Consider the following 278698-nt stretch of genomic DNA (forward strand, 5'->3'; position numbering starts at 1 on the left):
CCTAGAGCGGATCCCAGGGGTCACTTCAAACAGTAGAGAAACAGGTTTTCGTCGTGGACCGAAGACTCGTCCTCTACGCTCGCTGTGGGCAGGGAACCTGTCTGCTAATTCTGTTTTACTGTACTCTCCCAAGTGCTCAGTACAGTGGTCGGCACATAGCGAGCACTCAGTAAATACCTTCAATCGATACATAAATGTCTGTCTCCCCTTCTATTCATTCATTCAATAGTATTTATTGAGCGCTTACTATGTGCAGCGCACTGTACTAAGCGCTTGGAATGTACAACTGGGCGACAGATAGAGACGATCCCCGCCCATTGACGGGCTCACAGTCTAATCAAGGGGATGTACCCCTCATTACATCACCTTCTAGACTGTAAGCTCGTAGTGGGCAGGGAATGCGTCTCCCAACTCTGTTGTACTGCACTTTCCCAAGCGCTGAGTACAGCGCTCTGCCCACCGTAAGTGCTCAACAAATATCACTGATGGATTTATTCAAGTCGGCCTCCCCCTCTAGACTGTCAGCTGGTTACAGGCAGGGAACTCGCCTGCTCATTCTGTTGTAATAATAATAATAGTGTTGGTATTTGTTAAGCGCTTCCTATGTGCCGAGCACTGTTCTAAGCGCTGGGGTAGCCACAGGGGCATCAGGACGTCCCACGTGGGGCTCACGGTCTTCATCCCCGTTTTACAGATGAGGTCACTGAGGCCCAGAGAAGTGAAGTGACTTGCCCACAGTCACCCAGCTGACAAGTGGCAGAGCCGGGATTCGAACTCATGACCTCTGACTCCAAAGCCCGCGCTCTTTCCACTGAGCCCCGCTGCTTCTCTCCCCAGCCCTTAGTACAGCGTTCGGCACATAGCAGACGCTCAGTAAATACCACTGACTTGACAGAGGGATGGACCAAAGCACGGGCCCAGACACCCAAACACCCAAACTCACATATACACGCTCCAACTATGAATTGGAACGTCTAATGGCAGGGATCGATTCTCTTTAATCCCATTAGGTGGAGCTGTCAGATAACGGTCAATAAATCGAAGAAAGACACCAGAGTGGATCTCCCCGGCGAATATTCACGTCCGAGCCTCCCCCATCTTCTCCGATTATTGTCAACAGTTGTCTTCTACTTCAGAAAAGTCCCCCCGAGAACAAAATCTTCTTCCTGTCCAATTACGTCTGTGGTGTCTGCACATAATCGGATTTCCCCGATCTCACTTGAAAAGTGAAACTGAGCCGCCCGCAAAGACGTCTCGAAGAGGCAGGATGCTTAAATAAAAGAGCAAACGCGTAGAGACGCGTAAGACGGTCAGCAGTGGCATCAGAGGGTCGGGCCGACAGTCAAATGAGCCCAGGGCAGGCACCAAGGGTCAGGATGTTGGGGTCACGGTTAAGGGGAGGGACAGAGGGAGAGAAAACCTCCGCATCTACTATTCACTCATTCATCCGGTTGTATTTATTGAGCGCTCACTGCGTGCCGAGCACCGTATTTAGTGCCTGGGAGACTACGATGTAACAATAAACAGATGCATTTCCTGCCCACGATGAGCTTCCAGTCTCGAGCCTGGTCTAATCCACAGTCTAATGATAACTGTGGTGTTTGTTAAGCGCTTCCCGTGTGCCAGAGAAGTGAAGTGACTAGCCCAAGGTCACCCAGTAGAAGGAGCCGAGACGAGAGCCCAGGTCCTTCTGACTCTCAGGCCCGGGCTCTAGCCCCTAGGCCACGCTGATTCTCAGTCCTGGCTACACCGTGACAAGCAGCAATGTCCTTGATTGAGTTGTCAGGCTCGTTGTGGTTTTTTTTCCTTTGGTTTTGTTTTGCTCTACGGCATCCGTTAAGCACTGACTATGCGTCAAACCCTGTTCTAAGCACCGGGCTAGATCCGAGTTGAATTTGGTCGGGCACAGTCCCCATCTTGCACTGGGCTCACGGGCTAAGTAGGAGGGAGAACGGGCATTCCCATTTTCCAGTTGAGGAAACTGAGGCACAGGGCAGTTAAGCGGCTCGCCCAAGGTCACACGGCAAGCATTTGGGAGAGCCGGAATTAGAACCCAGGTCCTTCCGACTCCCAAGCCCTTGCTCTCTCCCCCGGGCCACGCTACGTGCCTCGTTCGCCTCACCCGGTGCCGTTTTCCCTTCTGCTTCCTCTCACTTGAAGCCTGTACTCCAAAAAAGCGCTCGTCCTTCTTCGGTCCCCCTGCACTGCACCACGCCGGCCTGCCCGTCTTAGCCACCGCTCGCTTTTCAGCCGAGGCGCCGTGTCATCTGAGCCTCCGTTTCACTGCGTCCTTAAAACGTTTCCTCTCTCCTGGTTTGCCGTTGCCCGGCTGTTCGAAAGCCCCGATGTCATCTGTTCTCCTCCAGTATCGCAGCTGGCAAAGCCTCGGGGAAGGGAACCTACCTTCGGTGCTAGTAACCGACTTTCAAATAATCATCCTGGCATTTCTTAAGCGCTTCCTCTGTGCCGGGCACCGTTCTGAGGGCTGGGGTGAATCGGATTGGGCGCGGTCCCAAGGGGCTCACAGACTCAATCCCCGTTTTACAGATGAGGTCACCGGGGCCCACAGAAGTGAAGTGACTTGCCCAAGGTCACACAGCAGGCAAGCGGCGGAGCCGGGACGAGAACCCAGGTCCTTCTGACTGGCAGGCCACGCTGCTTCCTAATGGCAGGGGCAAGAGATTGCCGTTTTGGTATCCAAGCAGCAAGGGGTTCAGTTTCGCTTCTTAGGACCCACGTAAAAGAGGATTTTTTCCAGGTAGAGAGGAGAATAACTCCTGAATGACAACTTGGGAGAAAGAGAGATAAATTACCAACCGCTTCCTGTGCCTCCCTTATTATTTTAGTGAATGAACTCCACCGGGCTGGCTGTTCTAATCTGCTAGGAGATGTGAGCCCCGGCGATGTGAGAAATATGATGTAATGATAATCACAATAATGGTATTCGTTAAGCACTTACTTGTTCTAAGCGCTTGTGATGTGTCGTGACACGATGCCTATGTAGACCTTAAATCTTCGAATCTTCCAACGGGGACTACGGTAAGGTAGGCAACTCGAATCAACACATACATGGATTGGGTCCAACCGGATTAGCTTGTATCTACCCCAGCGCTTAGGACGGGGCCTGGCACGTAGCAGGTGCTCAAAATATACCGTCAAAATATGACGTCAGGACGGAAACCGAGCGAGGAGCAGCGTGGACCAGTGGGCAGAGAATGTGCCTGTTATTCTGTTCCATTGTCTTTTCCCAAGCGCTTAAGTAGAGTGCTCAGCGCACAGTAAGCGCTCAATAAATCGTTGATTGATTGACAGAACACGGGCCCGGGAGTCCGAAGGGCCTGGGTTCTAATCCCAGGTCTGCCACTCGTCCCCCGGGCAAGTCGCTTCACTCCTCTGGGCCTCAGTTACCTCACCTGTAAACGTGGGAATTGAGCCTGCGAGCCCCGTGGGGGACAGGGCCTTTGTCCAACCTGATTATCTTGTATCTACCCCAGCGCTTAGAACAGTCCTTGACAGGTAGCAGGCGCTTAACAAACACCATGAAAAAGTCACTCCAATGACTCTCGGCAAGTCACCGACGGAATATCACGGCTTCATTTCTCTGGGCCTCCGATCCCTCGTCTGTAAAATGGGGATTAAGACTGTGACCGTCGTGGGGGACGAGGGACTGTGTCCGACCTGATTATCTTGCATCTACCGCAGCGCTTAGTACCGGGCCTGGCACAGAGTAAGCGCTTAACAAATACTGGTTAAAGAAAAATGTTTGGCCTTTCTGGGCTGAAACTAACTCAGGATTAGAACAGCCTCAGGGTCCCGGTGGCCAACCTGCCCACCTGAGAACATTTTTCTTTTAAATCTTTCAGGCATCAATCATATCTATTGAACGCTTACCGTGCGCAGAGTCCTCTCCGGCTCGGCCCGCCTGTCTGCTGGGTGACCTTGGGCAAGTCCCTTCACTTCTCTGGGCCTCGGGTACCTCATCTGTAAAATGGGGATAAGAACGTGAGCCCCCGTGTGGGACAGGGACTGTGTCCAACCTGATTAACCTGCGTCGACCCCAGAGTTTAGAACAGCGCTTGGCACACAGTCCGCGCTTAACGAGTACCATAATTACTACTACTAGCGCTCGGGAGGGTACAGTAAGGTAGACGTGGCCCCAGGGAGTCGGAGAAGGACCAAGACAGGCCGTTGCAAAGCCAACGAGCCCTAGACAGACATTTAGAGGCCGGTTTCGGCAGGGAACACCCACCTGATGGTTACTGAGACGCTGAGCTGAAAGTTCGGCGGAAACAAAAATGACTCCATTTCTGGTCCTGACAGTCAGGAGCGAAGATGGGTTGGAGACGCGATCGGTTGGGCTTCTAAAGCATTTAATCTGTTGAGGTGTGGAATTCGTGTCAGCAATGGTCTAATAACTTTCTCTCCTCCATTCAGGATGACAGGAAGCCTCTGAAATCATAACCAGAATTTAATTATCAGCTGACTTGTGGGTGATTCTGCCTCTGGCCGTCTCTAGGAGAAGAAGCAGAGCGGGGGCAGTGGTTAGAGCATGGGCCCGGGAGCCAGAAGGTCACGGGTCCTAATCCCGGCTCTGCCACCCGGCTGCTGCGTGACCTTGGGCAAGTCACGTCGCTTCTCTGGGCCTCAGTTCCCTCATCTGGTCAAATGGGGATTAAGACCACGAGCCCTGTGTGGGACAGGGACGGCGTCCAACCCGTTCAACTTGTCTCTGCCCCAGTGCTCAGTGCCTGGCCCAAAGTAAGTGTTTAGCAAATACCGTAAAAATAAAAAAAAGGAGGGTGCGAGAGAGGGTCGGAAAGAACCGATTCGGGAGCTTTCCGAATCTAATCGGAAGCTTCGAGTCCTCATCCCCATTAGAAAAGATCCGGGAAGGGCGAACGAGGGAGTCTGGATGGGATGGCATGAGCCCGAGCCTGGGAGTCCTGGGTTCTAATCCCAACTGCGCCACGTGTCTGCTGCGTGACCTTGGGTAGGTAAGTCATTTCACATCCTCCGTGCTCTCGTCTGGAAAACGGGGATTAAGACTGTGAGCCCCATGCGGGACAGGGACTGTCCCCGACCCGATTTTTTTGTATCCATCCCAGTTTAGAACAGTGCCAGGTCCATAGTAACGGCTTAAAAAATACCACAATTACTATTACTATCATTATTATTTTAACAGTGACCTTGCCTCCTCGACTTGAGGTTTCCCGGGAATAGTCTTCTCACGATCTGGGGCTTTCCGAATGCGCGCCTCGTAGCCCTACCGCACGTCTCCAGGCCATTCTGCAATCTCATCTCTTCCAGGAGGTCTTCCCTGATTAATTTCTAACCCGGCTACTCTTAACAAATACCATTCAGACCAATGACGGGTGAGAGAGAGCTGCGTCTTCCGGCGGTCGACCTCGTCCCTTCCCTTCGGCCCTGCGGCCGGGCATTTCTCTCCGGGTCCCGCCGAGGGTGGGGTCGGGGTGTCACCCCGGGGTGAGAGGCCGACGGCGCCAACGATGTCCAGGTCCCTGGTGGAGCCCGAGCCGTGAGGATGGAGCCTGTGGGGAGGAGGGGAGGGTCTAGGCGTGGCCCTGAGTTAGCGTCCTCCTCCTCCACCCTGATAAACAGCGGGTCTTAGCGGAAAGAGCCCGGGCCTGGGAGTCGGAGGTCGTGGGTTCTAATCCCGGCTCCGCCACTGGTCAGCTGGGTGATTCTGGGCGAGTCACTTAATAGTAATGCTGGTATTCGTTAAGCGCTTACTATGTGCAGAGCACCGTTCTAAGCGCTGGGGGAGGTACAGGGGGATCAGGTCGTCCCACGTGAGGCTCACAGTTAATCCCCATTTTCCAGCTGCGGGAACCGAGGCACAGGGAAGTGAAGTGACTCGCCCAGAGTCACACAGGTGCCACACATTCGAACCCATGAACTCTGACTCCCAAGCCTGGGCTTTTCCCACGGAGCCACGCGGCTTCTCTGGGGCCTCAGTGACCTCATCTGTAAAATGGGGATGAAGACTGTGAGCCCCACGCGGGCCAACCTGATGACCTTGTATCTACCCCAGCCCTTGGAGTATCTAGTAAGAAGCCCTTTACAAATACCGTCATCATCCTTCTCCTCTTCCTCCTCATCCTCCTGCTGCTCTTCTTTCTCCCCCTGCTTTCCCTCCGCCGGCCCCACAAGTCCGGAAGCCCCGGGTCCCACCCCGCCTGAACCGGGGGCGCCCCCCACCCCACCCCCGTGCCTCGGTTTCCCCCTCCCCGCCCGGCCCGTTCCTCCTCCCCCAGGGAGCACTCCGGCCCAGGGGGACGGCAGGAAAGGCTGACACGCAGAGCCGGAGGAGCGCTGAGAGACACGGAGAGGGATGCGGCGTCGCCTGCCCGCAGCCTCAACCCCCCTGCCTGGCACCGCTGGAGCACGCCTGCATGCATGCACCCGGGCATGCACGCACCCACCCGGGCATGCAGGCACTCACCCGGGCATGCAGGCACACAGGCATGCACGCACACACACGCGTGTCCCGGCCACTCTGGTGCCTCGGTCCAAGTTTGGCGGGACTTGGGAGTGGGAGGACCTGGGTTCCAATCCCGGCTCCGCTCCCCGCCTGGCACGTCGTGAGCGCCATCCGTGGGGTGAGTCCGAGGCTCCCCCTGGCCCTGCCTCCCTCCTCCTCCCCCTCCTCCCCGGTCCCTCCCCCCTCCCGCCCCCCTCGCACAGACACCCACAGACACACACACACACACACACACACGAGCGGAGACGGCGCCAGGACCAGCCGGGCCCGGCGGGGACGGCTCCGCTCGCCCTCCCGGCCCCCGGGCTCGCCCCCCGCATCTCGGACGGCGCCGGGACCGGCCGGGCCCGGGAGCCCCGTTAGCCCGGGGGCTCCCCGGGGGGGGGGGGCGGGGGAGGGGCCGGAGAGGGGGCCATGCAGTCCCTGATCTCTCCGGTGACCAAGGCCATCCTGGTGGCCCTCTTCATCTTCGCCATCCTGCTCATCCTCTACGTGATCCTCTGGTACATCTGCCGGGACGTCGACTGCGACCACGGCATCTGAAGACCCCCCCCCCCGTCCTTCCCACCGGCCGGCAGAGACCATGAGGGAGCCGGAGACCTCGGGGGAGGCCGCCGGAGACCGCCGGGGGCGGGGAGACGCGGGGAGACCCGGAGACGGGGGAGGGAGGGGAGAGACGGGGAGAGGCGGAGAGAGACAGTGAGAGACGGGGAGAGACGGTGGGAGACGGGGAGAGAGAGGGAGAGACAGAGACGGTGAAAGGCGGGGGGAGACAGAGACGGTGAAAGACAGGGAGAGACAGAAAGAGACAGTAGAAGACAGGGAGAGACAGTGGGAGACGGGGAGAGACAGTGGGAGACAGGGAGAGACAGAGACAGTGAAAGACAGGAACGCTGGAAGACAGGGAGAGACGGTGAAAGACAGGGAGAGGCAGAAAGAGACAAGAGACGACAGAAAGAGCCAGGGAGAGGCAGAAAGAGGCAGTAGAAGACAGAAAGAGCCAGGGAGAGGCAGAAAGAGACAGTGGAAGACAGAAAGAGACAGAAAAAGACAGTGGAAGGCAGGAGACAGGGAGAGACAGTGAAAGGCAGGGAGAGATAGAAAGAGACAGGGAGAGGCAGAGACAGCGGAAGACAAGGGGAGACAGAAAGAGACACCGGGAGACGGGAAGAGACAGAAAGAGACAGTGAAAGAAAGGGAGAGACAGTGAGAGACACTGGAAGACGGGGAGAGACAGGAGAAGACAGAAAGAGACAGGGAGAGGCAGAAAGAGACAGTAGAAGAAAGAGACAGGGAGAGGCAGAGACAGTGGAAGACAGGGGGAGACAGAAAGAGACAGGGAGAGACTAAAGAGCGAGTGAAAGACAGGAGACCGGGGGTGGGGGGGAGGGGACAGAAGGAGACAGGGAGAGACACAAGTTGACAGGGAGAGACTGGAGACGGAAAGAGACAGTGAAAGATCATCAGAGACAGAAGAAGATGGTGAGAGACAAACGGTGAAAGGCAGAGACAGGCATGAGAGACAGAGAGTCTGTGAGACACACCTAGATGAGCTACAAACCGAGAGACAGTCTCACAGAGAGCCAGCCGGCGGGCCCAGAGACAGTGAGAGACATAGCAATAAGGTTGGGGGTGGGGAGGGGGCGGATTACAGGGTCCGCTCAGCGCCCACCCGCCCACCCTTCGTCCTGTCCCCGGCCTGGCAAGGCCCGTTGGCGGCCCCAGCGCCCGGCCTCGACCTTCAGCCTTGGAGTGACCCAGGTGAGTGGCCTCTAACTGCCGAGCAGATGGGAGATTGGGGAGGGGGGGTGCAGAGGGAAAGGGGGGAGACACGACGGGGGCTCCCCAGGAGGCTAAACAAGCTGCCCCCCAGGCCGGCCCCGTCGAGGGCGGGGATGGAGGCCGCCTCCAACCGGGGTCAGGGGACCAGAGAGCCGGCTGGGCGGTGGGGACCCCCCTCCCAACCCCTATTCCCCAGAATAGATATGCTTGAAGCAAACCGAAGTGTGCGCAGGGAAGGCGTCTCTTATATTGTTCCACTGTCCCCTCCCAAGCGCTTAATACAGGGCCCCGCACACAGTAAGCACTCGGTAAAACGACTCTGTTGAACTGAGGGCAGGGAAAGCGTCTCTTATATTGGTCCGTCGTCCCCTCCCAAGCGCTCGGTAGAGTGCCCTGCACGGAGTAAGCGCTCAATAAATACGACTATATTGAACTGTGGGCAGGGAAGGCATCCTTTATATTGTTCCATCGTCCTCTCCCAAGCGTTTAATACAGTTCTGTGCACACGGTAAGTGCTCAATAAATACCACTGAATGAACAGAGAATGAGAGGCTCGCCAGGTCAACCCACGCTGGCGAGCAAGAGGAGGCTGCACTGTGCTCTGCCCATAGCAAGCGCTCGATAAATATCCATGATTGATTGATTAAACAGACCCACAAAGGCACTCTCTAGACTGTCAGCTTGTCCTCTAGCCCGTCGGCTTGTTGTCAGCAGGGAACGTGTCTACCAACTCGGTTGGATCGTCCTTTCCCGAGCGCTTAGCGCAGTGCTTTGCACACTTGGTCGGGAGAGGGAGTCCGAGGAGGGGACAGACACAGGGAGGGACAGGTAGCAAGATGTCCTCCCGCCCAAACCTTGCTGGCGCTGTGGCAGAGCAGAATCCAGCGGGGTCAATTTTCCCCTGTGATCCTTCCTTAGAAACAGATCTTTAAATGATTTATTAATAGTGATGGTGTTGGTTAAGCGGTTACTATGTGTCAGGCACTGTTCTGAGCGCCGGGGTACATGCAAGCTCATCAGGTTGCACCCCGTCCCAGTCCCACATGAGGCTCACAGTCTTAATCCCCATTTTACCGACGAGGGAACTGAGGCGAGGGGAAATGGAGTGGCTTGGCCGAGGTCACAGAGCGGCCGAGTGGACCGCTCCCAGGCCGGGGCTCCATCCGCTAGGCCATGCCGCTCATTCACCGATATGGATGTGCGTCTCCCCGTCTAGACCGTCAACTCGCTATGGACAGAGAACTCGGTTCTATTATACTCTCCAGAGTGCTCAGTACGGTGCTCTGCGCTCAGTAGGCATTCGTTCAACACCGCTGACTGACCGAAAGAGGCAAGCGTTTGATCTGGTGAGCAGATATTAATAATAATGAGTGTGGTAATTGTTAAGTGCCTACTGTGTGCCAGGCACTGTAGTGAGCGCTAGGGTGGATACGGGGCAAATCGGGTCAGACACAGTCCCTGTCCCACGTGGGGCTCAGTGTTTCGATCCCCATTTTACAGATGAGGGAACTGAGGCCCGGAGAAGTGAAGCGACTTGCCCGAGATCTCCCCTTCTCCCTTCGCCGCCCCAGACGGGCCTCGGACAAAAGCCCGACTAAAGGCGAAGAGTCGTCTGAGGGAACAAGATCCTTTCGAAAATCAGCAAAGACGGAGATTTACTCCGTCGAGGGCGTTTACGAAGTGCTCACTACGGGCTGGGCACCGTAGTGAGCGCTCGGGAGACTACTTGTCAGCTGTGTGACTGTGGGCAAGTCACTTAACTTCTCTGTGCCTCAGTTCCCTCCTCTGTAAAATGGGGATTAAAAAACTGTGAGCCCCACGTGGGACAACCTGATCACCCTGTATCTCCCCCAGCGCTTAGAACAGTGCTCTGCACATAGTAAGCGCTTTATAGATACCAACATTATGATTACGATACAATGGAATTAGCAGACACATTCCCCGTCCATAACGAGCTCACCGCCTAGGGATGTTAAGTGACTAATTTCTCGGTCCTCGGCTAAAAATATTAAAAAAAAAAAGGCATCCCAGAATTCAGGCGCAGAGCGTGTTGCGCTCCCCCAAGCGCTCAGTTCAGTGGTCTGAGACCAGTAAGCATTCAGTAAATACCGCCGATTGATTGACTACATAACTATAAATTATACAGTACAAACGATTTACTTATATTAACGTCTGTCTCCCCGTCCGGATCGGAAGCTCGTTGCGGGCAGGGAAAGTGTCCACCGAATCTGTCGGATGGGACTCTCCCGAGCGTTCAGTGCAGTGGTCTGCGCACGGTAAGCACTCGATAACTACGATTGATTACTTTGTGCCGGGCACTGTGCTAAACGCCGGGGTGGATAGAAGGTAATCGGGTTGGACACCGTCCCGTTTCGACCCCATTTTACAGACCGGAACCGAGGCCCAGAGGTGTGAAGCCCAAGGTCACGCAGCAGACGCGTGGCGGAGCCGGGATTCGAACCCAGGTCCTCCCGGCTCCCGGGTTCTAGCCACCAGGCCACGCTGCTTCGCCCGGATTCATTCCTAGAAGGTCGTTGGAATTCCACGCCAGTGCAACCGTGGGTTGTGTTCCGGCTTAAGACGCATCCTGGTCTCCGGGGGATCGGTAGCTGGAGGTTATTAGAGACCAGGCTGTCTGCAAAGGACATCAGTGTTGACTTGCCTTCAAATGAGCAGTGCAGTTGTTTATGCAACACGGGTACAGGGTAACATCTGATCTTAAAACAGCTCATTATAACCGAAAGGTCACAGCCATGGTTAGGGCAAAATTCTGAGGAACCACGGGGCTCTCGGGTCTCGTTTTCGGGTGCAGTTAGCGCAGACGTAGCAATACGAGAGCCTCTCGCCAAAACCGTCAAGCCGCTCGGAGGTTATTCCCCCAAGAGGAGTCTTAGGGCCCCACCTTTACATTTCCACTGCATGCCAAATCTCATGATTCTTACTTCCGAAAAACAGCAGCCTATTTTACCGAGTTCAAACGGGGGAAAGGAAGCGTGAAGGCAACGAGACGGTCCGCTATTCGGACGAAAACATTTGAATAAAAATCGATATTTCGGCCAGTCTCCGTAGCGCTAGATAGAAAGGGGGAAGGTAGATTTAACATCCGACGCTTCAGTCGCAAACAACTGCACGACAGATCTGTCGGTCTTATTCCCCTGTCATCCGATATTAACCATTCTTCTTCATTATTTTTTTTCTGGGCTTGTTCTAATCTGTAGAAGTCAGTTTTATTTCCCAGAATAAAGTTTCTAAGTGGCTCACAAAAATCTCTTAGAGAACACATCTTCCGATGACAGTTTTCTTTCCAACCGGGCAACACTGGACTATATAAAAGTCTAGGAAAAGTCCAGTCCAGCTAGGAAAAAAAAATACAGCTTCTTATTGACGTCCTGCATTTTAAAATATTGGTTTGTTATGGTATTTGTTATGCGCTTACTATGTGCCAGGCACTGTACTAAGCGCTGGGGTAGATACAAGAGAGTCAGGTTGGACACGGTCCATGTCCATACATGGGGCTCCCGGCCTTAACCCCCATTTTACAGACGAGGTAATTGAGGCCCGGAGAAGTTGAGGTGGCCTGTCCAAGTTCACACGGCAGACGCGTGGCGGAGCTGGGATTCCAGGTCCTCTGTTTCCCAAGCCCGGGATCTGCCCATTAGGCCACTCTGCTTCTCTGGTTCCTCGACAAGTCATTAGCTTCGATTTTTGTCTGTGTTGCACTCAACTGTGGCGGTAGCCAAATGAGCTGTTTTGATGATTTCACTGAGTGACAGCTCTTAAAGTAATTATAACTTCTGCCCATTCAGGCCAACCCAAAACCTGCATAAGTCTTAATGGTTAGGAATTCAAATTTGCAATCACGTATGTGATTCACAGCTAATCATTTCCCTCCCTTCCATACATTAGTCCACAGTCGGATCGAGGGTGATTATGCTTCTGTAGTTTGCAAAGTTCCCTCCTTTCCCTCCTCATTCTTAATTTTAAAAAGAGTAACAACTTCGAATGTGTTGGAATCAGTGGGAAGGATCGTGGCCTACCTACCTACCGCTAAGCCTCTTTCTCCTCCCTTTCCTGCTTGAGGTGCAGCGTGGCCTCGTGGCAGGGGCACAGACCTGGGAGTCAGAGGACCCGGGTTCTAATCTCATCTCCGCCACTTGCCTGCTGTGTGACCTGGGGCAAGTCACTTCACCTCTCTGTGCCTCGTTTCCCTCATCTGCAAAGTGGGGATTCGATAACCGTTCTTCCTCCTCCTCAGGGTGTTGCCGCTCACGTGAGACGGGGATTACGTCTGCGTTGTGCTTAGCACTTAGTACATGCTTACCCAATACCACAATTATTATCATTCCTTATCCCGTCCTCTTCCTTCTCATCTTTCTCTTGCCCCTCCTCTTCCTGCTGTCTCTTTCTCCTCCTCCTTTCCTTCCTTCCTTCTCCCACTACACATGCAATGCACATTTCAACTTGACTGCACTGCAGGTGTCTCGCTGTGGAATTTGAGAATGTTGAAAGACAACTTAGTGTGGAGGATTATGAGCTGTTCTCTCTCTCTCTTTCTCTCTATCTCACACACGCTCGCACCCACAAACACGTACACTCTGTTCTCCCCAAAACTAGGGCTCCGACCTTGAACATCTGTCCTTGGAAAACCTGAATTTGGTAGGCAGTTATGCAAAGGTAAAAGACAGACCAGTGCTGGTAAAAGAATTGCAAACAAAAATCTCTTCGGCATATAAGATGGAGGAAATGGGTTTGTCAAGAAAGATGGAGATGGCCGATTTTTTTTTAATGACATCTGTTAAACCCTTACTCTCTATCAAGCGCTTAACGGTGCCAAAGCACAATGCAGACGTAATCCCCGTCTCACGTGAGCTTCAACAGCCTGAGGAGGAGGAAGGACGGTTATCGAATCCCCACTTTGCAGATGAGGGAAACGAGGCACAGAGAGGTGAAGTGACTTGCCCCAGGTCACACAGCAGGCAAGTGGCGGAGTTGAGATTGGAACCCGGGTCCTCTGAATCCCAGTTCTGTGCCCTTTCCACGAGGCCATGCTGCTTCTCAAGCGGGAAGCATTAGGACGGTGCTCAAGTGCTTAGTACAGTGCTTTGCGCACAGTAAGTGCTCAATAAATACGACTGAATGATATACGATTGAAGGAATACTAAGCACTGCTCTAAGGGCTGGGATAGATACAAATCGATGGGGTCGGACACAGACTCTGTCCCACGTGGGGCTCACGGTCTAAGCAGGAGGGAGAACGGGTATTGAGTCCTTATATTACAGTTGAGGAAACTGGGGGAGGAGAGAAGTTAAGTGACTTGCCCAAGGTCACACAGCAGGCAAGTGGCAGAGCTGGGATTGAATCCAGGCCCTCTGACTCTCAGGCCCGGGCTCTTTCCACTTGGCTATGCTCCTTTGGAACGTAAATGTTATTTCTTCAAGAGAATAAGTACTACAGTGGAGATATACTGAGTTTGGAGTGTGTATTTTGGGGCAGTGGGTGAGACACGACTACCGAGAGGGAAACCACAATAAGTTTGATAACATTCAGAAGGCAGGAGAGTTCAGAGAATACTGTAAACTCCTTGAGAGCTGGCGATCCTCTTCATTCACACATTCATTCATTCAATCGTACTTATTGAGCGCTTACTGTGTGCGCAGCCCTGTACCAAGCGCTTGGGAGAGGACGGTATAATAAAAAAACAGGCAATCTCCCTGCCCACAGCGAGCTTACGGTCTGGAGGGGGGATAGACGTGCCTAGAAATGAAGAAATGACAGATATGGACATAAGTGCCGTGGGGCTGGGACGGGGGAATGAGTGAATGGAGCGAGTCAGGACGACGCAGAAGGGAGTGGGAGAAGAGAAAAGAGGGGCTTAGTCAGGGAAGGCTTCTTGGAGGAGATGGGCCTTCAGTAAGGCTCTGAAGCAGGGGAGAGTCATTGTCTGTTGGATGTGAGGAGGGAGGTGGTTCTGAGCCAGAGGCGGGATGTCTCTCAACTTTCTATCAACCCTGTTATATTGAATTCTCCCTGACGTTTACTGCAGAGCTCTGCATACGGTAAGCGCTTAGTAAATGCTACTGATTGATTAACAACACATTCTGCCCTAAAAGCAGCAGAGCAACTTCCGTACCTCACGAGTAGTCACGCCTCTAAGAAGGTCAGGGTTTCCATGTATTAATTTGGATAGATTTGTCCTAACGGATTTTCAAGGTGAATACAACAGGGAGAACACATGTGGATATGGACAATGTATCGGCTTTCAGTCCCTATTTTTACCTGACGGTAAACGTCCCTCGCTTTCTTCACGTGGCCTAGTGGATGGAGCCCGGGCGTGGGATTCAGAAGGAACTAATCCCGGCTCCACCACCTGCCTGCTGGGTGACCTTGAGCAAGTCACTTCTCTTCTCTGTACCTCAGTTCCCTCCTCTGTAAAATGGGGATTAGGACTGGGAACCCCTCATGGGACAGGGACTGTGTCCGACCTGATTAGCTTGTAGCTACCCCAGAGCTGAGGACAATGCCTGGCTCATGGTAAGCGCTTTACAAATACCATTTTAAAAAAATGTTGAAAAGCAGGGTGGCCTAGTGGAAAGCACGCGGGCCTGGGAGTCAGAGAACCATTGGTTCTACTCCTAACTCTGCCACTTGTCTGCTGTGTGAACTTGGGTAAGTCGCTTCACTTCTCTTTGCCTCTGTCTTCGCAACTGTAAAATGGGGATTCAGTGCCTGTTCTCCCTCCTATTTAGACTGTGAGCCCCATGGGGGACGGGGACTGTGCCTGACCCGATTAACTTGCATCTGCTCCAGTACGTGGAACAGCGCTTGACACATTATTAGCTTTGAATAAATACCACTAAAAATGTTCTGAATATTCAATAATACCCTATAAATCATCAAGTCTTGTGTCTGCTCTTCAATATGTCTCTTGAAATATAGGCATTTACACCTATATACAGATGTAAATGATTTTCAAGAGGGATACTGAAGAGCAGAAAAAATATGATAGTATATATGTATATATAAGCATAGATATATATACACGTATACACATACACACAAAAATATATAGATACATACACAGATAGTCCCAGAAATCTTATGAAATGAACATTTGATGGGGCTCTATCAAATAACTGCAGTTACCATACACGGTAATTACGTACGTTCTTCAGGGAAAATGCAAAGATGCAGTGTCTGTTTATTGTTCTGATGTACTCCCCCAAGTGCTGTGTGCTCTGCACACAGCAAGCACTCAATAAATATGACTGAATGTATGAAGGAATTGGAGGAAATAATCAATCAATGGTATTTATTGAGCACTTACCCTATACTAAGCACTTGGGAGAGTACAATACAGCAGCCTTAGCCGACAAGTTCTCTGCCCATAACGAGTTTATGGTCTAGAGGGGGAGACCGACATTAACATTAATGCCACAATGGATTAATTGCCTCCTAAAGATCCTGCATATTAGTTCAGAACCGTGCTTGGGAGATACACAGCTATAGCCAGGATTAAATGCTAGAATTGACAATGACTTTTCTAATGACTTGTTTTTATTCTCCATAGTGATACCTATCTAAGCAAGCCTAATGGAGATTACAATGAAATGGGGGCGTTGAAGAACGGGACATTAAATTTAGACAACCTGAGAGCACAAAAACACAGTGACTAGACTTCAGCGGGAGAGAAGGAAGAGAAGCAAACGGATTGGTTTCAGAGGGCAGGACAGGCCATATTTCAAATAATAAAATATTCATAATCACTGTGGTATTTGTTAAGCGCTTACCATGTACCAGGTACTGTACTACGCACTGGGGTGTATGCAAGGTAATTGGGTTAGAATAAAATTCATTCTTTCATTTAATAGTATTTATTGAGCACTTACTATGTGCAGAGCACTGTACTAAGCGCTTGGAATGTACAAATCGGTAACAGATAGAGACAGTCCCTGCCCTTTGACGGGCTTACGGTCTAATCGGGGGAGACGGACGGACAAGAACAATAGCGATAAAGAGAATCGAGGGGATGAACATCTCATTAAAACAATAGCAAATAAATACAATCAAGGGGATGTACATCTCATTAACAAAATAAAAAGGGTAATGAAAATATATACAGTTGAGCGGACGAGTACAGTGCTGAGGGGAGGGGAAGGGAGAGGGGGAGGAGCAGAGGGAAAGAGGGGAAAAGAGGGCTTAGCTGAGGGGAGGTAAATGGGGGAGTAAAGGGGGAGTAAAATGATGTGATGAAACGGTGTAGGGGTGATGGATGACAAAATCTCTTTTCAGAAATTAAAATAAGAATAAACAAAGTCACGTGACTTCTGCAAGGCAGTCTTTTTTTTTTTAATGGTATTTGTTACGTGCTTACTATGTGCCAGATACTGTCCTAGGAACTGGGGTAGGTACAAAGTAATCAGGTTGGACATGTGGGGCTCAGAGTCTTAATCCTCATTTTATAGATGAGGTAGGTAAGTGAGGCACAGAGAAGTGAAAAGGCTTGCCCAAGGTCACACAGTGAAAAGACTTGCCCAAGGTCACAAAGTTGAGCCGGCATTTGAACCCAGGTCCTTTTGACTCCTAGGCCTGGGCTCTATCCGTTAGACCACGCTGCTTCTCTGGAGCAATCAATGAACTAAAACAGTCCTCAGGCTAAAGTCTTTGATATCAAAGAGATATCGACCAAAACCATAATCAATCGATCAATCAGTCAATGGTTTTTACTGAGCTCTTACTTGGCACAGAGCATGGTACTAAGAGCTCGGGAGAGTACAGTATAACAGACACGTTCCCTGCCCACAGTGAGCTGACAGAATGTAAAGAAAAAAAAATCTGAAATTTTAACATCCACATAATGTGGACAAAGTCTAGCGTTTCCATTTTGATTCCAAAGAACTGCATTGAGGAAACCAGCATTCTTTGGAGGAAAAAATGTTTTGAAAGGGTCAGTGTGTTCTGGAGAGTTTAGGTTTTCTCCCCAGTTGGGTGTTGGATGAAAAGAAATGGGCCTGTTTTTTCTAGGATGCTGCAGGTAAAACATTCGGGAGGAGCTTCCTGGCTCTCACATACACGTAACAACTTGACTATGGAAGGAGATCTTAACTCTTCAATTTCCTGGAATACAACTTTGTTGGATCCCATTTATAGATCTCCCTACTATACTGACATCATCTGAATGTAAATATATTTATTAAGCAGATTCGGTTCGGTCTATCAGTAATCAAGTTTGGAGTCACGCAAGGAGCTGCGATAAAGCAGAGGTCTAGAAGTTTTAAGTCGGCCTCATTTTCTCCGGTTATATTCTTTCGATCAATCCAGCAAGCAATCAGTGGTATTTATTGAGCGCTTACTGTGCGCATACAAAGTGCTTGGGAGAGGACAATATAACAGAGTGAGTAGACACAGTCCCTGCCCACGACGAGCTTAGGGTCTAGAGGATTCTATTGTCACTCTTGTAAACCCGATTACGTTGAGAAGCAGCGTGGCTCAGTGGAAAGAGCACGGGCTTTGGAGTCAGGGCTCATGAGTTCGAATCCCAGCTCTGCCACTTGTCGGCTGTGTGACTGTGGGCAAGTCACTTAACTTCTCCGTGCCTCAGTTCCCTCATCTGTAAAATGGGGATTAAGACTGTGAGCCCCACGTGGGACAACCTGATTCCCCTATGTCTACCCCAGCGCTTAGAACAGTGCTCGGCACATAGTAAGCGCTTAACAAATACCAACATTATTACGTTGTATCTACCCCAGAGACCACAGCAGTGCTTAGCACATAGTAAGTGCTTAACAAATACCAAAATTATCATGACTGTAGCTTTAGAACGTAATAATGTTCCCCCTACTTAGACTGCGAGCCCCATGTGGGACCTGATTGCGACGCGAACCACAGTGGCTGGCACAGAGTAAGCGTTTAACGAGTAGTATTATTATTATAGTTTATCTGCCTGCTTAGTCGAGGGAATTGAAACGTTTAGGTGGTGCTAAAATCCCAAAGTGGCAGTTGGAGAGAGTATAATCCGGGGAGAGGAGAAATTGTTCAGGAAAGGGCGCTTGGAGGAGTTGTGATTTCAGATGGGCTTTGAAGATGTTTCTAGTCTTTTGTTCGTATTAAGCATTTACGGTCTGTGATGGTTTTTCCCCATCCTCATTTAACAAAATTGGAGCATCTAATTCCTTTGTGTCCTGACAGAAAAAATGTCCTTCTTGTAATGAGGGAACTAGAGGAAATTCTACCTTAGGTCAAAGTACAATTTCTATCACAGTGCTAAAGGAAGGCATTTTTTTCCTCTATCACACACAGATAGTGAATTCCGACATTTGGAAGCAAACATTTTCAGTCTTTTGATTCCTGAAAAGCCTTGGTGGAAAAATACACTGTTTCACACAGATGTTCGCTGATAAGGGTGTCGCCTCCAGGCACAAATCATTTTAAATACCAATACTATTTTTCTCGCGTATATATGTTGTTTGATCTTGAGAGGCTTGTGTTGGTTTTGCTCTTTAGATGTTCTGAAGGATGTAGATAGCCCGGTCTTCCGACGGGGAAGGTGAAGAAATTCAGGGAGAAGGTGGTTGGCCAAGAGGCCCAGAATATGAGAGTCTCAACTGAACTGGGATTTATAATTCCTGATTCACAACGATGTGATGACCTTGGGGTTAACATCGATTTTACCCACAGTACACTTCAGATGTTATAATGATGACATCCCAAAGGTGCCGTGGATTATAAATCCCCCAACGGGACCATAAGCTCCTAAAGGGCAGGGATTGTGTCAGCCAACTGTACTGAATTGTAATAATAATAATAATGTTGGTATTTGTTAAGCGCTTACTAGGTGCAGAGCACTGTTCTAAGCGCTGGGGGAGATACAGGGTCATCAGGTGATCCTACGTGAGGCTCACAGTTAATCCCCATTTTACAGATGAGGTAACTGAGGCACGGAGAAGTTAAGTGACTCGCCCAAAGTCACACAGCTGACCAGTGGCAGAGCTGGGAGTCGAACCCATGACCTCTGACTCCGAAGCCCAGGCTCTTTCCACTGAGCCACGCTGCTTCCATAAGTGTGGTATTTATAAAGCGCTTACTCTGTGCCGGGCACTATACTAAACACTGGGAGGGGTGCCAGCAAATCGGGTTGGACACAGTCCCTGGCCCACATGGCACTCCCATCCTTCATCCCCATTTTACAGATGAGGTAACTGAGGCCCAGAGAAGGGAGGCGAATCGCCCGAGGTCACCCAGCAGACAAGTGGTGGCCCCGGGCTTAGAACCCAGGTCCTCCCGGCTCCCAGGCCCGGGCTCTAGCCACTAGGTAACACTGCTTCCAACTGATTGCTTAGTTGACTTGATAGAACTGAAACAGGAAACCACTACAACAACTTATGATCCCAGCATCATTCAGAGGGCTAAAGAACGGACAGAGGAAGAAATCAAGCGGTATTGCCAACGGAAATAAAAAGGAGAGGCTGACATTGATATAGCCTGAACAAATGAGGATGAAATTGGCTCCAATGAAGGTCTTAAATGAATCAGGGTAGGAGAAGGTTGAATAGATTATTGAAATAAAGTGCACAGTTTACGGAGGGTGAAAGGTACTTTTCGGTATTTGAATAGTTCAGTGTGAAGCCAAAAGGGGCAGTTAGGAAGCTAGTAATAATAATAATAACAGTAATAATTGTGATATTTGGTAAGTGCTTACTGTGGGCCTGGCAGTGTACTCAGCGCTGGGCCATCTGTTCGCTGTCCAGTGGCGGAGATTATTTATAGTGTTCTTCATTGTATTTTTGCAGCTGTGCAGTCCTGAGGAATGGAAATGAGCATTTAACTCCTCAGAAGCCTCTCCCCGCTCTCCAACCCCTACATTTTGTCCATCACCTCTACACTGACGGCTCGTTGTGGGCAGGGAACGTGTTTACCGACTCTGCTGTGTCGTACTCTCCCAAGCGCTTAGTACAGTGTTCTGAACGCGGTAAGCGCTCAGTAAATACCACTGATTAATGAACTCAGTGACAGTCCCCCTCTCGACTGTCAGTTGGTTGTGGGCAGGGAACAAATCTACCAACTCGGTTGTACGGTGCTCTTTGTGGGCAGGGAATGTTCTATCCACTCTGTTATATTCTTATATTGCCCTCTCCCAGGTGCTTAGTATAGTGTTCTGCACACGTAGCAAGCGCTCAATAGATACCACTGAACGATCTATTGCTTAGTACAGTGCTCAGATTAAATGCTCAATAAATACCATCAATCAACTGATATCGCGGTGCAAAATTTTGCCCAAAATGATGACCAGCGGACAGTTTTGTTTCCATTTCATTAACAATCATTTTTTTAAACGGTCTCTGTTAAGCGCTTACTATGTACCACTCAATATACTAAGGGTTGGGGGAGATACAAGATAATCAGGTTGGACGCAGTCCCTGTTCCACACGGGGCTCCCAGGGTTAATCCCCATTTTACAGGTGGGGGAACTGAGGCCCAGAGAAGTGAAGTGGCTGGCCCAAGGTCACACAGCAGACAAGCGGCGGAGCTGGGATCAGAACCCAGGTCCTTCTGATTCCCAGGCCCGTGTTCTAGCCGCTAGACCGGGCTGCTTCTCTTTCCGACTACTGGGGCGATCTGGACTGGTTTCTCCTATCTCTCCTCCTCCTCCTCGTACTCATCCTCATCCTCCTTAGGAATGCAATATGGTCTAATGGAAAGAGCACAGGCCCGGGAGTCAGGAGATCTTGGTTCTAATCCCAGCTCTGCCACTTGCCTGCTGGATGACCTTGAGCCAGTCACTTAACTTCTCTGTGCCTGAGCTTCCTTAGCTGTAAAATGGGGACGAACTGCCACTTCTCCCTCCCGCTTGGGCCGTGAGCCCCGTGTCAGGCGGGGACTGCGTCCGACACGATTATGGCTCCATCACATTCAATCGACTCTATTTATTGAGCGTTCACTGTACCGAGCGCTTGGAAGAGTACAATATAACAGGCACACTCCTCGCTCACAATGAGCCTACGGTCTAGAGGGAGAGACGGACATTAATAGAAATATATAAATTACAGATATGTACCTGAGCGTTGGGGGGCTGGGAGGGGGATGAATAAAGGGGGCGAGTCAGAGCGTGGCAGAAGAGCGTGGAAGAAAAGGAAAAGAGCCTTAGTCAGGGAAGGCCTCTTGGAGGAGAGGCCTTCAATAAGGTTTTGAAGGTGAGGAGAGAAATCGGCTGGCGGATATGAAGAGGGAGGGCGTTCCGGGCCAGAGGCGGGACGTGGCGAGAGGTGGGCGGCTAGATAGAGGATTATCTAGATTCTCTGTCCATTCTCTTCTATTCACCTGAGCACTTAGTGCAGGGGTTGATTCATAGTAGATGCTTAACCAGCACCACAGTTATTGTCATCATCATCATCGTTAAAATGGTATAGTACGCATCCTACTGTGTCATAGGCACAGGGCTGAGCAATGGGAGTTTGGAGTAGGACATCTTCAGAATCAGTTTTTCTTCTAAGCTCAATGGTAGACCCATTCAGTTTTCCAAAAATTCGTTTTTTCACGCTGCTGTGGAAATCTTACCCATAAGGGGACCTAGACAAATGATTTTAAATAATGTCCTTACAAGGAAGCTTTTAGTGGCACTCAATCAATCAAATGTATTTATTGCGCACTTACTGTGTGCAGAGCACTGAAGTAAGAGCCTCAGAAGGAACCACGTTCTCTGCTCACAATGATCTTACAGTGGTTAGAGGGGGAGACGGACATTACTGTAAATAAATAAATTAGGGATATGGACATAAGTGCTGTGGGGCTGAAAGAGAAGTGAATAAAGGGTGGAAATCTAAGTGCAAGGGTGATGAAGAGGCAAAAGGGTTCACTGTGGGCAGCGAACGTGCCTATTTATTATTGTATTGTACTCTCCCAGTGCTTAGTACAGTGCTCTGCACACAGTAAGCACTTGATAAATACAAATGAATGAATGAATCATCCTTTCCTTCTGATTTTGCTTTACTCCCCTTAGTTTTCATTGATTTCTTCCAGCTCCCCTGATTTCTTTTCCTTTGTTTCTTTCTCTCCTTCCATTTAGATCACGAGGATGGACTGACAGCTCCGGAGAGCGAAGCCCTCGATTCCTCTGCCCAACAGAGATGGCAGAGAGAGCCACCGCGGAATCTCTCCACCCAACACTCTCATACGGAGGAACCGCTTCTCGGAGGGGGCGAACAGGCCGGCTCCCTCTCTTTACCCTTCCCCTGGAGACGTCTGACAGGAGGGTCACTGAGACGATCATTTTGGAGCGGGAGGGTCGTGTAGGATGGGCTGAATGAATAAGGAATGGATCGAGATCACCCCGCGTCTCTTCGCCATCCCTCGAAGCAATCCCGTCAAGATCAAAGAACTCGCGAACACCGCCCCCGCTCCCATCTTCTGGGGGAGCCGCTGTGGAAACAAATCCCCGGTTCTGCCATATCTGCTGAACCCCTGAGCCATCCCAGATCCCCCAACACACTTCCTCCTTGGCTGGAGCCATGTCCGCATCGACCATCTCCTTGCTGGTGCATTGTACAAAGGCTGGGCCGCTGTTCAAATACCTCCACTGCAGGCGGTCGGATGGCCTTACTTTAAGATTCCCGAATCCTCCGGGATGGGGAGCGTCAAACTCCAACAGGATTAAGGTAAGTGAAGTGTATGTGATGTCGGCCATGTCCCTTGACTTGGAAGTGCTATTTTCTCAGAGACTTTTGTCTTTTTTCTCAGGGGCGATTTTCTCAACCACTGCACTTAGATTTGCTCCCTTTGGTCACCTCTCCCTCAGCCCCCCAGCACTTACGTTTATTTTTACAAATGTCTATCTCCCCCTCTGGACTGTAAGCTCGTTGTGGGCACGGAACATGCCTACCGACTCTGTTCTGTTGGCCTCTCCCAAGCGCTCAGTTCAGTGCCCTGCATAGTAAGTGCTCAATAAATACCATCGACAGGGGGATTTTTAAACCAAGCGGGAAGTGCCATGTAGGTGAGAACCATCTGGGACAAAGAGCGCATGAGGGAAGAAATGGTCATTTTTTGCAATCCCTTTGCCAACAGTTGAGAAGCAGCGTGGCCTAGTGGAAAGAGCCTGGGAGTCAGAAGGACCTGGGTTCTCATCCCAGCTCCGCCACTTGCCGGCTGTGTGAACTTAGGCAAGTCATTTCGCTTCCTTCCGCCTCAGCTCCCTCACCTGCAAAACGGGGATTAAGACCGTGAGCCTCATGTGGGACACGGACTGTGTCCGACCTGCTTAACCTGTATCTTCCCCAGCGCTTCCTACAGCGCCTGACACATAGAAAGTGTTTAACAAATACCGTTAAAAAAAAAAAAGAAAAAAGTCAAACAAAAAAACCCAATTTCTAACAGAGTAAGGAAAGTACAGAACAGTTAAAAAAAAAATCTTCCTCACACTCCTAGCTTGAAAGATAAAAGGTGTAAGGCATTTTTAATGCTTAAAATAAAAAAAGCAGTCTCGCCCCATGATGTGGTCAGCCAGGAAGGAATTGGATGTTTTCCAAGCTTGGCTTTCATGCTGAGGTGGAAATAGAGGGACGATGAGAATCATCAAGAGATCTTAGCTCCTTGTGGGCAGGGAACATGTCTACCAACTCTGTTGTATTGCACTCCCCCAAACGCTTAGTACAGTGATCTGCGCAGGGTAATCGCTCGATACCGTCAAATGATTGACCAACGTCTGTCTCACCCTCTAGACCGTAAGCTCACTGTGGGCCAGAATGTGTCTCCCAACTCTGTTGTATTGTGCTGTCCCAAGTGCTTAGTACACAACTCTGCACACAGTAAATGCTCAATAAATACCACTGATTGATTAACTGACTGCATCCCCTGGGTCAATCAATCAGTAGTATTTAACGAGCACTTGCAGTGTTCAGGAGCACTGCAGTAAGCACTAAGGAGAGTACAACAGAGCGGGTGGCAATGTGGCCTAGTGGAAAGAGCCCAGGCCTGCGAGTAAGAGGACCTGGGGGGTCTAATCCAGGTTCCATCACTTGCCAGCTGTGTGACCTTGGGCAGAGCACTTAAGTTCTCTGTGCCTCCATTTCTTCAACAGTGAAAATGGGGATCCAGTAGCTGTTCTCCCTCCTACTTAGACCGTGAGCCCCATGTGGAACAGGGACTGTGTCCGACCTAATCCACTTGTTTCGACCCCAGCCCTGACGCATAGTAAGTGCGTAAGAAACATCATTAAAAAAACCAAAAACCAAGAGATAGGCACAATCCCTGCTGAAAAACAAAAGGGATTTGAAAGGCTCCGGGCAAGTCGTAAGAGTTCCCCACGACGTCCATGAATATTGCGGGATCGATTTTACAAACGTTGACAGTAATTCTGCCTTGCAGGGTTAGACGAGGCACCTCGGTGTCTTCTTGTCATATCCGACTCTGCCTCTCCGCATGAAAACAGCCAATAAAGGTGAGGCTGAGGCATTACAGCTTTGCAAGAAAATCACATTTTTTTGTTGTTATTTTTCAAATGGTATTTGTTAAGCGCTTACTGTGTGCCAGGCACCGTTCTAAACACTGGGGTAGATACAAGCTAATCAGGTTGGACACGGTCCCTGTCCCACAAGGGGTTCACAGTCTTCATTCCCATTTTCCAGATGAGGCAACTGCGGCACGGAGAAGTGAAGGTCATCCAGCGGACAAGTGGGGGAGCCGGGATTAGAACCCAGGTCCCTCTGACTTCCAGGCTGGGCTCTACCCACTGGCCACGCTGCTTCTACGGAGTTTTGGAACTCCATGGCATTAGAGTGCGACTTTTTGTCTCATCCGAGGTACGGAAAACCTCAGCCCACGAAGCCACACGCGGCCACATTAGCATTCAGGGAGAGCAGCTAGAGAAATCCTTCGGCCGCAAACCTCTGTAGGAACCGAGGGTGGATGTGGGAACGGGATGGAGATGTTTTAACGTCTGCCGGTTGAGCAGGCTGCTCTCTGTGACCATCGTAACCTGTAGGTGGGTGTGTCTCTTTGGATATGTGTGGTGTTTCTAAAGCACTTACTCTGTGCCGGGCACTGTACCAAGTACTGGGGTAGAGACAAGCTCATCAGCTTGGACCCACCCCCTGTCCCACACGGTGTTCACGGTCTCAATCTTAAGGTAGTGTGAAGAGACCCCTAAGAGAGAGTAGTCCGGTTAATACCCCTGGACTGTAGAGGAGAAAAGAACCATCTCTAACTTCTTTCTATAATTTGAGCGGCACAGACGTGGGAGATGCTGAGAAGCAAAATGGCAGCCACTGCCTGCTCATCCCTCAACAGATCCTCAATATTCCCAACCAGCCTGGCTCCCTTCTGGTGCTATGCTGCGGGGGGAATATAAATTTGAACATAAAATGCACAGAGGCCAGAAAAAGTTGGCTGTCAGAAAAAAAAAAAAAAAAAAAAAAAAGGTATTCTCTAACCTTGATACCGCCGAAGGAGAGACTAGAATTTTTATCCGAATCAACGAGAAGTATTTCATTTTTAGCCTCTGCTTTTGTTTTTTTATCCCTGGATACAGCTCCAAACTGTAAGCTCATTGTGGGCGGGTAATATGTCTACCGACTCTGTTAGATTGTATTCTCCCCAGTGCTTAGTGCGGGGTTCTTTGCACACGGTAAGTGCTCGATAACTAGGATGGGTGCTGATGAAATTTTCCCCCTTTTATCCCAGAAAAAAAAAGATAGGTTAAGAAATTATGTCTCACACAGGACTTATTCCTCAACTCCCTATTTAGATGATGAGTTTCCATGAACCTACCACTCTGATTGAAAATTTCAGCTAACTGTAGTCCTTCTTAAGATAACCACCATTTCACCATTCATTATATGGAAAAGAACAATAAGATAAATTAGCTAAATTTCTCTTGGCAATTTATAGCTCCTTATTAATGTTCCCTCTTACTAAAGTGGAATAATTTGAGTCCTCTACTTTGACTGCTGGCAGCGAATGAATTTTCTAAGTACCTCAATACTTTTTGCCGCAGAAGTCCTTAAAAAGAGAGAAAATGCCAATATCCTGAAATCCATCAACAGAGACTGTAAACTCACTGTGGACAGGGAAGGTGCCTCCCAACTCTGTTATACGGCTCTTTCCTAAGTGCTTCATCCAGTGCTCTGCACGCAGTAGGTGCTCAATAAATACAATTGATTGATTTCCTGTTAGCCACTCAACCCATGATCTGTTTGGATTCACTAAAACCTGTGTCTCCAACTCTTTGGAAATTCATTTTCGGCAACATCGAAAAGGAGAGAGTGACTCTCGGACAACAAACAATTGCAAACCTGTAAAAGGAGATGAGGAAATTATTGGAGAAGCAGTGTGGCCTAGTGGAAAGAGCCCAGGCCTGGGAGTCAGAGGACCCGGGTTCTGATCCCGGGTCTTCCACTTACCTGCTGTGTGACCTTGGGCCAGTCACTTTACTTCTCTGGGCCTCAGTACCCTCATTTGCAAAATGGGGATTCAACACCTGTACTCCCTCCTACTTAGAATGTGAGCCCCAGGTGGGACCTGTTATCTTGTACCCAGTGCTTAGTACAGTGTCTGGCACCTAGTACGTGCTTAACAAATATCACTATTATTACCATGATCCTTTGCAAAGTCAGGTGCTTAATATGGTGATCTATGCATCCTTGTCAGACCAGTTTGATTTAACATCTTAATTAATGATCCGGAAAATGGAAAACGAGCATGGCATTTAACTTAAGACAGGAGAGATTTAGTGAAGAGAATAAATTATATGTAAGGAAACAGTTTAATGGGTAGCTAGGGGACAGCAACAAAGGGAAGTCCAAAACTCTCTAATAATAATAATAATAATGATAATAATGATGATGGTATTTGTTAAGTGCTTACCATGTTTTAAGCACTGGGGTAGATACAAGCAAATCAAGTCCCTGTCCCATGTGGGGCTCACAGTCTCAATCCCCATTTTTCAGATGAGGGAACGGAGGCCCAGAGAAGTCAAGTGATTTGCCCAAGGTCACAGAGCAGACGAGGAGCAGAGCCGGGATTAGGACCCATGACCTTCTGACTCCCCGGCCCCGGCTCTAGCCATTAGGCCACGCTGCTTCTCTCTGCAGTCACTCGCCAGAGGGCAAGACGGGGGACTTGATTCCAGATGTAACCTTGCTGTCTCCCCCCTCACCCCCCAAAACCCTGCAGGCTAAAACCAACCTCCAGCAGTCCCTTCCACCAGACGAATCTCGTTTTCCCTCTGGTGGATTCACGCGCCTAGTCTACCGCCCTCTAATTTTTAATTGTGTTGTAGTTTCCTCCTAAACAAAGGTTTTCGATGCAGCTAATAAAAAAAAAATCTTTCTCCGGCTATTCAAGGATGAATAATGCTCTCGAGTTCCCACTAATTTCAAACCACAGGGGGCTTTTTAAAAAGATTGTTTTGTTTTGCTTTGTGTTTTTTAAACAGAAGGTGGAACGCCAACCGGGGAAACAATTTTTTGACTGTCAAAACATTCATTTCGCTCCGTTCCTGGCAACGGAGAAGCAGCACGGCCTAGTGGATAGAGCATGGGCCTCGGAGTCAGAAGGACCTGAGTTCACTTCTCTGTGCCCCGTGTGGGACAAGGACTCTGTTCAACCTGAGAAGCAGCGTGGCTCAGTGGCAAGAGCCCGGGCTTGGGAGTCAGAGGTCATGGGTTCAAATCCCTGCTCTGCCACTTGTCAGCTGTGTGACTGTGGACAAGTCACTTCATTTCTCTGTGCCTCAGTGACCTCATCTGTAAAATGGGGATTAAGACTGTGAGCCTCACGTGGGACAACCTGATTACCCTGTCTCCACCCCAGGGCGTAGAACAGGGCTCTGCACATAGTAAGCGCTTAACAAATACCAACATTATTGTATCTACCCCAGTGCTTGGTACCTTGCCTGACACACAGTAAGCAGTTAACAAATACCAGTAAAAAAAAAAAAACCCAACATATTTTATCCTCATTGCATAGATGAGGAAAGTGAGGCAGAGAGATGTGATTTCATCGAGATCACCCAGCAGGCAGATGGCAGAGCAGGATTAGAACACAGGTCCTCCGGCACCCAGGTCTTTGCTTTTTCCACAGATTGACTGGGTAGTAGATTGATTTGGGGGAGTTGTTCTTTTTTGTCTTGGATCGTATGGAATCTCGGGGTTATCCAGAGCAGGTTTGAAGGCAACATTTACATAAAATATAAACACAAGCACTATGACATTTTCCGGTTCTGCTCAGTCACTGGGGGTAAGTATACAGACCACGAAAGACTCTGGGAAAATTCAAATAGGGAGAAGGAAAGAAAATATTAAAGATCCTCCAGTATTTACTGAATATTTGGGGTCGACTTTTGGAGAGCTTGGCTGGCTGACGATCCAGATGTTATTTACACAGATCGTCTACCATTTTAAGAATTCTCCTTACTCCGTCGGACCCCTGATGAATGCTCCTCGGGGTTTACTTTCGGGTAGAAATAAGGATATTAATGTTGACTCATTTGATAGCTGGCTACGCTTTAATTCCACCGGTGACAACTAAACGCTTTGTCTCAACACATCTCCAGAATGGCATTCGCTCGGATGAACTCGTTAAGCCACGGAGACTGACGGTCGCTCCGTAAAAATCTGACAAAGTTATCCGATTTTAGAGTGATTCCATTACTACCTGCATTTCATTTCCAATCAAAATGAGGTCCGATGGACGTTTGGTCAGGAAAGGCAAACACGAAGAGGAAAAAGCTCACCTTGCTAATTAAAACCAAATTAAATTGCCTCTCTCATCCCTTCCCCTGGTTGATTAAGGCGAATAGCATTCACCCTGCTCAGAGACCAAGAAATGGTTTCACGTGAGCACCAGCTCAGGCCTGAGATGGCTGAGTGAAGCTGTGGAGCATCTAAGTTCTTAAAATCAGAACAGTTAGGGATATGATTTCCCTTCAACCTCGCAGGAGAGAAAAAGTGCTGAAACCAAGTTCTGCTACTAATGATAGCAATAATCATAATAATAACATTAAGGATAACAATACTGATAAGGAGAAGGATTATTTTTATCTTTATTACCAGGACTTGGTATCAGTACTCTTTCTAATAATAATAATGATAATTATGGTATTTGTTAAGTGCTGAGCACTTGCCAGGCACTGTTCTAAGAACCGAGGTAGTTACAGGATGATGGGGTTGGACACGGTCCCTGACACACATGGGACACACGGTCTTCATCCTCACTTTACACATGAGGGCAGTGAGGCCCAGAGAAGCAAAGCGACTTGCCCACCTTCACAGAGCAGACAAGTGGCGCAGCCAGGATTAGAACCCAGGACGTCTGACTCCCAGGCCCGGGCTCTTTCCACGAGGCCACGCTTCTTCTCATTCGCTGGTGGAAAGCGAATGCCGCTTCGAATGTAATGCTTTGCCCCTTATATACCATACGCTCCTTGCGGGCAGGCAATAATCCTAGTTAATATTAGCGGTGGTGGTTAAACTCTTACTATGTGCCAAGCACTGTGCTAGGCGCTAGGCTAGATATACTACTATCAGAACAGACATAATCCCTGTCCCTCATGAGTAGCACAGTTTAAGTGGGAAGGAGACCAGTCATTTAATCGCCATTCTACAGGGAAACAGAGCAGTCGGGTGATTTGCCCAACATCGCACCGCAAGCAAGTGGCAGAGGTGAGATTAGAACCCAGCTCCTCTGACTCCCAGGACCGTGCTCTTTCCACTGGGCCACGCTGCTTCTCCCATGTCTTGGGCTTCCACTGTGATTTCCCAAGCGTTTAGTACAGTGCACTGCACCCAGTGGGAGTTCAATAGATACCATCACAACTACTGCTGGTCCCAACGCCAGGGCACTTCCAAAGGAGGGAAAGAGTGAACACGGGGAGAGAAAGGTAAGAGGAGGTCATTTACTCCAGAAGGACCTAGTCTCCAGCCACATAACTGTGAGAAAATGATTTTTCCAACCTTTTTACCTCAGGTTTCTAAAACCGCATAACCGGATGTCGACGTGTTCTCCCAGGGCCAGTTTGATATGCGGGACAGTCTGTGGGCCTGTTTGCTAAGGGAAATGAAAGAATGCCTTGTTTTATTTTTTTACATTCTTCATTCTTCAAAGAACTGGCAAGTGGGAAAGGGAGAACAAATCCAAATGGCAAAGATGGGGCCAGAACAACTCTCCAGATTTAAATTTTCCTACCCTTCTGTGCACACTTCCCGTTTTCCAGACTGCACCTGCTCTCCATCTTGGTTGGGTGGTTTGAGAAGGTCAGTCGATAAACGGAGAACCGGCAGTACTTACTGAGCCTTCGCTGGGGGCAGATCGATCAATCGATTAAAGGTGTTTATTGGGTGCTTACTGTATGCAGAGCACTGTACTAAGCGCTTGGGAGAGTCCAATACGACAGAGTCGGTTAGACACGTTCCCTGCCACAAGGAACGGGGAGGCAGACATTAATAGAAATAATTTAGAGATATGTACTGACGTGGCGTGGGGCTGAGGGTGGGGCGAATTCCAAATGCCCAAAAGGCACAGATCCAAGTAGAGCCCGGCCCTGGGAGTCAGAAGGTCACGGGTTCTAATCCCGGCTCCGCCACTTGTCTGCTGTGTGTGACCTCCATTTATTGCCACTGTTCTCGTCTGCCCGTCTCCCCCGATCAGACTGTAAACCCGTCAAAGGGCAGGGACTGTCTCTATCTGTTGCCGACTTGTTCATTCCAAGCGCTTAGTACAGTGCTCTGCACATAGTAAGCGCTCAATGAATACTATTGGATGAATGAATGAACCTCGGACAAGTCACTTCACTTCTCCGGACCTCAGTTTACCTCATCTCATCTGACCCCTGTGAGCCCCACGTGGGACAGGGAGTGGGTCCCACCCAATTTTCCTGTATCCACCCCAGTGCTTAGTACGGTGCCTGGCACAGAGTAAGCACTTAAATTCCACAATTATTATTATTATTTATAGGCGCCGCAGAAAGGGAGAGGGAGCCGGGGAGAAGAGAGTTTGATCGGGGAAGGCCTCTTGGAGGAGATGAGAGGCTTTGAAGATGGAGAGAGAAGTGGTCTGGCACATATGGAGGGGGAAGGAGCTCTAGGCTAGACCGCTGTACTGAAGAATTGGAGATCTTGGGGGTCTTTAAGTAGTGACTCTGAGGCTGGGACAGACAGCTTAACTAAGTGATTGATCGATTCTCTGTGCCTCGCTGACTTCATCTGTAAAATGGGGATTAAGGCCGTGAGCCCCTCGAGGGACAGGGACTGTGTCCAGTCTCACTGTCTGTCTCTACCCCAGTGCTTAGTACAGTGCCTGGCACATAGTAAGCGCTTAACAAATACCACTGGAAAAAAAGGCCACCAAATGATCAATCAGTGGTACTTACTGAGCGCTTACAATGTTCAGAGCGGTGCTTGGCACATAGTGAGAGCTTAACAAATACCACGATCACCGAACACTGAGCATTTAGAAGAGGACTATAGTGAGACAAATCCCTTGCCCTCTAGGTTACAACGGAACAGGACACTGCTTTCTGATCTCCTACATGTTTTCCCAACAGTTTCTGTGTTGCGCTTGACTTTTTCCTAAAGGTCATCTTTCGTAGGAGGATGTTCGTTGCCGCTTCTGGGTGCCTCCCCAGAGACAGAAGAACAGCAAACACGTTCCGAGCGTCTCAGTCCAATTCCTAAAACCGTTTAAATAACAATCGAGATCTAATACCGTTTGTGGACAGAGAACATGCCCCCCCCCCCGCCCCGCCCCGCACTTATAGACAGACCCGTAATTTATTTTTACATCTATCTCCCCCTCTAGATTGTAAGTTCCTTTTGGGCAGGGAACGTTTCTACCAACTTTGGTGTATTGTGCTTTACCAAGGGCTTAGTACAGTGCTCTGCCCATAGTCTTGGCTAACGCCGTCGAGTCGTCCCTGACCCGTAGCGACTACCTGGACACGTTCATTCAATAGTATTTATTGAGCGCTTACTATGTGCAGAGCACTGTACTAAGCGCTCGGAATGAACAAGTCGGCAACAGACAGAGACGGTCCCTGCCGTTTGACGGGCTCACGGTCTAATCGGGGGAGACGGACGGACGAGAACGACGGCGATAAACAGAGTCGAGGGGAAGAACCTCTCGTAAAAACGATGGCGACTAAATAGAATCGAGGCGATGTACATTTCATTAACAAAATAAATAGGGTGATGAAAATATAGACAGTTGAGCGGACGAGTAAAGTGCTGAGGGGATGGGAAGGGAGAGGGGGAGGAGCAGAGGGAGATGGGGGGAAAAGAGGGTTAAGCTGCGGAGAGGTGAAGGGGGGGCGGTAAAGGGAGTAGAGAGAGAAGGGGAGCTCAGTCTGGGAAGGCCTCTCAGAGGAGGTGAGTTTTAATTTAATTTCTGACCCCTAACGACTCCTGGTTGGACACATCTCTCCCAGAACGCCCCATCTCCATCTACGATCGTTCCGGTAGCGTATCCATAGAGTTTTCTTGGCAAAAGTATGCAAGCGGTTGCCCAGGGCCTCCTTCCACGCAGTAAACCTGAGCCTCCGCCCTCGGTTCTCTACCTTGGCACCCCCGCCCAGCAAGGGTGAATTGTGACTTGTAACAGATGGCCTTCCGCTAGCTGGCCACTGCCCGAGCTGAGAACGGACTGGGCATGCCTCGGCTCGACTCTCCCTCCCGTAGCCAAGACTGGTAGAGGACTGGAAACTCTCCAGATGCCATCCTGAGAGGGTCTGCACGTAGTAAGCGCTCAACCAATAGCATCGATCGATTCTGGTCCTTCTTGGGTGTTTGGGTCGGCCAGGGGTTGCGGGATCGACGACCCCAGCATCTCTGAATCGGAGGGGGTGGGGGGGGCCGGTGCCCTTGCCCAGAGAGGTGGGATTCCCCCAGAAGACCCCCCATCCGACATGAGGCCTGTTCACCATCTTCGGTCTTCATGCCACCTTTCCCTCCACCAAAATAATAATAATAATGTTGGTATTTGTTAAGCGCTTACTATGTGCAGAGCACTGTTCTAAGCGCTGGGGTAAACACAGGGGAATCAGGTAGTCCCACGTGGGGCTCACAGTCTTAATCCCCATTTTACAGATGAGGGAACTGAGGCACAGAGAAGTTAAGTGACTTGCCCACAGTCACACAGCTGACAAGTGGCAGAGCTGGGATTTGAACTCATGAGCCCTGACTCCAAAGCCCATGCTCTTTCCACTACGCCACACTGCTTCTCTAAGAGAAGCGTAGACTGAATTTGACCCGTTTCTAGCTCCTGGTCGGAAACGGAGCCCCTGGTTAATCCGTGACCAGTCCCTGACTACATCGATCAGTGGTATTTATTGAGCGTTTCCTTCGTGCAGGGCACTGGGGAGAGTACAAGGCAACAAGAGTTGGCACATGCCTCGTCCAACGTTTTATGCCGCAGATATTTTCCAGGGTGATAATAATAATGGTATCTGTTAAGCACTTACTACGTGTCAAGCACTGTACCATGCGCTGGGGTAGATACAAGATCATCAGGATGGACACATCAGCCACTTGTCTGCTCTGTGGCCTTGGGCACTTCTCTGTGCCTCAGTTATCTCATCGGAAAAATGGGAAGTAAGACTGGGCGCCGTATGTGGGACAGAGACACTGTCCAGCCTGATCTGCTTGTATCCACCCCAGTGCTTAGTACAGTGCCTGGCACACTGTAAATGTTTAACAAATACCATTATTATTCATTCATTCAATAGTATTTATTGAGCGCTTACTATGTGCAGAGCACTGTACTATGCGCTTGGAATGTACAAATCGGCAACAGATAGAGACATGCCCCATCGAAAGCTTTATGCCACAGGTATTTTGCAGGGTTACTGGCCTCCATCTCCGGAAGCAAAAGATGGGTGAATCGCTGATATTCATTGGGTGCTTTCGGTGTGCAGAGCGCTATTCTAAGCACTTGGGGAAGTACAATCCAATGGAGTCGCTAGACACAATCCCTGCCCATAAGGAGTCCACAGTCTATAGGATCTTTAAAGATCTTAAATGTTCTCAGTGGAAAAATTTTCCTTCTTCGCAGATCATCAGCGATTGCGTTTCCTGAGCGCTTACTATGTGCAGAGCACCGTACTACGTACTTGGGAGAGTACAGTACAGCAGGAGTTGGCAGACACACTTCCCGCCATGACGAGCTTCAGATGACAGTATGTTTCTATTTTTTTTCAAAGGTATTTCCGAAGCACTCACCATGTGCCAGGTACTGCTCTAAGCGCTAGGGTAGACACAGGCTAATGAGGTTGGACGCAGTCCACGTCCCCCATGGGGCTCCCAGTCCTCATTTCGCTTCATTCCTTTTCTCTCTCTGGCCTTCTCCGGTTAGACTTCTTTCTGGAAAAAGTGATTTTCCCAACTCGCTCCCCTTTTCTGTTTCCAAGGAAACTAGTTTCCATTCCAAATCTATTCCAAGCAGGTTTTTCTCCACATCCTGACCTGACCGGTCACCCAGGAAATTCAGAAAATAAACCCAATCCTTTACGTCCGATGAATCGTGTCTCTCCCCTCTTGGTGTTCCTACCGTCCGATGTTTTCTTTTAGGTGGGGAGTATGTCTTGGCACACGGTATTCATTCAGGCCATAGACATTTAGCTCTTTCAATCACTGGAATCTTAAAGCGTCTTCCATCCTCATTCAGGATCTTAATGAAATGGTACTTATTGAGTGCTTACTGTGTGCACAGCACTGTACTAAGCGCTCGGGAGAGTACAGTATGGCAATAATAATAGGAGTGATTATTATTATGGTATTGGTTAAGCACTTACTTTGGGCCCGGCACTGTTCTACACACTGGGGTAGATACAAGCTAATCAGTTTGGACACAGTCCGGGTCCCCCATGGGGCTCACTGTCTTAATCCCCATTTTACTGATGTGGTAACTGAGGTCCAGAGAAGTTAAATTCATTCATTCATTCACTAGTATTTATTGAGCGCTTACTTTGTGCAGAGCACCGTACTAAGCGCTTGGAATGGACAAATGGGTAACAGATACAGTCCCTGCCCTTTGACGGGCTTGCCCAAGTTCTCACAGCAGACGACTGGCAGAGCCAGACCCAGGCCTTTCCGATTATTTTGTTAATGAAATGTACATCGCCTTGATTCTATTTAGTCGCCACTGTTTTTACGAGATGTTCTTCCCCTCGACTCTATTTACTGCCATCGTTCTCGCCTGTCCGTCTCCCCCGATCAGAACGTACGCCCGTCAAACGGCAGGGACCGTCTCTATCTGTTGCCGACTTGTTCATTCCAAGCGCTTGGTACAGTGCTCTGCACATAGTAAGCGCTCAATAAATACTATTGAATGAATGAATGACTCCCACGCTCACGCTCTATCCACTAGGCCACACTGCTTCTCTAGTCAACCCAAGTTGCTCTTGTACCCTTTAAATTCAGTCTGTTCTCTGATAAGACCAAGGATGCATTCTAGAAGAATCCATCTCCAAGAAAAACCCTGTATTGGAGCGACGGCATAAGCATGCACATAACCGTTCCTCTGATATTACATCACAACTGGAAGGAGACGTGCTGTCACCCTAATGATAATGTCCCCTAATTGATAATAATTGTGGCACTTGTTAAGTGCCTACTAAGCGACAAGCCCTGTACTAAGTGCTGGGGAGGATATCCATCTGAGGTTGATCGACAAGCCCCATCCCGCATCTGAAGGGAGGGGGTGAAAACACATGCACACAAACTGACCGTACTCAGACTTCCATATCCAATCACCGCTATTTATTGAGCACTCAGAGCGTGCACAGCAGTGTACAGAATGAACCGCTCTGGGCACAGACGCCGTTTGGGTCCCAGGGCGTCCTGAGACACGGCAGTACGGTTCGTTCCGAGATGGAGGGGGAGCCGCGACGTTCCACCTTCCTTCCCTCCGCCCTCAGGGCTCCCAAGGGGAAGAGGAAGGGGCGAGAGCTTGGAAGAGGATTTGACATTCTGGTTTTGAACCCAAAGAGTACGGTCAGCCTATAATGTTCGCTCCAGTCAGTGACAGGGGCGAGCAGAAGGAAGTGAAGACGACAGAAGCGGCCGACGTTGGTTGGGGGGGTGAATGGCTTTAGAAACCTATCTGCCAGACCAACTGGGTTAGTGAGTCGCAGAAGAGCCACACACGGGTGTCAAAATTCTAAATTCTAGGTTTTCAGCATCACTTTTGCAAATCGTTTGCCACTCTGGGAAAAGATTGGCTGAAACCAATAGCTAGTATGAGATCTGGGGGATTCGATAACTGTCCGCTGTTCACGTATCTTTTGCCCATATTAGCATGTCTAATTGCAGCATGGTGGATTGGAAGTGGACTATAAAACTAGACTGTTGGCTGTAAGCTTGTTGTTGGCAGGGACTGTGTCTACCAACTCTTTATTTATGCATTCACTCGACCCTATTCGTTGAACACTTATCGTGCGCAGAGCACTCTACTAAGCACTCGGGAGAGTACAGTGTAGCAATGATAATAATAATAATGAGTAATTATTATTATGGTATTTGTTAAGCACTTACTTTGGGAAGCAGCGTGGCTCAGTGGAAAGAGCCTGGGCTTCGGAGTCAGAGGTCCGACTCCCGGCTCTGCCACTTGTCAGCTGTGTGACTGTGGGCGAGTCACTTCACTTCTCTGTGCCTCAGTTCCCTCATCTGTAAAACGGGGATGAAGACTGTGAGCCTCACTTGGGCCAACCTGATTCCCCTGTATCTCCCCCAGTGCTTAGAACAGTGCTCTGCACATAGTAAGCGCTTAACAAACGCCATCATTATTACAACATAACAATAAACAGAAACCTTCCCTGCCCACAACGAGCTTACGGTCTAGAGAGCTCACTTAGCCAAAACAGACTCTAGAACTCTGTTATACAGTACTCTCCCAAATGCTTAGTGCAGTGCTCTGCACACAGTAAGGGTTCAATAAATGACTGATTGATTGATCAGGGATGCTTAGTGCAGTGCTCTGCACACAGTAAGGGTTCAATAAATGATTGATTGATATGTAGGCCTCCAATACCCGCTGCGTTCTACGCTACGCATCTAGAGAAGGCAAAGCTTTTATCAACAAACATACCCCTCAATATTCTTTCGCCCGCTAACTATGACCTGGGATATAGGAAGCAGCGTGTCCCCGTGGAGAGAGCACGGGCTTGGGAGTCACGGCGGTTGGGTTCGAATCCCCTATCTGCCACTTGCCAGCTGGGTGACCCTGGGCAAATCACTTCTCTGTGCCTCCATTTCCTTAGCTATAAAATGAGGATTCAATCCCTGTTTCCCCCCCCCCCCTACTCAGAATGTGAGCTCTGCACAGAGTAAGTGCTCAATAAATATGACTGCTTGGTCGCCTCTTTGAAGGGAGAGGGTTTTTATCTCCAAGGAGGCAGAGGCATAGTGGATAGAACCTGGGAGTCAGAAGGTCATGGGTTCCCATCCCGGTTCCACCACCGTGGGCAAGTCACTTCACTTCTCTGGGCCTCAGTTCCCACATCTGTAAAATGGGGACTGAGACTGTGAGCCCCACGTGGGACAGGGACTGCGTCCGACCCGATTTGCTTGTATCCGCCCCAGCGCTCAGTACGGTGCCTGGCACGTAGTGGAAGCACGACGGATACCACAGTTACTACGATTAACCCCAGCCGCTCCGAACCAAGCCATTCTCCGGGAGGAAGCTAGGCGTTTAGGAAAGTGCTCTTTACCTCTTTCAGGCCATGAGGACCCCTCCAAGACCAGCAGCTGCAGCTCTGACCTCTCGCCTCTCCAGCCCAATATTTCTCTGTCGGCGGCTGCCCTGTCACTGACCCGGATTTCGGAAGGCGTCTCCCAGCCGCCCCACGGGCCTCCGCCCCGACCGACCGCCGGCGGCAGAATCGTCTTCCTCCGACAGCGTTCTCCTCGCCACGTCGAGCCCCAGCTCTGAAGCCAACGGTGACTCCCGTCCGTCGCCCCCTCGAAACAATTCCCACCCGGCCGTCGTGAGCCCCTTAACCCTACGATTCCCCCCGTCCCTACCGGCCTCCGCCTCCTGCTCCCTTAGCTCTTCTCTAGCCAAAGACCGCCCCGTTCGAATCGCCAGAGCCTTAACCCCGGCACATTCTGTTTCTCCGTCCTCCTCTTCCCCGACGGGCCATCCCCTTCCCTCCTGTGGAACGCTCGCTCCTCCCCTAAAGCCGCCACGGTCTTCCCAGTGGTCCTTCGGCATTCCCGTCTCGACGCGCCCCCATCGACCCACTTGGGGATGCTTCGGTCCTTCGTTTCCGTGTACGCTGTACCCGATTACGTCCCGGGCACACGGTCGATGTACTTTGCTGTCCTGTGTGTTTGTGTGTGCGTGTGTACGTGTGCGTGTGTGTGTATACGGGCTTGTCCTGTCTCGCCTCGTCGACTGTAAGCTCCTCGAGCCGAGGGGCTGCGTCTTCTCTCCTCCGTGACTCCTCGTGGCGCCTTGCAGGCGGAGAAGCTCCTAACGGCCGGTCGGCCGGCCGGAGAGAGAGCCTCCCGAGCCCGACGTACAAAAGGAGCCGAGCGTCCCAAGAGAAAACAAGACTTCCTAAAGGGTACCTCATCCCGAAAGAGTAACGGCGGAATGGGCGGAATCTAACTCATCGCCTTCCCAGCCAGGGGCTGACGGAGCCGTCCTGGCTAAGTGGCGGGAGGTAGGAGAGATGAGGGCACCGCGGCATTGTATATGCAACACCATTTTATAAAAATTATTTGCATCTGGGATGCAAAAATCATTTGAGGAGGAGTGGGGCCTAGTGGCTACAGCCCAGGCCTGGGAGTCAGAAGGATCTGGGTTCCAATACCAGCTCCGCCGCTTGTCTGCTGGGTGACCTCAGGAGAGTCACTGCACTGCTCTGCGCCTGAGTTACCTCAGCTGTGACATGGGGATTAAGACTGGGAGCCCCATGTGGGGCAGGGAATGTGTTCAACCTGTCTTGTATTCCCCCCTGGCGCTCAGAACAGTGCCCAGCGCATAGTAAGCACTTAAAAAGATACCATAAAAAAATAAAATAAATGAACTCCTGCCCAAAGCTCACTGGGCTAGGGTGGTGGCCCAGTCAGCTACACGATTTTAGGACAACTCTGAAATTGGATCAGACGATAAACTCCGTCCTGTGAGCCAGGAATATCTCAAGAAAGATCCGCTGAGGCCCTGGCTGTAGGCTTTTGCTTTGATTTCTGTCAGAACTCTGAGTGCCTAGATCATGGCCCCCAGGAGGGAAAATTCCCTCAGGAAGTTGGACCGGGAAACTGCTTCATTTTTCTTTTACTGCTACTTGCTAAGCGCTTCCTATATGCCAAGCACTGTACTCAGCACTGGGGTAGATGCGAGATGATCGGGGCCGACACAGTCTCTGCCCCACCTGGGGCTCACGATCTAAGTAGGAGTGAGGACGATTTAATCCCCACTTTGCAGATGAGGGAACTGAGGCCCAGAGAGTTGAGGTGACTTGCCGAAGGTCACACAGCAGCCGAGCGGCAGAGCCGGGATTAGAACCCAGGACCCCTGGACTTCTGACTCCTGGGCCCTCGCTCTTTCCACTGGGCCACGCTGCTTCTCATCAGGGAGGTTGCAGAATTGCTCTAGCTGGAGACCCTTAAGGAGTTTTCCAGAGATCTTTAGAGACCAGAGAAATCGTGTCCAGATGGTTTAGCCAATAATCCTGTTAATGCTAATAATGATAACAATAATAATGTGCCAAGCACTGTGCTGTGTACTAGGCTAGAAACAAGATAATCAAGATTAAACCCTGTCCCTCAGCCTAAGCAGGAGGGAGGACAGGAATTTCATCCCCATTTTATCGACGAGAAAACCGAGGCCCAGAAAAGCAGAGTGATTTGCCCAAGGCCGCCCGGGAGGTAGGTGGTGGAGCTGGGATCGGCATCTGACTGCCCAGACCCAAGCCCTTTCCACTAGGCCTCACTGCCTCTCCTCCCACGCACTTAGTACAACGTTCTGCACACAGTAAGCGCTCAGTAAATACGATCGAATGAATCCCTCCATGAATCAGACGATCGGGTGAGATTCCCCTCCAGCTCTGGGATTCTCGACAACAAAAAATGCATTTCAACGATCCCCCCGCCTCGTGAGAGAGGCTTACTTACCCCGTGGCTTATGGGAGAGAGACCGGCCCACGGACAGCGAAATGGTCGGCAGAAACGACGGAACCTTGAAACGACAAAACCTTAGCAGAACCCAGAGGTTCTCACTCTCTCTTGGTTCGAAGGGATCGAAGTTCTATCGCTTGCATAAAATTCCCGATCAACTCGGCTGCCTCTATCTGCCCGGCACCTTCAGGAGTCGCTCACTCCCCTAATGAGCTGTTTTCCATTTCAGTTAATCACTGAACACTTTTATCGAGTGCTTACTGTGTGCGGACCACTGTACTAAGCGCTTGGGAGAGGACGATAGAACCATAGAACAGACATGTTCCCTGCCCACAATGAGCTTACAGTCTGGGGGGTTGGAGGGAGACAGACATCGACAGAAAGAAATTATGGATGGGGACATAATTGCGGTGGGGTTGGGGAGGGTGAAGAGAGGGAGCGAATTAGGGTGACAGAGAAGGGAGTGGGAGATGAGGGCCTAATCAGGGAAGGCTTCTTGGAGGAGACGTGGCTTTAATAAGGCTTTGGAGGGGAAGAAAGTCATGTCCAGGGTGGCCTCTCTCCCCCCGCAGCCCCGGTTTTCTCTACAGCCAACTCTCTGTTCTTCAGCTTGCGTATGGTAAGGATGGGTAGTAGAAACTTCCACTATTTCACCCCTCCCGCTCTGGGCTCGCGGAACTAAGATCTCATCCCTTGGATCACCCTCCCTCGGCCCCACCACACATGTCTAAATCTATCATTTATTTCCATTAATGTCGGTCTCCCCGCTAGACCGTAAACTCCCTGTGGACCAGATCCGCTGTATTGTCCTTTCCTAATCGCTTAGTACAGTGCTCTGCACACAGGAAAGGTTCAGTGAATACGGTTGATTGATTCGATCGGACGATTCTCCCAGCCACTGTGAGGAGAGTTTCTCCTCTGTTGAATTCTTCCCCGGTGCTTAGTATGCTCGCGTGGAATTCAGTAAATACTACCGACTGGCTCTGCACACAGTAAGTGCTCAATAAACGCTATTAATTAATTTACCCCTGAGCTTAGTACAGTGCTTGGCACACAGTGAGCACTTAGCAAACTTAGTACTGTACCATTAGCACTTAGTACTAGTACTATTTACGAATGAAGAAGTTTTTCATCGTAATAAACTTAATATATAATATGTAATATAAGTTTATGATGATGAAAAGCTTCTTCATTCGTAAATTGCTCATTTATATTGACGTCTGCCTCCCCGTCATAATAAATGTAAATTTATTATGGGCAGGGAAAGTTTCCTCTTACTCTGTGGTATTATACTCTCCCAAGCGCTTAGTACAGTGCCCTACAAGCAGTAGGTGCTCAATAAATACCAGTGATGGACTGTTTCAGTGGCGATGAATATGTCCAGTGCTTTCTTGGAGAAAATCAGATGAAAACATCATTAGCTTCCAGCAGGGATTGGATCAACTCATGATCTAGAGGACCAGAGAGTTTTAGAGGGAAAATTAGGGATTTTTAGAGAGGAGAAGCTAACGGAATAAAACTGGACCAACCCTAATCATGAAGACGGAGATGCAGGAGGGGAGTCGCTTAACATTCCGGTGTCACTGTGTAGGAAATGGAATTCAAAACCGAACGGGCCATTTTTTCTTTTAATGGTCTTTGTGAAGCGCTTACTAAGTGCCAGACGCCGTATTAAGCGCAGGAAATGGAATTCAAAACCGAATGGGCCATTTTTTTTTTAATGGTCTTTGTGAAGCGCTTACTAAGTGCCAGACACCGTATTAAGCGCTGGGGTAGACACAACCTAAACAGGTTGGACACAGTCGATGTCCCACGTGAGGCTCACAATCTTAATCTCCACTTTACAGTTGAGGGGACTGAGGCCCAGGGAAGTTCGGTGACATTGGTTTGATCCAATCAATCAATCGATGGTATCTACTGAGCACTTACCTCCCTGTACTAAGCGCCTGGGAGAACACCATGCAAGAGAGTTGGTAGACACGATCCCTGCCCACTAGGAGTTCACAGTCTAGAGGATTCCATCAGGGAATTGTCGACCACTTCATGTCTCTATGTCCACAGCAGTCCCTGTGGCTTGTGTCTGTTGGTGACAGTGATGATGTCGCGATAACGCACGGGTCTGCGTTCTCATCCTGGCTTTGCTGTGTGTTGTGTGACCTTGGGTAAGTCACTTGTCTGGGCCTCGGTTCCCTGTCTGTAAAATGCAGAATAAGATCCTGATTCCCATGTGGGACATGGACTGTGTCCAACCTGATTAGCTTGTATCTATCCCAGCACTTAGTACAGTGCCTGGCACAGAATAGGCACTTAAGAAATATCACAAAAAAAGAGCGAGCCCTCCCTGCCTTTATTTCTGCCTCTCTTAACCTCCACAACTTCCAAGAACCAAGGTAGCTTCACAGATACAGCTGAAATCTGTTTTCAGTTTCTGAGATTTCGTATTTCTAGACTGTAAGTTCGTCCCTAGACCGTAAGCTCCTCTCGGGCAGGGAAAGTGTCCACCAGCTCTGTTCTACAGTACTCTCCCAAGTGCTTAGTGTAGTGCTCTACATCCGGTAAGCGCTCAATAAATACCTTTGATTGATTGATTGATAGGTTCTTCACCCAGAGTAAACCCATCAGTTCAAGTCCCCGGTTTCCGCCCACCCCTTCACTGCTGTATCAAGCGTTTCCGAGAACTTTCTCACCAAACAGCATTAACTTTTAAGAGCTCTCTAACGAATGTGTCACTTGTGAAGTCAGACCCTTGATCCCTGGCCGCAAAACAAGGAAAACCCGAATGACAGAAAGGGGGTTTACCATAAAAATCACACGAAAAGTGAAGAGAAATGTGGGGGACTTGGAAGACCTCAAGATAATTGGTTCTTTAATTTCAGTTTGGGGTGAGAATTCTATTTTCTTCCATTTTACTACGGGGCTCATGCTTCTTGTCCTTTCGCGTCCTAAGTTGTACGTCTATACATTAAGCGACGATCGTGTCTGTTAAGCATTTATTATGTGCCAAGCACTGTGCTTAGCGTTAGGGTAGATAGGAGATGGACCATAAGCTCGGTGCGGGCGAGGAACGTGTCTACCAACTCTGTCGGACCGTACTCTCCCGAGTGCTTTGTACAGTGCCTTGCCCACAGTAAGTGCTCAATAACTTTCATGAATTGATAATTAGATCAAGAGGATCCCGGGGCTCACAGTCTCAGAGGCAATTTTAGCCCCAGGTTACAGAAGAGCGCTTAATATAGTGCTTTGCACACCGTAGGCGCTCAATAAATACGATCGAACGAATGAATGAGAACCGAGAGGTCCAGAAAAGTTAAGTGATCTGCCCAGACGGCAGGTAAGAGGCAGGGCAAGAACCCCAGGGCGCTGGGGGGTGAGTTTTCCGAAAGCAGGGAAGCATAGATTGCTTTCGGCAAAGATGCAGTAAAAGACAGAATATCAACCTTGAGCGTGTTTCGGTTAAAGACCTAGAATTGAAAGCCGAACCTTCACGGTTTTGGGCCGGCTACTTTACGGACGCGCAAACCTGGGGAGGAATTCAAGTGAACAGTCAGACTTGCAAACTGGCTACTAGAGTGACGGACAGGATTAAAACGTTTGGGGAAGGAGGCAAAGAACACACTAAATATAATCCCTGCATCACTGCTGAGCAAATCTTTTACAACTTGATGTTTCCACAGGCGATTTGCCTCTTGAAATTCCTGGCTGCCTCCTTGTCGCCTGATATCAGGCCGGTTTCCCTGCCCATTCGGCCGGACCCCGAGCCTGATCGACCTCGGACCGTTCCCCGTCCTCTTCTGAAAGGAGAGCAGAGGGCAGAAGAAATGTCCTGAGGGAAGTTTTTAAAAGGAAGAGCCTCAACGGGCGGTAGAAATCAAAACTCCCCTCTTGGAGGTAGCTAGTTCCATGGGCTTAGTACACCGCTCTGCACCCGGTGAGCGATCAGATACCATCGATGGATTAGCAGAAATGAGGGGAAGTTTTTGCCGCTAAAAAAAACAAACAGAACTATGGGGAAATGTGCTTACTAGATAAAGTTGATCTTTGATACCAATTCTGCTGTGATAATTCATGAGTGAGGCACGAGACTTTCAGCATAAAAAATAAATCAGCCCAGATTTCTAAATGTGCGGTGTTTCTTGTGAAAGATCCTCCCTTCATTTGAAAGCTACGTGGCCAGGGGACGTGTCTCCCGACTCTGTGGTGATGTACCCTCCCGAGCGCTTAGTACGGTGCTCTGCACAAAGTTAGCGCTCAATGAGTATGACTTGAAGGGCACGAAGGTTCAGGTACAGTTGGGCTTATCCTTCTGGGACGTCAGGTGCTTACTATGTGTCAAGCACTGTCCCGAGCGCGGGGGTAGATACAAGACCGTCAGGTTGGACACAGTTCCAGTAGGGCAGAGGTGGTGGTTGGCTCGTGTTGACGTCTTGATTCCAAACCAACCCATGGAAATGAACTTTCACCCATTTCAAAAGTTGGGAGGCCCACGTTCAGAAGCAGAGAAGCAATCAATCAATGGGATTTACTGAGCGCTCACTATGGGCAGGGCACTGTACTAAGCGCTTGGGAGAGTACAGTCCAACGGAATTGGCAGACACGTTCTCTGCCCACAACGAGCTGACAGTCTAGAAGCAGTGCGATAATATCTTGGCTTTGCCTTCTTTCTTTCTCTTCATGGCACTTAAAGAGCTGGTTGGCAGCTAATGTTCTTCAGCTTTTTATTTTATTATTAAAATGAGAATTTCCTCCCTTCTCCAGAAGCTGCGGTGCTCTTCTACAACCCCACAAATCGAAATGAGAAATGTATTCCTGTTTGCTCAATGGTCCTCTGTCTTTAGATTACCTCTGGGGAGCAGAGGAAGAGAAAAATGTAAATATCTGAAGCGTTCGTAAAGAAATGTGTAAGATCCTAGGGAAAACAAAAGCACTAGATGTAGCACTTTTGTGGGAAGAGTCTAGAATGAAGAGGGATTTCACTCATTCTATAGTAAACTCTTGACACATTTATAACAAAGTACTTTGTATGTTTACATAGTCTTTAAAAACCTGTCTTTGTCGTACACCTGAAAATATTGTATTTTTCCATTCCTGCTGGATTTTTTTTTTTGCAAAAGGATATTTTAATAAAATTACATTTCTAAACATGAAGTGTTTATGGTTCTTTTCTTAAATCTAGGCCTCCTTTTGTCATGGAAAATAGGTCAGGCTGACCTTTCAGGGAGGGCAGCTTGGAAAGAAGAATTCAACTAGGGGTGGGTGGGGGAGAAATGAGGGGAGAAATCGTGGTGGACACGGGATCCCCGGAGTCTAAAAATAGAGAGGAGGGGAAAGATGGGGGACCAGCAGAAGAGTTTGGAAAACTCGGCAGAAGATCAGTCAAAGGCAAAAATCTTCAACTTCTAGCCTTAACCTTCCTCCCAACTTAATAACGATGGCATCTGTGAAGCGGCTCACTGTGTGTTAAGCACTGTTCTAAGGGCTGGGATGGGACAGGGACTGCGTTCAACCTGATTTGCTTGTATCCACCCCTGGGCTTAGTACAGTTTCTGGAACATAATAAACACTTAAACACCACGATTATTATTATTATAAACACTAATCAGGTTGGACACAGTCACTGTCCTACATGGGGCTCAAAGTCTTGAACCCCATTTGACAGATGAGGTAACTGAGGCCCAAGATCATACACTACTCTCCCACACACAGTGCTCTGCATACACTGTCCATTGATTTAAGTGGCGGAGTCAGGATTAGAACCCAGGTCTCCTGACTCCCAGGCTGTTTCACGAAGCCACACTGCTTCTATTTGAAGATCTCATGACTCCAGGCAGAGTGGGAAGCGTTCCCATTAAATTCTAGACTGATTGCATGAGTTGAAGGAGAGTAAATGAATCGGCCAAAAGCACTGGCAGGCGTTTAGGTGACCCCCAAATACCTAAATCTTTCCACCATAACCAACAATTTTAAGACTGTACCTTCATTTTTCAGAAACCCAATCTGTCAAAAACAAAATCCCATTATGCCTGAACGATTGGTGAGTCTTCAGCTCACCTAACACCTGCTCGTTAATCTACACCAAGTAGCGGAGTCAACCACTGGGGCCTCTAATAGGTTGAACCTACAAATGGAAATTCTCATTCTTGTCTCATTCCTGCACGGGCGGGCATTCCAACGAAGGCATTCGGCCCTGAATAACTGTCCTTTTTTTTTTTTTTGATGAAATCTAAGCATCAGAGAAAAAAAAAATCAGTGGTATTTATTGAGCGCCTGATACGTGCAGAGCCCCTGTATTAAGAGCTCGGGAGAGTCCAGCGCAAAGGGGCCGGTAGATCCAATCAGTACCCTTAGGGAGCTTACAATGGAGAATCCATCCTCCCAATTTTTTATTCTAAATTCCTTGAGGGCAGGGTTTGTGCCTAACCACTCTACTGAATGATGAGGCGGGGTCTAATAGAAAGAGCACAGGCCTGGGATTCAGAGGACCCGGGTTCTAATCCTGGCTCTGCCACTTACTTGCTGTGTGACCTACGACAAGTCGCTTAACTCCTCTCCACCCTAGTTCCCTCATCCGCAAAATGGGAATTCAATCCCTCTTTTCTTCCTTCTAAGACTGTGAGCCCCAAGTGGGACCTGAGGATCTTGTATCTACCCCAGGGCTTAGTACGGCGCTGAATAGGAAACACAATTATTACTACTACTACTAATGATGATAACTTAAATCGCGGCATTGGTTAAGTGCGACAGTGCTCCGCCCAGACTAAGAGGTCAATACATGCTATGGATTGATTCTGGTCAAGTCATGTGAGATACAAGTCGATCGGAGACGGTGGCAATAACAGTCGAGTAAAATGTTGAGTGATGTTAGTATAACGTGCTTGCACTATGCTGGTGTTTCGGAGCCAGAGTGAATGTCATCTTTTCTCAAGCTATGTTTTATGAGCTCTTATGCCCCAAGCGCTTTGCACATAGTAAGCGCTCAATACGATTAATAATAATAATGAGCTCAGTAGGTCTCTCTCATGCTCCCAACATTATCTTGCATTCTTTTGCATCATCAGAGACAACACTTAAAAAAGGCAGCTGAAATCACACTGTTCTCCACCCTACTGAGACCGTGAGCCCCAGTGATCTCCTATCCCAGCGCTTAGTACAGAGCTTGGCACATAGTATGCTCTTATTATCATAATAGTTATTTCTCTCTCATAGGGTTACTACAGTGCTCTGCCCCAAGCGCTCAATAAATAGTGTTGACTGAGGTCATGTGATGTAAGATACAAGTCAACCACAGATCGTGGCCATATCACTCTTCAGTAAATTGTCTGTTGATATTAGTCGGTCGGTCACTCGGTATTTATGGAGCGTTTGCTATGTGCAGAGCACTGTCCCGAGCGCTCGGAAGAGTACAGTACCCACAATACACAAGTAGAAAGAGCTTGCATTATGCTGGTGCGTGGGAGTCAAAGTGATAAAAATCGACGCCGTCTATTCTCCAGCCATGTTTTATGAGCTCAGTATACCTCTCTGACTCTCCCGGCACCGTCTCGAATGCTGTCACGACATCAAAGACACACTTAAGAAGAAAGGCAGTTGAAGTCATACTGTTCGCCCTCCTCCTTGGACGGTGAGCCCCAGGTGGAAACGGATTTTCTTCTCTATCTACCTTAGTGCTCATACTGAGCGCCTAACAAAAACCACACATATGATGACGATGATATAGCTGGGGTGGGTGAGCAGAAATTACGGAGGCCCAGGACAAGTGGGGCCCCGGGACCTCTCAATGGGATAGGCTCGTGACTTCTATGAAACTCTTCGAGGGTAGGATCAACCAGGATTTTTATTTCCTACGGACGGTGTCGGAAGAAAGTCAAAAAGAGCCGCCCAGTGTGGGCGAGAAGCGATGTGACACTGTTCTGGAGAGGCAGTGTGGCCTAGTAGAAAGAGCGCAAGCCTGGGCGTCAGAGGGCCCGGCTTCTAATCCCGGCTCTGCCACTTGCTTGCTGGGTGGACTTGGACGAGTCGATTAACTTCCTCTCTCTGTGCCTCAGTTTCCTCGACTATAAAATGGGGATTAAATCCTCCCCCTTCCATGTGAGCCTCACGTGGGGCAGGGACGGCATCCCACCTGTTAAATTTGAAGCTGCCCCAGCACTTGACAGATGGCGAGTGCTTAAAGACCGTAATAAAGTCAAATCCAGAAGTGGAGGAGGAGTTACCGTACATTATCGTACATTATTCAACTCTTTATCGGGTTGAAACGTTTACCCTCTTCACACCACTGGTAGCGGCGTGGCCTGGTGGAGAGTTTAATAGTAATGATTCTTGTGGTATCTGTTAGGCCCTTATTAGGCTCCAGGAACTGTACTGAGCGCCAGGGTGGATAAAAGGTAATCAGGTGGTGATCTGCCAAGAGAATCACCCTTCAAGCCTCACTGGGGGTGACCTATGAGCAAATGGGGAATTTTCCATTTTAATTTCCCTCTGGGCAAGCCATACACCCGAGGAAGGAAAGATGGCTGGCCGCTGTGGCTTAATTTCCTCTTTCCGGATTCACCCTAGGACTTAGTTTGGTGAGTCTGGTCTCTCTAAGTTTGGTACCTCTTTTCCCACTCGAGTAGAGTAATAGTAATCTGACGGATTCCTGGCAATAATCTAACTGTAATCTAGAGAAGCACCCTGGTCTAGAGGAAAGAGCACAGGCCTGGGAGTTAGGAGGACCTGGGTTCTAAATCTGGCTCTGCCACTCGTCTGCCGTGTGACTTGGGGCAACTCACTTGGCTTCTCCGGGCCTCCGTTAGCTCGTCTGTAAAAGGGGGATGAAGACTCTGAACCCCATGGCCGATCATCCAGACTGATGATCCCGTGTCTACCCCAGGACTTAGTACAGGGCCTGGCACATGGTAAGCGCTTAAGAAACTCCATAAGGGGGAAAAAAAGAAAAAGAAAAACCTCCAAGACCAATAAGGTCCCAGCTTACTGTGGGGTCGGAAGCGCAGAAATGCAGGGGCCAATCAAGAACAACAGGGCAGCTCCCAAGGGTGTCGGGTGTCAAAGGATGAATGGTATTTATCGAGTGCTTACTGTGAGCACAGCACTTACCGACATCTCCCTAAGGACGGCCGACACTCTTCCTGGCGTGGCCTAGTGTTGAAATCACGGGCCTGGGAGTCAGAAGGTCCTGGGTTCAGATCCTGGCTCTGCCACTTTTCTACTGGGCGATCTTGAGCAAGTCACTTCACTTCTCTGAGCCTCAGTGACCACATCTGTAAAATGGAGATTCAGAGGGTGAGCCCCAAGGGGGTCAGGGACCGTGTCCAACCCGATTAGGTTGTCTCTCCCCCAGTGCTCAGGACAGCGTCTGGGACATAGTAAGGGCTAAACAAAGACCATTTAAAAAAAAAATCCCTAGACGGTCAAGAAGAGAGAGGATCTTTTAGCCCATTTCAACTGGGGGTGTTTTCTACAGGTCCCATGGAGGGGATCGGGTGGGGGGAGTAGCATAAATGAGGAATCCCTTTGTGAGACAAACAGCGTCGGAAGCAGCCTGACCCGGTGGCAAGAGCACAGGCCCGGGAGTCAAAGGACTTGGGTTCTAATCCCCGTTCTGCCGTGTGACCTGGGGCAAGTCACCTCGCTTCTCTGTCTCTGTGCCCTCATCGACAAAATGGGGATTCAGTAGCTGTTCTCCCACTACTTAAACTGCGAACCCCACGTGGCTCCTGCTGATCTTGCGTCTACCCCCGTGCTCGGTACAGTACTTATCAGACACCACACTTTTATCATCGCCACTAAGTTGCTTCCTTCCCAATACCGAAGAAAATTCACCCCAGAATCAACTACGCCCCCAAATAGACACTGTGCAAAGATGCTGCACCCATTCCCTGATCTCTCTGGAGTTACTGAACACCAGAAAGGTCAGCGGAGGCTCCTTCTCCGATTTTAACGGGGACTCGGACCCCTCGAACGTATACTTTGGCCTTGACTTTCGGAGAAATTTGCCGGTCGTCTCAGATCGCCCCTTCTCTTCCGTCGCGTTCATCCACGACGACATAATCCGCAGCCTTCTGGACGGCTCGGTCGGTTAAGGCCGGGGTCCCGTCTGGTGGTACTAATTCATCAGTCGTGACAGGGCTTGGCTTATGGAGAGAGGCAGAGGCTGACAAGTCACAAGACCTTGTCACAAGACTCTGTCACAAGACCTAGAGCCGGAGGAACTCACTCTGCTTAGCAAGTGCGTGCGTGATGTGATTTTATTCACGGGCTATGCGAATGGAATTAAGACCAAAGGAAGGGGATTAGTCTCCGGAGGAGCAGCCAGACCTAGAGGAAAGAGCCCGGGCCTGCGAGTCAGAGGATCTGGGTTCTAATCCCGGCTCGGCCACGCGTCCGCTGTGTCGCCCAGGGGGAGCCGTTTAACTTCTCTCCGCCTCAGTTACCTCGTCTGTAAAACGGGGACTAAGACCCTGAGCCCCGCCGACTGTAGTGCTACCACTTTTATCTACCCTAGCGCTTCGCGTTATGCTGGGCACAGAGTAAGTGCTTAACAGGTACAGATTCCACTGGGATTCTTGTTGCCGGGGGGGCGGAGGTAGGGTATCTGGGGGGTCTCGGTACAGGCCGCGCATCTCGGGGGAGAGAATGTCACGTGGACATGACCTCGCCCGTCGCTGGGCTGGCTGTGGGTGGCTCGCTCCCCCTGGGTTTGGGCCTGCGGTACTCGGCGGGGTCTCGAGATCGCAAGGCCCAAGAGAGTCGCTCATAAGATCGCGGGATTGGAACTCGCCTGCCGACTCGGCTGTACCGGGCAGCCAGTCGGCGCTCAATAAATGCCGAGGGGATGGACCGTCGACCTCCGGTCGGAAGGACAGGCGTCCCGATCCCGGGCCCGCCTCTTGCGTGCCATGTGGGCCTTGGGCGAGTCGTTTCCCATCTCGGGGCCGTCGAGCGGGGATGAGGACCGTCAGCCGCTTGTGGGACCCGGGCGGCGTCCGAACCCCTTAGCTCCCAGCCCTTAGGACGGTGCTTGCCACATAGTAAAGCGCTTAACAGAGACCATCATCCTCATCACGATTATTAGTGATTATTCTATTATTATTACCGTTCCGTTTCATTCTCTCCGAGCTGGCTGGCTGAGGCGGGGGGGCGAGGGTGGGGGAGTGAGGGGAGGTGATGAGGACAGGGATGGGGGGTAAGGACGGGGTGGGGGCGAGAAAAGGGGATGTGGGGGGTGAGAAGCTGCATGGCTCAGTGGAAAGAGCCCAGGCTCGGGAGTCGGAGGTCATGGGTTCGAATCCTGGCGCCGCCCCTTGTCAGCTGTGTGACTGTGACGCAGTCACTTCACTTCTCTGGGCTTCAGTTCCCTCATCTGTCAAATGGGGGTGAAGACTGTGAGCCCCACGTGGGACCACCTGATGACCCTCTATCTCCCCTAGCGCTTAGAACAGTGCTCTGCACAGAGTAAGCGCATAACAAATACCAACATTATTATCAATCCCCACTCTGCCATTAGTCAGCTGCGTGACTTCGGCCGAGTCACTTCACCTCTCTGGGCCTCCGTTCCCTCACCCGTCAAACGGGGTTGAAGACTTGGGGGGCCCCACGTGGGACAACCTGAATAACCTTCTATCTCCCCCAGCGCTTAGAACGGTGCTCTGCACATAGTAAGCGCTTAACCAATACCAATATTATTATTATTCTTCTCTTCTCTGGGCCTCCGTTCCCTCACCTGTCAAACGGGGGTGAAGACTTGGGGGGCCCCGGGACCACCTGATGACCGCCTCTCCCCCAGGGCTTGGAACGGTGCTCTGCACATAGTAAGCGCTTAACCAATACCAATATTATTATTATTATTGTTCACTTCTGTGGGCCTCGGTTCCCTCACCTGTCAAACGGGGGTGAAGACTTGGGGGGCCCCACGTGGGACCACCTGATGACCCTGCCTCTCCCCCAGCGCTTGGAACGGTGCTCTGCACATAGTCAGCGCCTAACCAATGCCAACATTATTATTATTATTCACTTCTCTGGGCCTCACTTCCCTCACCTGTCAAACGGGGGTGAAGAGTGGGGGCCCCACGTGGGACCACCTGATGACCCCGGATCTCCCCCAGCGTTTGGAACAGTGCTCTGCACAGAGTGAGCGCTTAACCCATGCCACCGTCATGAGCATAATTATTCGGGGTGAGGGAAGAGGGGGGTGAAGAGGAGGGTTGTTGGGGGGGGGGGGTGTGTGTGTGCGAGGGGCAGGCGGGGCCTGCGGGGGGTTGGGCGGAGCCGGGGCGGAGCCGGGGTGCGGGGTCCCTCCCCTGTCGGTGTCGGCGGGCTGGGGAGGAGAAGGCCCCGTGTGTGTGTGTGTGTGTGTGTGTGTGTGAGTGTGTGAGTGTCTGTGCCCGGGGGAGGGGGGTGCGGGCGATGCCGCCATTGTGCTGGGTGTCGGCGGCCCTGCGGGTCTACCGGGTGGGCGCCTTCGTGCTGCTGGCGCAGCTGTGCCGCCTCCCCCGCCGCCTCCGCCTCCGCGTCCCGCTGCCAGGTCAGTGCCGCCCCCCTTCCCTACCCTGGGCACCTCGTGTCCTCCCTTCCCTCCCCGGGAAGGAGGCCCCACCGCGCGCCTGCGCCCGCCCCAGCCCGCACACACACACACACACACACGCACACGCAGACACAGACACAGACACAGGCCGAGGCCCGGAGGCGGACTTCCTCCCGAGCCGGCCCGGGCCCGGAGGAAGTGGGGGCTCGGCCCCTTCCCCCGCCCTCCTTCCCCTGGCCTTCCTCTTCTCACCACACCCCCGAACCCTCTGCTCCTCCCCCCCGCCGCCTCCCCCTCCTTCTGTCTCCCTCCCCCCCCCCCATCGCCCCTCTCCCCCGACTTCTCTCCCCCATGTCCCTTCTCCCCCATCTTCCATCTCCCCCGACTTCTCTCCCCCATGTCCCTTCTCCCCCTACTTCTCTCCCCCATGTCCCTTCTCCCCCATCTCCCTTCTTCCCCGGCTTCTCTCCCCCATCTCCCTTCTCCCCCGACTTCTCTCCCCCATGTCCCTTCTCCCCCTACTTCTCTCCCCCATGTCCCTTCTCCCCCATCTTCCATCTCCCCGACTTCTCTCCCCCATGTCCCTTCTCCCCCATCTCCCTTCTTCCCCGGCTTCTCTCCCCCATCTCCCTTCTCCCCCGACTTCTCTCCCCCATCTCCCTTCTCCCCCGACTTCTCTCCCCCATCGCTCTTCTCCCCCATCTTCCATCTCCCTTCTCCCCCATTTCCCTTCTCGCCCCACCTCTCTCTCCCCCATCACACTTCTCCCCCATCTTCCATCTCTCTTCTCCCCCCTTTCCCTTCTCACCCAACTTCTCTCCCCCATCACTCTTCTCCCCCATCTACCATCTCCCCCGACTTCTCTCCCCCGACTTCTCTCCCCCATCATGCTTCTCCCCCATCTCCCATCTCCCCCCAATTCCCTTCTCCCCCATTCCCCTTCTCACCCGACTTCTCTCCCCATCTCCCATCTCCCCCCAATTCCTTTCTCCCCCGACTTCTCTCCCCCATCATTCTTCTCCCCCATCTTCCCTATCTCCCTTCTCCCCCATCTCCCTCTTTCCCCACCTCCACTTCTCTCTCTATCCCCCCCATCTTCTCTTCCTCTCCTCCCCCACCTCTACCCCCCGATGTTCTCCCATCCCTCAACGCTCTCTCTCCTCTCCTCCTCACCCACCCCTTCCCCCTCCTTTACCCCTACCCGCTCTTGTCATATCGTACTCTCCCAAGCTCTTGTACTCTCCCAGTCGCTCAGTACACCGTACACAACAAGCGCTCAGTAAACACAAGTGATTCATCTTCACCCCCCTCCACTCGCCTTCCTTACCCCCGCATCCCCCAGCAGCGAGGGAGGTGGGCTGCGATCATATCTGAATAACCTGGGGGCTGGAAGGATGCGGTGGTGGTGTCTAGCGTAAGGCGCTTGGGCATCGGCCTGGGGTCACGAGGGGCCCCCGGCTTGTCCGGGATCGGGTCCGGGTGGGCCGCGGAGCCCACCGAGGCACGGATCCCCCAGCTCCAGGCACTGGGCCGCGGCGCCGTCATGGTTCCCCACCGCTTGCCTCCCGTTTCCTTTCATTTTCCCGGCCCCGGTTCGGCCAAGCCCTCACGGCGTCTTTGAGGGGGAAGGTTAAAAGGGAATTTCGGATGGTCGGATCGATAGAGGAGCCTTGGCTTCCAGATGCCGGGCCAGGCGCTTTTCCGGCGTGGGTTTTTCCCGACAGGGTGAAGTCGGCCCTCGTGGTGCCAGTAGGTCAGTGGGGCACGCTTCTGGGTCTCGAACTCCTTAGAAGTCAGGTGAGAAGCAGAAAGGCCCGAATGCTTTAAGGAATTAAAAATCCACCCGTAATCCACAGAACGAGGGAAATTGGGAAAAGGGCGCTTGTTAGATCTGTAAGACGCGCAGGTTTGTTTTTGAGCTTTTTCTAACGTCATTAAGAATCGGTTCAGATTAGGTAGCCGGGCCACGATTCCTTTACGCTTCGCCGTAGTGACTCAAGTTATCGGAAAAGCCGTTTGAAGACCCTCAAACTCGTCCTCTATTTCGAATGGCCCCCTTGCCAAAGGGAAGGCGGGGGAGGATGTTCACTTTGGAAGAAGAAGAAATTAGAACTGCCGATTTTGGACACGAGAGATGGCATTTTCGGTTTTCCTCCCTAGTCAAGTGGCCCAGGTTGCAAGAGGAAAGGTTCAGGCAGTGGAATGCGATGGGAAAATCCAGCAGTCGACGTTCGTTCAGTTGCATTTCGGGGGGCGCTTACTGTGTGCAGAGCACTGTGCTGAGCGCTTGGTAAGAACATTTCGGCAACAAATAGAGACAATCCCTACCCCCGACAACGGGCTCACAGTCTACAAGGGGGGATGTTAACGTTCAGAGAAGGTCGCCTTCAACATTTTTGACAAGTTGCGTTCTCTAAGGTCTGCCTTTCAGACTCTACGTTCCTTATTATTAGTAGAGCCTTATCCTGTCCTCTCCCTATTTCACAAGCGGGTGTTCTTTGGTCAGTGATTAATATGGAGCACTCCTGTTAATTTAGAATTTAGCCTGGCTTTTCAGAGGTGATGTCTTCTCCGCTCTCTATCTCTCTCACGGTGAACTACTGATCTTCAGCTTGGCCGTGGATTCCCCCTGACTTCAGATGGGGCAGATTTCATCAGGGTGTAGAGCCGAGAGGTCAGCAAATCGAAAAGTCAACTGTGGCCCGTGATCCACAGGTAACCGAGGTTTGGCTGCACTGTGCTAAGCACTGGGGTAGATTCAAGCTGATCGGGTGGGACACGGTCCGTGGCCCACCTCGGGTTCACCGTCTCCAGTCCCGTTTTTCAAGTGAGGGAACGGAGGTCCAGTCAAGTGACGGGGCCGAGGTCACACGGCGGAAGAGTGGCGGAGCCGGGATCAGAACCCAGGTCCTTCTGACTCCCCGGCCCGTGCTCTAGCCACTCGGCCACGCTGCTTCGGAACGGGAAGAGCAGCGGACCGTTTCTCTTTTTTGAATTTAACCTCTTCTGCCCAAATAAGCGGCTCGGTGCTTCCGAGAGATGACAGGGTATCCCATTAGGCAAGAAACGTTACCGCGTATTGTTTTTAATGCTAATGGTGGGAAAACGCGTATAATTGCTGATCAGTAAAAGTTAGTAGATAGGGTAAATCGAGAATTACCGGGCGCATCGCCCCGGGTGTTTCGTTTCCTCACTTAAAAATGCAGGCGTATTCAAACATTTTCGGGTAAGATGTGACCTGGCCTCCTCATCAGGTTTTCAAAACAAGAAATCTAATCGGTGCAGTTAGAAAGGATGAGCTAAAGCTAATTATGACACCGGGAACTCCAAAGTGGAGCCTGGAAGACAGCACATCGGGGTTCGGCTTTTTGGCAGTCGGCCGCTCTCTGACGCTCATAAGAGTTTCACGGAGAGGGAATATCTCGCATCCCACGAGAAACTATCAGGAGTGGAGAACGCTGCCAAGAAAAGCGGGTCTCGGGCCGCATTCGATCTTGTACCCAGTACACCCTTTATTTTTTCTCATCGGCCCTGATGAGGTTACGTTTTGGGTTTTGGCCCAAAGGGCCAGCTGATCTTCCCCTCCCCGTGAAGCTGCGTACGGAGAAGCGACCTGTAAATTCAAAGACCCGGCCCGTTTTGGTGGTTTTGCATAGGAACCCGACTTGGAAAAATGCACGGGTTCCTATTGAGAAATGGAAAATCGGAATCTGAAAAACGCAAATTGAATGGTCTCTTCTTTGCCCTCCGCCAATTCTGTCCTCTTAAATAGGGGGAATTGGAACGGGGCCTCGGGTTTCGTGTGGGTCCGCGTCGCTTGGAAAACCCCTCAATTTTGTCATGTGAGAGGTACGACGATTCTCTCTCTGGTCTTTGGCAAGTAGTAGCGGTCGTCATTGACAGATGACACGTTGGCCTGAGTAAAATACTCCGGTATTCTTTAGGAAGAAAGGAGGTGCGAATTAGGATGAATCGGTCGAATCGGTGGTATTTTTTGAGTGCTTACTGGGTGCCAGAGCGTTGGACTCAGCGCTTGGGATAGCACACTCTAACAGAGCTGGTAGCACTTGCACAGAGTACCTCGCAACAAAATGACAGCACAGTTCTTCCACGTGCGGCCTAGATGCGTACGTGTGCACGTTCGCGGATGTAACGGGTTCGACCCACGCATCCGTCATCGCACCCGCGGGGCAAGGACGAAGATTGGGGGGTTGGCGGAGGGGAGGGGGGCGTGAGGTTGTCTTCCCAGGGGTCTCTGCCGTGGAATCAAGACTCGTGCTCTGAGCTCTAGTCGTCGTGAAGCGAGGAGTTTAACTGAACTCATGCCCTTGTTTGCCTCTCCCGTTAAATATCAACTATTGCGGAAAATAGCAGTAAAGGTCTCTGACTCGAAGGGTACCAAAGGAGCCGCTGAAAAATCGTTTATTCCTTCCCTTCCAGGGATTGGATCTTTGCAGTGGTTCGTCTCTAGACTCTAAGCTCGTCGTGGCCAGGGAACGTGTCTGTTGATTGCTGGACCGTACTCTCCCGAGGGCCTAGTACAGTGCTCTGCACGCAGTAAGCGCTCGGTAAATAAGACTGAATAAGTGGTTTCATGCCAAGGACCGGAGTTGGGGAAATTTTACGTTTATACCAGAAACCAGCAGGCCCAGTCAACGGCCGTTTGGGACGGAGGGAATTCCCCTCAGCGTCCCGGGACCCGGTGAATTCCCGAGAGAATACCGGTGTCGATGGAAACGGAGGTCCCGGAATAATAACTGTGGGATTCGGGAAGTGCTTATTACGCGTCAGGCACCGTTCTAAGTATTCCAGGTGTTCCAAGATCATTGGGTCCACGTGGGGCCCACAGTCTAAGTCGGAGGGAGAGCGGGTATTGAATTCCCATTGTACGGAATTGTACGGTCGAGGAAACGGAGGCACGGAGGAGTGAAGTGACTCGCCCAGGTTCACGCAGCAGAGCTGGAATTAGAACCCAGGCCCGGGCTCTTCCCCCTAGGCCACGCTGCTTCTCAAGCAAAGCGAATGAGTAAGAATACTTGCAAGTCACTCGCCGGGCTGTATCAACCCAACTCGCAAAGCCCCACAAATGTTGTAGCATTGGGTCGTGCGGTCGTTATTTCCCCGGGTAGATGTTTGCAGTGGCCAAATCCCATCATTATTAAACCAACCGAGCTGAAAAAGCATCGCGTTATGCACCGGAAGAGATACTTTCAGATTTTTTCGAGGTCGCTCCTTATTCCCTTCCGAAACGTAATCATCAGATCAGGGTTGCTCCTCAGAAAACCACCTCAAGTGTCATTGAAAACCAGCGGCTCGAAGCATCTTTCGCACCCACAACGTAAATATCACAAACTTGACTCAGCCGGCCGTAGAAAGGCATCTGAGGACAGGAGGCCTGCAACATTTAGGCGTTCCGCCGGAGTACAAATAACAGGGAACAGAGTTGCGGACTCTAGTTACGCTCGACTCCGAAAATAAACCTAACCTCACGTGATCGGTTGTTTTTTTTTTGTTTTGTTTGTTTGTTTGTTTGGGGTTTTTTAATCGTGACAGTTTTGTCCTATGCTCTTTGCAGAATTCCCAAGCTAGGGTTGCCTCCGTTCAGTATCGCCAAATTAATTTGAAAAATTTTTTCTGCTCTCGGAAAAGACGGGGGCTTAAATGAACCCCCGACAACAGGCAGAAAAGGAAATCAAACCTACCTCGTCTCGCACTACAGACGGATAGGCTCCGCACTCCTCTTTTTGCAGAATGAGGTCGGCCGAGAGGTCAGAGTTTTGTCTTCTTGAAAAGACCTCGGTTTCGAGAAAACGCCTAGCTCACGTAGGCCCGTGCCAAGCTTCGGGAAGAATCGGAGTCTGGGAAAGGAAATGGGAAAAGAAAGGCCAAGTCAGCCCTACCCACCGTGAATGCATGTGCCTGCATGCGTGTGTTTGGGCTCTGAAAAGCAGATTTTAAAAGAAATCATCCCGATAATTATTTAACGCGTAAAGCTCCGCTCTCCGGTGCAAACGCTTCGTAGTACTGTAAACATCTGAAATGAGAAACTAAATGGAACGAACACTAATTAGAATGTGCCGACCTTCTATGCTTTATTACACATTTCTCCTTGCCGGGTTCTTGTGGGAATGAAAAGAAATCTACTCCCTGCCACCCCCACCCCCGGCCTGTAGCGCGTAATTCTCACTTGGTGAGAGAGCAAAAGTTGGGTAACTCTTCTTTCCTGACTTGAGGAGTAACAGTGATAGTAATCGTGGAATTCATTGGGCACCTACTCTGTCCCATGGCCCGCAGTCGAGATTGCGTGGAGACTGGCTACGGTCCCAGTCCCACGTGAGCCTCAGACGTCTAAGTAGGAGGGAGAACCGGTATCGAATTCCCGTTTCACGGACGGATGAGACAACTGAGGGCCGGAGAAGCGGCGCGCCCAGCCGGGGTCACCCGGCCGGCGTCCGGCAGAGCCGGGATCGGAACCCGGGTCCCCCGACCCTCAGCTGGATGCTCTTTTGACTTGGGGCAAGTCACTTCACTTCTCAGTGCCTCAGCTCCCTCATCTGTAAAATGGGCATAAGAGCGTGAGCCCCGTGTGGGACGCGGACCGCGTCCGACCCGATTCACCTGTTTCCACCCCGGGGCTTAGAACGGTGCCCGGCACAGAGTGAGCGCTGAACCAGGACCGGGATCGTCGTTCTTCCTCTTATTTTCCCGCTAATAATAATAATAATAATAATGTTGGTATTTGTTAAGCGCTTACTCTGTGCCGAGCACTGTTCTAAGCACTGGGGTAGACCCAGGGGAATCAGGTTGTCCCACGTGGGGCTCACAGCCTTCATCCCCATTTTACAGACGAGGTCACTGAGGCACCGAGAAGTTGAGTGACTTGCCCAAAGTCACACAGCTGACAAGGGGGTCCAGGCGGGATTTGAACCCATGACCCGCGACTCCAAAGCCCGTGCTCTTTCCACTGAGCCACGCTGCTTCTCTAGACGGTGCCGCTTCTCCCACCCGAGTCTCCTCCCCCTCTCCGCAAGCGTTTTCCAGTCGGGGGGGGGGGTGTGTTTATCGTCCAGGCCGGGGAAAGCACCCAGTTGTTAGTGATGGCCGCGGTACCCGTTAAGCGCTTACCCTGCGCCGAGCCCCGTCGGAAGCGCTGGGGAAGGTACGGGCGGATCGAGTTGGACACAGCCCCCCGACCCCCCCCCCCCCAGCCCCCCGCGGGGCTCGCGGCCTTAAGGCCCGCTTTGCCGCTGAGGGACCGGAGGCCCGGAGAAGCCAAGTCACCGGCCCGGGGGTCACCCCGGCAGACAAGGCGGAGGAGAACCCGGGTCCTCCCGCCCCCCGGCCCCGGGCTCTAAGCCACCGAGCCACGCCGTAAGCGGAGCCCGCTCACCACCCTGTGCCTTCTCATCGTATGTTTATCTTCCCGCCTCTAGCAGGTCCCCGTTAATGAGCGAAGGATCGCGAATCGGGCCGGCGGCGCTGGCGGCGGCGCGGCGATGGAGAATAAAAGCCTAGAGAGCTCCCCGTCCGACCTGAAGCTGGTGGCGCACCCGCGGGCGAAGAGCAAGGTGTGGAAGTACTTCGGGTTCGACACCAACGCGGAAGGATGCATCCTGCAGTGGAAGAAGATCTACTGCCGGATCTGCATGGCCCAGATCGCCTACTCGGGCAACACGTCCAACCTCTCCTACCACCTGGAGAAGAACCACCCGGATGAGTTCTGCGAGTTCGTCAAGAGCAACACGGAGCAGATGCGGGAGGCCTTCGCCACGGCCTTCTCCAAGCTGAAGCCCGAGGCGGGCCAGCCGGGGGGCCCGGACCCGCTGGCGGCCAAGCCGGGCCCCGGCTACGAGAACAAGAAGCACCAGGAGCTGACGGCGGCCGTGGCGGGCCTGATCTGCGAGGGCATGTACCCGGCCTCCATCGTGGACGAGCCCACCTTCAAGGCGCTGCTGAAGGCGGCGGACCCCCGCTACGAGCTGCCCGGCCGCAAGTACTTCTGCACCAAGGCCATCCCGGAGAGGTACGGCGCGCTCCGCGAGGCGGTGCTCAAGGAGCTGGCCGACGTGCCCTGGTGCGGCATCACCACGGACGCCTGGCGGAGCGAGAACCAGAACCGGGCCTACGTGACCCTGGCCGTCCACTTCCTCCAGGGCGGGCCCTCGGGCGGGCTGGGGCTGGCCTCGCGCTGCCTGAAGACCTTCGAGGTGCCCGAGGAGAACACGGCGGAGACCATCACCCGCGTCCTCTACGAGGCCTTCGTCGAGTGGGGGGTCCACGGCAAGGTGTTCGGGGCCACCACGGACCACGGCAAGGACGTGGCCAAGGCCTGCTCGCTGCTGGACGTCCCCGTCCAGCTGCCGTGCCTGGGCCGGACGTTCAACGCCGGCATCCAGCAGGCCTTCCGCCTGCCCAAGCTGGGCGGGCTCCTGACCCGCTGCCGGCGGCTGGTGGAGTACTTCCAGCAGTCGGCCGTGGCCACGTACGTGCTGGGCGAGAAGCAGAAGCGGCAGGGCGGCCCGCACTGCATGCTGGTCAGCGACCGGGTGGCCTGGTGGGGGAGCACGCTGGCCATGCTCCAGCGGCTCAGGGAGCAGCAGTTCGTCATCGCCGCCGTCCTCGTGGAGGACAGCAACAGCCACCACCTGATGCTGGAGGCCAGCGAGTGGGCCACCATCGAGGGGCTGGCCGAGCTCCTGCACCCCTTCAAGCAGGTGGCCGACATGATGGCCGCCTGCCGCTTCCCCACCATCAGCATGGTCAAGCCCCTGCTGCACATGCTCCTCAACACCACCCTCGGCGTCAAGGAGAACGACCCCAAGGAGATCAGCATGGCCAAGGAGGTCATCGCCAAGGAGCTGGCCGCCACCTACCAGGACGCCCCCGAGATCGACATGTTCCTCAACGTGGCCACCTTCCTGGACCCCCGCTACAAGAAGCTCCCCTTCCTGTCGGCCTTCGAGCGGCAGCAGGTGGAGAACCGCGTGGTGGAGGAGGCCAAGGGCCTCCTGGACCGCGTCCGGGACCCCGCCTTCGGGCCCGAGGACAAGCCCTTCCCGCCGCCGTCGGAGGAGCCGCCGGCCAAGAGGGTCCCCGTCTCGGCCACCCCGCCCCCGACCAGCGCCATCAACGACATGCTGGCGGAGATCTTCTGCCAGGCCGGGGGCGCCGAGGACCAGGAGGAGTGGCACGCCCAGGTCGTCGAGGAGCTGAGCAACTTCAAGTCCCAGAAGGTCCTGGGCCTGAGCGAAGACCCCCTCAAGTGGTGGTCGGACCGCCTGGCCCTCTTCCCCGTCCTGCCCAAGGTCCTGCAGAAGTACTGGTGCGTCCCGGCCACCCGGGTCTTCCCCGAGCGCCTCTTCGGCTCCTCGGCCAACGTGGTCAGCGCCAAGAGGAACCGCCTGGCCCCGGCCCACGTGGACGAGCAGGTCTTCCTCTACGAGAACACGCGCAGCGCCGCCGAGGCCGAGCCCGAGGACGAGGACGAGGGGGAGTGGGGCCTGGAGCAGGACCAGATCTACACGCTCGGGGATCCGGTCGGCGGGACCGGGGGCTTCTTTAACATCAGGGACGGCGGGTTCATCTGACCCCGCCCCGGCGGGCGGGGAGGGGACGGGGCCCGGCTCCGGGGCCGCCGGAGGGAGAGGAGAGATCCTGCGGGGCCGCGCCGAGGAGGGCGGGGGCGGACGGAGGCGACCCCGGCCGGTCGTCTTCTCCGAACCGCGAGGGGGGACGGCCGCCGGCCGGAAGCGGAGAAGCGGGCCGCTTCGCGGGGGGGAGACCGCAGCGGGCGCGGAGGAGCGTTTTCTTCACGTCTGGACTCGCCTCGCTCCCCTTCACACGTAAAAAGCGCCCGCTTCCGGGTCCCCACTTGAGTATTTTACACGCTGAACCACCCAACCAAAGCAGAACTGGGGTGTGTGCTCCGTTTTAAAACATTTACACTCCCCTTCGGAGCAGTTTTTTGGCCTTTCTGTTTTAAACTCAGTTTTCTGTTTGAAACTGGGATGGCGCGGGAAGAGCAGAGAGCGGAAACAGTCCTCCCTTTGGCAGAGGGGAATAAAAGTCTCTGCTTCGGGCTGCTTCTTCAGGTGTAATATTTGTCTTTTTCCTATGTAAGTATATAAAGAGGTTTACTTTTTAATTTAAGCGGGCACTCTGGCCGGGATACTCAGAACCTTTCGGTCGGAATAGCCTGTAAAGGAGGCCGGGTGAAAGTTTAGGGTCACGGGCCGAATACGAGGTAGAAGCACTTGGAACGGACGGAACGAAACACGAGGTGTTCGGCCCCGGGCGCCCTCCGGGAGCCCTTTTCTCTCTCCCCTGCTCAAGAGTCCAGTCTGCGGAGGTGTCTGGTATCCACCGTTCGCGAGCGTATTTCCGAATCAGGTACACACGGGCTGCGGGGGGCCAACGACCGAGGCTTTCACGTTGGCTCAAGTCCCAGTGATTTTCCTTCGGCCGGAATGATCCCCCTCGTCTCTTCCGAGCTATCGTCCTCTGAGAAACCGGTCCGCGGCCCGCCCGCCTTCCCCCTCGTTCCGCTAAAGTAGCCGGATCCCCGGGGGGCCTCTGGGGATTGTGATGGAGGGAGAAGATGAACTCTTTTCTCTGCCTTGTGGTTCCCCACCCCGCTGTCCGTTTAGAAAATCGAAAAGAGCCTTGAGGAGTCGACTCTTTGCGACCGTTTGGATTGACGTTTATCGTTCGGCCCAGCGCAGAATTCCAGCTCGCTATTTGATCGCGGGGATTCTGGCCGTCATTCCGGGGGTCTGGGAAATGAATGCCTTTCCTTTGTCGAGATTCACCCTGGTAACTTCTTCCAGTGACGTGTTCAGCAGCTCGGGTCGGGGTGGGTGAACTCTCGTACCACCTGTCGTCCATCTGAAAAACGAGGGATGAGGCCACACTCCTTCCCGGGGTGGAGAGAGGAACGGGACGGGGGAGGTGTCGATCGTAGGACAGAGATCCACGGAAGCGACTGGGATTCTCCCGGGCCTTTCAGAGGCCGGGATTTGGGCCGACGTCAACAGAGAGGCTTAACCTACCCCACCGGGGTATGCAGAGTTAGTTTCCGACCTTCACTTGCTCCCGTACTCTGAGATACTTCTTGGGTTTTCGGGGGGAAGGGGCGGGCCAGTCTAGGAGGTGCCTTAAATTGCCTCTTTCACTGTCCCAAGCCTGAAAACCGGGTCAAGTGCAACTGTAATTTGCGCTCCGTTGTGTTAACCGGGAGCGGTGCTGTGTGCTGTTCTCTGTTCCTCAAGACCTAAGAATTTTCGCAATTCTCCATGAGACTGTAAAGCGTTCTGATGTTCCACAGCTCAGTGTCTTTATTTTATTTTTTTCAAAGCCATTTTTGTCCGTCCGTTACTTTTTTTCTTATTTAATTGTTTTAAGCTTTGACTGTTGTTAAATAAACCAGAGAAATAAATTAGCTACCTATTTATTTGTCAGATACGTGTCGCTATTGGGAATGTTTTTTTTTCTTCCACTTCTCCATCGGTGACGGATTAAAACGAGAGGAAAAACGAAACTTTTTTTTGCACTAGGAATAACAATCTGATGACTCTGGGCCATTTGACATCTAGACACGCACACTATGTTTTGGGATGGGCACATTTCTAGAGGAATAAGACAGGCCATCGGTTGGACACTTTCAAAGTTCAAATATCGCTCTTAACTCTGCCCCTCTGTGAAGACAGAATCAGGGTGGAACGGTAGATTTCAGGACTTTCACGGGATTAGTTGTCTACCTTTACGGATTCTCCATCTCCCTCGCACTTGAATCTGTATCCTGTATTCTCCCCCACACTCAGCTCCGCAGCACGTCCATAGCTGTGGTTTTTTGAGAAGCCATGGGGCCTAGTGGAAAGAGCCCGGGCCTGGGAGTCAGAGGACCCGGGTTCGAATCCCTATCTCGCCACTTGTCTGCGTGTATGGCTGGGCAAGTCCCTTCTCTTCTCTGCTTCAATTCCCTCCTCTGCAACATTGGGATTCAATGCCTGTTCTCCCTCCTACTTTTAAACTGTGAACCCCATGTTGGGTCTGCTGATCTTGGGTCTACCCCAGCGCGTAGTACGGTCCTTGACGCAAAATAAGTGCTTAACAAATATCGCAGTTGCTAATGGTCATCTCCCCCTCTAAACTGTGGGCAGAGGACATATTTACCCACTCTGTTATATTGTAGTCTCTCAAGTGCTCGGTACAGTGCTCTGAACCTAGTAAGCGCTCAATAAATACGATTGAATGAATGAATGAACCTGTGTGCAGTAAGTACTTCGTAAACCACTACTGGTTGATTCTGATTGTAGAATAATTACTCGAAGGGAATGGGGAGGACCACTTCTTTCAACTGAAGGCAAGAGACCAGTTCATGTCCCATTTTACTTCGTCGGACAGTAGTGACGGACAAAATGACCCCTTTCTTTTGGGCTAATCGGATGGCGTTTTTTTTCACCTGGGGAGAAAACCTCAACCGAGAATAAATCCTAGTCCAAATTCAAAGCCAAGCTAAGGTATAGTTTTTAACAGATCACCGGTTCTCCTTTCCCTCCCAATTGTCCGATTTTTTAAATGTGGAAAACCCTTTTTCTTTGAACGATTCATATTTACCTAGCATTTCATCAACAATCAGTGGCATTTATTGAGCGCTTATTATGTGCAGAGTATCGAGAAGTAGTGTGGCCTAGTGGAGTAAAAAGTACCTGGAGTCAGAAGGACCTGGGTTCTAATCCACGCATCTGCTGAGTGTCCACGGGCAAGTCACTTCACTTCTCCGGGCGTCAATTCCCTCACCTGAAAGAATGGAGATTAAGATTGTGAGCCCTATGTGGGACAAGATCTGTGTCCAACCCCATTATCCTGTCTCTATTCCAGCGCTTAGAACAGTGTCTGACACATAGTATGCGCTTAACCAATACCACTGACCTGTACTAGGGAAGCAGCAGGGCTCAGTGGAAAGAGGTCATTGGTTCGACTCCCAGATCTGCCACTTGTCAGCTGTGTGACTGTGAGCAAGTCACTTAACTTCTCTGGGCCTCAGTCACCTAATCTGTAAAATGGGGATTAACTGTGAACCTCACGTGGGACAACCTGATGACCCTGTATCTACCCCAGCGCTTAGAACAGTGCTGTGCACGTAGTAAGCGCTTAACAAATACCAACATTATTATTATTATTACTAGGCGCTTGGGAGAGTACAATACAACAGAATTAGCAGACGTGTTCCCTGTCCATAATGAGCTCACAGTCTAGAGGTTTCTTCTAGAAATTTTAAGGGTCAGTACATTTCAGGATACTTTTTTTTCACCAAGATTCATTCAGTAGTATTTACTGAGCACGTACTATGTGCAGAACACTGTACTAAGCGCTTGGATTGTACAAATGGGCAACAGATAGAGACAGTCCCTGCCCTTAGACGGGCTTACGGTCTAATCGGGGGAGACAGAAGGACAAGAACAATGGCAATAAATAGAGTCAAGGGGAAGAACATCTCATTAAAACAATGGTCAGTTAACCTGACTGCTTATGTTTCAAAATCCGTGTCGGAAGGATATCCTCCCCGACAACGGGTCCCCTGAACTTAATCTTCAAATATGAGCGATCCTGTTTTCCTGGAAATCTGAGCCAGTGGACAGTGCTGAAGCTCTGGTGGGAAACTGGGGACCCCAGGCTCAAAGTTGACCCTATCCAGAGGGGCGGGTATCCCCTTTCCCTTCCCCACGCCCCACCCCACAAGCTCTTCAAGGGAGTATCTTAACAGGGTATGGTGAGGAACCGTAGCAGAAAATCATTATAGGCAGGGAGCGTGTCTGTTAATTCTGCTGTACTGTACTCTCCCAAGCGCTTAGTACAGTGCTCTGCCTGTAGCAAGCGCTCAAATACCATCGAGTGATTGAGTGATAGAGGAAAGGTCTTGAGGAATCAGCATCGATGTGCCCAGGGCAACTGGCCATTCATCTGTAGTTAATCAGTATGGGAGTCAAGGTCATGGGTTTGAATCCCAATTCGGCCCCTTGTGTGCTGTGGGGTCTTGGGCAAGTCACTTGACTTCTCTGGGCCTGTTACCTCAACTGTAAAACAGGGATTGAGACTGTGAGCCCCACGTGGGACGGGGACTATGTCCAACCTGATTGGCTTGTACCCACCCCAGCGTCCCGTACAGTGCCTGGGACATAGTGAGCGCTTAACAAATGTCATAATTATTATTATTGAGCGCCTTCTGTCTGCCCAGCACTGTACTGAGCATTTAGAAGAGTAGAGTAGCCACAGTAGACATAATCCCTGACCTCAAGGAACTTACCATCTAGCATGGTCACCTGTTTTCAGAATTTTTTTCTTTAACATGCTTCCCCTGTCTCAGGTGTGCCCATCTAGTTAGAAAGGTTTTCTTGGAACTAAAAAAAAAAAGTTAAATGATCACTTAATTAGACAGGGGCATATCAGTCTGGGAGAAGCAGGAGGTCCAAGAGATTGGGTATGGAAGAAGTTTAGACCACACAGGTGTTGTGAAATGCTGGTGGGGTGGGGATGGGGTTGACACTTTTCCCATTTATTATGCATTGTGATTAATAAAATAGATCTGCAGTTGTTTTTTTACACGGGCTTTTTATCCCGTCAGGTGAATCGAGAGGAGAGAGTAAGAACGGCAATTTGTTTGTGGCTCAGAACTGCAGTTTTCATCAACCAGTGCCCTTTAAGAAAGGCTAAAGTATTTAAGATTAGCTCTCCAGTTGATAAATCGCTGCAAGTGGTAAAAATCGAGGAGCTTCTCGGTTTCTGCTTTTTGGTGTTTATAGATTTGAAGCTGCGGATTGACCTGTCAGAGGGATTTGTCAGAGGAACCTTTGAAGGCCTAGGAGGCTATTTATCAGTAGTTAGCCAAATGCTTTCTGCTTTAAGCTTTGTTTTTCCTTCAGAAAAAGTGCCTCTTATTGCAGAGTGCTTTAAATAGCATTTTCTTTCTTTCATTTAACTTTATTTACTGAGCGCTTACCTTGTGCAGAGCACTGTACTGAGTGCTTGGGAGAGTACAATGGAACAATAAACAGACACGTTCCATGCCCCCAACAAACTCCCATCTGAAAATACACTTTGAGTAATTTGTTTGGAAAGAAAAAGCCTTCCCTTCGTTTACAGTGCTTCCGTCTGAATTATTTTGCCAGTGATTCTCAACCTTGATGTCCTAATCCTTTTTTAAAAAAATAGCTTTTAAGTGCTTACTGTGTGCCAGGGACAGTCCTAAGCATTGAGGGGGATCCAAGCTCATCAGGTTGGACACAATCCCTGTCCCACCTGGGGCTCACAGTCTTGATCCCCATTTTCCAGATGAGGGAACTGAGGCACAGCGAAGCAAAATGACCTGGCCTAAGGTCACACAGCAGCTAAGCGGCGGAACCGGGATTAAACCCAGGTCCTTGGGACTCCCAAGCCCGTGCTCTCTCCAGTAGACCACGCCGTTTGCGTAAATTTGTTTTATCACTTCTCAGTACGGGTTGAGCAACTGCATTTCAAAATCAGAGAGTTAAGAAGCTGAGGCTAAACTCCATTTTTGCAGGTAAAGCATAGAGGAGATAAGTCATAGGCTGAATTTACATTTTAAGGCTGTTGCAATATGCTGTGTCCCTAATCTTAAATGCCGGGGGACTGCCTGAGTGAAAGTACTCTACTCTGATTCCTTTTAGATAAAGTTTTTAAGACAGCAATCAGCTTCTCTCCCCTCCTCCCGTCTCTGGATCGGGTGAGGTGGGTCAAAGACCACGAGAGGCAGCGTGGCGGCGTGGATAGGGCATGGGCCTGGGAGTCAGAAGGTCATGGGTTCTGATCCGGCTCCACCACTTGCCTGCTGGGTGACCTTGGGCAAATCACTTCACTTCTCCGGGCCTCAGTTCCCTCATCTGGAAAACGGGGATTGAGGCTGTGAGCCCCATGCTCACTGGCAAGAGGTCGGGCTTGTGAGTCAGAGGTCATGGGTTTGAATTCCGGCTCTGCCACTTGTCAGCTGTGTGACTGTGGGCAAGTCACTTCACTTCTCTGTGCCTCAGTTACCTCATCAGTAAAATGGGGATTGACGCTGTGAGCCTCACGTGGGACATCCTGATTACCCTGTATCTCCCCCAGTGCTTAGAACAGTGCTCTGCACATAGTAAGCACTTCACAAATACCAACATGATGACAGGGACTGTGTCCAGCCTGATTTGCTTGTATCCACCTCAGCGCTTAGTACAGTGCCTGACACAGAGTAAATGCTTCATAAATCCACAATTATTATTATTAAAGGCAGGAAAACTATCAGACCTCGCAGATTGTAATGTACATTTTTTTCCTTGAGATTCACTTTAAAGCAAAAAAAACTTCATCTGCCCTTCTGCACAGAAAAGTAAGTGATGTCCCAATTCCTAGGATCGGTAGTATTTATTGAGTGCTTATGGTGCTTTAGGATGTACTGTGTGCTTGGCGGAGTACAGTGGAGTTGGTAGACTTTATCACGGGTCTCAAGGAGTTTACGGTAGAGCGGGATTTTTTCCAATCAGAAATTGTCAAAGGGCTTTAGCCAGCATGTCAAATTGTTATAGTGTACTCTACCAAGCGCTCATAACAGTGCGCTGCACACAGAAAGTGCTCAGTAAATACAAATGGCTGAGTGACCTCGTTTCTGCTCAAAAACTCCCCGAACAGTCCTTTAGAATCAATCAGCAGTACTGACTGGGGGCTTACTGTGTGCAGAGCACTGTACTAACATAAGTTTTCAGGAAACTGTTACTCTTATTTGGCCCTTGGACTCTCTTTTTTAATATTTGTTAAGCACTTACTCTGTGCCAGGGACTCTACTCAGCGCTGGGGTAGATTCATTCATTCAATAGTATTTATTGAGCGCTCACTATGTGTAGATCGAAGCTAATCAGGTTGGACACAGTCCCTGTCCCACGTGGAGCTCACAGTCTTAATCCCCATTTCCCAGATGAGGTTACTGAGGCACAGAGAAGTGAAGTGACTTGCCCAGAGTCACAGAGCAGATAAATGGCAGAGTCAGAATTAGAACCCAGGTCCTTCTGACTCAGAGGCCTGGGCTCTTCCCAGTAGGCTGTGCTCCTTCCCCTTTTCAAATTCCTTTTCCCTTCTTTGATCCCTTTTGGAAAGTATCAGTGAGTTTAGTGACTACGCAGAAACTATGATGGTGTTTCATATTCCTCTGACGGACTCATAAATTAGATAATTGCTCTCCCCCGGCCCCAAAACCTTATCCAAGGCCCATCTCCTTCAAGAGGCCTCCCGACTAAGCCCTCCTCTCCCCTTCTCCCACTCCCTTCTGCGTCACCCCGACTTGCTCCCTTCATTCATTCTCCCTCCCGTCCCCACAGCACATATATATATATATATATCTGTCATTCATTTAGTTATGTTTATTAATATCTCTCTCCCCCTCTAGACTGTGAGCTCACTGTGGGCAGGGAATATGTCTGTTTTTGGATTGTCCTCTCCCAAGCGCTTAATTTAGTGCTCTGCACAAAATGAATGCCCAATAAATATGATTGAGTGAATGAATCATAAAAACTTGGCTACTTTTTTATGGCTCCTTGTGATTCTTTACCTCCTGAGGGAGCAGAGCCATGAAAGACAAGGACAAGCAAAACAGGGCACTGAGCCATCCAAACTTAGGACCTTATCAGTGTAGGTTGTGCAAGGGCTCAGATAATATCTCAAACCTCTGTGGGTGTATTTACAAGTGACCTCCCTGAGCAGGAGAGCCAAGGAATATCAGAGCTTCTGGTAAATTATTGTGGTATTTAATAATAATTGTGGTATTTGTCTCCTGTGTGACCTGGAGAAGGTCACTTCACTTCTCTGGACCTCAGTTCCCTCATCTGGAAAATGGGCATTAAGACTGGGAGCCCCATAGGGGACAGGGATTAGTTTGTAATAATAATAATTGTGGTATTTGCTAAGGGCTTACTCTGTGCCAGGCATTGTACTAAGCGCTAGGGTGGACGCAAGCAAATCGGGTTGGACACAGTCCCCGTCCCACCTGGGGTTCACAGTCTTAATCTGAGAAGCAGCGTAGCGCAGTGGAAAGAGCACGGGCTTTGGAGTCAGAGGTTAAGGGTTCGAATCCCTGCTCTGCCACTTGTCAGCTGTGTGACTGTGGGCAAGTCACTTCACTTCTCTGTGCCTTAGTTCCCTCATCTGTAAAATGGGATTAAGACTGTGAGCCCCACGTGGGACAACCTGATTCCCCTGTGTCTACCCCAGTGCTTAGAACAGTGCTCTGCACCTAGTAAGCGCTTAACAAATACCAACATTATTATTACTATTATTAATCCCCATTTTTCAGATGAGGGAACTGAAACCCAGAGAAGTGAAGTGACTTCTCCAAGGCCATTCATTCATTCATTCAACAGTATTTATTGAGTGCTTACTATGTGCAGAGCACTGTATTTAGCACTTGGAAGGTCACAGAGCAGACAAGTGGCAGAGCCAGGATTAGAACCCAGTTCCTCTGACTTCCAGGCCGGGGCTCTTAGCCTAGTGTGTAGTATAGGTGCTTAACAAATAGCATAAAAAACACCAATAATAAGAAGAGTAGTGGTATTTGTTGAGCACTTACTATGTGCCAGGCATCGTACTAAACACTGGGGTGGTTACAAGAAAATGGGATTGGACACAGTCCCCGTCCCACGTGGGGCTCACAGCTTCAGTCCCCATTTTGCGGACGTGGTAACTGAGGCCCAGAGAAGTGAAATGACCTGCCTGAGGTCCCACGACAGACAAGTGGCAGAGCTGGGTCTGGGCTCTTTTCACTGCGCCATGCTGCTTCTCCCCAAAAAGCCAACTCCTCTCTCTAGTCTCCGCTCACATGGAAACTCATCTCTCCAGATGTGCAGAACCCCACTATTGGAGGGGTGTTAAGAGAGGGTGAACGTTATCTGGGCTGCTCCCAGCCCCTGGTGGATCCATCTCTGCCCCCATCTTGTCCTCCGTCCGTGTACATCGCAAGGGAACCCCGCAGAATGAAATCAGGAAAGTCAAAATGCAGGAAACAGCGTGGCCTAGTTGAAAAAGCACAAGCCCAGGAGCCAGTGGACCTGGAGTCTCATCCTGACTCCCCCAATTGCCAGCAGTGTGACCTTGGACCAGTCAGTTAAACTTCTCTGGGCCTCAGTTACCTCATCTGTGAAATGGGGATTGCATTCTCCTTCCAACTCAAACTGTGAGCCCCATGCGGGACAGACACTGTGTCCAATCTAATTTACTTGTACCTACCCCAGTGCTTAGAACAGTGTGTGACACATAGTAGGCACATAACCGATTCCCTATTTTAAAAAAAAAATGATCTTGGACCCGAAATTTCTGGTGCACGAGAATGTCTTTGTAGTACTTTCACTTCCATGGGTATCAGGATTCAATTCAGTGTGTTATGGCACTTTCCCTCAAATTCAGTGTTTTAAAACCTTTTCTCTATTTCCCATCTCACTATAAAAACAGGGAGCAGGTGGTGCACTTTATTTAATGATATTTCTGGCTTCTGCCACCGGAAATAAATCTGAACAGATGAGAGGGCCTCGGGAAACCCCTTCTGTCAGACAGTCGGGGGTTGAGAGGACTGGAAAGAAAATAAGGATTTGGACGATATTTCTCCTAGTACAGAACTGGCGTGGGTTAGGACGAAGCAGAAAAGTCGATCGGTCAATAGATGGTATCTATTGAGTGCTTACTCTCTGCAGAGCACTGTTCTAAGCACTTGGGAGAGTCCAATGAAACAGAGTTGGTAGACACGTTTCTTGCTTACAAAGAAGCTGACGGTCTAGAAGGGATTGGTAATGGAGTCTTAGTCAAGGACAGTGAGTATAAGGGAAAGGGACAGTATTTATTGAGCTCTTACTGTGTGCTGAGCACTGTACTGAGCTGTTGGGAGGGGACAACAGAACAATAAACAGACACATTCCCTGACCGCTTCCCTTCTCACTCATCCTCATTCTTGCGTCCCAGGCCGGAGGGAGATTTTCAGCCCGACAAATGCTAGAGAGGTGAGAGAGCAGCTTCCCCAAATTAGTCAGGGGCAGCCTGGCCTTATTGGAAAGACCCCAGGCCTTGAAGTCAGAGGATCTGACTTCTAATCCCAGCTCCTCCACTCGTCTGCTGGGTGACCCTGGGCAAGTCATTTCCCTTCTCTGGGCCTCGATTTCCTCATCTGGAAAATGGGGATTAAGACTGTGTGCCCCATGTGGGACGGGGACTGTGTCCAACCCAATTTCCTTGTATCCACCCCAGGGCTTAGTACACTGTCAGGCACATAATAAGAGCTTAAAAAAATCATCATTATTATTATTATAATAAAATGGGGATTCAGTACGTGTTCTCCTTCCTACTTAGAGTGTGAGCCCCATTTGGGAACTGACGATCTTATATCTACCCCAGTTTTCAGTACAGTGCCTAGCACATATTAAGCACTAACCTTGTCTGCTCAATCAACTTCTCTGGGCCTCAGTTCCTTCACCTGTAAAATGGGAATTAAGACTGTGAGTCCCCTGTGGGACAGGGACTGCATCCAATGCAATTATCTCATTTCTACCCTAGCGCTTAGAACGGTGCCTGGCACGTAGTAAGCGCTTAACAAATACCATAATTATTCTTATTACTATTGCCATTATTAACAGGTACCACAAATATCATTATCGTTAACCAATCAAGAGAAAGCTTGACATGCTAAAAGTGTGCTTGTGATATCATTAATTTTAGAAGAGTTGTAAAAGTAATTGATAGCTTCGCCACTGATGAATAATATATTCTCGTTCAACTCACTGCAGTAAAAGCCTGAAAGAAACTGGTCTCGTTGCCTATGTTCTGGTAGTAAAACATGTCGTGAGGTGCTCAAGTTAATGTTTACAAAAGATTTGCAGTGTTAATTACTGCAAGGTATTTTGCTTATTAATTCCACAAATAACTTGTGTTACCTTCTGCATCTAGAATTGCATTTGTAATTGCTCTCCTAACCTCTTATTTACATTTATTATTAAGTATACTTGATGATGTTGTTGGAATCAGATGATAATGACCAAATGAGTCAGCGAAACTGTTTTGACTCTAGGCTGTTTTCCTGACAGAGTTTCTCTCATTTTCAAGAGATTTAGAGTCCCCACTGCTCAGAGGAGACAGAGAAGTTGAAAATTGAATCCTTAGGTCAGAATTCATGTGCACTTAAGTATACTTTAACTTTCCCTTTCACAAGGAAAGTACTCTCCTTGAGAAGTAGCATGGCCTAATGAAAAGAGCACGAGCCGGGGAGTCGGAGGACCTGGGTTCTCATCCCGGCGCTGCCGGTTGTCCGCGGTGTGACCTTGGGCAAGTCACTTCACTTCTCGGATCTCGGTTCCCTCATATGGAAAAATGGGGAATGAGACTGTGAGCCCCATGTGGGACAGGGACTGTGTCCAACATGATTTGCTAATATCCACCCCGGCGCTAAGTACAGTGCCTGATACGAAATAAGTGCTTAAAAATTACCGCAGCATAAGAAAAAGCCAACAGCCTTAAATGAATGCCTAGTGGCACTGATAGTCTCAGATTATTTAAAAAAAAAAACCTATTAATGCCCCCGTCAAAAAGGTCCAAGTGAAATAAGGACAAGAAATAGGTCACGTTGAGAAAGATTGGATCGGAATCTCATAATCAACCTCTGTTCTCTTCAACACCATACCTTTGCCCCTAAAGACCCAAAGAAACGCATTTGAAGGGCCAAAAAAGAAAACCTAATACTAATATTAAGGTGCAGATCTCTAAACCTGCTTTTCAACTGTAAAACCAGAATAGATTTAACATCTTCTCGGGAGAAAAATCAAACTCGAACCTTACCGAAGCCCTTTGGCTTCACTCTGTTGGAACTTCTAAGGCCCAAGCATCCACTTGAAAGAGAAAATAATATTTTCATTTTATAAAGTATAGAATGACCTCATTTTACTCCTCCCACCCACTCCCTCCTTCATAAGCAGATACCTTCTCCGTGTCAAAACATTTTCACACCATCGAGGCACTTGGAATTCTTACTCCTCTATGACCCCCGCAGGATTTAGGTTCAGATTTTTATCTTCTTTTACTTCCTCCTACCTATAATGTGTTCTAGTTCCCGTCTTCCCCATTAGATTACAGATTCTTTAAGGACAGGTGTCATGGCAACTAATTCTTCTGTACCCTTCTAAGTGCTTAGTCCAGGGCTCTGCACACAGTAAGCGCTCAGTCGATACGATTGAATGAATGAATGAAGAAACAATACATGCGGAAGGTGGGGACGGCTCCAATTCCGGGCTGAGGAAATGGTGGTGGTGGAGGCATATCTAAGGATCACGGAAATGCCAGGCAGCTAGCTTTCCCGTGCTCCGCTCTACATATACATGCCATGTGTGGTGACCCCTGAAAGATCCAGCAGATGGGATTAAAACTCGGGTTGAGCGCTTACGGTGTGCAGAGCACTGTACTAAGCGCTTGGGAAAGAACAGTACAACAATAAACAGTGACATTCCCTGCCCACGACAAACTTACAGTCTAGAGCAGGGGAGACAGCAATCCCTGTTCGCCCTCCTTCTGTTCTCTAGAGATTTCTGGATTGGTCTGTGGTCAAAATGCACAGTTGCCATAATAGGATTATGACATCAGGCCCCTTCCATTTCAGGTAAAACCAGTTAACGCATTTCCAAGCACACCGGCTTCTTCCGTAGGGCGTTTTCACTACCCGTTTCAGCCAATTGCCGGGGCATTTCTTCCTCGATGCGTTCGCCATTATCCGAAGAATAAATTCTAGGAATATGGATTTGGCCAAAGTACATTTCCGAAGCCGGTATTTTCGGTTGAAGTACTCACTCTCGAATTGTAAAAGTAATTGGTAGGTGCTTCCTACGTGCCAGGCACTGTACTAAGCGCTGGAGTGGATACGATCGGGTTGGACACGGTCCCTGTCCCACATGGGGCTCACGGGCGCTTAATCCGTATTTTACAGATGAGGGAACCGAGGCCCAGAAAAGTTACCCAAGGTCACGCAGCAGCCAGTTGGCGGAGGCGGGATTAGAACCCAGGTCCTTCTGACTCCCAGCCCCGGGCTCTATCCGCTAGGCCACGCTGCTTCTCGGTCGCGAGGGAAAACCTTCGAAGCTTTGATTTTCCATCCGAGATCAGCCTTGACTCGGATGAAATTAGTAAACACCAAATGAGAAGCAAAGGAGTGTCAAATGTGCAGATGAATAGATTATAAATAAACTCCTTGAGAAGTGAGACTACTTTAATGGAATTTCCCCAAGTACTTAGTGTGCCGCACAGAGTACCTCAGTCGGTGATCAATGCCACTGATCGACCGATTAGATCCGTAGCCGTAGACCTCAGAAACCAGACCACGGTAAGCATTCGATAAATACGACTGAATGAATCATCGATGAATGAATAAGATAATAATAATATTGGTATTTGTTAAGCGCTTACTATGTGCCGAGCACCGTTCTAAGCGCTGGGATAAATACAAGGCAATCAGGTTGTCCCACGTAGGGCTCACAGAGTTCATCCCCATTTTACAGATGAGGGAACTGAGGCACAGAGGAGTGAAGTGACTTGCCCAAGGCCACACAGCTGACAAGTGGTAGAGCTGGGATTCGAACCCATGACCTCTGACTCTCAAGCCCGTGCCCTTTCCACTGAGCCACGCCGCTGCAATGTCCTACTAAGACTACTATGTCACATCCGACAGACGATCCGTCTTCCCACCTTCAAAGCCTTATTGAAGGCCCACCTCCTCCAAGAAGCCTTCCCTGACTGTTCCCTCCTCTCCTCTTCTCCCCCTCTAGACCGTAAGTTCCTTGTGGGCAGAGAACGTATCCCCCAACTCCGTCATTTGGTACTCTTCCAAGTACCTAGTGGAGTGCTTTGCACATAGTAAGCGATCGGTAAATATAATTGATTTGGCTGGGACAGGGACTGTGTCTGACCAGATTCATTCATTCATTCATTCAATAGTATTTATTGAGCGCTTACTATGTGCAGAGCACTGTACTAAGCACTTAGAATGTACAAATCGGTAACAGAGACAGTCCCCGCCCTTCGACGGGCTTACAGTCTAATCGATTATCTTGTATCTATCCCAGCGCTTGGTAAATAGTAAGCACTTAATCAGTGGGTGTTTACTGAGCACCTATTGTGGGTATTCATTCATTCAATCGTATTTGTTGAGCGCTTATTGTGTGTAGAGCACTGTACTAAACGCTTGGCAAAGTCCAATACAACATTAAACAGTGACAGTCCACTGTACTAAGCTCTTGGGAGAGTCCAATACAGCAGAGTTGGTAGACACGTTCGCTGCCCACAGGGAGCTTACAAATACCATAATTACGATAACATCCATTTAAACAGTAATCTAATTTTTTCCTTTTTGCTCTTCCGGAGGAACACTTCTCCACCTTCTCACCATCCCCCTTATATAGCTAATCAATTTTATTATACCTATATTTTGCAAATGTGCTGATTACACTCTGTGCAGGCATATGCTATTTACATGTAAATGAGTCTTTTGGCAAAAAATACACAGCTGAGACTGATAATTTGCGGCATTAGTTTCAGTAGTGACACAGTAGTTAATCTAAGCAGGTCTTGGTTAAGATATATTGGGTATTACAGTGTCTCAGGCATGAATGTATTGAGATCAATTTCCCCAGACCTAAAATATTCCCCAGTTGTAAATAACTGAGAAGAAGCCTCACGTAGAGCACGGGTCTGGGAATCAGAAGGTCATGGGTTCTATTCCCGGCTCCACCACTCATCTGCTGTGTGATCTTTGGCAAGTCACTTCACTTCTCTGGCCCTCAGTTACCTCATCTGTAAAATGGGGTTTGAGATTGTGAGTCCTACGTGGGACAGGGACTGTGTCCAACCCAATTTTCTTGTATCCATCCCAGCGCTTAGTACAGTGCTTCGCACATAATAAATGCTTAATAAATACTGTAAAAAAAATCCTTTCTGGAATATATTATGTTTTAGCCACTGGCAGAAGCAGAGATTGGAGCCAGGTCAAAAGGACTTGGGTGGCTTTGGGGGGCACTGGATTTTGGAATTATGCAATGGGGAAGATGGAAGAAGAAGAAAATGTTGGTATTTGTTAAGCGCTTACTATGTGCCGAGCGCTGTTCGGGGTAGATACAGGGGAATCAGGTTGTCCCACGTGAGGCTCACAGTCTTAATCCCCATTTTACAGATGAGGTAACTGAGGCACAGAGAAGTGAAGTGAGTTGCCCACAGTGCCACAGCTGACAAGTGGCAGAGCGGAATTCGAACCCATGACCTCTGACTCCCAAGGCCGGGCTCTTTCCACTGAGCCATGCTGCTTCTCAGGAGTCAGCTTCCTGTCTGTCTCCCTGTAGACCGTAAGCTTTTTGTGGGCAGGGAATGTGTCTGTTATACCGTCCCAAGTGCTTAGTACAGTGCTCTGCGCACAGTGAACACTCATGAAATAGTGTCGATTGATTGATAGTTCTCCTGTCACAGCAACTGAGGGCTCCTGGGAGTAAAGTTGGGAAATGCTTGAACTGGTATCACCCATCTCAGTTCCCTCCCCACCCCTCCACCCTCTACCACAACCTAGTAATAACAATAATAATAATAATAATGGTATTTGTTAAGCCCTTACTATGTCCAGGCACTGTACTAAGCGGTGGGGTGGACACAAGCGAATTGGGTTGGACACAGTCTCTGTCCCACATGGGGCTCACATTCTCGATCCCCATTTACCTGGTGAGGTAACTGAGGCACAGAGAAGTTAAGTGACTTGTCCAAGGTCACACGGAGACAAGTGGTAGAGTCGGAATTAGAACCCGTGACCTTCTAACTCCCAGGCCTGTGCTCTATCCACTACGCCATGCTCACACGACTAGGAGTCAAGAGACCTGGTACAAAACATGGGCAAATACTCGGCTCAAAACCTCGGCAAAACTCACTGTTCTAAGCGAGAAGTGATTCTGTACGGTGAATGAGAATTTAAAGGCCTTGGAGCTCAGCAATGAGAGAGAGTAGACATTAAATACAATCCGCCGATCTCCAGATGAAATAAGCACATAAAGAACAAAACGGAGATTCCTGTACTTACTCAACCCTTAATTTCTAATGCCGTCTCATTCGTTTACGGATATAATAAATGGAAGGACATTTTGGTAAAGACAGAAACAATTATCCAGAACGTTTCCTGGTCTAGACTCTCAGACTCTCAGAATATGCCTCCCAACTCCGCTGTATTATATTCATTCATTCACTTATTCAGTGGTATTTATTGAGCGCTGTGTGGAGACCACCATACTAAGCGCTTGGGGAATACAATACAACAATAAACAGACACATTCCCTGCCCACAAGAAGCTTACTGCCTAGAGCTTATTGTGTTCTCCCAAGCATTTAGAGGGTGTTCTTCTCACAGGAAGCGCTCAGTAAATACCACAGATTGACTGATCTGTCTGGGTGGCTCCCTACCCAAGGCTTCTGGATAATTTACATTTTTCCGCCATGGTAAAATCAGCCTTGGGAGCGGTCCCTGTTTTAATATTCAAACACTATTGATTTTGTTAAGCGCTTAGGATGGTGCCTGGAACATAGCAAGCGCTTAAAAAGTACCTTAATTGGCCGCCATGTAATACTGATTTACCTGGAATTTTTTTTCCTCCTCACACAGCTGTTCCTCTGCCTAGCGGAATCGTTGCCATAGTGACCGGAGGCACCCAGGGCATTGGCTTCAGCACGGCGAAGCATCTCGCAAGACTCGGGGTGCACGTCATAATAGGTAACGTCACCGCTGGGGCATCCGAATGGATAACAATCATCAATGGTATTCGTTCAGCGCTTACTATGTGCCAGGCACTGTTCTAAGCGCTGGGATAGACACCAGCTCAACAGGTTGGACACAGTCCCTGTCCCACATGGGGCTCACAGTCTCCATTCCCCATCTGACAGATGAGGGAACTCAAGTGACTTCTTGTCTGCTGCGTGTCCTTGGGTAAGTCCCTTAACTCTTCTGTGCCTCAATTTCCTCATCTGAAAAGAAGGGACTCAATACCTGTTTTCTTCCCTACTTTGACTGTGAGCCTTTTGTGGTAGAAGTACTGTGTACAATGTGAACGACTGTATCTACCCCAGGTCGTAGTACACTGCCTGGCAGATTGTCAGCGTTTAACCAATACCACAACTATTATTATTATTACCATAATTATCATCATTATTCTGTCTTCCCTCCACTGTGGGGAAAAGGATCCACTACTGTCAACCATGGGGGAATCCGAAAGAGCGTGGCTCCGTGGAAAGAGCCTGGGCTTCGGAGTCAGAGGTCATGGGTTGGACTCCCGGCTCTGCCACTTGTCAGCTGTGTGACTGTGGGCAGGTCACTTCACTTCTCTGGGCCTCAGTTACCTCATCTGTAAAATGGGGATTAACTGTGAGCCTCACGTGGGGCAACCTGATTACCCTGTATAATAATACTAATAATAATGTTGGTATTTGTTAAGCGCTTACTATGTGCCGAGCACCGTTCTAAGCGCTGGGGTAGACATAGGGGAATCAGGTTGTCCCACGTGGGGCTCACAGTCTTCATCCCCATTTTACAGATGAGGGAACTGAGGCACAGAGAAGTTAAGTGACTTGCCCACAGTCACACAGCCGACAAGTGGCAGAGCTGGAATTCGAACTGTATCTACCCCAGCGCTTAGAACGGTGCTCTGCACATAGTAAGCGCTTAACAAATCCCAACATTATTATGAACTGTGTCCTAGGGAGAAAAGGGAATACCGTACACTCTAGACTGTAGTCTGTAGTCACCCCCTCTAGATTTTAAGCTAATTTGGGGCAGGGAATGTGTCTGTTTATTGTCATACTGTACTCTCCCAAGCAGTTAGTACAGTGCTCTGCATATCGTGAGTGCTCAGTAAATACCATGATGGTGATGAGAAACCAGTGGAAGCGCCCTGTTTCTAAATTCTCTCCATCCTCCTGACCATCTGACTGGACTCTTTAATTAAATAAAAGAAGCTTTCAAGGGACTCACTCCTGTCCATGTATCACTGGAAAACAGAATGTTGCTAGGACTCACTCAGAACAAGCTCTTCACCCTGGGTAGTCGTATCCGGGTGTGCGTTTTAATTCAGGATCACACCGGAGAAAAATGATCAAAATTCACTGTGAGAATGTCACTTCAAGTATTTTTGGGGTGTGGGAAAAAAAAAGGACATTGAAAGTTGTTTGCATAAAACAATCGGAAGTGCTTTGGGCTCAACACGTTTTCTCAGTTTGATATGTCTGAAATGAACATTGTATAGCCAATCTCTAGGGGCAGATTAAAGGGAATATAAAAAACCATCACATCTTTTAGAAAGTTCAAAGGACCATGAATCCGGAAAGCAAGGCTGGAAAAGTAATTCACGCTTCCAGTACCCTGAAAGGGAAGGAGAGTTTCTGACTACTAGATTAGAATTTGAGAACCGGTCTGCGTTACTAGGAAACGATGACATGAAATACCGTTTCCTTCTCTGAACTTTCTTCATTCATTCAGTCCTGTTTATTGAGCGCTTACTGTGTGAAGAGCACTGTGCTAAGCACTTGGGAGAGGATAATACAACAATAAACAGATACGTTCCCAGACCACAATGAGCCTACAGTCTAGAGAGAGATGTTAATAGAAATAAATTACAGATGGTATTTGTTAATCAAGCAGTCAACCAAATGGTATTTATTGAGTGCTTTCTATGTATTGAGCACTGTACTAAGCGCCTGGGAGAATAAATACAACCGAATCAACCGTTAGCGCTTACTATGTGCCAGGCACTGTACTAAGCACTGGGGTAGATAGAAGGTAATGAAGTTGGACACAGTCCTTGTCCCACATGGGGCTCACGGTCTCAATCCCCATTTTACAAATGAAGAGACTGAGGGCCACAGAAGAGAAGTGACTTGCCCAAGGTCGCACAGCGGACCAGTGGCAGAGCCGGGATTAGAACCCAGGTTCTTCTGACTCCCAGGCCTGGGCTCTATCCACTAAGCCACGCTGTTTGTCTTCCTTTTAGGAGAGTCATCGGGAATTCAAAGCAACTAGTTTAACTAAACTAGCTAGACGAACAAAGTAGGAAGGTGAACGTTCCTAAAACAGTATCAGTATCTTGATCACTTCATTTTATTGTAATTCCAACGAATGGTTCATGGGATTTTCAATAACAGTGGGGGTCTTTTGCCATTTTAGCTGGGAATGAGGACATCAGGGGACAAGAAGCCGTGAGGAAAATCAAAGAAGAAACCTTGAATGATAAAGGTATTTTTCATTTAAAATTGAAAGTTTTTTTGCCATTTTTCATTTAAATCGACTCTACTTTCCTGTTCTCACATATTTTAGGGGGCGGGAGGTTCAGGTCCAGGGGCTAGGTAATGATAATAATAAAGTAATTATAGTACACGGTAAGTGCTTATTATGTGCCAAGCACTGTACTAACCACTGGGGTAGATACAAGCTCATAGGGTTGGACGTGTCTCACATGGGGCTCACAGACTTCATCCCCATTTTACAGATGAGGGAACTGAGGCCCAGAGAATTGAAGTGACTTGCCCAGGGTCAAACAGCAGACATGGGGCAGAGCACGATTAGAACCCAGGAACTTCTGACTCCCAGGCCCGGGTACTATCCACTAGTCCATGCTGTTTCTAAGTGAAGTTTGAAGGATGACAGAGTAGACAGAAATAGTCATTTGCAGATATTTTTGGAATTACTACCTAGCACGTAAACTCCCTGAGGATAGGGATTATGGCAACTACCTCTCTTGCGTTGTATTTTCCCAAGCGCTTAGTACAACACTGTTGGGTCCGTAGTATGTGCCTAGTCTTGTCTTTTCTAAAGCCACCTTGCATTTTAGTCGCAAAAATTAAATTAGCTGTACTTTCAAGAGAAAAACCTCACTAGCCTGGGAAACAAAATCGTTGGCCATTAGTGAGTTCCAGATTCATTCATTCAGCCATGCAGGCACAGCACTTTACTAAGCGCTTGGGAAAATATAATTTAACAATTAACAGTGACATTCCCTGCCCACAACGAGCTTACCTTCTCGAGCTGGGGAGACAGACATCAATACAAATAAATAAAATGACAGATGTGTGGGTATGATATTCTTATACTGTATCCTCCCAAGCGCTTATTACACTGCCCTGCACACAGTAAGCTCTGAATCAATACAACTGACTGACTGAGCCCTAAGTGGCAAACAAATTTAATCTGCGGTAATTGTCACCATGAACATTGACAGCATGGAATCAAAAACCTCTCTTCAAGCTATTCGGCTGTGATCTTGGGTGTTTTTCTTCAGTTAAGAACATTTGCCTACCGTTTTTTGTCGATCCGAGCTTTTATTTCAGCCGGGATCACAAGCCTCCTTTCTCGGTAGCGGTCAAAGTGATAACCTTAATATCCGAGCAGTTGGTAAATTCCAGTTCTACCAGTGCCCTTAAATATTCAAGAAATCAATCTCATCCATGCTATTTTTTAACGGTATTTGCTAAGCGCTCAGTATGTGCCATACACCGTTCTAAGCGCTGAACAATGCTTCCCGTTGGCAGAGCACTGTACGAAGCACTTGGGAGAGTATAATAGGGCTGGTAGACCCAAACCCTTCCCTCGAGGAGCTTATATTTTAATGAAACATAGCACTCTTGGGATAAACCTTGCTATTTTAATACACTGTCGCCATTTTACGATAGTGGATTCAACTCTGTGTTTATGAATTACCCGATACTTCAAGAGATTGATTGTGTCATATGCAATCCTCCCACAGATGTCTGTTAACACCGTCTATTGGAAACCCTATAATAGCAATTTCACTCTGGTGTTGTAGCTGATCTTAGCGGCAGCAGGTTTCAGAAGGAGCCGAGCTAAAGATCGTTCTCGAACACGGGTGCTGCTTTTGAAAGTCCAAAGACTTGGGGATTCTATTTCCTGCAAGTGGGTGTGGGAGAGAGAGAATGGAACTTTCCTAAAGAGTTCAAACCATCAGTCCATCAACTGTATTTACTGAGCGCTTACGGTGCGTTAGGGTGTACTAAGCCCTTGGGAGCGGACAACACAACAGTGTATCAGCACGGTCCCGTTGAAAAGAGCCCGGGCCTGAGACTCAGTCAGAGGACCTGGGTTTTAGTCCCGGCTCCGCCGCTCGTCTGCTGTGTGACCTTGGGCCAGTCTTTTCACTTGTCTATTCCACGGTAACCTCATCTGTGTAATGGGGATGAAGACCATGAGCTCCATGTGAGACAGGGACTGTGTCCGAGTTGAGAGTAAATACCCCAACAGTCTGTACAGTGCACAATCCTTGGGTTGTCCTGTATTAGTATCATTATTAAACTGTAAGCTCATTGTGGGCAGGGAATGAGTCTGCCATTTTTGTTGTGTCGTACTCTCTGAAGCGCTTAGTATTGTGCTCTGTAGATGGTAAACTAGTTAAGGGCAGGGAACGCGTCTGCTAATTCTGTTGTATTGTCCTCTCCCAAGTGCCTAGTACAGTGCTGTGCACATAGTAAGCCCTCAATTAAAACGATTGATCGATAATAATAATAATAATAATAATGTTGGTATTTGTTAAGCGCTTACTATGTGCAGAGCACTGTTGTAAGCGCTGGGGTAGACAGAGGGGAATCAGGTTGTCCCAAGTGGGGCTCACAGTTAATCCCCATTTTACAGATGAGGTAACTGAGGCACAGAGAAGTGAAGTGACTCGCCCACAATCACACAGCTGACAAGTGGCAGAACTGGGATTCGAACCCATGACCTCTGACTCCAAAGCCCGTGCTCTTTCCACTGAGCCACGCTGCTTCTCTGATCGATGGTAAGGACTGAATAAATATCAGTGATTGATTATAATTATGCCCAGTGGAAGACGAAGTTATAGTTCAGTGCCTAGTTCATTTCCCTTTCCACAAGTTTTAGGCCTTAATTTAGCATTCTGTTCGTCACCCTGTCAAGTAACCAGAAGGTTATTGATCTCACGTGGTATGAGAAGAGTAGCCTTTCGGAACTGACGTCGCTCGGGGTGTCGAAATAAATCCAGTCAGCTTTCAAACATTTGGTTTCTCCTAGTTGAAAAATCGGTCTTGGCAGGGTTTTAGATTCCGAATATGAAAATCTGCGAGCTTAATGCAGGGGGCACAGCTACATGTAATTGTGTCAGGGCCTTTGATACCTTAGATGTCAGTCTCCTCTAACAGACGCTTCGCCTTAAGCGAGTTAATTTCTACAACTCCGAGGAAGTGAACTCTTGTTCTGACCAGTGTTTACATTTTACTCTGCCAGACTGATTGATTGAGAATGTTTTGAAGGATTATATTCCTTCATCTTTCAAAGAAGGGCAGATGACATAGCAAAGGGAGTCACCCAGAGATGGGCTGACTTTGACCAACAATTTCTTTACAGTAACAGGTCCAATCATTTTAAGGTCATTTTTGATTCTCCCGTTAGGTGGTGAATGCAGTCTTGGGCAGTCAAAGACAACAGTGTCTCCTCCATCGTGAGATTCTGGGGGCTTTTCATTCACAATTAATTAATGAGAAGCAGCACGGCCTAGTGGATAGAGCAGGGGCCTGGGAGTCAGAAGGACCTGGGTTCTAATCCTGGCTCCGCCACTTGTCGGCTCTGTGACCTGGAAACGTCACACACCGCCCCGCGCCCGAAATAAACCTTGTTGAAGGCCCATCTCTCTGAGAGGCCTTCCCTGACTAAGCCCTCCTTTCCTCTTCTCCATCATCCTGACTTGCTCCCTTTATGCATCTCCCCGCCCAGCCCCAAATCACTTATGTCCACCTCTGCCATTTATTTCTGTTCATGTCGGCCTCCCCCTCTAGACTGTAAGCTCACTGGGAGCAGGGTACGTAACTACCCACTCAGTTACACTGTACTACCCCTAGCACTTAGTTTAGAGCTCTGCACGTGATAAGCACTCAATAAAAAGCATTGATTGATCCATTACGAGATCCGTCTCAATGACAATGAAGGAAAATATTTAATGAGATCCTTTCCACTTAGGAACAAGCAAGCTTTAACCCATTTGGTATCCCTATTAAACAAATATTCTTGGAACCTGGATCTTGACTTCTGGCAGCTAAACGATCGACTGGCCTAGAGATAAGCCCGTCTTAAATATATTACAATAAGAGGTGGTTTTCTTTTTCAAAATACATTTCTCATATCTTGGTCCTCTGATGCGAAATGTCGCGTTTGCGTTGGAGGCAATGTTCAGCTTTGGGTCCAGAGGGATTTAGGCATGATTACTAGCCTTGGATTTCACAGTGCTGGTAAAGCCAGGTTTGATTTAATTTGGAGAGGAATTATTTTCTATTAGCCTGACAAGGTTGAAATGACTTTATTTCTCCTAGCAGAATGATTCATTTTTCTCTGCCTCTCTTCATCAGCAAAGAGAAATGATAGTGTTGATTCTCTCGGGAGAGCATTTTTGAGAAATAAAACACCAATAAAAAGGAGTTTGTGAAATAGTATCGAAATTTGGACTCACATTGGAGAGTCCCTGTGGGCTGGTTGATTCCAAGGGAACTGAAGTGGAATAAAAAATCCTCGAAACCCTATTCCCCACTTCCACAAAATCTCCTGTGCCATCGGCTTAATTCGGTCAATGCTTAACGGGTACAGACCCAAGGGATCCAATCCACGGATCTGTTTGCGGAGCACTGTTTTTCTTCTGACCCCTCTGATGTCAGTTTCTGAGTTGCTCTTCTTGACTTGTGGAAAATGCAGGGGAGAAGATTTAATAATCAACCACATGTGCTCGATTCTATCTCTGTTGCCCTGCTGACTTGAGCGGGGCTCGGCGTGGGCCATTGAGGTCACCGGTCCAGGGGACACAGATGGCTAGTTAGTTTGTTTTAGGGTATTTGATGATAATAATGATGGCGTTTGCTAAGTGCTTACTATGTGCCAGGCACCACGCTAAGCGCTGGGGTGGACATAAGCAAATTAGGTCAGAAACAGTCACTGTCCCACGTAGGGCTCAGTCTCACTCCCCATTTTACAGATGAGGTAACTGAGGTCCAGAGAAGTGAAGTAACGTACCCTAGGTCACACAGCAGAGGAGTGGCGGAGGAGGGATTAGAACCCTTCTGACGCCCAGGCCCCGGGCTCAATCCACTAAGCCATGAAACTACGCCGTGCTGCTTCTAAGATAAGAACTTACTATATATCAAGCCCTGTTTTAAGCTTTGAGGTAAATACAAGGTTTATTACTTTTGGACGCAATCCCTGTCCCACATGGATCTCACAGCCTTAATCTCTATTTTCCAGATGAGGGAACTGAGACCCAGACAAGTGAAATGACTCTCCTAAGGTCTCACAGCAGACGAGTGGTGGAACCGGTGTTAGAATCCAGGTCCTCGTGACTCCCGGGCCCGGGCTCTATCCACTAGGCCACACTGCAGCTCTTGCTCAAAGCAGACCCTCAGCTCAAAGATTCAGTACCCAGTGTGTATGTGGGCACTGGTGCTGTATTTCTCAGTTGTCCTGAGATTGCCACTTGGGGTATTTACCCCCCAAAACCAATAAAAAATTTGAGGGGAGGTATTGGAACCCCACCTCGTGCGTCAGATGTGCTTTGATAAAGGCCTCCGCACCACAGAAAGAATTTCTCAGGCCTGGGAGGGGAAAGAAAAATTGGGCCGCTGCTATGTTTTCTCATCTGCATAATGCCAAAGCAAAGCGAGGTGGCGATTATCATTAGTCGTTATTGTACTCCAACCGGTGTTAATTAAAGAACATTAAATGAAATGTAAATGTTCAGCTTCTGCCTTTTTCTACATGACTGATAGGCCATTGGAGACCTCGGCAGTGATAGACATTTTTCTGTCTTGTTTATCGTACCTAAATTAGGGAATAAAGGCCCAGAATTCAGCGGATAATAAAGCCCTTTACTACTGTATTATAATAGCCAGTACATTTAATAGGCACTCAGCTATTAACACTCCTGAACTCTAGTCTCCCAAGTGCTCAGTACAATGACATGCACACAGTAGTTGTTCTATAGATATCGAGACGGGGGGAAGTCAACATAGTAATTAGGAACTGTGAGTTTTCACCTTCTTTCTGACCTAGAATTTTCCTGCGTAAGAGGATATCGGTGATGTGGTCTAGATTTTCTTTCCTGTCTTCCTCAGGGTTACGTAGAAGGGAGTGAGAGAAGAGGAAAGAGGCCTTTAGTCAGGGAAGGCCTCTCGGAGGAGATGGGCCCTCAATACGGCTTTGAAATGCAGGGAGGAGAGTCACTGTCTGTCGGATATGAAGAACGAGGATGTACTTGCCCGAGTCCTTAATATGGTGCTCTGCACAGAATGCTCAATAAATACCACTGATTGATGGATTATTCACTGTCAATTACAGTCACATTGCTAGATGCTGTTGCTTTCTAGGACACAACTGATTCTATCGAGAATAATAATTACGGGACCTGTTAAGCACTTACTATGTGCCAAGCACTTTTCTAAGCACTGGGCTAGATGCAAGTCACTCAGTTTGGACACAGCTCACTCTCTTTTGCTCATACTCTTTATGCCCATTTTACAGTTGAGGCAGCTGAGGCCCAGAGAAGTGAAATGACGTGTCCAAGGTCACTCACAGCAGACATGTGGCGGAACAGGATTAGAACACAGGTCCTTCTGACTTCCAGATCCATGCTCTTTTCATTAAGCCACACTGCTCCTCTGTTGGCTCTGCTATATCAATTGGCAATAATCACCAAGCTCTATTGCTTTTGCTAAATATTCTCCCTCTTTGGCCAGAATCTTTTTTAAAAATCAAAATCAATCAATCGATCACTTTAATTGAGCACTTACAGAGTATGGTACTGAGCGCTTGGGAGAGTGCAGTACAGCATAATTAGCAGATTCCCTGCCTATAACGGACCTTACAGTCCGCTATGTGCCGGGCACTGTACTAAGCGCTGGAGCAGATACAATCTAATCAGGCTGGACTCAGTCCCTTTCCCACTTAGGGCTCCCAGTCTAAATCCCCATTTTACAGATGAGGGAACTGAGGCCCAGAGAAATGAAGCGACAGACAAGCGGCAGAGGTGGGATTAGAACCCAGGTCCTCTGTCTTTCCACGAGGCCACACTGCTTCCCCACCGTATCCTTGAAGGGTCTGATTTTGTTGTTCCTGTTTAGATCGAATATTTTAAAACGGTAGGCTCCATTTTCAGATGGTATCGCGATCGATCAGTTCTATTGCTCATCTGTCTAGCCTGACACTGGGTGACTTGTATGGTTTAATTTTGTACAGAATGAGCAAATGGATGTTCCCATCATCTAAAAGGAAGCAACTGCTTTTGCATCGTGTTTGGAAATCTTAACAGCAGCAAAAAAAGCATTTCGGCTCTCTTCTCTTCAGAAGCGGCAGTGAGGTCTAGTGGAAAAGAACAAAATCCTGACTTCCTGCCATCTGTCCGCTGCTCCTCTTTCCACTAGACCTCACTGCCGCTTCTGAAGAGAAGAGAGCCGAAATGCTTTTTTGCTGCTGTTGAGCAGCCGACTGGTTGTCAGGAAGTCAGGATTTTGTTCTGATTCGAATTCTGCTGCTTGTCTTCTCTATCCCCTTGGGGAAGCCCCTTCACTTCTTTGTACCTCAGTTTTCTCACCTGTAAAACAGGTATTAAATTCCTGTTCTCCGTCCCTCTTAGACTGTGAGCCCCATGTGGGACAGCGGCTGTGTCGGATCATCATAATAATAATAGCGGTGTTTAAGCACTTACTGTGTGCCAGGCACTGTACTAAGTGCCGGGGTGGATACAAGCAAATTGAGTTGGACACAGTCCCTGTCCCGCATCGGACTCACAGCCTGAATCCCCATTTTACAGAAGAGGTAACTGAGGCTCAGGGAAGTGAAGGGACTTGCCCGAGGTCTTACAGCAGGCAAGTGGCGGAGCCAGGATTGGAACCTAAGACCTGACTCCCAGGTCCGGGCTCTAGCCACTAGGCTACGCTACTTCTCATTTGGGAGATAGCACGCGCAACCCCAGATTTTCACCTCCAAAACTCAATGTAACTGGACGTTAATTTTTTTCTTTTTATGGTACTTGTTAAGCACTGTGCCAGGCCCTGTACTAAGCGCTGTGGTAGATACAAGGTCATCAGATTGGACACAATCTCTGTCCCCCAGAAGGGGGTCATAGTCTTAATCCCCAGTTCTCAGATGAGGGAACTGGAACATAGAGAAGTGAAGTGACTTGCCCTAGGTGACACAGCAGACAAGAGTGAGGAGTTGGAATTAGAACCCAGGTCCTTGTGTCTTTTCTGCCCACTAGGCCACACTGCCAATGATTATTATGACACCAACTCTGTTGTATTCTGCCAAGTGCTTAGTACAGTGCTCAGCACACAATAAACACTCAAATACCATAGATTGACTGACAGAATAATGGTGAGAGATGGAGATTGCAGTTGGAATTGTTGTTGGGAAACTAATCAGGCCAAAAAAAAAAACCCAGCTGTGTGGCAAAAACATAATTGCTATTTCACAGACATTCTCTCCTTTTATGAATGATGAGCTAAATTTTTCTCAGAAGCACCTCCTCCCAAAGGATAACCACCATTAGCTTGGTAATTCCTACACAAATAAGCTCTACTTTCACCCCCACAGATGGCTAATTTGCCAATTAGCAAGTTAATTCCCAAAGCACTATTTCTTGTACGGTATTTGTTAAGCACTTACTACATGCCAGGCACTGTCTTAAGCACTGGGTAGATCCAAGGTAGTCAGGTTGAACACAGTCCGTGTCCCACACCGGGCTCACAGTTTCCTCATCTGTAAAAGGGGGATTAAGATTAAGGCCCAGAGAAGTGAAGTGACTTGCCCAGGGTCATTCAGCCGACAACTGGCAGAGCTGAGGTTAGAACCCAGGTCCTTCTGATTCCCAAGTCCGGGCTCTAGCCATTAGACCACACTGCTTCTCCTTGGGAAATCATCCTGCCTCCAGGATTTGGGAGTCTTTATTTTTTAGATTCATTTAATTTGATGAGAAGATCTGAAGATATTTGGTCACAGGAGAGACACTTTTGATGAACTTCCATTTCCTCTGACTGCTATCAAATCATGAAGGGCAGGTGAAAATTGTGGATAATTTTCCAAGCCACTCTTAGGGATATGGAAGATGTGTAGGATATGTTAATAAGGGGTGGTGCTGGGATATCTTGAGTTTGGGATTAAGAGTTACAATTCAAATAACTCAAGGCATTTAAAAGCAATCAGAATACTAATGCATTGTGCACTTACTATGTGCCAAGCACTGATTTAAGTGTAGAAGTAGATAGGAGATAATCAAATCTCACATGGGGCTCAGAGTCTAAGTAGGAGGGAAGAGTATGTATTGAATCCCCATTTTGCAGATGAGAAAACTGAGGCATAGAGACATTACCCTGCATCTACCCCAGTTACCCTGTATCTACCCCAGTTACCCTGTATCTACCCCAGCGCTTAGAACAGTGCTCGGCACATTGTAAGCGCTTAACAGATACCAACATTATTAAGTGACTTGCCCAAGGACATACAGCAGGTATGTGGAGGAGCTGGAATTAGAATCCAGGCCCAGGCTCTTTCCACTAGGAAATGCTGCTTCCAGTAAATACCAGCCAATAGAATCCCTGGGGGGCCAAAACATAAATACAATGAAGGTCCAAGGTATTTGATAATCATCAGTTAAAGTCAGAAAGGGGAGAATTCATTCTGATTCCTAAATTATAGTCTCGTAAGCATGTTCCACTCCAGACATTCCACGGCAAGGCGTGAAGCCGCGTGTGTCTCTGAGTCTTGATTTTTCAAGTGCGTACCTGAAAGTGACGAGGGTGAATTAACGTGACACTTTGTCTTTGCACTGTCAGAATCAATCACTGCAAGACTTTGCTAATAGATCATCATTAACTTCAAATGAGAAGCAGGTGCAAAAGCAAATTTGGAAGCCCATGACTGATACGTAATCTGAAGTGCAAACAGAAACATCCAACATTGGTGTGCAAGGCATGAGCAACCAGCAACTGGGCTGAATGCTAAGAGTCTGGCTGATACTCGCCTCTCCAGCTGGGTAGAAAATAGGTTTCTACGCTGACCAAGGGTGTCTTAGAAAGAGCACGGGCTTGGGAGTCTGAGGTCACGGGTTCTAATCCCTGCTCTGCCACTTCTCAGCTGTGTGAATTTGGGCAAGTCACTTTACTTCTCTGTGCCTCTCGGTTACCTCATCTGGAAAATGGGGATTAAGACTGTGAGTGATCTGGTTCAGGTTATGGAGAGAAGGACCTGTAAAGAATGATAATTGTTGTATTTGTTAAGCACTCACTATATGCTGGGCACTGTACTAAGCGCTAGGATAGATACAAGCTAATAAGGTTGCACACATTCCCGTCCCACATGAGGCTCACGGGCTTACCCCCGTTTTACAGATGAGGTAACTGAGGCCCCGGGAAATCAAGTGACGTGCCCCAAGGTCACACAGCAGACAAGTGGCGGAGCTGGGATTCGAACCCTGGTCCTTCTGACTCCCAGGCCTGGGCTCTAATCACGAGGCCAGGCTGTCTCCCTAAAAATCAGATGAGATCAGAGAGAGACCACATTTAGTGCTGTCCACCTGTCCCCACAATCCATGGTTTGTGAGGAGGAGAGGAAGTTGTTAAGGAAAGTAAATGCTAATGAGAGGCTGGAGGCAATAATTACAGGACTCATGCAAAATCGACAAATGTCATGGCTAATGGGGACATGATAATTGCCCCTTTTTCTTTAAGTGGCCCGATACTGGGTCAGAGGAGAATTCCTTGTGATAGAAGAGAGGATTTATAGGCCACGAATGAAGTCATGGAAAATTCGCCTAAAATGAGAGGAGTACATTTCGTTACAGTGTTTTATTAGGCTTTGGGTCGGATACCAAGTCAGCGACATAAATTTAAAACCAGGCCAGGGACGCAGGAGATAATGGATTGCAGAATGCTAGTCTACTTTGAGAGAAATGCCCAAATCCCCTCATTGTGTCTTTTCTCTGCCTAATTTCTGGGATTCTTTGACTTTTTTTCCTTTTTTGTAAAGGTCAGTGTGAGCTTGGACTCATTTACTCAACCTGCAATTGCTGTCTTGGGGTATACAAATGACCTCCAGCGGAGTGTCCAGGGTTTAGAGGTTTAATTCCACTCCCACTGTTACTCAGATGAAAAAGGAGGGGAATCACTCATTTTTCTTCTCACAACATAATAATAATGATAACTGTGGTATTTGTTAAGCTATGTGACAGGTCCTGTTCCAAATACTGGGGTAGATAAAAGATAATCAGGTTGGACACAGAACCTGTCCCACATGGGGCTCAGAGTCTTAATCATCATTTTACAGATGAGGGAACTGAGACACAGAGAAGCCAAGTGACTTGCCCAAAGTCACACAGCAAACAAGTGCTGTAGCAAGAATTAAAACTCAAGGCCTCATTCTCAGGCCCGTGCTCAGTAAATGCTAACGATTGATTAGGATAGGAATTTGGAGCACCTCTTGGTCACCTGCCAGGAACAGAATATTGTGGACGGAAGAGACTAACCCGGGAGGGAGACTTTATGAGCAATTATTTGGTGGGATTGTACTTCTGTGCTGGAAGAAATATACCTTGTGAGAGTTCCTTCCGGAGGAATTTGTTTGCATCGTGGAGAGGAACAAACAAAGGGAAGGTATTCGTGAAGCTTCTTCATCCTAGCAAGAGTGGCTTAGTGGATAAAGCCCTGGCGTGGGAGTCAAAAGGACCTTGGTTCTAATCCTGGCTCTGTCACTTGTCTGCTGTGTGACTGTAGGCAAGTCACTTCACTTCTCTGAGCCTCAGTTCCCTCATCTGTGAAATGGGGATGGAGATTGTGAGCACCATGTGGGACACAGGGACTGTGTCCAAACTGATTAGCTTCTATCTACCCCAGCACTTAGCACAGTGCCTGGCACATAGTAAGCGCTTCACAAATACCATGAAAAGAAATCAAGTAGTGGGATAATTATGCATTTCCTGACACGCTCCTGCTTTAATATATAGCGATGGGCTGCAGTTCTGTCATAGTGAGAATATTATTTGAGGTTCACTTCCACAAATAGTAGAGGCAAGATTGCTATCGAAGTGATGCATGAAAGCACAGCGCAAATGATCGTGCTTCTGAGCAATCCATTCTGAGGGAAGCTGTGAAGAGCAACTGAAATGGAATTTCAAACAAAGATCTTGAAAAGAAAGGAAATGAATATTGACCAGCCCGTGGAGAAAGAAACAATTTCAGGAACAAAGCCTTTGAAAAATCAGCCAGCGCACAAATTTGTCAGCCAGAATATTCTTATGTGAAGAGAGAGATTGGGGATGAGTCAGCATGGTTACTTGTAAGGGAAATAAAAACTATTGATTGATTGATTGGGGATTTCTTTGGTTTAGTAAGGCCAAGAATATACCTTCAGTCAATGAAGCAATAGTTTTATTGAGTGCTTACTGTGTGCAGAGCACTGTACTAAGCGCTTGGGCGACTACAACACACCTGTGTAACAGACACATTGCCTGCCCACCTAGGCCTTTAGAAGATACCGTTGTGTATTTCATTCCTTTTGGCGGCCAAAATTTTATGTCATAATAATAATGATGATTATATTTGTTAAGTGCTTGCTATGTGCCAATCACTGTTCTAAGCACTGGGGTAGACACAACGTAATCAGGTTGTCCCACGTGAGACTCACAGTCTTAATCCCCATTTTAATAGATGAGGTAACTGAGGCACAGAGATGTGAAGTGACTTGCTCAAAGTCACACAGGTGACAAGTGGCGGAGCCGGGATTAGAACCCATGACTTCTAACTCCCAAGCCCATGCTCTTGCCATTAAGCCACGCTACTTGTCATGAACAGCTACATAAAATTCCAAGTGTTTTAAAGGAAAAACTTGTGCCACAAGAGATGACTCTATGTGCTTTTTAGCAATAGTTTCATAAACTATCCTAAGATCATTTATTCATTCATTTATATTCATTAAGCACCCACAATGTCCACAACACTGTGTTTGGAGTTTAGGGGAAAACATGGTCCAGAAAAGACAGACAGTATAAACTTTATATGCCCAGTGGGACCAGGAGACTAAAAAACATCTGATTCATTCAGAGGGGCATTTTAGGAATTCAATCATTCGTTCAATCGCATTTATTGAATGCTTACTGTGTGAGAAGCACTATACTAAGTGCTTGGGGGAAATTCAAGGAAATCAGGGTGGATAGAGTGTCTGTCCCACTTGGGGTTTACAGTCCTAATCCCCATTTAACGGATGAGGTAATGGAGGCCTAGAGAAGTGACTTGCCTAAGGTCACACTGCAAGCGTGTGGGAGAGGCAAAATTAGAACCCAGGTCCTTCTGACTCCCAGGCCCGGGCTCTATCCTTTAGGCTACACTATTCTTAGGTTTGTGCTGAATTTGTCATCAGAGCTTCAGGTGAGATTTGGGGAAAAATGATTCTGGATTCACTTTATGCACACACCTTTCATGATGCTATAAATCCCCACAAAAGCTAAGCTGACTCCTTCCTCCTCCTCCTTTTTGACCTCTTTTCCTGCTCAAAGCCGGATGGACAGCAAGAAATGAAGATGTTTCGGTCATTTTTTGAAGAAAACATCACTCCCCTATTGCGACTTGTACCTGCTATTTTGAGCAAAAGTGGATTGCCTTTTTTTTTTTTGAAAATTGTTCCAAATGACACTTGGTTTTGATTCTTTGGCATTACATAGAAGAATTCAGTTAATGTGAGGTTGATTTTTTTGTATTTTGCTCTGTAGACCGTGATTAATTTTATCATACGCAGAAGAGAATTCACTCTGTGTACGTCGGAGGCAGATTTAAAAGGATTTTAATTAATATACTTCAGATAAGAGCCGTATTTGCTAACTCTACTATCCAAATGATGGACAGGTGGAAAATGACTACCTCGTGCTTTTTCTGGTGTCTGAAAGTTTTAACTCTATATTATTAAGTTTCCACAGTGTGAGAGACAGTAATTGTGCTCAATCATTATGGTGGCTTTTATTAAAAAAAAAAAAAAGGGAGTAGCAAAAAAACACTATTTTGAAAAAAACACCCATTCATTTTAAGTAATAACCTTGGAAGCTTTGAAAATAAAGAAGTTTATTTTTGGCTGCTCTTCTCCCCATATGTTCTTGCATTGTGTGTACTAGTTTAGCTATTAAATTGCAATTTTGGTGCATGTACTGAAAAGAAATGGCCAAAAGGCCTTATAAAGCCTGTAATCATAGCATTATCCCTGACTCATCTCTCTCATTCAGCCCGTATTCAATCTGTCACCAGATCCCGTCGGTTCTACCTTCACAGTCTCGCTAAAATCCGCCTTTTCCTCTCCATCCAAGCTGCTTCTATTCTGAGCAAAGTCCTGTCTTGGCCACCTCTCTGCTTCCTGTCTCTCCTCGTTCCGGTCCACACTTAGCCCTGCCGCTCCGATCGATTTTCTACAAAAACATTCAGTCCACATCTCTCCATTCCTCCAGAACCTCCGGTGGTCACCCATCCACCTCCACATCAAACAGAAACTCCTCACCGTGGGCTTTAAAGCATTCAGATCACCTCACACCCTCCTACCTCGCCTCCCTGATTTCCTGATACTACCCAGCTTGCAGGCTTTGCTCCTCCCATGCCAACCTACTCACTGTACGGTGATCGCACCTATCAAGCCCCTGACTTCATGCTCACGTCCTGCCTCTGGCCTGGAATATCCTCCTCCTTTATATCTGACAGACGACCCCCACCCACCTCTATTAAAATCACTTCTCCTCCAAGAAGCTTTGAATCCTGCTTTAGTTCTACTTAGACTGTGAGCCCCTCGTGGGAAAGGGACCGTATCCAACCTGATAAAACTTGCGTCTACCCTAGCACTTAGAACAGTGCTCAACCCATAGTAAGTGCTTAACAGGTACCATAAAAAGCCCAAGCGCTCAATACACACACCCTAAGCACCCCATAAATACCATTTTTTTCCTGGAATCTGTTGAGGACTTCCTATGGGCCAGGCACCGTACCGAGTGCCAAGGAAGAAACAAGCTAGTCAGGTTGGACACAGTCCGTGTGCCACATGGGACGCACAGTCTTAATCCCCACCTTCCAGATGAGGGAACTGAGGCCCAGAGAAGTGAGGAGACTTGCTCAAGGTCTCATACGTGGATGACTGGCGGAGTAAGAATTGGAATCCAGGTCCTTCTCACTCCCGGGCCTGGGCTCTAGCCATTAGGCTGCACTGCTTCTCTAATTAATCGACTGATTGAACTGGGTGACTGGTTTGCAAGACTAGCTGAGGAGTAGTCCAGAGTGCAAGTGCACTGGGGAGCTAGAAAATGCGCACACTGCCTCCGATTTTTTTTTTTTGTAGTTCAGATTTTGAGTCTTCTTGACCAATAAATACAATTGATTGATTGATTGAGTGATGGATTGAAAACCCTGGATCTCCCCGTGACCGGGAAGACCTAGATCAGGGATATGGAAAAATAACCTGATAGTCCAGTCAGCGGCGTGACCTAGAGGTTAGAGCCCGGGCCTGGGAGTCAGAAGGACCTCGGTTCTAATCCCGGCTCCGCCACTTGTCCGCTGGGTAACCTCGGGCAAGTCACGTCACTTCTCTGGGCCGCAGTGACCTCATCTGCAAAATGGGGATTAAGACTGTGAATCCCATGTGGGACTGGGGCTGTGTCCAACCCAATTTGCTTACATCTTTCCCACCCCAGTGCCTGGCACACAGTAAGCCCTTAAATGCCACTGTTATTAACAATGTCGGACTAGAAACGCAAACCCCATTGGGCTCAGTCTCTGGGGTCTTATCAACATTTAGCTCATGTTCCGGCCCCGATGGATGGCAGAAACTGGCAATAAGCCATCCATCAATCATTCTTATTGAGGACTTACCGTGGGTAGAACCCTGTACTAAGCGCTTGGTTGAGTACAGTATGACAGAGTTGATAGACACATCCCCTGCCCACAATGAGCTTACAGTCTAGACAGCGTCACTGACAAACAGATCTTTCCTGAACTGCCGAGCTCTTCTGCTATTCAGGCGGCTTATGTGGCAGTTTTTACGACGCGCCTTTCTACTTTCTTTAAAGATGTCTATGGTGAGTAGGTTGGTGCTGGATCTCTGAGTGGGTGTGTGAATGCAGTAGAGAAGAGAGATAGACTCCACTGGACATGCACACAAAAACCACTTATCCTACCCTGCCTGGTTTACCACATCGGCCTCCCTGCTGACCTCCCTGCCTCCTGTCTCTCCCCACTCCCCTCCATACTTCACACTGCTGCCCGTATCTTTTTTCCATAAAAACGTTCGGTCCATGTTTCCCCACTCTTCACGAACCACCAGTGGTTGCCCATCCACCTCTGCATCAAATAGAAACTCCTCCCCTTCGACTCTAAAGCACCCGATCACTTTACCCCCTCCTATTCTGTTTTTCCATGAAGTTGTAAGTACTTGAGAAGTTCATTTCCTCTTGGGCTTCATCCCTGTTAATTTTCCCATAACTGGTTTCGATTTTTTTTCTGGGAATTTTAGATGGGGAGGATAACAATTGAATTCATGGTGAAAATAATTTTGTGTGTTCTGGGACACAGGGTTTCTTTGGCAAATGACTGCGTTATTTCCTTTTCTGTTTCCAGTGGAGTTTTTATACTGTGACTTGGCTTCTATGAAGTCCATCCGAAAGTTCGTGAAGCAGTTCAAGGCAAAGAAGTGTCCGCTCCATATCTTGGTCAACAATGGTAAGTCCAAATAAACGTGAAGAGGAGAACCAACCCTCAGCGCTATTCTAAAATACGACACAGGCTATTACCTGGAAACACCTATCGTTAAAATTCCTAGGGATGAATCTTACACACCGAAATAATGGCAGGTATGTAGAAGGCAGGAATCTTTTACAAAGGGAACTGACAATTCCACAACAGTACAAACAATTTGAGCTTCGTGAGCTTCTTCAAAGAACATCTCCTTCAAGGGGCCTTCCCTGACTACTGCTGTTATCCATGGTCCCTGCCCTCAAGAAGTTGACAGTCTAATGGGAGAGACAGTCAAAGAAATTACAGGCAGGGAAAGCAGAAGAGTGTAAGGATAGATGCATAAGTGCCGAGGGGGTGTGAGACGAGTGTGAATCAAAGTGCTTAAAGAATACACACCCAGGTGCAGTGGTGACTCAAGGAGGAGGGCAGATAAAGGGGGAAAATGAGGGGTTATTCAGGGGAGGCCTCTTGGAGGAGATGTGATTTTAAAAAGGTTTTGAAGTGAGGGATGATGGTGGTCTGTTGGATATGAAAGGGGAGGGCATTCCAGGTCAGGGGAGGACTTGAGGAGACGGGTTGACTAAGAAACAAAATCAAGGCACAATGAGTAGGTTGGTGTTAGAGGAGGGAACTGTGTGGGTTGGGTTGGTGTAGTAGAAACGACAGTTAACTCTAATCTCAGCCAAGAAAGTTTTTCATTTTCTGATTGAGGAAGAGACGTCTGATTGCCTAGCTTTCTTTTCAGATATACAGATCGCAATTCCTGTCAGGTTCTTTCACCCTAAGATATGAACGATCAGGGTATATATGTATATGTAAAAGCATTGTAATAAGCACTGGGGATAAAATAAGATAACCAGATTGGCTACATTACCTATCCTCTCATGGGCTCACAGTCTAAAGGGGAGGGAGAATAGCATTTTATCCCCATTTTACAGGTGAGGGAACTGAGGCACTGAGAAGTGAGTTGCCCCAGGTCACAAAAGCAGACAAATGGCGGAGCTGGAAATAGAACCCAGGTCCTTCTGATTCCCAGGCCTTTGCTCTATCCCTAGGCAACATGGCTTCTCTACTCTTCTGACTTCCTAATTCTTCACTCTTTCCATTGGCCACCCTGCTTCTCTACTATTTGGACCACTGTTCATAAAAGAACTTTGAGCACAGATTGCGATAAAATTTGCACTTATAGCAGTTATGTGCTTTCCGGATTCTGATCAACAGTAGTCAATACCGTGTTAACTTTGAGGTTGGAGTCAGAATTCAAATGCTTGGGTTTGGGCCAAAATCCGTACAATAAAATGGGTTGTTTTCCTAAGGAATTGTTTGCAACAGGATCACAGGACTTTTGGTCCAGAGGCTATTATGAGCTTGGAGTGAGTCCTAAGCCCTTTTATATTTTATGGGACTAGAAAGGAATATATTTAGTTCATGGATAGTAATAGCCTATTCAGCACTTGACCCCACTTAATCCCACAGTTAAAAAAATAAATAAAATTCCTGCTAGACTGTGCGATCGTGTATCTAGATAGATGCACATTGTTGAAAATACGTCTCCCCCCTTTCCTACTGCATTCTACTCCAAACACCTAGGGGAAATTCACATTATGGAAGAATGGAGTGTACTTCCGTTGATTGAGATAAATAATATGTTTAAGAAGCAGCGAGGGAAGGAACGTGATATTATCCAGCCTCAACTTCACTGACACTGTCCTCCCCTGGCTCTCCCATCTTTCTGGCCGCTTGGTCTCAGCCCTATGCGGGACGTGGACTGCGTCCAACCCGTTTATCTTGTATCTACCCCGGTGCTTAGGACAGTGCCCGGCACAAAGTAAGAGCTTAACAAATTCCGTAACAGAAATAAAAAAGTGCTCCCTGTCAGCTCCGTCTAGCAGCTGCTTAGATATCCGGGCGTCATCTATTCAGCTGACGAGTCCCGCCTCATGAAGCTGGATCGCTTTGAGCTTGACTTCAATGCGGGTGAGCCGCCTCGGTAGAATAAATCACAGGTTGGAATCTCAGCAATGACCTGTTGATGCTTGGTTTATCAACCAAGCAGACACGTACAGAGCTTTCGCTACCTGCCAACTGCAGCTTCCCGGTTCAGCCATTTCCGATTAAATTAGGTCTCATGCCAAGAAACTATTCCGCGTCTGGCAGCATTTCTAGCTAAACCAGATTGGGTATTTTTCCGGCTTCTCTGTTCAAGCGGCCACATCAGAAGGGTGTTGAATGATACATCGTTTGAAGTTGTACATTTTCCAGAATTAAATTCCCGCAGCTGGGCACAACTAGAAATGGGCCACTGTGGTTGAGAAGCAGTGTGGCGTAGTGGATAGAGTTCGGGAAGGTCATGGCTTTTAATCCCGGCTCCGCCACTTGTCTGCTGTGGGACCTTGGGCAAGTCACTTCACTTCTCTGGGCCTCAGTTACCTCATCTGTAAAATGGGGATTGGGGATCTGGGACAGGGACCGTGTCCAACCCGATAATCCACCCCAGCAGGCAGGCTAGTGCCTGGAACGTAGTAAGCGCCTAACAAATACCACAATTATTATTACTATTTGAGTGGAGGAAAATGCATAATTGTTTTATTGGAAAACGGTCACTTTCTTTCAGAGACTTTACAGTGGTTTTCTGTAGAGTTCGACCAGGGTTTGGGCATCTGGTAGAGACTTTTCCAAATAAAAGACTTTGAGAAAATATCCTAAGAAGCGTAAAAACTTTTCAAAGAGATCAGGTTTTCATGGCAGCTGGTTGGGGTTTGATTTTAAATAGAACCTTGGCTAGGGATCAGGTCCCCTGGAGATGCTGGAGTTATTCATCTGAAGTATGTGCCCGGCCCTGTACTGGGCTAGATAGAAGATAATCAAGCAAAAACAGTCCCTGCCTGACAGTGCTTGGTACAGGGCTCAGCACAAAGTAAATGGGTAAGAAGTATTGTTATTACCTAGGGGAGTCTTTGGGACGGGGAACCCCGTCTCTCAGCCTGCCACATACCTGGCTGGTCAGCTAATAATCATAATTATGGTACTCGTTAACCTCTTACTGTGTGCCAAGCACTGTCGTAAGCGCTGGGTTAGAAACAAGTTAATCAGATTGGACGCAGTCCCTCTCCCACGTGAGGCTCACACTCTTAATCTCCATTTTGCAGATGAGGGAACTGAGGCCCAGAGAAATGAAGTGGCTTGCCCAAGGTCCCACAGCAGACAAGTGGCAGAGTCAGGATTAGAACCCATGACCCTCTGACTCCCGGGCCTATGCTCTAGCCACTACAATTAACTCACAGCCCGGTTTGTTGGAGCTAAATCGAAGGAGTCTTTACCTCTAAAAATATCCTCTCTAGAGTGCACGGTAGAAACCCGAGGTAAAAACGACTTTGCCACCTCCTGTTTCTGCGATTTTTGAAATTAGTACCTTGAGGACTGTGTGGCTGGAGGTGTTTATTGGAACAGTGAATTTGTTTCCAATATAGTCTACAGTGGATTGAGGGAAGCCAGTGGAAAGAGCCTGGGAGTCAGAAGACCTGGGTTTTAATCCTGGCTCTGCCAGGTGCATGCTGAGTGACCTTGGGCAAATCACTTCACTTTTCCACACCTCAGTTCTCCTGTTCTCCCTCCTACTTAGACCGTAAGCCCCACGTAGGATAGGGACTGTGTCCACCCTAATTCATTCATATGCACCCCAGAGCTTACAACAGTGTTGGACTCATATTAAGTGCTCAGTAAAATACTATTAAAAAAAAAGTGGAAAGAGCACAGGCTTGGCAGTCAGGTCTGCCTTCTAGACTGTAAGCTCACAGGGGACGGGAAATGGGGCTGTCTTATTGTTTTGTGGGTTTTCTTAAGCGTTTACTCTGTGCCAGGCGCTGTGCGACGCACTGTGGTAGATACGAGTTAGGTTGGATATAGTCCCTGTCCCCCGTGGGACTCGTAGTTTTGATAATAATAGCGAGGCGACTAGCCCAAGGTCACCCAGCAGACAAGTGGCAGAGCCGGGATTAGAACGCAGGTCCTCTGACTCCCAGGTCCCGGCCCTATCCACTAAACCCTGTTGCTTCTTAGACGTTGCCAAAAGGCACTGTTTAGAACATGCATTAGCTGTTAGCCTCCATTAAAGTTAAGATTAGAGTATGTTTAAGTTGCACTCCATCACCTAGAAGATTAAAAATCTCCAGCTATTTTTAATTTCTATTTTGTATTGTATTCGTATTACTGCATTCTTACCATTTTCACGCACGGAATACCCTTGCTTGAGATAATTCTTCTCAGAGAAGCTCATTTTTGGCTTTCAGAATTCAATTTCACTTTTCAATTTCCTCTAACAATTTAAACTTCTGTCAGTGCTTTTGAATTACTCTTCTGTCCTCATTGTATTTGCCACCCTGTCCCATTTAATATTCTCTAAAAGATTTTACAATATGCAATTTATTTTAAGATCATCATGTGGTCTGATAAAGGATCTTGAACCAAGTTTTGCACTACTGTGATCTACAATGGGCTTTGTTATCCGTACTGTCTAGCTCAATCCCAGGAGTAAGTTAAGCTTATTAATGCTTCCTTGATACAAGACCTATTCTTTGGTGCACTGAAAGCTAATTTCATAACCGTACAAACGCAGCTTGGCCTAGTGTTAAGAGTGTAGCGCTGGGAGTCAGAGGAACCTGGGTTCTAATCCTGGCTCTACCACTTGTCTGGGCTCATCTGCAAAATGGGGATTTAATAGTAATGTTGGTATTTATGAAGCGCTTACCATGTGCAGAGCACTGTTCTAAGCGCTGGGGTAGATGCAGGGTCATCAGAGTGTTCCACGTGAGCCTCACAGTCTTCATCCCCATTTTACAGATGAGGGAACTAAGGCCCAGAGAAGTGAAGTGATTTGCCCACAGTCACACAGCTGACAAGTGGCCGAGCGGGGATTCGAACCCATGACCTCTGACTCCCAAGCCCGGGCTCTTTCCACTGAGCCGCGCTGCTTCCTAATAACCTGTTCTTCTACTTAGATTGTGAGCCCAATGTGGGACTTGATCATCTCTTATCTACTCCAGTGATTAGTACAGTGTTTGGCACATAGTAAGCCCTTAATAAATGCTACAACTATTAGTAGTAGTAATTATAATTAATTATCATTATAATTATTATTATGATATTGGTTAAGTGCTTACTCTGTGTATGGCACTGTACTAACCCCTGGGGTGGATACAAGCAAATCGGATTGGACACAGTCCCTCTCCCATCTGGGGCTCACAGTCTCCATCCCCATTTTACAGATGAGGGAACTGAGGCCCAGAGAAGTGAAGTGACTTGCCCAAGGTCACAGCCGACAAGCGGCAGAGTCGGGATTAGAACTCATGACTTTCTGACTCCCAGGCCCTAGCCACTAAGCCATACTGCTTCTCATTATTATCATCTCATTATTATTATTGTTACTACCATTATAGTTATAGTTATTATTATTGCAGTTGGGGAGACAATCACCAAGAAAGGACTCTTCCCACTCCTCAGAAACCTCCAGCGGTTGCCCATCCGCCTCCTTACCATCAGCTTCATTCATTCATTCGTATTTATTGCGCGCTCACTGGGTGCAGAGCACTGTACTGAACTCTTCGGAGAGGACAATACAACAACAAACAGACACATTCCCCGCCCACAATGAGTTTACAGTCTAGAGAGGTGGTCTTTAAGGCACTCTCTCAGCTCTCCCCCTCCTGCCTCATCTCTCTGATTTCCTACTCCAACCCAGCCCGCATACTTCGCTTCTGTAATGCCAACCTACTCACCGGGCCTCAATCTTCCTCGCCGCTTACCATTTGGGCTTGTCCTCTCCCGCTCCGTTTTTTAAAATGATTTTTTAAAGTGCTTTTTATATGCCAGGCACTGCAGTAGCACTGGGTTAGACGCAAGCTAATCAGATTGGACAACAATCCCTGTCCCACGTGGGGCTCTCAGTCTTAACCCAATTTTGACAGTCGAGAGAACCGAGGAACAGAGAAGTAAAGTGACTTACCCAGGGTCACACAGCAAACAGGTGGCGGAGCCAGGATGAGGACCCAGATCCTTCTGATCACTAGCCCACACTACTTCTCTGCCTTAAAAAATGATTAGCAATACTTCACCAATACCATTATTATTAGTGTTGCGGCTATCATCATCATTGTATTATCATTATTATAGTGGGTGAGCCTGATCCCTGCCCTCAGAGACCCTACAGTGGAGAAAGACACGAAAATAAATTACAGGTGAAGCCGACCTGTGTTTCTAATAAAACGGGTCCATTGAAGAGATTCCTCACCCGTGGCGGGAACGTGTATAATTCTTACGGAAACCGCCAACTGTTCTCTGATGATTTTACCCTTTCATTTATAGCTCAAATGTCTCTGCTGATCTATTTCTCTATCGAATGGCTGTCCTGAGATTTAATCCCTAGGAGAAATAAGTGAGGTGAGACGAGGAGACGGGTTGCAGTCGGGTAACTTTTTTGAAGGTTAATTCTAGACTGTATATTTTCTCTCTTTGGCAGCCGATTAGCATAATTAGAATTTAACATTTATGAAGCAGAGAGAGTCTACCTGACATTGTAGCCCGGAAAGTCATCCGCAAAGTGTCAGGTGAACCGAGGGTCTCTTTCGAGCTGGATGTTGTCTTCAGATCTTAACGAGCTCCAGGGTTTGGGGCGCAGAGGGCAATCTGGGAGTTTCTGCCCTAGATAAAAGTGAAAACAGTGCGTGTGAGAATTTTAGGCATGCTGAGGCTTGGGAATAAACTTTGCAGGATTCATGCATTCGTATTTATCGATCGCTTACCGTGTGCAGAGCACTGTACTAACACATCGGCGACTACAGTATAACAACCAACAGACACATTCCCCGCCCACAACGAGCTCACAGTCCAGAGGGGCTTCAGACATTACTATAAATAAATGACAGATTTGGACATCAGCGGTGTGGGTCCGGAGGGGGGGGATGAATAAAAGGGAGCAAGTCAGGGCGACGCAGAAGGGAGGGGGAGAAGATGAAAGGAGAGCTTAGTTAGGGAAGGCCTCTTGGAGGAGATGGGCCTTCGATAAGGCTTTGAAGGTGGGAAGATTAATTGTCTGGAGGATATAAAGAGGGCCAGAGGTTCCAGGCCAGAAGCAGGACGTAGGCAAGGGGTCGGTGGCAAGATGCGGCCGGGGATATGTCTCCCAACTCTATTCTGTCCTCTCCCAAGCGCTTAATACAGTGCTCTGCACACAGTAAGCACTCAATAAATAGGACTGATAGATCCGTTTGTCATGCTCTTCGTTTTTCTTGGACATCTGGAGAAGTCAACCCTGCTTTCTGCTTTCTCAGCTGGGGTGATGATGGTGCCACAGAGGAAGACTGTAGACGGATTTGAGGAACACTTTGGTTTAAACTACCTGGGACACTTTCTGTTGACCAACCTTCTCCTGGAGAATCTAAAGAAGACAGGCTCCCCCAGCTACAACGCAAGAGTTATCACCGTCTCCTCTGCCACCCACTACGTAGGAGAACTCAACATCGACGACTTACAAAACAGGTAGGAGTTGTTCTTGGTATGTGTGAGCATTGAGCCACAGAGTTCCTCAGTAAAAGATCAGTCAGATCGTCAGGGTGTATGGCAGAAACCAGAGAGAACCTCCCTCCGCGGCAAACAGAACCTCCTCACCGTTGGGTTTGGGACACTCAGTCAACCCTCTCCATCCTTCCTTACTTCCCTCTTCTCCTGTTAAAGCCCAATCCTCACCCTTCGTTCCTTGAGCACCAAGCTACTCTCTACCCCAATCTCATCGATCTGATCTGTCTACCTCCATCGCATCTCTCCGGCCTCCACCGTCTTGCCTACTAAACTCCCTCGGCTGGAACTCCTTGCCCCTTCATAGACGACAGACCGCCACTCTCTCCACCTTCAGAACTCTCCAAAAATTCACATTTCCTCCAGAGGCCTCCCCGGCTAAATCCTCATTTCCCCTTCCCGTCGTCTTCTCTGTGTCACCTGTGCATTTCGCTGTATACGCCTTAAGCACTTGGATACATAGCCCACGATGCTATAGAGAAGCAGTGCGGCTTAGTGGATAGAGCACGGGCCTGGGAGTCAGAAGGACCTGGGTTCTAAGTCCGGCTCCGCCACTTGCCTGCTGGGTGACCTTGGGCAAGTCACTTTACTTCTCTGGGCCTCAGTAACCTCATCTGTAAAATGGGGACTGAGTGTGAGCACAGAGCAAGCCCACAGTAAATATCATTGCTTGATTTGGGGGGGGGGGGGCGAGGGTGTTGGGGGAGACAGTATTTGTTAAACGCTATGTGCCTGGCACTGTACTAAGCGCTGGAGGAGATATTAGATAATCAAGTTGGACAAGGTCTGTGTCCCACACACAGTCTTAATCCTCATTTGACAGATGAGAGAACTGAGGCCCAGAGAAGTGAAGTGACTTGATCACATAGCAGAAAAGTGGCCAAGCAGGGATTAGAACCCAGGTCCTTCTGACTCCCTGGCCCATGCTCTATCCACTCTCATCTCTCTTCTGTTCATAACATGTTTCCCGAAACTCATTTTAGTTCCTCAGTGAGAGCAATTGGCTGTCATGTCTCCGCGGTGATGGTAAGGAAATACTCTGGGTATGTCTAGGGAAGACAGTTCACAACGCAAGATTAAGTGGTGTGTAATCTGTCTTCGGATGGCAATGATTGCTTGCATTTCATAAAACTTGCCTTGGCCTGTCTCTTTAGTTTAGCATCTATCATTGCAATTGGCCTCTGTGGTACTAGATGATGCTTGCAGTCAAAAAGCAGATAAGTTTACTGGATTAGCCATAAAACATTTAAAAACATGATGCAGAACTTATGCGTAAACCTGACTTGCACCTCCATAAAATTCGCCTTTTGTTCCTGTTGCTTTAATGTCTCAAATCTCAGCAGTGGTCTAGTCTGTTTTACTCAGTCTGTTTCACTTTGTTAATAAAAAAAAGTCACGTTTGAAATTTTCAAACGTGTGAAGATCGAAATGCAGTAATTCTCTTACCCCGCTTGTAACAGCTCTCAGTTAAAAACAAATTTGTCTTTAATCCTGAGAAGGTGTTAGGCATTATTTATTATCATCATCATCATTTATATTATGGGAAGGGAACACGCCTGCCTCTTGTACCCTCCCAAGAGTTTAGTACAGTTCTCTGCAGATAGGTGCTCAATAAAAACCATTGATCGATTGATTCAATATGGTAGGTACTTGTTAAGCGCTTGCTGGGTGTCCAGCACTGTTTGAAGCGCTGGGGTAGATACGAGTTAATCAGGTTGGACACAGACCCTGTCCCACAGAGGGCTCCCGGTCTAAATAGGAGGGAGTGGGAATTCATCTTCGTTTTAGAGTTGAGAAAACCGAGGCACAGAGAAGTGAGGTGACTTGCCCAAGATCACAGAGGAAACAGAGCCGGGATTAGAATCCAGGTCCTCTGACTCCCAGGAGCGCACTCTTTCCATCAGGCCGTGCTGTTTAGGATTAACATATGGATTAGGTTAGTATATCAGCTATGTTAGTTGGGAGTGCTTTCGCCAGCGGCTTGGCACTTGGAAGAGTTGAAACAGACTCGTTTCACGCTGAAACAGCCTTTCGGCTGCTAAAATGAACTGCAGAGGTTTGGAGAGATGTGAAGCTTGAAGGCCGGGCTGGTGTTCGGTCAGCCCTATTGGAGCCTTATCTCTTAATCAATCGCTGGTACTTAGTGAGCACCGTATTAGGAGCTTGGGAGAGTACCACAGAGAGTGAAGTAGGAGAAGGAGTTCGCTGTAGTGGAAATAATTGGCTTTTCTGGACCTCAGTGACCTCATCTGTAAAATGGGGATGAAGATTTTAAACCCCCTGTGGGACAGGGACTGTGTCCAACCTGATTAGCTTGGATCTATCCCGACAGTTAGTGCGGTGCCTGCCCGAAACATAGTCTGCACTTAAATACCATAAAAGAAAAAAAAAACTTCTCTGGACCTCAGTTCTCTCATCTGTAAAAAGTGGATTAGCTTGTATCTATCCCAGTGCCTAGTACAGTGCCTGGCATATAATAGATTCTTAACAGATATACTGTTAAGAATATATATCTGTTAAGTATATATTTCTGTTAAGAATTTACTATATACTATAACTATGTATATTATATAGTATATATATATATATATGTATATATATATAAACTTGGTTGACATGATCCATGCCCTCAGAGAGTTTACAATCTCCACAGGACCCTGTCTTTTTTTTTTAAATGGTATTTCTTAAACCCTTCTTATGTGCTAGGCACCGTACTAATCGCTGGGGTAGATACAAATTAGGCTGGACACAATCCTTGTCCCACATGGGGCTCCCACTCTTAATCCCTGTTTAACGGCCGAGGTGACTGCGGCCCAGAGAAGTGAAGCGACCTGCCCAAGATCACACAGGAGACAAATGGCGAAGCTGGGGTTAGAACCCAGGTCCCTCTGTTTCCCAGGCCGGAGCTCTACCCACTAGGCCACACCGCTTCCTGTCTTGAGAACGGGACAGGGCTCACAAGAAGGAGACGGTTAAGGGGAGAAGGGACAGATTAAGATTCCAGCCCTGACAAGAGATGCTTGGAGTCCCCTCCCTCAATCCAGAGGACACTTGTTCGTTCAATGAGCAGAGGATGCTGGTTAGGCTTGATCGTGTAAAGAAGCCAGATGACGCTTTCATTCGAGATTATCATTTTAATGGATTAATAAAATCGTATGGCAAAAATAGGATCCGAAGCTTTCGGAAACCACATGACACTTTGTGGAAGCTAATCTCATGCTGCCATAAAATTCACTGTCTTTCATTTTTCAATGTTGGGTCATTTTGTTGGGGCTTTAAAAACAATGATAGAATACTTGGAGCATGAAAATCAAACAAATGAAAGAATCGACAGCTGACTTTCATTTCAGTATTCTCACCCACTTAGTAATCGGGGCATTTATCTTAGAAAATAAAAGAGATGGGGGTTGCTTGGCTCTGCAAGAAAATGGGCTTCTCAGGGTATATTGACCCCAATCAAATATTTTAATTTTTATTTTAAGCATTTTTATGCTTGTCTAACATGGGCAAGGAAGGGATCTTTTTTTTTATTCTATACTTCCCTCTAGACTGTAAGCTCCTTGTGGAGAGGGAATGTATCTGTTACCTTGTTATACTGTCTTCTCCCAAGGGCTTAGAACGGTGCTGTGCACACAGTAATAATAATAATAATGTTGGTATTTGTTAAGCGCTTACTATGTGCAGAGCACTGTTCTAAGCGCTGGGGTAGATACAGGGTAATCAGGTTGTCCCTCGTGAGGCTCACAGTCTTCATCCCCATTTTACAGATGTGGTAACTGAGGCACAAAGAAGTTAAGTGACTTGCCCACAGTCACACAGCTGAGAAGTGGCAGAGCCGGGATTCAAACCCGTGACCTCTGACTCCCAAGCCCGGGCTCTTTCCGCTGAGCCACGCTGCTTCTCCAGTAAGCACTCAGTAGATACAATCGACTGACGGACACTTCCCAAATGCAGAGTACGGTGCGCAGCACCAAAGAGGTGCTCAATAAATACCACTACGAGTCCATTAATCAATGAATCAGACCCTGGTATTTACTCAGTGCTTAGTGAGAAGCAGCGTGGCTCAGTGGAAAGAGCATGGGCTTTGGAGTCAGAGGTCATGAGTTCGAATCCCAGCTCTGCCATTTGTCAGCTGTGTGACTGTGGGCGAGTCACTTAACTTCTCTGGGCCTCAGTTCCCTCATCTGTAAAATGGGGATTAAGACTGTGAGCCCCACGTGGGACGATCTGATTCCCCTGTGTCTACCCCAGCGCTTAGAACAGTGCTCGGCACATAGTAAGCGCTTAACAAATACCAACATTATTATTATTATTATTATTAGTGTATACAGAGCACTGTTCTAAGCACTTGGGGGAATACACTGGAGTAAGGAGACCCCATTGGTGACCTTAAATATCTAACAAACCCTGCCCAAAACGAGCTTACAATCTAGAGGGCGAGACAGATATTAATATAAAGGAACAGTTTACGATATTCCATTTAGAGGTACGTATTTAAGTGCTGTGGGGCTGAGGGTGGGGCAAATATCAAATGCCCAAAGGTCCTAGATCCTAGTGCACAGAAAACATAGAAGTTTCTGTTGTCCAGAGAGGCGCTTAGAACCGTGCTCTGCATACTGTAAATGCTCAGTAAATACCTTTGATTGATTGACTAACGGTATACCAAATTTTGCTAAACAACTAAAGTTTAAACCGGTAAACATAATCTTCTGAAAGACTAATAATTGCCTCAGTTTATTCAATTTCGGTCATATTGAAACTCACCGCCAAACATTTAGGATTCACATTAACCGATATACATAGGAGTAGAGATTGAGATAGTCGCCCCACCCTCAATCTCTCAATCCCACAGCACCTATGTCCATATCTTTAAATTCTGTATTATAAATTATTTATTCACATCTATATCCGTCTTCCCCTCTAGACTGTAAGCTAATTCTACTGTATCATACTCTCCCAAGTACTTAGTATAGTATTCTGCATATAGTAAGCGCTCAGTGAATATGACTGATTCAAACGCTCTAGGGTTTCCTCAAGTATCCTTGTAACACAAATTCTATAGCGCCTGTTTCCGGTATTCACCTGATGCAAACACAGACAATCACAAACTTGAATCGCCCAAACTGACTTGACACGTCTTATGCCGTCGAGTCGTCCCCGACCCATAGCGACTCCACAGACGCATCTCTCCCAGAACGCCCCACCTCCGTCTGTAGATTTTCCCTGGGGAAATTACGGAAGCGGTTTACCGTTGCTTCCTTCCGTGCCGTCAACTTCAATCTCCGCCCTCAACCCTCTCGGTGTCGCCGCTGCCCGGCACGGGTATGTTTCGACTTGTGGCGGACGGCCTTCCGCTCGCTAGCCACCGTCCAAGCTAGGAATGGACTGGGCAGGCCTCTGCTTGACTCTCCCTCCCATAGCCAAGACTGGTAGAGGACTGGAAACTCTCCAGGTGCCACCCTGAGAGGGGGAGACTTAGTGGCTGGGAAACTTAGAGTTCAGGGAAAGACGCAAATCGCGATATTGTAAATCGTTCCCAAGTGCAAGTGGCTCGTTGCACCAGCAAAGACTTGTTTCCTCGGCTATCCTGAAGCCTAAATACTTCTCTGAGAAAATAAGATCCAGCGCTAACGGAGTGAGTGAGCGGGGATATTTCATCGGGAAACGATTGAATGTTGGCTGTAGACATATTTGTGCACTACCCAACCGAGAAATGGAGAAGTACATTCCCCTTCATGACATTTTTTACAGGAAGTGAGGGGAGACTTGGGGATTTTCTTAAAACAGATAAATAAAGGGGAATTTCATTCTCACAAGGGTAGCAATTCTGAAAAACTATAAAAGTCCACACGCAAAAGGAAAATATCTCATGAAGGGATGAGTTGTTTCAATAAGGGACCAGGGGAATTCCTTTTACAAGAAGCTCTGGAAAAAAATTAGATATTGAAGCAGCACGGCCTAGTGATTAAAGCACCGGCCTGGGAGTCAGAAGTACCTGGATTCTACTCCCGGCTCTGCCACCTGTCTACTCTGTGACCTTGGGAAAGTCACTTCCCTTCTCTGGGCCTCAGTTCCCTCATCTGTAAAATGGGGGTTGAGCCTCTGAGCTCTAAGTGGGACAGGAACTGTGTCCCACCTGATTATTTTGTATCTATCCCAACACTGAGTATAGTGCCTGACCATTGTAAGGACTTAGGAAATGCCATTTAAAAAAAAAGAAATCAGTCAATCCTTAGGAGTCAGAGGTCATGGGTTCTAATCCCGGCTCCGCCGCTTGTCAGCTGTGTGACTTTGGGCAAGTCACTTAACTTCTCTGTGCCTCAGTTACCTCATCTGGAAAATGGGGATTGAGACCGGGAGCCCCGCATGGGACCTGATTACCCTGTATCTACCCCAGCGCTTAGAACAGTGCTCGGCACATAGTAAGCGTTTAACAAATACCAGCATTATTATTTAATGAGCGCTTACACTGTGCAGAGCACTGTACTAAGCTCCTGGGAGAGTACAATGCAAGGGAATTAGCAGATACGTTCTCTGCTCACAATGAGCTTACGGTCTAGAGAAGACTAATTAAACTGCAGCCCATCTTAACGGCAACCACCCAGCTCTGGTTGATTAGCTCATCTTCAAAAAGCACACGGGCTCATCAGGCTCCTCGGTACAGGATGAGCTGTGCCGTCTTAGCGCTTCGCTGTCCGTCTTCTGTGTTTTTTAGTATAATAATAACAACAGTGGTATTTGTTAAGCACTTACTATGTGCTTGGCACTGTACCGAACGCTCGGTCGGATACAAGCAAGTCAGGTCGGCCACAGTCCCCGTCCCACATGGGGCTCAGTCTTCATCTCCATTTTATAGATGAGGGAACTGAGGTCCCGAGAAGTGACTTGGCCAGGGTCTCCCAGCGGACAAGTGGAAGAGCCGGGAGTAGAACCCGGGCCCTTCTGTCTCCCAGACCCGTGTTATAACCACTAGGCCATGCTGCTCTCAGCGTAGAAACGGGGGAGCCGGCCGCTGGGGTCTGCTCACCCATCGTCTCTGCCTCTTCCCAGCCGCTGCTACACCCCTCAAGGAGCCTACGCCCAGAGCAAACTAGCTCTTGTGATGTTCGCCTACCAACTCCAGCAGCTGCTGACTGAAGGCGGCCACCACGTCACCGCCAACGCCGTCGACCCCGGCGTGGTGAACACGGACCTCTACAAGCACGTCTTTTGGGGCACCAGACTAGTGAAGAAGATGACAGGCTGGCTGCTTTTCAAGGTAATCAAACCTGTCTACTGTTGGTATTTGTTAAGCGCTTACTAGGTGCCGAGCACTGTTCTAAGCTCTGGGGTAGATACAGGGTAATCGGGTTGGCCTACGTGAGGCTCACAATCTTAATCCTCATTTTACGGATGAGGTATTCATTCATTCATTCATTCAATAGTATTTATTGAGCGCTTACTATGTGCAGAGCACTGTACTAAGCGCTTGGGATGAACAAGTCGGCAACAGATAGAGACAGTCCCTGCCGTTTGACGGGCTTACAGTCTAATCGGGGGAGACGGACAGACGAGAACGATGGCACTAAACAGCGTCAAGGGGAAGAACATCTCGTAAAAACAATGGCAACTAAATAGAATCGAGGCGATGTACAATTCATTAACAAAATAAATAGGGTAACGAAAATATATACAGTTGAGCGGACGGGTACGGTGCTGTGGGGATGGGAAGGGAGAGGTGGAGGAGCAGAGGGAAAAGGGGAAAATGAGGCTTTAGCTGCGGAGAGGTAAAGGGGGGATGGCAGAGGGAGTAGAGGGGGAAGAGGAGCTCAGTCTGGGAAGGCCTCTTGGAGGAGGTGATTTTTAAGTAAGGTTTTGAAGAGGGAAAGAGAATCAGTTTGGCGGAGGTGAGGAGGGAGGGCGTTCTGGGACCGCAGGAGGACGTGACCCAGGGGTCGACGGCGGGATAGGCGAGACCGAGGGATGGCGAGGAGGTGGGCGGCAGAGGAGCGGAGCGTGCGGGGTGGGCGGTAGAAAGAGAGAAGGGAGGAGAGGTAGGAAGGGGCAAGGTGATGGAGAGCCTCGAAGCCTAGAGTGAGGAGTTTTTGTTTGGAGCGGAGGTCGATAGGCAACCACTGGAGTTGTTTAAGAAGGGGAGTGACATGCCCAGATCGTCTCTGCAGGAAGATGAGCCGGGCAGCGAAGTGAAGAATAGACCGGAGCGGGGCGAGAGAGGAGGAAGGGAGGTCAGAGAGAAGGCTGACACGGTAGTCTAGCCGGGATATAACGAGAGCCCGTAATAGTAAGGTAGCCGTTTGGGTGGAGAGGAAAGGGCGGATCTTGGCGATATTGTAGAGGTGAAACCGGCAGGTCTCGGTAACGGATAGGATGTGTGGGGTGAACGAGAGGGACGAGTCAAGGATGACACCGAGATTGCGGGCCTGCGGGACGGGAAGGATGGTCGTGCCATCCACGGTGACGGAGAAGTCTGGGAGGGGACCGGGCTTGGGAGGGAAGATGAGGAGCTCAGTCTTGCTCATGTTGAGTTTTAGGTGGCGGGCCGACATCCAGGTGGAGACGTCCCGGAGGCGGGAGGAGATGCGAGCCCGAAGGGAGGGGGAGAGGACAGGGGCGGAGATGTAGATCTGCGTGTCATCTGCGTAGAGATGGTAGTCAAAGCCGTGAGAGCGGATGAGTTCACCGAGGGAGTGAGTGTAAATGGAGAACAGAAGAGGGCCAAGAACTGACCCTTGAGGAACTCCGACAGTTAAAGGATGGGAGGGGGAGGAGGCTCCAGCGTAGGAGACCGAGAATGATCGGCCAGAGAGGTAAGAGGAGAACCAGGAGAGGACAGAGTCCGTGAAGCCAAGGTGAGATAAGGTATGGAGGAGGAGGGGATGGTCGACAGTGTCAAAGGCAGCAGAGAGGTCAAGGAGGATCAGAATGGAGTAGGAGCCATTGGATCTGGCAAGAAGGAGGTCACGGGTGACCTTAGAGAGAGCAGTCTCGGTAGAGTGGAGGGGACGGAAGCCAGATTGGAGGGGGTCTAGGAGAGAATGGGAGTTAAGGAATTCTAGGCATCGATTGTAGACGACTCGTTCTAAGATTTTGGAAAGGAAGGGTAGTAGGGAGATAGGACGATAACTGGAGGGGGAAGTGGGGTCAAGAGCGGGTTTTTTTAGGATGGGGGAGACGTGGGCGTGTTTGAAGGCAGAGGGGAAGGAGCCCTTGGAGATTGAGTGGTTAAAAATAGAAGTTAAGGAAGGGAGGAGGGCAGGGGCGATGGTTTTAAGAAGGTGAGAGGGAATGGGGTCCGACACCGAGAAGTTCAGTGACTTGCCCACAGTCACACAGCCGACAAGCGGCGGAGCCGGGATTCAAACCATGACCTCTGCCTGCCAAGCCCGTGCTCTTTCCACTGAGCCACGCTGTTTCTCTAATCCCATAGGGACCGCGCCGATCGCCCTATTCAAACTCTTTGCCCGTCGGCTTTAAAGCACTCGATCACCGCACCCCCTCCTAGCCCACCTCGCTGCTCTCCTACTCCAACCCAGCCCACACATTTCGCTCCTCGAACGCCAACCTGTTCGCTGTATCGATCTCGTCCATCTCCCTGCTGACCCCTCGCCCACGTCCTGCCTCTGGCCTGCCACGTCCTCGCCTCTTCATATCCCTCTCCCTCCCCTTCAAAGCCTCTTGGAGGAGGCCTTCCTTGACTAGGCCCACATTTCCTCTTCTCCCCCTCCGGCCCGCGTCACCCTCGCACTTGGATTTTCACCCTTCATTCACCGCTCCCTCAGCCCCACACCACTTACGTCCGTATCCGTCATTTATCTATTTCTCTTAATGCCTGTCTCTCTCTCTAGAGGGTAAACTCGTGGGCAGGGGACATGTCTACGTTGTGCTGAACTCTCCCAGGTGTGCTCTGCACACAGGAAACGCTCAGTCAATAAGATTGATAGATGGATCGATTGATCGGTGTGTAGACCGGCACCAAGCTGTAACACTCGGCACTGTATTTAGGGCTTTGTCAGATGTTCTGGCCTGTATCTTTGATTAATCAAAGTGCACGCACTTAGTACAGTGCTCTGCACACAGTAAGCACTCACTGAATACTACTGATGGATTGGTTGATCGGGACCAGTGCCAAAGGATGGATTAGGATTTACCTCTCCGAGCATCAGGCATCCAAGCTTCAGAGACAAGATACGGAATGAGGTGAATCACGGCAGTGGTCCAGTCGTATCCTCCCAGGATAGTCCCTTAGTTTTTAGAACGGTCTTCCACTGAGCCACAAATCGGGCTCAGGAAATAGCCTCGAGGCTCGGTAGCCTCAATAGCCTTAGAGGTGTAGTGTGGCCTAGTTTGTAGAGCCCGAGTCTGGGAGTCAGAAGGCGTTGGATCCTAATCCTGCTGTGTGACCGTGGGCAAGTCACTTCATTTCTCTGGGCCTCAGTGACCTCATCTGTAAAATGGGGGTTAAGACTGTGAGCCCCATAAGGGACATGTTTGGTGTCCAACCTGATTAGCTTCTATCTATCCCCAGCACATAGTAATACATAGTAAGCACTTAACCCCATTACTCTACTTCACCTCAGGTAACTGGACAATTAGTTCTCCTATTGGTTAACCAAAATATGTATTGCTAATAATGATTCTATAATAATGATAATGATTGTAATAACAGTAATATTTTGTTACACGCTTTCTGTGTGCCAGGCACTCGTCAAAGCGCGACGACGGCTATAAGACAGTCAGGTTGGACACAGTCCCTGTCCCACCGGGGACTCACCATCTAAGTAAGAGGGAGAACTGGGATCAAATTCCATTTTCCAGCTGAGGAAACTGAGGCCCAGAGTACTGACGTGATTGGCCCAAGGTCACACCGTCGGCAAGCGGCGGAGTCGCAATTAGAAGCCAGGTCCTCTGACTTCCAGGCCTGAGCTCTTTCCACTAGGTGAGTGGAGAAGGAGAAAAGAAATCCTCTCCACTGGGTTTTAGGTAACTTGTTTTGGCATTCTGGTAGCACAGAAATCGATGACGGGGATAAACCCTCCTCCCTCCAATTCACCAGACGGAATCCATTCTCCCCGGCCCAGCCCCTGTTCCACTCTGACAGATAAAGCTGCATTAACCCTATGCCAGATAACCCCACCCCATCTTCATCCTCTAAGGCGAACACCTGCCTTGGTTTTTGAAATGATAAATCCAGCGCATTACATTGAAAACGGGAACTGTCTGGAAAGACATGGTCCGTCGGGATGAAACGAAAGGGTTTCAGGTTTAGATGCCGTGAAAGCGATTCCCTCTTCCAGCTCAGAGGCTGTCAAAAGCCTGTAGACTCTCTATTACGATTATTACGATTACGATGGAAACGTACCCCTGGGAACCATGTCTCCAAAACAGACAGCGCAGGGGTGCTCCAAACAATTGGCCTCCTATGGCCGCAACAAAAAGCGGTGTCAAACCGAAGCCCGACTTAAACTCGTAATTTTCCTTCTTCCTCTTTGTGGGACTGTTCTTTGCATCAGAGGTCGGGTCTGAACCTCCTCTAGACTGTGAGCTCCCGAGGGGAGGGAATGCGCCTACCAACACTTTTAATAGTAATAAGAAGAAGAAGAACTGTGGTACTCGTTAAGCGCGTACTAGCAGGCGCCGTACTAAGCGATGGGGTGGACACAGGCGAATCGGGTTGGACGCCGTCCCTCTTCTCACATGGGGCTCCCAGCCTTAAGTCCCGTTTTATAGATGAGGTAACTGAGGCCCGGAGAAGTGAAGTGAGTTGCCCAAGGTTACCCAGCAGATGAGGGGCAGTGCCGGGATTAGAACCCAGCTCCTTCTGACTCCCAGGCCTGAGCTCTATCCACTAGGCCACGCCGCTCCTCTCTGCCGCGTTTCATTATCGGGGTCATTTCGCCCGGTGGAGAGAGAGAGAGAGAGCTGGTTGTTTGTGCAATTAAAACCTTGAAGTTTCCTTTGGGATGAAGGATGATGTATACATTTTAAAGAGAAATAATTGCTCTAATTACTATTTTGGATCCTCCGCTGTTTCCCTAGAGTATAGTGCTTTATGTTTCGCCAGCTCAGCTTTTTAGCTGGCTGAACAATCATAACAATAATATTGTCTCCAGCAAAATTGAATCTTGGGAATCGTTCTTTCTGTGTGAATTTGTAAAGGCCTGTGATGGGAAAAAATAGCTTGCCGTTTCTAATGTAGCTTCCATTTTTAATACCCTGAGCTCGTTGTGGGTGGGAATGTGTCTCTCGGTTGTTACACTGTACCTCTCCCAAGCGCTTAGTACAGTGCTTTGGACACAGAAAGCACTCGATAAATACGACTGAATGAATCGAATTCATTTTGCAGGTGAGGTAACTGGGGCCCAGAAAAGTGAAGTGACCCAGCGGACAGGTGGCAGAGCCGGGGAAGAGAACTCTGGTCTTTTGATTCCTAGGCCTGTATTCTAACCACTAGGCAACCCTGTGCCCTGCTGCTTTTTTTCAACCTCAGGACTGAAAAGAGAGATGTGGGAGTGACAACCTCTTCCTCGCTATGAGCAGGGAAAGACAGTTCATTGCTATGGGCCGCTGTATTTGCCGATTTTTTTTAGTGGTATTTGTTAAGCACCTACTCTGCTAATGTTGGTGTTTGTTAAGCACTTACTACGTGCCGAGCACTGTTCTAAGCGCTGGGGTAGTTACAGGGTAATCAGGTCGTCCCACGTGAGGCTCACAGTCTTCATCGCCATTTTCCAGATGAGGTAACTGAGGCACAGAGAAGGTAAGTGACTTGCCCACAGTCACACAGCTGACAAGGGGCAGAGCCAGGATTCGAACCCACGACCTCTGACTCCCAAGCCCATGCTCTTTCCACTGAGCCACGCTGCTGAATTAAGCACTGGGGCAGATAGGAGTCAATCGCGTTGGACACAGCACCTGTCCCACATGGGGCTCACAGTCTTCACCCCCATGTGACAGACGAGGGAACCGAGGTACAGGGAAGTGAAGCGACTCGCCCAAGGTCACACAGCTGACATGTGGCAGACCTGGGAGTAGAACCCAGATCCCTTCGACTCCCAGGCCCCGCGTGTGCAAAGGACTGCAGTGAGCACTTGGGAGAGTACAGTAGAACAGTAAAAAGACACATTCCCTGCCCACAACGAGCTCACAGCCTAGAGGATCCAAGAGAAAGAGAAAGGGCACCTTTGTTATCCCCCTTCTGCTGATGAGGAAACCAAGACACGGAGAGGTTAGGACACTTGCCCACGGTCACACAGCAGGCAAGTGGCGGAGCTGGGTGTGGGGAGAAAATGTGTCTGTTATTTTGGAGCCTCCCAAGTGCTTAGAACAGTGCTCTGCACATAGGAATCGCTCGATCGATATGGTTGACTGACTGACAGCGTGAAACCTGGGTCCCCTCACTCCCAGCTGGGGCGGGGCTGCCTTGGTTGATTCCTAAGGGGTCACAGCAATGTTACAATGTCCGAGACTATGTTTCCCTTTGGATTTTTCCTCCCTCCTTGCTTGCATGTCCATCTCAACTCCGCGGTCAGAAGCACCAAGGTCCAGTGGGTCGCGCCAGGGCCTGGGAGTCAAAAGGACCTGTCTCCTGATCCCGACTCCGCCACTTGTCTACCCTGTGACTTTGGGCAAGTCGCTTCACTTCTCTGTGCCTCGGTTCCCTCATCTGAAAAACGGGGACTCAGGCTCTGAGTCCCCTGGGCTATAGGGACTTGATTAGCTTGTGTCTACCCCTGCACTTTAGTATGGTTCCTGGCACATAGTAAGTGCTTAATAAAGACCATTAAAAAAACAAATCAACAGGTCCACTGAGAGACACGATAATCAATGCTAAGAAAACACACATCGAGGACTGCCTCCGACCTAATTAACCTGTATTTACCCCAGCGCTGAGAGCAGGATTTGGCACATAGTTATTACTTCACATACACTATAAAAAGGTGGGTTTTTTTTTAAATAGAACCTCTCTTCCACATCCTCTCTGGCTCCCCAAACGTAGGAGCTCAAACTGTGAGCCCAAGGGACCGGCAAAAGTCCTCTCCTGTTTGTCGGGCATGTGAATCTAGCGTCCCATCCCCGACTCTGGACGCCGTGAATCCAAAAGGGCAGAGTCTCCTCCCAGGATTTATAAAGAATCCTCCCGAGATGCGGGACTTAGCCCTGCCCCAGTTGGCCACGAACACCCCAGGTTGAGTGACGCTCGGGGAAGGCTGTCCAGATCGGAGAAACGCAACATTCTTCCCGGTGCCCGAATGTCACCGTCGTCCCCGGACAGATGAGTGCGTGTTGGTTACACAATGCTGCAGGACCTTACCACACCCCCTGCTGTGCTTTCTTCCTGTGGAAGAGCCAAACGCATTTTCTATTCACGTAGAGGCGGAAGACAGCGAATGGGGCAGACGTTCAAAAGACATCTCTGCCAACAGTTCACCCCGGCTCATTTTAGACACGGTCGAAACCGAAACGTGGGACTTCTGCTTTCCTTTTTGAACCTTGCGAAGCCCAGTGGTGTCAGAAGCCTGAATGGCTTTTTTGCCGGGAGCAGGCAGGCAGAGATCGGAGGCAAGTGAAAAGCAGGGTTTACCTCCACCCTTCCGAGTCAGAAAGTCAGAGAACGGAATTCGCAAATATCTGGGCGCTGGCCTAGAATGGACAGACACATGTTTTGTCGGGGAGGGAGATAAGCAGTGTGGCCTAGGGGATGGAGCCCGGGCCTGGGAGTCTGAAAGACCTGGGTTCGAATATCCGTTCTGCCGCTCGGCTGCTGCCTGCTTTCGGAAAGTCACTTTACTTCGCTGAGCCTCAGTTTCCTCACCTGAAAATGGGAATTCGATACCTGGTCTCCCTCCTACTTTGATTGCGAGCCCCATCTGGGACAGGGACTGTGTCCAATCTGCTTCTCCTGTATAATAATTGCATATTTAAGCGAGTACTACCTGACAAGCACTGTTCTAAGCATTGGGGTAGATAGAAGATAATAATGTTGGTATTTATTAAGCGCTTACTATGTGCCGAGCACTGTTCTAAGCGCTGGGGTAGGCACAGGGGAATCAGGTTGTCCCACGTGGGGCTCACAGTCTTAATCCCCATTTTACAGATGAGGGAACTGAGGCACAGAGAAGTTAAGTGACTTGCCCACAGTCACACAGCCGACAAGTGGCAGAGCTGGGATTCGAACTCACGAGCCCTGACTCCAAAGCCCGTGCTCTTTCCACTGAGCCACACTGCTTCTCCAGTGTGAAGATGATCGGGTGGGACGCAGTCCCTGTCCCACATGGGGCTTACAGTCTTCATCCCCATTTGACAGATGAGGTACTTGAGGCCCAGATAAGTGAAGTGACTTGCCCAAGGTCACACAGCAGGCAGGTGGCAGAACCTTAGTAGAGCACACAGAGTTGAAAAAATATCACTATTCTTATTCCAAAACAGATCTATTGCCTTTTCCTCTCCGCCTCCCTCCGCATTTCTGTAATAAGACTTATCTGCTGAACTGCCCTTAAGACTCCCGGCCCTTGCAAGAATTAACTTTCCCTCTGTGGATTTCTGATATCGTATCCTCTCAAATCCCAAATGATATTTTCCTCTGCTTGTGTGTGAGGCTATCACTTATCTCCTTTTGAATGAAAAATCGCAGCTTTATTTAGAAGACCAACAGGCAAAGTAGAATGACTCTATCTCCCCAGCTTCAATGCATCAAGACATTTATAAGCTTACAAGCTGTTTGTGTGGGATGAAAAACACCACACCGTGTGACTGTAAATAACGTGAGAGTGTGGCCTAGTGGCTAGGGCGCGGCCCTGGGAGTCGGAAGGACCTGGGTTCTAATCCCGGCTCTGCCACTCGTCTGCTGTGTGACCTCAGGCAGCTCACTGCAGTTTTCTGGGCCTCAATTCCCTCATCTGGGAAATGAAGATTAAGACTCGAGCCCCATGTGGGACATGGACTGTGTCCAGCTTGACTAGCTTTTATCTACCCCAGTGCTTACTACAGTGCCTGGCACATAGTGAGCGTTTAACAAATACTATACGCCCCCCCCCCCCAAGAAAATGCGCTTGTGGAAGCTGCCACACCCTGTCTGGATCCCCCACAGTGACATTCTGAGACCACATAATCTCACACTCACATTTCCCATTCTATTCGATGTGACTATATGAATTATTCAGCTATAATAAGGGAAAATATGACTTGGAAACTGAACGAAGTGAAAATCTGCAAAACAAACAAACAAACTAGTTCCAGAATCGCGGTTAGTGGCATTCTAGGTCGGTTGGGTAAACACTATGAAAATGCCAAGCTTCAGAAAACAAGCAGCCCACATTGCCTCCAAGAGGTTTTTGCATTTGTTATTGCTGTTTTACTTGAGGCAAGAAGGATTGGCTCAAACTTTTCCTTTGATTGAGCTTGACAATTGCCTTTCAGGGGAGGATTTATCAACAAGCAATGTGGACTAGAGGAAAGAGCCCCGGCCTGGATCTGACCTCTGACTCCCAAGCCCCCTAAGCCATGCTGTAAGCACTGGGGGGAAATACAAAACCACCAGGTTGGACCTCTAGACTGTAAGCTCATTGCGGGCAGGGAATGTTCAGTCATTCATTCATTCAATAGTATTTATTGAGCACTTACTATGTGCAGAGCACTGTACTAAGCGCTTGGAATGTACAAATCGGTAACAGAGACAGTCCCTGCCCTTCGAGGGACTTACGGTCTAATCAGGGGAGACGGACAGATAAGAACAATAGCAATAAATAGAATCAAGGGGATGAACATCTCATTAAAATAATAGCAAATAAATAGAATCAAGGTGATGTACCTCTCATTAACAAAATAAATCTGTTTATTGTTATATTGTACTCTCCCAAGCCCTTAGGATGGTGTTTTGCACACAGAAAGCGCTCAAGAGATACAATTAAATGAATAAATGAAAGACCCAGTCCCCATCTCTCATGAGGTTCACAGTCTCAGTGGGAGGAAGTAGGTTTTAATTCCCATTTAACAGATGAGGCAACTGAGGCCGAGAGACGGGAAGCACCTTGCCCAAGTTCACCCAGCAGACAAGTGACGGAGTAAGCGCTTAACAAATACAATACAAATACAGTCGTTATTATTATTATTATTACAGTGCTTGGCACATTGTAAGCACTTCACAAGTACCATAATTATTTTTATAAAAAGACATAGGGGAGATAAAGGAATGGCAGTCAGTGTGCCTTTGGGGACTAAACAAATGGAATGGAAATTAATATCAAACAGTGATTTGGGTATTGAGCACCTACTACATGCATGGGAGAGCAACAAGACAACAGAGTTGGTAGACGCTTTTCCTGCCCACAAGAAGTTCACAGACTAGCGGGGGAGATGGACATTAAGACGGATGAATGTACCCAGTGCTGTGGGGCTGAGGGTGGGGTGAGTAAAGGGGACAGAACCAAGAGCAAAGGCGAGGCAAAAGAGAGAATAGGGGAAATGAGGACTTAGTCCTGGAAGGCCTCTTGGAGGAGGTGTGATATAAGAAGGGGAGAGGAAGTTCCAGGCCAGAAGAAATTTACTGGGGGATAATCACCCGTGTAAGCAGCGTGAACATAACCGCTTTAAATTCTCTTTTGGATTGCTCCCACCGACTGAGGCATAGAAAAGTCAGCCCCCTCCTCTCCACACCCCACGAAATAGCCTACGGAGAAAGAAATCTCCTTTCATTTCCAATGTTAGAACACCTGCTTCGCCTGATGACTTCCCTTCTCACGGTTTCTTATTTATATGGGAATCAGGGTGAATGCATCAAACACCCCCCATACACCACTGAGATCCTTGGATCTAGGGCTGTGGGGAGAGTAGAAAAACAGCATGCTCTGGTGGATAGAGCCCGGCTTGGGAGTCAGAAGGACCTGGGTTCTAATCCCACCTCCGCCACTCGTCTCTGTGAGACCGTGGGCAGGTCGCTTCACTTCACTTGCACATAGTAAGCACTTAACAGGTACCATAATTATTAGTATCATTATTATTATCCTCTGGGCCTCGTTTACCTCACCTATAAAATGGGGATGGAGACTGTGAGCCCCATGTGGGACAGGGAGACTGTTTCCAACCCTATTTGATTGTATCCACCCCAGCACTTAAAACAGTGCCTGGCACATAGTAAGCACTTAAAAAATACCCGTTTCAAAAAGAAAGGAAGAGGTAGAAAGAGGGAAACCGAAGACAGAGAAAGTTCAGCGGCGTTCATTTTCAAGTTCGAGAATATCCCTGGATGATTGGATTTTAAATTAGTCACTCACAGTAGTTCTTAATTTCTATAATAACAGGGAAGAAACATCACCAATCTCCTTCCAAGAAATAGCTCCCCAGTGAAAACAGCACTAAAACAGATTTCTATGTTTCGAGTCGGGCACTCCAAATGAATATTGGGTTTTGACGTATCAGTAGAAATCAGCATGTTAATTTTATCAAAATATTTTTCCACAATAACAATAAATATAACGATAAACAGAAACATTCCCGGCCCACAGCGGGCTTCTAGTCTAGAGAAGCAGCGTGACAGTGGAAAGGGCTTGGGAGTCGAAGGTTGTGGGTTCAAATCCCGGCTCCGCCACTTATGAGCTGTGTGATCTGGGGCAAGTCACCTCACTTCTCTGTGCCTCAGTTACCTCAGCTGTAATTGATACTGGATTGATACTGTGAGCCCCAAGTGAAACAACCCCATTACCTTGTATCTCCCCCAGCGCTTAGAACAGTGCTTGGCACATAGTAAGCACTTAACAAATACCATCATTATAATTATTAGAGGGGGAGACTCCAATAATAATAATAATATCATCATTTTTGTTGTCGTGCCTTTTCTTATTATTCCCATCATTCCCACCCCCGCAAAGAGCCCGGATGAAGGGGCGTCCATCTCCCTGTACGCGGCCTTGTCCCCGGAGCTGGAGGGCGTCGGAGGCTGTTACCTCTACGAGGAGAAGAGGACCAGGTCCGCCGACCTAACCTACGATCAAGAGCTGCAGAGGAAGCTCTGGGCCCAGAGTTGCAAGATGGTGGGGATTCCGGACGAGGTCAACAGAAAGGGCCCGAAGAAGAAGCCACTGCCGCTCTCTCCCGGGGACAGGCCGGGAGCACCCTGAAAGCCCGTCTGGCTCCACTGGAGACAGGGTCCCCGGTCCCCCCCGGAACTATTAATAATAATGATTATAATGATAATAATTGTTCTTCTTAAGCGCTTACCGTGTGCCAAGCACTGTTCTAAGCTCTGCGGGATTGGGGGGCGGGGGCGTGTCTCACCGTCTTAATCGATTGGGGGGCGGGGGCGTGTCTCACCGTCTTAATCTGTATTTTACTGATGAGTAACTGAGGCCCGGAAAAATGAAGTGACCTGCCCAAGGTCACACGGAAAGGGTTCCGTTCCCTGCCCTCTCCAGGGGGAAGACCACCCCAGGGAGGAACGTCCAGCCCGCCTTCCCGCGGCCGGGATCCGCTCTGTATTCCCCGCGCTTCCACCTCTGATTAAACAAATGAGAAATTCACCCCGGCTGCTGCCTGCTTCCTCTCGCTCACCTCTGAGGGAAGGGTCTTTGTGCGCTTGGGCAAGTCACTTCACTTCTCTGTGCCTCAGTGACCTCATCTGTTAAATAATACTGATGGTGTTTGTTAAGCGCTTACTGTGTGCCGGGCATTGTTTTAAGTGCTGGAGTCGATACAAGCAAATCGAGTTGGACGCAGTCCCTGTCCCATGTGCGGCTCACAGTCTCGATCCCTCTATTACAGATGAGGTCACTGAGGCACAGAGAAGTTAAGTGACATGGCCAAGGTCCCACAGCAGACAAGTGGCGGAGTCGGAATTAGAACCCGTGACCTTCTGACTTCCAGACGTGCTCTATCCACTAGGCCATGCTACCTCAGGGATATTAAGACTGTGAGTAGCATGTAGGACAGGGACTGTGTCTGATCTGAGTAGCCTGTATCTACCCCAGTGCTTAGAACAGTGCCTGGCATGTAATAAGCACTTAATAAATACCATAGAAAAACCAAAAACCTGAATTAGCCCGTAGCTTGTACTCCAGCACCTAATACCGCGCCTGGCCACATAGTAAGCGCTTAATAAACACCGTAAAAAAATGCAATAGACCAAATCACGCTTATTCACTATACTCCATCTTCATCGCGCAAATGATTGTGACTGATACGAAAATTAAGTTCTGTCCCGACATCACTCTCACCGCCCTGAAGAAATTACACTTGGAAAAACAGGATTATAATTGATCTGAGAGAGTAAACGAGAGGTAAAATTGGACCATCTGCTTTACAAGCCGCTGCCGTAATACTTGAAAACGAGCCAGAGGAAACTGGCTTCCAGGAGACTCATTCATCAGCCAGATGGAGTTTTGGGATAAAGCTGTTAAAATGGCATAAAGGGTGGGTTGGAGATGCTACGTGACACTATTTAAAAAAAAAATCTTCAAAACCCTTCTGGTTATCAGCTGTAGCACACCTCTACCCACTTCCAAAGACGTCTCCTGGACCGGGAATCTCCTCGCAAATGACTGATCGAGCCACAGTCCGGAGATGCTGCTGCTGATGGTATTTGCTAAGCGTGTATTATGTGCCAGGCACTGTACTAAGCAAATCAAATTGGATACAGTCCCCGTCCCATGTGGGGCTCGCAGTCTAGATCCCCGTTTTACAGATGAGGTAACTGAGGCACAGAGAAGTGAAGTGACTTGGAAAGAGGACACATATGCACGCTTCAAATTGAATTTAAGGCAGAAGACATGCTTTGGTGTCTTTGTAGAGGGTGATTGAGAAGGCAGTAGAAGCAGTGATGGTAGTGGAAACAGCAGCAGTAAAATTGAGAAGCAGCCTGGCCCAGTGGGAAGAGCACGGGTCTTGGAGTCAGAGGGACCTGGGTTCTAATCCCGGCTCCTCTGCTTGTCTCTTGTGTGACGCTGGACCAGTCACTTCACTTCTCTGTGCCTCAGTTACCTCATGTGTAAAATGAGTATTAAGACTGTGAGCCCCATGTGGGACAGGGGCTGTGGCCAACCCGATTAGCTTGTATCCACCCCAGTGCTTAGTACAGCGCCTGGCACATAGTAAGCACTTAACAAATACCATAAACTAAATAAATACCATAGATCGATCGATTGATCTGAGACCAGGATCACAGTGTGTTAATCCCTGAGGTCAGGGAAATTGTCTGGCAACTCTGTTATAGTGTACTCTCCCAAGGCTTAGCTAAGTGCTCTGCCCACAGTAAGTGCTCAATAAATACAATTGATTGATATGATACAGTTCACAATGGAAGCGAGCCACAATATACTCTAGAAAGAGCCATGCTGAATTCATTTCATGCCTAAAGATCAGCAGCCTGAAACCTCAGAGTTTGAGCCACAAACTTTGTCAATCCGTTTCCTCTAGACCGAAAGCTCACTGTGGGCAGGGAACGTGTCTTCCGACTCTGTCCTATTGAAATCTCCTAAGTGCTTAGTACAATGCTGTGCACACAGTAGGCGCTCAATAAATGCCATTGATCATGATGGTGAGGGATCTCAAATCTACTATTAATGGATTCCCCACTTCGCTTGCTTGAAAGAAGCCAGACACCTGCCTTGTCTCTGAATTGGTACCGAAACTGGTCTGTATTACAGCTGGGCTCCATCCTCCGAGCGCGGCAAACTGTCGTCGGGGATTTCATTCCGCTTGAAAATTGGCACGTGTGAATCACAAAGGGTAGATGCGAAATGTTAGTATTGTAGCGACATTTTGCTGCCAAAAATTTTCAGACACACACGGGGAGTCAGGGAATGATTTCTGAGGATTATTTGAGCGCCTGCATATCGTTTCCTCGAGGCAGCAGGCAGCTGCCTAGAAGACTTCCCTTCACGAAAGCCCACAGATGAACTTGGAGCGTGTCACCTGCCAGGAAAGCTGTGACGTGTCACATTCGGCTCTGACAGGTTTTGTGCTCTGGGCTACAGGTTGCCTTTCTGCAGTCTAGAGTGGAAATCCTGAGTTTTGTGGGAGGAGGATCAAGGATTTCATTTCCATTTTCCTGACTTCCTGGCGACTTGACATAATTGAAGGAGACCTCCCAGTCAATATTTAACACATAAGGGGTCATCCTAGACCTAATTTATGACCGCTATTTAATCCTCCTAGACTGTAAGCCTCTTCATCATCATCGGTGGTATTTATTGAGCACTTACTAGGTGCAGAGCACTGTGCCATTGACCAAGCTGCTTTTTTCGCTTTAATAATGCAGAATGGGGAGCCCGAGAAAAAGTGGCAGAATTAGATAAAATACCCTTGGGACTTATTTCGTTTGTTGGTTTTTTAAGGTATTTAAAGGCTTACTATGAGCTCGGCATTGTTCTAAGTGCTGGGGTAGATACCAGGAAATCAGGTTGGACACAGTCCTTGTTCCATATTGGACTCCTGCTGACCTCATCCTGGAATGTTCTCCCTCCTCAAATCCTACAGATAATTGCTCTCCCCACCTTCAAAGCCTTACATTTCCTCCAGGAGGTCTTCTCTGACTAAGCCCCTCACTTTCCTCTTCTCCCATTCCCTTCTGTGTCATCCTGACTTGCTCCCTTTATTCATCCCTTTTATTCATCCCCCTCCCAGACCCACAGCACTGAAGTCTCTATCTGTCCCTTCTTTGTTTCTATTAATGTCTGTCTCCCTCTCGTCTCTAAGCTCGTCGTGGGCAGGGAATGTGTCTGTTATATCGTTCTATTGTACTCTCCCAAGTGCTTAGTACAGAGCTGTGCACACAGCGATCAATAAATACTACTGAATAAATGAATAAACGACTCACAGTCTTAATCCTCATTTTTCAGAGGAGGTCACTGAGGCACAGAGAAGTGAATGGCCCAAGGTCACACGGCAGACAAGTAGCAGAACCAGAATTAGAACCCGGATCCTTCTGGCTCCCAGGCCCATGCTGTAGCCACTGGGCCGTGCTACTTCTCGTGGTTTCTCACATCTCCCAAAGCCCACTTTTATAAGGGTTTTGATTCCCCCTTCTAACTAGAAGCGAATACCACAGCCATCCCAGAAGTGGTTTAAAGTCGTCTTCTTTCATCACCGGGTAATTTATTATTCTTAACAACATCTCCTATGTTACATCACACCATTTACGTCTTGAGAATTTCCTCGGAGAGATTCCCCGACTCATCCATCTGAAACGTTTCCTCCCTGCCATGATCACAGAATTGTAATCATGTCTTTCAAAGGAGCCAATTTACTTTAATTTTAGCACCAAGTGCTGAAATATGTGATTTGTCAGAATATGCATGCAATTTTTGAAGACCCAGAATTGAGAAACAATAGGCAGGCGTACGTGCTCAAAAATGTAACCCAAATGATTCAGGAGGCGCCTGAGTCCATAAGCGTATCGAAATGCAAAATGTCAGGATCATTTGTATTTATTGAGTGCTTACTGTGTGCAGAGCACTCTACTAAGCACTTGAGAGCGTGCAATACGACAGAGCTGGTAAACATGTTCCCTTCCCACAGTACGCGTACATTCTAGAGGGGAAGAACGTCAGACCCTAATCCGTGGCGATTTTTGCTCAGAGTAACTGGTCCTCCCTGCCTAGAATTCTGTCCCTGACCGTGCCAACGTGATGTTTGAAGGAACTACGTGCCGTCCTGGATGGCTTGTGAATTCTCCTGATATTTAGTTAACGCGCTAAATTACTGAAGCCATTATCCTTCATGTCTGAGGTTGCCATTTCAACGGTCGCGGTTACCGACAGAACCAATCTGTAAAATGGGGGTGAAGACCGTGAGCCTCAAGTGGGACACAAACTGTGACCAACCTGATCAGTTTATATCTTCCCCAGCGCTCAGTATAGTGCCTGGCACATAGTAAGTGCTTAACAAATACCATTAAAAAAAAGAAATTAATGGCCAGCACTCACCTCCTGCCTCTCCCTAGTCCCATTCCTATCCAAATTCTAAGAACGGGTCATATACACCCACTGTCTTCATTTCCTCTAGACTGAAAGCTAATCCTCTGGACTGTCAGCTCATTGTGGGCAGGGAATGTGTCTGTTAAACTCTTCTTCTATCCTCTCCCAAGCGCTTAGTTAAATGCCCTGCACTCAGTAAATGCGATTGACTGACTGATTGACTTTCTGTCCACCCACTCTTTTTTCGACGCTCTGTGATCTGGCTATCTTCCTTCTGACGCTGTGGAGATTGTTAGAAGCTCGTTGTGTTTTACTGTTTCATCACTCCTGATGTATTTGTCTCCAGCTCCTTTCGCCTCACTATGTGCGATATTTATATTAGTGTTGGTCTCTCCCTTTACACAGGAAGCTCACGGTGGGCAGGGAACGTGCCTGCTAATTCTGTTGTATTGAACTCTCCCAAGCACTTAGTACAGTGCTCTGTATATTGTTCGTGCTCAATAAATACCACTGATGGATCGACTGATCCGCGGTCCCACGGCTTCAACGACCACCTGGGTTCTAATCCCGGCTCCATCTCTTACCTGCCGTGTGGCCTCGGGCAAGTCACTAAATTTCTCTGGGCCTCAGTTTCCTCATCTGTAAAATGGGGATTCAGTACACGTTCTCCTCCCTTGGACCGTGGGGCCTTGTGTGGGAAAGGACTGAGTCTGACCTGATTATCCTGTAATATTACTACTACTACTACTACTACTAAGTGTGATATCTGTTAAGTGCCTGTGTGCCACGCACTGTACTAAACCCTGTGGTGGATACAAGCAAATCGGGTTGGACAACCCTAGTGTTTAGATCAATGCCTGGCAAACAGTAAGCGCTTTACAAATACCAACATTATCGTTATCAATTTCAGTAGTCCCCTGAGACAATAAGACAAAGGTTAACATATCAATGCGTGGCCATACAGGAACTGCTCCAACTTTTCCAGGATGGTTTTGCAACAGCGTTTTTCCTCCATGGCAACACCCACGGATTAATCTGCTTTCAACGCTGAACAAATTGGCTGCAGATTAGAAAACAGGAGGCCTGTGAGGTCATCCACTAACCGGAAGAAATTACTTCAGATTCACTCATGGAATGACTCTTGGGAAAATTTCCACCAGGTTCATTCATCTACTATCCTGCCTACAGTTGACCTCCTGCCCTCTCTATTTAATTAAGATACTTTTCTAGGCTTGATTCATATGCATTGCTTTCACAGAGAAAGCAGTGGGCAGAGCTGGGTTCAGAACCCAGGTCCTCTGACTCGCAGGCTCACGCTCTTTCCACTGGGCCTCGCTGCTTCTCAGGCGCCTAGAACGGTTTTCTTCCAGGGGCTCAGTCCAGTGCTCGACCCAAAGTACTCAATAAGTACCTTGATTGATCAACTGATAATCATCACCGCTATATCCTTCCCAGCGCTTAATACAGTGCTCTATAGGCAGTAAACGTGTACTGAGGTATAAAGCTATGAGAGTTAAGTCCTGTGAATTCTTCGTTTTAGTTTTTATGGCATTCGTTAAGTGCTTACTATGTGCCCAGCGTTGTACTAAGGGCTGGGACGAGACACATGATAATCATGTAGGACACAGTCCCTGTCCCACATGGAGCTCATGGTTTTAAGGATTAAGGGTTAAGGATAAAGACTGTAAACTCATCATGGGCAGGGGATGTGCGTGTTTATTGTTGCATTGTGCTCTCCCAAGCACTTAGTACAGTGCTCCGCACAGAGTAAACATGCAATAAATACAATTGAATGAAGTTAAGTGACTTGCTTAAGGTCACACACCAGACTCCCAGGCCCACGCTCTAGCCCCCCGGTAGACCTCACTACTTCGAATTCTTGTAGAATTTGACCTTGTACGGTGGGGCGGAAGGTGTGTGAGGGTGAGAATCAATCTAATCAGTGATACACTCCCAAGCGCTCTGCACACAGTAAGCGCTCAATAAATACAACTGACTGACTCGCTTAAGGGCCTGGTGTGTGACCTTGGATAGATGGCTTAACTTCTCGGAGCCTTAGTTTCCTCCTCTGTGGTGAGATTCCCATTTTCCCTATCTCTTAGGGGGTGAGTCCTGTGTCGGACAGAAACTGCATCGGTGTTGATCATCAATTAATCAAACAATGATATTAATTGAGCCCTCTGTGCAGAGCACTGTACTAAGCATTTGGGAGAGGAAAATACAACAGAATTAGCAGGTACATTCCCTGCCCATAATGAGTTTACATCCTGTATCTACCACAGTGCTTAGTCCATAGTAAGTTCGTAATGAATGCCGTTACCGTCACTGTCAATGAGAAGCCAAATAGGAGACTGTGTAGTTTAGAGAGCAGAGAGACGGGGAATTCTGACCTAAGTCTAATAATAATAGTGACGTTTGTTAAGCGCTGACTATGTGCCCAGCACTGTACTGAGGGCTAGGGTGGATATAAACGAAACAGTCTGTCCAACAAGGGGCTCACGGTCTTAATCCCCATTTGACAGATGAGGAAACGGAGGTGCAGAGAATTGATTTGCCCAGGGTCACACAGCAGGAAAGTGGCAGAGCTGGGATTAAAAAACCCAGGTCCTTCTGACTCCCAGGCCCATGTTCTATCCACAAGGCACACCGCTTCCCTTCTGAGGCTTTTTTCTTCTGATTTCCCTCAGGGATTGATTTCATCTCTAAAAGGATTTCTAAATGTCCAAAGCCATCTACCCCAGCCCGCTGGTGGGAGCACAGGGGCCTGCGACGGCTGGACTGTGCTGATCATAAGTCCAATCAGCTCACTTTAGGCAGGGAATGTGTCTGCTAATTGTTGCATTGTCCTTAGCTTACCACACTGTTCCGCACACGGGTGTTCAATAAATATGACTGACTGACATCATCATCAGTATTTATGGAGTGTCCCATTGTGCAGCATACTGCCAATCTCGAGAGCTTTTTACCGGCTCGTCAGGTTCTCCTGAAATGCCCCCTTTTATCCTCCCTGATGCGCACGGTGGGCAAAAATCTGTAGGGAACAAGATCCTTGCATCAGAAGAACCTTTCCACTAGCAGAAATCTAGCCGTCACAAATAATTACTTCTTTCATGAGTGGTCTAAGGTTAATTTTAGCCTCCTAAAACCCTCTCCCGCCAGATCTGATAAGTTTCCTCCTTTAGCTCCGGCTGTCTGGTTTCTGATGGGATCTGGCTACTAACTGGCTGGCGTTACCGGTCCTTTAACCATCACAGACAGTGGGGCTGTGAGGCGGATAAATATTGACCCCTCCTCCCGCCCCCCACATCCTGTTCCATGGGGTTAGTCGATGATGCTGAGAGAATTTGACAGGCTGTTGTTTCTCTGGGCGGACTCTGTTCTAACAGACTCAGAGCGCTTTCCTTTTCAGTTCGGATCTTCGGCAAGAAGGAGGAAGAAAGGGCCCCAGGAGGGTATCTGTGGGCTTTTCACCAAGCTACCCTATAACTCAGGGGGCTCCTTGGGAAGTTCTCTCCACGGCTGTGGACATGACGAGGGCTTAGAAGCAGCGTGGCCTAGCGGATGGACCCCGGGCCCGGGACCTAAAAGTACCTGAGTTCTAAATCCCGGGAAGATGAGGAGTTCTGTTTTGGACACGTTAGGTTTGAGGTGCCTGCGGGACATCCAAGTAGAGATGTTCTGAAAATGTGAAACTGCAGAGAAGGAGAGAGATCAGGGCTGGAGAGGTAGATTTGGAAATTGTCCTCAGAGAGACGGTAGTTGAAGCTGTGGGAGTGAATGTGATCTCCAAAGGAGTGGAGGTAAGCCCAATGAGCATATTTTAGTGGCATCCGTTAAGCACTTATTCTGTGCCAGGCACTGTTCTAAACGCTGGGCAGATACGAGGTCATCACGTCGGACACAGTCCATGTCCCACACAGGGCTCCCAGTCTTCATCTCCGTCTTCCAGAAGAGGTGACTGTGGCACGGAGAGGTGAAGCGACCGGCCCAAGGTCACACAGCGGACCAGTGGCAGAGCCGGGGTCAGAACCCCGGTCCTTCCGACTCCCAGGCCCAGACTCTAGCCGCTAGGCCACGCTGCTTCTCCCTGATCGTTTTGGAGGCCGCTGTTCAAACTGAAGATCAAAAGCATGAAGAGTCCAAGTCCCAGAGAAAATTATGCCTTTGGTAAAGCTGAAGACTGTAAAAAATGAAGAGTGACAACATATGGCAGACTACTGAGGTAATTCTCCCTCAGTGGAGTAATTAAGTGGAACTGACATAGATAATTAAAGTTTCCGGGTGTTCTTTTAGGTATGTTCTTGTCTGGGAGTTTGACTCTTTATAGTGCCCTGGGCTTGAAAAGATTTTTCTCTTTGACTCGCAGGCTCTGTTATTAATCTAACAAAAGAAGACATCGTCATTACATTTAGCCTTGTGACCTACTCTGTTTAACTAAAGGCATAGATGTGTTCTACTCAAAATAGGGAGCTTAAGCGGGTTCTGAGTTGATATTCACATTTGGGTTGGGAATTTTTTTTCCCTCAGCCGGAATCACCTCAAATCGGGGGAGAAAGCGGGCAGGGAAATGAAGAGCTGAAGCCTTCTTTCCTGACTCCTTAGCTGTGGAGGGAATCTGCCGAGACTCTCTCTCGTTTACACGTTAATGCTATTTTCGGGATGACCATAATGGAGCTATGTCTGTGGCTTATTTACGCAGCACTCACGGCGGGCAGGCTCAGATTTGACTGCATTGTGGTTTTTACTTCCCAAGACCTTTGTACAGCAGAGTGCTTAGAAGAGGGCTTGACACATAGTAGGCATTTAACAAATACCACACAGTTGCACCTAGTAGATGCTCACTATTATTACTTCCCCTCCTCCAAATACTACTACTGCTATTATTATTCATTCATTTGATTATATTTATTGAGCGCTTACTGTGTGCAGAGCACTGTACTAAGTGCTTGCGGAGTACGATTCAGCGATACTCTACCGGTCTCGGCTACGAGAGGGAAAGTCAGAGAGAGGCCTTCCCGATCCATTCCTTGCTTGGCCAGTGGTCGGAAGGTCCTCGCTACAAGTCAAAACTCCCCCGTGCTGGGCAGCGGCAGCACGGGAGAGAGTGGAGGGTGGAGACCGCGTGGAAGGACGCGATGGTAAACCACTTGCGGATTCTTCCCAAGGAAACTCTACGGATACGCTACCAGAACATTTGCAGATGGAGGTGGGGCGTTCTGGGAGAGATGTGTCCATGGAGTCGTTAGGGGTCAGAAATGACTCGGCAGCATGAGACGAGGCCTCGTCCTCTTTCTACCGCTGCTGCTATTAATACTAGCATTTCCTCCGCACCTTCCAGAGAAAAGCTGGAGGGGGAAAATGATGTTGGAGGTGTTCGGCAACAGTGGCAGTCTGAGGCTCAGTTTCCCCCATCCGTAAAATGGGAATAAGATACCCCCTCTGCCTACCTCCTAGACTGAGAGCCCTGCGAGGGACAGAGCCTGGGTCCGATCTGACTTTGCGTCTGTCCCGGGACCGTGCTTGGTGCATTCTGAGAGCTTGATAATTTCCTTAATTAAAATTACTTAATCATTCCTAAAGATTTTTCCCTCCATCGCAGACATCATCACGAGCTTTTCTGACGCTCTTGAAGTACTTGATCAAAGCCCTCGAGAAGTCTACGCTGGGCAGGGAGGCTTTGTTGGATCTTCCCTATGGAGTTTCAAACCTTTTTCCTCAGAAAAACAAGTCATGATTCGCCAAGTGCTAATGAACCATCAGCACCAAAGGATTGCTACCGGCTTTTAAACTTTGAACTCGGAATCAGGGAAGGGGGTTTGCATTTGTGAACAAGGCTGCTTCTCTGGGGAGTATTAGAAACGACCTGAAAATAAGATTTTTGTATTTCTTGGATTCTCCTATGTTTTCATAGTCGACTGCTTTGTCCAACAACAGATGCCGGTGAGGCAGTTTAGCAAGAAACTGCAGTGATTGGAATTTCCGGCTTTGAGTGAATTTTACGAAGCAGAAAAAGGGACGAGAGGAAGAAACATACGCTACTGATAGACTGGAGTTAATCCCTGACCAGAAGACGTTCAAACATTTCCACCATTTTCTCTTTATTGGGTTGCTCTATTTAGAGGTTTAGACTAGAGGTTTGTTAGAAGATACAGTCCCTACCTGACAATCTAGCGGGGAGACAGATCCTAAAAATAAATTACGGAAAGGAGGAAACAGAATGGAAAGGTGGATTTACAGGCAAGGAAGGGATTAAATAGCAGCGTATGAAAGTCCGTGTAATAGTAAAAATTATAGAATTTGTTTAGTGCCTACTATGTGCCAGGTGCTGCGTGAAGCGCTGGGATGGATAAAGCAAATCATTATTAGTTGGTTAGAGTCCTTATCCCACTTCTCTGCTGCATGACCTTGGGCAAGTCACTTCACTTCTCTGTGCCTCAGTTACCTCTTTTGTAAAATGAGGATCAAGACTGTGAGCCCCATATGGGACAGGAACTGTGTCCAACCTGATTAGCTTGTATCTACCCCAGCGCTTAGAACAGTCCTTGACACATAGTAAGCGCTTAACAAATACCATCATCATCATCATTTCACAAGCCTAGATGGCTCATTCCTTTTCCGGCTCCCTCGATGAAATCATCTCCTTATTCACTTTCACGGAAGGAATCTTACTTAGGCGTTCCGTAGCCTAGATATCTCCCATTACCTTTCCAGACTCAAGACACTTCTATAAAAAGACGAGATTGGAGAATCAGTGGCAAACCTGCGTGTGATGTGATCTACATAAACAGTGTAAAAGTGTGGGTTGTAGAAGCGATATCTTCCCATCTGTATTCTTACAATTTCGGTCCTGGCTCATACTACTATTACTTAAAATAACTGTGGCGTTTCTCAAGTGCTCCCTATGTGCCAGGCACCGTATTAAGCACTGGGGTAGATAAAAAATAATCAGGGTCGGACACAGTCCCTGCCCCACATGGGGTTCCTGGCTTAAGTAGGAGGGAGAACACAGACCGTATCTGCATTTTACAGATGAGGTAACAGAAGCACAAGAAGCAGTGGGGCCTAATGGAAAGAACACAGGCCTAGGAATCAGAGGACCTGGGTTCTACCCTGCTCCACTACTTATCTGCTGTGTGACCTTGGGCAAGTCAGTTAACTTCTCTGGGCCTAAATATCCTCATCGGTAGAACAAGAGTTAAATCTCAGTCCCTCCTATTTAGACTGTGAGCTCTGTGTGGGTGCCTGGTAAGCACTTAACAAGTACCATTAAAGACAGAGAGAAAGAGAGAGGGAAAAGAGAGAGAGAGAGAGAAAAGTTAAACGATGTGTCAAGGTCTTACAGCAGTCAAATGGCAGAACTGGAATTAGAACCCAGAAGGACTGACTTTTGGTTTCCAATATAGAAAATGAAAGGTCAGTCTAAAATGGAAGGGGTATTGGATTGAGACTCAAGGAGAAATATAATTGTAGGTGACACGGACTAAAACCCCACACTTTTTCTTGGGAAGATGGTTAATTATTGGCTGTGAAGAGACTGAGGCTTAATTTATGCACGCCTGTTCCTTGTTTTAGAATAGCAAAAATAAGACAGCCAGTGCCAATGGAAAAACTAGTCATTTTAGTTGTCACTGTGACCTCCACACTGTGGAAAAAAAAATCTTTGGCAGGCTTAATCTCCTAGTTTAGATAGGTATAGAAATTGGAAGTAAAATACTGTGCTGTGAACATTTTCGTAATAAAGAGACAATGGTACCATTGAGAAGCCATGATATAAATCAATTGCTCATAACCTTTTCAAGCTGGATAGTGCTCATAATAATAACAAAAAATAATTGTTAAGTGTTTACTATGTGGCAAGCACTGCTGTAGGCACTGGGGCAGGTACAAGCTAATCAGGTCTGACTCAGTCCCTACGCCGCATGGGGCTTCCATTCTTAATCCCCATTTTCCAGATGAGGAAACTGAGGCCCAGAGAAAGCACTGCATTAAGCGCTTGGGAGAGTCCAGTGCAACAGAGTTGGCAGGCATATTCCCTGTCCACAATGAGTTGACAGTCCAGGGGTGAACGTTATAAAATATATTCCTGAGGGATTTGGTTTGGAAGAAACTCCTTACCCGGAGCTTTAAGTCATTCAAATCAACTCTCCCCCTCCAAACTCGCCTCGCTATTCCCCTACTACAACCCAACCTATACCCATTAGTCCTCTGACACCACCCTACTCGGTGTACCTCGAGCTCATCTCTCACCATCAACCCCTCCCTCTGACCTGAAACTCACTCACCCCCTCAAATCCAACAGAGCTCCCTTCTCACCATCTTCAAACCCTACTAAAATCATCTCTCCTCCAGGAAGTCCTCCCTGGCGAATCCCTCATCTCTCCATCCAATTCGCCCTTTCTTCTGAGTGACCTGTGCAATCAATCAATCGATGTAATTTTTGAGCACTTACTGTGTGTAGAGCATTGTACTAAGCACTTGGGAGAGTACAGCGGAGTGGAAGACACATTCCCTGCTCACGCCTGGCTTACAGTTTCTACATTTGAGTCCGTACCCGCCTCTAAGCCCTTTAGAGACTCACTCTATGTCCACCTCCGCGAGCATTTATGTACCTATCCATATACTCTGCCGCTTCATCTATCTGTAATTTAGTTTTAATGGCCCTTTCCCCCGGTAGATTATAAACTCACGGAGGACTGTTAGTTTATCTACTCTATTGTATGATACTCTTCCAGCCAAGCCCGGCGTACAGTGCTCTGCACACAGTAAGTGCTCAATGAATACTACTGATTGATTTATTGACTCACTGAGACCAGTCTTTACATCACAGCACTTAAGTACTTATCTTTAAATTATATATTATAAATATTAATGCCGGTCTCTAAACTGTAAGCTCATTATGGGCAGAGAACATACCCATAATCACTTTCCTAAGCATTTAGTACAGTTCTGTGCACGTAGTAGGTGCTCAAGAAATACCATCAATTGATTAAGCAGGCTCCAGTAGAGGCAATTTGCAAGCCATTTTACGCCAAAAGTCTGGCAGCGTGGCTTAGTGGATAGAGCACGGGCCTGGGGGCCAGAAGGACCTGGGTTCTGATCCCAGCTCCACCACTTGTCTGCTGTGTGACCTTGGGCAAGTCACTTCACTTCTCTGTGCCTCAGTTACCTCATCTGGAAAATGAAGATTAAGATTGGGATCCCTATGTGGGACATGGACTGTGTTTCAGTTTGATTTGCTTGGCTCTACCCCAGCGCTTAGAACGGTGCCTGGCAAAATAGTAAGCACTCAACAAGTACCATACCAAAAAAAAAACCAAAACAAACCAAACAAATTTCCAGATCACTGGAACTGAAAGAATAACAGAAAGTCCTGCATGTCCGTGCTGGCAAACCCAGATCGGAAAGAAGATCCAGGCGTTACACCTCCACGTTGGAATTTTATTGACGCTCACATCTTCTGCCAATCTGACCGGAGCTCTCGTGTAGGTAAGCACTCATCACGTACCAACACGTTCCGGTTGATCTATCGCTACAGACGGAAAAGAGGTGAAACTTCCCCAGCCTTGGCCAGATCAAACAGGCCGCCTGTCCGAAGAGGTTTTCTCATCGACATTAGCGAGTGGAACTTCAAGGAGATTTGGGTCCCAGTCAGCATTAGGGTAGAGACAGGAACTTCTGAGAAGCAGTGCAGAGTCTTGTTGAGTGGAAAGGTGGGTAGGTAAGTAGGTATGTGTGTGTGTTTGTGTCAGTTAATCATTTGTACTGAGTGCTTACTGAGTGCAGAGCACTGTATTAAGCACTTGGGAGAGTACAGTGGAACAGTATAACAAATATTTCTCCTACAATGAGGTTGTTGCATTCTTGTAATGCCTTGCAGAAAGAAAAAAGTTGCACTGTTCACATCACCGTATTTTGCCACATATGCACAAATATGCCACTTTTCCCTGCCCAAACTGTGGAGCACTGTAGCCAAAAAACCTCATTCTGGAGGCATTTGCTATTCGCCCCACCTTCAGCCTGAAAAGGACTAATGTACATATCTAAAAATTGTGTATGATGAATTGTTTATTCATATTCATGTCTGTCTCCACTCTAGACTATTAAGCTTGATGTGGGCAGGGAACATGTCTACCAGACTCTACTGTATTGTACTCTCCCAAGCGCTTAGTACAGGGAAGCAGTGTGGCCTAGTGGATAGAGCACGGGCTTTGGAGTCAGAGGTCATGGGTTCGAATCCCAGCTCTGCCACATGTCAGCTGTGTGACCGTGGGCAAGTCACTTAACTTCTCTGCGCCTCAGTTACCTCATCTCTAAAATGGGGATTAAGACTGTGAGCCCCACGTGCGACAACCTGATTCCCCTGTGTCTACCCCAGCGCTTAGAACAGTGCTCTGCACATAGTAACCGCTTAACAAACACCAACATTATTATTATTACAGTGCTCTGCACACAGTTAGTGCTCAATAAATACCACTGGTGATGACAATCGCCCTCCCCCTCCCCCCCCCACCAAGCTCACTGTGGGCAGGGAATTTGTTTATTGTTGTATTGTCCTCTCCCAAGTGCTTAGTACAGAGCTCTGCATAACAAAGTGCTCAATAAAATGGGCTGAATGAATGATGATCACATAATAATAATAATAATAATGTTGGTATTTGTTAAGCGCTTACTATGTGCCGAGCACTGTTCTAAGCTCTGGGGTAGACATAGGGGAATCAGGTTGTCCCACGTGGGGCTCACAGTCTTAATCCCCATTTTACAGATGAGGGAACTGAGGCACAGAGAAGTTAAGTGACTTGCCCACAGTCACACAGCCGACAAGGGGCAGAGCTGGGATTCGAACTCATGAGCCATGACTCCAAAGCCCATGCTCTTTCCACTGAGCCACGCTGCTTCTCCCCCCACATTACAGCCTTGGCCTAGAAGAAAGAGCATCGACCACGTAGCTATTATATTGTTTAACATTATAGCCGAGTGGAACTGGTCCTTCTAAACCTGAATCCCTTTTTGCTCAATTCCTAAGTCCACATTTGGAAGAGGAGCAGTGTAGAACGAGCCCAGGCCTGGGAGCCAGAAGACCTGTGTTCTAATCCGGCTCCACTTGCCTGAAGTGTGACCTTGAGCAAGTCACATAATCTCTCTGTGCCTCTGTTTCCCTACCTGCAAATGGGAATTCAATACCTTTTCTTCCTCCTACTTAGACTGTGAGCCCCATGTGGGACCTGATTATCTCATATCTACCCCAGAACTTAGAAAGGTGCTTGGCACATAGTAAGGTCTCAATAAATACTACTGAACTGAAAGAAGGGCTTAACAAATACCCTTAAAAAAAACAAACGAACCAGAGCGGCACTGTTTATTTGTGTTCCGGCACCAAAGGCTTTGTAACTCGCCATAGCTTTTGTTATGTCAAATCTGCATCTTGGCATCTCAATTAATGGCTTTTATTGAGCCCTTACTGTGTGCAGAGCACTGTGCTAAGCACTTGAAAGGGGACAGTAGAACAGAGTTGGTAGAACATGCCCTGCCTACAAGGTGCTTACCGTCTAGAGGGGGAGAGAGACAGAGGTTAATAGAAATAAATTACAGATCCATACATAAGTGCACCTCAATCTCCCCAGCAGCTCCTCTCTAGGACAGCAACTTGTCTCTTGAAGTCGGCACGCCTGATTTGTCTGCTATTTTAGCCCTCTGACCACAGGCAAATAAGGAACTTGAAATAAGACACTTTCGGAGCTGACATTTGACTCTGCTACTGTGCAGGAAGAGTGATTAACTTTTCCCTGCAAAGATAGAGGTCTCAAAGGCCTGAGCTTTTATTTTCCCTCTATTTACATTCACCAACACCCTTTCCCTTGCACTAATTACAGAAGGTCGGATGGTTGGTTTTCATCTCCACCGCTGAAGAGCACAACTCTACTAATGAGGGTGTAAAAGGTCTCTTTCCGCTTCCTGGGAGAATCACATGGTTCTTTTAAACCCGATTTGCCCTAGAAGATCACAATCCACCTAAAGTAACTGCAAGTCGTTCTCACCCTTCTGGGTCCAACGTGGTAATTACAACGAATATTAAAACTTACGTAGAATACATGTATAGATGGTTTGCTATCGCCCTCCAGACTGTTTTTCCCTTCTAGAATGTAAACTCCTTGTGGGTAGGGAACGTGTTTACCGAATTGGTTGTACTGTACTCTCCCAAGAGCTTAGTACAGTATTCTGTGCCCAGTAAGGGCTCAGTAAATACCATCGATGGCTCTGTGGGTTATTAAAGGGAAAATGGATGATAGATATATCCCATTCCCAAACCCTGAGGATGTCACATAATTCCTCCCGCAATCCCGTTGCCACCATATCTGAGGTACAGTACTAGGTTTTGTTTGCTACAACTTCTTTTTTCAGTGGTATTTGTTAAGCACTTACTATGTTCATTCATTCAATCGTATTTATTGAGCGCTTACTGTGTGCAGAGCAATGTACTGGGCGCTTGGAAAGTACAATTCGGCAACAGATAGAGACAATCCCTACCCAACAACGGGCTCGCAGTCTATGTGCCAGGCACTGTTCTAAGCGCTGGGGTAGATACAAAGTTCCTGTCCCACGTGGGGCTCACGGTCTTAATCCCCATTTTACAGATGAGGTAACCGATGGAGAAGTGACTTGCCCAAGGTGAGCCAGCGGACAAATGGTGGAGCCGGAATTAGAACCCAGGTCCTTCTGACTCCCAGGCCCGGGTTCGTACCAATAGGCCATGCTGCTTCTCTTGAACCGTAAGCTCACTGTAGGCAGGGAATGTGTCTGTTTTATTGTTACAATGTACTCTCCCAAGAGCTTAGTAGAGTGCTTTGCAAAAAGAAAGCTCTCAACAAATACGAATAGATGAATGAAGAGCTGGTCTGATCTTGGTCTGACCCCACTGTGACTTTTCATCGGGCCCTGATCCAGTTCAGGGAGGGTGAGACACCATAGGCAGTATGAAGTCACTTCAATTTTTAGGACATCAGGCGGGCTGGGGCTGAGGCGATCAGAGTTGCAGAAATTCATTCATTCAATCATATTTATTGAGCACTTAATCTGTGCAGAGTTCTGTACTAAGCGCCTGGGCGAGTACAATACAACAACAGTCACCATTCTTCTGCTTCTCTAGCGACCCATCCTTATCGCCCATGACATCTCTCCTTGACCTGGCCTTTAATGTCTTTTTGGTGTACTGTGGATAACAATGCTCCTTGTAGGCAGGGAACATGTCTACCAACTCTGTTGTATTATACTCTCCCAAGCATTTAGGACAGTGTTCTGCCCACAGTCAGCATTCAATACAGTTAACTTATTCATTGTTAGTTAGATTGTCTGCTCCTTGAAGGCCACAGACTGTGTCTGATTTTCACTGGTATATTTCTTTCAAGTGCACAGTAATGGGTTTTACTCACAGTAGGTGTTTAACCCGCTCCTTCCCTTCTCTAATGCCAACCTTCTTACTGTACCTCACTGCCAGCCTCTCACCCACATCCTGCCTCTGGCCTTTAACTCCCTCCCTCTTCATATCCGACAGACGATCACTCTCCGCGCGTGCAAAAAGCCTCTTTGGAGGCCCATCTCCTCCGAGAAGCCTTCCCCGACTAAAGACTCCTTTTCTCTTCTCCCATTCCTTTCTGCATCGCTCCAGTTCGCTCCCTTTATTCACCCCTTACGTTTGTATCCATAATTTCTTCATTTATATTAAAGTCTCTCTCCCCCTTTAGACTGTAAACTCGTTGTGGGCAGGGAACATGTCTAACAACTCTGTTTTATTGTATTCTCCCAAGTGCTTAGCACAGTGTTCTGCATACAGTGAGTGCTCAAAAAATACAACTGTTTGATTGATTGAAGAATAAATGCTATTACTGGTACCTACGAATGGCCTTCCTTATGTATTTTGTTCTTATGTGACCCGGCTCTCTCCATACTGATAAACAGTGTGTCTGTTCCACAACAATATTTTCATCTCCATTGGCAAACCTAATCAGCATCTCAAAGATACAGGACAACTATAGATATACAACTCTGTTCATTTGTTTTCGTCACCTGTTGCTGAAATGTACTCTCCAAGAGCTTAGTACAGTGCTCTGCACACAGTATTCATTCAATAGTATTTATCGAGCGCTTACTATGTGCAGAGCACTGTACTAAGCGCTTGGAATGAACAGTAGCGCTCAATAAATACAATTGAATGAATGAAATAATTTGAGTATGATCATGTCAAGAGACAGCCACCTACTCAATGACCGTGACCTCATAACAGGGCATATTAATCTGACTTTAAAGGAAATTAACAGGTAATCAGGAAACAAAGCCCCCCCTTTTTTTTGGCAAAATGCACAGCCTAATGTTCTACAACCTTATTCTCTCAGGATGACAATAACCTTAATTAGAAATGTCACGCTCTAGTGACATATGAAGACACGCAGGCTCGAACCACTCTGATCTTTCCCTGAGTTCTTGCAGTTAATGGAAATGGGACTTGAAGATTCCTCATTTTTCATTAGAGAGAAAACGGCTCTCGCCGTTCTCCTACTCTGCTCCCTTTGAAAGGATTTTCATACTCTGTGGGAATGTGTGAGAGCTAAATCTCCTAGTGTAGATACTAAAGTCATGAGCTCCGGGGAAAAGTATCCGGGAATTCCTTCACTGAGTTTCCGAATACTGGATTCGTGGAGCAGCGTGACCTAGTGGAAAAAGGCCGAGCCTGGGAGCCAAGGGACCTGGGTTCCAATCTCAGCTCCGTCACTCATCTGCTGTATGTCCTTGGGCAAGACACTTCACTTCTCTGGGCCTCAGTTTCCACATCTGTAGAATGGGGATTAAGACTATGAGCCCCTTGTGGGAAAGGGGCTGTGTCCAACCTAATCAACTGGTATCTGTCCCAGCACTTACTCTAGCGCCCGGCACATAGTAAGCACTTCACAGATAATATCAAAAAATAAATACCATGGATTAATTGCTGTGGGGGTCGCCCAACATTCCACGACCAAGTCACATTGCTTGAGATTGTGCCTCAGAGAATCTTCGGAGAAGTTCAGAATCACAAAACGAAACATTCCCCACCCCTAAAGACCTTAAGCTCTAACGAGGGAGAGATTGTGATTCAGAATCTCACTGTTCATTACTTTCTCCTGCTGTTCGATGCTGCATCGGCTCATAGGTGAAATCTCTGAGGTTTCATACGGTAGAATCTCATACGGTTGTGTCTCACAGTAGAATCAGGACCAAATGGTACAGCCATAGGGAAAATGACAAAAAGGGCTCAAACCTTACCTTAAGTCGAGGGAGTGGAAGGAGCTGTAGAGATGTCCAGCCTTCTGTGTTATTTGAAAACAGATGTCTTGGTGTCTGAATCCATTCTGCTTTTCATGTTGTTTTATCCAAGCATCCCTGAAGAGTGCCTGTGTAGGTAGCAGAATTCAGTGACGGGATTAAGTTTATGTTGCCTTGGGTCCTTGATGGTAGATTGGGATCAATCAGGTCTCTCTGGGAGAGAGGGCAGATTAATTTGGTGAATAACAATTAGGATTCTTGAAAGAGAACACACAGCTTTTACGAGACTTGTTTACTGAGCTTGGACAACCTCTCCGGGGAGATCTTCCTGGCTGCTATTCAAAGCCCCATGCCATTTCATCTAATCTCCCTTAAAATCACACCAGCTGTGAAAAACCTCATTCTGGGGTTCCTTAAGCTTGCAACATTTCTAGTAGGCTTTTAGTAGCTAATGAAAACAGAGACTTTGCAGTGACTGTTTACATTTTTCAAACTGTTCCACACCTTTTCCCCTTTCCAGATAAAGGCAAAGCTTTATTTTTACCCAAGTTCTCCAGATGGGGTATTTTGATTTTCTACTCAAACGCTGTAATAGCAGCTCTCCCTTCCAATGGCTAACAAATTTGGAGTTTCTCTTCAATTAATCAATCAATCAATCAACTACTGGGTGGGGGAGGGGGCGGGGAAGTGAGTAAAGGGTGCAAATAAGAATCCAGGGAACACATTTCTTTTCTCTAGTTAAAACAGTACCTGCATCTTTAACCCTACGTGTGAAACTGATGAATAATAGACCTCAGGTTCAACCAAGGAAGAGAAATATAAATTCATTTCTAATGCTGTTTGCTTTTTAAATATTCAACACATTCCACTAATGACCTGATTTCACAAACATTTTCTTAAGGCTGTGCTACGTCCCTCCAGGGCACGTAATGAAAAATCCGTTTTAAACAATATTAAAACTTTGAATATTGAATATTAGGAGGAAGATAACACGATTGTAGTCTTGTGCTAGGAAATTTATTTTTTTATGGACTTCATTAAGGGCTTACTATGTTCTAAGCACTGGGAGAGATTCAAGATAATCAGGATGGGCACAGTTCATAACCCACACTAGGCTCACACTCTTAATCCCCATTTTACAGATGAGGTAACCGAAGCACAGAGAAGTGAAAGGACTTGCTCAAGGTCACACAGCAGACAGGCGGCAGAGGCGGGATTAGAACCCAGGCCCTTCTGACTCCCAGGCCCGTGGTTTATCCGTGAGGCCATGCTGTTTTTCCTGTGATAATTGAATAGAGTGCAATTAATCTTTCTCAATTGGGATGCTCACTTATTTATTCCCCTGAACGTAGGCAACATGGCCAAATGTCCTACTTTTTTGATCAACTACCCTAATGAGCCCTGCATAACCTAGTTTTGAAAGCACTAGGGCTTTCTCAGCTTTTGACATCCAACCTGGAAAACACAGGTCCCATCTGCAAGAGGCAAAAAAATGTGTGTGCGTGTGTTAGTGCTTGTTAAGTGTTTATTAATTGCCGGGAGACATACAAAATATTGAAGTTGGACACAGTCCCTGTCCCACTTGGGGGTCACTGTCTTAATCAGAGGAGATAAGTTAGGCACAGAAAAGTTCAGTGACTTCCCCGAGGTCAAACAGCAGACAAGTGTTCTCCCTGGTGTAGCGGATAGAGCGTGGACCTGGGAGTCAGAAGGTCATGGGTTCTAATCCCTGCTCCACCACTTGTCTTCTGTGTGACCTTGGGCAAATCACTTCATGTCTCTGGGCCTCAGTTTCCTCATATGTAAAATGGGGATTGAGACTGTGAGTCCCACATGGGACAGGGACCGTGTTCAACCCGATTTGCTTGTATCCACTCAGGCGTTTAATACAGTGCCTGGCACACAGCGCTTAACAAATACCATAATTATTTTTATTATAATTATTACTTAGACTGCGAGCCCTGTGTGAGAAAGGCACCGAGTCCAACCTAGTTAACTTGTATCTACCCCAGCATGTGGAACAGTGTTTGACACATAGTAAGCACTTAAATAGTGCCATTAAAAAAATGGCGGAACTAGGATTCGAATGCATATTCACTGATTCCCAATCCTGTGCTCGTTCCTCTAAGCAACGATTTTTCCCCTTGATTCATCTGAATGAACCCGACTGAACAAAGTTCCCTCAGACTTCAGCAATCGAGTCAAGGTTCACAGTTCTACTTTCAATCCAGTAAGAGAGGGATTTAAGCCTAAAGATTTACATCTTGTCTGTCAGGGACTATTACAGTCAAGAGAAGCAGCGTGGCCCAGTAAATAAAACATGGGCTTGGGAGTCAGAAGGACCTGGGTTCTAATCCCAGCTCTGCCACCTGTCTGCTGTGTGACCTTCGACAAGTCACTTCACTTTTCTGGGCCTCAGTTCCCTCATCTGTCAAGGGAATGAAGACTGTGAGCCCCATGTGGGACAGGGACTGTGTCCAACCTGATTACCTCATGTCTATCCCAGCGCTGAAAACAGTGCTTGGCACATAGTAAGGAATTAACATATACTACAGTTATTATTATTAATCCCAGCTCCACCATTTTTTAGTAAAGGCTCAATCAGTATGATGGACTGATTGTAAGTGCTCAAAAAATACACTTTGATTGATTGATCTATTATCAGACCCGTAGAGGAGTTTCATCATGGTTCACAAGACATCCTACCAAGGGAGAGAAATCTCATATCAAATTCCCATTCCCATTTTAAGGTCGAAGGTAAGAGCCTTATCGACGCTAAGAAGCTTATGGATTTTATAGAGAACTTGATGTGATTTTACAATTGGTAATTCCTGAGAGAAACATGAGTGATAGCAAATAAATCCCGTCAGGTTTTGCTTTGCCTCAAAAATCCCTTGTCGATGTTGTTTTTATCTTGATATAAATGTATTTTAATCTCCTCAAAGGATTGAAATTCGGCACTAGTAAGTAAATACCCGAATACAGTCATTTCTTCTTTCCATTCAATGTACCCTTAGTTAATGGGATTTTTATTAGGAAATTTTCACTGAGCCAAATCCTCTTATGCATGGACCAATAATGGGTGAAGATATTTTAGAAACCAATTCTAAATAGACGAGAGACAAGATGGCCTAGTAGATAGAGCCCGGGCCTGGGAGTCAGAGGGAGTCAGAGTAAAAGAAAGTAGGTAGACGACGACGTTGCCCTTGAGGATCTTACAAACTAACAGAGCAGTTGGGTCCTAAAATAAACTAGAGGTAGGGAAAGGGGCAGAATATAAGGCTGTGGAGGTGGGGGGGGGGGGGGGGAGATTACCTAGGTGTTTAGCACTTTACCCTCAATCCCTATGCTCTTGATAATTAGAAGGCTATTACAGTGCGGATAATCAACTTCTTCCAGACTCCTTTTCTATTCGCCTAACTGTCCCGGCTCATTAGTTTAAAGGCTTCATACCTGATCCAACAATCATTTTGAAAGGTGGTGAACCTCTCAATTGCAGTGTTTTGGTTGACTGGGGAAAGGGCAGGGAAGAGGTGAGGATGGAAAGTTTCTGAGAAAATTTAAAGCCTTTTCTTTCTTGGATAAAGCCTCCCCAGTTAACGGCTTACAAGTTCCCTCATGCCTTGTGGCTTCTAATAGGACACCAAGAAGATAGTGGAAAATGCTACGGGACATTTCACCGCGCATCAGTAAATACTCCTACTTACCTGATCACTAACTAAACCGTCTCAGCTGCGGTTGACTGAAGACCTCCTTTTATTGCTACTTTTCACAGAGGTTGGGAAATTAGCAGCCTGTTGGCCGAATTGAACTGGGCCACATCCAACATGTTAACTACAAATTATTTAACTGCCGGGGGCAGGGGGAGGTGTGGATGTTTCTGAGAGAGAATTAAAGGTGAATGATGGCTGTGGTTTGAGTACCTAGCATAGAGAGATGCTCATAAAGTCGTTCTTAGGAGGGCTCGGACTCATCCCATGTAGTCCTGGGGAAATTACTCAAATGCTGTTGGGTGAGTTCTGGTAGACTGCAGTCAGATGGAGATGCTGAGGAAAAATTTGATCTTGTGTGAGCTAGAGATTTCCAGTGTGAATAAATATGATTCCTTTCATTCAATTGGATTTTTTGAGCGCTACTGCATGCAGAGCACTGTACTAGATGCTTGGGAGAGTACAAAACTAACAATAAACAGACACGTTTCCTGCCCAGAGCAAGCTTCCAGTCTAGGATGATAATTCCTCCCCTCCGTATTCCTCAGAAGTACGGTAAGATGACGAGGGATAATAATAATTGTGGTATTTGGTAAGTGCTTACTATGTGCCAAGCACTGGGATAGATTTGCAGTAATCAGGTCCCACATGGGGCTCACATTCCGAGTTAGAAGGGAGAAGAGGGATTGAATCCCCATTTTGTAAAATGAGGAAACTGAGGCCTAGAGAATTGAAGTTACTTGCCCAAGGTCACACAGCAGACAGGTGGCCGAGCCGGGATTAAAACCCTTGATGGTCCCACTCCCAGGCCCGGGGTCTTTCCACTGGGACAAAGCTACTTCAAGAATGAATCCATGTAGATTATGGTGATCTACCACAAATACTGCGGCTATCCAATATGTATTAAAAATTGAACCTTTTCAAGTTGATAGCCGGCAAGTAATTGTGGTATTTTTTAAGCTTTTACTGTGTGCTAATTACTCTTCTCAATCCTGAGATAGTTACAAGATAATCAGGTTGGACACAGTCCTTATCCCACGAGGGACTCACCGTCTAAATAGGGTGGAGAACAGGTATCAAATTCCCATTTTACAGGAAACTGAGGCCCAGAGAAATGACGCGACTTGCCCAAGGTCACACAGCAGCCGAATGGCAGAGCCGGGATTAGAAGCCAGGTCCACTGACTCCCAGCCTCGGGTTCTTTCCATTAAGCCACACTGCTTCTCAAATGAAAGCTTTGTGTTCCAAATGGGTCTCTCTTCCCCCCTCCTGTCCAACCTCTCATTGACTCATTCAGTAGCATTTATTGAGCTCCTAACAACAAACTCGCAATGAATCCATTTGGACCAAAGCATGTAGCAGTCACAATAATCACATCCAAAACTTGCCCGACAATTGGAAAATTGGGAATTTATTGGACTTCTGCTACCTCTTCACCCTTCTTAGCTGTGGGCCGGGAATGTGTCTGTTACACTGTCCTACTGTACTCTCTGAAGCACTTAGTACAGGGCTCTGCACGCAAGTGCTCAATATATAACACCGCTTGATTGCTGGGAGCTCTGAAAAGCAAGGCAGTCGGGCAGCTTCTTTCCCAGAGAGAAACAGAATGGCCCAGTGGATAGAGCTCAGACCTGAGAGTCTGAAAGACATGCTACTTGTCTGCTGTGTGACCTTGGGTAAGCCATTTCCCTTCTCTGGCCCTCAGTAACCTCATCTGGAAAATGGGGATTAAGGCTGTCAGCCCCATATCGGGGACAGTCTGAGACCAACCCGATTAGCTTGGATCTACCCTGAGCTTCCTATGGTGCCTGCCACAGAGTAAGTGCTTAAGTACCATTAAGAAAAAAAAAAGAGGGGAGTTCTCACGGATCCAGACCAACAAAAGAAATGAAGTGCCTTTTCCTGTAATTGAAATGTCCTGCTTTCTTCTAGGGACAATTACTAAGTGACATTTTCAAAAATGTTAAAATAAAATTTAATTTTAACGTGCAGTTATTCCCCCTCCGGTCCAAAACCAGCCGGGCGAGACAAACTCTTTTAAAATTGGAATGACAAAATATTGGTTTTCTCCCGAATACACTTAGCCTTCTCTTACCCTGCGGGACTGGGGAAAATAAAAATCATCTTCCAAGCTGGTTTGGAATGCTTTGAACTCTTGCTAAGCTGAATAATTGAGTTTTTTATCATTTGGCACCACCTGGGTGATTAAATGATGGGCCAAGAAACCGATCAGCTCTAACTATAATCCACAGCTTCTATTTTCCTCTTCGAATTCCACCGGTCTTGTGTGGAAAATCTGCCGGAAAGACCGGCGACACCGAGGGCTATTCAGAATGGGGAAAAAAACCCCAACAATTAACTGTAGGAGCCTATTTCCTGCTGCTGTGTGCTGGGGGTGATTAGGAGCGGTGCCGTTTCAGGCTGGGGGGATGACTGATCTCAGCTCATCTGCTCAGGTTGAATAGAGCAATCTCTACCAGCCTTTCTATTTTGTGTGTGCATTTAGCTTTGGGGTGTGGATTCCAGCAACACAGTTAACCTTTGAAACATGGGCAAAGATTAAGAATAATCACACTGAGAGAGGGCAAGTGAGATAGGCAGAAGCTGTTTACATTCTGTCATCGCTAAAGGGACCTCGATACTTGACGTAAAGTGTTAGGGACTCTCAGTCGGGGACCCTCACTCTTCTATTCATTCAACAGTATTTATTGAGCGCTTACTATGTGCAGAGCACTGTACTAAGTGCTTGGAATGTACAAATGGTACCAGATAGAGACAGTCCCTGCCCCGTGACGGGCTTACAGTCTAATCTTCTATTTTCCTCCATCATCCCCCTCCCCGCCCCATCCCTCATTTCTCTAGCAAAAAGGCTGCCTGAAATTCATCATTCTGCTTTCCAGCTCATGGGAAGAGGCAAGGAAGAGGTAGCTGTGAAAAAAGAACAAGGAAGAGGTGGGAATAAGGACAGAAAAGAAAACAGAGGGGAGACAGGACGACTCAGATGTGGAGTTAATGGTATTTGTTCAGCACTTACTATATGCCAGGCCCTGTCCTAAGCACTGGGGTAGATACAAGTTAATGAGGTTGGCCACAGTCCGTGACCCACATGAGACTCAGTCTTAATCCCCCTTTTCCAGATGAGGGAACTGAGGCACAGAGAAGTGAAGTGATTCCCCCAAGATCACACAACAGAAAAGTGGCAGAAACGGGATGAGAACCCAGGTCCTTCTGACCCCCGGGCTCTATTCATCAGGCCACTCTATCTCTCCGCACACCTTCAGGTTTGCCTTAGTTCTGGTGGCCGGTTGAATTAAATCTTCCTGAAGACTGGGTCTCTGCTTGAAGACACACTGGCTGTTTGATGCTGACTCTCCCTTTTCCCACCATCCTGTCATTGTGAGGGCAATTAGGGAGAACCGCAGACACTGATGAAAGATGTCGTGACAGGCATGGGGTTGGTGGGATGGTATCTATTAGTAAGTTACAAGAAGATGACACACATATTAAAAGCGTTTGTTGTTCTCCTCTTACACTACCTACCAAGGGAATAAAGCTCGATATGCTGAAGATGTTGAATTTAATTTCTCTGCTACTGTTTCCCTCCTTTTGTTGGTGGCTGGGCAGGACTAGATCGAACAGCTACCAGAAGAAATAAGCAGGTGAATGAGGGCCTAAATTGTCATGTGGAGGTAGATGCTTTTGTTATATTGGACTCTCCCAAATGCTTAGTACAGCACTCTGCTCACATTCAGCGCTCCATAACTACGATTGATTGCCTTCCATACCTGTTGAGTGTTTTGCGCTAGTTGATCTTCTTTTCTGGTATTTGTTAAGCACTTACTGTGCATCAAACCCTCTTCTAAGCGCTGGGGCAGATAGAAGATAATCAGATCGCCCCACATGGCCCGCTTTCTATCAGTTAAGCCATGCTGCTGATGGGAAGCAGCGTGGCTCAGTGGAAAGAGCCTGGGCTTCGGAGTCAGAGGTCATGGGTGCGACTCCCGGCTCTGCCACTCGTCAGCTGTGTGACTGTGGGCAAGTCACTTCACTTCTCTGTGCCTCGGTTACCTCATCTGTAAAATGGGGATTAACTGTGAGCCTCACGTGGGACGACCTGATTACCCTGTATCTACACCGGCGCTTAGAACAGTGCTCTGCACATAGCGCTTAACAAATACCAACGTTATTATTATTATGTGTCCGATCCGATTGTATTGTATCTACCCCAGAGCTTAGTACAATGCTTGGCACAAATAAGAACCTCGATAATACCAGCTATTAAATCAAGGAGAGCTTGTTTAGCCTGTAAGCTCCTTTTGAGTAGGGATCTTTGTCTACCATCTCTACTGTATTGAACTCCCCCAAGCATCTAGTATAGTGCTCTGCACACATTACTCAATAAATACCATTGTTTGATTGATTGTTTTAAATATCAACTGCCAAATGAAGAAATTATGACTCTAAAATTAATTGCCTTTCAGGTCCTAATTACATAATGTCTCCTCATTTGCCTACCAGGTGTTAATTACTACAGGCTGCTTATTTGATCCTGGTATCAAATCATTGTTTCTGCAGTAGCAGAAACATCTTTGGATAAACCTGCTTAGATGAACCCTGTTTTTCTTGCAGGAAAAGCCAAATTATGTAATTATCTTTGCTTGAAAAGAGTTCAGTCTGAACATATTTTGCCTGAAGAGACCACACGTGCTTACGTGACTTCGAAAATGCCCCTCTAAATAAAGTTTCCGGTTGTTCTCCTTTGAGGAAAAAAAAATGAGAAAAAAACCATCTTCTACCCATTGGAAGAAGAACAGAGTTTGGCAAATAAATAAAGATCAATCATTCTTCTCTTTCTTTTCCCTGGGGCTGCCTGCTGCTGTCACAGAAAAATAAGGGTCACATGCAGAGCTGGGGGGTGAATGTTTGCCAACACCTGAAACAATTTCAACTCTGCCATCTGGATCTTTTTGGCTGCTTCTTTCCAGCCAGCAATCATGTCTTTAGCTCCCGGGTTCTCAGAACTAAGAGCAACTTGTCAGCTCAGAGGCAATTCATCACATTCAAAGTCACATTTGTACTCTGAGAGTTTCTTCAATTGGATCAGGCTTCGGACACTTAAGTCGCTTAATAATTATGGTATTTGTTCAGCGCTTACTCTGTGCCAGGCACTGTACTAGGTCTGGGGGTGGATAAATAGGTTTGGACACAGTCCCTGTCCCACATGGGGCTCGCAGTCTTACTCCTCATTTTACAGATGAGGGAAGTGAGGCACAGAGAAGTGAAGCGACTTGCCCAAGGTCACCCAGCAGACAAGTGGCTGAGCTCCTTCTGATTCCCAGGCCTCGTCTCTATCCACCAGGCCGTGCCGTTTCTTAAGTCACTATTGTGCTCCAAAAATAATCACTTCAGCAGGCTCAGCAGCAAATGAAACTGGAGGAAGGGCTATAAGAAGAATTGACAAGATGCCATGTTGCCTGAGACCAGCACTCGAGACTAAAAAGTCAAACTCCTAGAAACCAATCAGTCATTTATTGAGCACTTATTGTGTGCAGAGCACCCCGGGAGAGTTAGACATTCCCTGCCCACAACAGGGAAGCTTACAGTCTACAAGGGATAGAACCCTGAAGGGATAACATTCATTCATTCAATCATATTTACTGAGCACTTACTATATGAAGGGCACTGTACTAAGTGCTTGAGAGAGCACAATATAACTATAAACAAACACATTCCCTTGAATTGGGGCGGAATGAGGCAAGCAAAATCTGGAAAAGAAATGCAACTCTCCCGGGTCATAAAAGGGGATCACAAAACAATCTCCAATTGTTTTAGATGATGAGAAGTATCAGGTCGATAAAGAGGAAAAGCTGATAACAGATGAATTTGAAAAGGCCGAGGTCCTTGAGGTTGGGGTTTTGTTTATAGGAAACAGAGGAAAGGGCACTGAGAAAGACTTGAGGGCATCTCACTCAGAAGGTTGGAAAAATGAATTAGAATAGGGGAAGTGATAGTTATATGATATTTAAAGGTCTAGGTGGATTTCAGGCTGTAGGGTCTGTTGCTATTCATCTTAGAACATTTAAGGAAGTGGAGGATGTTTTAGTAGAGCCATTAATCAAACAATCATATTTATTAAATGCTGTGAGCAGAGCACTCTACTAAGCACCTGAGAGAGTAATATAGACAGAGTTGGTTGACTCCTACCCTGCGTTCTCTTTGATCTAGTTTAGATCTCTTTCCCTTCCTAAATATCCATGTTTGGGCCTGCGAATCAGGTTCATTTTATCAAAGTTTAATCTCATTTCCCAAAATGTGAACTTGATTTCTCACAAGGCACAGAGAAGTTAAGTTAATGTCACGCAGCAGACAGGTGGTAGGGCTGGGATTAGAACCCAGGTCCTCTGACTCCCAGCTCCAGGCTCTTTCCACTAAGCCAAGCTGCTTGTCAGTATGATAACCTGCTTCTTCTTATGAAATTTCATTCTTCTCCTCAATCCCCAATTCTCCAAGACTTTTCCTAAATGCCACCATTTAAGGTTACCGGATTGCAGATGTGTGAATCCAGTGCCATTTCGACACAAACGGATTTATTTTCAGCTTACTTATGAGCTTGTAGTTATGGTCTTTGGTGTACACTTCTTTGTCTTAAAGATAAAATCCTTTCTTGTTATGATGAATAATAAAAGGCTTTTGACAGGAAATCCATAACCCAGTGGAAAGATTTATCCACTACATTTACTGCTCAATTCTAGTGAACTGCCTTTCAGAATCATGCAGTGCTTATTTTCTCCAGTATTGCTTTGCTTTTACAGTTCAATCTTCATGTGGCATTGATTACTAAAACTGAGCGCACTACTTATTTTAAAAGGAATTTAAAATGATTTTTTTCTACATATGTAATACTGGTTCTAAATGGAGTGTCTTTCAGTTTTCAAATTAGTATTGATGCTTTTCCCCTTCCTGCTCCCAAAGCAATAGAAGATGGCAGGGAATGAATGTGTCTACCAATTTTCATTCATTCATTCAATAGTATTTATTGAGTGCTTACTATGTGCAGAGCACTGTACTAAGCATTTGGAATGTACAAATCGGCAACAGATAGAGACAGTCCCTGGCCATTGACGGGCTTAGAGTCAAATTGGGGCAGACAGACAAAAACAATAGCAATAAATAGAATCAAGGTGATGTACATCTCATTAACAAAATAAACAGGGTAATGAAAATATATACAAATGAGCGGACGAGCACAGTGCTGAGGGGAGGGGAAGGGAGAGGGGGAGGAGCAGAGGGAAAGGGAGTTGTATTGTGCTCTCCTAGGTGCTTAGTACAGTGCTCTGCATACAGTAAGCACTCAATAAATACCACTGATTGATGGATGGATGGATGGAACTATCAAGATAATTTCACGTATGAAATAGTCTTTGGATAGTAGTACAGATCATGGCATTTCCGGTCTCTACATACTAGTTCATTTGTTGAATCTGCCTTACCAAGCATAAGACTCCGGAAAAAAGTCTAATCTTCTCTGGGATTAATCATTAAAATTCTATTATGGACTCTCCCTCCACCCAAACCCAGGCTTCTAAAAGAGGCACTTTGGCTGAATGCAAAGAGCACAGGCGTGGGAGTCAGAGAACCCGGGTTCTAATCGCTCCACTCTGCTGTGTAACCTTGGACAAGTCGCTCCACTTCTCTGCGCCTCAGTTATCTTCTAGATAACTCTTATACTCTTCTACACTGTGAGCCCTTGTTGGGTAGGGATTATCTCTATTGCAGAATTGTACTTTCTAAACATTTAGTACAGTGCTCTGCACACAGTAAGTGCTCAATAAATACGACTGAATGAATGATCTTATCTGTAAAATGGAGGTTGAGACTGTGAGCCCCATGTGGGACAGGGACTGTGTCTAACCTATCTTGTGTCTATTGTTACGGATTTTCATCAGAGAAACGACTCTGATCTAGCAATCGCAGGAGAGGGTTTCGTGACCTTGGTGTAGAAATGAACAGACTCAAGAGAGCGAGCCGAGAGAGCTGCCGCCCGTTCACCCCACGGGGTACAAAGGACGAACCACCACGAGCCTTCCCGAACCCGGTGCCTTTATTTGCAAGCATTTCCTCGTTCCACTGGACCGCAACTCCTCCAGCGTGCACCCCAAATCCCACCCAAATCCCACCCAAATCCCTTGCGTTGCCCGTACTCCACCCTTCAATCCGAACCAGTTTAGGAGTGGTCGTATAAGGTAATCGTAATTGACACATCGTTACCTAAATTTAACTGATTGATCTACCACATGAAGGAGATGCAATGGAGATAGGATGTCTAATACAATATTGGAAGATGAGAGAACGGAGACAGGATGGTAAATCGTCCAGTACACTATCCCTGGGCTTAGTTCAGGGCCCGGCACATAGTAAGCACATAACACGACCAACTCAGCACTGGGACTATTAATTAATGGAGTCACCCTTGGAGGTCTTTCACCATTTTTCATTTTGAATGTCAGGATCACATAAGTGAGAAATCGGTTATGGAATTAACAGAGCAATGAACTGGCCATCAGTAATGGCAGTTACTGTAGATAAATGTTTCTTTTGTGAAGCTCCATCTGGTGATGAGAGTGTTATCAATAATAAAAACTGATTAGTGACAGGAGGTCTATTAAACAGTGCCAGTTAGCAGAATGCTGGGGGTACGAACGTCTCAAACTGAAGACAAATTGACAAAGACGGACTTTCTGAAATGGAACTAGCCAGACTGTGGAGTGAGCTCGCCATGGATTGATGTCAATTTCACTGTCAGCCCCAACAACTCCTCCGGGAATTACTGTTTAGTAGTGCCTTCTGGGGTGTGAGCCCCTTGGTCTGGATAAGCAGGGAAAAAAATAATTTCCTTCGCAAAACCATGTAAATGAAACTCACCGATTCTTCAAAATGTGGCGGGAGAAATCACTTAGAGGGAAGCAATGTGGAGACACCGCCTGACTTTATCACGTCCTCTAGGCGGCTAGTTCATTCTGGACATGAAATGTGTCTCTTTATTGTTATACTCTCTGAGCATTTACTATAGTGCTCTGCATACAGTAAGGGCTCAGTAAATACCATTGACTGACCGATACTCGATTTACTTACTGAATGCAGAGCACTGTACTCTGGGGCAGTGTACGCTTGGGAGAGTGTACGCTTGGGAGAGTATGAGACAACAGAATTGGTAGGCACGATCCCCGCCTTCAAAGAGTTTACAATTCCAAGATCACAGCAAGTGTCTATAATAATGTTGGTAGTTGTTTAAGCGCTTACTATGTGCCGAGCACTGTTCTGAGCGCTGGGGTAGATACAGACTAATCAGCTTGTCCCAGGTGAGGTTCACAATCTTCATCCCCATTTTACAGATGAGGTGACTGAGGCACAGGGAAGTGAAGTGACTTGCCCCCAGTCACACAGGTGACAAGTGGCAGAGCCGGGATTCGAACCCACCTCTGACTCCCAAGCCCCGGCTCTTTCCACTGCATCACGATTGGTCAATATAGATATGCTATATCTTGATTGGCTGCTGGCAGTTGTTTTAATCCAACCCAATTTACCTTGTATCTACCCCAGCGCTTAGTACAGTGCCTGGCACATAGGAAGTGCACAAAATCCCCCTGGACTGATTCTTTCAGGCCTGCTTCTCACTCTGAGCCCTGCCAGGGCAGAAGGGGCAAGGCCTCAACGTGTTGAAAGTGGAAAGGGAGGTAAACCGCGATCCTGTCAGTGATTACATCAAGCCAGTCCTTCCGAGCAGGCTTCAAAATGTCCCGACAAATCCCTTCTCCCTGATGAAAGCCTAGCACAGCCATCACAGGAGTGAGAAAGCTGAGTGAGACCTGGGGCATGGGGGATTAAGCGGACTCTTTGGAGATTTTGGATTACAAAGCGTGTTATCTAAGGGCTCACCCAGCAAGGTCCGGGAAGAAAGGGTGGTTGTGTGAAGGGTAATAACCCCAGATAAGACTCTCCAAATCAACACAGATTGGCAACCACTGGAGGTTCTTGAGGAGTGGGGAGACGCGGACTGAAAGTTTTTGTCTTTTAAGAAAAATGACCTGGGCGGCAAAGGGAAGCGTGAATGAGAAACCCCATTTCATTCGCGGTTTTATCCTGGATCCTTTGGGAAAGTTCGCCCTTTCTTTTCACATATGAAATTTACCTCAAGAATTTGCGGGCAGAATTCCACTTTTCAGAGACTTCGGCGAAACTTAGTTAATATCGCTTTCTTTGTGTCACAGCTTCGCATCATTTTTTTAATGGTATTTAAGCGCTTACTTTGCGCCAGGCACTCTTCTAAACCCCGGGGTAGATCCAGACTCATCAGGATGGACACGGTCAGTGTCCCATAAGGGACTGGCGGTCTTAATCCCCACTTTCCAGATGAGGTAGCTGAGGCACAGAGAAGTGAAGCGACTCGGCCAAGGTCACACAGCAGGCAAGCGGCGGAGTCAGGATTAGAACCCGGGTCCTTCTGACTCCCAGGCCCGTGCTGTATCCGCTACGCCACACTGGCTCCTTCTCAATGCCACCTTTAATGTCACCTGAAGAAGCCAGCTAGCTAATTCTCTTCATTTCATTACCTTTCTACTTAAACTGTGAGCCCTCAGTGCTCGGTGCAGTGCTTGACGCACAGGAAGCGTTTAGCAAAAACAATAATAACAATGACAATTCCCGAGTGTGTAGGAGTCACTCAATTGTGACCTAACTTTATTTCTAACCTCTGTTTAGTTCATCCTATTTAATAGTTTGAGAAGCAGCGTGAACTAATCAATAGAGCCCAGGCCGGGGAATCAGGAGGACCTGGGTTCTAATCCCGGTTCCGCCCTTTGTCTGCTGTGTGACCTGGGGCAAGCCGCTTCACCTCTCTGTGCCTCAATTACCTCATCTGTAAGATGGGGATTCTGACTGTGAGCCCCAAGCGGGACAGGGACTGTGTTCGACCTAATGATCCTGGACTACCCCAGTGCTTAGTACAGTGCCTGGCACATAGTAAGTGCTTAACGGATACCATTAAAGAATAGTTTCCGACAAAAATATGATCCAGGGCATTGCTGGGTTTAATCAGTCGAATGGCTCGGCACTGACCCACGGAGTCTTAGAGCTGATTTTCTGCCTAGCATTTCTTGATGTGTTCATTCTCCTGTCTCGACCTTTATAGAATCACTAATGAGATTGCCAACCATAATTGTTATTTTGATAAAGCGCATTAAACACCTCTTGTTGTAATCTCAAAAAAGGCAGGCCTTAAAGCCCCAGATCAATAATTCTAGGATTATTTATGCAATATTAATTGTTTCCTGTCTAAAACAATGAACCTTTATTCTGTTAGCTGAAAGAATTCCAACTGAACTGAACAGTTTTCTACAAGATCAATATTAATCACTGTCAAGTGGTTTTGCTGGCTGACTTCTCAAGGACACCAAAAAGCCTTTAGGGTGACTTTTGTGCAAACCAAGCCAAATACTTTCTGGCTCTAAAGAGAAGGTCATTTATTTTTCACCTTAAATTCTTTGCTTGATTTTTAGGGTACATCATGTTAATGGTTACAAAACACTATTTTAAGATTTTCTAGCTATGAGGTTTGGGCAAATTAAATCTCCTCAACATGATAGTGTTGAGCACTTGGTATCAGCAATTCAAGGTGACAATAAGGACTAGCAAATTATGTGAATAATTCAGAACTTTGGGACCATCAAAAGAGATCTATTATTCATTCATTCAATAGTATTTATTGAGCGCTTACTATGTGCAGAGCACTGTACTAAGCGCTTGGAATGTACAAATCGGCAACAGATGGATACAGTCCCTGCCCACTGACGGGCTTACAGTCTAATCGGGGGAGATGGACAAAAACAATAGCAATAAATAGAATCAAGGGCGATAGAATAGATTCACTAGGAAATGAGCATGAAACCAGGAAATCAGGAGACCTGCCTTCTAAATCAACTCTGCCACTGGGCTGCTCTGTGATCTGTTTTCTCTTTTTTTTCTTAAGATATCTGTTAAGCGCTTACTATGTGCCAGGCACTGTACTAAGCAATGGGGTAGATACAAGCTAATCAGATTGGATACAGTCCACAACCCACATGGGGCGCACAGGATTAAGATGAGGTAGCTGAGGCTCAGAGAACTGAAGTGACTTGCCCAAGGTCACGCAGCAGGCAAGTGGAAGAGCGAGGGAATGGAAGAGCAGGTCCTTCGGACTCCCAGGCCTGGGCGCTATCCACTAGGCCGCGTTGCTTCACTTGGCCTCCTGCAGCCTAAAAACTGAGAATCTCATGCCTGGATTGCTAGGGAACCATTTGAAACTGATTCTGAAATATTTTACAATTAGAAATTTGATGAAGAATGATGATTAGAGTGTAAGGTCCCTGATAGCAGGGATCCTCTCCGTCTACTAACTCTGTGTACTCTTCCAAGCAATTAGTATGCGACTCTTCACAGAGGAATAATCAATAAGTACCATTGATTATTTTTCGGGATGGTATTTCAAAGCACCTACTATAGGCCAGGCACTGTACTAAACACTGGGGTAGATATGAGCTAACCAGGTTGGACACAGTCCGTGTCCCACGAGGGGCTCGGTGTCATAATCCCCACTTTACAGAGGACGTTAACTGAGGCACCGAAAAGTTAAGTGACTTATCCGAGGTCACACAGCAGACAGGTGGTGGAGCCGGGATTAGACCCCAGGTCCTTTTGACTCCCAGACCCATGCTGATTGATTACTGATTACCTTCTCTTCCCATTGATTTCATACATCAAGGTCAATCCGATTTTAATAATTTCCCAGTTTGAGGTCCCTCTGAACATTGAAGTGAATATTCCTAACAGTCACTAGCAAGGTACATTCCTCCCTGGGAGCTCAAGCAGGGAGGAAAAACAGCTCTGAGGTCCATAAGGCAGCTGATTTGTCAATTCACCATTTTCTCTCACCCGGCTAATTCATCTAATTCTGTGCTGCACGATTCAGCTGAAATGAAAATGAAATTGCTTATCAAACTTGCCCTTTATTTGGTGGTGTTCTGAGGGATGGCTTTTTGTTTGTTTTTATAAAAGAGATAACAGCAGATGAGAGAACAGGTTGGAACAAAAGAAAAGGCCCTTTCCTTCCAAGAGGAAACAAATTATTGGTCTACTGCCCGGTTTAACTTGAATTTTGGCTCACCTATCGTGGATAAATCACTTCTTACAAAGCTGCTGTTGGCAGACACTGAAAAGTGAAGAAACTGTCTTTGTTACTAAAAGAAAAAGTCTAAGAAGATGCCTGGATACCGGGAAAAAAGAAAAATCTCAAGGCTTTGTAGGTCTTTCCTGGAAGCTCCCTAAACAGTAACAATCATTTTAGTATTTGTTATTCATTCATTCAATCGTATTTATTGAGTGCTTACTGTGTGCAGAGCACTGTACTAAGTGCTTGAGTACAATATAACAATATACAGATATATTCCCTGTCCACAGTGAGCTTACGATCTAAGTGCTCATTGTCAATCAGTTGTACTTATTGAGCGCTTACTGTGTGCAGAGCACTGTACTAAGTGTTTGGGAGTGTACACTACAACAGAATTGGTAGCTTTGTTCCCAACATAACATAACCCCAACCACACATCACTGTTGTACGTATCTTTCAATTATATATCGTAAATAACTTCTTTGTCCATATTAATGGCCTGTGATGGGCAGAGAACACATCTGCTAATTCTGCTGTACTGGACTCTCTCAAGCACTTGGTACAGTGCTCGGCACACAGTAAGTGCTCAATAAATATGACTGATTTGCATATAGTAAGCACTCAATAAAAGCCATTGATTGACCGAGAGAGAAGTGAAGTGACCCACCCAAGGTCACACAGCAGGCACATGGCGGGATCTATCCACCAGGCCACGCCTCTTCAAGTGCTTCACGAATACCATTAAAAAACCAAAAATCATCTCCGCCCCCACCCCCACCCTCCCAAAAAACAACAAAAAATCAGGTGGCTTGATCTCAGTGGACATAAAACAATTTCCACATCAGGTCAACCGGCCTCTATGTGTTACTGGAAGAGGCTGAAGGGGCTTAGGTTCAGTGCCTCTATTTTTTTTAATGTTATTTGTTAAGCTCTTACGGAGGGTCAAACACTGTTCTAAGCACTGGGGTAGGTACAAGTTAATTAGGTCAGACACAGTCCTTGTACCACATAGGTCTCACAGTCTAAGTAAGAGGGAGAACAGGTATTGAATCCCCACTTTACAACTGAGGAAACTGAGGCCTAGAGAAGTGAAGCGACTTACACAGAAGACAAGTTGGCGGAGCCAGGTTTAGAACCCAGATCCTCTGACTCCCAGGCCTGGGCTCTTTGCATTAGGTCACATAGTCTCACAGGACTTGCCCCCGTCCCGGGCAGTCCTCCGGGATTGAAATCTGGTGCCACAAATGGAGGATGATCTCTTTATTTTTGGCCCGAGATGGAAGATTACTGTGCAGCGGACACACAATCTATTCCCTTCGGCACTTGAGAAAAATGAAATCTCGTTCTGCCTTGATGGGTACATTTGGCCGAGGTGGCTTCCAATCCACTGTTGTTTCACAGCCAAGAAGAAGGCCTCCTGTTCTTTAATCAAACTATCAGATAATCAGGACCTAATCTCTCCCCATTACCCCGTCCTTCCTCTCGAACAAACGAGATTTCCTGGGAATAATGAACACCTGACATGACCTTTGGACCCCATTCCTTTCTTGTCTCTGCAGTGCCAACAATTAGGTAGAGCTGGTTTAAACATAGATTTGGGGCACAGTTTTGATCCAGGGTCCAGGAGGATGAGAATCAGCTATTCCTTTTATGCCCTTACAGAAGCAGCATGAAAGTCTGAGTACAAAAAACGTGGATCTGAGAGCAGGGAGACCTAGGTTCTGATCCTGATTCCTCCACTGGCCAGCCGTGTGACCTTGGACACGTCACTTCACTTCTCTGGGCCTCAGTTCCCTCAGCTGTAAAATGGGGATGCAGACTGTGAGTCCCATGTGGGACAGGGATTGTGTCCAACCTGATTATCTTGTATCTTCCCCAGCGCTTAGAACAGTGGCTGATGTAGTAAGCATAATACCATCCTTATTATTATTTTTATTATGATTATTAGCAGACAAGTGGCGGAGCTGGGATTAGACCCTGGGTCCTCTGATAACCAGGACCATGCTCTTTCCACTAGGCCATGCTGCTTCTCTGGTGTGTGACCTCGGGCAAGTCGCTTCACTTTCCTGCTATTTCTTCCTCTGCTTCTCGGTTAACTCTTCTCCCACCGAACCTCTTTGCCAGAGCAGCTAACGACAAGGAAGACGCATCAGCTCAAGTTCTACCTCCTTTGATTTTTTTCTGCCCCTTCTCTGGTGTCGGAGCTACTCTCCCGAGCGCTTAGTACAGTTCCCTGCATGTAGTTAGCACTCAATATATATCTTTGATGATGATGATGTGTAGGAAACTTTGTGAGGCTGGGTAGTTCCTCGGAGAAGAGAGGACACAGAGGTCTTGGATAATTGGGCAAATAATAGAGAGTCGTTGAGACTTCAAGCAATATTTGAAAACCCCTCAGGGAAGTCTCAACTTCTCACAGGTCAACAGTATTTTCTCCACTGGACTGTGGAGAAAGGGAGAATTTTCTTTCTCTCCTCATCCTAATTTTTGGGTAATAACTCTATTGATCTAATTCGTTTCTGCTCTCGTACAATGTTTCACAGGACCAAAAGCCAAGTCATAAATAATTAAGCCATCTTTCAACTGAGACCAGAAGGAAAAATTTCATGGCCCCCCAACAAAATCAATGAGAAGCAGTAATTCTCCTTTAATTTGCTGAGTTATAAAATTGAGGAGAAGAAATTAAAACCAACAACTCGAATATGGATTTTTGGTAACTTTTTCAGGTCCACGTTACCTGAATTAGAATAGAGGATGATCTCGTGGATAGAGCCCCAAGCTGGGAGTCGGAAAAGCCTGGGTTCTAATCCCTTCTCCACCACTTGTCTCCTGTGTTCATTCATTCATTCAATAGTATTTATTGAGCGCTTACTATGTGCCGAGCACTGTACTAAGCGCTTGAAATGTACAAATTGGTAACAGAGACAGTCCCTGCCCTTTAACCGGCTTACAGTCTAATCAGGGGAGACAGACAAAAACAATAGCAATAGAGTCAAGGGGATGAACATCTCATTAAAACAATAGCAAATAAATAGAATCGAGGTAATGTACATCTCATTAACAAAATAAATAGGGTAATGAAAATATATACAACTGAGCGGACGAGTACAGTGCGGAGAGAAGGGGAAGGGAGAGGGGGAGGAGCAGAGGGAAAGGGGGGAGAAGAGGGCTTAGCTGAGGAGAGGTGAGGGGGGGTTAGAGGGAGCAGGGGGAGCAGAGGGAAAAGGGGGAGCTCAGTCTGGGAAGGCCTCTTAGAGGAGGTGAGCTTTAAGTAGGGTTTTGAAGAGGGGAAGAGAATTAGTTTGGCAGAGGTGAGGAGGGAGGGCGTTCCGGGACCGTGGGAGGATGTGGCCCGGGGGTCGATGGCGGGATAGGTGAGAACGGGGGACGGTGAGGAGGTGGGCGGCGGAGGAGCGGAGCGTACGGGGTGGGCAGTGGAAAGAGAGAAGGGAGGAGAGGTAGGAGGGGGCAAGGTGATGGAGAGCCTTGAAGCCTAGAGTGAGAAGTTTTTGTTTCGTGCGGAGGTCGACCACTGGAGGTTTTTAAGAAGGGGAGTGACATGCCCAGAGCGTTTCTGCAGGAAGATGAGCCGGGCAGCGGAGTGAAGAATAGACTGGAGCCGGAAGAGACAGGAGGAAGGGAGATCAGAGAGAAGGCTGACACAATAATCCAGCTGGGATATTACGAGAGCCCGTAACAGTAAGATAGCGTTAGGGTGGAGAGGAAAGGGCGAATCTTGGTGATACTATAAAGGTGAGACCGGCAGGTTTTGGTGACGGATTGGATGTAGGGGGTGAACGAGATAGCCGAGTCAAAGATGACACCGAGGTTGCGGGCCTGAGAGACGGGAAGGATGGTCGTACCATCCACGGTGATAGGGAAGTCAGTAAGAGGACAGGGGTTGGGAGGGAAATGAGGAGGTGTTGGGCAATTTACTTCACTTTTCTGGGCCTCAGTTACCTCATCTGTAAAATGGCAATTCAGACCGTGAGCCCCTGCAACGTGCTATTACAAGAATCAGAAGCCAAAATCCACTTCCATTCCTTTCACACAGCGAGATCAATGCAACCCCATCCCCTCAGCCCTGTTTTGGGAATTCCTAGTTAGGGTGACCTTTTGGAAATGTAGTCTCCCCACAACATTGTTTGATGTGCAAATAAAATTTCCATAAGTGAAACCCAAGACATTGGGAGGAGGCAGAAAAGAGATATATTTTCATCGTCAAAACCCTAATTCCCCAAGAAACATCAGAATCGTCCGGTTTATCTTGACGTTATTATTCTCCCACTGGCTTCTAAGCTTTGGTTAATAATCGGGTGTCCTATGGGGTACTAGCACCGGGCTTGGCCTAATTGAAAGAAAGTAGAGGACCCTCTTAACGAATTTCAAGGGCAGGTACTAATTACTCTATTCATCTTTCTGGAAAACGGAGATAGTTGCACTGAGTCTTCAACTAGGGCTGGTTCAGAAATCCATCTCTTCGGACCCGCCACTTCTTTTATCAGAGCTTGCGGACGGATGGTTGAAGAGCAGGAGAGGTTGACAAATCGGTTTCGATCAAGTTTGTGATTTAGTACTAAAACGGAAGTGACGGGGATGGAAAAGGTTTTGACACCAGATCATTATTTAGGGTGGAAAGAAAACAAGGGGGTTATTAGCAATCATTGATTAGTGGGGGGGGGAACGGTCCTGGGGAACAATCAAGGATGCAGAGATTCAGATTTTTCACACCAAGAGATGCCATTAAAAGGATAATGATAATGCTCAGAATTGTATTTGTTTAGCGCTTACTCAGTGCCAGCCACAGTACTAAAGGCTGGGTGGATACAAGTAAATCGGGGAGAACACGGTCCCCGACCCACGTGGGGCTCACAGCCTCAATATCGGCTCCTCTTTCCCTGCTAATTTCAAGGCACCCCCTTCAATTCATTCCCACTTCTATGTTGAGGACATGAATGAAAATAGAAAAATCATCCCTCTCAAGAGGTTCTTAAGAGAGGCAGCATGCTCCAGTAGATATTTTATAGTATTATTATAATTGCTATGGGGTTTATTAAGCGCTTAGTGGGTGAGAGCCCTTCAGTAGAATCCAGAAGTGAGCCACGGTCCCCAGCCAGGACAGAATCCCCTCAATCGGTCCAAAAAGTCTTTAGACTCTTGGCCCAAAACGACTCTTGAAACCCAAAACTAGCTTCTTCTGTGCTATCAGTGACTTCATTCCGTTCAACCTGAAGCGAAAAAACCTCAGGTAAGAATCCATTGCCCATCGTCCCTGTGGCTGGTGGTGGGTTTTGTCTGTATTTAGATTTTTTTATGCCGGCTACACGGTTTCACTTACATCTGCCTCACTTATCCCAGGCCCAGGGGCCAATGCTAATTGGTTTGGCTGCGGTATTTCAACAACTGAAATCCGTCTTGTCTGCCACAGCAGGAGGAGGAATGCCATAGGCCAAACTGGGCAAACTATATGCTAACCACTCAAGCTAGCTCAGCCCCACAGAGAGCAGATGGATTCCAAAATCCTGAGGCAGCAGAAGTCTCTGGCCTGGTCCTCTTCTGTGGCTCTCTCACGCCTCCATAGTCTCATTCTGGTCCAATCGATCTCTCAATCAATCATTCATTCAGTGATATTTATTGAGTGCTCACTATGTACAGAATACAGCACTAAACACTCGGGAGAGTCCAATACAGCAGAATTAGCGGACATATTCCCTGCCCATAATAAGGATATAGTTCAGAGGGGAGAACTTACTATGTGCTGAGCACTGTACTAAGCACTGGGAAGAGAATCGGCAGATACGTTCCCTGCCCATAATGAGCTTACAGATCTCAGAGTTCCAATCTATTTGCAGTTTGGAAAGAGAGAAGCAGAGAGAACTAATGAAAAATGTATAGGCCTGGGAGTCAGAAGGACCTGGGTTCTAATCCTGACTCTCTCATTTGTCTGTGTGGCCTCGGGCAGGTCATTTAACCTCTCTGGGCCTCATAGTAAGAGCTTAAAACTCACAGTGATTATTATTATCTATCCCAGCTTTTAGTGCAGTGCCTGGCACCAAGACAGTGCTTAACAGATACCACAATTATTATCTTTGTTATCTACCCCAGTGCTTAGTTCAGTGCCTGACACACAGTAAGCACTTAAATACCTTTTTTTTTTTTTTTAAATGAGGCATTTGGGAAATTTAGGAGCAGGAAAAGCCTCAAACTCAAAAAATCCAATCTGCTGGGGGAAAGAAGAGAAAGGAGCCCAAGTGGTGACATTGTTTGTGAACCAATATCCAAAGAGGAGGGGCCCTTTACACCATAAATCTTGTTTAAGGAATGGGTTAAGCACTATTATCATTATTATCATCTTCTCTGTGGAGCTGAAAACCTGGCCCTTGAGGCACAATCTGGATCCTTCCCACTGGAATCCTGCTTTCTTTCAAGATATTTTATGATCCTACTTCCTCTAATGAACCCAGGGACAAAAAATGCATTAAGGCTACAGAAGGGAGCAGATTGTTAGAGAGCACAAATAGAATCTTTTGGTAACTATACACAGTTGGCTTTCTAAATGGAAATCAGCATAGCACAGTAAGGGACCACTCTTTTTTTTTTTAAATGATATTTAAGCGCTTACTATGTGCCGGGCACTGTACTAAGCTCTGAGGTAGATACAAGGTTCGAGGCAGTCCATGTGCCATACTGGGCTCAGAGTCTTAATCTCCATTTTTCAGATGAGGTAACTGAATAATAACAACAGTGATAGTAATGGTATTTGTTAAGCACTCACTAAGTGCCAGTGACTGTACTACGTGCCTGGGTGGATACAAGTTAATCAGGTTGGACACAGTCCCTGTCCCACATGGGGCTCAAAGCCTTCATCCCCATTTCATAGATGAGGACAAGAGAAGAAGTGACATGCCCCAGGTCACACAACAGCTCGTTGTGGTCAGGGAATGTGTCTGTTGTTGTGTTGTACTCTCCCAAGCGCTTAGTACAGTGCTTTGCACACAGTAGATGCTGAATATGACAGATGACTGTGGTGGAGCCGGGATTAGAACCCAGGTCCTTCTGTCTCCCTGGCCCGTGCTCTATCCGCTAGGCAACGCTGCTTTGAGATATCCGCTCCTCTTTAGAGCAGGATCCCACCGAAGAGGAAGAAATAACTAGGGGTGCTGGGCAAGAGGAGAATTCATTCACTTTCATTCATTCAGTGGTATTTACTGAGTGCTGTGTGCACAGCACTGTACTAAGCACTTGGGAGAGTACAACAATAAACAGACACAATCCCTGCCCACAATGAGTTTACAGTGTACAGGTGGGGAGACACACATCAGTACCAAAGAAATGGCTGATGCAACTCTCCCAACTAGCAGTGACAGTTTTTGGTGAGGATGATTAGAGGATATTAATGAAGTGGTTTGTTGATCCTGCACTAGACTGATTTTCAAGAGGCTTGCACAGCACGGGGCCTTAGCAGTTCGCAGACTGAGCTGAGGGCTGAGGAAAATGAAGCTCGTGTGCCAGTTCGAGTCCGTCCTTCCCCCTCACCGCTGCAGCTGGGAACTCGTAGCAGAGGATCAGGGATGTGGGAGAGGAAGGGGCAAGAAGGCGGAGGTGGAGGAACAGATCACACAGGCCCTGAAGGGTAGAGGACAGTGGACAGAGTTCAGAGGGCAGAGGAAATATAGCTTCGCCTCCTTAGATGCGCAGCTGAGTCGAAAGGGAATTTTCTCCGTTTTTCAGGCGGACGTTGACATCAAGCTACAAAATGTTCCGGGCCAAAGTCTGTCCTCAATCACGCAACCCAAACCCAAATGGAGTTCCGGGCTGGAGATTGAGGGCAGCTCATCCCTCTGTGAAGCTGCGCAGATAAAACCATCGTCTCGAGTTCAAACACGGTGAGAATTCTTTCTGCACACTTTTAATAGACATTCTACTCCCCTGGGGCCCAGAAGCCTTAAACTTTTAAGTCTCCCTGCTATTTAAACAGTGATCTATTTACATTTTGTAATTAGACGGTAGAGTTCTTGAAGTGAATTAACATTTGTTGATCTTTATGAATCATTGCACCGCAAGATCTCCCTCCTGACCTACAATGGCTTGTTTCGTTTTCTTCCACTCCCTTCAGCATCAACCTGATTTGTTCCCTTCATTCCCTCCCCTCACCCTCGGCCCTGAGGTTGAACACAGTCCTCGTCCCATGTGGGGTTTGCAGTCTTAATCTCTATTTTACAAATGAGGCAACAGGCATGGAGAAGTGAAGTGACTTGCCTAAGGTCACACAGCAGAGGTGTGGAGGAGACGGGATTAGGACCCAGGTCCCCCGCCTCCCACCAAACCAACCCACCCCTCCATCCCTCCATCCCACCATGTCTAGGCTCTTTCCACTAGACCACACTGCTCTACCCAAACAGGCTCATGCTATAGGGAAAATATTCCCTAATCCCTTATCCACGTTCTGGTCCAAAGGCATACGGAAAACACGAGGTACAGCAACTGAGTCCAGTGTTATTTTCCCTACTAAAATACTCAATTCATTATTTAAAAATTCAGGAACCCTTATTCATGATTTTTTAAAAAATGACAAAATAGCAATACAAACAAATCCTGTGACACGGCAGTGAAAACTTTGCACAATACTGGCCTTCTGCTTCGCGAATGGGCTTTAGTTGCTGTTATAATCCCATTCTGTTTTCTCGGTATGATGTCCTACAGTAACTAGCTCTTGGATTTCCACGTGGTACAGTAAAAAGCTCATTTGCCCATACCAGTTATCTCCGTGGTCACATTCTTCATTTATCATGCATTCCTTCCCCTAAGCTTGCTACCGTTTCTATAGAGCTTTTTGTCTATTGAATGTGTTTTGGAGCTGCTCCTTGCTCGGTTCTAGTGAAACTGCAGAGTGGGGGCTGGAATTGGCCGTTCTCTATAAAAACTTAGAAAATAGAACATTTCTCCAAGTGGACAGAAAATAATGGCCAGATATGTAACGGCCACATTTATTCATTTAATAGAACACAATCTTAATTTTCCAGGATTTCCTAGGAGTCTTAGTTCACATACAAATGAGCCTGTGAGCAGAAGTAGAATAATACAGAACACCCTGGTGATATATTTGTGTAATTCCTTAGAGCTGAATTCACGTACCCGCTAAAATATGGCAGAAATAAGTGTGGCGGTCAATAGTTAGGGGTTCTAACTATAAATAGAAAAGTACATGTCTATGCCCAGATTTTTCAGCTTGCACCCAAGTAAAGCATTTGGGTACTCCCATATCCCGCAGTCATCTATTCCAATAATTCAAACTGTGCATACAGGGACAGAGAGCCTAATTGTCTCAAGAGTTTAAACTTGTTTCAGAGTGTTAAACAGGACAGGCAGGCTAATGCTTTCATAACACTAAGGGCCCTATAGTGCATTACAGAGGCAATAAACAGGCACTGGATGAACTGACCTCAGGGAGAAATTCTAAATATCAGAGCCACACAACCTGCTCACACATTTTGCTGCTTTTAATTTATTTTTCTAATGAATAGATTATGGAAATAACCCAAAGATGACACTTTTAGAAAACGCCCACTACCTCGTGGCCTAATGAAATGAGCTTGGCCCCGGGGGTCAGAAGGCCAGAGTTCTAATCCCGAATCCACCACCTGCCTGCTGTGCGACTTTGGACAAGTCACTTGACTTCTCTGCCTCAAGGTGTCTCTTTCTTCCTCTGTAAAATACCTGTCCGCCCTCCCCATCGGTCCATGAGCCCCAGTGGGGGACAGGGTTTACGTCCCACCTAATTATCTTTAATATACCCCAAAACTTAATACAGTGCTCGACACATACTAAGCGCTTAACAAATACTACAATTACTATGATTACTTCTTATATTTTTGTTAAAACCTGACTGTTTCTCCAGGCCCCTGATTTTGATGAGCATTAATGCTCAGTTGTTCTCTCTAATCCATGGTGCTGCCAAATACAGGACACTCTTCAAAAGTTTATACATTGGTCTAAAGTCATATTTTACATCTTCCAAATTTTCCTTCCCCCAGCTACGGACTGCTACAGGTTACGGACTGATGATGATAATGATGGTATTTGTTAAGCGCTTACTATGTGCCAAGCACCGTTCTAAGCACTGGGGGAGACACACGGTAATCAGGTTGTCCCACGTGGGGCTCACCGCCTAAATCCCCATTTTACAAACGAGGTAACTGAGGCTCAGAGAAGTTAAGTGACTTGCCCACAATCACCCAGCTGACAAGTGGGGGAGCCGGAATTATAACCCATGACCTCCGACTCGCAAGCCTGGGCTCTTTCCACTAAGCCACGCTGCTTCTCATGTTGCTTCTCACGTTATTGAAACAAGGCCTGACAGGCAACTTAGTAATGATGTCCATATTTCAGCAAAAAAGGCAACTTTTAAGTGGTTTCAGGAAGAATTCCAAGAGAAAAATAGGCTTGGGATCCCCAAAATAGCAGATTACTTTGGCAAGATCCAAAAACAATCTAAAAATTACAACTTCCATGATGAGGATTGGAAAAAAAAATCATTCTTGTTTTTATGTTACTCTATGGTAACTTCTGTGCCAAATCAAATATGTGAATCAAAGCTTAGGTTTGTAAAAGTAGCCAGAAAAGACCTTCTGATGGCTATCGGGATCACTGAACTTGAACTAGAAGTGAATCTGAACAGGTAGGGTGTCTACATTATGAACTACCACTTTATTATCACTCTTTGGCATCTGATATTCTTGACAAAGGACTTCATAGGATGGAAGCAATATCGTTAAGGAATATGAGGTGAACTGCTTTAGTCCTGTGGAAAAACCAGTCCTCCAGATTCACTCAAAATGGCAGAGAGGGTTTCATTCTGTGAACAATGCTTATTCATATATTGAATTGCCCAGGGGTCAGGAAAAAGAGGAGGTGTGGGCATTTTCTCTCTCCTTCCTCACTTCCTCGGCAACCCAAGTACTTTTTCCAACTTGAAATTGACCATCTTACTTTTGTCAACACAGAGAGGTTCTCTGGAGTGGCTTAAAACTGGGCACCAAATTGCACGACTCAAAACACATCCAAGGGTTCAGGGGGAGGTGTCAGCCCTACACGCTTCCTTGAAAGCTGGTAATTTTTTTTTCCTTCCCAATGATTTTCATTGCCACCACTTGTATTTCAATATTAATCCAAAAGGATTTGACGATATCGAGAAGAGAAAATGTGGAGCCACATCAGCTGTAGTGATCTGATTCCACCCGCCAAAAAGCCAGTTTCCTGTCGAATATGGACCACAAGCCTAAAACACCACTCACTGTTTCGGGATGCCATAGTGTTTCTAAACAAATTGCGATTACACATCGGATGTAGGCTTCTTTTGGAAAAGTACAAATTTTAGTGCCAAACATAAACCGTATCCTCGGTGGGTATGATTTCTTTGAAAAAATTTTCAGCAGTTACGAGAAAGAGGATTTTTCTTAAATAATGGACCTTATTTTCCATTTTTAAAGTTACAGTGCTGTTTGAGCATTCACTCCTTATTTATGGGACTGTCCATGGGCCAGTTCATTCATTCATTCAACAGTATTCGAGCGCTTACTGTGTGCAGAGAACTGTACTAAGCACTTGGGTGAGTATAATACAATAAACAGACTTTCCCAGACACATTTAATAATAATGTATAACAAGGGGGAAGAAATGTGTGGTTATATTAGTCATAATAATGGGAGTATTTGTTAAGGACATGGTAGTGTGCCAAACAGTGTGCCAAACACTCTATTAAGCACTAGGGAAGATACAAAGATGATCAGATTGGACACAGTCCCTGTCTCACATTTTTGGATGAATTGAGAGGGTGGGTTTAGTCAATAAGCTAAGAGAAACACAAGCTGTGTGATAATAGGAATATGTAAATCTCTTCAACACCCCAAACATTTCACCATGGAAGATATTAGGGCTGGATTTTTCATGAAGTCAGTCTCGGAACAGAGGGAAACAATCGAGCATCAAATGGTATTTATTGAGCAGTTACTGGGTGCACAGCACTGTAATAAGCATTTTGGAGGTGCTCTCCCAAGCCCTCAGTACAGTGCTCTGCACATTGTACTTAATAAATACCTTTGATTGATTGATTATAACAGAGCTGGTAGATATGTTCCCTTGCCCACAAAGAGCCTGAAGTCTAGAGGGGGAGGAGACAGACACAGTCTATAAAGCACTGCTATCAATGAACGGATTCATTACGTTTAACTTTTACAACCAAGTCAACTCCGTAACTTATCAAATCCCGAGGTCTCCTTTTGATGTTCTAAGCAGTTTTTAATGACCGAAAGGAAATTGGTCACAGAAAGTTTTTGGCGGGAGTCACCAAGCTGTCTTTTCCACTCCGTCACACTGTGAATCCCCAAAGCCTTACTTTAAGAAAAAAGATCAAAAAGGCCTTCAGAATCTAAACCTAACTGTGTCCAACTAAACCAGTCTCAGACAACATAAAGGAAAGTATTGCCGAACCAAACTAAAGACAGTAGCTGTATATTCAGTTATAAACAGCATAAAATGTAAGCTTTTGAAATTCCCAGATATTACTGTCTTTGCTGAAAACAAAGGCCCACAGAGTTCTCAAGGCATTGAATACTGACACATTTTTATCACCTTTCTCATAGACAACACTTTACGTTCAACAATCAAAGGCTCGTGGCTCTGGGGCGATTCTCTTTTTAGCATTCCCGTTGAAACACATTTGTTGTCTGTCCTACCGTCAGCCAAAAAATGTGAAAAGTTTTTCTGTTCATTAATGTTGTATAGCACCTTACACGGCACCAGCGCATTCACTGGCAGAAACAGAATCCTCACTTCCAAGACAGGGAAGAGCCAGAGATAAGCATGTGGTTTTCCATAATGCATTTCTTTCTCTCTGTTGTTTCCTTTCGGCCAAGTGTTGTGAAGGGAAATTTCTGAACCGCAAAGGGCCCGAGACTCGTAGATCAGGCAATAATAATGAAACAGTGTGGTAGGTATTCAACGCTTACTTTGTGCCAAGAAATGTACTAAGCGCTGGGATGGATACAAGTTCGGACACGGGAGTTTCTCCTCACCGTTAGTGATGGCATTTATCGAGTGTTCACTGTGCGGAACACTATACTAAGGGCTTGGGAGAATACAATAGAGGAGTCCCAACCCGACTGACTTATATCTACCCCAGATCTTAATATAGTCCCTGCACATAATAAGTGCTTACCAAACAAATACTATTATAAAAAAAAAATAATCAGTCACTGGTATCTAGTAAATATCCATTGGGCATAGAGCACGACACTATATATCTGTGATTTATTTAATTATATTTATGTCTGTCTCCCCCAGTAGAGTGTAAGCTCCAGGTGGGCAGGGAATGAGTCTACTAACTCTGCTCTATCACACTCTCCCTAACACTCTCAAGCGCTCAGTACAGTGCTCTGCACACAATAAGTGCTCAGTAAATACATTGATTGATTACTGCCTGTTTACTGCATTGATTACTCCTGGAGGGTGAGGAACATGTCTTCCAACTCTGCTGTTTCGTACTCTCCCCAGAGCTCGGTACAGTGCTCTGCACACAGTAAGCGCTCAATAGATACCGCTGATTGATGTCTTCTCCCCAAATACTCCACCACCCCTGCAGTTTCACCCTTCCAAACCCCGAGAGATAATTTTCGGCAGTGTCACAAAATCAGCAGGCTCCACCAATTCGCTGCTACAGAATGGACTTCTTTTCTCCTCAGTGATACATCACACAGACGACGCACGACCATTCAACGTGGGCTTTTATCTGCCAAATGGATTTCGGAAACAAATCGGCTCCAACGGAACAATTTTGCCCCTATTTTCCTGGAACTACTATTGTCGCCTTGTACGGGGCGGCCGCCGTTCTCTCTTTCTCCCTTTATCTATGTGGGTCTAGTATTACAACCCGCTTACGTCGGCGGGGCCGTTTTGGATGAACTGTCTCTCCGCCTGCTGTGGCAAGAACCATTCTGGGATGGAAAATGTTGAGCTGGTTCAGGGCTCGGCTAGATCCCCTCGAAGGAGACTCAGACTGCAAGCCCCAGGTGGGACGGTGACTTTGTCCAACCTGATCAGCTTGGATCTAACCCGGCGCTTGGTACAGTGCTCGACACACATAGTAAGTGTCCAACAAGTACCATAATAAAGAGCACTGACTTAGTGTCCTGTGAGTGTTAAGCCGAAAGTGGGTCTGCCACTTGTCTGCTGAGTGACATTGGGCAAGTCACTTAACTTCTCTATGACTCAGTTACTGCACCTGCAAAACGGGGATTCGATCCCTGTGCCCTCTCTGTTGGATTGGGAGACCCATGTGGGAAAGGGACTGTGTCTGATCTATTTCTATGAAACTTATCCCGCTGTTTAGTACAGAACAGTGCTCAGCAGACAGTAAAAATCCTACTATTTGCCTGCTACGGGCAGGGAACATGTCTCCCAACTCTCCCAGGCGCTTAGTACAGAGCTCTGCAAACAGTAAGCACTCAATAAATAGCACCGATGGATTGATTTATATCTGCACCCCCTGGCAGATCAACCTCATTTCTCGCACGGTTCCATGCTGGAGCGAAATCTTTGGATCGATAACCTCATCTGTGCCTAATGATAATAATAATCACGGTATTTGTTCAGCGCTTATAAAGGACAGCTCGATATACAGTACAAATCCAAACAGTCGCCTCCAGTAAGGAAGAATCAGAGGCCAGCGTGAAGGGAGAAAGACCGAGGGTGTTTGCCGTTGCATCGATGAATTTAATCAGCTGTCATAAAATCGCTGTCAACCCAGCTGGCTTTTTTAATAGCTTGAGAGCGTTGCAGTATTTTGGCAAATCCCCATTCCTTTGATTCATTTACTACCTCCTTGAGCTAGATCAGAAACGAGGAAACTCCATTTATTCCACTCTCTCCAAATCACCGAGCTATTGGAACTACAAAGAGCTCAGCGGTTAGGCTGACAGAAACATCTGTCTTGGGCTGGTGGGAGCCTTTCTTTCTCCCTGACAGATGTTGGTGAAAGATATGAATTTCCCCAATTTAGGTTTTTCACCAGCCATTATTTTCCCCTCCTGAGGAATTCAGTGGGCCGGTTGGGCAGCGCTAGAGAGCGAAGGCAACTTCCTTTGAAGTCGGATGAGCTCGTTGTGGGCAGGGAACCGGTCTACCGACTCTGTTCTCTGTTGGACTGTCCTCTCCCAAGCGCTTAGTACAGTGCTCTGCTCACAGTAAGTGCTCAATCAATACCACCGATGGATGGGTTGGCTCACGACGCAAGTTCCCAGTCACACGAGGATAAGGAGACGTCGGTTATAGGTACGGCGAGTTGAGAGGACAAAAGGCCCGGGTGGATCCAGAACTGGTCAAATTTATTGAGCGCTTACTGTATGCAGGGCACTGTACTAAGCGCTTGGGGTAGGACAACAGGTGGTGAACACGATCACTGGCCGCGATGAACTGATTCCAATAAACCCTTGGTGGGTTAGGGAGGTGGAGAGCTATTAGTCAAAAAGATAGATGTGCTAATCGGGAAGATAAAGACACAACAATTTGTGGACTAAGCTCATATTGGGAGACAGTGGGGTCAAGTGGGCCGAGCGTCCGGGAGTCAGGACTCCTGGGTTCCAGTTTCAGGGCTGTAGAGTAGCAGCATGGTGTATTCATTCATTCATTCAATAGTATTTTTGAGCGCTTACTATGTGCAGAGCACTGTACTAAGCGCTTGGAATGAACAAGTCAGCAACAGATAGAGACAGTCCCTGCCGTTTGACGGGCTTACGGTCTAATCGGGGGAGACGGACAGACGAGAACAATGGCAATGAATAGTCAGTGTAGTGTAGTGGACAGAGTATGGGCCCGGGATCCAATAGATCATGGGTTCTAATCCTGGCTCTGCCCCTTGTCTGCTGTGTGACCTTGGACAAGTCACTTCACCTATCTGTGCCTCAGTTCCCTCATATGTAAAATGGGGATTGAGGCTGCGAGCCCCATGTGGGACCGGGGCTGTGTCCAACCTGATTTGCTTGTATCCACTCTAGTGCCTGGTACACCGTAAGCGCTTTAACAAATAACACAGTTATCATCATCATCATCTCGTCCCACAGGTCAGTTAACTTCTCTGGTCCTCAGCTTGCACTTCTGAGAAACGGATATATAAAACTTTACTTCTCCCTACCTCAGAGAGATAAGGCAAGGACCAAATGAACCAAGGGTGTTTCAATCACCGGTATTTATCGAGCGCTTACTGTGTGCAGAGCACTGCACTGAGCGCTCGGGAGAAGACAATACAACAGGGTTAGCAGACACATTCCTGGAATTAGAAGCCAGGTCCTTCTAGTTTGAGGAGAAAAACTGACAAAGGACCTTGTCTACCGAGAATGATTCAGAGACTGGCTTCTGACTAATCCAGAATAGTGTTTGGCCTCAAAGGATTCTCTTCATCCGGAACAATAAACTCTTCCATACCCAGCCGCGGCAAAGTCACCCGGAAACCCAGGAGAAAGAGAGCTCCCTTCGGTTTTCATTATCTGGCAGTTCAACATTCTCTTTCGAGCCAGTGACTCTAAAGAAATATCGACCCCGTGTACGCTCACCGTGCAGCTATACTGAGAGACGACACGGGGTGAGGAGCAGTGTCTGTTTCTAAGACAGCCGACTGAAGGGGCATTCAGACTTGGTTCTCTGCAATCCCAAAATACGAACCAGGCAATCCAGTGATTTTAGGTGTTGGATTTTTTTTTTTTTTTGGCCAAACTCCCTCCCCTTCCCAACCCCCGCAGGAAACAAAAGCATCGATACTGTGACGTTTGTCGTGATCTGGGGTTGGTTATAGAAGGAATAATCAGTGGTAATTATTGAGCATTTCCTGTGTGCGGAGCACTGTGCTGAGTGCTTGGGAGATTACAGTAGAATGAAGTTAGTAGATCTATTCCCTGCTCACAAGGGACTTACGATCTAGAGGAGGAGCTTAAGGTCGATGACTCAATTTCCATTTCTGTGACTTCCTGGGGCCCCGAGAGAGTTAAATAAGACCGCTTTCATTCTCCCACTCAATATTTTACTCATAATGGTGACTTTCCAGACCTAAATTATGACCACTATTTAACCACTGTGGATTGTAAACTCCTTGTGGCAGGAATCATCGAGACCAATTCTGTTGTACTGTACTTTCCCAAATGCTTATTACAGTACTCTGTTCACAGTTACCTCTCAATAAATACCATCGATGGATTGATTTGGCCGATTATATGCCCCGGGGATATTTTGGCTGTCTCAAACAATTTAAGAAAAATATTCAGGTATCTAAGAATTGGAATTGAACTGGCTCAATCAATGGATCAATCACACTTTACAAAGTGCTTAGGAGCGCGATATAGGGTTAAGGGATGTGATGAAGGAAAAGAAGGAGAGGTAATCAAGGTGAGAGAGCCAGGAAAAGTTTGTCATCTTTCCTGTCCTATCGTCCCCTCTTTTTCCACCCAGTCCTTCCTCTCTTCCCCTTCCCTCCTCTCTTCCTCTTCTCCTCCTCCTCCTCCTTCAGCTTCTCCACATTTATGAGATTTTAGTCAATGTCTGATGGATAGTCTACTTATAGAGCCAAGACACTAATAATAGCAATAATCATGGTATTTGTTAAGCACTTATGTGCCAGGCACTGTACTAAGTGCTGGGATAGCTACAAGAAATTCAGGTTGGACACAGACAGGGACGCTCACAGACTTAATCTCCTTTTTACAGATGAGGGAACTGAGGCACAGAGAAGTGAAGTGACTCACCCAAGGTCACAGAGCAGACAAGTGGCAGGACTGGGATTGGATCCCAGATCCTTCCGATTCCCAAACCATGTTCTCTCCAATGGGGAAGAAGATAGATTAAAATGTGTTAGCCACTTAGCATCCTGAATACAGTGCCTACATAAAATATTAACCGAAGGGAGGTAGCCTTCACCCAGTAAGGGGAATTTTGTTTGGAACTCAAAATGCAAAGGGAATTGAGGGAGTAATGTCTTGGTGCCTGTAAAATTCCATGAGATTAGATCCTGAAAATGAGAGATGATCTAGTTATTCAGAGCAGAAAACCCATCTGCTCATGGCACTTAGAAATTCTGGTGAGAGATCAACAAGCATTAGAGTCATAAAAGCTCGGGGTCATCAAGTCAGTGATGTTGGAACCAGGAGATGCAGGGCTTGATTTTAGGGACATCCATTGAATTAAGAAAATGGATTTACGCTGGTTGATAATTAAGCAGATCCAAGACCTAATCTGCAAGTCATATCGTTGTTATATTATTCATAGCCCTGGGGCCTTTGGATACATACATGGAATCAAAGTAAATCCAACAGCTAAATTTTTCTCTTTAAAAAAAAAAACCCACAAAACAGAGACAGGATTAGAACTCAGGGCCTCTGACTCCCAGACCCAGGCTCTTTCTACTAAGCCATTGTTAAGAAAAGCAGATGCTGCCACTACGATTCATCTCTACAGTCTTTTCTGCTCATCTTTCCAGTAAACAGTGTTCGGTTTAGCAGCATATTTTGATTATTTGCTGAATTTGTTCCACGGTCTTTATCACTGACAAAATTACAGATAATTTGCTTTAAGAGTTGTAGCAGCAACAGTCAGCGGGGCCTAGTGGAAAGAACACAGGCTCGGAGTCAGAGGTCGTGGGTTCTAATCCCAGCTCCGCCACTTGTCAGCTGTGTGACTTTGGGCAAGTCACTTGACTTCTCTGGGCCTCAGTTCCCTCATCTGTAAAATGGGGATTAAGACTGTGAGCCCTACGTGGGACAACTTGATAACCCTGTATTTACTCCAGTTTTTAGAACAGTGCTTGGCACATATTAAGTGCTTAATAAATACCATCATCATTAATAAGCACTTTCGTTGCACTGCACTCTCCCAAATGCACAATAAATAGGTAGTGCACAATAAATACCACGGTTGATTGTGTTCTGAGCACTGTACTAAATGCTGGGAGTGGCAGATAACGGATAATCAGGTCAGTATCAATCCCAGCCACTTAGTACAGAGCTCTACACAGAGTAAGCACTCATAAATACAACCGACTGATTTATAGCCTAAGAAAAATATCAACTTCATGAACTAGGTAATTCCAATTTCCGAATAAATACATTTCACGGCCAAGCCTTTCTGTTTCTTATTCTTTTAGTCCTCCGTAATCGAATTGCAACTTTCATTAGCACATTTAAGAATTACAAATGTTAATAATGTATGTAACAAAGCTGGGGTTAGACATTTCAGGTTTGGCCCAGAATGTTAATCAGAATGCTGCATTGCAGGATACGGTTTTATAAGCATGCTTCACTTTGAAAGAAATTTTCCAAAGCATTATTAATCTGGAAGAAATTTTAATCAGTAATTTGAACAGCTCCCCCCCCCCGCCCCATAAACCCAACAAACCTCAGCAGGGAAGATCACAAATTAGTTTTTCTAATTTCTAGTTTTCTAGTTTCCAAAACACCCAAATCTTGTTATAACTTGCATTACAGAGCCAGGCAGGTTGAAGTTGCTAAAACTAATACCTAAGAGTGTTTACGTTCTGCCAAGCTTGCTGGCAAGAAATAGTTTCAAAAATTAAAACCGCCCTTTCCATACTGAATTGGAGACAATCCCGAGTGTTCACAACGCTCTGCCTTGCTCCGTCAACAGGAATAATTCCCTGTTGGCCGTGCAGTTTATAAAACAGAGATGGAAGTGTCTTGAGCCTCATCCATCAAAATGCCGATTATTCCTGCTTCTAAATTCCCGGCAAAAAGATCCTTACTGGATCTGAGAATCCTTTCGTGAGAAGACAGGGGCTGATGGAACATCCTCATTAAAAAACAAAGGTCAAGCAAATTGCTTACGACTTAACTGCCCTGGTCCTGGGCTTTAATCGGACATAAATCTTTACTAATCGCCATTCCGCTCCTCAAGCAAGAAGACTCATTTTAATCTTTGCTCCAGGGGGTTGGGTTTCTGACGGTTCTTTTTCTGCCTTTCCTAGGAGTGACTGGGCCGGGAATGCATCTACCAGCTCTGTTGCACTGTACACTCTCCCAAGCGCTAAATACAGTGTTCATCGCACAGTAAGAGCTCAATAAATACCTTTAATCGATTGACTGGATCAAGAGGCAGGGTGACCAGAAGTCTTGATTTGAATGAGATGGTCATCCTGGGGGATTTTCCCTTATCTCCACAGTTCTAAGACCCAAGCCCCCGTCCCCACCTCTCCCTCTTTTCATCTTCTTTCCTTATTCCCCTTTCTTTTTCTCCTTTACCCCTTCTTTGTATTTTCCTCTCTCTCTTGCTCTCTCTTTGAAAGAGCTTGGGCCTGGGAGTCAGAAGAGCTGGGCTCTGATCCCGGCTCGGCCACTTGCCTGCTGTTTGACCCTGAGAAAGTCGCTTAATTTCTCTGGGCCTCAGTTTCCTCATCTTTCAAATGGGGATACAGTGCTGGGCATACAGTAAGTGTTAAACAAATTCACCCTCTCTCCATATCTCTTCTTCTCCCGTCCTAACGCTTTCTCCTTCATTTTATCTGCTTCTGTCTTTCTCTTTCCCTCCGTCTCATTATCTTTTCCTCTCCCTTTCTCCCTCTCCAAGGGCCAGGAGTATGTGTTTAATTCCCACTTTTGTATTCTTTCCCAGCACTTAGTACAGAGTTTAATACTACTATTATAATCTGTCTCTCTCTCTCTCTGTCTCTCCCTCTCTTCTTCTCCCTGTCCCTGAGCCACAGACGCTCACTTGTGCTGGTCTAATATTTTTCTGGCCCTTCCTCCATCCTTCTCCACCCAGCCTCGATTCTACAGCTCCGTGTCCTGCGGAGCTAGAAAGCCCAGCCCCAGTCATCCAATAATTCCTGCGATCCTTGAGCGAACTGGAAATCAGTGGCATTTATTGAGTACTTACTGTGTCCTAAGCGCTTGGGAGAGCACAGTATCCCAGAATTGGTAGACACGTTCCCTAAGATGACTCATCATTCCTGGGAAAGGCCAAAATGGCAGATCTTTCCCTATTTTTTTCATGGCATTCATTAAGCACTTCTTCATTCATTCATTCGACTGTATTTACTGCGTGCTTCCTGTGTGCGGAGCACTGTATTAAGCGCTTAGAAGAGTACACCGTAACAATAAACCAGCTTACATGTGTCAAACGCTGTTGTGAGCGCTGGGGTAGGTACAAATTAATTAGGTCGGACACAATCCCTGCCCCACATGGGACTCATTAAGTAAGAACCAGAATAGGTAGTAGAGAAACCCGAGGCAAAGAGAAGTTAAGGGACTTCATTCGTTCATTCGATTCATTCAATAGTATTTATTGAGCGCTTACTATATGCACAGCACTGTACTAAGCGCTTGGAATGAACAAGTCGGCAACAGATAGAGACGGTCCCTGCCGTTTGACGGGCTTACGGTCTAATCAGCAGCGTGGCTCAGTGGGAAGAGCCCGGGCTTGGGAGTCAGAGGTCGTGGGTTCGAATCCTGCCTCTGCCACCTGTCAGCTGTGTGACTGTGGGCAAGTCACTTTACTTCGCTGTGCCTCAGTTACCTCATCTGTAAAATGGGGATTAATTGTGAGCCTCAAGTGGGACAACCTGATGACCCTGTATCTCCCCAGCGCTTAGAACAGTGCTCTGCACATAGTAAGCGCTTAACAAATACCAACATTAATCGGGACTTGCCCAAAGTCACCCGGCAAGCAATCGGCAGAGCCGGAATTAGAACCCAGGTCCTTCTGACTCCCAGGCCCCGGGCTCCAGCCTCTAGAACACACTGCCGTTAACGGCGGAAATGTTCCAGGTTCAGCGTTTGGAGGTGCGAGGCGTTGTCTAACCTTCCCGTCACTCCAAAGTCTGTGACTTTACTCACCATCTCCCAGGCCTTTTTGGAGATTGAGTCTGTCAGTCAGTCAACTCTCTCAGACACTGCCTGTCAGTCATGAGAGCTAGATGAAGACAGAGATACGAGAGCATCAGATGACCTGTCTTGGCTCTAAATAGACTGTTAGAATTAAAACCCCTCATCCTTCTTTTTTATGGTACCTGTTAATCCATCAGTGGTACTTGCTGAGCGCTTACTAGGTACAGAGCACTAAATGCTGAGGTAGAACCAAGCTAATTAGGTTGGACACAGTCCATGTCCCGCGTGGGACTCACCATCTTAATCCCCACGTCTCCCAACGCTGTTATATTGTAGTCTCCCAACGGCTCAGTACAGTGCCCTGCACAGAGTGCTCCATAAATACGATCGATCCATCGATTTTACAGACGAGGTGCCCCAAGCACCGAGTAATGAAGCCACTTCCCTGAGGTCACACGGCAGACCAGTGACGGAGCCGGGATTAGAACCCAGGTCCTCCGACTCCCAGGCTCTTCACACTAGGCCACGCTGCTTATTTGGTGCAGAGCCCCGTACGAAGTGCTTGGGAGAATGAAACAGAGTTAGCAGACCTGATCCCAGGTCTTAGTGGGAGAGAAAGACGAGAAAATAAATCACCGGTAGGGTCAAACAACAGAGTAGAAAGAGCTGAATACCTCGCGACTCGTACCAACCGGGACCTGGGGAGACTTGGTGACCCGTGTCAGAATCAAACCACGCCACCGACCACCAAGGTTACTGTGGAAAGTTTTTAACTTGGTTTTACCAACGTGCAAGGGAGTGACACAAATGTACTCTCACTCACCGGCTCGACTAAGACTCCGATGCCGGTCTCCTGGTCGAGGGAGCCCTTTCGGCCGACACTTCTTTCCGCTTCCAAGTGCTGCTGACCTCTGCCGCTTTCGACTGCCGCTCGCTTAGAGAAGCAGCGTGGCTCAGCGGAAAGAGCCCGGGCTTGGGAGCCAGAGGTCGTGGGTTCTAATTCCGGCTCCGCCGCTTGTCAGCCGTGTGACTTGGGGCAAGTCACTTCACTTCTCTGGGCCTCAGTTCCCTCATCTGTAAAATGGGGATTAAGACTGTGAGCCCCATGTGGGACAAGCTGGTCACCTAGTATCCTCCTGCACTTAGCACAGTGCTTTGCACGGAGTGGCTCGGTGGAAAGAGCCCGGGTTTGGAAGTCAGAGGTCATGGGTTTGAATCCCGGCTCCGCCGCTTGCCAGCTGTGTGACTTTGGGCAAGTCACTTAACTTCTCTGGGCCTCAGTTCCCTCATCTGTAAAATTGCCATTGTTCTTGTCTGCCCGTCTCCCCCGATTAGACCGTAAGCCCGTCAAAGGGCAGGGACTGTCTCTATCTGTTGCCGATTTGTCCTTTCCAAGCGCTTAGTACAGTGCTCTCCACATAGTAAGCGCTCAATAAATACTACTGAATGAATGAATAAAATGGGGATTAAAACTGTGAGCCCCACGTGGGACAACCTGATCACCCTGTATCTTCCCCACGCTTAGAACAGTGCTCTGCACATAGTGAGCGCTTAACGAATACCAACATTATCATTACTAGTAAGCATTTAACAAATACCATCGTTATTATTATTCTCTCTGCGACTTCTGCTCCAGATGTTTCCCTCTGCTTCTTCACGATTCAAGAGGAGAGTCTTAATTGTCCGCAGTTGTGGCTCTACGTGGCAGTGACTGATTGGCCCAGGCCCCTAGAACAGGCACCTCCCTCCATGCTCCGCCCGCACAGGCCGGCACGCACCTGTCTCAGAGCCCATAAGGCCTTCGAGTTTCTTCCTTGTTGTTGTTGTGGGCTCACCACACCTGTGTATACTCAGTACAGTGCTCTGCCCCCAGAAAATGAATCTGAACTCCGCAACTTTTTTTTTCCCCCCATCTTGGCAGATTTCCTTAAATCAAAATGGGTCTGGCTTCTGGAATGGCTTGTATGATGTCTTGGGAAACTCTGAGGTGAAACAGGTCTCAGCCATTACAAATAAGAGCTCTTCGGGGTGCAATTCCATCTCTTCCTTGAGAATAACGTGCCGCGAAAGAACATTTCTGGATGATTACGTCGCGAAAGCCTCTCAGGCCTTCTATCCGACGCTTGAAGTCTCGTCGAGTTCTTTGGCTGCCGTTAAAATGAGGGACACGTTGTACTTTTCCGCTCTTCCCGTTCTTCACCTAAAGGGAACAAACGTCTTGTTTAAAGTCATTATTTTCAAGTAATTTTATAAGCCGGTTAAAAAAGGGCACAGATGCTGAATTGTATAAAAAATGTCAATTATGATTCTACCAGATGGACTGGCCATATTGAAGTTACAGGCTACGGAAAGAGGATGGGAAGATGAATCGCATAAATGGAAGACCGTGTTTCTCGGCGACTGATAATGATCACACAGCAGACGAGTGGTGGAGCTGGGATTAGAACCCACGACCTTCTGATTCCCAGGCCCAGGCTTGGTACAGTGCCTGGCACATAGTAAGTGCTTAACAAATACCACAATTATTATTATACAAGATAATCAGGTTGGACACAGTCCCTGTCTCAGTTAAAAGCTGCCTGTCCTGATGTTCCCAGAAATTCTGCTGGAAGTGGGGGAGGAGTGGTCACTGTTTGGTTGGACTGATCTTTTCCAAGCTCTTGCTGGGAGCCTCTGGCTCCATCGATCAACCAATCAATCAATAGCATCATTGATCCCTTACTGGGTGTGGAACATGCCTTGGAGAGGATAAAAGAATAGAGCTGGTAGACACAATCCTGGCCCTTACGGAGTTTAACGGCTTGAGGAGGACCAGTCCAGATGAGATGGTAGAAGTCGTAGTGGGACACGTTGTCAGCACAAACAGAAGGGGAGGGAGAAGGGGGAAAAGGAGGAGATCATCAAGGAGGATGATATTAAAGAGGGGAGGTAGAATTTGAAGAGCAAGGAGTAACAGGGGAAAGAAGAGGAGCAGGAGGAAGAGGAGAAGGAGAAGGGAAAGTAGAACTTGAAAAGCAAGGAGTAAGAGGAGAAAGAAGAGAAGGAAGGGGAAGAAAAGGATGGGAGGGAGGAGAGCAAGGAGGAAGAGGAGAAAGAGGTGCGGAGCACTTACCGTTTGCAGAACACTGTACTAAGCACTTGGGAGAGTCCAATACAACAGCTTTGGAAGATGCCTTCCCTGCCCGTGGCGAGATGACATTCTAGAGATGAGACCTCGCCAATGTCTTCGTGTCGATCGTGATCAGTTCCGAGGGTCACCCGTTGGAAGCCCAAGGGTTTTCAGATCTGCTGACCTGTTCAGGGGTCAGAATAATAATCATATTATAATTATGATTATTATACTTAAGTGCTTACTATGTGCCAAGTACTGTTCTAAATGCTGAGACAGATACAGGTTTATCGGGTTAGACACAGTCCCTGCCCGATATGGGGCTCACAGTCTTAATCCCTGTTTTACAGGTGAGGGAACAGTGGCATAGAGAAGTTAAGTGACTTGCCCAAGGTCACCCAGCGGACTTGTGGCACAGCTGAGATTAGAACCCAGGTCCTTCTGACTCCCAGGCCCGGGCTCTATCGTCTGGTGTTGACCACTAAATCCGCCTTTCTCCTGATCTTTCCAGGGTGTTGACTTGGGACTTCCCCTCCTACAGGAAGCGGCCCACGGAGAAGATGCTGGGAAAACTGTGGGCTGGGGCTCCGGGAAAATCCGGAAGCCGACCAGAAAAACGGGTCTCTCTTCCCTGTTCCGCTGGATCAGAGTTTGATTCTCGTCCTCATCAACACCATCCATTTCCCTTTAATCTACGTCTCAGACCAACCTCCCTCCCTCCTGAATATCTTTCCTAGTAAATGATGACTGATTTCTGGGGGATTTTAAAAAATTTTTTTAACTAAGTGCATTAGTTATCTCAATTGATCCTTACTCCTATGTGAAGTCTTCTCATCCCCATTTGGCAGATGAGCCAACTGAGGCCCAGAGAAGTTAAGTGCCTAGAATAAAGGCAGGTAGCAGGCCAGCATGAAAACCTCAGAATACGACCCAGATAGTTTTTTTTATGGTATTCAGCGCTTAACACAGTAAGCACTTCACAAATACCACAGTTATTATTAAGCACTTACTATGGGCCGGGTACTGTACTAAGTGCCGGAGTAGATACGTGCTCATCAGGTTGGACACAGACCATGTCCCACATGGGGCTCAGAGCCTTAAATTCCCATTATTCAGATGAGGGAAGTGAGGCCCAGACAAGTGAAGTGATTTGCCCAAGATGACACGACAGATAAGTGGCAGATCTCGGACCAGAACCCAAGTCCTTTGACTTCCGGGCCCGTGCTCTTTCCACTAAGCCACACTGCTTCTCCAAGTTATTTTTATTTGCCAGCCTTCTAAATCCTCTCGGAGGCTGAAGAGACTGACTGATGTACCAATCTCTGACTGCGTCTCCAAGCCAAAATGGTTTCCCATCATTATTAGTGCAAATGTCCCTGCGCTCTTTCCACTAGGGAAGCAGCATGACCTAATAAAAAGAATACTGGCCGGGGGAGTCAGGGGAACGAAGACTAATACTGGGTCCATCACTTGTCTCCTGTGTGACCTTGGGTAAGTCACTTAACTCCCAGTCTAAGTCAGGGAAGAGAGTGTGGCCTAGTAGATAGGACACGGACGGGAGAGTCAGAAGGGCCTGGGCTCTGATCCCAGCTCTGCCACTATTCTGCTGCGTGCCTTTGGGCAAGCCGCTTCGCTTTTCTGGGCCTCAGTCACCTGAAATGGAGATGAAGACTGTGAGCCCCGTGTAGGACTTGGACTGTGTCCCACCTCGTTACTTTGTATCTACCACAGCGCTTAGAACGGTGCCCGGTACGTAGTGAGCGCTTAACAATTACCATTTAAAAAAATGAAGTAGGAGGGAGGAGGATTTAATTCCCATTTTACAAATGACGGGCCTAGGTTTCCTCATCTGTAAAATGGTGATTAAATACCTGTTCTAGCTCCCCTTAGACTATGAGTTAATAATAACCTGATTGTTTTCTATCTACCCCAGTGCCTAGTACAGCGCCTGGCACATAATGAGGGTTTAACAAGTACTATTAAAAAAAAAGATAAATCACAATAGAGAAAGAAAGATTCTACAAGAATCTGAATAGACTCATTATAGCAACTCCTAAACTCATTATATCGACTTCCAAAGCTGACAAACTCACCATCAGAGGGGAATTCGATACAAGAGTCGTTAATGGGGCTGAGACATGGGAAAGAAGTCATTAGACCCCCAAGGGATTGAAAAACTAAATAGCTGTGGCCTATATCTAGTTTGGCGAACGGGGCAGCCTTCTGCTTAGGATTCTCCACACCTCCTTCTGGAGAAAAGAGATTCATAAACATCAGGGCACCCAGAGGCAACACACACACCAAGAGGCAAACCCCATAGCATAACGCAAGTCGGGGTGTGTTCCGAGTTGCCGGTTGCGCCGCTGACACAGTTGGGAAGCAGCACGGCACGGTGGATAGAGCCCGGGCCTGAGTCAGAAGGACATAGGTTCTAACCCCACCAAAGACACTTGTCTGCTGCCTGGCAGCCTGCCTGCTTGGGCAAGTCACTTCATTTCTCTGGACCTCAGTCACCTCATCAGTAAAATGGGCAGGAAGACTGTGAGCCCCATTTGTATTTATCTCAGCGCCTAGAACAGTGCTTGACACCTAGTACGTGCTTAACAAATACCATTATTATTAATAATTGTCATCTCATGGATAGCAGCACGGGCCTGAGAGCTAGAACGTGGGTTCTAATCCCATCTCCGCCGCTTATCTGCTGTGTGACCCCGGGCAAGTCACTTAGCTTCTCCGTCCCTCAGTTCCCTCATCTCTAAAATGGGGATTAAATCCTCCTCCCTCCAATTGAGACTACGTTAGCAAGTCGCTTCACTTCTCTGTAAAACGGACGGCAGCGTCGTCTTCAAAAGAGAAAGACGGCTCCGTATATTTTCCTTAGACATGGATTATAAATCAGGATGCATTCCCAAACTCCTGGAAGTAGCTTTAGCTGTAATATCGGGAGGCAGAGCGGCCTAGCGGAGACAGCACGGAACGTACGACTCGAGGAACCTGGGTTCTGATCCCGTCTCCACCTCTCGCTTCCTGTGAGTCTTTAAGCGTCAATAAATACCACTGATTGCACGATCCGGCCACCTCTCTGAAACGTTCGATATTCAGGAATCTTCACTCCTCGGGGTCTCTGAGTTGGGGGGCTGAGGTAGGAGCAGCTTGGAACAGGAGGTCGCTTAGAACGTCTTAGCCTTCGGCCTAACCAGGTCACGATCTGATAGATGGAGAGCTACACGGCACACACTCTGTGCTTTCCCGCCCGTAAAGACCTTTGAGGTCCTGGCACAAACAGGAAAGGAGAATTCTTGCCCGTTACATTTTCCAACCGTGGATCGTCACTTCGCTTCTCTCTCTCTCTCACGCTCTCTCTGTTCCTCACCAGTAAAATGGAAACAAAATAGCAGTTCTCCCTCCTACTTGGATTGTGAACCCCATGTGAGACAGGGACGGTGTCTCACTAGAATTATCTTGTGTCTATCCCGGGGCTTAACATAATGTTTGGCACGCAGGGAGCACTTGAGCACTATTATTATTATCAATATTATTATTATGAAATGGCTAATAATAATGGTATTTGTTAAGCGCTTACTGTGGGTCAAACACTGCTTTAAGAGCTGGGGTAGATACAACTAAATCAGGTTGGACACAGTCCCCTGTCCCACATGAGGCTCACAGTCTTCACCCCCATTTTACAGATGACAGAAGTGAGGCACAAAGAATAATAATAATAATGTTGGTATTTGTTAAGCGCTTACTATGTGCAGAGCACTTTTCTAAGCGCTGGGGTAGATACAGGGTGATCAGATTGACCCACGTGGGGCTCGCAGTTTTAATCCCCATTTTACAGATGAGGGAACTGAAGCTCAGAGAAGTTAAGTGACTTGCCCACAGTCACTCAGCTGACAAGTGGCGGAGCCGGGATTCGAACCCAGAAGTGAAGGGACTTGCCCGAGGTCACACAGCAGACAAGTGTCAGAGTCAGAATTAGAACCCAGGTCCTTCTGACTCCCAGGCCCGTGTTCTAGCCACTAGGCCATGCTGCTTCATTCGGTCTTTCTCCCAACATCTAGCAGAGAGAAGGAGGGGGATGAAGAGCACCCTGTCTTCTTTATATCTTACGTGAGGGTTTTTTTTTTCCAAGCAATTTGAGAATACCCGAGGTCAAAATTTGAAAGTGGCATAAATGCATCAAGCTCTTTGGTGACTTTTAAGTTTCCACGTCAGCTTAAAGACCTACCTGTGTTAACATTATTAACATTCCAGTTATTGAATAACGAGACCGGAGCGCAAAGATAATTTTTCCAGCTCAATTTTCTCTTCTAAAGGAGACCGGGATTATTCGGCCATGAAAACGACTCCTAGAAATCCAATGGGCTCATTAATAAAACATTCAGTTTCCCTAGTAATGAAGCAATTTATGTAAACTGGAAATAGAAGTAAGCGGTGAGTCTAATGGAGAATGTTATCAAGGTGATAATTTAGGGAAAGGATTAAAGCAGAGAATCAACACAGATGCTGATAGAAAATGAAGAACCTTGGAAGTGTGCTGGATTTGCCGGTCACGTAGGTTTTCTCTTCTTCAGCTCACTCTTCCCGGGGGGTGTGTTAGGGAGCTAACACCTTTTCAGAGGGTCACAAAGGTCACTGCGGAAAAAAAGAAAAGAAAAAAGCAACACTATTAGAAGTAGGCAATATTTACTAAGCGCCTACTGTGTGCAGAGCCATTGTACTAGGCGCATGGATAAGTGCCTTGAATGGTATTCAATTTCTGGTATTTTCTCAATCAATCTATCAATCAATGGTATTTACTGATCTCTTACTTTATGCACAGCACTGTACTAAGCACTTGGGAGAGTGCAATAGATAAGTAAGCGGACACATTCCCAGCCCAGAACGACTTTAAAATCTGGGGCTGGGAGGGGGGAACCTTGGTCAAGTCGTTTAGAACAGTGCCTGGCACATAGTAAGCGCTTAACAAACATCATTATTATGATTATTATGATGTCACTTAACTTCTATCTACCTCAGTTCCCTAATCTGTAACATGGAGATGAACAGTCCCGCGAGAGACTGTATCCCACCTGATGACCCCAGCGTTTAGTACAGTAACTGGGGTACTAAGTAAGCGCTTAACAGATACCATTAAAGAAAAAAACCTAACATCTGAAGGCCCTAAAATCATTCTAATGCTTCCAATGCTCTGAAATGTTCTATCCCCAACCGTGTTATCCGCAAGGGTGGACGTGACAGTCGTTCTTAAAAGATCATTTTCTCCATCTGGCCTTTCTTCTCCCCATGCAGCCAAAAACCAGGCCATAAATCCCTCCCACCCTCCCCATCTTGGGAGCGTCTCCATCAGAACAGGTCATTTGAGGTTTCAGCTAAAATAGGGTAGAGGAAATCACCGCCTTTCAAGACACCCTCCCTAGTGGGATCCGTACCTTCCTTTCACGGAGCTTTTGCTGAACTTTCCGATCCTGACGTAAGAGCAATTTGGGGGTGTTTGCTCCAGCGGTTCTGTGAGTCAACGATGTTCGAAGGCCCACTGGAGAAACTCGGTGCTTTTCTGCATCCAAGTGTTTTTTAATTTAGAAAAGGAAGAGTGAAAATCACCGGGGATTCTGACTGCGGTCTCCTTTGCCAGCTCGCTGAAAAACAGGCTTTGTCAATTTAGAGAATCAACACGGACTAGTGGATAGAGCCCGGGACTGGGAGTCAGAAGGACCGGGGTTCTAGTCCCAACTCCTCCGCTTGCCTGCCATGTGACTTTGGGCAAGTCACTTCACTTCTCTGTGCCTCGGTGACCTCATCTGTAAAATGGGGATGAAGACCGTAAATCCCACGTGGGGCACGGACCTCGTCCAACCTGATTGGCTTGTATCTACCCCTGCGATTAGAAAAGGGCCTGGATTATAGTAAGCACTTAAATACCATACCCATAAATTCAAGTGGGCACTTAATCGATTGACTGATTGGCCATTTTTGAACAATTCAGACTCCTCAATCAGATTTCGTTTCCCTGGATTGCTCTAGATGTGTGACTACATTGATTCGGTCTTAATAAACACCGTTCAATAGGCAGTCACGAGACCCAGAAATGTTATAGAAAGCTGGCATCGCTATCTCTCTGATCCTATCTGTTATCCATTCTGATCACCTTTCCGTGAAAAAAAGTTGAGAAAACTCTCTCAATGTTTCACTGCAAAAAGGGCTCTCACTCAGCCAGATCAATTCCACGCAAATTAATTAAACCATTTTGAGCACTCTATGACCAGCTTCTCTGAGCAATTAATCACTCTGCCTGATGTTGTCCTTGACTTTGAAACTATCATCTCACTTCTTCGGTTTCTCTTCCCTCTCTGCACATTCAGGTCATTTTTTTTTTCCTCTTTCCCATCCTATTTCTTTTTTCCTCCTGCTCCCTCACCCATTCTTTTCTTTCTCCTCAGTTTTCTCTTCCTGTAGTCTCTTTTTCTACAAAGTGGTCTGTCAGATGCGGCACATTCTCTGCCCCACATAGGGCTCACAGTCTAAGGGGGAGAGAGAACAGATAATTAACCCCCATTTTACAGATGAAGAAACTGAATCCTGGAAAGTTAGATGACTTGCTCAAGGTCACACAGCAGAATGGCAGAGCTGGGATTAGAACCCAAGACTCCTGACTCGCAGGCCTGTGCTCTTCCTCTAGACTGGAAGCTCACTATGGGCGGAGAAGAATGTAACTACAGACTGTTCCACTGAACTCCCTCAAGTGCTTAGTACAGTGCTCTGCACACAGTAAGCGCTCAATAAATTTGATTGATTGATTGATGCGACTAGGCCAAGCTGCTTCACCGACTCACAAAACTCGGGGGCACGAGCCACGAAATCACCGGCCAGAAGTGTCATGGAGGGAGGCAGGATATTGAAAATTTTACAAACGGTTGTGGTATTTGTTAAGCGCTTACTACGTGCCCGGCACTGTACTAAGTGCTGGGATGGATACAAGCAAATCCAGCTGGGCGCAGTCCAAATGAAAAGGAAGCCTCTGCGATCAGTGAAAAACCATACTATTAGAAGCAGTGAAGCAGCGTGGCTCAGTGGAAAGAGCCTGGGCTTCAGAGTCAGAGGTCATGGGTTCGACTCCTGGCTCTGCCACTTGTCAGCTGTGTGACTGTGGGCAAATCACTTAACTTCTCTGTGCCTCAGTTACCTCATCTGTAAAATGGGGGTAAACTGTGAGCCTTACGTGGGACAACCTGATTACCCTGTATCTCCCCCAGCGCTTAGAACAGTGCTCTGCACATAGTAAGCGCTTAACAAATCCCAACATTATTATTATTAGAAAACTGGACAGAAGTAGCAAGGCTTAGTGGCTACAGCCCAGGCCTGCGGGGGGTCAGTAGGACCTGGGTTCTAATCCTGACTCCTCTGCCTGTCTGCTGTGCGATCTTGGGCAAATCGCTTCATTTCTCTGCGCTTCAGTTCCCTCATCTTCAAATGAGGATGAAGACTATGAGCCCCATGTGGGACGTGGACTGTTTCTACCTTACGGCTTAGTGAAATGCCTGGCACGTAGTAGGCGCTTAACCAATACCATTAAGAAAAACAAAACTGGAAAACTGGTCACTGTGCATATCCTCTCCCAGTTCCTCTGGGGCAGAACAGCAACACCCTTAGACCGCCTTGCAGAATCCCCGAGCGCTGAACTCCACACCCTACCACACCGCGATCGGTGGCTTGTTCCTTCCGGAGAACGGCAGAGCGAACGCATCCAGATGGCGGGCGAACACTTCGCTTTCACTTCCCGTTCACTTTCCATTTGCGGTTTTAGGGTTGAATCTTGGCGATTTGAAACAGATTCCTCCAAAGATGCCGGTAAATGAGACTCTCAAAAGTATTAAAAGCAAACAGACGGGCGTGAGGTTGGAATTTTAAGCAGCGGATCTATCTCCGTGCCATTTTAATATCTCCAGCTAGGATCCACAAAGTCACCTCCGAACGTGGAACCGCTTAGCTCCATGACATCCGTCGGCACCGACTCGTCAGGATTTAGACTTGTTCATCGCCTTTCCGGGAGTCGTCCGTTCGACTCCCTCGCCTCGTGGAAATCGGCTCTTTCGAGAGGCTGGTCTCGGAATCGGAAGGGTCTCCGGCCATCTCTGCTTCAGGCGGTCGGCTGGAAGGGGCGGGATTCGAACCCGGCTCCTCTGTCTCCCAGGCCCGGGTTCCGTCCACGAGGACGCGCTGTTTCTCGACGGTCGTGAGGTCTGGCAATCTCCCCACCTGAAATCCTATCACCAGCACCTCAATTCCTCCGCTGACCCTTCCTCCCTCTCTCCCAGAGAAAGAGTCATGCAACTAAACGGAGATCCTGTGCCTGTGAAACGTCGCCACGTTACACGGAATGCTCAACTCGTGAAATGGCCGGGTGGACGGGAGATTGAAATGCGTCCTGAGGGAACCTCTTCCGATATCCCAGACGAATGAGCGGAGCAATTATAGCATGGGCCTCCTCGTCAAAAGTCGTCATGGTCCTCTCTGCCCTCTACACCTGGCAACCATCACGGGGCAATCCTCGAAGATGATCGGCGGCACATCTTTGGATGCCCAGCTTCAGCCATTACGACTTTTGGAGAGAAACGGAGTCCCAAGGACCTGGGTTCTAATCCCCTGCTCTGCCGCTCATCTGCTTCATGACCTTGGGCGAGGTCACTCACTTCTCCAGAGCTCAGTACAGTGCCTGGAACAAAGTAAGCGCTTCACAAATACCGTAAGCATTCTCCGGGCCTCAGTTACCTCATCCGTAAAAAGGGGCTTTATCATTACCCGTTCTCCCTCTTAGTGGATAGGGCGAGGGCCCGGGAGTCAGAAGGACCTGGGTTCTAATACTGGCTTCGACACATGGCTGCTGTGTGATCTTGGGCAAGTCGCTTCACTTCTCTGTGCCTCAGTGACCTCATCTGTAAACTGGGGATGAGGACTTGGAGCCCCATGTGGGACGGGGCTGTGCCAACCCGATTACCCCAGCGTGTAAAATAGTGCCTGGCACACAGTAAGCCATTACTCATACCATTCAAAAAACCCCAAACCAATAAATATCATTAAATAAACCATTTTTAAAATACCATTAAATACCTTTTTTTTTAAAAAAAAACAAACACCTCCTTAAATGGGATTCGACTGGACTCTAAGACAAGCAAGGTGAGGAATAGGCAGTGCTAGAAACTGAGATCACGGAGAGGAGTCCACGAGCAGCTCAAGCAGAGAACCCAAGTCCAGCTTCAAATGTTGCGGTCCTTCGGTGGCCAGTGCTTTGTACAGTGCCTGGCACGTAGGAAGTCCTTAAGATTTCCATAACCAAGAGGAAAAAGCTCGGCCCTGAGTGTCAGGAGATCTGGGTTTTAATCCCAGCCCTGCCATTGGCCCGCTTCGTGACTTCGGGTCACTTAACCCCTTTGGGCCTCAGTTACCTCATCTGTAAAATGGGAATGTTCCGTCTCTCGCCCTTAGACTGTGAACCCCACGGGGACAGGGACTGGGAATGAATGAATGAATGTTTGCGCTCACCTGTGATGTTCCCGATCTATCAGTCAACGTCTGGAAGACAATCCCCAGGTTCTGGAAACCTTGACAGAATGGAAGAGAAATAAGGTTTCCCTGGGCAACATCTATTGCCTGCATCTATCGCGGGGCCAATCGAGGACACCCATTTTTGAAAATGTGCTTTTAGTACGGTTTCGAAGGTGGGGACGTATAGCAGCGTGGCTCAGGGGAAAGAGCACGGGCTTGGGAGTCAGAGGTCATGGGTTCAAATCCCGGCTCTGCCACTCGTCAGCTGGGTGACTGTGGGCCAGTCACTTCGCTTCTCTGTGCCTCAGGTCCCTCATCTGTAAAACGGGGATTAACCGTGAGCCTCACGTGGGACAACCTGATGACCCTGTATCTCCCCCAGCGCTTAGAACAGTGCTCTGCACATAGTGAGCGCTTAACAAAACAAAAAAATACAAATACCAACATTATTAAATGTGGCTGCCGATGTAACAAAATTCTTGGAAACATTTTGTCAGGAATTTGATATGCGTCGGCAGCATAACATGTTTGGCACAAAGCGAACGCTTAACGAATATCTTAATGATTATCATTATTACCTCCTCCAAGTCTGACATTATGTCAGACAACAGTGGGAAAAGATCAAAGTAAAGGAATATGAGCCCTATCCTTCAAAAGCACTTCAACCCGGAAGGGAAGATAAATCAGAGGGACAGATTTCAATGCAAATTTCTCCTTTTCTTCCTAAAGCTATTTCAGAGGGTTTTTTTATTATTATTTATTGTCATGAATTCATTTGCAGAGTCTATTAGAATGTCGGAAAATCTATTCATAAATAAAAGGGAAAGGAGGGAAGAATCTGCAGTTTGATTCAACCACCTCCCACGCTCGATTATCCCACTCAAGCATCTGAGTCTCATCAGTGGTGATAAATCTCAAAATGCTCATTTTTTTCCCCACAACAGTGGAAACCTGGGGTGACGGCATAATTCTCCAGGCCTTCCTGTTATCACCTGGTTTCTGACTCTTTGATATAACAAACTCTCAATCAGCGCATCGCTGATATCACAAAAAAATGAACTCTACAGACCCGTCCAAAACCTGGAAGCAGGGTTGCCTAGCGGAAAGAACCCAGGCCCGGGAGTCGGAGGACCCGGGTTCTAATCCTGGCTCCGTCATTTGCTGTCGTCTGGGTAAGGGACGTCTCCTCCCCGAAGGCACATCTTTTCCAAAAGGCCTTCTCCGACTTTGTCTTCATTTCCTCTCTCCCACTCCCTTCAGCATCGCCCTGACTTGCTCCACTTACTCATCCCTCCCTCCGTCCCTCGGCACTCACGTCCGTATCTGTCATTTCTTCATTTATATTAACGTCTGTTTCCCCCTCTAGACTCGGAGCTCGCTGCGGGCACGGAACGGATCTGCTAATTCTGTTGTGTCGTACTCTCCCAAACGCTTAGAACAGTACCATGTGCCGAGCACTGTTCTAAGCACTGGGGGAGATACAGGGTAATCAGATTGTCCCGCGTGAGGTTCACAGTTAATCCCCCTTTTACAGATGAGGTAACTGAGGCACAGAGAAGTGAAGTGACTTGCCCACAGTCACACAGCTGACAAGTGGCAGAGTGGGTCTCTGTGCCTCAGTTACCTCATCTGCAAAATGGTGACTAAGACGGTGAGCCCCACGTGGTTCCCCTGTGTCTACCCCAGCGCTTAGAACGGTGCTGTGCACATAGTAAGCGCTTAACAACGCCAACATTATTATTACTCGACACGCAGTAAATAAATATGATCGATCGATGAGAAGTCTGAGAAAGCTTTCCACTTTGGGTCTTTTCATTGTTCTTATAACCTGGCTCCAACAACTCACAATAAAAATAGTTGTTGAGAGCTTGCCATAATGATGATGGTGTTTGTTAGGTGCTTACCATGCGCGGCTCAGTGGAAAGAGCCCGGGCTTGGGAGTCAGAGGTCATGAGTTTGAATCCCGGCTCTGCCACTTGTCAGCTGTGTGACTGTGGGCAAGTCGCTTCACTTCTCTGTGCCTCAGCTACCTCATCTGGAAAATGGGGATTAACTGTGAACCTCACGCGGGACAATCTGATTACCCTGTGTCTCCCCCAGTGCTTAGAACAGTGCTCGGCACAGAGTAGGCGCTTAACAAATACCAACATTATTATCACCATGCGTCACGCACCATTCTCTGCGCTGGGGTAGATACAAATTAATCAGGTCATTTGCTATGGGCCAAAACACCGTACAATTCATTCAGTTGTATTTATTAAGTGCTTACTGTGTGCAGAGCACTGCACTAAACACTTGGGACAGTACATACAATAAACAGCGTCATTCCCTGCCCACAACGAGACACGGTCCCCGCCCCATCTAGGGCTCTAGACTAAGCAGGGTGGGGAAGAAGTATTTAATCTCCAGTTTACAGATGGGGCCCAGAGGAGTTAGGTGACTTCCCCAAGGTCACCCAGCAGACAAGTGGTGGAGCCAGGATTAGAACCCGGGTTCTCCTGTCTTCCAGGTCCGGGCTCTATCCATTAGGCCAGGCTACTATCATGGCAGCTGCTATTACTATTACTAATAGTGGCGTTTAAGCACTTATTATGTGCCAAGCACTGTACTAAGCGCTGGAGTAGATCCAATGCAGAGAGATCAGACACAACCCCTGTCCCACACGGAGCTCCCATTCTAAGGAGGAGGACGACTCACTTCTCACTTGGGAGAAATTGTTGATTCTCTTTGCCCTCCCGGAATCATAACCGGTTCCTCTCTCCCAGCAGGCCAAAGAAGCTCCAAGCATTCGTAACTCTCCCTCTCTCCTCGGCCTTCCAAATCAATTCCATCCGGCCCAACTCCCCATGTCATCCGTTTCCTCTCTATTCTGAAGTTCCTTGAGACCGTTCTCTTATTTGTCTCATTTCCATATGCTTCAGACGTAGACTGCTGTTCAAAATGATGGCAATTCCAAATGTAATCTACCAGAAAACGGCGGTATAGGCAGGCATAATAAAGCACTGCAGCACTCGAAGGGAGAACTGGAAAATCTGAAGCAAAGAAGTTCATGTATTCTGAGCTTATATGAGCACCCATCATCCCAATCTCCCCGATCTGATACGAATGAAAATATGTCAGAAACAGAGACGCAACGAAGGCTTTTATTCACAGCTTCCTTTTTTTGCCCATTGAAACTGCGTATTTATGAATATCGAAAATTTCTCTAGGATGTCACCTCTCTTGGTTCCTTCATTTTGTCTCTATAAAATCCCCTAGTGAGCTTTTCCACTAGCTCCTTCGATCAACTGTATTTATTGAGCGCTTACGGTGTCCAGGGTACTGTACTAAGCGCTTGGAAGAGCACAGACAACAATAATGGATACATTCTCTGCCCACAACCAGCTCTATTTCCCCACCTCCCTTATCCACACAGGACTCATTCTTTTTTCAGTCGATCAGTGGTGCTGGGGCTCCCAATCTCAATTCCCCATTTTACAGAGGAGGCAATGGAGGCCCAGAGAGGCAATTGAGGCCCAGAGAAGTCAAGTGACTCGCCCAACCTCACACAGCAGACAAGTGGCAGAACTAAGATTAGAACCCAGGTCCTTCTGACTCCCAGGCCTGGGCTCTATTCACTAGGCCAGAGTGGGGGGCTGAAGGTGGGGTGAACATCATGTGCTTAAAGGGTACCGATCCAAGTCTTGAGGCAAAAGGATAGGGATTTGAGGGCTTAATCGGGGAAGACCTCTTGGAGGAGATGTGACCTTAATGAGGCCGGAAAGGTTATTCGTACCAGTAATCACAATTCTTTTTTACTATGTGCCAAGCTCTGTACTAAGTGCCGAACTAAATATTGTATTTAAAAGAACGGTCACAATCCCTGTCCCACAGGAAGCTCGCAGGTTGAAGGGGAGAGAGACCACGTGTTTGATTTCCATTTTAGAGATGAGTACACTGGGTTATATTTATTGTTTCCTGTGTGCAGAGTACGAGATAACAGATTTGACAGATACGTTCCCTGCCTATGATGAGCTTATAGTCTAGAGGGTCAGAGAAGTCCTCAACTCCTCTGAGCCTGTGTCCTTATCTATAAAACAGAAATCAGATAGAGATGAGGAAACTGAGGCACAGAGAAATGACTTGCCCAAGGTCACACAGCAGGCAACGGGTAGAGCCGGAATTAGAACCCAGGTCCTCTGACTCGATAGAACACCCTGCTTCTAGGAGAGATACAACTGTGTCAAACATTTAGCCTTGTTTAAAATTAAGCACACCAAAGCTATCATCATTTCTCCTGTCTCTGGGATTTCTCAGCAAAGGGAAATGTACAGATAGCTCTGCTCAGACAGCTCAGCGATGACCAAATGAATTATTTAGCAATTTTCACCTATAAGGAATCGTCTCTCGGCCTGACACCAAGCAGAAAATAATGTTGAAGAGAGGTGAGAGCAAAGCAGAGGACATTCGGCTCGGCTTGGTTATCGAATTCTCTTTTGGTGACGAATTCTTCAAAGCCAAGCATTTCCAGGAACAGCGATACCCACTGCTTCTGTCTACTGGCTGGATTAAGAGCTCGGAGATAGAGGGGCAAAATGGTAAAAAAAAAAAATAATAAAATTCCAGGGGAAGAAAAGTGGTCATTTATGCAATTCGCCGCTTTACTGAGCATAGCACTTACGTACATATCTGTAATTTATTCATTTATATCGATGTCTCCTCTTCTATACTGTCAGCTCGTTGTGGACGGGGAGCACGTCAATCAATCCGTTGTATTTACTGAGCGCTTACTGTGTGCGGAACACCGTTCCAAACGCTTGGGAGAGTACAATACAGCATTATAACAGATGTGTCTACGACTCTGGTATATTATACTACTGAAAGATTATATTATAACAATAAACAGACACATTCCCCGCCCTCCACGAGTTTACAGTCTCCTCTGTAAAGTGGGGATTAAGACAGTGAGCCCTATGTGGGACAGGGACTGTGTCCAACCCAATTCGCTTTTATCCACCCCAGTGCTTAGTACAGTGCTTGGCACAGTCATCGCGTAACAAATGCCACAGTTATTATCAGTATGCCATCGGTCCTACATTCGGCAAAGATCTTTGAGGGCTTTTCGGCTCACCAAATCCCAAGCGATAAACAATAGGCGTTGTCTGCAAACTCTAAGATCTTCCCAGTCGAAGGAAGGTTCTTGTTTCTCCCAAGTGACAGAAATATTTCCGTCCGGAACGCAGAAATCAATTCACTGGTCAAGTCTGTTCTGCTGTGAGGGCTTTAGAACCAGATCCATTTCTGCTTGGAGCAGGGAGTGATCAATGCGCTGAGAAGGGCTACATTAAGATGCAAAGCATGTTCATGTCTGAACTAAATTTTGCGGGGGAATTTGTTTGTTAAGCACTTACTATGTGCAGGACCCCTTACTAAGCACTAGGGTCGATACAAGCCGATCAGATCGGAGACAGCCTAGGGGATTCTCCGTCTTCACCCCCTTTTTCCAGCTGAGGGAACTGGGGCCCAGACAAGTGAGTTGCTCAAGGTCACGCAGCAGACAAGTGGCAGAGCCGGGATTAGAACCCGGGTCCTTCTGACTCCCAGGCACTAGGCTATGATGCTTCTCAAGGTGAAGGTCTGAAGCGGTACGATGCTGGAAGCGGACGTTCTCGGGAAAAACCGATTCCCGCCCACCCTCCGTGGCATCTAGCACAATGTGGATAATAATGATGGTATTTGAAGAAATAGTCAACAACTCTACGCAAAAATCTATCTGCAGTCATGCCGGGGAACGAAGCACCGTAGCTTCATCTGCTGGCCACGGGGAGAACAACTGCTAATCATCCAGGGAAAATGCGGAATTTATAGCTTTCTCCGGCCTCGACAAGGTCAAATCCAGGTGTCTGACTCAAACGAATCCATTCTGCAAGTCTCCCTTGCCTTTTTTTCCTGATTTTGTTTCTGTTTTTTTAATGGCATTTAAATGCTTACTGTGTGCCGGGCACTGTGCTAAGCGCTGGGGTAGATTCAAGTCACTGAGCTTCTCTGTGCCTCAGTTACCTTATCTGTAAGAGGGGGATTAAGAGCACGAGCGCTGTGTGGGACAGAGACTTTGTGCAACACGGTTATCTTGTATCTACCCTAGGGCTTAGAAGAGTGCCTGGCATATAGTAAGCACGTAGTAAATACCACAGCTATTATTATTACTATTACCAGCTAGTCAGGTTGGACACAGTCCCTGTCTCACAGTTTCAATCCCCGTTCCTCAAGATGAGGGAACTGAGGCACAGAGAAGTGAAGCGACTTGCTCAAGGTCACACACAGCAGATAAACGGTGGAGCCGGGATTAGAACCCAAGTCCTTCTGACTCCCAGGCCCGGGCTCTATCCACTAGGCCACGCTACTTTCTAAGCACTCTGTTGAGCGCTTACTATGCGTCCAGCACTGTCCTCAGTTCTGATGCTTACATCAAATTCTTGTGAAATAATGATGCTATCTAAGTGCTTACAGTGTGCCAGGCACAGGGGTAAATACAAGATAATCAGGTTCCTCATGTTTGCTCAGTCTCAGCGGGAGGGAGGAACAGGATCGAACCCCCTTTTTGCAGGTGAAGGGAACTGAAGCACAAAGGAAGTGGGAGTGACTTGCCCAAGGTCCCCGGGCCCACAGGTGGCAGAGCCGGGATTAGAACCCAAGCCCTCTGACTCCCAGGCCCGGGCTCTTTCCGCCTGGTCCCGCCGTATCTGTTTACTGTTGTACCGTATTCTCCCAGACGCTTAGTACGGTGCTTTGCACGCGGCCAGCGCTCAATAAATACGACTGACTGACTCCTCCACGTGGATAATGACGTGTCGATGTTTGCACGCCGCTGAAGCCATGGGGATGGACTATAAAGGTTCAGTTCCGACCAATCGTTCTCCAAATCTGAATATTTTTACAGTAGAAAAGTAGATCAATTCTAATTCCTATCAAGAGACAAATCTCTAGCTACACCTAAAGGCAAAACAAGACACTTGCACTTAAAAAAGCCCCAAATTTTAGACCAAGACTGGGTTGATACACTAAAGCTCCAGTCGTTGCTCCGTGCAGAACGCCGCACTAAGCGCTTGGGAAAGTACAAGGCCACACAGTTGGTACGACCACTAAGAAGAAAACGAAGCCCTTGTTCCCGAAAAATCACCGCCCATCGAGCTTGGCAGAGAACGAGCTTTCATTGAATGGTATTTGGTAAGTGCTTACTCTGATGCCGAACACTCCAGCAAATGCTGGGTTAGATGCAGGCTAATCAGGTTGGACACCGCCTTAATCCCCATTATGCAGATGAGGAAACTGAGGCACAGAGAAGGGACGTGACTGGCCCAAGGTCCCACACAGCAGACAAGTGGCGGAGCAGGGATTAGAACCCAGGTCCTTCTGACTCCCAGGCCCGGGCTCTAGCCACGACACCACGCTGTTATCCCCGACCGTAGCCGACGGTCAGTCGGTCGATCCTACTTATTGCGCGCTCACTGTGTGCCGAGCACCGTACTAAGCGCTTGGGAGAGGGCCGTACAACTGAATTAGCAGACACGTTCAAGTTGATGATCAGGTTGAACACAGTCTGCGTCCCACGGGGTACTCACCCTTTTCATCTCCATTTTACAGACGAGGTCGCTGAGGCTTGGAGGCGTGAAGCGACCTGCCAAAGCACGTGACGCAGCAGACAAGCGGCACAGCCGGGATCAGAACCCGGGTCCTTCTGACGCCCAGGCTCGTGCTGCATCCGTAAGTCTGGCTACTAGTAATGGGGGTAGTAAAAGAAGTATTCATTGAACACTTCTGCGCAAGAGCATGGCATTAAAGGCTGGGAAAAATTCACATGTTAAAATGAAACACTGCCCCTGGTCCAAGGGGTTCATGATGTGAGGGACAGGACGGGGGAGAGGAGACAGATAAAAAAGAAAGGATTGATTATTTATTGAGTACTCACTGGGTGCAGACCCTTGTACTACAAAGTGCTTGGGAGAGTTCGATATAACAGAGTTGGTAGCCACGTTTCCTGCCCACGACTAGTTTACGGTCTAAGGCGAGGCAGCTGTCAGTCAATCAATGGTATTTATGGAGCGCTTACCGTGTGCAGAGCACTGTAACCGGCGCTTGGGCGAGCACCTTACAACACAGTTGGTAGACCCGGTCCCCGCCCACAGCGATTTTACGGTCTAGAGGGCAGACAGCTATTAAGCAATCAACGGAATTCACTGAGCGCCTAGTGTATGCAGAGCCCGGAAAGGGCTTGCGAGAGGACAACCCAACCGAGTCGACAGACCGGTTCCCTGCCCACAAAAGGCTTTCGTTTCGAGAGGAAAGAATCGGCGGCGGACTCCTGAGGAGAAGACAAAGCGAAATAGAAACTAGAAAATCAACGTAAAAGATGGAGGACGGAGATAAATGGAAAAGAAAATGAAAGCTGAGGGGTTGCTATGGCTAGAAAGGAGGAACTTCAAGCTTCTGGAGTCCAAGAGTCACAGCCTATGACTTTTACCTCTGTCGGGAAAAATTAAGCTACTGCCCTCCGGACTGTAAGCTCTTTGGGTGGCACTCTCCCAAGCGCTCTGTACGCTTCCCCGCACACAGTGAGCGCTCAATAAGTACCGTCGATTGGCTGATTGACATTGCATCCGGCTCTGGACGGACGGCTCGCGAAGACCTTGCAGTGGCTGCCTATCCACGTCCTCAAAAGAGCTGAAACTCCTCACCGACAGCTTGAAAGCCCTCAATCCCTTTGCCCTCTTCACCTTGCTACTCTCCTACTCCAACCCGGCCCGCACATTTTGCTCCTTTAATACCAACCTTCATCTCATCTCTCTCGCCGCCAACCTCTCGCCCACGTCCCGCCTCTGGCCCTCCCTCCTCAAATCCCACAGAAAGTGACTCTCCCCAGTTTCAAAGCCTTAGTGAAGGCCCGTGTCCTCCACCCGTGTCCTCCAAGAGGCCTTCGCCGACTAAGCCCTCCTTTCCTCTTCTCCCTCTCCCTTCCGCATCTCTCGGACTCGCTCCCTTTATTCACCGCCCGCTTCCAGCCCCACACCACTCGTGTCCACATCTGTCACGCATTTATTTCTATTAACGTCTATCTCCCCCTCTAGACTGTCAGCCCGCTGAGGGCAGGGAGTGTCCCCGCTTCTCATGGTATTGCCCTCTCCCAAGCACTTAGCCCAGTGCTCCGCACACAGTAAGCGCTCGATGAATACAACCGACTGACCAGTGTTCAGCCAGTTGGCCTGGCGCTTAAAACAGTGCTTGACACATAGTGAGTGCTTAACAAATACCCTTAAAGAAAAAAATGGAAAAAATGTAATAAAAACAGATAAAAGGATCGGACTCCGCATCCCTCTAACGCGCTCAAGGACCGTCGGGGTCTGAGACGAGATTACTTCCTGCCTAAAATAGCATCGTACGGGTTTCCTGTTCTCTTGACCTGGATGCGCGAGAAGCCAGCCGCCGCGAGCAGCTCGCGGTATTCGGCTGTGGTCCGTTCTCTTCCCTCCGTCTGGACCAGCATGTTCACGGAGTAGAGCTGAGCCACCAAAGGCCCCGTCTTGTCTTCGTCCAAAATGGTCTCCACCACCAGCAGCCCGCAGCCTGAAGGATGGAGCAGACGAGAAGGTTTGATTCGCGGCGGGGGAGTCCACCACCGGCCAGGGATACCCCAGGCCATCTCCCCCTCTAGCCTGTAAACTCCTTTAGGTTGGGAAATGTGCCTGTTAGACTGTTGGACTGTCCCCTCCCGAGCGCTTAGTGCAGTGCTCTGCACACAGTAAGTGCTCAAAAAATACCACCGATCGACTTTATAGGGGTGGATTCTCCCCTGTTGAACGGTACACCAATTTGCCCCCATCAGATTGGATCCCACGTGCTTACTCCAGTGCTCTGCCCACGGTAAGTGCTTAATAATAATGTTGGTATTTGTTAAGCGCTTACTATATGCAGAGCACTGTTCTAAACGCTGGGTTAGATACAGGGGAATCAGCTTGTCCCACGTGCGGCTCACAGTTAAACCCCATTTTACAGATGAGGTCACTGAGGCCCAGAGAAGTGAAGTGACTTGCTCACAGTCACACGGCCGACAAGGGGCAGATCCGGGATTCGAACCCATGACCCCGGACTCTTTCCACTGAGCCACGATGAATGAATGCATGAACATACCTGGTTTGCCGGCTTCGCGGATCTTAGATAAAAGCTGCAGGCATTTCTCATCCCCCCAGTCATGAAGAACCCTCGCTAGAATGTACAGGTCGGCTTCCGGAATACTCTCTTTGAAAAAATCCCCTACATCGCAGAAACGTACGTCACCAGCATCAGTATTGATTAATTAATAAGCATGGCACTCAGGAGCTTACTATGTGCCAAGCACTGTTCTAACCACTGGGGTAAATTCAAGTTACATCAGGTTGGACACGGTTCCTGTCCCACAGGGGGCTCCCATTCCTAGTCCCCATTTTCCAGATGGGGGTCACTGAGGCCCGGAGAAGTGAAGTGACTTGCCCAAGGTCCCATGGCGGACAAGTGATGGAGTCAGGATTAGAATCCAGAGGTCAGAACCCAGGTCCTCTGAGTCCCAGGCCCGAGCTTTATCCACTAGGCCGGGTCGCTCCTCTTGGAAATCAACTCAACCGAAGCAGGGTGGTGTAATGGAAGAGCACGGGCCTGGGAGTCGGGAGGTCTGGGTTCTAATCCTGGCTTTGTCTCTGGTCTGCTGTGTGACCTTGGGCGGTCCCCTCACTTCTCCTCAGTAACCTCATCTGGAAAACGGGGATTGAGACGGTGAGCCTCCCGTGGGTGTCCGCCCTGATTTGCCTGAATCCACCCCAGCACTTACTACGGTGCCCGGCTGCGGTAAGCGCTCACCAAATACCACAATTACTATTGTTATTAGCAAAACCCACCTGCCTGGAAGCTGATTCGTTGTTCCTCGAGAAGTCCAAAGTGTCTCTTGGCTACCTGCACCGCCTCCGGAAGGTCGAAGATGGTGACTGAGCAGTTCGGATACTGAGAGACACATTCTCTGGCCAGGGAACCTGAACCGCCTCCGAAGAAAGAAGGAGAGTTTCACCAATCGATCAATCCACCGGTGGTATTGCTGGAGCTCTTACCACGGGCAGAGCACCGTACCGAGCACTTGGGAGAGCCCAGTACAGCAGAATCGGTAGACACATTCCCTGCCCCCGACAAGCCGACAGTCTAGGGGGGAGATTGATGTTAATCAATCCATCCATCAATGGCATTTACAAATATTTACTGAGCACTTACTGTGTGAAGAGCAATAATAATAGTGTTGGTATCTGTGAAGCGCTTACTATGTGCCGAGCACCGTTCTAAGCGCCGGGGTAGATACAGGGTCATCAGGTCGTCCCACGTGAGGCTCACAGTTAATCCCCATTTTACAGATGAGGGAACCGAGGCGCAGAGAAGTGAAGTGACTCGCCCACAGTCACACAGCTGACAAGTGGCAGAGCTGGGATTCGAACTCACGACCTCTGACTCCCAAGCCCGGGCTCTTTCCACTGAGCCACGCTGCGCTTGGGAGAGTACAATACAACAGTAAGCGGCGACGTGATTAGTGTATCTGTAATTTTATTTATATTAACGTCCGTCCCGCGCCCCCTTCTAGACTGTAAGCTCGCTGTGGGCTGGGGTATGTGTCCCTTTATTGCTATATTATACTCTCCCAAGCGCTTAGTACACGGTAAGCGCTCAATAAGTACCACTGATTTATCGATCGTCCTGAATGTCCTAGCTCCCAGAGTTGAGCGGATCGTTCCAACTCTTATCTTCGTACTGACCTCCAAGATCACAGATGAGAGGGAAAGGGGCCAGGTCAAATGAAGCTATCACGTCTTCACCACAGATCCTCCACATCTCATTCAGGCCAGACATGAAAGTCAAGAGTTCTTCCTCAGACCTATAAGGTGAAAACACGTTATTCTGTAGAAGTGATAATGTTAATAACTATGGTACTGGTTAAGTGCTGGCTATGTACCGAGCACTGTTCCAAGCAGTGGGGCAGAGGGGACATCGGCATTTCCTCTTCTAGATCGCAAACTCCTCGTGGGCAGGGAAAGCGTCGACCAACTCCATTGTATTGTGCTCTCCCAGGCGCTTAGTACAGTACTCTTCACAAACTAAGTGCTCAGTAAATAGAGTTGAATGACTGATCAGGAGACGGGAGGGGAATGAAGGAGGAAACAGTATATCCATCGATCACTGGTATTTTTCAGTGTTTAGGACAGTGCCCGGCAGATGGCTTAGAGAAGCAGCGTGGCTCAGTGGAAAGAGCCCGGGCGTGGGAGTCAGAGGTCATGGGTTCAAATCCCGACGCTGCCTCTTCTCAGCTGTGTGACTGCGGGCGAGTCACTTCACTTCTCTGTGCCTCAGTTCCCTCATCTGTAAAAGGGGGATGAAGACTGTGAGCCTCACGTGGGACAACCTCATTCCCCTGAATCTACCCCAGGGCTCTGCACGTAGTAAGCGCTTAACAGATACCAACATTATTATTATTATTAACAAATACCGTAATTATTATTATTATTGAAATCTTACTGTGGACAGAGATCACTGTACTAAGAGCTTCTCTGGGTCTCAATTCCTTCATCTGTCAAATGGAGATTGAGTCTGCGAGCCCCATGGGGGACAGAGAGCGTGTCCAGCCTGAATTGCTTGTATCCACCCCAGTGCTTAGTACAGTGGCCGGCACACAGGAAGAGTTTAACAAATACCATTCCTTATTCTTGCTATTATTAGAGGGGAAATCTTGTCGAGTGATTAAACCGAAGGCCCCCCAGCCCCCTCGGGGGATCCCAGTACCTGTAGATTGCTTCGAAGAGTTCCTGTGATGACTTGCCAAACGCCCTCAGGTACTGGTTTTTGCCTTCTCTGAAAACAAGTCAGTGGAATTTATTGAGCGCTTTCTGTGGAAAGATCACTGTACCGATCACTTCGGAGGGTACAGTGCAACGATATAACGACACATTTCCTGCCCACAGCGAGTTTACAGTCAAGCGGAGTGCTTACGGTGCACAGGGCAACGCTTGGGAGAGTCCGACGGAACGATATAAGAGACGCCTTCCCTGCCCACAGTGAGGTACAGCTCCATGTCCCCGAGTGACCGGAAATGCCCTTCCACACAGAGTAGAACTGGACAAGGACTTGCCGAACACGGAGGGCTGGAACGGCGGTAAGAAGAAGGGCCCACGGCGGCCATTCGGCCTTTACACAGGCCGCTGGGGAGTGAGGGAGGAGACGCTCGGGGAAGTGGCTTGGAGGCTCAGGGAGACCTCAGGAAGTCGCTTCGGCCCCCCGAGAGGTGGGGAAAGGACATCCGGGTCCGTTTGAGGAATCTACGGGGAGGAGAGATGGCCCAGGGTCTCCTCACTCTCCATGATGGGTCCAGACAAAACCGCCTCAGTCCCTCAGGATCTCCAAATCGGCCACTGGTCCAAACTGGCCAAGCTTCAATCGATCGATCGGTCAGTGGTATTCATTAGAGGCCCATCTCCTCCAAGGGGCCTTCCCTGACTGAGCTCTCATTTCCTTGTCTCCTACTGCCTCCTGTGTCACCCTTTAATAATAATGTTGGTATCTGTTAAGCGCTTACTACGTGCCGAGCACTGTTCTAAGCGCTGGGGTAGACACAGGGGAATCAGGTTGTCCCACGTGGGGCTCACAGTCTTAATCCCCATTTTACAGATGAAGTAACTGAGGCACCGAGAAGTGTCTCGCCCAAAGTCCCAGGGCTGACAAGTGGCCGAGCCGGCATTCGAACCCATGACCTCTGACTGCAAAGCCCGTGCTCTTTCCACCGAGCCCCACAGCACTGATTCGCTTATCCGTAATTTTTAATGGTATTTGTTGAGTGTTTACTATGTACCAGGCACTGTTATTAAGCACGGGGGTAGATCCAAGCTGATCATTCATTCATTCATTCAATAGTATTTATTGAGCGCTTACTATGTGCAGAGCACTGTACTAAGCGCTTGGGATGAACAAGTCGGCAACAGATAGAGACGGTCCCTGCCGTTTGACGGGCTTACAGTCTAATCGGGGGAGACGGACAGACGAGAACGATGGCACTAAACAGCGTCAAGGGGAAGAACATCTCATAAAAACAATGGCAACTAAATAGAATCAAGGCGATGTACAATTCATTAACAAAATAAATAGGGTAACGAAAATATATACAGTTGAGCGGACGGGTACAGTGCTGTGGGGATGGGAAGGGAGAGGTGGAGGAGCAGAGGGAAAAGGGGAAAATGAGGCTTTAGCTGCGGAGAGGTAAAGGGGGGATGGCAGAGGGAGTAGAGGGGGAAGAGGAGCTCAGTCTGGGAAGGCCTCTTGGAGGAGGTGATTTTTAAGTAAGGTTTTGAAGAGGGAAAGAGAATCAGTTTGGCGGAGGTGAGGAGGGAGGGCGTTCCGGGACCGCGGGAGGACGTGACCCAGGGGTCGACGGCGGGATGGGCGAGACCGAGGGACGGCGAGGAGGTGGGCGGCAGAGGAGCGGAGCGTGCGGGGTGGGCGGTAGAAAGAGAGAAGGGAGGAGAGGTAGGAAGGGGCAAGGTGATGGAGAGCCTCGAAGCCTAGAGTGAGGAGTTTTTGTTTGGAGCGGAGGTCGATAGGCAACCACTGGAGTTGTTTAAGAAGGGGAGTGACAGGCCCAGATCGTTTCTGCGGGAAGATGAGCCGGGCAGCGGAGTGAAGAATAGACCGGAGCGGGGCGAGAGAGGAGGAAGGGAGGTCAGAGAGAAGGCTGACACAGTAGTCTAGCCGGGATATAACGAGAGCCCGTAATAGTAAGGTAGCCGTTTGGGTGGAGAGGAAAGGGCGGATCTTGGCGATATTGTAGAGGTGAAACCGGCAGGTCTCGGTAACGGATAGGATGTGTGGGGTGAACGAGAGGGACGAGTCAAGGATGACACCGAGATTGCGGGCCTGCGGGACGGGAAGGATGGTCGTGCCATCCACGGTGATGGAGAAGTCTGGGAGAGGACCGGGTTTGGGAGGGAAGATGAGGAGCTCAGTCTTGCTCATGTTGAGTTTTAGGTGGCGGGCCGACATCCAGGTGGAGACGTCCCGGAGGCGGGAGGAGATGCGAGCCCGAAGGGAGGGGGAGAGGACGGGGGCGGAGATGTAGATCTGCGTGTCATCTGCGTAGAGATGGTAGTCAAAGCCGTGAGAGCGGATGAGTTCACCGAGGGAGTGAGTGTAAATGGAGATCAGAAGAGGGCCAAGAACTGACCCTTGAGGAACTCCGACAGTTAAAGGATGGGAGGGGGAGGAGGCTCCAGCGTAGGAGACCGAGAATGATCGGCCAGAGAGGTGAGAGGAGAACCAGGAGAGGACAGAGTCCGTGAAGCCAAGGTGAGATAAGGTATGGAGGAGGAGGGGATGGTCGACAGTGTCGAAGGCAGCAGAGAGGTCAAGGAGGATCAGAATGGAGTAGGAGCCATTGGATTTGGCAAGAAGGAGGTCACGGGTGACCTTAGAGAGAGCAGTCTCGGTAGAGTGGAGGGGACGGAAGCCAGATTGGAGGGGGTCTAGGAGAGAATGGGAGTTAAGGAATTCTAGGCATCGATTGTAGACGACTCGTTCTAAGATTTTGGAAAGGAAGGGTAGTAGGGAGATAGGACGATAACTGGAGGGGGAAGTGATCAGGTTGGACACAGTCCACGGCAATGCATCAGTTGTGTGTGGGGGGGTGGAGGGGGTCCAGGCCCCGCGAGGCCCGCAGATGGACTCCAAAATTCAGCAGCCCAAACCGGACAGACTAGATCGTTGATCCAAACTCCCTCGTTTTTCCACCGGGGGGTATTCGTCCTCACCGAAACATCACCCCAGCAGCGGAAAAAAAGACGGGCAAGAGTCAGGCAATGGAGGATGAGAGGAAGAATCCCTTGTTTCTATTAATGTCCGTCTCCCCCTCTAGACTTTAAGCTCGTTGTGGGCAGGGAATGTGTCTGTTTATTGTTCTCCTGGATCTCCCAAGCGCTCAGTACAGTGCCCTTCGCACGGCAGGCGCTCAATAAATACGACGGACTGACTGAGGAAGGCCACGCTTCCGGTTCCACCTACCTCACGGCTTCTGTCAGGTAGTTCCAGCACACGTAGGTTGTTTTGGAGTAATACAGCAACATGTGATACTGCGATTTAGGGCCAGACTGGGTAAGATATAAGGTGGCGAGTGCTGTATTGTGGTACAAAGCTGGAAAGAAACGGAACGGTTAACGGTATCCTCGGCCCCATCTTTCTTACAGTCACCGCCCCATCATTGCTACCGTCGTCATCATCACCATCACCGTCCCTGTGAACATCACTAAGATCATCATCGCCATCACCCCGATCAACCCCGCTATCGTCACTGACATTACCATGGTCACCATCTGCATCAGTGCTTAGTTCCACGTCTGTCACCTAGTAAGCGCTTAATAAATGGCATTATTATTATGAATGATTATTATTATCAGCTCCTTCGCCATCGCGCTATAATAATAATAATAATGTTGGTATTTATTAAGCGCTTACTACGTGCCGAGCACTGTCCTAAGCGCTGGGGTGGACACAGGGGAATCAGGTTGTCCCAGGTGGGGCTCACAGTCTTCATCCCCATTGTACAGATGAGGGAACTGAGGCACTGAGAAGTGAAGTGACTCGCCCACAGTCACGCAGCTGACAAGTGGCAGAGCTGGGATTCGAACCCATGACCTCTGAGGCCAAAGCCCGTGCTCTTTCCGCCGCTTCTCTAACCGTCCCATCACTGTTAGAGTCACTCACGACATCACTGCCGCCTCCACCAGAGAAGTTCTCACTCAACTGGGAGTTAGAAGGTCGTGAGTTCTAATCCCGGCTCCGCCACTCGTCTGCTGTGACTCCGGGCGAGTCACTTTGCTTTTCTAAGCCTCAGTTCCCTCATCTGTAAAACGGGGATTCAGACCCACGTGGGACTGATTAGCTTGGCTCTACCCCAGCGCTCAGAACAGTGCTTGGCGCATGATCTCATGCCGTCATCTTCACCCACGGCGACACCATAGACACATCCCACCCAGAATGCCCCACCTCCATCTGTGATCGTTCTGGTAGGGGATCCGTGGAGTTTTCTTGGAAAAAACCTGGAAGAGGTTGACCGGACCACGGCCTCCTTCCACACGGTAAATTTGAGCCTCCGTCCTCGACTCCCTCCCACGCCGCTGCTCCCCAGCACAGGGGAGTTTTGACTTGTAGCCACTGGCCAGCTAGGAATGGACCGGGTAGGCCCCTGCCTGACTCTCCCCCCCGTAGCCGAGACTGGTAGAGGACTGAGAACTCTCCCAGATACGACCCTGAGAGGGGAGCTTGATACAGAGTAAGCACGTAACGAATACCATCATCACCATCAATCATCCTCCCTGTCATCACGATCACGACCGTCGTCCCCATCGTCGTCACACACGTGACCATCACCACCAGCGCTATGACCTGCCCGTCGTTGGCCGGGTCACCGACGTCAACGTCTTGGCCGTCGTCACCCTTGCTGGAGCCGTGATCTCCGTCACCCGTCACTACACACTGTCGCGGAGAGGCATCCGCTAATCCTGTTGTGCCGTACTCTCCCAAGCGCTTAGGACAGTTCAGTACAAGGAGCTGACAGGCTAGAGGGTTTTTACCTTTCCTTTCCTTCAGTTCCCTGTGGAGCAGCTTCCTGTTCATCAGCGCACGGCTTTCCTGCCCAGAAGGAGCTGAGGGTCTACAGGGATTTTACCTTTTCCGTCGTCCGTTTCCCTGTGGAGCAGCTTGAGCCCCACACAGGTGTCGAGCAGGAGTTCCATCCCACGGCGACTTGCGGCCAAGCGGTCAGCGATGGCTTCTGACCCCAGCGGCCTCCCCGATCCCTCCAAGAGGTCGAACACTCCCAGCTCACAGGCCGTGAACATCACCTCAAGGCAACGAAAGAGAAAACGGTTTGTTACCGACACGCGGCTGGCAGGCGTCCAGAGACGGTGCGGGGGAAAGGAGATTCATTCCTTAACGTCAGCAAAGAGGCATGGCCTAGGTGATAGAGCCCGGGCTTGGTAGTCAGAGGACCTGGGTTCTAATCCCGACTCCGCCACCGTCTGCTCTGGGCCCTTGGACACGTCACTTCGTTTCTCTGGGTCTCAGTTCCCCCAGCTGGAAAATGGGGACTAAAGCCGTGAGCTCCATGTGAGAGAGGGATTGTTCCCAACCTGATTAACTTGCATCTAGCCCAGCGCCTAGTACGGCACCTGGCGCAAAGAAAGTGCTTAGCAAATACCGCTAAAAAAACAGGCAGGCAAGTCTGGGAAGAATCAGTGCCTGAAGCACTGAATAGTCTATAAATTAAATATTTATAATGATTATGGCATTTAAGTGCTTACTATGTGCCAAGCACTGTAGTGAACACTCAGGTAGATACAATAATGGGGTAGCGGGGGGGGCTCACAGTCTAAAGCGGAGTGGGAACAGGTATTATATCCCCATTTTACAGCTGAGGGAACTGAGGCACAGAGAAGTGAAGGGACTTGCTCGTGGTCACACAGCAGATAAATGGCAGAGCCAAAATTAGAACCCAGGTCCTGACTCCCAGGCCCTTGCTCTCACCACTAGGCCACAGTGCTACCTCATATCCCACACAATGTGCTTCCCTCCACTTTTTAGCTATTCACGCTCCTTGTGAGCACCCGAGGGCTTGGATGACCCCAAAGGGCTGAAGTGACAGAGAAATCAGTTACACTAAAATAAAATTCAGGTCAGGGAAAATGTGGTAAAGATGATGTGTTTTCAACACGACGGCCAGTAGACGCCCCGAAGCAACGTGGCCTAGTGGATAGAGCCCGGGGCCCGGGTGTGAGCGGGATCTGGGTTTTAGTTCCGGCTCTGCCACCTGTCCGCTGGGGCACTTTGGGCAAATCACTTAACTTCTCTGGGCTTCAGTTCCCTCATTAGTCAAATGGAGATTAAGACTCTGAGCCCCACGTGGGGCAGGGATTGTGTCCAACCCGATTAGTCTGCATCCACCCCAGCACTCAGTTCAGTGCCTGGCAAATAGTAAGCGCTTACCAAATACCATTTTTTTAAAAAAGAAAAAGAACTTACCCTTTCTCTTGCAACAGAAGGGAATTCTCCCCTCTTAGCAGAGACCCAAGCCCTGGGCTAAGACGGGGCTGACTGGAGGCATCCAGCAGGATACGTTTAGTCTTTCTCCACATCCTAAGAGGCCGAGATCTCTCTCGGGTGGAGCAAATACGGAAACGTGACACCGTCTCCTTATTGACAGAAGGTAAATCAATATTGTCCTTTCTTTTTCTAACAAAGGTCGGGTGGAGTAAGAAGGGGAGAGGGACAGAAGGAGGATTGAGCCGGGATGATCTTCAGTCCCTTGAGGTGGAAAAGCTTCCAGGACACACGTACGACTCTGGTCGACGTCACAGCTACAACAGCAGCAGTGTTTACCTTAATGTCTATCTCCCTTGTAGACATGTGACCTTCTCAGTAGTAAAACCCATCATGAACTATTCCTCTTTGAACTTGTCCCCGAACTGCCCTCGGACAGGCCGATACCCTCACCAGCCCAACTTGCTACGGGAACAACTTCTGTCCAATAATGGTAACTATCACTGTGGTGTTTGTTAAGCGCTTTTTCTCTCTCAAGCGCTGTACTAAGCACTGGGGTGGATACAAGCAAATTGGGTTGGGACACAGTCCTTGTCCCACATGGGGCTCACAGTCTCAATCCCTATTTTACCAACGAGGTAACTGAGGCCTAGAGAAGTGAATAGACCTGCCCAAGGTCACAGAGGAGGCAAGGGGTGGAGCCAGGATTAGAACCCATGACCTTCTGACTCCCAGGCCCGGGCTCTAACTACCAGGCCATGTTGCTTCTACTGGGTGACGCGAGAACATTTTTTTCTTTCTAAAGTTTCAACTTGAAAACCAAGCGAATATAAACGATCCCTCTGTGGCAGACTTCAAGCCACCGTCAGAATTATCAGTGATATTTATTGAGTGCTTACTGTGTACAGAGCACTGTACTAGGCGCTTGACAGACATGTTCCCTGCCCAAAGAAGGCTTCAAGTCCCTGCTACTGTGGCTTGTTCCCACCTCAGTATAATTTCCCAGTGCTCAGTGGACGCTTCGCAAATGCTGCTTATTACTACTTCTAGAACAAAGCCTAGAATCAGCATGGCCTAGCGGAGAGAGCCCGGGCCTCAGAGTCAGAGGACCTGGGTTCCCATCCCGGCCCCGCCACTCGCCTGCTGCGTGACCTCGGCCAAGTCACATCCCTTCCCTGTGCCTCGGGCCCCTCATCTGTAAAATGGGGATTGTGACTGAGAGTCCCGTGCGGGACACGGTCCAACCTGATTAGCCTGTATCCACGCCGGCTCTAAGTCGAGTGCCTGACACACAGTAAGTGCTCACCAAAATGCCATTAAAAAATGACCAAAAAATGTAAAGAGCCCCGACTACTGACTTACCTTGGAGACCAGAAAGCCGTTGGTGTATTCGGTTAGGAGACGATACCCAAGTTCTTCGGGCGAGCCCATTTTCTCTGTGAGGCTGAAGGGTCCGGTTCTCCCGGTTTTAAAAAGCAGGCATCTCGGCGGGGGCGTTAAACTCCACTGTTAACCGATAAGGGACCCGCCCCCCAGTCTTTTTCCACCTGCTGAGGGGCGAGCCCCCCTAAAGCACCTCACAGATTCCCGAGATGCTTAATTAGCAAAAGGAATTAGGTCCAGACAGGGAGATATCATGGTTGAAGGGGTTGAGAAAGTCTGCAGTGAAGGGGGGGTCACCCTCCCCACACCCCCATCCCGCAAGTAGATGGATATCTATGCTAATAGTATTGGGAGGGTGGGGATAATTGAAATCCTCAGATAATCCCCAAGAGCTGGTCGAGTCCCTGGCTTCCACCTCCTCCTCCCGTTGACCTAAATCAGCCGGGTTATCATCCCCCGCGTTGGACGGGATTGAGTTCTGATGCCCCTCTTGTGCCTGGGGGCCTCTCCAGAAAGGGTGGGCATGAAGAGGGACAGCCGGAAGGCTGGCAGGTAGGGGGTCGGGGAGGGTTATCTTTGAGTCTGGGTTAGGGTCAAGGTTAGGGTCAGGGTGAGGGCTACGGTTATGTTGGAGTTAGAGGGTTAGGATCGGGGCCAGGGCTAGGGTGATGTTGAGGTTATAGGGTTAGGATCAGAGACGGAGTTAGGTTTAGGATCGGTAATGGCTAGAGCCCGGACCGGGAGCCAGAAGGACCTGGGTGGGTACTAATCCCGGCTCCACCGCTTGTCCGCTGGGTGACCTTGGGCAAGTCTCCGTACCTCAGCTACCTGAACTGTAAAGTGGGGATTAAAACGGTGAGCCTCTCGTGGACGGGGACCGGATCTCGTATCTACCCCAGCGTTTAAAACAGTGCTTGACACAGGCTTAAGTGCTCATCAGGGGCGGCTTGCCATCCTCCCTGAGGCACTTATGCCCATATCCATAATTTATTCACTTCTATTAACATCTGTCTCTCCCTCTAGCCTGTAAATTCTCCGCCGCATCGGACTCTCCCGAGCGCTCAGTACAGCGCTCTGCACGCCCCAAGGGCTCAGCGAATACGACCGATCGACTCCACGTGGTTGCTCGCATCTCCGCCCACTACGGCTTAGAGGAGGCTGGGGCTCCTCTAAGAAGATCCGGGATTTCCGAGTTAAAACCAGAATCCCTCCAGCATCTGACCTTCATCCCGCCTAGATCTGGATCATCCAAGACGAGTACCTGCTTACAGAAATGGGGAATCCATTTAAAAAGCTCCCGTTGGCTCTGCGAGCCGTCTACCTGTATGATCTAAGAGCGACCGAACGATAACGTTGGCGTTCGTTAAGCGCGTACCACGGGCCGGGCCCCGTAGCGGGAGCCGGGGTGGGTGCCGGCGAATCGGGCGGGACGCGGTCCCTGTCCCATTCGGGGCTCGCGGTCTTGATCCCCATTTTACAGATGAGGGAACTGAGGCTCAGAGAAGTGAAGCAACTTGGCCAAAGTTCTCCAGCAGGCAAGCGGGGGAGCCGCCATTAGAACCCAGGTCCTCCTGACTCCCAGCCCCGGGCTGTACGCACCGCGCCATGCTGCTTCTCTGTGCCTCAGTTTCCTCACCCCCAGAATGAGGATTAAAAACCATTTTCTTCTCCCCTTTAAACTGAGCGCCCCACGTGGGACAGGGATTGTCTGATCTGCTCCCTCGGAGTAGGGAACACGTCTACCGACTCTCTTACTCTCCCAAGCGCTTAGTACAGCGTTCTGCCCATAGTAAGTGCTCAATAAACATGACTACTTGATTAGAGCATATCCATCCCAGTGTTTACCACAGGACTCAGTATACACGGTAAGTGCTTAACAAATAGAATTAGAGATGGAGTGATCTCAATCTGAGCAGGGAACGTGTCTGCTGATCGCTTGCACTACACTCTCCCAAGCGCTTAGGACACCGCACTGTAAACAGTAAGCACTCAATAAATACCACCGACTGATTAACTGCTCGGTGAGATGAAAATGCGCTTCGAGAAGACGTGAGTCACTGACTTTGAGGTGCACCTGTGGGCCAGAGAGGAAATTTTCGTTTCAATAAGCATTAGATGAATTCTTCTGAATGGAGGGGGAGAGTCTGGCCTGTCATCTATGGCTAGGGGTAATGTTAACAATAATAAATAATTATTGGGGCATTTATTAAGCACTTACTACGTGCCAGGCACTGTTCTAAGATATGGGTAGATATGAGCTAATCAGGTTGGACACAGGGGAGCATAAACTCTTCTCATTTGAGATCAACACTCAACTCGAATCCCATAAGAGAAAAAACCCCGCGAAAGGCCTTATCCTCTGACTCGCCCAGGATCAACCCAAATGAAGTATTAAAACCTTTTCGGGGACGGACTCTGACTCCCCCCCGCCCGAGAGATTTACTGGGATTAGGCAGAGATGAATTCAACAGTGGAAATCAAACCATCACATTTTATCAAGGACCCAACAGCCTCCCACTAAAAGCTGTTCATTTCGAAAACCGGCATGTTGCACGTTTTTTAAAATGGTATTTATTCGGGGCTTGCTCCGTGCCAGGCACTATACTAAGCGCTGGGGTAGATACAAGCTAATCAGGTTGAACACAGTCGCTCTCCCACGAGGGGCTCGCGGTCCTCACCCCGTTTTTACAGGTGAGGAAGCGGGGGTCCAGAGAAGTGAAGTGACTTGCCCGGATCACACGGCAGACAAGTGGCAGGGCCGGGATTAGAACCCAGCTGGTTCTGACAAGTCCGGGCTTTCTGCAGTAGCCCACGCTGCTTCTGAGTTTCATTTGAAAATTACAATATACAGTGAGCGCTGCATTAAACGCTGAGGTGGGTAGCGGATAATTAGGCCATCCACGGGCTCTGTCCCTCGTGATGTTCACAGTTTATTTGGGAGGTGGAAGAGGCGATGTGACCAGGTATCTAATCCCCATTTTGTAGATGAAACTGAGGTCCAAAGAGTGAAGTGACTTACCCGAGGTCACACAGCCGACACGCGGCGGAGCCGGGATTAGAACCCAGGTCCTCAGACTCCCAAGCCCGGGCTCTAGCCGCTGGGGCCACGCTGATCTTCCAACGAAATGCTTTCCAACCAGCTGACCACCCAGGCAGGGCCTCCAGAAGCAGCCTTCCAGGTGATCAGTCTTCCTCTCCCTGTTGCTTCTCGTCTTGAGATCCTGTCCCTCAAGCTGCTTTCAGATTTCCAAGTCTTTTTTTCATGATATTTTTTTTAAGCGCTTACTATGTGCCAGGAACTGTTTTAAATGCCTCGGTGGATACAAGTTAGTCAAGTCGGACACAGTCCACGTCTCGGGGCTTGTGGTCTTCACCTCCATTTTGGGCTTGGGAGCTAGAAGATCGTGGTTTCTAACCCGGGCTCCGCCTCTTGTCTGCTGGGTGACCTCGGGCAAGTCGCTTGGCTTCTCTGGGCCTCGATGACCTCATCTGTAAAGTGGGGATTGAGACCGCGCGCCCCACGTGGGACAGGGACTGTGCCCATCCTCATCTGCTTGTATTCACCTCAGCGCGCAGAACAGAGCCTGGCACAATCTCGTCTCCCGTTGTGGGCAGGGAACGCGTCCCTTCTGCCGTCCTCTCCCAAGCGTTTAGTACGGTTTGATTTAGTCTATTTGCCCACCGTCCCTGCCACGTCAGACTCTAGGCTCCCCTCGGGGTGCTGCGAAACCCAGGTTCGGCTTCTGTTGTACTTTCCTACGGCGCCCCGAACTCAGCCCCCGAATGACTGATCCGTGACAAAGTCTCCAGCGAACGGAGAGGAGGCGATGCTTCGACGAGCCACACCGCCCGCCCCTCGTTGCGGTGGGGGAGGGAAGAAAAAAATTTTTTTTTAAAAAAAGCTACTTCTCAAAACTTTAATAAAATATAAAGCGTGTCGTCACATATCAGTCAGCGGTTCTACAAACTCCCTCCCCCCTTGAGGATCCGTGAGCCGGTTAAGGGTGTTTGAAGCAAGGCTGGGAGAAAAAGGGAGAACGCTGATTCGGTTGGACCGTCCTCTCCCGAGCGCTCAGCCACACGGCAAGCGCTCAATAAATACCACCGACGGGTCGACTGACGAAGACGCGGGCCGGTCGCCTTCTGGTTCGGGGAAGCCGGGCGGGGGAGGTGGAGGTCCTTACCGTGAGGGCCGCGTGAAAAGCGCGACCGACCCATCGTTCGCCCGGCGTCCGTCTGAGGGCCGTCGGATCGCGGCCTAAAGGGCGTGCGCGGTCTGATTCCACGGACGAGACGACCCGGGCTACGGTTTCCAAGGTTTTAATATTCTTAAATACGAAAATGGGGATCTGGGGTGTGTGGAGAAGGCTTCCGCGGGGGAGGGCGGGGGGCACCGAAGAAATGCAAACCGGAAGCAACGCCACTCGGGTCGGGATTCGAGGGGAGTTTCCGGATCTCCCGGGCTTCCTTTTCCAAGCCGGAGGGCAGAAGACGCACGTGATGGCTCCACGGCCTCGAGCCGCACGTTGCGAGTAAAAATAACTGAGCAAAATGGCTCCGGCGGGTGGGGAGGGAGGAAGAAAAATGATAAAAAACACCCACGCTAATGTTCTACTGCAGACAAAACCTGATCGATTTGCTTTCTCCCCCGCCTCGATTCATTTCAGCTTTACAAAGTCAGCCTCTCGGCGGTGACGGAGGGTGGTCCGGGAGCCTTAGGAAAGAAGTTTTCGACCCGAAAGGAGTCGGGCCCGTTTCGGCCCGTGACCGCGCGCTGTCCGTGATTGCGGAGGGGGGCCGCCCCGTCTCCGGTTTTCCCACCGGGGTCTCTTGCACCAGAGAGGCTGGTATTTGTCCGGTTTGGGTTGTCCCTCTTCAAAAACAAAACCAAAAAAACCAAAACAAAAGAAAAAAACCACCAGGGGAAAAAAGGGGAAAAAACCGAGGCGCCCTTCGATATGTCGGGGGCGGCGGACTGCGTCCGGGCGGTCCCCGGTCCCACCAAATCCGTCACCGGCCCGGAGACCTCCGCCCTGCGGGTCAGTGGTTCCCACCGGGTTGGGGGGGAGGAGGAGGAGGAAGAGGAGGAGGAGGTCGGGGAAGATGGCCGGCACTACCTCGTCCAGGCGCTCCTGTGCCTGCTGAGGGAGCGGGCCTGGCGGCGCCGGGCGGTCTTCCGGGCGCGATCCCGGCGCGGGGTGGTCCGCTCCCGCCGGGCGCCGCGGCTGCCGCTCCTCCGCCGGGGGCTGGGGCCTCGCCCGCGCGGCCTCCGCTCCTTCCTCCGCCTCTCGTCCTCCTCCTCCTCGTCCTCCTCGTCCCCCTCCCGGCGGCGGCGGTCGCCGGCCCTCCCGTCGCGGCTCCTGGGGCGCTTGCGGCGGTCCTCGTGGGGGCGGCGGGGGTCCCGGCCGGCCCGGCCCTCCGCCCGGCCCGGCTCCCGGTTGCACTTGCCCGGCTCGGCCGGGGGCGCGGGGGCGGGGGCGAGGGGGGGCGGCTCCTTGAGGGGCCCGGCGGCCTCGGCGGCCCCCTTGGCCGGCTGGGCGTTGGCGGGGATGCAGGCCAGGACGCCGGGGCAGGGCCTGGGGGGCTCGGGGCCCGCGGGCCCGGCCCCGGCGGGGGAGGGGGCGGCGGTGGCGGCGGCGGCCGCCGCCATCATCTCCCTGCGGTAGAGCTGAGCCAGGTGGCCCACGAGGGCCTGGATGGAGGGGGCGGGGTTGTTGGCGCCGCGCGGCCGGCCCGCGGCCTCCTCCTCCTCCTCCCGGTCCTCCTCCTCCCGGTCCCGGGGCTCGGGCCGGCGGTCGGCCGGGGGCAGCAGGGGCCGGGCCCGCTTGCTGAGCAGGATGTGGATGAGGCGCTGGCGGAGCTCCTGCTCCTTCCTGTGGAGGCCGAGGGCGCGCTCCTTCTCCTCCTCCACCCGCCGCAGCTCCGCCTCCTGCACCTGCCGCTCCCGCTCGGCCCGCACGCGCTCCTCCTTCTGCTCCTGCTCCGCCACCTTGGCCGCCTGCGACATCCAACGGGGACGGGGGGCGGGGACCATTCGGGGGGGGGCTCCCCACCGCCCCTTCCCAACCGACGGCGCCTCCCGTCTCCGCTCTAGGCGGCCCGGCGGGCGCAGCCCGGGGCCCGGGAGTCGGGAGGACCCGGCTTCGAATCCCACCTGTCCGCCGGGCGACCTCGGGCAAGTCGCTTCACTTCCCGGGGCCTCCGTTCCCTCGAGATGGAAAACGGCGATTGAGCCCCCAACCCACAGCTCCCTCTCGTTATCGCTCCACCTCCCTCCTACCGTTCCTCTCCAGACTCCTCCGGCGAGTCGTCCACACCCGCCGTCTCACATCCCTCTCCTCCAATTCTCTCCTGGACCCCCTCCGGCCTGGCTTCCGTCCCCTTCGCTCCACAGAGACGGCCCTCTTGAAGGTCACCCGCGATCTCCTTCCTGCCAGATCCAACGGCCTCCACTCCGCCCTAATCCTCCTCTACCTCTCGGCCGCTTTCGACACCGTGGAGGGCCCCCTTCTCCTGGAAACGTTAGCCAACCTCGGCTTCACTGACTCCCCTCCCGGCTCTCCTTCCTCTCGGGCCTCGCCTCCCCCGTCTCCTTCGCGGGCTCCTCCTCCCACCCCCGACTCTGGGGGTCCCTCAGGGCTCGGCCTCGGATCCCCGTCTATTCTCCATCTCCATCCACTCCCTTGGACAACTCCCTCGCGCCCGTGGCTTCGACTACCGCCTCTGGATCCCAACTCTCTCCCTCTCAGCCCTACGGCACTTACGTCCGTTAGTCTGTGACCGACTTCCTTCCGTTCACGTCAGTCAGTCCGTCGATGGTATTTACCGAACGCTTACTGTGTGCAGAGCGCTGGACTGTACATTCGAATTGTACATCCCAAGTGCTTAGTACAGGGCTCTGCACACGGTAAGTGCTCAATAAATACGACTGAATGGACTAAGCGCTTGGGAGTCTGCCTTCCCCTCTGTGGGCAGGAACAAGTCTAACACTTCTGCGGCGCTGGACTCTCCCAAGCGCTTGGTACAGTGAGAAGCGGCGTGGCTCGGTGGCTAAAGCCCGGGCCCAACAGTCAGGAGGACCTGGGTTCTAATCCCCGCTCTGCCACAGGTTTGCCTTGTGACCTCTGGGCAAGTCACTTCATCTCTCTGGGCCCCGGTTACCCCATCTATAAAACGGGGAGAGGAGTCCAACGTGGGACACGGACCGTGTCCGACCCGACAACCTCGTATCTGCCCCGGCGCTTAGAAGAGTGCTTGGCACGGACCACTTAACCAATACCAGAATTATTTCCGTGAATTTCACAGTGCTGCGCACACGGGAGACGCTCAATAAGTACCACCGATTGACCGGGGGGAGGAGGGAGGTGATCACCTCAAAATTCAAGGCCCGGGGGGGTGAGAGAGGGTCAATTTTTTTGATCTTTTATACCTTTGCTCTGCTCAGCAGCTCGGCAATCAGCCTTATGGACTGCAGATTCCTCTGAGCCAAGAGGAGCTTCCTTTCTTCGAGCTTGATTTTCTCTTGGAGTTTCTTCTGCTCCTCCGCCTGGATCTTCTCCAGCTTCTTCTGGTTGCGGCGCGTTTCCCGGGCCTTCTGCTTCTGTTCTCTCTTCCGGAGCTTGGCCTCCCGTTTTCGTTCTTTTTCCAGTTCCTCCAGTTCCTTTTGCTTCCTAAATCAAACGAATGAAAGGTCAAACGCCAACCGGGCCCCCGCTTCATTCAGTCGATCGCATTTATCGGGCGTTTCCTGTGAGCGGAGCACCGGACTACCCGGGGTCTAATCTCGGCTCTGCCGCCTGTGTGCTGTGCGACCCTGGGCCAGTCCCTTCACTTCTCTGAGCCTCAGTTCCCTCATCTGTAAAATGGGGATGAAAAATTTGACCCCTTACGGGACAAGGACCGTGTCCAACCTGATGAGCTTGTATCTACCTCAGCACATAAAAAAGTGTTTCTTGTCATCCTGTACTCGCCCAAGCACTTAGAACAGTGTTCTGCACACAGTAAGCGCTCAGTAAATATGAATTAATGAATGAAAAAGTGCTCGACACATATTAAGCACTTAAATGCCATCATCATCAACCCGATCGACGTGTACCTACCCCAGCGCTATCTCAGCTCCGCCACTCGTCCGCTTTGTGACTTTGGGCAAGTCACTTCACTTCTCTGAACCTCAGTTCCTTCCTCTGTAAAATGGGGATTGAGACTGGGAGCCCCATGTGGGACAGGGACTGTGTCCAACCCAATTTGCTGGGATCCACCAAAGTGCTTAGTACAGTGCCCGGCACACAGTAAGCACTTAAACACCAAAATTATGTTTTTGTGGGGGGAAGCAGGGTGGCTTAGTGGAAAAAGCACGGGCCTGGGAGTCTGAGGTCGTGGGTTCTAATCCCAGCTCTGCCACTTGTCGGCTGTTTTGGCCAAGTCACTTCACTTCTCTGTGCCTCAGTGACCTCATCTGTAAAAGGGGATTAAGACTGTGAGCCCCTCGTGGGACAACCTATAACCTTTTTTATTTATCCCGGTGCTTAGAACAGTGCTTGGCCCAAAGCAAGCGCTTAACAAATACCATCATTATCACTAGTAGCGGTAGTATGGTGCTGGTATGTAGTAAGCGCTTAACAGATACTGTAGGGAAAAAAAAGACAAAAGGGGAGGGAAGTAGGAGGCGACCGTGACCCGACCCGCTTCCCGGCCTCTGAGGTGACCGCTCCCCGACCCCACCGCTGGCTGCTGACCATTCAACCCTCCGGGAACGCCCAGCTCAATCGTCAGCCCGTGAGCCCGCCGCTCAGGGACGGAGCCTCCGGGGTCTTGGACGCTGGCCCGTGGGCGGCTGGTGCACGGACCGGGCCCGCGCGGCCGCTCGCCCCTCCCCGCCGTCCACACCGGTGATTTCCCGAGTGGCACACCCGCACGCAAATAAAGGGCGAAGACCCGCGGCCACCGGGACGCTGTCATTTCAAGAAGGTTGGAGACGTCGTCCTCAAGGCCGCCCTCGCCACTCCGAGGAAAAACGAGTGGCCTTTCCTGTTGGCCGGAAGCTTTCGGCGGGCAAGGGTTCGCGGCCGCCAACTCTACTGTACGGTGCTCTGCACATGGCAGGCGCTCAATAAATACCAGTCGGTCGGTCCATGGGACGTATCGAGCGCTTACTACATGCAGAGCAGCGAACTAAGTACTTGGGAGAGGACAAAATAACAGAATGGGGTGTCACGTTCCCTGCCCGTAAAGGGCTGACCGTCTAGAGATGCACCGACTGACCATCTGGAGACGGTTGGGCTGATCACTTAGAGACAATGTCTAGAAACAGACGGGATGATCGTCTAGAGACAGACAGGCTGACCATCTAAAGATGCTGACCGTCTAAAGACGCTGACCATCTAGAGACAAGCTGCTTGATCGTCTAGAGATGCTGAGCGCCTCGAGACGGACAGGTTGACGGTCTGGAGACGGACAGGCTGACCGTCTAGCGATCAGACCACTGACTGGCTGAGCAGAAACGCGGCCGTCTACCTCTCCTCCTCCTTCTGCCTTTCTTCCGCTTCTTTCTCCTTGCGTTTCTGCTCCTCTCGCTGCTGCTCCAGCTCTTGAAGCTTCCGCCTCTCCAGCTGCCGTTTTTTAATCGACGCATCGCTCAGATGTTTTGTGGAGTCAAAAGACACCTGGCCAACACAAAAGGGACAATAAACAAGGTGTCGGTCGGGGGGGGGGGGTGAACTAAAAACCGACCACGGAAGCTCGCTGTGCCCAGGGAATGTGTCCGTTTATCGTTATATCGTACTCCATCCCAAGTGCTTAGTGCAGTGCTTTGCACCCAGTTAAGTGCTCAATAAGTACGACTGAAGGAATGAATGAGGATCATTTCACATTGATAATAATGTCGGTATTTGTTAAGCGCTTACTATGTGCAGAGCACTGTTCTAAACGCTGGGGTAGACACAGGGGAATCCGGTGTCCCACGTAGGGCTCACAGTCTTGATCCCCATTTTACAGATGAGGTAACGGAGGCCCAGAGAAGTGAAGTGACTCGCCCACGGTCACACAGCTGACAAGGGGCAGAGCCGGGATTCGAACCCATGACCTCTGACTCCAAAGCCCGTGCTCTTTCCGCGGAGCCGCGCTGCTTCTCTAAGCATTACCTAAGGTGACGTCTAAAGTCTCCGGACCCAAATAGCTGGTCTTTTGGCCATTCGACTTTTAATTTTCCATCCCTGGGCCGGCGCAGTACGCCCTGAGAATTAGTCGTTACGTCTTCCCGAATAGGTTGGAAGCAAGGAAGCTAACACGGACATTGGAGACCGTAAGCTCGCTGCGGGCAGCGAATGTGCCTGTTATATTATTGTACTGTCCGCTCCCAAGCGCTTAATACAGTGCTCTGCACACAATGACTGCTCGGTAAATACGACTGTCTGTAGACACGCAGGCAAGAGCGAGAAACCTTTTTTCCCCTCCACTCCAAAATACCTTGCACTGTGCTCAGTTCCCTCTCTTTTTGGGAAGCAGTCTGGCCTAGCGGAAAGAGCTCGGGCCTGGGAGTCTTAGATTAGGACCTGGGTTCTAATCCTGGCTCCGCCACCTGCCTACTGTGAGATCTTAGGGGAGTCGCTTCACTTCTCCGTGGCTCAGCTCCCTCATCTGTAAGGGGGATTAAGACGGTGAGCCCCATATGGGACAGGGACTGTGTCCAACCCAAGTGGCTTGTATCCACCCCGGCGCTTAGTACAGTGATTGGCACACAATAAGCCCTTAAGAAATACTACTTGAAAAATAAAGAAATAAATAAAAGGTATTTCTGACTCCCTGGCGTGGGCTCTATCCACTAGACCTCGGTGCTTCTCCACCCACAGTCTTGCATTCTCCTTCCGGACCCGACATCACTAGACTGGAAATGCCTTGAGAGCATCCTAACCCCAGGCGAGCCCACGCTCCCATCCCGACGGTGACGGATCCGACTCTTCGGACTATCACGACTTCAGCCGGAGAGGAGAGGGATTTGAAGTTGGCCATCGATCAGTCAGTAGGATTTTCGTGAGCCCTTACTCTGCGCGGAGCACTGTACTAAGCACTTGGGAGAGCATGGGCCAACAGAATCAGCACACACGTTCCCCTTACTGGGATGAGCTCAAAGAGCAGCACGGCGTAATGGGAGTGTCAGTAAAGGCCAGGGAGTCAGAAGGTCATGGGTTCGAATTCCCGCTCCGCCACTTGTCAGCTGTGGGGCCTCGGGCAAATCGCTTTACTCCTCCGGGCCTCATTTCCCTCATCTGTAAAATGGGGATGGAGACTGAGTCCCAAGTGGGACAGGGACTGATTTGCTGGTATCCACCCTGGTACTCGGTACAGTTCATTCATTCAATCGTATTTATTGAGCGCTTACTCTGCGCAGAGCACTGTACTAAGCGCTTGGAACGTACAGTTCCTGGCACGTAGTAAGCACTTAATAACCAGGATTATTACAATTATTATTATCATCCATCATGAATGCCGGGGAGGATGGGGAGGGGATGTGGACAAGTTGTGTGCTCCCAAAACAAAATTTAGAGGTCTCCGCTGGGAGACTAGAGGTGGTTACTTCAAACCAAAAAGTTAACATTTCTTCAGGTGGGTGTGCGAGGGGGAAAAAAAAAAAGACATTCATCAGCAGGAGAAGTGAGCCCTCCTAATAATGACTGTGATATTTGTTAAGCGTTTACAATGTGTCAGGCACCCTACCGAGCGCTGGGGTGGAAACAAGAAAACGGGGTTGGACACGGTCCCTATCCGAGGAGGGGCTCACAGTCCCCATCCCCACTTTCCAGGTGAGGGAACCGAGGCCCTGAGAAGTGATGCCCAAGCTCGCCCAGCAGACGGGTGGCGGAGTCGGGATTAGAACCCACGACCTTCTGCCTCTGGGGCCCGGCCTCTAGCCACACCGCCGCGCCGCTCCTCGACTGATACGGCCACCCAGGACGGGGACGGATTCGTGGAGGCGGGGAGTCGGGAAGAGCCGCTAAAAGATGACGGATCTAGCCAGGCTCTTCCTACGCTCCGAGTCCCGTACAAGATCGTCCGGGCCCCGTCCCACGTGCGAGCCGGGGGGGATCTACCGGGCGCCGACCGCGTGCGGGGCGCTGCGCTGAGGAGAACCGCCCCCGCCCCTCACCTTGATGTTGCAGGCCACGGCCTTGCCGTCGTCGCCCTTGTACATGAGCTTCATGCCGCGCAGGGCGTTCATGGCCCTGACGAAGCCCGCGTACTCGCGGTACTGGACGTAGGCCTCGAAGTTCAGGTGGCCGCCGAAGCTGAAGGTGTGGAAGTTGCGGCCGGTCATCTCCTCCCGGTAGGGGTCCAGCATGGGGATGTCCACCGTGCGGATCTCGCCGAAGGCCTCGAAGACCCGCACCACCACCGCCTCGCTGGGCTTCTCCGAGCCCGACTCCTTGCGGGCGAACCACTTGCAGGGCAGCCCGCCCAGGTGGACCGTGTCCGGACGCTCGCCGGGCAGGGTCTCGTTCATGTCCTCCGCGTCGCGGAAGAAGGAGTCCCAGTCGTGGCGCGTGGGGAAGTCCGTCTTGAACTCGGCCGCCCGCACCTTCAGCGTGTCCGAGAAGCCGCTCAGCTTGATGGTCTTCCCGTCCAGCCGGGCCAGGAAGGGCTGGATCAGGCTCTTGTTCTCCACCTCGCCCTCGAAACGGATGAAGTCCATGGTGCTCTTGGAGATGCGCAGCGTGGAGAACTGGTGGGCCTGGACCATGGCCTTCAGCCGCTCCATCACCTCCCAGTTGGAGATGGACTTGCCCGGCTGCTTGAGCTGGGGCAGGGCCACGCTGATGGTCATCTTGGTGATGGGCTTCAGGTAGAGCCCCTGCGGCGGGCACAGCTCCACCGCCTCCGACGGGTCGTGCACGATCGTCGCCGCCGCCATGGCCCCGCCGCCCGGCCCTGGCCGGCACACGGAAAGCGCCTGTCGACGTGGGAGAGGGAGGAGGGTGTCCATCAGCGGGTCATCGTGGAAGCCGAGAGAGAGAGAGAGAGAGTGTCAATCGATAGGGAGTTGTGGGAGGATAGAGAGGGGAGAGAGGGTCAACCAACAGGTGAGTGTGGGAGCCCAGGGAGGGTCAGAGAGAGAATGGAAGAGACACACACAGAGGCGCGCGGAGGATCAATCGACATGTCATTGTGGGAGCACCGAGAGAGAGTGTGAGGGTGTGTCAATCGACAGGTCACTGTGGGAGCAGAGAGAAGAGAGGAAGAGAGAACAGAAATAGAATGAAAGGGGGGGGGGGTCAACTGACAGGTTGTTGTGGGGCGAGAGGGAGAGGAGTCAATCCACAGGTCAGTGTACCCTATTAAGCCCTCCTTTCTTTTCAACCAGTTAAAAAAAAGAAGCCCTCACTACAATCCAGGGACTGTACGGAGCGCTGGGGGAGATACGACCTAAGCGGGTTGACGGCTCAGTCTTCACCCCCATTTTACAGGTGCGGTCGCTGAGGTGCAGAGAAGTGAAGTGACTCGCCCAAAGTCGCATGGCGGAGGAGAGAGAGGAGTCAATCCACAGGTCACTGTACCCTATTAAGCCCTCCTTTCTTTTCAACCAGTTTTAAAAAAAAGCCCTTACTATAAGCCAGGGACTGTACGGAGCGCTGGGGGAGATACGAGCTAAGCGGGTTGATGGCTCAGTCTTCACCCCCATTTTACAGGTGCGGTCGTTGAGGTGCAGAGAAGTGAAGTGACTCGCCCAAAGTCGCATGGCGGAGGAGTGGCGGAGCGGGGATGAGAACCCAGATCCTCTGACTCCCGGGCCCGCCCCGGCTCTTTCCACTAGGCCACGGACCTTTCCCCGGCTCGCTCTCGACCCTTGCATCTAGTGACCTTGTGAGCATTTGATCCTCGCCGCGCCCTCAGCCCCGCAGCACTTGGGTAGGAAGAGCTTTAGACTCTATGCTATAAATGACTTCTTTATTTCAATTAATGTCCACTTCCCCCGCAGACTGTAAGCTTGCTGTGGGCAGGGAACGTGTCTGCCCGCTCAGTTGTACCTAGTAGGCGCTCAATACATACCACTGATTGAAGGCGGGGGGGGGGGGAAAGGTCTAGCCGGATTGGAGGAAGCTGAAAAGCTGCTGCTGGGAAGTCCAGCCACGGAACAGATGGACTGAGGGTTTTTTTAATTATTATTATGATATAAAAGGCCCCGGGACTCAATTATCTGAGCCCTCGGGAATCGACCACAAAGGACACAGAACAAAGGATCGGTTGGACCCTTTGATCCAAGGCGTAATAACCGTTTAGCTCCGAGAACAGGACGACCAAGTTATCGGCAGAGCCGATCGGCGCTTACAGATCCGCGTCGCGCCTGGTGACGGGGTCTGGGGGCTTGGTCTGCTGGGTCGAGGGCTCCTCTCCTTGCCGGGGGGGAGAAAAAGAAAGCACAGGAGAAACCACCGAGATGCACACACCCCGTCGGCTCGTTGGGGGCAGGGAACGGATCGTACTGGACCCTCCCGAGCGCTCGGTCCAGTGCTCTGCACACCGTAAGCGCTCAGGAGATGCTGCTGAATCCCGGCCAGATCGGTGCTCGTCGCCGCTTCGGTTGCCTCCTTTAATCGTCATCATTATCATCAGGTGTCGTTGAGGCGTTTCCGATCCGCAGCGACTCTACGGATATATTTTCTCCAGAACGCAATTCTTCCGTTAAAGCTGGACGTTAAAACAGCCGTTCTTCTCCCTTACTGTGAGCTTGGATTCTAATACCTGCTGCGTGACCCCGGGCAAGTCACTTCACTTCTCTGGGCCTCAGATTGCGTATCTGTACAATGGGGGAGGCCATACCTGAGCCCCACGTGGGACAACCTGATGACCCTGTGTCTACCCCAGCGCTTAGAACGGTGCTCTGCACGTAGTAAGCGCTTAACAAATACCAACATTATCATCTCCCTTCTGCTTAGACCGCGGACCCCACGTGGAACCCGTTTATCTTGTGTGGACCCCAGTGCTTAGTACGGTGTTTGGCACATGATAAACCCTCAACAAAAGCGACAACGAACATCCCTAGGCCCTCTATTTAATCAACTTTATCTATCTACACGTACATACGTGTGTATGTTTAGGAAAGGGTATATACGTATGTGACATATATATATAAATATGCGTATCTATATATATTTTGAGCACTTATTGTGTGCAGAGGAGCGAACTCGGCGCTTAGGAAAGTACCGCAGAGAAGGAAGACATAAATCCTGACCACAAGGACTTTACGGCCCGCGGGAGGACACAGACCCTGTGGAAGATCAGGGACGGGGCGGGGAAACAGAGCAAGACGGAAAGGAGTCAGCAGGGAACGCGCCCACCCGCTCGGCTGCGGTGTCCTCTCCCAAGCGCTTAGTACGGTGCTCGGCCCACGGCGGGCGCTCAACGGGGGACCCCTGACTGATCGACCCATCCCTTCCTTCTGCTCTTCCAGGCACGTAGCCCCTCCCTACCCGCCCATCGTCTAAACGATCGGCTCCTCGCGGAGACGCTGATATCCCGGGCTCCCCGGGAGGGCGGTCAGCACGGTGCTCTGCGCGCAGCAGGTGCTCCATCAATCCCGTGGGGCACTTTAGACACACAACACACACGCGCACCGTCACACCTATGCCCCCCCCCCCACCTCCACACACGACCACATCCACACCTCCATCAACGCACACACACACACACCTCACAACCCCGCACACGTCCATCGCCCCGTCCACTGATACGCTTAACCCACAACCACACGCACACACCACACTCCAACTGTCACCCGCCCACAAGCACACTGCAAGTCACAACCTACCCCCCCCACGCCCACCCACTCCCCTACACACACCCACCCACCAACACACGCCACCCAGCCCCACAACCCTCCCCGCCTCCCCACAGACACACACACTCCCCACCCTCCGTTTAAGCGCTTACTGGGTGCCCGACGGTGTGCTGAGCGCCGGGGTTAGTGGCGGGGGATGGGGCTCCCGGCCTTGGGCCGGGCTTGGGGGCTGAGCAGAGGGAGGCCCGGGGCGACTGAGCCTCTGGCCCAAGGTGAGGGGGCAGATGAGCGGCGGGGCCGGGTTATCCGCGCACGCACAACTGTCCCAACCGGTTGGGCGCACTGGCCCCGCCGCACCTCCGCACAGTGCACACACCCCCCCCCCCCATTCGTGTCCCCCTCGGCCCCCAGACACCAACACACATCCACACACACGTATCGACACCCCGGACACACACACACACACACACACACACATCTTCGTCACCTCCGAAACACACAGGGACACAGGCCCCTCACCCCCCAGACACACACACACACACACATTCAAACACACAGACACATCTTCCTCACCCTCCAGACACACACACACATTCAAACCTCTAAAACACACATACACACACACACCCTCACCCCCCAGACACATGCACACACACACACCCCTCAGCCCTCCAGACATACACACACACACACTCTCTCACCCCCGACATACACAGACACACACACACTCTCTCACCCCCCCAGACACACACACACACACACTCTCTCACCCCCCGACATACACACACACACACTCTCTCACCCCCCAGACACACACACACACACACACTCTCATCCCCCAGACACACACTCACCCCCAGACATATACACACACACTCTCTCTCTCACCCCCCCAGACACAGACACACACACACTCTCACCCCCCAGACGCACACTCACCCCCAGACATACACACACACACACACACACTCTCTCTCGCCCCCCAGACATAAACACACACACACACTCTCTCATCCCCCAGACATACACAGACACACACACACACTCTCTCACCCCCCCAGACACACAAACACACACACACACACTCTCTCACCCCCCCAGACACACACACACACACACACTCTCATCCCCCCCACACTCACCCCCAGACATATACACACACACTCTCTCTCACCCCCCCCCCCCAGGCACACACACACACTCTCACCCCCAGACGCACACTCACCCCCAGACATACACACACACACACACACACTCTCACCCCCCCCCGACATAAACACACACATACACACTCTCACCTCCAGACATATAAAGACACACACACACTCTCTCACCCCCCCAGACACACACACTCTCTCTCACCCCCCCCACACACACTCTCACCCCCCAGACACACACAGACACACACACACTCTCTCTCACCCCCCCAGACAAACACACACACACACACTCACCCCCACAGACACACACTCTCAGCCCCCCGACTCACACACACACACACTCTCACCCCCCCGACTCACACACACACACACACTCACCCCCCAGACACATACACACACACACTCTCACCCCCCAGACACACACACACACACTCTCTCTCACCCCTCAGACACACACACACCCTCTCACCCCCCCCAGACACACACACACACACACTCCCACCCCTCCAGACACACACACACACACACACTCTCACCCCCAGACACAGACACACACACTCTCTCACCCCCCAGACACCCCCCCCACTCCCCTCACCCCCCCAATAACAGATCCACCCCCCCCATCTCCCTCCCACCGACATTCACACCCCTGACACACACACACTGACACCACACACACTCTCCCACATACACACACAGGACGGACAGCCCCCTCCCCCATTCCCCCCCGGGCCGTGTGCGCGTGTGGGAGGAGGAGGAGGACGAAGGACTCACCGGGGCCTTCCCGCTGGCGGGGCGCCGGCCCGACCCCCGACCCTTGACCCCCGACCCCCGGGAGCCCGTTGGCGTCGGCGTTGGCCTCCGCCGCCCCCTCCCCGCTCACGTGACCCCCGCCCGCCCCCTGCGTCTTACGCACTTCCGCCGCGCGTCAGCCAACCGGCGCCCCCGACGCACGGACGTCCTCCGGCCCCGCCCCCGACGCCCGGACGCTCCCCCCGGCCCCGCCCACCCCCGGCGCGCAGCCGCACTAAGCCCCGCCCACAGCTCCCCCTACAGGCCGGCGGAGGGATAACCCCCCTCCGGGGACCTTCCCCCCCCTCCACCGCTGCCCTAAGAGCAGGTGGAGCCGCAAAGCCTCCTGGGAAAAAAGAGGGGCCTAATAATAATAATGTTGGTATTTGTTAAGCGCTTACTATGTGCAGAGCACTGTTCTGAGCGCTGGGGTAGACACAGGGGAATCAGGTTGTCCCACGTGGGGCTCACAGCCTTCATCCCCATTTTACAGATGAGGGAACTGAGGCACAGAGAAGTGAAGTGACTTGCCCACAGTCACACAGCTGACAAGTGGCAGAGCTATGTAGGACCTGGTTTCATGCATTTGGTCGTATTTATTGGGCGCTTAATGCGTGCAGAGCACTGTACTAAGCGCTCGGCAAGAACATTTCAGCAGCAGAGACGATCCCTGCCCCAGTCGGGCTCGCAGTCTAATCCCGACTCTGCCACTAGATCCACTCCACTGCATATAATTTCATCACCCTATTGATTTTGTCAATGAGCTGCACATCACCTTGATTCTATTTATTTGCTATTTTTTAATGAGATGTTCTTCCCCTTGATTCTATTTATTGCTATTGTTCTTGTCTGTCCATCTCCCCCCATTAGACCGTAAGGCCCGTCATAGGGCAGGGACCGTCTCTATCTGTTACCCATCTGTCCATTCCAAGTGCTTAGTACAGTGCTCTGCACATAGTAAGCGCTCAATAAATACTATTGAATGAATGAATGAACTAGGTCTGCTGGGTGACCTTGGCCAAGTCGTTTGACTCCCCCTTTCCTCCTCTGTAAAATGGGGATTAAGACTGTGAGCCCCATGTGGGACAGGGGAGTGTATCCATCCTGATTAATTTGGATCTACCCCAGCTTGACACATAGTAAGCGCTTAATAATAATAAAAATGTTGGTATTTGTTAAGCGCTTACTATGTGCAGAGCACTGTTCTAAGCACTGGGGGAGAAAGAGGGTGATCAGGTTGTCCCACGTGAAGCTCGCAGTCTTCATCCCCATTTTAATAATAATAATAATAATGTTGGTATTTGTTAAGCGCTTACTATGTGCACAGCACTGTTCTAAGCACTGGGGGAGATACAGGGTGATCAGGTTGTTCCACGTGAGGCTCGCAGTCTTCATCCCATTTTAATAATAATAATGTTGGTATTGAAGCGCTTACTATGTGCAGAGCACTGCTCTGAGCACTGGGGGAGATACAGGGTCATTCGTTCAATAGCATTTTCATTCAGTAGTATTTATTGAGCACTTACTATGTGCAGAGCACTGTACTAAGCACTTGGAATGTACAAATCGGCAACAGATAGAGACAGTCTTATCAGGGGACATCATCAGGTTGTCCCACGGGGGCTCACAGTCTTCGTCCCCATTTTAATAATAATAATAATGATAATAATGACGTTGGTATTTGTTAAGCACTTACTATGTGCACAGCACTGTTCTGAGCGCTGCGGTAGATACAGGGTCATCAGGTTGTCCCACGGGAGGCTCACAGTCTTCATCCCCATTTTACAGATGAGGGAACTGAGGCCCAGAGAAGTGAAGTGACTTGCCCACAGTCACACAGCTGCCAAGGGGAAGAGCCAGGATTAAATGCCATCGGCGTCACTGATGCTTTGCTGTGCCAAGGAAATGCAGCTGTCTGAGCGCCCGGGGCCTGCAGGTCCAGAGTCAAATAAGAAGTGTCTCGTCCTCGGCCCCGGGGAGGCCAAGGGAAGGAGCAAAGCTCTCCCTGCAGAGGGAGCTAGATTTTACAATAATTATGGTACTTGTTAGGCATTTACTATGTGCCAAGCACTAGTCTAAGCACTAGGGTGGATACAAGGTGATCAGTTGTCCCACGTGGGGCTCACAGTTTTAATCCCCATTTTACAGATGAGGTAACTGAGGCCCAGAGAAGTGAATGGACTTGCCCCATATCATACATCAGACAACTGGTGGGGTCGGAATTAGAACTCAGGTCCTTTGACTCCCAAACCGTGATCCTTCCACTAAGCCACACTGCTTCCCCAAATAACACTTGTTTCAAAATAACATCTGAGAAGAAACTTAAGGATTTCACTGGCCATATTTTTTTTTTAATCCTTCCCACCCCAAATTCCAAGTAATCCAAACTCCCTCCTCACCAGATGCAAAGACGCGCCATTCTTTTTGCCCCCAAACTGGTACTGAGTTAAAAAAAAAGACAAGCAAAACTACAATTCCAGGTAGCTCAAACTCTATCCACAACAGATGCAAACACATACAAATATTAGTTCTCCAAAAATGGTTTGAATTTAAAAAACCCAAAAAACTACAGTTCATTCATTCATTCATTCATTCATTCATTCATTCAATAGTATTTATTGAGCGCTTACTATGTGCAGAGCACTGTACTAAGCGCTTGGAATGTACAAGTCGGCAACAGATAGAGACGGTCCCTGCCCTTTGACGGGCTTACGGTCTAATCGGGGGAGACGGACGGACGAGAACGATGGCGATAAATAAAGTCGAGGGGAAGAACGTCTCGTAAAAACAATGGCGACTAAATAGAATCGAGGCGATGTACATTTCATGAACAAAATAAATAGGGTGATGAAAATATAGACAGTTGAGCGGACGAGTACAGTGCTGAGGGGATGGGAAGGGAGAGGGGGAGGAGCAGAGGGAGATGGGGGGAAAAGAGGGTTAAGCTGCGGAGAGGTGAAGGGGGGGCGGTAGAGGGAGAAGAGCTCAGTCTGGGAAGGCCTCTTGGAGGGGGTGAGTTTTAAGTAGGGTTTTGTAGAGGGGAAGAGAATCAGTTTGGCGGAGGTGAGGAGGGAGGGCGTTCCGGGACCGTGGGAGGACGTGGCCCGGGGGTCGACGGCGAGATGGGCAAGACCGGGGGACGGTGAGGAGGTGGGCGGCGGAGGAGCAGAGCGTGCGAGGTGGGCGGTAGAAAGAGAGAAGGGAGGAGAGGTAGGAAGGGGCGAAGTGACGGAGAGCCTCGAAGCCTAGAGTGAGGAGTTTTTGTTTGGAGTGGAGGTCGATAGGCCACCACTGGAGGTGTTTAAGAAGGGGAGTGACAGGCCCAGATCGTTTCTGCGGGAAGATGAGCCGGGCAGCGGAGTGAAGAATAGACCGGACTGGGGCGAGAGAGGAGGAAGGGAGGTCAGAGAGAAGGCCGACACGGTAGTCTAGCCGGGATATAACGAGAGCCCGTAGCAGTAAGGTAGCCGTTCGGGTGGAGAGGAAAGGGCGGATCTTGGCGATATCGTAAAGGTGAGACCGGCAGGTCTCGGTGACGGATAGGACGCGTGGGGCGAACGAGAGATACGAGTCAAGGATGACACCGAGATCGCGGGCCCGAGAGACGGGAAGGACGGTCGTGCCATCCACGGTGATAGGGAAGTCTGGGAGAGGACCGGGTTCGGGAGGGAAGATGAGGAGCTCGGTCTCGCTCACGTCGAGTTTTAGGTGGCGGGCCGACATCCAGGTGGAGACGTCCCGGAGGCGGGAGGAGATGCGAGCCTGAAGGGTGGGGGAGAGGACGGGGCGCAGATGTAGATCTGCGTGTCATCTGCGTAGAGATGGTAGTCGCAGCCGTGAGAGCGAATGAGTTCACCGAGGGAGTGAGTGTAAATGGAGAACAGAAGTGGGCCAAGAACTGACCCTTGAGGAACTCCAACGGATAAAGGATGGGAGGGGGAGGAGGCGCCCGCGAAGGAGACCGAGAATGACCGGCCAGAGAGGTAAAAGGAGAACCGGGAGAGGACGGAGTCCGTGAAGCCAAGGTGAGATAAGGTATGGAGGAGGAGGCGATGGTCGACAGTGTCAAAGGCAGCAGAGAGGTCAAGGAGGATTAGAATGGAGTTCCAGGTAGCACAGACTCCCTCCTTCAATCACATTCATTGAGTGCTTTCTGAGTGCAGAACGCTGTACCACAAGCTTGGGAGAGTACACTACTCTGCTTGGGGGGAGTTTGGACTACCTGGAATTTGGGGGGGGATTTAAAAAAAAATTATGTCCTGTGAAATCCTTAAGTTTCTTCTAAGATGTTATTTTGAAACAGATGTTACTGTAAACTGACACATTCCCTGCCCGCAAGGAGCTTACGGTCTAGAGGGGGAGACAGACATTAATAGGCCTCCAGAGCAGAGGCAAAGACATACCAATCTTTGCTCTACAAAAAATGGAAAGAAAAGCAAAAACTACAGTTCCAAGTAGCCCAAATTTCCTCCAGAGCAGATGTGAAGGCCCACTAATCTTTGTTCTCCAACAACGGTATTGAATAAAAAAAAACCAACAACAAAAAATAAGACCTACAGTTCCATGTAACCCAAACTCTCCACAGCAGATGCAAAGATATACCAAATCTTTGTTCTCCAAAAATGGTACTGAGTAAAAAAAAAAAATGCAAAACCCAACAACAAAAACCAAAACAAAGCAAAAACTACAGTAACAGGTAGCCCAAACTCTCTCCACACCGGATGCAAAGAAATACCAACGCTTTGTTCTCCCAGAATGGTACTGAGCTTTGAAAAAAAGCAAAAAACTACAGTTGCAGGTAGCCCAAATTCTCTCCACACCGGATGTCAAGACATAACAAATCTTTGCTCTCCAAAACTGGTATTGAGGAAAAAGAAAAACGACAACAAAAAACAAAACAAATACAGTTCAAGTACCCAAACTCCCTCCACACTGATGCAAAGACATACCAAATCTTTGCTTTCCAAAAATAGTATTAAGTTAAAAAAAAAACCCAACAACAAAAAACAAAACAAAACAAAAACCCTACACAGCCAGGTAGCCCAAACTATCTCCACACCAGATGCAAAGACATAGCAAATCTTTGTTCTTCGGAAAAGACAGTGATTAAAAAAAACAACACAAAAACCTGACCATCCCCTCCACCAGAAAAAAACAAACCTACAATCTCTGATGTTCTATCCAGTTACCCAAATTACAACATATTTCATTTCCCAACTGTGTCAGTGGGGCTTCAGGCTGCAAGATGGCGAATGCACAGTAAACGATCCCCTGACGCCGGTGAGTCCGTCTCTAATTTTTTATTTCAATTAATGACCTGCGAGGTTGCTTGCCCTCTGGCTACAGATGAGGTGCAGAGGCCACCTCTAAAACGAACCACTGAACCCCCGTTTCTTAGCCGAGACCTCTTTGCTTCATCTCTGCCATCAGATCATCCGGTCTGATCCTCCCCATCAGATCAAAGAGTCCTCTATACCTGCTCCTAGACAGAGCTACACAGAAAAGCCACATTCGTTCTCTGGGTGTGGCCCTTATTTTTAACAATTTTACATGCTTATGCAATTTATCTTGGTGGCTTCTATTTAACCGCAGCCTTGATCAAACCTCAATTTCTCTAGTGCGAAAGTGGGTCTATTTGCCACCCTTTCTGTCTTCCTCTAGCCTGTAAGCTGGTTGTGGGCAGGGAATGTGTCTGTGGAGTTCTTACACCGTACTCTCCCCAGCGCTTAGTGTCATGCTGTGCACACAGTAAGCGCTCGGCAAATAAGGCCGATCGATTGCTTGCTTGGAAGGAGTACAGGTCGTCAGTAACCGGCCCAGTGGCTGGAACCCCGGGCCCGGAGTCAGAAGGACCTGGGCTCTAATCCCGGCTCCGCCACCTGTCTGTTTTGTGACCTCGGGTCGGTCGCTTCACTTTTTGGTGCCTCGGCCACCCCATCTGTAAAATGGGGATTAAGACTGTGAGCCCTTCATCGGACATGATCCGTCTCGATTTCTCTTTAATCCCTAACTTCTTTTAGTTTACCCTGCTGCAAAAATAGTGGCATTCCAGGATCTAAAAGTCGGCTCAGCTTGTTTGTGGGCTAATGGGTTGGAAAAATGCGTTTACACTCATTCTGTAGCTCTTAGGTTGATCTTTAAATTAGAATAATCATAATACTGATAACAATGGTATCATCACTAATAATTATGGTACTTGATAAGCACTTACTATGTGCCAAGCACTGGGGAGATGCAAGTTAATCAGGTTGGACCCAATCCCTGTCCCACATGGGGCTCACACTCTTAATCCCCATTTTACAGATGAGGTAACTGAGGCCCAGAGAAGTGAAGGGACTTGCCTAAGGTCACCCAGCAGACATGTGTGGGGAAGGGATTAGAACCCAGGTCCTTCTGACTCCCAGGCCCGGGCTCTAGCCATGAAGCCACACTGCTTCTCACTGAAGTCGGGACACTAGGGTGTCGCTTCCGACCGGCCGATCTCCAACCCTGACATCTCACCTGTCCTCCCCGGCCACCCGTCGATCGATCGACTGATCCATACTGCTTACTGAGCACTTACTCTGTGCAGAGCACTAGGCTAAGTAAGCGCTTGGGAGGGTACAAACGAGGAAGCAGTGTGGCCTAATGGACAGAGCCCGGGCCTGGGAGTCAGAAGGACCTGGGTTTTAATCCCAGCTCCACCGCTGGCTTTCTGGGTGACCTTGGGTGAGTCACTTCACTTCTCTGGACCCCAGTTTCTTCATCTGTAAAATGGGGGTTAAAGCTATGAGCCCCTTGTGGGACGGGGACCGTGTCCAACCCGATTATCTTATATCGACCCCAGGGCTTAGTGCACATAGTAAGCACCTAACAAATACCATGAAAAAAGGACACTCGGTCCCTGATTCTAATGCACCATAACAATCCGTTAGTGGAAATAAATTGTACGCGCGACCTCTGGTACGTGTGCCTTACCTATGTCGCTTGGGATTTTCTTTCTCTCATTCCCTTTTCCTCATAAAGACTGGGAAGCGGCATGGCCTAGCCGACAAAGCCCGGGCCCGGGAGTCAGGAGGACCTGGATTCTCATCCCAGCTCCGCCACCTGTCCGCTGTGTGACCTCGGGCAAGTCCCTTCCCTTCTCTGGGCCTCAGTTACCACCTGTAAAATGGGGATTCAAGCTGTGAGCCTCTTGTGGGATGGGGACTGTGACCACCCTGATTAGCTTGTATCCACCCCAGCGCTCAGGAGGGGGCTTGACACACAGTCTGCGCTTAACAAATATCATTAAAATAAATTAAAAAGGGGCAAGAGTCTGCATCTTGAACTTTGGATTGAGGCATGATGTGTATTAGCCACCTTGGCCATCGGAGGGGGCTCCACACAGCCACATCGACTCTCAATCCTTCACGCAGGAGGCCTCAAAAAGCCACTGAGTTGGGCAAGGCAAGCCTATAAAAGCCGACGATCGATCAATCGGTCGGCCCGTCGTACTTATTGAGCGCTTCCTGTCTGCACAACACTGTACTAAGCGCTTGGGACAGGGCAACAGAACACCAGACACGATCCGTCATCTGTAAGATGGGGATTAAGACGGTGAGCCTCACATGGGATGCGGTTTTATTTATTTCTATTAATGTGCGTCTCCCCCCCCCCCCCCCCCCCCCGCAGACTCTAAGCCTGTTGTGGGCAGGGAATGGGGCTGTTTTATTGGTCTAGTGTACTCTCCTAGGTGCTTAGTACAGTGCTCTGCACACAGTAAGTGTTCGGTAAATGACGGTGTCCACCCTTATTCATTCATTCAATCGTATTTATTGAGCGCTTACTTTGTGCAGAGCTCTGTACTAAGCGCTTGGAATGTACAATTCGGCAACAGATAGAGACAATCCCTGCCCAATGACGGGCTCACTTGTATCAAATACCATTAAAAAAAAATAATGATAATTATGGACAGAGCTCCGAACTAAGCCTTGGGAGAGGACGATATGACAATAAAACGGACATATTCCCTGCCCACAACGAGCTCACAGTCTTGAGGGAGAGAACAAGGCTTTGAGGAGAAGGTTTGTCACGTTGTGAGCCTTAAGACGCTCTGGGAGTGATTTTTTTTTTCTTTTTTAATGAGATCCACTCCAGAGTTTTGTACAGTGCCTGGCACGTAGTAAGCACTTAACAAATACCACAGTTATTATTACAATTATTAAATACCATTAAAAAAATTCCAAACATAGGCCTCAACCATTTTTCTGAATGAGACTTTCACCCATTCATTAAGTCATATTTACTGAGTTCTTACTCTGTGCAAAGCACTGTACTAAGCCCTTGGGAGAGACACATTCCTGCCCCAAATGAGCTCACGGTCCAGAGGGGGGGACAGACATTAATATGGATAAATAAATAAATGAATAAATAAATTACAGATATAATTCCATCTATAATTACAGAGCCCCAATTTAAATGTTAAGGCCCGAAGGGTGAGTAGCTGAGGCAGAGAGGAGCAGGATGCAGGTGAGGCGGAGAGGCGATTTTGAATATTTGCTGAAGCTGCTCAGTGCTGCGGGTTTGAATTTCCTCTTTCCCACCTGACATCACGAACGGTCCATCTTTGTCTGGCTTCTAAAGCAGCCACTGCGGGCTGTGGTTCCCGGCAGTTCCTCTTTGAGCATCAGTCCTGGGCTGCAGACAAAGATTCCTTCCGTCTCACTTTCTGGCAGAAGGAGGGAGGGAATTTCTGTTCTGCCTCGATGTCTCTGGAAAATTCCCCCCGGCAAGAAACCCCACAGCCCTGCCAACCGGCTGTTGGTTTGTTTTAAGCTACCTGCCAATATGTGTCGAACGCTGTCCATTCAATCATATTTATTGAGCGCTTACTGTCTACGAAACACTGTACTAAGAGCTTGGGAAGGGACGACGTAAGAATAAAGAGACACATTCCCAGCCCACATTGAGCTTACAGTTTAGAGGGGGAAACGGACAGGAATAGAAATAAATGACAGATATGGACGTGAGTGATGTAGGGCTGGGAGGGGAGATGAGGAAAGGGAGTAAGTCTGAGCGATGCAGAAGGGAGTGGGAGAAGAGGAAAAGGGGGCTTAGTCAGGGAAGGCCTCTTGGAGGAGATGGGGCTTCAATAAGGCTTTGAAAGGGACGAGAGTAATCGTCGGTCAGATTTGAGGAGGGAGGGCGTTCCGGGCGAGAGGTGGGATGTGGGCCAGGGGTCAGCGGTGAGATAGGCGAGATGGAGGCACAGTGAGAAGGTTGGCATCAGAGGAGCAAAGTGGGCGGGCTGAGTTAGAGTAGGAAAGTAGAGAGGTGAGGTAAGGGGGGGACGAGGGGATTGAGGGCTTTAAAGTCAATGTTGAGGTGTTTCTGTTTCATGCGGAGGTGGATGGGCAACCACTGGAGTTTTTTGAGGAGTGGGGGAACATGTCCTGAACGTTTTTGAAGAAAAATGATCCGGGTAGCAGATTGAGGTAGGGACTGAAGTGGGGAGAGGCAGGAGGCTGGGAGGTCAGCATAGAAGCTGATGCGGTAATCCAGGCGGGATAGGATGAGTGACTGTATTAACCTGGTAACAGTTTGGATGGAGAGGAAAGGGCACAATTTAGCGATGTCGTGAAGGTGGGACCGACAGGATTTAGCGTTGAATTGAATATGTGGGTTGAATGAGAGAGGGGGTCAAGGATAACGCCAGGGTTAGGGCTTTAACCAGGGTTGTGAGGCAGGAAGGATGGTGGAGCCGTCTACAGTGATGGGCAAGTCACGGGGAGGACTGGGTTTGGGTGGGAAGATGAGGAGCTCTGTTGTGGACGTGCTAAGCTTGAGGTGACGGGAAGACGTCCAAGTAGAGATGTCTTGAAGGCAGGAGAAGAAGCAAGACTGCAGAGAGGGAGAAAGATCAGGGCTGGAAATGGAGATTTGAGGATCATTCACATAGAGGTGGGAGTTGAAGTCATGGGAGCGAATGAGTTCTCCAAGGGAATGGGTGTAGATGAAGAATAGAAGGGGACCCAGAAATGATCCTTGAAGGATCCCACAATTAGGGGGTGGAAGGCAGAGGAGGGAGCCCACGAAGGAGACTGAGAATGAACAGCCAGAGAGATAAGAGATAAGAACCAAACACTGGGGTCAATTAGGTCGGACACAGTTCCCCACCCGCATGGGACTCACAGTCTTAAATAGGAGGGAGAACAGGTATTGAATCCCCATTTTACAACTGAAGCAGCTCAGGCGCAGAGCAGTTAAGTGACTCACCCAAGGTCGCCCGGCAGAGCCGGAATTAGATCTCTGGTCCTCTGACTCCCAGGCCCGGGCCCTTTCCACTAGGCCACGCTGCTTCCCAGCTGCTTCAGTTGCAGAGGAAACAGAGGAGTAATGGAATTCCCCCCCCCCAAAAAAATCAGAGCAGTGGGTCAGCTAAGAGCCCGAAAGCTCAGAAGTTGGGAATTTTGGAGAAGAGAAATTACCACCTTCAAAGTAACCCAGAGAATGAGGTCGCTTGGTTAAGTGGTTTGGTTGAGAGTTACTTTGGTGGTCACCAAACTGCACCCCAAAAAGACCATATGAGTGTCGGTGTTTGTGCTGACTAAACACATCAAAAGCACACGCTGGAGTCGATGATAGGGTGACATTTTCAGCAGAGATGATTCCGGGAAAGGATGGTGATTTCCTTCGTGCAGAGAGTGACTCCGTGGTCGACAAGGGAATTGGGAACGATAACCAAGAGCTGCACTAGGGAACGGTTTGCAGACCTGTTTCCCATGGTGGTGGTTTTGACTACACCTCCCGTCTCTTCCCCTGGTGAGAGTCCTGAGATCGAGTTCTAGAGAGGCATGAGCAGAATCAGGAGTCACTGTAGTTAATAATAATGGATAATATTTATGAAGCAGCGTGGCCTAGTGCATAGAGAAAGGGCTCGGGCGTCAGAGGACCTGGCTCGGTCACTGGTCTGCTCAGTGCCGAGTGACCTTGGCCAAGTCACTTCCCTTCTCAGGGCCTCAGTTTCCTCTACTGCAAAACGGGGAGACAATCCCCTTTCTCCCTTCTACTCAGTCTGCGAGCCCCATGAGGGCTAGGGACTGTGTCTGACCTGATGGATCTTACCACCGCAGCGCTCAGTACAGCTCTCGACACAAGGAAACATCGAACAGATACCATTATAAGAAAAAAGTGCGGAGACAGCTGGACTCTCTTCTCCGAATCTCAGTCCTGGGCTCTTTCCCCGGGCCCAAAATGAACAAGAAAATTGGGTAACAGGTGAGGATGTGCCCTCCTTCCTTCCTCTATCTTGTTGCAATTTCCTCCGGCTTTTCTGATCCGGGTACCCCAGCCCCTGGATCGAAATGTCCACAGCCCCGGTGCGTTTGACCGCTGTGCCACCTCTCTCGCCACCGGCCGCGATAAAGCCTTTCTCAAGAGACCGTTAAAAGCTTCTTCTTGAGACACTCTGGCGATTGGGAAATAACCGGTGTCGGATACAAGCCGTTGGTAGCAATTTCAAATTGCCCAAGTGGTTTCAGGGATTGCTGCTGTGATTGTCCGGTAGATCGGATGGGCCAACATTCGTTTGTGTTTTGTTTTCTTCTTGGAGGGCTTTAGGGTTGGCCAGCCCCTCCCCTTGAGTCAGTCCATCAATCAAGCAAGGGTATTTATTGGGCGCTTACCAATGAAGCAGAGCAATCAGGCGATCAATCGTATTGATTGGGCGCTTCCTATGCGCACAGCGCTGTACTAGGTACTTGGGAAAGGACAAGAGGACAATAGAACAGATACATCCCTGCCCACAGCGAGCCGACAGTCTAGAGGGGGAGGCAGACATGAATAGAAATCAATGAATGACAGATATGGAATCATACTTTCCAAGCGTTCAGTACGGTGCTCTGCACACAGTAAGCGCTCAGTAAATACAACGGAATGAATTCCTTCATTCATTCAGTAGTATTTATTGAGCGCTTACTATGTGCAGAGCACTGTACCAAGCGCTTGGAATGTACAAATCGGTAACAGATAGAGACGGTCCCTGCCCTTGGACGGGCTTACGGTCTAATCGGGGGAGACGGACAGACAAGAACAATAGCGATAAATAGAATCAAGGGGATGAACATCTCATTAAAACAATAGCAAATAAATAGAATCAAGGTGATGTACATCTCATTAACAAAATAAATAGGGTGATGAAAATATATACGGTCGAGCGGACGAGTACAGTGCTGAGGGGAGGGGAAGGGAGAGGGGGAGGAGCAGAGGGAAAGGGGGGAAAAGGGGGCTTAGCTGAGGAGAGGTGAAGGGGGGGTATAAGGAGAGCAGAGGGAAAAGGGGGAGCTCAGTCTGGGAAGGCTTCTTGGAGGAGGTGAGCTTTAAGTAGGGTTTTGAAGAGGGGAAGAGAATGAATGAATCAGTGAAAGCGGTGTGTGCCTGGGGCTGGGGGGATGAATATATGGAGCAAGTCAGGGTGACGCAAAAGGGAGTGGGAGAAGAGGAAAGGAGGGCTGAGTCACAGACGGCCTCTTGGAAATACCACGATTATTATTATTACCTCTCCTAGGGACTCTTGTCACCGGAGTGACTCTTGTTTGCTTAAACAGGATGGTTAGGAAACAATCAAGAGGACCTTGAACTAAAACAGCTCAGAAGGGACAAACAATAATAATAATAATTATTATTATGGTATTTGTTAAGCACTTACTATGGGCCAGGCACTAAGTGCTGGGTAGGATATAAGCATGGGTTGGACACAGTCCCCGTCCCACGTGAGGCTCACAGTCTCAATTCCTTGTTTTACAGACGAGGTAACTGAGGCACAGAGAAGTGAAGTGACTTGCCCAAAACCACACAGCAGACAAGTGGCAGAGTAGGGATTAGAACCCATGACCTTCTGACTCCCAGGCCTGGGCTCTATCCACTAGAACATGCTGCTTCTCACAGGAGCTTGTCAGAGAGGCAAAGAGCCCAGGCCTGGGAGTGAGAGGACCTGGGTTCTAATCCCAGCTCTGCCTCTTGCCTGCTGGGTGACCATGGACAAATCACTTCACTTCTCTGGGCATCAAGAATGAAGAACAACTTTCGGGCATAAATGACGTGACCGACAGGTCACCTTCAAAGCCAATCGGTTCCAGAGTTTTACATTTTTTAAAATGGTATTTAGGTGCTTACTACGTGCCTGGCACTGTACTAAGCGTTGGGGTCAAAACGAGCTAATCAGGTTGGACACAGTCTCTGTCTTACATGGGCTCACGGTGTCAATCCCCATTTTACAGATGAGATAACGGAGGCCCAGAGAAGTGAAGTGGCTTGTCCAAGCTCACAAAGCAGATAAGTGGCGGAGCCAGGACTAGAATCCATGTCCTTCTGACACCCAGGCCCCGGCTCTTTCCGCTAGGCCAAGCCGCTTCCCATCACTTGGCGATCCTTAGTCGATTCCAATCGATCAGTGGTATTTATTGAGCGCTTACTCTGTGCAGAGCACAACGTGCTTGGGAATGACGTTCTTTACGGAGGAGTGGCCGTGCCTAGTGGGATGAGAAATGACGGGCAAACCAAGCTTCCCCAGAGACATCTCTGCTTTGTTTTCACTTAGACAGCCACGCCGTTTCCCCAGTTCTCACGACAGTCATCTCCAGTCTTTTAGCGGAAACTAGGTTCTCAAAAATCAGTTTGGATTCAGCTCCCCTGTAAATACAGGTTGCTGATCTATATACTCTCTAGACACACCACTCGTGGGATTCCTTTCAGATGCACGGCACCAAGGGGCTTGAAAATTTTGGTGACTAAAAGGGAAACTCCATCAATCATTTCTTTCCCATTTACTGTGAAGTGTAACGTCCTGCTCTCAAATACGCTCAGATCGCATGCAGTTTTTCTTTTACCAGAATTGGGGCCGAGGGATGCGTGAGTCATAATCAACTTCTATCTCACCGTCCCTCCCCATCTCACGATATTTACCACCACGACACTGCTCTGGACATATCTCCGTACATGTAAGTACCTTTTTCTTAAGCGACTTCATCAATTCTCCTTGAGGGCTTAGCTCAGAAATGGAAATGATATGGATGAAAAATTTAGGCCCCGGATCAGTAGGAAGGCAATGGGAGGGTTGCAAATGAGCTGAATTTTTTTTAAAGATAATTCGATCACTCTAAAAACAACTTCGCAGTTTGCTTTTGTGGAGTGGATAGAGCCTGCGCCTGGGAGTTAGAAGGATCTAAATTCTAATCCCGGATCTGCCACTGTCTGCTGCGTGACCTGGGGTAAGTCACTGCGCTTCTCTGGGCCGCAGGTCCCTCATCTGTAAAATGGGGATTAAGACTGTGTGCCCCTTGTGGGACAGGGACTATGTCCAAACTGATTATCTTATATCTGCCCCAGCGCTTAGTACAGTGCCTGGCACATAGTAAACGCTTAAGAAATACCAATAGATTATTATTATTATTTCAGTGCCGGGAACATAGTAGTAAGAGCTTCACAAATATCATTAAAAAATCATCTCTCATCTGTAAACTCAATATTAGCAGAGAATGCACCTTCCTCCTCTGTTGTATTATCCTCTCCCCAGTGCTTAGTACAGGCCTCTACACATAGTAAGCGCTCAATAAATACCATCAATTGAGAGATTGATGATAATCATGGAGATATTTAAGTACTCAAAATTGAAGACCTTTTTGAGCACTCACTCCTGGGAGAACACTTGACTAAATTCATTCATTCAGTCGTATTTATTGAGCGCTTACTGTGTGCAAAGCACTGTACTAAGCCCTTGGGAGAGTCCAATATACCTATGCTTGGGAGAAAGTAAGATGATCATGTACCTTTAGTGAGGAAGAGAGGCACTAAAATTGCAAGTCAGAGGAAGCGACCGAGTTTGAAACTCTGGATGAGGGGAGTATTCAGGTGATGTAGAAAAGCTGAAGCGACAGACGGGAGAAGAAGGCGGTGAGGAATTCTTCCGGGAGAGGCTTCGGGAAGAGTCTAGTGGGCTGACCGATTTCAAGCAGTAGAGAGATTGTAACAGAGTGCTTCGGTGACGTGGAATTGTGGAGGCTACAATTGATGGGGACAGAGAATGTGTCTGTTGGATTGCTCTGCCGTACTCTCCCAAGCACTTAGTACGGTGTTCCGTACTCAGTAAGTGCCCAAAAAGCACCACTGATTGATCTGTAAACTCCCTGTGGGCAGGGAACGTGCCTACCAACTCTGTAGTATGGTGGTCTCTCAAGCGCTTATACGGTACTCTGCGTAGAGTAAGTGCTCAATAAATATGATCGATCGGTTGATTGGGATGGGTCGTGCAGGATGGAGAAATGGGAGATGAATCAGGAGAGATAATAATAATAATAACTGTGGTATTTGTTAAGCACTTGCTTACTAGGTGCCAGGCACTATACTAAGCGCTGGGGTGGATACAAGCAAATTAGATTGAACCCAGGCCCTGTTCCACTTGGGACGCAGACTCTCAATCACCATTTTCCAGATGAGGGAACTGCGGCCCAGAGAAGTGAAGTGACTTGCCTAGGATCACCCAGCAGATAAGTGGCAGAGCTGGAATTAGAACCCATGACCTTCTGACTCCCAAGCCTGGGATCTACCACTGTGCCATGCTGCTGTCTCCTCTGCCCCTCTCTGTTTAAGCGGACTTCATTTCCCACTCCCCAAGGTTCGCTGGGAAAGGGGGAGATGTCAGCTTCCTTCTCCCCTCCGCCTTCTGTTTTTTCACATTCTCCCCCCTCTCCCCGCCCCATCCCCATCCCTCTTTTTCCCTCCCCTGGATCCCACTCCATCCCCCCACTTCTCACTCCGGTTACTCGTATTCATTCTCTACCTCCTCTCCCCCTTCCAACTTTTTCAATCATTTCAACGCCTTCTCCGCCCCCCCCCCCCCCCTTCCATCTCTCTCCCATCCCTCCGCTGATCCCGGAGGACTTGGACATCCACGTGGATCTTTGCGCCGATCTTTTCCACCGTCCGTTTCTTCCGAGTTCTCAATTCCACCGACCTCCTTTCCCACCCCACCGCGCCCACTCACCCACTTGGGCCACAGGCTCAATCTCCTCATCTCTACTCGCTGCACAATCTCTAACCTCACCAACTCCGACCACAACCTTCTCACCTCCTTTTTCTCCCAGGCGCCCTCTCCCCTCAAATCTCTACCGTTTCCCCTCCGATCTTATAAACCCATCTACATTTCTAAAGCCATCGGGCTCCACTGGGTCGCCAAACCCAACCTGCCGCCTCTCACCACCCGGATTCACAACCGCATTCGACACCGCTCCCTCATTTGAATTCAATGCAATCACACCTCGATCCCTCTGCCGACCTCATACCGCCATCCCGCAACATTGGATCTCCTCCACGGTCCGCTTCCTCCGCTCCTGTGCATGAGCTGGGGAGCTTTGCTGGCGGAAATCCAGACACCAGGCCGACCTCATCTACCTCAAACTCATTCATTCGATCACATTTATTAAGCGCTTACTGTCTGCAGAACACTGTACTAAGTGCTTGGGAAAGTACAACAGGACAATCAACAGTGACGTTCCCTGCCCACAGAGAGCTCTCGGTCTCGGCGAGGAGACAGACATCCCTACAAATAAATAAAATGACAGACATATACATAAGTGCTGTGGGGCTGGTTGGGGGAAAGAGCAAAGGAAGCAAGTCAGGGCGACGCGGAAGGGAATGGGAGATGAGGAAAAGTAGGCCTTAGCCTGGGAAGGCCTCATGGAGGAGATGTGACTTCATAAGGCTTTGAGGGGGGAGAGGAACTACCTGTCGGATTTGAGGAGGGTGGGTGGTTCCAGGCCAGAGCCAGGATGTGGGCCAAGGGTCGGCGGCGAGAGAAGTGAGATGGAAGCACGGTGAGAAGGTTAGCATTAGAAGAGCGACGTGTGTGGGCTGGGTTGTAGAAGGAGAGAAGCAAGGTGAGGCAGGAGAGGGCAAGGTGAGGAGTTTTTGTTTGATACGGAGGTGGATAGGCCACCGCTGGAGATTTTTGAGGAGGGGGGTGAGGTGTCCTTAACGTTTTTGTAGAAGGATCATGTGGGCAGCGGTGTGATGTATGGCCTGGAGTGGGGAGACAGAAGGTTGGGAGATCAGCAAGGATGCTGACACAGTAATCCAGGCGAGAAAGGATGAGTGACTATATTAATGTGGTAGCATTTAACTCATCCTTGCCCGCTTCAACTCTGCCCTCTCTTCTGCCTGGTAACTGTCTCCTCCATCCTTTTTGATTCCACTGCCCACGTGAGCCGTTTCCAGGTTTCAACTTTCTCCTCAAACCACACCCCCCCTTCCCATCTCTTGCTCCTCACGACCCGGCCACGTACTCTGTCGATAAAATTGAAGCCACTGGGCAGCCCCTTCTATTCTCCATCTACACCCACTCCCTCGGAGAACTCATTAACTCCCACAGCTTCAATTACCCTCTCTAAGCAGATGATTCCCAAATCTATCTCGCTGGCCTTGACCTCTCTCCTTCTCTGCAGGCTCTCATTTCCTCCTGCCTTCAGGATATCTCTTCTTGTATGTCTCACTGACATCTCAAACATAACATGTTCAAAACAGAGCTCCTCATCTTCCCACCCAAACCCTGTCCTCCCCCTGACTTTCCCATCGCTGTAGGCGGCAGCACTATCCTTCCTGTCTCACGAGCCCCTCACCTTGGCATTATCCTCTCCTCATCTCCCTCATTCAAACTGCACATTCGAGTTCTCGTAAAATCCTGTCGGTTCTACCTTCACAACATCTCTAGAACCTGCCCTTTCCTCACCATCCAAACTATCAGCCCGATCCAAGGATTTATCATTTCCCGCCTTGATTACTGCTTCAGCCTCCTCGCTGATCTCCCTCTCTCCTGTCTCTCCCCACTCCAGTCCTTACCTCACCCTGATGCTCGGATCATTTTTCTGAGAAATCATTTGGTTCACGCCTCCTCACTCCTCAAAATCCTCTGCCTCACGCAGAAACTTCTCAGCTTTATTGCCCTCAGAAGCTCTCTCCCTCCTACTTCCCCTCTCTGATTTCCTACTACAACCCAACCTGCTCACTCCTTTCCTCGAACACCAACTTGCTCTCCGTACCTCGATCTCATCTACTTCGCTTCCGATCCCTCGCCCACAAGCCTGAACTCCCTCCCCTTTTATTTTATGGTATTTGTTAGGCGCTTACTATTTGCCAGGCACTGTAATAAGCGCAGGGGTGGATACAAGATCATCAGGTGGGGGACAGTCCCGGTCTCACGTTCAGTCCCAGTCTTCATCCCCATTTTACAGATGAGGGATCTGAGGCAAAGAGAAGTGAAGAGACCCACCCAAGGTCACACAGCAGACGAGTGGAGGAGTCGGGACTAGAACCCAGGTCCTTCTGACTCTCAGGCCCGGGCTCTAGCTACTAGGCTAAGCTGCTTCTCAGGCAGTTGGGGTGATGGCCTTTTTGTTGAAGTGGTGTGGTTGAAATCAGTATAATTTCTGTGGTCAAACAGAGCTTTTCAACTGAACCACAGTTACACTCATTAACTGCACTCATTGAAGAAATATGCCTTTTTCATTTTTTCCCCTCCCTAAAGCTGTCTCCTTTGCCATGATGATTAGAACCGGTCTCACGGGTCCAAGCCTAAGAGATAAAACACATTGGTATCCACTACTCGTTTTAAACAAATCAGGGGGAGAAAAATGCACCGTATCCATCAGTCAACCGTATTTACGGAGTGCATAACTGTGTACGGAGCATTGTACTAAGCGCTTGGGAGAGTACAATATAACAGAGCTGGTAGACGCGTTCTCTGCCCACAATGGGCTCACAGTCTAGATGGGGAGGCAGACATTTATAGAAATAAATTATGGTTATGGACGTAAGTGCTGTGGGGCTGCGGGAGGGGTGAATGAAGGGTGGAAATCCTAGTGTCAGGGTGAAGCAGAAGGGAGTGGGAGAAGAAATGAGGACTTTTCAGCCTTTCACTTGGTATATTTTGAATTTTGGGAAGAACTTATCTTCTCTGCCAGGGACTATTTCAAACAGGGTATTAAACTGAGTGACAAGAGATTGACCAGGAAGGGAGAAGAAGTGAGTCGTTGAGTTCTTTGAGGTCATCTACGATTGAATGAATATAAATTGATCGATCGACGGTACTTATTGAGAGCTTAATGTGTGCAGAGCGCTGTACTAACCGCTTGGGAGAGTACAACAGAGTCGGTAGACACGTTCCCTGCCCACAATGAGTTTATGGTCTAGAGGGGGAGATAGACATTAATTAATCAATTACTGTGTGCAGAGCACCGTACTAAGTGCTTGGGAGGATACAATCCAAAAGAGTCTGTAGACACGTTCCCTGCCCACCGGGAGGACAAATATGACAATGTAACAGGCACATTTTCTGCCCACAACCAGCTTAAAGTCTAGAGGGGAGACAGACATTAATATGAATGAATAATGATGGCTCAGGACATAAGTGCTGTGAGGGAAAATCCAAGCACAAATCCCAAGCCAAAAAGGCTAGACTTTTTTTTTCTGTCTTTTTTTATGGTATTTCTTAAGTGCTTACTGTGTGCCAGGCACTGTACTAAGCTCTGGGGGAGACACAAGCTAAGGCTATGAGCCCCACGTGGGACGGGGACTGTGTCCAACCCGATTTGCTCGTACCCACCCCAACGCTTAGCACAGTGCCTGGCACATAATAAGCACTTAACAAATGCCACAATTATTATTAACCAACCATAGCATTTAGTCAAATGCTTGGCCAGGAATGCCACTTCAAAAAATACTATCGAAAAAAGTTTTCTGGGACTTTTAGTCCCAGGAATGGTGACCGGAAAGGGAGGATGACTTTGGGGATCCTCATGGCTCGATGTCAGGCGTCCGGGCACAGGAAGACTTGATGCTTAAGAAAAAAAAATTGGAAGCAGAATGGCTCAGTGGGTAGAGCCCGGGCCTGGGAGTCAGAAGGATCTGGGTTCTAATCCCAACTCTGCCACTTGTCTGCTGTGTGACCCTGAGCAAGTCACTCCTCTGTACTTCGGTTACCTCATCAGTAAAATGGGGGTGAAGACTGTGAGCCCCATGTGGGACAGGGGCTGTGTCCAATCTAATTAGCTTCTGTCTACCCAGGGCTTAGTACAGTACCCGGCCCACAGAACGTGCTTGCAAACACCATTAAAGAACAAACACACAGTAGGCGAGTGACAGAGCGGGGATTAGAACCCAGGTTTCCCGACACCCTATCTTGTGTTCTCTCTACTAGTACTTCAGGTATTTGAAACGTGCTGCGCCTCAATTCCCTCACCCTTAAAACGGGGGTGAAAACTGTGAGCCCCATGGGGGACAGGGGTTGTGTCCAATCTGATTAGCTTCTATCTACCCAGTGCTTAGTGCAGTAACCGGGACACAGAAGGTGCTTGCAAACACCATTAAAGAACAAACACACAGTAGACGATGACAGAGCGGGGACTAGAACCCAGGTTTCCCAACACCCTATCTTGTGCTCTCTCTACTAGTAGTTCAGGTATTTGAAACGTGCTGCGCCTCAATTCCCTCACCCTTAAAACGGGGGTGAAGACTGTGAGCCCCACGTGGGACGGGGCCCGCATCCAACCCGATTAGCTTGGATCGACGCCAGTGCGTAGTAATAATAATAATAATGTTGGTATTTGTTAAGCGCTTACTACGTGCAGAGCACTGTTCTAAGCGCTGGGGTAGATACAGGAGAATGAGGTTGTCCCGCGTGAGGCTCACAGTCTTCATCCCCATTTTACAGATGAGGGAACTGAGGCCCAGAGAAGTGAAGTGACTTGCCCACAGTCACACAGCTGACAGTGCTGGGCACATAGTAAGTGCTGAACAAATGCCACAGTTACTATTATTATCGTTATTACAGGGTCTGTCGCGTAGTAAGCGCTTAACAAATACCATAAAAAAAGGGAAAAATCTGCTTTTTAACCATTTCAAAGGGGGGGAGGGGGCAGAGCTCCTAGGTGACAAGCCCCAAAGTGGTGCTGCCCCCTTTTGGGACGTTTCAGTACTGCACCCTGCTCAGGAGGGGAGCAAAGACTTTCATTCAATCGGATTTACTGAGCGCCTACTGTGTGAAGAGCCCTGTGCTAAGCGCTTGGGAGAGTCCAATAGAACAATGAATAAGCACATTCCCGGCCCACAACGAGCTTACAGTCTAGAGGAGAAGCTTACCCTGGAAGCAGCGTGGCTCAGTGGAAAGAGCCCGGGTTTGGGAGTCAGAGGTCACGGGTTCGACTCCCAGGCCCTGCCACTTGTCAGCTGGGTGACTGTGGGCGACTCACTTCACTTCTCTGGGCCTCAGTTACCTCATCTGTAAAATGGGGATTAACTGTGAGCCTCACGTGGGACAACCTGATTGCCCTATATCTACCCTAGTGCTTAATACAGTGCTCTGCACATAGTAAGCGCTTAACAAATACCAACATTATTATCTCAGTAGTTCAATCAATCAGTCAGTCGATTGTACTGTTTGAGCACCGATTCCGTGCAGAGCACTCTACTACGCGCATAAGCGAGCACAGCAGAGGCAGTAGACACGATCCCGGCCCATAGGCGGCTTAGAGTCTACAGAGGAAGAGAGGCGTTAAAATAAATTATTGAGAAGCAGCATGGCTCAGTGGTAAGAGCCCGGGCTTGGAAGTCAGAGGTCATGGGTTTGAATCCCAGCTCTGCCACATGTCAGCTGTGTGACTGTGGGCAAGTCATTTAACTTCTCTGTGCCTCAGTTACCTCATCTGTAAAATGGGGATTAACCGTGAGCCTCACGTGGGACAACCTGATTACCCTGTATCTAGCCCAGCGCTTAGAACAGTGCTCTGCACATAGTAAGCGCTTAACAAATACCAACGTTATTATTATCATAAGGGGAATGTCCCAGGGCATTAAAGTAAATTATTGATAAGGGAAATGTCCCAAGATAATAATAAATAATAATCACTGGGGTATTTGTTAAACGCTTACTCTGTTCCAGGCACCGGGCTAAGCGCCGGGGTGGATACAAGCAAATCGGGTCGGACACAGTCCCTGTCCCATATGGGGCTCTGAGTAAGGAAAGGATGTGTACCTGAGTGCCGTGGGATTAGGATAAGATTCAAAGTGCTCAAGGAGTATGGACAGGAGCAGAGGCAACACAGGGTGAGAAAAAATTATTATTGGCATTTGATGATGAATAAATGATTTATATGAATGTCTGTCTCCCCCTCTAGACTGTAAGATCACTACGGGCAAAAACGTGGCTACCAATACTCTTGTATTGTACTCCCCTAAGAGCTCAGTACAATGCTCTTCACACAGTAAGCACTCAGTGAACACCACTGTTCGATTGATTGATTGATTGATCGAAAGGGGGCTACCAGATCTGCTGTACTGTCCACTCCCAAGGCCTTAGTCCAGGGCTCGGCATTCCACTGCCGCTGATGAACTGATTTTTTTTTTACAGTATTTAAGCATTTACAGTGTCCCAGGCACCGCAGAAAGCACTGAGAAAGTTTCAAGCTAAAGATTCATAGTCTTTATCCCCATTTTACAGATGAGGGAACTGAGACAGTGACTTGCCCAAGGTCGCACAACAGACCAGGAGACGAACCGGGAGAAGAACCCTGGACCTCTGACTGTCAGGCCCGTGCTCTTTCCATCGTCTTTATAAACACCCAGAGGGAGCATCGGACTCTACTAGAGTATAGGAACTACAAAACAAGCAAGCGACACACATTTCCTGCCCACATGGAACTTAGATTCTAATGTGGAGGAGTATTTAACGCCTCTATTTCTCACCTCACGTGTATGAACGAGACGTCCATTCAGTCAGTTCAAACACTAAGCAGCCCCTTCACTTTGTAAAGCCAAATTAAACCACACTGAGAGCACAGGCCTGGGAGGTAGAAGGACCTGGGTTCTAATCCTAGCTTCCCCACTTGTCGGCTCCGTGACCTTGTGTGAGTCACTTCACTTCTCCGTGCCTCAGTTCCCTCATCTGTAAAATGGGGATTAAGACTGTGAGCCCCATGTTGGACAGGGACTGTGTTCAACCTAATCTACCCCAGCGTTCAGTTCGGTGACTGGCACCTGGTAAGCGCTTAATAAATGCCGTTTAAAGAAAAATTTAAAGCGGACATCGTTCCCAGCAATAAAAATGGCCTGTCTGGAAAACTCATGCTTTAACATCATCTATTTTGTTCATCTGACGTGGAGGTTGGGGAGAAGGATGGTATTTATTGAGTGCTTACTTTTGAAGGCTCTGAAAGCGGGGGGAGTCATTGTCTGTCGGGTATGAGGAGGGAGGGCGTTTCGGGCCAGAGGTAGGATGTGGGCGAGGGGTCAGCGGTGAGATAGATGAGGCTGAGATAAAGTGAGAAGGGTGGCCTTAGGGGAACGAAGTGTGCGGGCTGGGTTGGAGTAGGAGAGTAGCGAGGTGAGGCAGGATGGAGGCAAGGTGACCGAGGACATTAAAGCCAATGGCGAGGAGTTTTTGTCTGATGCGGAGGCGGATGGACGACCACTGGAGTTTCTTGAGGGGTGGGTGGCCTGAACGTTTTTGAAGAAAAATGATCCAGGCAGCAGAGTCAAGTACAGACTGGAGTGAGGAGAGACAGGAGGCAGGGAGGTCAGCAAGGAGGCTGATACAGTAATCAAGGGGAGGAGAGAATAGGTTTTAGCGGTGTTGCCAATCGGTAGTATTGACTGATGGAATGAATATGTGGGTTGAATGAGGGAGTGGAGTCAAGGATAATGCCAAGGTTACGGGCTTGTGATACAGGAAGGAAGGTGGTGCCAACTACAGTGATGGGAAAGTCACGGGGAGGACAGGGTTTGGGGGGGGAAGATAAGAAGTTCCGCTTTAGATAATGATTTTGAGGTGACGGGAGGACATTCAAGTAAAATGTCTTGAAGGCAGGAGGAAATGCAAGACTGAAGAGAGGGAGAGAGATCGGGGCTGGAGCTGTAGACTTGGGTATCATCTGCATAGAGGTGTTGTTGAAGCCATGGGGAGAGAATGAGCTCTCCACGGGACTGGGGTGTATATGGAGAAGAGAACGGGATCCAGAATTGAACCTTGAAGGACCCCCCCCAAGTTTTGGGGACCCCACAAAAGAGACTGAGAATGAGCAGCCAGACATAAAGGAGGAGAACCAGGAGAGGACATTGTCAGCGAAGATGAGGTTGGATCAAGTTTCCAAGAGAAGGGGGCGGTTGACAGCGTCGAAGGCAGCTGAGACGTCAAGGAGGATTCGAGGAAAAGCAGTATAGCATATGGGTGGAGCGCGGGCCTGCAAGTCAGAAGATCATGGGTTCTAATCCTGGCTCCTCCACTTGTCTGCTGCATGACCTTGGGTAAGTCGCTTCATTTCTCTATACCTCAGTTACCTCATTCATTCATTCAATAGTATTGATTGAGCGCTTACTATGTGCAGAGCACTGTACTAAGCGCTTGGAATGTATAAATCTCATCTGGGGATTGAGACTGTGAGCCCCACATGGGACAGAGGCCCTGTCCAACTCGATTTGTTGGTTTCCACCCCAGTGCTTAGTGTAGTGTCTGGCACATAGCAAGCACTTAACAAATGCCACAATTATTAGGATGGCATGGAAGCCAGTGGATTTGGCAAGAAGGAGATCACTGGTGACTTTTGAGAGGGCGGTTTCTGTGGAGCGAAGGGGACGGAAGCCAGATCGGAGGGGGTCCAGGAGAGAATCAGAGGAGGGGAACTTGAGACGGCGGGGGTAGACGACGCACTCAAGGAGTTTAGAGAGGAATGGGAAGAGGGAGATGGGGCGGTAACCGGAGGGAGCCGTGGGGTCTAGGGAGGGGTTTTTTTAGGAGAGGGGAGATTCGAAAGCAGTGGGGAAGAAGCCGCTGGAGAGAAAACAGTTGAAGATGGCAGTTAGGGAGGGAAGAAAGGAGGGGCAGAGTGTTTTGATAGGTGTGAAGGAATGGGGTCGGATGTGCTGGTGGAGGAGGTGGAATCTGAGAGAAGGCAGGAGATTTCCTCTAGAAATATCGCTGGGAAAGATGAGAGAGTTGCAGAAGGGGCAGAAGTTGGGAGGGACTGGGGAAGGGAGATTTTCGGGAGAGCACGCCTGATATTGTCAATTTCACAATAAAGTAGGCCTCCAGGTCATTAGCGGGAAGAGATGGAGGAGTCGGGGTGACGGGAGTTTGAGAAGGGAGTTCAATGTCTGGAAGAACTGGCGAGGGTGACGGGCATGGGTGTCAATAAGGATGGGGAAATCATTTTGCCGGGCAGAGGAGAGGGCAGAGTTAAAGCACGCAACGACAAACTTGAAGCGACAGAAGTCAGACTGATATCTAGATTTCCGCCAGCGGCGCCCTGCGGCTCGTATACAAGAGCGAAGGAGGCAGACTGTGGAGGCGATCCAGGGTTGTGGGTTAGCGGTAAGAGACCGACGAAGGGCTGGGGGGCAAGTGAAGTGAATTCAGTAGAGAGGGTGGTGTCGAGAGTGTCAATTTGGTCATCGAGGGAAGGTAGTTTGGGTAGGGAGGCTTCCTGGGGCATGATGAGTTGAGAAAATTGGACGGAGTCTAAAGGTGGGAGGCCTCTGTGGGGGAACAGCACTGATTTGCAGGGCGGAGGTGTGTGGAAGAGAAAGCAGGTAAGGAGGTTGTGGTCAGATAGAGGGATTTCAGCATTGGTGAGGGTAGAGATTTTGCAGTAACTAGAGGTGATGAGATGGAGCGTGTCCAAGTTAGTGAGTGGGTGAGTGGAGCAGGAGGTCAGCGGAGTTGAGGAGTGAAAGAAGGCGGACGGCGGAAGGGTCGTCAGGAACATCTGCGTGGATATTGAGCTCTTACTGAGCGCTCACTATGTGCAGAGCACTGTACTAAGCGCTTGGGAGACTACATGACAACAAGATAACAGACACATTCCCTGATCCACAGAGGATTCACTCTCCCCTGTTGTTACTGTTGAAAAAAACAAATTTATCAATTGGTGGCATTTATCGAGCCCTTATTATGTCCCGAGCGTTGTACTAAGCGCTCGCAGGAAGAAAATGCAACAGAATTAGCAGATATATTCCCTGCCCATAATGAGCTTATAGGATAATGCCACCTGTTCTGACCCTCTGTCTCGCCCCAAATAATCTCCTGAAACACTGGACTTGAGAATTCCTTGAATTCTGAGAGGGAATGAGAGCAAGATGTTTCCTCTAGTCTGTAAGTTCACTGTGGGCAGGGAATGTGTCTAGCAACCTCTGTTGGACTGTCCTCTCCCAAACCCTTAGAACGGTTCTCTGCACACAGTAAGCGCTCAATAAATACCATTGATTAGTGATTACTAATGGATTAGTAATATGATTACTACCAATCATATCATTACCAGTTTTCATCATCAGACAGTCTAGAGGGGGAGGCAGATATTACTATAAGTAAATGTATAAACTGTAAGCTCCATGTGGGAAAGAAACACGTCTAGCAGCCTCTGTTGGACTGCACTCTCCCAGGTACTTGGAAGAGTGCTCTGCACATAGTAAGTGCTCAATAACTAAAACTGATTCATTAGTTAATGTCTATCTCTCTCCTTAGACCGCAAGTTCCTTGTGGACAGGGAATGTGTCTACCAACCTCTGTTGGACCGCACTCTCCCAGGTGCTTAGTACAGTGCTCCGCACATGGCAAACGTACATTCAGTAAGTACCAAGTAGATCCTGTGGGCCTCAATTACCTCATTGGAAGATTCGGGGAATAATCCTCTGTGGCAAAGGGTCTTGGGAATATTACCCAACAGAAAAGCTGAATAGAATCCCAATTCCAGTCATCTGTGATATTCCAGGGAAGGAGGAGAATCATGTCCATTCACAGTGCAGAAAGAATCAATCAATCAGCGGTATTTATTGAGCACTTACTGTGTGCAGAGCACTGGATTAATCGCTCGGGAGAGTACAGAATGACAGAGTTGGTAGACACAAGGAGTTTACGGTCTAGAGGAGGAGACAGATACTAGTAGAAAGAAATAAATTACGCGTACGAATTTAAGTATTGTGGGGCTAAGGGAGGGGGGAATAAAGGATGCAAGCCAAGTGCAAGAACGACGCAGAAGGAAGAGGAACTTAGGGTCTAGTCATTGTTTCCCATTGGAATTTGGGGCCATTTTTAATCTAGGTACTTTAGGATTGGAGTAAATTGGTTTAAGGCTTGGATGCAAGGAGGATTTAAAGATCTAAGGGGTCAGAAGGCCTGAATTGACTCAAGTGATCTTGGCTCTTTTGAACCTCGCCCGTGTCCTGTGGAAGACTTAAGCTGAGCTAGACGGAGAATTCGGGCCAAAAATCGATGTTGGGCGGGGGGCTGGGGGAGAAAGAAACCCTTTCCTCACACAAGAAGTCACGGCCACTCCTGACGAAATCTGAATAGACCTGACTCTTTGACAATCAACGTGGCATTTGTTAAGCGCTTACTATATGCTGAGTAGAACGGACACAGACCCTGTCCCACACGAAGCTCTCCCAAGCGCTTAGTTCAGTGTTCTGCACCTAGTAAGCACTCAATAATACCATTCGATCGATTGATTGACGCTCACAGCCTAATTGGGAGGGAGAACAGGGATTTAATCCCCATTTTACAGATGAAGAAACAGAGGCCAAGAGACGTAAAGTGACTCACCCAAGGTCACGCAGCAGGTAAGCGACGGAGCCAGGATTAGAACCCATTTCTCCTGACTCCCATGCTCTTGCTTGACTCAATCCATCCACAGTATTTACTGAGCGCTTAGTCTGTACAGATCACTGTGATAAGCACTTGGATGGAGTGAAGAGTGAAGAGCCAGAGGTGCAAATAAAAAAAAAAACCCAAAAAACCAGATCTCGCATGCCGGTCCACACCCAGGCAAGCTTCTCTGCTACAGTTCATGCGTATCCGGAGAGAAAACCCAGCTTTGAAGAAAACAACATCAGCCCATTTTATCAGTTTATCAGAATTTCCTGCAGGTGAAAAAAAATGTGCAATCTATTTTGAACTTTCAAAGTCTATTTCTCACCAAAAGCCTTTAAGAAATGTGAGCGAGTCTCACTTGTGCCTGCTCTCGTGGAGGAAAGGAGTAAAATCTTCAAACACCACATGACTCCAATATAACAAGGCAGCTTTTGGGCAATCGCCTCTGATGTCTTACGGTCATGTCCGCTCATCGAGGTTCAAGGACTCTGACACACACCGGCCATCTAATCTCACGTCATGCTCAGTGAGCTTAACCTGCTTTACAATTTTCTTTACAATGGTATGTTAAGCGCTTACCATGTGCCAGGCACTGTACTAAGCGCTGGGGTAATAGCTCGCTGTGGGCAGGGAATGTGTTTACTGTTGTGTTGTACTCTCCCAAGCGCTCAGAACGGTGCTCTGCACAGAGTAAGCGCTCAGTAAACACAATTGAATGAATATAAGCTAAAATCTTCATTTTAGTGATTATAATAATATTGATAATAATTGTGGTATTTGTTAAGCACTTACTGTGTTCCAGGCTCTGAACTAAGCATTGGAGTGGATAAAAGCAAATCGGGTCGGACAGAGTCCCCGTCCCAGCTGGGGTTCACAGCCTGAATCCCCATTTTACAGATAAAGTAACTGAGGCACAGCGAAGTGAAGTGACCTCCCCAAAGTCACCCAGAAAACAAGTGGCAGAGCCAGAATTAGAACCCAGTTTCTCCTGACACCCAGACCCATGTTCTAGCCAATAGGCCACACCGCTTCTAATTTACAGGTGAGGAAACTGAGGCAAGTAGAAGTTAAGTGAGCCTCATTTTCTTCAACTGAAAAATGGGGAGTCATTACCTGTTCTCCCTCTCACTTGACAGTGAACCCCATGTGGGACTGGGACTGTGTTTGGCACATAGTAAGAGCTTCACAAATACCATCATGATAGTAATAATCAGACAGGACATACAGAAGGAGGAGTTGACCATTGCTGGGGGGTGGCAATTAGACAAATCAATCCAGTATTTTAAAGAAAATGATAATGGGTTGTTGGTTGACTTTACAAGCAAGGGTTCTATTGCGACTTCATTAATGAAACTCTCCTTCTTAAAGGTCGATTCTCTCCAACTCCAGGATCCGACAAAAGGTCGATGCTTTCCAAGCCTGGGATCCTACAAAAGGTTGAGTCTTTCGAAGTCCGGGATCCGACAAAAGGTCGAGTCTTTCGAAATCCGGGATCCGACAAAAGGTTGAATCTCTCCAAGTCCAGGATTTGACGAAAGCTTGAGTCTTTCCAAGCCCGGGATCCTACAAAAATGTGGAGTCCTTCAAAGTCCGGGATCCTACAATAGGTTGAATCTTTCGAAGTCCGGGATCCGACAAAAAGTTGAATCTCTTCAAGTCCAGGATCTGACAGAAGGTTGAGTCTCTCCAAGTCCAGGATATATATATATAAAAAAAGGTTGAATCTCTCCAAGTCCGGGATATAAAAAAACGTTGAATCTCTCCGAGTCAGGAATCCTCCAAAAGGTCGAATCTCTCCAAGTCCAGGATCCGAAAGCAGAACGTTCGTCGGGTTTTCTCTCACCTCGTCTGAACCGTCCCTCCTTCTCCAGCCATGTCTAACTCCACCCTGAGTAACGGCACCTTGGAAATGCTCCAAAACCGGATGCTGAAAATCACCCTGCCCATCTTACACCTGCTCATCTTCGCTATCAGCCTGCCTCTCAACTCGTTCTGCCTCTGGATCCTCTCCTGCCACTCCCGGCCCTGGGTACCCACCGTCATCTTCGCCATCAACCTGGCCGTCGCCGATCTGCTCTACAGCGTCATGCTGCCCTTCCAAGCCGCCTACCACCTCCAAGGCAACAACTGGCCCTTCGGCTCGTTGCTCTGCCGCATCCTCACGGTCCTCTTCTATGGCAACATGGAGTGCTCCATCCTCACCATGACCAGCATCAGCATCGAGCGCTACCTGGGGATCGTCCATCCGCTCCGATCTCAACGCTTGAGGACCAACCGGATGGCCGTTTGGACCTGCCTCTGTATCTGGGGAGGCATTCTGTTGGGCAATTATCCCTTCATGAGCAACGATCTCACCTTCCCGGTGCAAGAACTGGGGATAGTCACCTGCTTCGACATCTTGCCCAAGAGGATGTTTCCGGCACCGTGGCATTTTGCGCTCTTCTTCGGCTTCCACGTTTTTCTCACCTTCCCGCTGCCCCTGTTGGTCATGGGGTTCTGCTACGGCTCCGTCATCCGGACCCTGCTTCGCTCTTCCTCGTCCGTCTCCGGGGACACCAGGCGGCAGGCGGTCTCTCTGATCGTCGTGGTGTTGGTCGTGTTTGTGCTCTGCTACCTGCCCAACAGCATCATCACCGTGCTCCATCTCGTCTACATGCAGAAATACAAGTCGGCCTACGTGGAATACAAGCTGTCCTTGGCCGTGAACAGCCTCAACGCTTGCATCGACCCGTTCCTTTACTATTTTGGTTCCAGGGAGTTTCGACAGAAGATGCGCCCGATCTGGGGTCGGATCGGCACCTGTTGCAGAAAACAAGCCGCCCCTGCCTACTTAGAGCAGAGAGTGATTTTTAACATCTAGCTGAACGGAAACCTCCAAATTTAAAAGAAAAAAAATCCAGAAATCGGTGGACCGGTTATTAGAACTCAACTACACTGAGGCTCAGGCGATCGGTGGTATCTGTTGAGCGCTCACTTGGAGCCGAGCACCGAACTAAACTCTTGGAAGAGTAGGCAGCGTGGCTTAGTGGAAAGAGCCCGGGCTTGGGAGTCAGAGGTCGTGGGTTCTAATCCCGGTTCCGCCACTTGTCGACTGTGTGACTGTGGGCAAGTCACTTAGCTTCTCCGTGCCTCAATTACCTCATCGGTAAAGAGGGGATGAAGACTGTGAGCCCCACGTGGGACAATCTGCTTACCTTCTATCTACCCTAGTGCTTAGAACAGTGCTTGGCGCATAGTAAGCACTTAACAAATACCATCATTACTACTATTATTATTATTATTATTACAGTGGAACAAGTAAACATGATCCCCGTCCCCTCAGAGCCTACATTTTAACGGGGAAGTCGGACACTAAAATAAATGACCGTCGGGGAAAACAACTGAGTGTAAAGTGCTGTGGCAGTGGGGATTCAAGTGTGAATGTGACACACAATCAATCATAATAATAATGTTGGTATTTGTTAAGCACTTACTACGTGCAGAGCACTGTTCTAAGGGCTGGGGTGGAAAAAAGGTAATCAGGTTATCCCACGTGAGGCTCCCAGTCTTCATCTCCATTTTCCAGATGAGGTAACTGAGGCACAGAGAAGTGAAGTGACTTGCCCACAGTCACACAGCTGACAAGTGGCAGAGCCGGGATGCGAGCCCACGACCTCTGACTCCCAAGACCGGGCTCTTTCAACTGAGCCACACCGCTTCTCTATCATAATTATTGAGCACTTATTATGTGCAGAGCGCTGCACTAAGCGCTCGGGACAGTACACTACAATGGAATTAGCGGACACATTCCCTGCCTGCAATGAGCTTACAGAATAGGCTGTTTAGAGGAGAGATTAGTCGGGAGGGCTTCCTGGAGGAGATGTGATTTTGGTAGGGCTAGGAAGTTGGGAAGAGCGCTCTTTGAAGGGGGAAGGAGTTCCAGACAGTGCTTGGCACATAGTAAGCGCTCAATAAATATGAGTGAGTGGATGAATGAGGTTGACACGAAGAGAGATGGAAGCCAAGTAAGGTGAGTAGGCTCATATTAGAGGAGGAAAGCATGCGGGCTAAATTGTGGCAGAAGCCAAGGTCAGGTAGGAGAAAAGAGTGTCTTGAGTACCTTCAAAGCCGGTGGTGAGGAGTGTCTCTTTGATGCGAAGATGGATGGACATTGATTGGAGTTTACTGAACGGGGGAATATTCTCATTACCACATTTTGGAAATGCTGTAGGGTGTCAAACTCTACGGGGATTATTAAGCCTTCTGGTCCATTTGATTGCCTCGCCTGAAGATCAAGCTGAGCTTCGGCTTGAAGGCTGTAGGATTTCTTCTCAGACACGAGGAAGGACCCGGATGGTAGAGAAGCAGCGTGGCATAGTGGATTGACTCCGGGCCTGGAAGTTAGAGGATGTGGATTCTAATCCCAGCTCCGCCACTCGTCTGCTGTGTTACCTTGTGCAAATCACTTCGCTTCTCTGGGCCTCAGTGACCTCATCTGTAAAATGGGGATTAGGACTCTGAGCCCCCTGTGGGACAGGGACTGTGTCCAACCTGATTACCCAGTATCTACCCCAGTGCTTAGAACAGTGCTTGGCACATAGTAAGCACTTAACAAATGCTAAGATTATTATTATTACTTAAGTCTTTGGGGAGACCAGGGGCAATGTCTCACAGAGAACTTTGTCCAGGAGCTGGGCGACTCCTCAACTGTACAGTTGACCGTTGCAATTTTTGAACTGTTAAATTGTAGCATGTTTTTGTTGTTCATTGAACAAGATTATGCTCCTTTTGTTCTCTGGCACTGTGCTCTCCCTCTCCCCACAACACACACGCTTTAAACTGTGAGCTCTTTGGGGACAATCAAAGACCAGGTCTTACTTTTACTTCTATGGCATCATCCTAGCATTAAGTGCAGGGCTTGGCATCATGTAAGCATTTAATAAAAAGTCTGGTACAACAATAATCGTTTAAACAAGGCGGAGAGAGAGAGAGGGACAGAAAAAGAAAAGCCAGATGCTTCTCGCAGTCTCAATCCCCATTTTACAGATGATGTAACCGAGACATCAGAATAATAGTAATAATAACGATGTTGGTATTTATGAAGTGCGAGCACTGTTCTAAGCAAAATTTAATGATTTGCCCAAAGTCACAAAGCAAACCAGTGGCAGAACCACGATTAGAGCCTAGCGGATAGAGCACAGATGTAGAAGACAGGAGGACCTGGGTTCTAATCCCACCTCCGCCACTTGTCTGCTGTGTGATCTGGAGCAAGTCACTTAAGTTCCCTGGCCCTCACTTACCTCATCTATAAAATGGGGATTAAGACTGGGAGCCCTACGTGGGACAGGAACTGTGTGCAACCTGATAAGCATGTATCTACTGTGGAGCAGAGTACAGTGCCCGGCACATAGTAACCACCAAACAAAAAGAGGGAGGGAGAGAGACACAGACAGAGAGAAACTAGATTGAAATATAGTTTGTGTGTATCTTGGGAGAGAGCTGAAATATTCAGCTCTTTTAAGTGGGGAAATTACTGTCTCCTCCTCCTTTCATGAATCTGTGCTGTTAATATGCAACATTTATGGCAGTCTAAAGGCCTCATCTCTGGTTTTACCGAAAAGGACATTATCGGGAGGCAAATTTCCCTTTCCGCAAAGGAAACAGGAGCAATTCCTTGCTAATCGGGGGTTCAAACTTGAAAATTGGGTTTGGATATTTACAGGAATCAAACCAGATCAGTTTGACCCACATTAAAACTTGTCTACCTGCCTGTGGGTGCCTTCCTAAGTTGCCCCAGAGCGTACCTTTCCAAATATCGACACATTAGAATTCGGAGCAGCATGGTACAGTGGAAAGAGCCCAGGCTTGGGAGTCAGAGGTCATGGGTTCAAATTCCGACTCCACCACTTGCCAGCTGTGTGACTTTGGGCAAGTCACTTAACTTCTCTGTGCCTCAGTTCCCTCATCTGTAAAATGGGGATTAAAACTGTGAGCCCCACGTGGGCCAACCTGATCACCTTGTATCCCCCAGCGCTTAGAACAGTGCTCTGCACATAGTAAGCGCTTAACCAATACCACCATTTTATTAGAATTCGGAGCATAAACTCTATATCAGGTATTAGATAATCGATTTCAACATAGAGTAGCCAATCGTGGTTAGAGACGGTTCGGGTCTCTATTATCTTCCCATGTCATTTAAGGCTAACTAGCTTGAAAATCAGCAACTTTCTGTTCTGCTCTTTGAATAAACATGTGGTTGAAATGAATGAAACATCATCTGATTCTCTTTGGTTCTTCCCCCAACAGAGAAGACAGGGAAGTGAGAAGCCTTTGAACTCCCCATGGGATTACAGGTGTTCAGAGACCCCCCTAAGGGAAGCAGCGCAGCCTAGTGGAAAGAGCCAGTGGACCTGGGTTCTAATCCCGGCCCCACCACCTGTCTGCTGTGTGACCTTGGGCAAGTCGCTCTACCGCTCTGGGCCTCGGGGACCTCATTTGCAAAATGGAGATTTAGAATGTGGGACGGGGACTGTGTCCAACCTGCTTAACGTATACCTACCCCAACGCCTAGAACAGTGTCTGGCATAGAGTACGTGCTTAACAAGTACGATAACTATTATTATTATCCTCTGTGAAAAGGGGATTAAGCACATCTTTTCTCATCCTACTTAGACTACGAGCCCAGGGTCTGCGTGTGATGTGATTAACTTGTATCTACTCCAGTGCTTAGAAGGGAAGCCTGTCGCAGAGTAAATGCTTAACAATCAATCAATCAATGGTATTTATTGAGCGTGCAGAGCACTGTACTGAGCGCTTGAGAGAGTACATCGATACCCTTAAGACTGTGAGCCCCAGGCAGCCAGGGGCTCTGTCCGACCTAATTAACTGGTACCCAGCCCAGTGCTTAGAACAGTGTCTGACACATGGTAAGCGCTTAACAAGAACCATACAACAAACTATCACCCCCAGCAAACGGATGGCAGCATGGTGTAGTGGTTAGAGCACAGCCCTGGGAGTCACAAGGTCGTGGGTTCTAATCCTGGCTCCGCCGCTTGTCTGCTGTGTGACCTTGAGCAAGTCACTTCTCTGTGCCTCGGTTCCCTCATCTGTAAAATGGGGATCGACCCCCGAGCCCCACGTGGGACAGAGACTGTGTTCAATCTGATAAACTTGCATCCACCCCTTTGCTGAGTACAGTGCCGGGCACATAGTAAGTGCTTAACAAATACCACAGTTATTATTATTATTATACCCAACAGGGCGAGAAAGATGGGTTACAACGAGGTGTAAAAAGAACAAGAGCGACCGCTTGGCAGGAGTCGAGAAAAGGCCTCCCAAACCACGAGCAGAGGGTGAAAGACAGACAAATGATAACCGTGTGCCTTGGCTGAAGTATGAAGGACCATGAAATGATAGGTCCCAGGAGACGTTTTTCGATCGTACTCCACTGGTTAAAAGCTTTGCTCTACAGAAAGTTTCCTCTGACTGGTTCCCCCAGGCAGGATCTGATGGGCGGACATCCCCTCTGATTGGGACATGGGGATTAAGACTGTGAACCCCACGTGGGACAGGTGCTTGTGTCCATTCCAGCGCTTAGTACAGTGCCTGGTACAGCACTCAACACATACCAGGATTAATAAGTCCTCAATAAATACCACTGATTGTCTGGGGGATTGAACTGTGATGCCTCCTGAAATAAAACAAGGCCAGCAGGCCACCACTACGGTTGGATGTGGGGGATCATTTCTAGTGGAGAATTTGGCCGGGGTGAGGGATTCCCCACTGACCGCAAAGAGAAGCAGCATGACCTAGTGGATAAAGCCCGCGCTGGGAGTCAGAGGACCTGGGTTCTAATCCCAGCTCCTCCACATTTCTGACGCGTGACCCTGGGCGAGTCACTTCACTTCTCCGTACCTCAGTTCCCTCATCTGTTAAATGGGGGTTGAGAGTGTGAGCAGGGACGGTGTCCAATCTGATTAGCTTCTATCGACTCCAGTGTTCGGTGCAGTGCCAGCCACACGGTAGGCGCTTAACAGATGCCACTAAAAAAAATAAAAAAGGCTTCCAATCTGGATCTCTCTTCTTGGCCAGTTGTGTTCCCGATGGGGCACAGAGAAGTTAGTCAGGGATGTAGCACGTCGTCAAACGCAGAGACGGTTTAGATACAATCTCAACAGGAAAAAGTCGGGCGGATTTCAGAGGTGGAAACTTCACAACTTTGGGGCCAGCTGCTGGAGTCATGCTGAGTTGTGTGAAGTGGGTTAAGCTTCATTCAATCCATCCATAGCTTTTATTGAGCATCTACTACGCCCAGAACACTGTATTGAGCGCTGGGGAGGGTACAGTAGAGTAGGGAGATGCAATTCCGGTCCTCAGGGAGGATTTCTGAAGGACCTAAATTCCTTTACTGGGTGGATCTCCACCTAGAGATGCTAGGAACAGACCCCAACCTTTAGCCGGGTAGGTTTCGACGGACCGCCTGGATCCAAGTGACCCCAAGAGAGGCGGAATGTAATCAGTGGTGTGCTGACTGTACTCTCCAAAACGCTCTCCCAAGCACAGAGGAAGTGCTCAATAAATACATAGATTGATGGGTTGATGGATGGATTGATGTAGTTGTCGGTCTCACCCAGGCCGGAACCGATGAAGTTATTGCCATCTTCTGTCCTAGCGGCTTTTCTGCTTTTGAAGCGGTGTGGCCTAGTGGAAAGGGCAACCACCCGGGGAGTCATGGCATCTGGGTTCTGATCCCGGCTCTGCCACCTTTTGGTCCCATCACCTTGGGTAAGTCGCTTCACTTCTCTGTGCAGCCACTTCCAAATGGGGATTCAGTACCTGTTCTACCATTCGGGTCCCGAGTGACCACAGCAATGTCAGTCAGTCAGTCAGTTGTATTTATCAAGTGCTTTCCGTGTGCAGAGCACTGTACTAAGTCCTTGGGAGAGGATGATACAACAATAAACAGGCACGTTCCCTGCCCACAACCATCTTACAGTCTCATGGGGGGAGGAGAGAAATTGATAGAAATGGATTACGGATAAGTGCATATGTGTCGCGGGGCTGGGAGGAGGGATGAGTAAAGGGAGCAAATCAGGGCGACGCAGAAGGGAGTGGGAGGAGACGAAAGGGGACGAGAGGAGGGCTTAGCAGGGAAGGCCTCTTGGAGGAGATGATCCTTCAGTGAGGTTTTGAAGCGAGGGGAGAGTGATTTTCTGTCGGATATGAGGAGGGAGGGCGTTCCAGGCCAGAGGCAGGACGTGGGTGAGAGGTTGTTGGCGAGATAGACGAGATGGAGGCACAGTGAGAAGGTTAAGCATTAGAGGAGCCAAGTGTGTGGGCTGGTTTGCAGTAGGGGAGCGAAGTGAGGTAGGAGGGGGTGAGGTGACTGAGGGCTTTGGGGGGAGTTTCTTTTCGACGCGAAGGAAGCTGGGCAACCACTGGAGGTTCTTGAGGAGTGGGGAAACGTGGGCTGAATGTTTATGTAGAAAAACGATCCGGAGAGCAGGGTGAAGGAGGACTGAACTGGGGAGAGACGAGAGGCGGGCAGGTCACTACAGAGGTTGATACGGTCATCAAGGCGGGGCAGGAGAAGGGTTCGGATTAGCGTCGTAGCAGTTTGGATGGAGGAACATCGGTTGAGAAGTTGCGAGTGGCTGTAGGGATTGTAAAACCAGTGCATCTGCAGTCAGTCGATCGGTGGTAGAGATTGAGCGCTTACTGCGTGCCGAGCACTCTACTAAGCTCCTGGGAGATGATAGGGCAACGGGGTCGGTAGACAGTAGACACGTTCCCCTCCCAAAAGGAGCTTCCTCTTTCTGCTCCTGAACTTTCCTGCTGCCTCCCTTCCCTTCCGCCCCTGCCGTGACCCCTCTGTAAACTTTCCCCCATCACAGCTTGTACTGCGGTTTCAGTTTCCCCTGCACCCCAGAATTTACTCCGCCCATCTATAAAGCCCTGTAGAATCCCCCTTTTCTCTCCTTCACCGCTTGCTTTTTAACTTATTTCACAGCCAGTACTGTCCCAGCCCCAGCCGCGGGGATCTGGCCAAGGGGCAGACGAGAAGCAGCGAGGGATAGAGGTTAGACCGCGGGTCTGGGCGTCAGAGGACCTGGGTTCTAATCCCGGCTCCGCCGCTTGTCTGCTGTGGGTCACTTCACTTCTCTGGACCTCGGTTCCCTCGTCTGCATAACGAGGATGAAGATGGGGAGCCCCATGGGGTCAGGGACTGGGTCCAACCTGATTAGCAGCGTGGCTCAGTGGAAAGAGCCTGGGCTTCGGAGTCAGAGGTCATGGGTTCGACTCCCGGCTCTGCCACTTGTCAGCTGTGTGACTGTGGGCAAGTCACTTAACTTCTCTGTGCCTCAATTCCCTCATCTGTAAAATGGGGATTAACTGTGAGCCTCACGTGGGACAACCTGATTACCCTATATCTACCCCAGTGCTTAGAACAGTGCTCTGCACATAGTAAGCGCTTAACAAATACCAACATTATTATTATTATTAGCTTGGATCTATCCCAGGGCTTAGAACAGTGCTTGGCACACAGTAGGTGCTTAATAAATACCATTTAAAAAAATAGGCCTGAGAAAGGGCTGCCTCTACATCTCCTTCCTCTCCCACCTTGCCCCTTCCCAAACCTGTCCTCCCACATCCCTACCCAGACCCACCAGAAGGCTCAGGGATAAAGTATTTCAGAAAGGAAAAAAGAAAAAAAGAGAGAGAGAAAGAGTGAGAGGGAGAGAGAGGGAGGGGGAGAGAGAGAAAAAAAGAGAGAGGCAGAGGGAGGGAATGTGTCTTTTTATTGTTGCATCGTACCCTCCGAAGTGCTTAGTACAGTGGTTTGCACAGCGTAAGCACTCAATAAATATGATTGAATGAAAGAAGGAGGAGAAGAGGAGGAGGAAGAGAAGTTGAAGAAGAAGGAGGAAGAGGAAGAGATGGAGGAGGAAAAGGAGGAGAAAGAGGAGGAGGAGGACAAGGAGGGAAGAGAAATTTTTAGAAAGAGGAGGGGGGAGGTCAAAGAGGATGAGGAGAAGAAGTTGGAGGCAGAGGAGGAAGAGGAGAAAGGTGGAAGAAGATGGAGGAGGAGGAGCAAGAAGTTTTTAGAAAGAGAAGGACAAGGAGGAGGAGGAAGAAGAGGTCGGAAGAGGGGGATTAGGAGGAATAGAAGTCACCAAGTTGGCTAAACCCAGAAGACTCCAAAGAGAATCAAAGGGCAAGTGGGAAAACTGCAGCATATAGACATGAGGTGAAATCAGTAGAGCCAGATAGATAGCAACAGCATGTTTACGGAGGGACACAATTCAAAAGGCAAGCACTGAAAGAGGGAATACACTTGCATGAGTCATTTGTTTTGTACGGCATTCGTGAAGCACTTACCACATATCAAGTACTGTTCTAAACACTGGGGTAGATTCACGTTAACAGGCTGATTACAGTCCCTATCCCAGGTAGGATGGGGAGGACAGGTACTGAACCCCCATTTTGAAGTTGAGGACACTGAGGCACAGAGAAGTGAAGTGACTTGCCTAAGGTCACACAGCAGACAAGTGGCTGAGCTGGGATTAGAGCCCAGGTCCTCTGGCTCCCAGGTCTGGGCTTTATCGGCCACACTGCTTGTTAAGCGCTTACTATTGTGTCACACCCTGTACTAAGCACTGGGGTTAGATACAAGTTCATTGGGTCGGACACAGTCCGTATCCCACCTGGAGTTCACAGTCTTCATCCCCGTTTTACAGATAAGGGAAGTGAGGCACGGGGAAGTGAAATGACTTGCCCAAGGTCACCCGACAGACAAGCGGCAGGATTGGAACCCTGGTCTTTCTGACTCCCAGGCCCGTGCTCTGTCCACCAGGCCAAGCCGCTTCCCTATTATAATTCTTCAGTTATATAAAGGCCAAGAACACAACAGGGAAAATGTCATCTACTTCACTGTCAGGCAAAGAAAAACGAAACTGAGAATGTGAAAAGCTCCAGGCCTTCAAATACTTTTTCACTTCTGTCTTCAAAGATCAAAAGTTATCAGCTGACCAGAATAAGCCTCATTTGGGGTGGGAGAGTTGAAAACCACATTAGAATAAGGGAAGATGCAGTTAAAGGGTATTTTTAAAAACTGGATTACATTTAAATTGCCGAGGGTGAGGGTCTCGCCCACGTAAGCTCATCCTCTAGACTCTAAGCTTGTCCTCTAGACCGTGAGCTCGCTGAGGGCAGGGAATGTGTCTATTGTTATATTGGATTCTCCCAAGCGCTTAGTACAGTGCTTCGCAAACAGTAAGCGTTCAGTAAATACAACTGAATGAAGTGAATGAATCCACAGAAAGGGAGAACAGCTTGGTCTGTTTAGCCTTGCCAAACCCTACAGCACGCTGAGAGACAGTATGTGCTCTATCTAGTGGATAAAGCCTTTGAGTCAGAAGGACCTGGGTTCTAATCCCGGCTCCGCCGCTTGTCCGTTTGTGACCTTGGGCAAGTCATTTCACCTCTCTGGGCCTCAGTTCCCTCATCTTAAAATGGGGATGAAGACTGTGAACCCCACGTGGGACAGGGACCATGTCCATCCTGATGACCTTGTATCTACCCCAGAGCTCAGTAAAATGCCTGGTACATCGTAAATGCTGAACAAATACCAAAAGACAAAAATAGACCAAAAAAAAAACACCAAACAGGCGATCAAACCACGAGTTTGCAAGAACTTAGAGAAGCCGAGGTGGTAGAGGAAGCCGGGCTCTGGCCAACTACTCTCTGGAGACCGGTGATGGTCTTACCCTGATACCTGCCTTTCGCCCCACACTCAAGGCCTGGGTCCTGACCAAGGAGACCAAGATGGTGGGACCCACCTTGAGGACCGGCGACTTCTGATCGGCTGCGGGAGTAGACTGATGACCCAGCAACCAACGGAATGACTGTCTGGGGGAGGGACAACCTAAGCCATAAAAGCCAGATCCATAGACAATAAACATGTGGTCAGACACAGGACCCGCAGAGAGTAAGGAGTTTCTTTGACGTGGATGGGAAGCCACTGGAGGCTCGTGAGAAGAGGGATGTGGACTGCATGTTTGGGGTTTTTTTAGAAAAATGACTGAGGCAACAGAATGAAGGAGTGACGAGAAAAGGGAGGCAGGGAGATCAGCAAGGAGGCCAGTGCAATAATCAAGGTGGGTTAGGATAAGTGCCCGGATAAGCACAATAGCAGTTCAGAGGCAATGCGAATAAAGAGGCTTAGAATGGAACTCGCTGCTTTCTACATTTTGCTCCTTGGGAGAGAGGTACCGAAAAGCTACATATATCAGTGCTGGGCAGAGTACGAGTCGACCAACTCTGTTCTTAGGTTTTCTCCCGAGCGCTCACTACAGTAAGTGCTCAATAAATACAGTTGATTGAAAAATACGTACAGGAGACAGACCGTTTTGAGTTTCCTCAGCCGAAGCTTCCCTGTTGGGGGATTTCCACTGGGGAAGGGAGAATGTGTCTTCAGGAATCGCTTTAGTTTGAAGGAAGGGAGGTGTTTAGATGGGGGTTTTTCTCAGGGGGAATGAGTAAATCTCTCCCCAGTCTTGGTGATGCTTCGTCTAGGCTGGGAGAGACGTCTCGGGATGATGTCGAGGGGCTAGCAGGATGGGCAGAAGAAAACTTCCTACCCGGACAGTCTCGGGGAGCAGAGTCTTGGACCGCCTCAGAGAGGGAGGATCAGCCCCCGATGACCCTTTCCCAGGTACCTTCCCGTTGACCCCCACTAAATACTCGATTCCCCTCGGCTGGGCAGGGGTGGGGTGGTCTTCCGGTTCTCGCTTAGGGGGCTTGTGAAATAATAATGATAACTGTGGCATCTGTTAGGTGCTTACTATGTTCCAGGCACTGTACTAAGCGCTGAGGTGGATACGACTCAGCACTAAGTCCACCTCAGTTCCTGAGGCCCTGAGACGAATGAGGAGGGGGAGAGTCCGTCCAAAGTGGGAATCTGAGCGTAACCAGATCATCTTAGCAGGGAGAGCTGAGCATCCTGGGAGGGAGAATGGGGTCGGTGTGTCTACACTGGCCCCAGAGCCAGGGCGAGAAGCAGTGTTACCTAGTGGAAAGAGCACAGGGCCTGGGAGTCAGAAGGACCTGGGTTCTAATCCTGTCTCCGCCGCTTGTCTGCTGTGGGAACTCGGATGAATGGCTTCGCTTCCCTGGGCCTCGGTTCCCTCATCTGTAAAATGGGGGTTAAGACTGTGAGCACCTTGTGGGACAGGGTCTGTGTCCAACCCGACTTGCTTGTATCGACCCCAGCGCTTAGTACAATAGCTGGCACCTCGTAAGCGCCTAAAAAATACCGTTTAAAAAAAAAAGTGCTCCGCACACGGTAAGTGCTCAATAAAGACCACTGATTGGATTGACAATTGTAAGATCCTTGAAGGGAACATGTCTACCAACTCTGCTCTTTTGTACTCTCCCGAATGCTTTGTACAGTGCTCTGCACGCAAGAAGGGCTCAATTAATATCACTGACTTTTCTTGACAATTTTAAGTGTCTTGTGTCTACCGGTTCTGTTGTTTTGTCGTTTCCTAAAGTGCTTAGTACTGTGCTCCGCACTCAATAAGCGCTCAATAAATACCACTGATTGACTGACAACCATAAGCTCCTTGTGGGCAGGGAATAGGTCTACAAGCTCTGTAGACTGTAAGGTCGTTACGGGCAGGGAAGGTATCTGCTAGTTCTGTTGTATTGTACTCTCCCAAGCGCTTAGTACAGTGCTCTGCACATAGTAAGTGCTCACTAAATACCATTGATTGATTGATTGTTGAATTGTATTCTCATTCATTCATTCATTCAATAGTATTTATTGAGCGCTTACTATGTGCAGAGCACTGTACTAAGCACTTGGAATGTACAAATCGGCAACAGATAGAGGCCCTGCCCACTGACGGGCTTACAATCTAATCAATTCTGGTATTGGTATTCAAGTGGTATTCTCCCAAATGCTTTGGGCAGTGCTCTCCACACTGTAAGCTTTCCATAAATATTTTTGATTAATTAATTCCTTTCTCTCAGAGTTCATGTTGAGTTGAATTTTTTATTATTACTAATAGTAATAATTATAATAATGGTACTTGTTAAGTCCTTACTATGTGCCAAGCACTTTATTAAGTACTGGCGTAGACACAAGATAATCAGGTTGGACACAGTCCCTATCCCACATGGGGCTCACAGTCTTAAACCCCATTTTACAGATGAGGGAACTCGGGCCCAGAGAAGAGAAGTGAGTTGCTCAAAGTCCCACAGCAGACAGATGGCAGGGCTGGGATTAGAACCCAGGTCCCTCCTGACTCCCAAGGCCCGGGTCCCATCCACCCAACCACGCTGCTTCTCAGAAGAGAAACTAATCAGATCATCTCTCCCGGGTGCCTCGAAGTCTCCCCCGCTCCCCAGCGGCGGACCTTAGAAACGAGAGCCACGTTCTCCCGCTGTTTCAGGATGACCGCACGCCGAGACGACGGCTCAATCAACGCCCCCACCCCGTCCACAGAGGCCGGGGAGAGGGACCCGAACCATAGTCCTCTCCCGGCGTGCACTAGTCCCAACACGCCCCCCAGACCCGTCAAGCCCAGCTCGGAGCCAGGGTGCTGATGGTGTGAGATTAGCTGGAGGTGTAAGGTCTGGGGCTTCCTTTCCCAGCCTCTTATCGTAGTGGAGCCTCAGAGGCCTGCTCGAGTTTGAGAGAGGAAAGCAGCAAGTAGGTCACTAATCGAGAGGAGGTGTGAGCACAGAAGCCCCAGGGGAGGACGACAGACTCCTTGGGGAAGAGCGCCCCCCACCTGCCTTGAGGCCCCCGGGGGCCACCGGAAACGACTGACCACTGGAAACTTACCCAAGGCGAATGGCCATTTCCCTATGGCTTCCCACCTCTCCCCGCTGGAGAGAGGAGCCTCCGATCCTGTTCTTGACGCCTCT

At 48.7% G+C, this 278698-nt stretch overlaps 5 protein-coding genes and 5 long non-coding RNA genes across 14 annotated transcripts; 4 read left to right on the top strand and 6 right to left on the bottom strand.

The window, feature by feature from the left end:
- Positions 1–3937: 3937 nt before the first annotated feature.
- On the bottom strand, positions 3938–49604 carry LOC114816983. The gene is made up of 4 exons (XR_003764807.1): positions 49478–49604; positions 19981–20081; positions 4250–4449; positions 3938–3981 (listed from the first exon to the last, which is right to left on the bottom strand). It is a non-coding gene; the product is annotated as an uncharacterized LOC114816983 (long non-coding RNA).
- On the top strand, positions 7807–45529 carry LOC103171403. 3 transcript variants are annotated; one of them, XR_003764805.1, is made up of 5 exons: positions 7807–8263; positions 22345–22933; positions 34317–34440; positions 37981–38928; positions 44059–45529. It is a non-coding gene; the product is annotated as an uncharacterized LOC103171403 (long non-coding RNA). The 3 variants fall into 3 exon arrangements; XR_003764803.1 differs by lacking the exon at positions 44059–45529 and having other exon boundaries at positions 37981–39095; XR_005660880.1 differs by lacking the exons at positions 7807–8263; positions 44059–45529 and adding an exon at positions 20075–20250 and having other exon boundaries at positions 37981–39095.
- A 3-nt stretch (positions 49605–49607) lies between the features above and the next one.
- On the bottom strand, positions 49608–65653 carry LOC114816985. The gene is made up of 3 exons (XR_003764808.1): positions 65612–65653; positions 58607–58762; positions 49608–49641 (listed from the first exon to the last, which is right to left on the bottom strand). It is a non-coding gene; the product is annotated as an uncharacterized LOC114816985 (long non-coding RNA).
- ZBED1 (zinc finger BED-type containing 1) lies at positions 50879–64360 on the top strand. Its single transcript, XM_001506630.4, has 2 exons — positions 50879–50910; positions 60338–64360. The coding sequence occupies exon 2, from the start codon at positions 60401–60403 to the stop codon at positions 62489–62491; it is 2091 nt and encodes a 696-aa protein (XP_001506680.1). The 5' UTR covers positions 50879–50910; positions 60338–60400; the 3' UTR covers positions 62492–64360.
- DHRSX (dehydrogenase/reductase X-linked) lies at positions 52684–125523 on the top strand. The gene is made up of 7 exons (XM_029079823.2): positions 52684–52904; positions 79593–79700; positions 82143–82211; positions 98603–98704; positions 106045–106252; positions 113339–113546; positions 125152–125523. The coding sequence occupies exons 1-7, from the start codon at positions 52787–52789 to the stop codon at positions 125398–125400; spliced, it is 1062 nt and encodes a 353-aa protein (XP_028935656.1). The 5' UTR covers positions 52684–52786; the 3' UTR covers positions 125401–125523.
- On the bottom strand, positions 65663–185254 carry LOC120638866. The gene is made up of 5 exons (XR_005660881.1): positions 185092–185254; positions 145483–145610; positions 105283–105415; positions 67210–67303; positions 65663–65702 (listed from the first exon to the last, which is right to left on the bottom strand). It is a non-coding gene; the product is annotated as an uncharacterized LOC120638866 (long non-coding RNA).
- Positions 185255–185302: 48 nt separating this feature from the next.
- On the bottom strand, positions 185303–193113 carry LOC114816982. 2 transcript variants are annotated; one of them, XR_003764806.1, is made up of 5 exons: positions 192813–193113; positions 191906–192015; positions 187381–187561; positions 186047–186468; positions 185303–185342 (listed from the first exon to the last, which is right to left on the bottom strand). It is a non-coding gene; the product is annotated as an uncharacterized LOC114816982 (long non-coding RNA). The 2 variants fall into 2 exon arrangements; XR_005660866.1 differs by lacking the exon at positions 185303–185342 and having other exon boundaries at positions 185873–186468.
- Positions 193114–206082: 12969 nt separating this feature from the next.
- ASMT (acetylserotonin O-methyltransferase) lies at positions 206083–217625 on the bottom strand. 2 transcript variants are annotated; one of them, XM_029079824.2, is made up of 8 exons: positions 217402–217625; positions 214670–214844; positions 213007–213136; positions 209746–209814; positions 208725–208843; positions 207828–207968; positions 207088–207210; positions 206083–206523 (listed from the first exon to the last, which is right to left on the bottom strand). In XM_029079824.2, exons 1-8 carry the CDS (start codon positions 217468–217470, stop codon positions 206312–206314), a joined length of 1038 nt encoding a protein of 345 aa, XP_028935657.1. In that variant the 5' UTR covers positions 217471–217625; the 3' UTR covers positions 206083–206311. The 2 variants fall into 2 exon arrangements, with proteins under 2 accessions (XP_028935657.1, XP_028935659.1); XM_029079826.2 differs by lacking the exon at positions 207088–207210.
- A 4910-nt stretch (positions 217626–222535) lies between these two features.
- On the bottom strand, positions 222536–235220 carry AKAP17A (A-kinase anchoring protein 17A). Its single transcript, XM_029079586.2, has 6 exons — positions 235126–235220; positions 229565–230365; positions 226936–227084; positions 224852–225092; positions 222867–223420; positions 222536–222782 (listed from the first exon to the last, which is right to left on the bottom strand). Exons 2-6 carry the CDS (start codon positions 230324–230326, stop codon positions 222536–222538), a joined length of 1953 nt encoding a protein of 650 aa, XP_028935419.1. The 5' UTR covers positions 230327–230365; positions 235126–235220.
- A 29439-nt stretch (positions 235221–264659) lies between these two features.
- LOC114817042 (P2Y purinoceptor 8-like) lies at positions 264660–265646 on the top strand. Its single transcript, XM_029080046.2, has one exon. The coding sequence runs from the start codon at positions 264660–264662 to the stop codon at positions 265644–265646; it is 987 nt and encodes a 328-aa protein (XP_028935879.1).
- Positions 265647–278698: the final 13052 nt, after the last annotated feature.

The sequence above is a fragment of the Ornithorhynchus anatinus genome, chromosome 15, assembly GCF_004115215.2.
Source record: "Ornithorhynchus anatinus isolate Pmale09 chromosome 15, mOrnAna1.pri.v4, whole genome shotgun sequence".
Lineage (NCBI taxonomy): Eukaryota > Metazoa > Chordata > Mammalia > Monotremata > Ornithorhynchidae > Ornithorhynchus > Ornithorhynchus anatinus.

Bases quoted from the DNA above. Each gene is read 5' to 3' on its own strand.
- ASMT (XM_029079824.2), bottom strand. From the start codon at position 217,470: ATGGGCTCGCCCGAAGAACTTGGGTATCGTCTCCTAACCGAATACACC. The intron at 213,137-214,669 runs GTAAAATCCCTG...GTTTCTTTCCAG, and splicing joins GGAAACGGACGACGGAAAAG to CTTTGTACCACAATACAGCA. The intron at 208,844-209,745 runs GTACTGGGATCC...TTCACCTTATAG, and splicing joins CTCTTCGAAGCAATCTACAG to GTCTGAGGAAGAACTCTTGA.
- ZBED1 (XM_001506630.4), top strand. From the start codon at position 60,401: ATGGAGAATAAAAGCCTAGAGAGCTCCCCGTCCGACCTGAAGCTGGTG.
- AKAP17A (XM_029079586.2), bottom strand. From the start codon at position 230,326: ATGGCGGCGGCGACGATCGTGCACGACCCGTCGGAGGCGGTGGAGCTG. The intron at 227,085-229,564 runs GTGAGGGGCGGG...TGTGTTGGCCAG, and splicing joins CCGTGGCCTGCAACATCAAG to GTGTCTTTTGACTCCACAAA. The intron at 223,421-224,851 runs GTATAAAAGATC...TGGATGTCGCAG, and splicing joins AGCTGCTGAGCAGAGCAAAG to GCGGCCAAGGTGGCGGAGCA.
- DHRSX (XM_029079823.2), top strand. From the start codon at position 52,787: ATGCCGCCATTGTGCTGGGTGTCGGCGGCCCTGCGGGTCTACCGGGTG. The intron at 52,905-79,592 runs GTCAGTGCCGCC...CTCCTCACACAG, and splicing joins CCTCCGCGTCCCGCTGCCAG to CTGTTCCTCTGCCTAGCGGA. The intron at 79,701-82,142 runs GTAACGTCACCG...TTGCCATTTTAG, and splicing joins CGGGGTGCACGTCATAATAG to CTGGGAATGAGGACATCAGG.
- LOC114817042 (XM_029080046.2), top strand. From the start codon at position 264,660: ATGTCTAACTCCACCCTGAGTAACGGCACCTTGGAAATGCTCCAAAAC.